General features: G+C 49.3%; 6 protein-coding genes across 14 annotated transcripts; 3 read left to right on the forward strand and 3 right to left on the reverse strand.

Annotated features, from left to right (window-relative positions):
- The first annotated feature begins 20509 nt into the window (after nt 1-20509).
- Nucleotides 20510-37020, forward strand: LOC129017776 (uncharacterized). 2 transcript variants are annotated; one of them, XM_054458504.2, is made up of 3 exons: nt 20510-20912; nt 29630-29752; nt 36675-37020. In XM_054458504.2, exons 1-3 carry the CDS (start codon nt 20732-20734, stop codon nt 36701-36703), a joined length of 333 nt encoding a protein of 110 aa, XP_054314479.2. In that variant the 5' UTR covers nt 20510-20731; the 3' UTR covers nt 36704-37020. The 2 variants fall into 2 exon arrangements, 1 of the variants encoding a protein (XP_054314479.2); XR_008495135.2 differs by lacking the exon at nt 29630-29752.
- Nucleotides 24266-45493, reverse strand: LOC134738668 (xylulose kinase-like). The gene is made up of 3 exons (XM_063655842.1): nt 45358-45493; nt 24908-25061; nt 24266-24407 (listed from the first exon to the last, which is right to left on the reverse strand). The coding sequence occupies exons 1-3, from the start codon at nt 45451-45453 to the stop codon at nt 24394-24396; spliced, it is 264 nt and encodes an 87-aa protein (XP_063511912.1). The 5' UTR covers nt 45454-45493; the 3' UTR covers nt 24266-24393.
- A 22957-nt stretch (nt 45494-68450) lies between these two features.
- On the forward strand, nt 68451-132998 carry DHRS7B (dehydrogenase/reductase 7B). 3 transcript variants are annotated; one of them, XM_054458506.2, is made up of 7 exons: nt 68451-68539; nt 113561-113739; nt 119761-119870; nt 125154-125370; nt 125931-126023; nt 130290-130442; nt 132526-132998. In XM_054458506.2, exons 1-7 carry the CDS (start codon nt 68520-68522, stop codon nt 132729-132731), a joined length of 978 nt encoding a protein of 325 aa, XP_054314481.2. In that variant the 5' UTR covers nt 68451-68519; the 3' UTR covers nt 132732-132998. The 3 variants fall into 3 exon arrangements, with proteins under 3 accessions (XP_054314481.2, XP_054314483.2, XP_054314484.2); XM_054458508.2 differs by having other exon boundaries at nt 68452-68539; nt 130290-130434; XM_054458509.2 differs by lacking the exon at nt 68451-68539 and adding an exon at nt 107789-108049.
- A 6601-nt stretch (nt 132999-139599) lies between these two features.
- Nucleotides 139600-156135, reverse strand: TMEM11 (transmembrane protein 11). Of its 3 annotated transcripts, XM_054458510.2 has the most exons (3): nt 155836-156135; nt 152831-152991; nt 139600-140486 (listed from the first exon to the last, which is right to left on the reverse strand). In XM_054458510.2, exons 1-3 carry the CDS (start codon nt 156133-156135, stop codon nt 139970-139972), a joined length of 978 nt encoding a protein of 325 aa, XP_054314485.1. In that variant the 3' UTR covers nt 139600-139969. The 3 variants fall into 3 exon arrangements, with proteins under 3 accessions (XP_054314485.1, XP_054314486.1, XP_054314488.1); XM_054458511.2 differs by lacking the exon at nt 152831-152991 and having other exon boundaries at nt 155836-156082; XM_054458513.2 differs by lacking the exon at nt 155836-156135 and having other exon boundaries at nt 152700-152991.
- Nucleotides 156136-179970: 23835 nt separating this feature from the next.
- NATD1 (N-acetyltransferase domain containing 1) lies at nt 179971-194645 on the reverse strand. The gene is made up of 3 exons (XM_054458298.2): nt 194337-194645; nt 185175-185293; nt 179971-184509 (listed from the first exon to the last, which is right to left on the reverse strand). Exons 1-3 carry the CDS (start codon nt 194440-194442, stop codon nt 184393-184395), a joined length of 342 nt encoding a protein of 113 aa, XP_054314273.1. The 5' UTR covers nt 194443-194645; the 3' UTR covers nt 179971-184392.
- A 31921-nt stretch (nt 194646-226566) lies between these two features.
- On the forward strand, nt 226567-256899 carry MAP2K3 (mitogen-activated protein kinase kinase 3). 4 transcript variants are annotated; one of them, XM_063655913.1, is made up of 13 exons: nt 226624-226889; nt 237813-237937; nt 240178-240244; nt 240643-240691; nt 242317-242430; nt 242646-242765; nt 243949-244065; nt 244980-245031; nt 246225-246352; nt 246850-246927; nt 253887-254026; nt 255261-255306; nt 255913-256899. In XM_063655913.1, exons 3-13 carry the CDS (start codon nt 240216-240218, stop codon nt 255994-255996), a joined length of 957 nt encoding a protein of 318 aa, XP_063511983.1. In that variant the 5' UTR covers nt 226624-226889; nt 237813-237937; nt 240178-240215; the 3' UTR covers nt 255997-256899. The 4 variants fall into 4 exon arrangements, with proteins under 4 accessions (XP_054313943.1, XP_063511983.1, XP_054313944.1 ...); XM_063655912.1 differs by lacking the exon at nt 226624-226889 and adding an exon at nt 237408-237497; XM_054457968.2 differs by lacking the exon at nt 237813-237937 and having other exon boundaries at nt 226567-226889.
- Nucleotides 256900-284131: the final 27232 nt, after the last annotated feature.

Genomic DNA, 284131 nt, shown 5'->3' on the forward strand with positions numbered 1-284131 from the left:
CAGCCTCGACCTCCTAGGCTCAAGTGATCCTCTTGCCTCAACCTCCTGAGTAGCTTGAACCACAAACCACAGCCACCACACCTGGCTTTTTTTTTTTTTTTTTTTTGAGAGACGAGACCTTGCTGTGTTGCCCATGCTATTCAAACGCCAGGACTCAAGGTGAGCCATTGTGCCTGGCCTGAAATTTCTTTACTTTGTGTGCACAGGGCCCTCTCTTCCCTGCAAATCCCAAAGTGATTTCTGGTAGATATCTTGGGTATATTCAGATGTAAAAGAAAGTTTGTCATTTTGATGTGTTAAAGAACTTCGGGGGTCAAACAGTCCCAGACTGCCCATTGAGCATTCTCTTTCTTCCTTCTTGCAATGCAGCAACAAAGTCTTGTTTTAAAATTGTATACCTCTAGCTGTCTTTTTCCCACAAGGGGAGCTGCAGACAGAAGCTGAAGGAGCTGTGAGTCATGCAGTCAGGATGGGGCTCTCCAGGCCCCCAGGGAGGGAGGAAAAGTGAGGAGATGCATGTTCTCTGAAGTTGCCAAGAACCTGGTGGACCAGGGTACCGAGAGGCAAGCCCTAAGCCACAGTCAAACACAGCAGAGAGGTGGCCCCCAGACCTCATTTCTACTAAAGCAGACATTGCTTAGACATGATATAATCCTTATTGCCTGACTGTTTTTCCACATAAATTATCCTGAATTTTGTAATGACATGCAGGAGAATGCCATATCAAATAGACTCTTTTTGATTTGTATCAGTCAAAGTTTTTTTTTTTTTTTTTTAATTTATGAAGTATTTGTTGATCATTCTTGGGTGTTTCTCGGAGAGGGGGATGTGGCAGGGTCATAGGATAATAGTGGAGAGAAGGTCAAGAGATAAACACATGAACAAAGGTCTCTGGTTTTCCTAGGCAGAGGTCCCTGCGGCCTTCTGCAGTGTTTGTGCCCCTGGGTACTTGAGATTAGGGAGTGGTGATGACTCTTAAAGAGCATGCTGCCTTCGAGCATCTGTTTAACAAAGCACATCTTGCACCGCCCTTAATCCATTTAACCCTGAGTTGACACAGCACATGTTTCAGAGAGCATGGGGCTGGGGGAAAGGCCATAGATCAACAGCATCCCAAGGCAGAAGAATTTCTCCCAGTCAGAACAAAATGGAGTCTCCTATGCCCACCCCCTTCCACACAGACACAGCAACAAACCGATTTCTCCCCCCTTTCCCCACACTTCCTCCCCCACTCTTCAACAAAACCGCCATCGTCCTCATGGCCCGCTCCCGATGGTCGCTGTCTCTTTGGAGCTGTTGGGTACAACTCCCAGACAGGGCAGCCGGGCAGAGGCGCTCCTCACCTCCCAGACAGGGCGGCCGGGCAGAGGCGCTCCTCGCTTCCCAGACGGGGCCGCCGGGGCAGAGGCGCTCCTCTCCTCCCAGACAGGGCGGTTGGGCAGAGGCGCTCCTCACTTCCCCGACGGGGCCGCCCGGGCAGAGGCGCTCCTCGCTTCCCAGACGGGGCCGCACGGGCAGAGGTGCTCCTCGCTTCCCAGACGGGGCCGCCCGGGCAGAGGCGCTCCTCACTTCCCAGACGGGGCCGCAAGGCAGAAGCGCTCCTCACTTCCTCCCAGACCGGGTGGCAGCCGGGCAGAGGCGCTCCTCACCTCCCAGACGGGGCGGCCGGGCAGAGGCGCTCCTCACTTCCCAGACGGGGCGGCCGAGCAGAGGCGCTCCTCACTTCCCAGAGGGGTCGGCCGGGCAGAGGCGCTCCTCACTTCCCAGACGGTGTGGCAGCTGGGCAGAGGAGCTCCTCCCTTCCCAGATGGGGCAGCCAGGCAGAGGCGCTCCTCACTTCCTCCCAGACGGGGTGGCGGCCAGGCAGAGGCTCTCCTCACTTCCCAGAGGGGGCGGCCGGGCAGAGGTGCTCCTCACTTCCTCCCAGACGGGGTGGCAGCCGGGCAGAGGCACTCCTCACCTCCCAGCGGCCGGGCAGAGGTGCTCCTCATCTCCCAGACGGGGCAGCCAGGCAGAGGTGCTCCTCATCTCCCAGACGGGGCGGCCGGGCAGAGGTGCTCCTCATCTCCCAGACGGGGCAGCCGGGCAGAGGTGCTCCTCACTTCCTCCCAGACGGGGTGACGGCCGGGCAGAGGCACTCCTCACCTCCCAGACGGGGCGGCCGAGCAGAGGCGCTCCTCACCTCCCAGACGGAGTGGTCAGGCAGAGGCGCTCCTCACTTCCCATATGGGGTGGCGGCCGGGCAGAGGTGCTCCTCACTTCCCAGATGGGGCAGCCGGGCAAAGGCGCTCCTCACTTCCTCCCAGACGGGGTGGCGGCCAGGCAGAGGCACTCCTCACCTCCCAGACGGAGTGGCCGGGCAGAGGTGCTCCTCATCTCCCAGACGGGGCAGCCGGGCATAGGTGCTCCTCACTTCCTCCCAGACGGGGTGGCAGCCGGGCAGAGGCACTCCTCACCTCCCAGACGGGGCGGCCGGGCAGAGGCGCTCCTCACTTCCCATACGGGGTGGCGGCCGGGCAGAGGCGCTCCTCAATTCCTCCCAGACGGGGTGGCAGCCAGGCAGAGGCGCTGCTCACTTCCCAGACGGGGTGGCCGGGCAGAGGCGCTCCTCACTTCCCAGACGGGGTGGCCAGGCAGAGGTACTCCTCACCTCCCAGACGGGGCGGCCGGGCAGAGGCGCTCCTCACTTCCCATACGGGGTGGAAGCCGGGCAGAGGCGCTCCTCACTTCCCAGATGGGGCAGCCAGGCAGAGGCGCTCCTCACTTCCTCCCAGACAGGGTGGCGGCCAGGCAGAGGCGCTCCTCACTTCCCAGATGGGGCGGTCGGGCAGAGGTGCTCCTCACTTCCTCCCAGACGGGGTGGCGGCCGGGCAGAGGTGCTCCTCACCTCCCAGACTGGGCGGCCGGGCAGAGGCGCTCCTCCCTTCCCAGACAGAGTGGCCAGGCAGAGGCGCTCCTCACTTCCCAGAGTGGGCGGCTGGGCAGAGGCGTTCCTCACTTCCCATAGGGGGTGGCAGCCGGGCAGAGGCGCTCCTCACTTCCCAGATGGGGCAGCTGGGCAGAGGTGCTCCTCACTTCCTCCCAGACGGGGTGGTGGCCAGGCAGAGGCGCTCCTCATCTCCCAGGCGGGGCGGCCGGGCAGAGGCACTCCTCACCTCCCAGACGGGGCGGCTGGGCAGAGGTGCTCCTCACCTCCCAGAAGGGGTGGCTGGGCAGAGGCGCTCCTCACTTCCCATATGGGGTGGCAGCCGGGCAGAGGCGCTCCTCACTTCCCAGACGGGGTGGCGGCCAGGCAGAGGCGCTCCTCACTTCCCAGATGGGGCAACCGGGCAGAGGCGCTCCTCACTTCCTCCCAGACGGGGTGGCAGCCGGGCAGAGGTGCTCCTCACATCCCAGATGATGGGCGGCCGGGCAGAGGCGCTCCTCACTTCCCAGATAGGGCGGCCGGGCAGAGGGGCTCCTCACATCCCAGACGATGGGCGGCCAGGCAGAGATGCTCCTCACTTCCTAGACGGGGTGGCGGCGGGGCAGAGGCTGTAATCTTAGCACTATAAGAGGCCAAGGCAGGAGGCTGGTAGGTGGAGGTTGCAGCGAGCCGAGATCACACCACTGCACTCCAGCCTGAGCACCATTGAGCGTTGAGTTAGCGAGACTCCGTCTCCAATCCCAGCACCTCGGGAGGCCGAGGCAGGCAGATCACTCGAGGCCAGGAGCTGGAGACCAGCCTGGTCAACACGGTGAAACCCCGTCTCCACCAAAAATACAAAAACCATTCAGGCGTGGCGGCGCGCGCCTGCAATCCCAGGCACTCGGCAGGCCGAGGCAGGAGAGTCACAGGAGCCCGAGGCAGGGAGGTTGCAGCGAGCCGAGATCATGGCAGTACAGTCCAGCTTCGATAACAGCGGGAGACCGAAAAAAGAAGGAGAGGGAGACCGAAGAAAGGGGAGGGAGAGGGAGAGGGAGAGGGAGAGGGAGAGGGAGAGGGAGAAGTCAAAGTTTACAGTAAGAAATATTAAGAAATATGCTCTTGAGCCAAGCATGGTGGCTCATGTCTGTAATCCCAGCACTTTGGGAGGCCGAGGCGGGTGGATCACCTGAGGTTGGGAGTTCGAGACCAGCCTGGCCAACGTGGTGAAACCCCATCTCTACTAAAAATACAAAAATTAAGCCGGGCACAGTGGCTCACGCCTGTAATCCCAGCACTTTGAGAGGTCGAGGTGGGCAGATCACCAGGTCAAGAGATCAAGACCATCCTGTCCAACATGATGAAACCCCGTCTCTACTAAAAACACAAAAATTAGCTGAGCATGGTGGCACACACCCGTAGTCCCAGCTACTTGGAAGGCTGAGCCAGGCAAATTGCTTCAACCAGGGAGGCGGAGGTTGCAGTGAGCTGAGATTGTGCCACTACACTCCAGCCTGGGCCACAGAGCAAGACTCCGTCTAAAAAAAAAAAATTGGCTGGGCGTGGTTGTGGGCACCTATTATCCCAGCTACTCGGGAGGCTGAGGCAGGAGAATCACTTGAACCCAGGAGATGGAGGTTTCAGTGAGCCAAGATTGCACCACTGTACTCTAGCCTGGGTGACAGAGTGAAACTCCATCAGAAAGAAAAGAGAAAAGAAGAGAAAAGAAGAGAAAAGAAAAGAAAAGAAAAGAAGAAAGAAAGAAAAAGAAAGAAAGAAAGAAAGAAAGAAAGAAAGAAAAAGAAAGAAAGAAAGGGAAGGAAGGAAGGAGGGAAGGAAAGAAGGAAGGAAAGAAGGAAAGAAGCTTTTGTTTAAGCAGAAAAGGACACCGTTGCTGGGTGCAGTGACTCATGCCTATAATCCTAATATTACAGGATCCTTGAGTGTCACTTCAGCAGCCAGAAAGCTCTGTGGCCAGTGGCACCTTTGTCCAAGTTTTGCTCTGGCCTGTTTGGGCTCATTCTGCCCACTCAGCCTGGCAGGCTGTGCTCAGCTTGTGCTACTGGCTTAGATGTCATACTTGCCAAGGGTGAGCCAAGTGAGGAGCGGCAAGGGGTGTGTGAGCAGGCATGGGGCCCGGCCACTGTGCACAGCCAGGCATGCCGGTTGTGGCCAGGCAGGCAGTTCCAGGCACCTGTACAGGCACCAGCTCCCTGCGAGGCTGTGGCTAGACCAGGCATACCATAAGCAACTTCCACAGCTGACACTGAGGAACACAGTGGTGCCTGGAAGCTTGGAGACACCAGGAACCACAGAGCCATAAAGGGGGTGTCACAACCCTGGCTCAGGGAGCTCCTAGGTCTGGGCTCCCCAAAGGGCCACAGCTCTTCTCTGCTCCTCTCTTTTTTTCTCCTTGTCACCCATAACATGGCAAGCAAGGGGTGTGTTTCAGCCCTGTTTGTGTTACAGCTCTCTTAGCCCTGCAATTTAGCAGGTCCTGAGTTCTTGTCCTGTGTCCAGGAAGAATGAAGTACTCAGACAAGTGAAGGGTGAGCAAGATGAAGAGGAGCTTTATTGAGCAATGGAACAGCTCAGAGGAGAGCCACAGTGAGTAGCTCCTCTCCGTAGCCAGGGTGTCCCAACGAGTGTTCAGCCCTTAATAGAGACGGTAGCTCCTCTCTGCTAGGCAGGTCATCCTGATGAGTATTCAGCTCTCAGCAGAGAGGGTAGCTCCCCTGCAGAGAAGGTTGTCCTGTCATTTCCCTGCTCTCAGCAGAGAGGAGACCTCAGAGTGGGTAGCTCCTCTCCACAGCTGGCAGTCCTGACGTCTCTTCTGGTCTGGCTAAGTTCAGGGTTTTTATGGGCCTCAGAAGGGAGGAAGCACATGCCAATTGGTCCATGGGCAGCCATGGGTGGGCCTAGATAAAGCACAAGTTCCCATTCCAGTCCACAGGACCGGCAGCCCAGCCCCCCGGCTTCAGGCCCTCCCTAGCTTGAAGTTGGGGCTTCACTGGGGACCCATCGCCTTCCACCCTGGGGCCTGTATGCCTCCTGCTGCTGTTCATGAAGCCTAGGCTGTTCATGCCAAAGGGTGCCTGCAGACCAGCACCAAGCTGCCCTCAGCCCACCGTCAGCCTCCTTCCCATGCTCATCAGTGCCCAAGTCCAGAGGGGGCTGAGGCGGCAGGGGGCTAGTGTGTCAGTGCTGCCCTGAGTGTGTGCACACCTGTCTGGGTCTGGTCTGTGACAGTGCCCAGGCTCAGCCCCAACCTTGCTTCAAGATTGTAGTGAGTGCCAGGAGCAGGGAGAGGCCAGATAGTGGGAGCAGACACTCCAAGCATGTGGGAGGAAGGGGGACCATCCTGGCCCCCAAGAGTGCAGAGATGCCTGGGTCCTCAGCCAGGGCTTGGGCAGCTGCAGCTGCCCCCAGGAGGGTAGGGCTCCTGCCTGCTTCCAGCCGCCAAGAGTACAGGGAGGCCAGGGTCCCTAGCTGTGACTTGGGCTGCTGCAGCTATGCTTGGGAGGGTGGGGCTCTTGCCAGCTTCTGGCTCCTGCCAGTACCATGGAGCATGGCACTGCCCCGGGTCCAGCTCTGCCTAGGAGCCCCTTTCTGCCTGTCCCTCCGTGCTCGACTGTGCTGCTCCCCCACTGGCTGGCAACTCAGCCTGTCCCCATCATGGCGGCTCCCAGGGTGGCCGGCTCTGGAGGGCTCCCAGGGGTGGGCTCCAAGGACTGCCCACCTCCTCTCTGTGTTTTCCCTGCAGCGGTGGCAGGTGAGGTGCAGGTGGTAGGGCGACCCTGGCCAACCCTGCACAAATGAACCTGATGCTCTCAGGGCTGGCCCTGAAAGCCCCAGCTGTGCCTTTGGCTCGGTGCTCACGGGCTCCCGGGATGTGGTGGGGAGCAAGATTGAAGCCAAGCCGAGGCTCTGGGCCCGGGACAGCATCCTGCCTGGCTATGTGAGGGTGGGGATGATGCCATTGGCTGTCTCTGAGACGGGGCACAGGGGACCCACCGCTGCCACTGCTGCTCCTGCAGCCACTCCTGCCTCCTGCCACCACTGCCTGTACCTCCCTGCTGCAGCTGGCATGATGGCAGTGGCCACTCCGGATGGCCCACCGCTGCCATCGACAACCCTTCGGGAGGCCGAGGCAGGAGGAGCACTTGAGGTCACGAGTTTGAGACCAGCCTGGGCAACACAACAAGACCTCATCTCTAAAATAAATAAATGAAAAGAAAAAGAAACCACCCAAATTCTAGGCCAGAGAGTGAGAACCCCTCCAGTTACCTCCACCAGAAAATGGGCCTGGGAAGCATGTTTGCACTGTCTCCTGCGGTCCCTCCCAGGCACGCCCGTGTGGTGGATCCTGATCACGTGTTGTGCCCTTGAGGAAATGGAGTCTGCGAAAGTGAATTTCCGGCCTTCCCATCCTGAAGATGAGACACCCTTGATGTGGAACGTTCCCCAAACAGAGGGTGGCTGTTCACTAGGTGCTGGGAGGCCACTGGAGTGTGACAGAGGCCTTGTCGGCAGCCACCAGGAAGCACAACCAGAAACAGAAATTCAGTGCATTTCCCTTAGTGTTGGTGTCAGAGTCTAATTTTCAAAATGTTAAAAACATAATTCTCATAAAAACGAGTAGTGAGCACGGCATGAAAATTGTGTTTGACTCATTAGTGAGGGAACCAGCAGGAAGACGTAGACAAGACAAAAGACGATATGGGGAAAAGGAAATCTTATAATCAGTGGTGGGAGACAGAATGCTGAGATAATATTTGCTCATCAGCTGGAAATGTTAATGCTCTACTGCGATCCTTCTCAAACCAGAGCACACAACAGAAGCAGCTTGGGGTGCCTGGCTGCACCCCGAGTTTGTGATTTTGTAGGTCCAGAGCAGGGCCTGAGAATCCACATTCCCAGGTGCCACTGCTGGCCCAGCACCACACTCTGAGAATCATACTCTCCAGGGAAATGCAGCTCTGGAGTGGGCTTTTCTGCTGGTGACAAAGGAAAATCACCGTACCTTATTAGTTGTCTGCTCATTAATCTTTAAGTTTAGAGTTGTAAATATCTGGGTTCTAATTAGGAGTAAATGGTAGGCTAGGCAGAGGCATATCCCTCAAAGCTGTAATGTCTAGCAGGAGATTAAAAATCAGTTTACCTTATTTTCAAGCTTTGGATAAGTTTTCTTAACAGTGGTGCTGATGACACAAATGTGTTCTTTTTTTTTTTGAGACGGAGTCTTGCTCTGTCACCCAGGCTGGAGTGCAATGGTGCAATCTTGGCTCACTGCAACCTCCGCCTCCCAGGTTCAAGCAATTCTCCTGCGTCAGCCTCCTGAGTAGCTGGAATTACAGGTGTGCACCACCACACCTGGCTAATTTTGGTATTTTTAGGAGAGACGGAGTTTCACCATGTTGGCCAGGATGGTCTCAAACTCCTGATGTCGTGATCCGCCCACCTCGGCCTCCCAAAGTGCTGGGATTACAGGCATGAGCCACTGTGCCCAGCCTACAAATGTCTTAATAGATTATTTATTTTGCATTAATTCCTCCAAATTGCCAAAGCAGAGATTGCCATATATCATGTTGGGTAATATTTTCCACTAAGAAGAAGAAAAAAAGAGTAGAGAAGAAAAATACCATTACCATCCACGTGCATGACTCTTTGTAGGTTTTTGTTGTTGTTGTTGTTTCCGAGACGGAGTTTCGCTCTTGTTGCCCAGGCTGGAGTGCAGTGGCACAATCTGGGCTCGCTGAAACCTCCGCCTCCCGGGTTCAGGCGATTCTCCTGCCTCAGCCTTCCAAGTAGTTGGAACTACAGGCGTGCACCACCACACCCGGCTAATTTTTGTATTTTCAATAGAGACAGAGTTTCACCATTTTAATCAGGCTAGTCTCAAACTCTTGACCTCAGGTGATCTGCCTGCCTTGGCCTCCCAAAGTGTGTGGATTACAGGTGTGAGCCACCTCGCCCGGCCTCTTTGTAGGTGTTAAAGGGCTTTTCCACATCTGATCTCATGTGACCCTTGCCATAATCCTGTGAGGTGTGTGCTTTCATCCCATTCTTATGGACAGGTAAACGGAGCCTCTGGGAACTCAAATCACCTCCCCAAGGTGACAGTGGATACAAGCATCAGAGGGTGTCATCCCCACAGAATGCACGAGACCACATCCTGAAGTACGTGGAAGGTGGGCTTTGGCCACAGTCCTTGTCTCAATCTCATTCATCTTCATCATTTGGTTGTTATGCTCCTAATTCATCTTTACTTAATGAGAGAACCTTGCATAGTCACTCAATGAAAGGCCCTAGCACACAAGGGCCTGTTGAAATAGTTTGGCTATTAGAATTCTCCTCTGTATAAAAGAAAGCACAGAAAACATAATTTCTAAAATAGCTAGGAATACGGAATACATGCCTCTAAGGGGACAAAGTAAAGCATCCTGTGTCACAATTAAAGTCGGAAAGTAGCTGGACATGGCTTCAGGCCCTGTAGTAATTATTAAAGGCTAATGCCTGTAATCCCAGCACTTTGGGAGGCTGAGGAGGGCAGATCATTTAAGGTCAGGAGTTCAAGACTAGCCTGGCCAACATGGCGAAACCCCATCTCTACTAAAAATACATAAATTAGCCAGGCATGGTGGTGCACGTCTGTAATTCCAGCTATTCAGGAGGCTGAGGCATGAGAATAGTTCAAACCCAGGAAGCAGAGGTTGCAGTGAGCCAAGATCGGGCCACTGCACCCCTGCCTGGGCGACAGAGCGAGACTTAGTCTCAAAATTGCGCCACTGCACCCCAGCCTGGGTGACAGAGCAAGACTTAGTCAAAAAAAAAAAAAAAAAGAGCCTAGGTCTGGGACCAGACTGCCTAGGTTCCAATTCTGTCTGCAGTGCTTACAGGCATGTGACTTTGAGCAAGTTGCTGCCTCAGTTTCCTAATTTGTAACATGAGATAACGACAATATCCACATTATGGGGCTGTTATAAAGCTTAAATGAGTTTCAAAGAGTAAAGAATTTAGGGCAGGCCGGGTGTGGTGGCTCATGCCTGTAATCCCAGCACTTTGGGAGGCTGAGGCAGGTGGATCACTTGAGCCCAGGAGTTTGAGACCAGCCTGAGCAAGATGGTGAAACCCATCTCTACAAAAATAAAAATTAATAAATTAGCCAGGCATGGTGGCATGCCCCTGTAGTCCCAGCTACTTGGGAGGCTGAGGCAGGAGAACAGCTTGAACCCAGAAGCAGAGGTTGCAGTGAGCCAAGATCACGTCACTGCACTCCAGCCTAGGCCATAGAGTGAGACTCTGCCTCCAAAAAACAAACAAACAAACAAAAAGAGAATTTAGGGCAATCTGGCACATGGTAACATGAGTCATACTGCAGCAGGAAGAGCCACAGACAAAACCCCTCAGACACTGAGTTAAAGAAGGAAGGGGTTTATTCAGCCAGGAGCATCGGCAAGACTCCTGTCTCAGGAGCTGAGCTCTCTGAGTGAGCAATTCCTGTCCCTTTTAAGGGCTCACAACTCTAAGGGGGTCCGCGTGAGAGGGTCGTGATCGATTGAGCAAGCAGGGGGTATGTGACTGGGGGCTGCATACACCAGTAATTAGAATGGAACAGAACAGGACAGGGGTCTTCACAGTGCTTTTTTATGCAAATAACCGATTAGGTCAGGAGTCAGTCTGTAACTACCAGGCCCACGGTGTGGCGCCGGGCTGTCTGCTTGTGGATTTCATTTTTGCCTTTCAGTTTTTACTTCTTCTTTCTTTGGAGGCAAAAATTGGGCATAAGACAATATGAGGGGTGGTCTCCCTTAATACATTTGACCCAATCATCACATGCACCACACGATGCAGAGGTCCATGGACACGGGCTGGGAGGGATCCTATGGACACCAGCATCCTCCTCAGCACCATGACAGCATGGACTGAGCGAGCACTGTGTGCCAGGCATCATGTCGGGCAGGTAAATCAGACAACCTGCCCAAGCTCATACAATGTCACATCCCCAACACCAGTTCTTCCCAGTGTGCCTGCTGCTCTGCCACACAGTGGGCCAGAGATGGGTTCTTTCTCTGATTTTCATACTTCCTGTTAATGTCATATTTGTCTCATAATAAACATAAACTGCCTATGGAAGGTAACCCCAAGAGCCTCAGGCAAGACAGGGAGGGGAGCTGAGTAGCCGCCTCCTAACCCAGGAGTAGGGAAAGCATCCCCAAGGCCAAACTTGGCCAACTTCACACTTCCCGGGGCTCTAGCACCAGAGTTGTCCATACTGGGGACTTTGGAGGGGCCAAGAAGTCAGATCCCCAGAAATTTCCAGCCCCCTTCTGCCAGGCATTCTCAATGTGTCCTTGACACTTGGCTATTCAGACACTGAAAGTCTTGCTCAGTGAGGAGCAGGAACAAGACAGCACGCCACTCCTTGGTGTTTCCTAGGCACCAGTGGCCTCAGATGTGCCACCAGGGTGAGGGGGCAGCTCTTACTCTCTTCTGCCAGGGAACCACAAAGGTAAAGCCCTACATTGGGTGCCTTGCTCTCTGGCACCAGGATGCCTGAGGCCCAACGGTGATGGCAGCTGAACAGATGCACGCTGTGTCATGAGTTTCCAGGGTCTACCCAGCTCCGGGGCAGCTTTGTGGTGCAGAGGAGAGAGGAGGGAGAGGTCTGGCCACCAGTCTTAGGCCAGATGACTCAGCTGATCTCCAGAATGGAGATGGAGCACTTGGCTTTCATTTCTGTCCTCCAGATGTGCCTTGCAGGTCACAGATTTTTCCTGTTCACATGATAAAGGGCTCTGTTTTCCATTCTCCCTTGGTTGCACCCTCCTCTGCACCCAGATGGCACCCCAGCAGATTAAGGAGCTGGCAGGACAGTGAGCAGAGCCGGCCACAGAGTGGAGGGGCTCGCAGAGCATGCAGGAGGCTCTCCCTGCAGGTGTCTGTGTTGCCCACCAGCGAATCCCAGTGCATCTTGAAATAGATCCAGCACCCTCGCTGCTGCCATGCTGGGCCAAGCCACCTTTATCTGTTACCTAGATGACTACTCTAAACCCTAACAGATCTCCTTTCCTGTCTCTTCTTCACTTCAGCCGGGTCCTGTCCCCTCCCTGCTCAGAACCCTGCAATGTCCCCTACCTCACTCAGCATCAAAGCAAAGTCCTTAAAACAACCCAGGCCAGGTGCGGTGGCTCACGCCTGTAATCCCAGCACTTTGGGAGGCCGAGGCGGGCGGATCACCTGAGGTCCAGAGTTCCCGACCAGCCTGATCAACATGGAGAAACCCTGTCTCTACTAAAAATACAAAATTAGCTGGGCGTGGTGACGCATGCCTGTAATCCCGGCTACTCCAGAGGCTGAGGCAGGAGAATGGCTTGAACCCGGGAGGGGGAGGTTGTGGTGAGCCAAGATCACGCCATTGCACTCCAGCCTGGGCAACAAGAGTGAAACTCCATCTAAAGAAAAAAAAAAAAACCCAAACATCCGTCAACAGATGAATGGATCAGCAAAATGTGGTATATCCATAAAACAGAATATCATTCTGCCATAAAAAGGAATGAAGTACTGATGCCTGCTACGACATGGATGAACCTCGAAAATATGATGCTGAGTGAAAGAAGCCAAACAGAAGGCCACACATTGTACAATTCCACATATATGACACATCCAGAATAGGAAGTAGATTAGTAGTTGTCAGGGACCAGGGGGAGGAGCAAAGGGGCAGTCACTGCTTAACAGGAACGAGATTTCCTTTTGGGGTGATGAAAGTGTCTGGATAGAGGTGGTGACTGCATAACATTATGGATGCACTTAATGTCGCTGAATTGTACACTTTAAAATGGTTAATTTTATATTCTGTGAATTTCACCTCAATAAAAAAAGTTTTAAAGTATTGCATTAAAATTATAAAAAGTGGGGCCCGGTGCGGTGGCTCACATCTGTAATCCCAGCACTTTGGAAGGCCGAGGTGGGCAGATCACGAGGTCAGGAGTTCGAGACCAGCCTGGCCAACATGGTGAAACCCTGTCTCTACTAAAGACACAAAAAATTAGCCAGGCGTGGTGGCACACACCTGTAATCCCAGCTACTCAGGAGGCCGAGGCAGGAGAAGCGCCTGAACCTGGGAGGTGGAGGTTGCAGTGAGCCAAGATCACACCATTGCACTCCAGCCTGGGTGACAGGGTGAGACTCTGTCTCAAAAAAAGAATTATAAAAAGTGGTTAAAATGATAAACATATTATGTTTTGCATATTTTACCATACACACACACACACACACACACACACACAAAACCCAGGCCCTTACAACCAGCCATTCCTCCATGGCCATCTCCTCCACCGTCCCCTTTCTGGTCCACTCCAGCCACACTCCCACCCCTTCCAGCTCCTCCAAAACACCAGGAACATTCCTGCCGCAGGACCTTTGCATCTGATGCCTGTGGCCTGGAAGGCTCTTCCCTGGATACAGCATGCTCCCTTACCAAGTTGCTCAAAGGTCCCTTTCTCAGTGAGCTCTTCCCGACCATCCTATTGAACTTGCACCACCTCCTCATTCAGCATTCAAATTCCCTTTAACCTGCTTTCTATTTGTCCACATCAAATTACTTTTATCATGTTTGTTTTCTCTCTCCCTTTATAGGCAGGTGCCTGCCCCTCAGTAAATACTTGTAAATTCTTCCCCTTTACCCCGTCACGTGGTTCTCTCTGCCCCAGGAGCTCTCCCGGCTTTCACACATTTATTTCTTCTTATCCATTACCAAGTCCTGATCATTCCTCCCCAAGAGAATATCTACTTCCTTTCCTCTCCACATCCATTGCCAGGTCCACAGACAGTGACCCTGCCTCCTCCCCTGGACCCCTGAATCCAGAGTCATCTTTTCTCTTGTGTGTTTTTTTTTGGGGGGGATAGGGTCTTGCTCTGTTGCCCAGGCTGGAATCAGTGGCCTGATCGCAGCTCACTGCAGTCTCAAACTCCCAGGTTCCAGTGGTCCTTCTACCTCAGCCTCCTAAGAATCTGGGACTACACAATGTGTGCCACCATGCCCAGATAATCTTTTTTTTTTTTTTTTGGTAGAGTTCTAGAGATAGGGTCTTGTTATGTTGCCCAGACTGATCTCAAACTCCTGGCCTCAATGATCCTCCCGCCTCGGCCTCCCAAACCGCTGGGATAACAGGTGTGAACCACTGCCCCCAGCATCATTTCATTTCACTTAGTTAAATGATAGATGTTAATATTTCTGCTTCCTTTTTGACGAAGGAGTTCAGACAGCAGGAGTGGTAAGGGGCAGAGCAAAAGTTCTCCCCTAGTTCCTGGAATTCCAAAGCCCTCCAAAGTGGCAGGCTGAATAATGGTTATGGAAGGACCACATTCTAATCCCCAGGACCTGTGGATTACAGGCGTGAGCCACCGTGCCTGTATGGGAGATGACCCTGGACCAACCAGGTGGGTTCAGTGTAATCACAGGGCCTCATAATAGGGGGGCAGGAGGAGCAGCAGCAGGAGACGTGAGACGTGTAGTGACGTGAGAATAGGGCTCGGTTAGGAACACAGGTGGCCACTGGAAGCTGAAAGACACAAGGACACTCGTTCTCCCCTCGAGCCTCCGGAAGGAACCAGCTCTGCCCACACCCTGACTTTTGCCCTGTGAAGCTGATTTCAGGCTTCTGACTTCCAGAAACATTCTCCTGAGATTAAATGTGTTAAGCCACTAAGCTTGTGGTAGCTGTTACAGCAGCCACAGGAAATGATCACATGTTCCTTCCGGACCAGCCAGCCAGCAGGAGGCCAGGTGGGACCCCGCAGAGACACTAGCCAGAGGGACTAGGCACCAAATGCAAGGGAGCAAAGGCACCCGGTGGTTGTTCACCAACTCTTTGTCATTCTGTTCCCTCGAGAGTGACTGACTGCAAGTGACCAAGAGAAGCAAACAGAATGAATGAATTAGGAAGGCTACGAGTGGGCCTGGGTGATGCTTTTGGGCAAGGCCCTGGAATAAGCCCCAAGGGCACAGACCACCCACAGCCTGGTCCTGGGGCCTCAGGAAGGGAGGAGGGAGTGGCTGTGTGCATGAGGACAGCAAATGCACTGTGTTGCTAATGCCAGGGGTCTGGACCAAGAACATGGACCGCAGCCACTGCAGGGCTGGGGTGGGAAAGGCCTCCAGAGAGGGCTTCGAGGAGGGCCTCAGGACACAGATCTGTTCTTGGCTGTGCTAGGCCCTCAACTCCTGGGCTGGGAAAATCTCTTCCTTTGTCTGGGCCTCCTATGAAACAAGGGGGTTGACCAGTGAGCTCTCTAAGCCTCCAGGTCAAACCCAAATTCAAAAGGTTGTAGCAGAGGGCATTAGGTCAATTGGGTTAACATCAACACAAGCCTTTGATCCCAAACCTAGACTTGTAGTTTTAGATGAACGTATTTTGCATTCTTAGTCTCTAGAGGGGAAATGCTGTTCCCTATCTGCTTCAGGTGTAACTGACAATGATAATAATACTTCTTCCCCACAAGTTTTAAGTCCAATAAATGTAATACTAATTACTATTACTGTGATTGGTAATGATAACAAGAAGGAAGCAGAAGACAGGCTAACTATGTGCCACATCCCATGCTGAGCACTTTGCAGACTTTTTTTTTTTTTTAAACAGTCTCTCTCTGTCACCCAGGCTGGATGGAGTGTAGTGGCAGTGATTTCAGCTTATTGCAAGCTCCGCCTCCCGGATTCACACCATTCTCCTGCCTCAGCCTCCCGAGTAGCTGGGACTACAGGCGCCCGCCACCATGCCCAGCTAATTTTGTTTTTGTATTTTTAGTAGAGATGGGGTTTCACCATGTTAGCCAGGATGGTCTTGATCTCCTGACCTCGTGATTCACCCACGCCAGCCTCCCAAAGTGCTGGGATTACAGGCATAAGCCACCATGCCCGGCCATTTTATTTATTTATTATTATTATTTTTTGTTTGAGATGGAGTCTTCCTCTGTTATCAGGCTGGACTGCAGTGGCGCGATTTCGGCTCCGCCTCCCGGTTCAAGCGATTATCCTGCCTCAACCTCCCAAATAGCTGTGATTACAGGCGTGCACTACCACGCCCAGCTAATTTTTGTATTTTTAGTAGAGACAGTGTTTCACCATGTTGGCCAAGATGGTCTCAATCTCTTGACCTCGTGATCCACCCACCTCGGCTTCCCAAAGTGTTGGGATTACAGGCGTGAGCCACCGCCCCCAGTCTGCAGATGTTCTTTCATCCATTCCTCAGTAATTAATGCCACAAGGCAGGTACTCTGATTATCCCATGATGCAGATGAAGAAATCGAGACCTGGAGAGGTCCAATGCCCAAAACTGACAGGTGCAGTGCTGGGATTTGTATGCAGGAGGGCATGTCCTTACTCCTGTGAATACATCCGTTCTTTGATGAGGGCTACACTTCTGGGGAAGTCAGGCATTTGGTTTAGTTGCACCTCAGTGGCTTCCACTGTTGGCCAAGATCTGTAGTAAGGAATACATTTTCTTTCTCTGTTTTTTTTTTTTTTTTTTTGAGACACAGTTTCACTCTTGTTGCCCAGGCTAGAGTGCAATGGCGTGATCTCAACTCACCACAACCTGTGCCCCCCAAGTTCAAGTGATTCTCCTGCCTCAGCCCCCCGAGTAGCTGGAATTACAAGCATGCCCCACCACATCTGGCTAATTTTGTATTTTTAGTGGAGACAGGGTTTCTCCATGTTGGTCAGGCTGGTCGCGAACTCCTGACCTCAGGTGAACCGCCCGCCTCGGCCTCCCAAGCTGGGATTACAGGCGTGAGCCATCATGCCTGGCCAGGAATACATTTTCTTAGCAACATGGTACACACATACGTGCACACATGTGCACACATTTACATGCACACATATACCCACATACACACATGAGTGTGCTGCTGTCCTTGAAATCCATGGGAAATTGGTTCTAGGACCCCTGCACATGCCTAAATCTGGGAGGCTCAAGTCTGTGATATAAAATGGCATAGTATTTGCATATAACCCATGCACATCCTCCTGTGTAGTTTTGTTTGTTTGTTTTGTTTTGTTTTGTTTTTGATATGGAGTCTCACTCTGTCCCCCAAGCTGGAGTACAGTGGCAAAATCTTGGCTCACTGCAACCTCTGCCTCCTGGGTTCAAGCGATTCTCCTGCCTCAGCCTCCCGAGTAGCTGGGACTACAGGCTGCTCCACCACGCCTGGCTAATTTTTGTATTTTTAGTGGAGATGGGGTTTCGCAATTTTGGCCAGGCTGGTCTCGAACTCCTGACCTAAGGTGATTTGCCCACCTCGGCTTCCCAAAGTATTGGGATTACAAGTGTGAGCCACCATGCCCAGCTCTCTTGTGTCCTTTAAATCATCTCTAGATTACCTACAGTACCTCATACAATGTAAATGATGTGGAAATAGTTGTTATACCGTATTTTTATTTGTATTTTTTTATTGTTGAAATGTTATTTTTTATTGTTGTTGTTTTCAAAGGTTTTCCATCTGCCCTTGGTTGAATCAAGGATGTGGAACTCGTGGATAAAGAGGGCCGACTGCATATAACTGAAATAATGATGTCACCAAGCAACGCTTATGCCTGCTAGGTATAATACTCTCTGGTATCTTCTCCTCTTTTCACTAAAATTTGTCTCTAAATTCATTTCCTGACTCATTACTGAGTCCTGACTTGCGGTTTGAAAACACAGGACCTCAGGACCTGGGAGGCCCTAGGACTGATGCAGGGTGGCAGGGCGACCTGAGATCCAGGCCCGAGGCACCCCTGCTCCTAGCTCCTGTCCCACTCAGCCCGAGAACTGTGTCTAGGCCCACAGCTAAGGCCACTCCGGCAGCTCCTGCAGCTGTCCCTTCCATGTGACCGATGCCTGGGCTCCAAGCCCGCCCTGCCTGCCCCGCCCACCTCAGCTGAGCTCCCCCACTCACCACACCCCCTAATCCCTAGGCCATCTGGCCTGGATTTCACACCCCAATTCCAGGTTTCTACATATGTTAGAATATAGCTTTGGCCACGTGTAACAGCAACACAAAACAAGAGAGCTTGAACAAGACAGATGCTTATTTCAGAGCCGCCTGGGGTATAAGAAGTCTGGGGTCAGGGAGGCAGTGCCAGTGCCCAGAACTCAGGCCGCCTCCATCATCCCTGCAGCATGGCCAGGTCTGCACGGTGTCCCTGCACACTGCCACCTCCAGCCACAGCCACCAGAAAGAGAGAAGGGGGAAGGGCAGGGAAGGTACCATCCTGCCCCTTAAAGGATATGCACTTAAAGGAACACAGGATACTTGTGCTCAAATCTTCACTGGTCAGAACTTAGTCACATGGCAGCATCCAGCCACAAGAGACACTGATAGTTACCTGGATTTTTTTTTTAAGATGAGGTCTTGCTCTGTCACCCAGGCTGGAGTGCAGTGGTACAATCGCAGCTCACTGCAGCCTCAATCTCCAGGGCTTAAGTCATCCTCCCACCTCTGCCTCCCAAGTAGCTGGGACTGTAAGTGTGCAACACCATGCCTGGCTAATTTTTACAATTCTTCGTAGAGATGGGGTCTTGCTATTTTGCCCAGGCTGGTGTCAAACTTCTGGCCTCAATCGATCCTCCTACCTCGGCCTGCCAAAGTGCTGGGATGACAGGTGTGAGCCACCATGCCCGGCCTCATTTTCATCTGTGAGCCACAGTAGTTTGTGGCACCCCAGGACCAAGGCTCTTTAGGACTGAGACTTTTGTCTTGCTTTTTTTTTTTTTGAGACGGAGTCTCCCTCTGTTGCCCAGGCTGGAGTGCAGTGGCGCGATCTCGGCTCTCGGCTCACTGCAACCTCTCCCTCCCAGGTTCAAGCAATTCTCCTGCCTCAGCCTCCTGAGTAGCTGGGATTACAGGTGTGCATCACCACGCCTGGCTAATTTTTTTTTTTTTTTTTTGTACTTTTAGGAGAGACAGGGTTACACCATATTGGCCAGGCTGGTCCCAAACTCCTGAACTTGTGGTCTGCCCGCCTTGGCCTTCCAACTTCTGGCCTCAATCGATCCTCCTACCTCGGCCTGCCAAAGTGCTGGGATGACAGGAGTGAGCCACCATGCCCGGCCTGCCTTGCTCTTATAAGTTCTTATCTAAGAACTTCCATCTGTGGGGTCAAGCGTGATTCTTTTAAATACTAATCCACCATGTGACTTCTGACTAACTCTTGAGTCCAGGCATGTCTCCAAAATGTGTGGTTGACATATTGCTCTCTAAGTAGAAACACCTAGTCACTGTAAGATTCACCTCTCTTCCAAAACAACCCTGGATGCTGTTGCGTACCTCATAGGCTGTGATGCCCACAGCCACCTACACACTCCTTCCAGAGCACTGTGCTTCTTCCCCAAGACATAAATCCTGGATCTGAGGGATTGCAACGTGAGGATCTACCTGTCTTGTGGCCACCCAAGACCACGCTTCTGTCTGTAAATGCCCCTAATAAATCACCCTATACAGACAACTGAATTTGTCTGCCCCATTGTTTGGTTTCTTGGCTCCTTTGGCATTTGGGGGCCACTTTGCACATACAGCCCTTTTGGGGAACAGCCTCCTGCATGCTGGCCCCTGCTGGAGCCTGGCCTCCCACTGACAACCCTTTCACACTGACCACTGGAGTAGTTTCCTGTGGCTGCCATAGCAAATTGACACAAAGTTGGTGGCTTAAAACAACAGGACTTCAACAGATCTTTTTGAGGGATATGAATCTACCCACAATAGTCTACCCTCTGGCTCCCATAAATTCATGTTATTCCCACTTGCAATGTATAGTCACCCTATTCCAACACTCCTAAAAGTCTGAACCCATTCCATTATCAACTCCAATTACAAAATCTCATCTAAATACTGCCAACTCCAAAAGTCCCAAATTTCTTTCTCTCTCTTTCTTTCTTTCTCTTTCTTTCTTTCCTCCCTCCCTCCCTCCCTGCTGGCTTTTCCTTCCTTCCTTCCTCCCTCCCTCCCTCTTTCTTTCTTTCTGACGAAGTTTCACTCTTGTTGCCCAGGCTGGAGTGCAATGGTGCGATCTTGGCTCACCGCAACCTCTGCCTCCCAGATTCAAGTGATTCTCCTGCCTCCGCCTCCTAAATCGCTGGGATTACAGGCATGCACCACCACATCCGGCTAATTTTATATTTTTAGAAGGGATGGGGTTTCACCATTTTCTCCACGTTGGTCAGGCTGGTCTGGAACTTCCGACCTCAGGTGATCCACCTGCCTCGGCCTCCCAAAGCACTGGGGATTACAGGCATGAGCCACTGCGCCCGGCCGATGCAGTTCTTATAAACAGCAAAGTCTTGCTTTTGAATTACGAGTCCGTAGCCTCTTTTCTCCACAACATTGAGCCTCTGCCAACCTTGTTAAAACTCAAGGATTCTTTTGTTATAACACTAACAGTTGAAAGGGAGAATGGATATGGGCTACAGCTAGCCTTTTCTGCCACAATTCCACTTGTCACAGACATGTTAGTTCCCATTTGAAATCTTTCTGCACCATACAAAATTTCATCCTCAGGCCCATGTGGTCTGTGGGTGGGTCTTGTTCAGCCCCAACAAATGAAAGAAGATTAATTAACAGAAGCAGCTGCAGCTGGGCCTGGAGGCCATGGCTGTACAGCAGCAGTGAGAGCCGAGCTGTGGCGGGCCACATGCTCTTCCCCTGACTCAGGGCTGCCGAGTTCCCTCCAGAGAGGCTGCTGACCTATTTTTTTATTGGGAACAACCAGCAAATGTGATAATGAGGAAAATGTATACTGGCCCCTGTGAAGTTTAGTGAAGCCCGAATGAAGTGGAGGAGGCCACGGAGATGCACGAGGAAGAGCATTCCAGGCAGAGGGAGCAGCAAGGACAAAAGCCCCCGGGCAGGAATGGGTGTGCAAGCCTGAGATCCAACATGGCGGAGAGCAAGCCGGAAGTGCTGCGCGGGGATCCTAAGGGAGCGCTGAACAAGACAAGCTCAGTTTTGTCTCTCAAACCCCCACAATCAGGTAAGTCAGTCGGCCTCGCATAAGATACATGTTTTCCCCACTAATCTCCATTCTGAGGAGTGGAGTAGAAACTCCCTCTCCTCTCATGAAATGTTGAGTATCAGGGAGTAAGTGTGTGCTAAAAAGGGTTACCTCGGTGGAACTGGGTTGCTCAAATCCTGAACATTCCAAAGGAAGGACTGGCCCCTGACCAGCTCTGGGGAGATAACTTCTGGGTCTTTGGAATATGCCTGAGAGCACATTTGTGACCTGAGACTTCAGCCCTGCCTACACCTTATGCTAACAGCGTGGTTTATGGGGAAGACCTGTTTTTATTTGCTGGGAGCCCTGGGCCATGCTGTATCTATTTGACTTCTGGATGGGTGGGGAACTGGGGAATAAATTGCTAAGGCCAGTCATGTAGATGCTCCATGCCTATATGACTGACCTCCAATAAAAATCCCGGCACCAAGACTTGGGTAAGCTTTCCTCATTGACAGTAATTGGTGTGTATTGTCACACGTTGTTGCTGGGAGGATTAAGTGTTGTCCATGTGACTCCGCAGAGAACTCCTGGAAGTTCACCCCTGGTTTCTCCTGAACTCTGCCCTATTGTCCCTTTTTTCTATGCTGATTTTAATCTGTATTCTTTTTATCCCCAAGTTCTGGCAAGTCTTTGATGTATTCTTTTCCCATAATAAACTGTGACTGTGAGCATAACAGTTTTTCCAAGTTCTGTGAGCCCTTCTAGCGAATCATCAAACCTGAGAGTTGAATTCATCCCATCTATTTTTCCATCATCTTGCTACTCTACCTAGGTGTCAAAGCCCTAGTAGGAAGAGTCTGATTGGCTAACTTGAGCCACCCAGCCCATCTTGGCCAGGGGAGGACAGGCACCTTGACAAGCAGGCCCCACGCAGCTGCACTGAGTGGGAAGGAGGATGCCCCAAATTACTTGTATCAGGAAGACAGAGTTGGGGCCAGTGTGGTGGCTTACATCTGTAATCCCAGTGCTTTGAGAGGCTGAGGCAAGAGGATTACTTGAGCCCAGGAGGTTGAGGTGGCAGTGAGCTGTGATCACTCTTCTACTCTCCAGCCTGGGTGACAAGACCCTGTCTCAAAAAAAAACAAAACAAAACAGGAGAGTTGGGAGCTGGGATTCTGGTCAGGACAAATAGTTGATATATGCACCAGGCAGGGAAATGGGAGTCCATACTAGCAGGAAAAAGTTGGAGTCTTGTGGAGATACTGACCAAAAAGCCATGTAGTATCTGAGTTTGTGTCCATCCAACTGTTGGCATCAAGAAATCACAACAGTCATTGGAGGGTGTCAGCTGCAGGATGGAGCAGAATGTCAAAGATCCAGAGATTTTTCTTGTGGGTTGAATTGTGTCCACCCCGGCCAAAATATGTTAAAGTCCTAACCTCTGGTACTTATTTGAAAATAGAGTCTTTGCAGATATAATCAGGTTAAGATGAGGTCATACGGGATTAGGATGGGCCCTAAATCCAATGGCTAATTCGTCACAAAGAGAGAGATTTGATGACAAACAGGTGCACAGAAATAAGGCCATGTAAAGACGGAGGCAGAGGTTGGGGTGATTCAACCCAAGAAACACCAAGGATTGCTGGTAGCCAACAGAATCAGGAAAGGGCAACAGCGGATTCTTCATGGAGCTGTCAGAGCATAACCCTGCCAAAACGTTGATTTCAAACTTCTGGCCTCAAAGACCATGAGAGAATCAACTTCTGTTGTTTTAAGCCACCAAGTTTGTGGCAATTTATTATGGAAGCCCTAGGAAACATTACAGATTTTGCCACTGGAAAGGGAGTGCTGCTTCTAAAAATACGGGTTGAATTGGCCACGTGGACGGCCAGTGCTGTAGAGAAATGATTGAAATGTCCACTCCTGTATCTACCAATCCTTTAAATTTCTTTCCCTGAATAGTTATTTCACAGGTAGGACGTTTATCAGTAATTTGATTTAGCCAATAAGCTGCTTTGCCTTGTTTATTTGTGCTTCCAAATCCTCCTGTTCGTTTAATTTCACTTTTCCCATTTCCATATACGGCACAATCAGGAGCTGTGCTATATGCTCTCCTGGCTCTGCTTTCCAGAGAACAGAAGTAGTTATAACAATTTGAATTTCCCCATTGTAATCTTAATCAATGACTCCTGTATGTACTTGCACTCCTTTTAAATTTAAACTAGACCTACCTAGAAGTAATCCTACCATCCCTGCTGGCAAGGGTCCACAGACGCCTGTTAGCACTTTTTGCAGGGGTTCCACAGGCAGAAGGCTCACAGCTTTTGTGCAGCATAAATCTACTGCGGCACTACTGGCTGTGGCAGGGGACAGACATTGTACAGGGGTGAGGGAATGGCCTGAGCTGGAAATGCCCTGGTTTAGAATGGGGCCCGGGACAGGCCCCTCATGGCATTTCCCCAAATCAGGTTCCCATCTTTATCAAACTTAGAGTGATATTTATTAGCCCAATGTTTTCCTTTTTTACATTTTGGACATATTTCGGGCTCAGCAGTTTTCTTTTTTCCTCCATCTGGCAGCCTGACTCGCTGATTCTTTCTACATTCTTTTTTAATATGACCATGCTTCCCATGGTTAAAACAAGCTTCAGGAAACAGAGTATTTCCTTTACCCACTCTCAGTCCTGCCAACAAAGTAGCTTTATAGCTTGTGCCAACAAAGTAGCTTTATGCAGATTACCTCCGATACTGTCACAGGCCTTAATATAATCAACTAAATGTGCTTTCCCTTTAATAGGTCACAGAGTGGCTTGGCACTCAGGATTGGCATTGTTGAAAGCTAGTAACCGCAACACTATATCCTGAGCAGCCGAATCTGCAATCACCTTTTTAAGAGACTCCTGTAACCGAACTATAAAATCTGCATATGGTTCTTTTGGTCCCTATTTTACAGCACTAAAGGAAGGGTATTGTTCTCCTCCTGAAGTGATTTTTTCCCATGCTGTAATGCACACTCCTCTAAGCTGCTCTATGGCATCATCTTGCATTACCACTTGTGCATCTAAACCAATCCAGCTGCCGACCCCTAAAAGTTGGTCTGCAGTTATATTAATTTGAGGTTGGGCCTGGGTGTTGCAAGCAGCCTGAATGGAAGCTTCATCTGCCCACCAAGTTTTAAATCGTAAGAACTGAGCAGGAGTCAGGCAAGCTCGAGTAAGAGCATCCCAGTCAGTAGGAATCATCCCACTGGAGACAGCAACATTCTTTAACTCTCACATCACAAAAGGAGAAACTGGTCCATATTGATTAATAGCTTGTTTAAATTATTTACATACTTTAAAAGGAAAAGGCTCAAATGTAGCTATAATATTCCCCTGTTGATCAGGTGGCTGTATTCTAACAGGGAACTGCCAAGCATTCATATCACCCTCTCGTCTAGCTTGCTGGATTCCTGCCTGAATAGAACTGAGAGTGGTCGTTCGAGGCGCTCCTTGAACAGTCACTGGGGCAACTACTTTTCATCCAGTGTCCTCTGAAAAAGAAAGATCCGAGGGTCAGGCCACTCTTTTTCTTCAAAATAATGAGGCGGTGTAGAGGGGTAGGGACAAACCTCTCCCTCCTTTGCCACTTTAGCTGGCAAGCAAACCTGCTCTGTCACCTCTTCTGTTACATCATTATACTCTCCTTCTTCCTCTGATTCCTCCTCCTTGTCATCTGTGTGAAAAGGCTCCAAGGTGGAACGAACCAGAGCCCACACTGACCAGACAGTTATAGGAATATCCTCAGCACCATCCTTATATGCCTTTTTCAGTGTGCTGCCTACCTTCTCCCAGACCTCTACATTCATAGTTCCTCGGTCCAGAAACCAGGGGCAATATTTCTCTACTGCACTAAAAAGCTGCATAAGTTGGCTAGTGCTAACCTTCACTCCTCCTTTTCTGAGGAGCTGCTGAAGCAGACTCATATAAGCCTCCTGCCCGCTGGACCCTTGTCCCATTGTTACCCGGATGCTTCTGAGCTCCCCTTACTCACCACAGGGATTGCTTAAGAGTACTTGGGTGTCCTCCAGTGTAGTTCCACATTCTCCAACCATTGCTCCAGCAACCCTTTGACCCGGGTTCAAGCCCCACATTTGGGTGCCACTTACCAAGGCCAGTTCGGTCGTGGAGACCTCAACCCAGCGGCACTAGAGGAATGAAGACAAAGACACAGAAATAGAGTGCAATGTGGGATCGGGGGCTGACAGCCTTCAGAGCTTAGAGCCATGAACAGAGTTTGACTCACATATTTATTGACAGCAAGCCAGTGATAAGCATTATTTCTATAGATTATAGATTAGCTAAAAGCATTCCTTATGGGAAACAAAGGGACAGACTCTGGCTTGTTATCTGCAGCAGGAACATATCCTTAAGGCACAGATCGCTCATGCTATTGTTTGTGGTTTAGGAACGCCTTGAGTGGTTTTCTGCCCTGGGTGGGCCATGTGTTCCTTGCCCTCATTCCAGTAAACCAACAACTTCCAACGTGAGTGTCATAGCCATCACAAGCATGTCACAGTGCTGCAGAGATTTTGTTTATGGCCAGTTTCTCATGGCCTGTTTATGGCCAGATTTGGGGGGCCTTTTCCCAGCAACATTTTTCACAGAAATATAAAAAATATTGGTAAAATTCATATGGAACCAGGTCAGGCACAGTGGCTCTCGCCTGTAATCCCAGCACTTTGGGAGGCTGAGGCAGGTGGATCACCTGAGGTCAGGAGTTTGAGACCAGCCAGGCCAACATGGTGAAACCCCGTCTCTAATAAAAATACAAAAAAGTAGTCAGGCATGGTGGCAGGTGCCTGTAGTCCCAGCTACTTGGGAGGTTGAGGCAGGCAAATCTCTTGAACCCAGGAGGCGGAGTGCAACCATTGCAGTGATCCAAGATTGTGCCATTGCACTCTGGCCTGGGCAACAAGAGCAAAACTCCATCTTGAAAAAAAAAATTCATATGGAAACACAAAAGACACTGCACGGTCAAAACAATCTTGAGCAACAAAAGGCATCACACTAGTTGGCTTCTAAATATATCACAAAGCTTAGTAATCCAAATAGCATGGTACTGGCATAAAAACAGACACATAGACCAATGGAACGGATTAGAAAGCCTAGAAATAAATTCATGCAGTTATAACCAGCTGATTTTTGGTGAAGGTACCAAGAACACACAATGGAGAAAGGACATCTCTTCAACAAATGGTGTGGGGAAAATTGGATGTCCACACGCAAAAGAATAAATTAGACCTTTATTTCACTCCATATACAAAAATCAAAATGGATTAAAGACTTAAATATATCTGAAACTGTATAACTACTAGAAGAAAACAGAGGGGAAAAGCTCCATGAGCTCCACTGGTCTGGGCAATAACTTTTTGGCTATGACCCCAAAAACATAGGCAACAAAAGCAAAAGATGTAGATGAGATTACATGAAAATGAAACACTTCTGCACAGCAAAAGAAACAATCAACTGAATGAAGTGACAACCTGTAGAATGGAGAAAATATTTTCAAACCATACATCTGATAATGGGTTAATATCCAAAATATATAAAGAACCCAACTCAATAGCAAGAAAACAACCCAATTAAAAAATAGGGGAAGGACATGAATAGACACTTCTCAAAGAAGACGTACAAATGGCCAGTGGGTAAATGAAAAAAAAATTATCATCACTAATCATGGGGAAAATACAAATTAAAATCACAATGAGATATCACCTCACACCTGTTAGAATGGCTGTTATCAGAAAGACAAGGGGTAACAGGTGTTGACAACGATGTGGAGAAAAGGGAACCATTTTCCCTTTTGTTGGTGGGAATGTGAATTAGTACAGCATTATGGAAAACAGTATGGAGGTTCCTCAAAAAACTAAAAATAAACTAACATGATCCAGCAATTCCACTACTGGGTATGAGGCAGGGGAATAGGGTCTGGAGGCAGGGAACCTAAGGCCGATTAGCACAGACTTCCTAGAGCTGAATCAAAAGGAAAATCCCACCTCTCCACACCAAAGTAACAGAAGGATCAGAGGCTACTCCGTTTGCACTACTTTGCAGATGAAAAATGGAAAGTACCTCTGATTGGTCACCTCCCACAACCAATCAAACTGGTCGTGGGCCTAACCTTCATATGCACAGGGGTGTAACTTTGTAACTTCACCTCAGCCTCTGATTGGTAGCCTTCCCCAAACAATCGACTGGTCGTGGGCCATTCCTTCAATTACATAGGGTGTAACCAGGTAAGAAATGGGAAACCTCTAGAAGGTATTTAAACCCCAGAAAATTCTGTAACCTGTGCGCTTGAGCTGCTTGCTCAAGCCTGCTCCCAACTCTGTGGAATGTACTTTCATTTCAATAAATCTGTGCCTTCGTTGCTTCATTCTTTCATTGTTTTGTTTGTGCGTTTTGACCCAGTCTTGTTCAAAACATCAAGAACCTGGATGACTTGTAGTCAAGACCCTCGACTGGTAATACTAGTCCTTTTTCACACTTTTTTTGCATATTCCCCCCACCCCCGTGTGGCTTGCCAAATTATTTTCTTAATAGAGTTTTTGATGTGCAGTTTTAATTTAGTAAAGTTTACCAGAACTTACTTTATTATTATTTTCGGACCTAAGAAACTTTTGTCTACCACCCCCACACCCCACTCCCACCAATTCCTGAAGGCATAATCCTGTTTTCACCCTTTTATGTTTAGGTCTATGGTTCATCTTGACTGAATTTTGAATTTTGTATGAGACTAACGTTCATTTATTACCCCATAATGACATATAGTAATTCCAGAGCCATGTATTGAAAAGACTTTTTTTTTTTGAGACGGCATTTCACTCTTGTTGCTCAGGCTGGAGTGCAATGCTGCGATCTCAGCTCACTGCAACCTCCACCTTCTGGTTTCAAGTGATTTGTCTGCCTGTCTCCCGAGTAGCTGGCATTACAGGTGCCCGCCACCACACCTAGCTAATTTTTGTATTTTTAGTAGAGATGGGGTTTCACCATGATGGCCAGGCTGGTCTCGAACTCCTGACCTCGTGACCCACCCACCTCCGCCTCCCAAAGTGCTGGGATTACAGCAGTGAGCCACCGCACCCAGTATTTTTTTTCTTTTTAAAATTGAGATGGGGTTGCCCAGGCTGGAGTGCAGTGGCTCGATCACAGCTTACTGCAGCCTCAATCTCCCAGGCTCAAGCTATCCTCCAACCACAGCAGGGACTACCAGTGCATGCCACCATGCCCAGATAATTTTTGTACATATTTTTTGGTAGAAACAGGGTCTCACTATGTTGCCCAGGCTGGAATCAAACTCCTAGGCTCAAGTGATCCTCTCACAGCCTCCCAAAGTGCTGGGATTAGAGACATGAGCTACCACGCCTGGCTGACTTTACTTTCTTCATTGGACTGCTTTGGGCCTTTGTCAAAAATTAAATAATATAAATATGGATTTATTTATTGGCTTTCTATTCTGTTCTATTGATCTGTTTATCCTTTTACCAGTACCATACTGGCTTGATTACTGTAGTTTTACAGTAAGCCCTTTTTTTTTTTGAGACAGGGTTTCACTCTGTAATCCAGGCTTGAGTGCAGTGGTGTAGTCATAGATCACCGCAGGCTTGACCCCCCAGGTTCAAGCAATTCTCCTGCCTCAGCTTCCTGGGTAGCTGTGACTAGAGTCGTGCACCACCACACCCAGCTTTTTTTTTTCTGGTTGTTGTAGAGATAGGGCCTCCCTATATTCCCCAGGCTGGTCTCAAACTCCTGGACGCAAGCAATCCTCCCACCTCAGCCTCCCAAAGTGCTAGAATTACAGTCATGAACCTCCATGCCCGGCCTTGACACTCTGTTTTTACCTAAAGTTCTGGTTTTCATCTAGTATTCTTTCCCCTTGGCTGAATGATTTCTTTTAGGATTTTTGCAGTGCAGGCATACTAGTGATGAATTCTTTTAATTTTTAAAAGTATAATTTTAATTTTTTATAGTATAATTTTCAGTTTTTAAAATCTGTAAATCTATTTTTCTATTTTTGAGATGGAGTCTCACTCTGTCACCCAGGCTGGAGTGCAGTGGGGTGATCTCAGCTCACTGCAACCTCTGCCTTCTGGGTTCAAGTGATTCTCCTTCTTCAGCCTCCTGAATAGCTGGGACCACAGGTGTGCACCACCACACCTGGCTAATTTTTGTATTTTTAGGAGAGATGGAGTTTCACCATGTTGGCCAGGTTGGTATTGAACTCGTGACCTCAGGTGATCAGCCTGCCTCAGCCTCCCAAAGTGCTGGGATTACAGACATGAACCACCACACCCGGCCTGTACATTCATTTAATGTTCATCCTTGAAAAATCTTTTGGCTGGGTGCAGTGGCTTACACCTGTAATCCCAGTATTTTGGGAGGCCAAGGCAGGCAGATTGCCTGAGGTCAGGAGTTTGAGACCAGTCTGGCCAACATGGTCTGACACTGTTTCTACTAAAAATACAAAAAAAAAAAATTAGCTTGGCGTGGTGGCATGCTCCTGTAATCCCAGCTACTTGGGAGGCTGAGGCAGGGGAATTGCTTGAACCAGGCAGGTGGAGGTTGCAGTGAGCCAAGGTTGCACCACTGCACTCCAGCCTGAGTGACAGAGCAAGACTCTCTCTCAAAAAAGAAAAAGAAAAATAAATCTTTTTTGTTGGAAATAGAATCCGGGTTAGAATTTTTTTCTTTTGGCACTTCAAAGATGTTTCAGTGTCTTCCAGCCCCCTCGTTTCTGATGAGAAGTTAGCAGCCATTCCAGGCTTATCCTTCTGTGTCTGGAACTGGTGGGTTCTTGGTCTCATTGACTTCAAGAATGAAGCCATGGACCCTTGCAGTGAGTGTTACAATTCTTAAAGATGGTGTGTCCGGAGTTTGTTATTTCTTATGTTCGGACATGTTAGTTTTTTCCTTCTGGTGGGTTCGTGGTGTAGCTGGCTTCAGAGTAAAGGGACAGACCTCCGCGGTGAGTGTTACAGCTCTTAAAGCTGCACATCTGGAGTTGTTCGTCCCTCCCGGTGGGTTCCTGGTCTCGCGGGCCTCAGAAGTGAAGCTGCACATCTTCCCAGTAAGTGTTACAGCTCACAAAGGCAGCACAGACCCAAAGAGTGAGCAGCGACAAAATTTATGGCAAAGATGGGAAAGAACAAGGCTTCCACAGCATGGAAGGGAACCCCAGCAGGTCTTCCGCTGCTGGTTCGGGTGGCCTGCGTTTATTCCCTTATCTGGCCCCACCCGCATCCTGTTGATTGGTCCATTTTACAGAGAGATGATTAGTCCATTTTACAGAGAGCTGATTGGTCCATTTTGACAGAGCGCTGATTCGTGCATTTACAAACCTTTAGCTAGACGCAGAGCACTGATTGGTGCATTTACAATCCTTTAGCTAGACACAAAAAGTTCTCCAAGTCCCTTACCCTATTAGCTAGACACAGAGCGCTGATTGGTGTGTTTACAAACCTTTAGCTAGACACAGAGTGCTGATTGGTGTATTTACAAACCTTTAGCTAGACACAGAGTGCTGATTGGTACATTTACAAACCTTTAGCTAGACACAAAAGTTCTTCAGGTCTCCACCCAACCCAGAAGCCCAGCCGACTTCACCTGTCAATGGCACTCACCACAGGACTTTGCAGCACCTAGCCCGTGCACTCCAGCAGCCCAGAGGGAGCTTGTCCCGCGATCAAGCCTAGCAGGCGCCCGCTGGTCGCCCGCGGAGCCCACGCCCACCCGGAACCCGCAACGTCCAGCGAGTACCGCTCACAGCCCCGGCTTCCACCCGTGCCTCTACCTCCGCACCTCCCTGCCAACAGAGGGAGCCAGCTCCGCCTCGACCAGCCCCAGAGAGGGGCCCCCACAGCGCAGCGGCAGGCTGAAGGGCTCCTGGAACGCCGAGGACGAGGAGGCACCGAGAGCGAGGGCTGCTAGCACGTTGTCACCTCTCACTTCCATGTGTGATAAACTGCTTTCCTCTTGCTGCTGTTGGGAGACAATTTTCCACGATTCTCCATTTCCTCATATCTAGGCATTAACAGCAAATTTCCTCAGATATATTACATTCCAGGATAGTAAAAATAAAATATATTTTTTTGAGACAAGGTCTCCCTCTGTTGCCCAGGCTAGACTGCAGTGGTGCCATCTCGGCTCACTGCAACCTCTGTCTCCTGGGTTCATGTGATTCTACCGCCTCAGCCTCCTAAGTAGCTGAGATTACAGGCACATGCCACCATAGCCTGGCTAATTTTTGTATTTTTAGTAGAGATGGATTTTCACCATATTGGTCCAGCTGGTCTTGAACTCCCGACCTCAGGTGATTCGTCTGCCTTGGCCTCCCAAAGTGTTGGGATCACAGGCGTGAGCCACCGTGCCTGGCCAGAGTTTCCACTCATTCTCCGCAGAAAGGTCTATTCCCGTAGGAACTTACTCTGCCATACAGAACCAGAACCTCCATGAGTCTCTGCTAGTGGCGTTCGCTCTGTTTTTTTCCTTCCTTGTAATTTATTTATTTTTAAAAAACTGGGTGCCTTCGTCCTGTAGGGGTTCCACTTTTGTGTATTTTGCTGTTGCATCCCCATTATGTCATTTTATTTTAAAAATATTTCACCATATTTGCTTCAGTTCTCTCTTTTTAAAGAAATAAAATCTTACTAACAGTCCTGTTTTCCTTTTGTGTGTTTACAGTGAGTGGATGTTCTATAATCTATCAGCCTGCTACTAATTGTTTCCATCTTTTGTTCTTGTAAACAATAGCAGGTGAAATTGACCTGGAATCTCTTCCTTTGTGCAAACTGTAACCAATTACAAATTGCCCTCCAAGAATGTATGCTAATTTACCTTGGCAGGGTCCTTCCTCCCCAAAGATTTTTGCTATATAATTATTTTTTAAAGTGTGTGTATTCGTTTCCAAGGACTGCCATAACAAATGACCACAAACGGAGCATCTTGAAACAATATAAATCTGGCCAGGCGTGGTGTTGTGCACCTGTAATCCCAGCTACTCGGGAGGCTGAGGCATGAGAATCATGTGAACCTGGGAGGTGGAGGTTGCAGTGAGCTGAGATGGCACCACTGCACTCCAGCCTAGGTGACAGAGTGAAACTCTGTCTCAAAAAAAAAAAAGAAAGAGAAAGAAAAGAAAAGAAAGACAATATAAATCTCAGTTCTGAAAACTGGAAGCCTGAAATCGAAGTGTCCCAGGGTTGGTTTCTCTCCCCAGTTCTGGAGGCTGCCATGCCCCTTGGTGTCCCTGGCTTGTAGGTAGCTCTCACCCTGTCTCTGCCTCCATCCTCATATGGCATTCTCCTTTGTCTGTCTCTGTGTCTCCAGGGCTGTTTTCTCCTCCAGCAAGGGCTGTTTTCTTATTCTATCCAAGCTGTTTCTGCTGAGATGGTTGGTTGGATCCCAGTGTCGCAGGTCTCATCTCTCCAACAAGGGTTTGGCCACCACATCTTTGGTGGTTATTTTATTTTAAAAAATTCCTATTTTGGCTGGGTGCAGTGGCTCATGCCTGTAATCCCAGCACTTTGGGAGGCCGAGGCAGTCAGATTTCTTGAGGCCAGGAGTTCAAGACCAGCCTGGGCAACCTGATTAAACCCTGTCTCTACAAAAAACACAAAAACTAGCCAGAATATGGTCGTCTATATCTACAGTCCCAGCTACCTGGGAGGCTGAGGTGGGAGGATCTCTTGAGTCTGGGGGGTTGGAAGCTGCAGTGAGCCAGGATTGTGCCACTGCACTCCAGTCTGGGTGACAGAGCAAAACCCTGCCTCAAAAAATAAATATTTCTTATTTATTTGTGGGAGGGAATCAATCAGAAGTACTTTCTATTTTTCATCTGCAAGGCAGTGCAAAGGGAGTAGCCTTTGATCCTTTTGTTACTTTGGTGTGGAGAGGTTTTCCTTTTGATTCAGTTCTAGGAAGTCAGTGCTAATTGCCTTTAGGTTCCTTGCCTCAGACCCTATTCTCATGCCTCACTAGTACCCATCATGTACTTTTAAAGTTCCTACAACTCAATAATAAAACCCCAATAACTAAATTTTAAAATGGTAAAAGATTCCCATGGATGAACCTGGAGGATACATTATGTGAAAAACGTGAGGTACTGAAAGATAAATACTGCATAGTCTCACTTATGTGTGGAATCTAAAAAAGGTCAACTTGGCCGGGTGCAGTGGCTCATGCCTAGCACTTTGGGAGGCTGAGGCAAGGGGATCACTTGAGGCCAGGAGTTAGAAACCAGCCTGGCCAATATGGCGAAACCCCCATCTCTACTAAAAATGCAAAAATTAGCCAGGCGTGGTGGCATGTGCCTGTAGTCCCAGTTGCTCGAGAGGCTGAAGTGGGAGGATTGCTTGAGCCTGGGAGGTTGAGGCCGCAGTGAACAGAGATTATGCCACTACATTCCTGCCTGGGCGATAGGGTGAGACCCTGTCTCCAAAAAAAAAAAAAAAAAAAAATTGATGGAACTCATAGAAGCAGAGTCAGATATGGTTACCAGGGACTGGAGAAATGGGGTGATGTTGATCAAAGGATACCAAATTTCGGTTAGACAGCAGGAGTAAGTTCAAGAGGCCTATTGTAAAACATGGTGACTACAGTTAATAACAATGTATTGTATTCTTGATAAAAATATAAGTAAAAGATTTGAACAGACACTTTGTGAAGAAAACACATATTAGTAGCCAATTAACCCATGAAAATGTTCAACATTGTTAGTCATCAGATAAATGTAAATTAAAACTACATTTCACATCCATCACACACCATTTTATTCCCTCAAAATTGCTAAAATTAAAATAACCCACAAAGTCAAATATTTGTGAGGATGAGGAACAACCAGAGCTCTCACACATTACTGGTCCATTCACTTTTGGAAAAGGCCTGGGAGTTTGTCTTTTCTTCTTCTTCTTCTTCTTCTTCTTCTTCTTTTTTTTGAGTTTGTCTTTTCTTCTTCTTCTTCTTCTTCTTTTTTTTGAGTTTGTCTTTTCTTCTTCTTCTTCTTCTTTTTTTTTTTTTGAGATGGAGTCTCACTCTGTCACCCAGGCTGGAGTGGAGTGGTGCGATCTTGGTTCACTGCAACCTAGGCCTGGGAGTTTCTTGTAAAACTAAACATGCACCTACTCTCTGACCCAGTGTCCCACCCTTTGGTGTGCACCAAGAGGAATGAAATATATTTTCACCAAAAGACTTGTACTATAATGTACGTTTCTGGTTTACTCATAGTAGTCCCAAACAGGAAGCAGCCCTAGCAGCAATCCATAGGAAAATGCTCAACTATAGTAAATTCATTCATTGGAACACTACTCAGTAATAAAAAGGAATGAGTCACTTGCTATCCACAACATAGATGAATCTCAAAAGCATTTTGCTGAGTGACAGAATCCTTAAAGGAAGCATGCTCTATGGTTCCGTTTATACAAAGTTCTAGAAGAGGCTAAATAAATCCATGTTGGAAAAAAATCAGGACAGTGAATTGCTTTGGGAGATTATCAATAAAGACTGACCAGAAGGGGCATGAGGACACTTTCTGGGGTTATGGTAATGTTCTGCAAGAACTCCCTACTCCCCCATGAGCCAGTCTCTGGTAGCCTCTAATCTGCTTTCTGTCAAATTCACAGAGACAGAAAATTAGATTAGGATACAAATCTACAAATTTTGTAGAGTTCTTGCCATTTATCTGTTTGTTTTCTGTATGTCTTATATGGTTTTTTGTTCCTCAATTCCTCCATTACTGCCTTTTTTGTATTTAGTTGATTTTTTGTAATGTTTCGTTTTGATTTCTTTCTTCTTTCCTTTTCTGTCTTTTTTTAGTAATTGCCTAAGTGGTTGCCTTGTGAATTACATATAACATCTTAAACTTGTAACAACCTAGTTTGAAAAATACCACCTTAGTTTAAATAGTACATAAACACTCTCGTCCTATACATCTCCAACCCTTCTCCTTTATATTGTTAGTCACAGATTACATCTTTACATATTGTGAGCCTATTAACATAGATTTGCAATTATTATTTTATGTATTTGTTTTTTAATTATATAGGAAAAAAAGAGGAACTACCAAAAGTACAACAATACTGGCTTTTATATTTCCCTAAGTAGTTACCTTTACCAGTTTCTTTCTTCATATAGCTTTGAGTTACTATCTGGTGTCCTTTCATTTCAGCCTGAAGGGGTTTAGCATTTCTTGTAGGGAAGGTCTATAAATGAAAAATTCCCTTAACTTTTGTATATCTGGGAATGTCTGTATTTCTTTTTTTCTCTTCTTCCTTCTTTTCTTTTCTTTTTTTTTTTTTTCAGAGCAGGAGTGGAAGTTTATTTATAAAGGCTTTAAAACAGTAAAGAAAGGAAAGTATGCTGGAAGAGACCCAAGCAGGCACGTGAAGCTCAAGTGCCTTTTTGTTTGAGACAGGGTTTCACTGTGTCACCCAGACTGAATGCAGTGGCATGGCTCACTGCAACCTTGAACACCTAAGCTCAAGCAATCTTCCCACCTCAGCCTCCCAAGTAGCTGGGACTACAGGCGTGACACTGCATTTGGCTAATTTTTAGAAAGTTTTTGTAGAGACAGGGTCTTGTTATGTTGCCCAGGCTGGTCTCAAAATCCTAGGCTCAAGTGATCCTCCCACTTCAGCCTCCCAAAGTGTTGGGATTATAGGTGTGAGCCACCACACCCGGCCCTATTGAATTTTTGAAGAAAAATTTTGCCAGATATCAAATTCTTGGCATACAGTTCTTCAGCACTTTAAATACGTTATCCCCCCTGCCTTCTGGCCTCCATGGGGACTGGTGAGAAATCACCTGTCAGTCCTATTGAAGATCACTTTTACTTGTTTATCCATTCATCTGTTGATAGACAGATAATAGACAGAAGATAAGTTGCCTTTCTCTTGCTGCTTTCAAGATTCTGTCTTTGTCATTGTTCTTGACAGTTTGATTTAAATGTTCTCAGTGTATATCCCTTTGAGTTATCCTCTTCAGAGCACGGTGAGCTTCTTGGATGTGTAGATGTACAGATTTATGTCTTTCGTCAAATTTGAGAAGCTTTTCTTCACAGCTTTGCAAACACTTTCCATTTTGTTGTTGTTGTTGTTGTTGTTTAAATAATAGCCATCCCAAAGAGTGTGAGGTGTCCCTTCATTCCTACACATAAAACTCACAAAAAGTTTGCTTCTCATTCCTACAGATCATCTGACCTAGAGGTCTTCATTTCTAATGGAGGGATCCTTCTATCAGGAAACACACCAATTATTCCATTTAACTGGAAGTTGAGACTGCCTCCTAGCTATTTTGAGGTCTTCCATTGAACCAATAGGCAATTAAGGGAGTTACATACTGCTTGAGTGGCCCTGATTACCAAGGAGAAATAGTGTTGCTGATGCAAAATGTGTGCAGAGCAGATTAGGCCTGGACCTTAGGGCATTCTCAGGGTGGGGTGGGTCTCTTGGTATTTCTGTGTCCAACAGTAAAAGTTAATGGAAGATTATAGCAACCCAATAAAAATGAGATCACTAAGGCCTCAGATCCTTCAGGAATAAAATTTTAGGTCATTCCTGCAGATACAGAACCCTGATCAGCTGAGAGGGTGGCTGAGGGCAAAGGTAGCAATGAAACAGGTAGTGAAAGAAGGAAGTTATAAATATTAATGATGGTCTCTGACTAGTTATAGTAAAGAAGACTGTAGTAAATATGCCTACTTTAGTCTCTGCTTGTATTTGTATATATGAATCAATTTCAGTTTTCTTTATTTCTCTTTTCTGCAGCTATTTTACGTAAGGAAAGTGGGTGGTGATTAACCTCAGAGTCTCCAGGGACAGACTATCCAGGACTGTGCCTGAAATAGAAGAGGAATTAACATCATACAGAACTGAATACGGTGACTGAGGGGAGTTTGTGTCTCCCCTTTTAGGAAAGAAGATGAGAACATGTATGAAGAAGAGTCATGTACTGTATATTAAGCAAAAGCATTATGCTGTTGTTTGAAAAGTTAATTAGAGGTGCCCACTAAAAACTGCTCAGCAATTTTCTTGGAGACCTCAGTACTCATGTTATTCTTTCCTCTATCTTATATTTTCCTCTCTCCTGCCCTTTTCAGAAAGAGTCTACAGCAGAAGCCATTGACCCTGTTCAAATTACAGAACAGCCCTTTTTGAATTTATGAAAATCCTGAAATATTAAAATTTTGCCAAATCGTGTTATAGCTTTTATTTTTATTTTTATTTTTTGAGAGAAGGTCTGGCACTGCATGCAGGCTGGAGTGCAGTGAGATGATCTCAGTTCACTGCAACCCTGACCTCCCAGGCTCAAGTGATCCTCTCGCCTCAGCCCCCAAAGCAGCTTGAACTACAGGCACATGCCAACACGCCTGGCTAATTTTGGTACTTTTTGTAGAGACAGGGTCTTGTCATGTTGCCCAGGCTGGTCTCAAACTCTTGGGCTCAAGTGATCTACCCGCCTCGGCCTCCCAAAGTGCTGGTATTACAGGCATGAGCCACCAAACCCAGCCTCACGTTATGACTTTCCAACCAGAATTTAGTGTTAACAAAGTAATCACAAACGTAATATATTAGTTTGAAATTAGTAATGCCCACCAGATTCAATCACTAAAAAATGCGATGTCATTAAAAACCATTTTTCTACCTGGTAACAAGAGCCAACTTCTGTCCCAAGCAGGTTGAATTACCACAATTTCCTGATAAGCAGAGTCCAGCTTCCTAATTCAAACTCTCAAACTCACTGTTAAATAAGCCCAGAGGAGTTGGACATTTTCCATCACGCATGTGGGAAGAAAGAAGGCCAACGATGCTCTTCAGATTTAACAGGTAAACCTTAAAAGTATCTGTTAAGAATACAGAGATGCCCATGACAACACTATCACCAGAGCAACAACTATCAACTAAGGTAACCATGTAGAAATAATGTCCTTTTTGTAGGTCTTCTTTTCTTCCTTTTTTCTTTTTCTTTTTTTTTTTTTTGGTGCAAGACATGGCAACAATTTCTTTTATTATTATTATTATTATTATTATTATTATTATTATACTTTAGGTTTTATGGTACATGTGCGCAATGTGCAGGTAAGTGATGGCAACAATTTCTAAAGTCTATGTTCACATTATATTTGCAAGAAAAGGCTTATTTTAATCACAGCACAAGTGGGTAACTGTTATAGATATTCACATGACTCTGCATTTCCCATTTCACAGCAGAGGGCAGGATTGTGGTGACTGCTCTCAAGTTACCATCATCACAAATCAGCTTATTTAAAACAGTTTACTATGATTATAAATAATCTAAAATATTTTATTTAAAATAGATTACTTAGAATAAATTATTTTAAATACTTTGTGATGTAGAACATTCTCTCTGGCCGGGTGTGGTGGTTCATGCCTATAATCCCAGCACTTTGGGAGGCCAAGATGGGAGGATTGCTTGAGCCCAGGAGTTTGAGACCAGCCTAAACAACACAGCGACACCCCGTCTCTACTAAAAATACATAAATGAGCTGGGTGTAATAGCTTGCATCTGTAGCCCCAGCTACTCAGGAGGCTGAGGTGGGAGGATCACTCAAGCCCAGGAGGTTGAGGCTGCAGGGCTGTGATCGTACCACTGCATTCCAGCCTGGGTGACAGAGTGAGACTGTCTCAAAAATAAAATAAATAAGTAACATTTTTTTCTGACCTTCCCTGTTCTTTCTGAGACCCCTTGTTAAATTTTAAGACTTGCAGTTTTTGAGGCCTGGTTCTGAAGTGAACTACTCAGCATTACTTGCAAAGGACAGACCTGCAAAGTGACGTTTTGCTGGCAGAAATGGAGAAGGAGCTGAGTACAGATTTCATGTAATAAAAATGAAATGAAAATGAAGTACATGTGGAAATGTTCTTCTCTGAAACGAATTAGGCTATTCTGTATTTAGCTGTTTTGGGGAAAACATTCAATATTAATATCTCTTATGCTTCTTGAAACCACCCCCACTGCCTTCTTCTTTTTTTTTTTTTTTTGAGACAGAGTCTCTCTCGTCACCCAGGCTGGGATACAGTGGCATGATCGTGGCTCACTGCAACCTCCACCTCCCAAGTTCACATGATTCTCCTGCCTCAGCCTCCCAAGTAGCTGAGATTACAGGCGTGTGCCACCACACCCAGCTAATTTTTTTTTTTTTTGAGACAGAGTCTTGCTCTTTTTCCCCAGGCTGGAGTGCAGTGGCATGATCTTGGCTCACTGCAACCTCCACCTCCCAGGTTCAAGCTATTCTCCTGCCTCAGCATCCTGAGTAGCTGGGATTGCAGGTGCCCGCCACCACGCCCAGCTGATTTTTGTACTTTTAGTAGAGACGGGGTTTCACCATGTTGGCCAGGCTGGTCTCGAACTCCTGACCAGGTGATCCGCCTGCCTTGGCCTCCCAAAGTGCTGGGATTACAGGCTTGAGTCACTGCATCCAGCCTTTTTTTTTTTTTTTTTTTTTTGTATTTTTTTAGTAGAGACGGGGTTTCACCATGTTGGCCAGGCTGGTTTCGAACTCCTGACCTCATGCGATCTGCCCGCCTTGGCCTCTCAAAGTGCTGGAAGTACAGGTGTGAGCCACTGCGCCCGGCCACCCCTTTTTCATCTATGTTTGTGTGATCTTTACAACTGCCCCATGAAGCAGGCATCAATTTCCATTTTACCCACAAGGGACTGTGGCTCAGAGGCCCAAATTCACACAGTTTTAGTGGTGGCTGAGGATGTGAAGCTGGCTTTCTGAGGCCTTGATAAGCTTCAGCAATAACAAGGCTGACTGATACTTACTGAGTAGTTACTATGTACCAAGACCTGTTCTATTGCGATACATAGATCCATAGATCCATCCATCCATCCATATACAGTTGACCTTGAACAATGGGTGGGTTGGGCGGGGGCGGTGTTAGGAATACCAACCCCCACACAGTTGAAAAACTGCATATAACATTGGATTCCCCCAAAGCTTAACTACCAACAGCTTACTGTTGACAGGAAGCCTTACTGATAACATAAAGTTGATTAACACATTTTTTTAATTTTATATATATTCCACTCAGTATTCTTAACAATAACGTAAGCTAGAGAAAAGAAACCATTATTTAGAAAACCAGGCTGGACATGCTGGTGCACACCTGTAGTCCCAGCTACTTGGGAAGCTGAAGCAGGATGATCACTTGAGCCCAGGAGGTTGAGGTTGCAGTGAGCCAAGATCCCGCGACTGCACTCCAACCTGGTTGACAGACAGAGACCCTATCTCAAAAAAAAAAAAAAAAAAGAAAAGAAAGAAGAAAAGGAAAAGAAAAGAAAAGAAAATCAGGCTGGGTGCAGTGGCTCACACCTGTAATCCCATCACTTTGGGAGGCCAAGGCAGGAGGATCACTTGAGTCCATGAGTTCGAAACCAGCCTGGGCAACATAGTGAATTCCTGTCTCTACAAAAAATACAAAAATTAGCCAGGAGTAGTGGTGCACACCTGTGGTCCCAGATACTCAGAGGCCGAGGTGGGAGGATCACTTGAGCCTGGAGGTCAAGGCTGCAGTGAGCTGAGATTGTGCCACTGCACTCCAGCATGGGTGACAGAGCAAGACACTGTCTCAGAAAAAAAGAGAAAATAAAATTATAAGGAAGAAAATATATTTAGTGGATCATCATAAAAGTCTTCATCCTCATCATCTTCATGTTGAGTAGGTTAAGGCAGAAGAGGAAGGGGGGAGAAAAAGGAGGAGGGAGAGGGGGAGGAGGGGTTGGTCTTGCTATCTCAGGAGTGGCAAAGAAGTGGTGGAGGAGATGGAAGGGGAGACAGAAGAGGCAGGCACATTTTATTTTCTTAAATCCATTTATAAATAGACTCATCCAGTTCAAACCTGTATTGTTCAAAGGTCAACTGTATGTATAATTTAAACCTCATAACAACCCAATGAGGTAGTTGAGACTGGCTCTGTCTGATGTTGACTCATTAGACTCTTCAACCCAGAACATATTTACACTTCAAAAAGTAAAAAGGAAGGCCAGCCGTGGTGGCTTACACCTGTAATCCCAGTGCTTTGGGAGGCCAAGGTGGGAGGATTGCTTGAGGCTAGGAATTCAACATCAGCCTGGGCAACATAGCAAGACCCTGTCACCACCAAAAAAAAAAAAAAAATTAGCCAAGCATAGTGGTGCGCACCTGCAGTCCCAGCTACTCGGGAGGTTGTGGCAGGGGGAACCCTTCAACTCAGGAGTTTGAGTCTGCAGTGAGCTATGATCACACCACTGCACTCCAGCACGGGTGACAGAGTGAAAGCCTGTCTTTCAAAATAAAATAAAAACAAAAAGCTTTCAATTTCTAAAAACCTTGCATTCTGAGACAGGCCATGAATATAGAAGCTTCCAGGAAGCCTTGAAATACACCAAAAGCTTGGCATCTTATAAAACCATATCTTGTTTTTAATTAATCAAAGACAGAAATTTCTGGTTTTTATCAAAAGAAGACAAGCATCCTCCAATGACAATTGATGACATCTATATAATAATTTGAACAATAAGCACCACCTTCTCTCTTTTTTTTTTTTTTTGAGATGGAGTCTTGCTTTGTCACCCAGGCTGGAGTGCAGTGGCGCTATCTCAGCTCACTGCAAACTCTGCCTCCTGGGTTCACGCCATTCTCCTGCCTCAGCCTCCCAAGTAGCTCGTACTACAGGCATCTGCCACCACGCCCGGCTAATTTTGTTTTTGTATTTTTAGTAGAGATGGGGTTTCACCATGTTAGCCAGGATGGTCTCGATCTCCTGACCTTGTGATCTGCACATCTCGGCCTCCCAAAGTGCTGGGATTACAGGTGTGAGCCACCGTGCCTGGCCACCACCTTCTCTTTTTATCCGTCTGTTTTTAGTTGGTTGTTCTGAGAGCTAGACTCCTTTGTTATGAAACTTGTACATTAGACTTTTCTCTTTGGGAGTACCATTCTCATTCCCATTATTTCAGAAACTGGGACACAGAGAAGTTCAGTAACTTGTCTAATGATAGGGATAGAAGAGGTCAGAGAGAATGTTCGAGTCTCACGGTGTTGCCCAGGCTGGAGTGCAGCTGGGATAGGGAACCAGGCAGCCTGTCCCCCTAAGCCCTGCTCTGACTTGCCCAGCCAGTGCTTGACTTGTAAGCACCAGCTTTGCTGAAGTTGTTCCCTCTGTATACTTTACTAGCCCTTACTTTTTTTCTTTTTTCTAGCTCTGTCCTAGCTACTGAGAATACAGATTTATTTTAAAAATGCAGTCACTGCTCACGGGAGTTTAAATTTTAAATGAGGGCATCAGACAAGTAAACAGGCAGTGATAATAGGGCATGGTAGAGCCATAATAGAGAGATGCAAAGGATTGTGGGAGCCTGGAGGAAGCACCTCACTCAGCCCTAAAGGTCAGGGAAGGCCACCTACAGGTGGGACACTGGAGCAGTCTTGAACATCAGACTCTGTCTCAAAAAGAAAGAAAATCAAGTGAGGGGCTGGGCGCAGTGGCTGATGCCTGTAATCTCAGCTCTTTAAGAGGCTAAGGCAGGCAGATTGCTAGAACTCAGGAGTTCAAGACCAACATGGGCAACATAGCGAAACTCCATCTCTACAAAAATAAAAATAAAAATACAAAAATTAGCCAGGTGTGGTGGTGTGTGGCTATGGTCTCAGCTACTTGGGAGGCGCAACGGGGAGGATGACTTGAGCCCAGGCAGCAGTGGTTGCAATGAACCGTGACTGTGCCACTGCCACTGCACTCTAGCCTGGGCAACTGTCTCAAAAAAAAAAAAAGAAAAGAAAAGAAAGGCCAGGCGCAGTGGCTTATGCCTGTAATCCCAGCACTTTGGGAGATTGAGGCAGGAGGATCACTTGAGGCCAGGAGTTTGAGACCAGCCTGGCCACCATGGTAAAACTCTGAATCTACTAAAAATACAAAAATTAGCTGGGCGTGGTGGCACATGCCTGTAGTCCCAGCTACTCTGGAAGTTGAGGCATGAGAATCACTTGAACTCGGGAGTCAGAGGTTGCAGTGAGCCATGACTGTGCCACTGCACTCCAGCCTGGGTGACAATGCAAGACTGTCTCAAAAAATAAATAAATAAATAAAAAGAAAGAAAAGAAAAGAAAAATAGGATAAGTTGGGTGGGGAAGGAGAGGGCCCCATTATAACTGTTAATCACTCCAAAACTTAGTGGCTTAGCACAACGACATTTTGCTTTACTTTTTCACGGTTTTAGAAATTGGTTGGTATAGTTCTCTCAGGATCTCTGATACAGTTGCAGGGAGATAGGAGCTGGTACTTGATTCATCTTAAAGGCCTCACTGAAATATCTACCGGTTGACACTAGTTGTTGGCTGGGCCCTCAGCTGGGGCTGTTGACCAGAACACTCCATGTTGCCTCTTCATGTAGCCTGGACTTCCTGATAGCACAGCAACTGGGTTCCAACAGCAAGTCTGGGGCTACACTTCCTGGCAACAAGGAAGAAGCTATCTAACCCGGACTTGGAAGTGACACGGCCTCACTTTCACCATAGTCACAAGCCCTCCCAGATTGAAGTGAAGAGGTTCTACCTCTCAACAGAAGTGTCAAAGTCACCTTGCAGGAAAGAGGATGTGGGATGGGAGATATCACTGTGGCCATTTTGGAAAACACCATCTGCTAACAAAGACCTGTAAGGGCCTAAGTACTGAAGAGATTACACTCATCCCACCACCCAAATGTATTTCAAATACAAACAACTCTAGACCATAAAATAGGGGCAATGCAACCCAATAAAGTATGAACTTCCCGTAACTCCTTCCATGCTTTTTTTGCTGGTGGTGGAGGGGACAGGGTGTCACCCATCAAATACTGTAGCGATATATTCTTTTTTTTTTTTTTTTTTTTTTGAGACGGAGTCTCGCTCTGTCGCCCAGGCTGGAGTGCAGTGGCGTGATCTCGGCTCACTGCAAGCTCCGCCTCCTGGGTTCACGCCATTCTCCTGCCTCAGCCTCCCAAGTAGCTGGGACTGCAGGAGCCCGCCACCACGCCCGGCTAATTTTTTTGTATTTTTAGTAGAGACGAGGTTTCACCATGTTAGCCGGGATGGTCTCAATCTCCTGACCTCATGATCCGCCCGCCTCAGCCTCCCAAAGTGCTAGGATTACAGGCGTGAGCCACCGCGCCTGGCCATCAAATACTGTAGAGATATATTCTTTTTCTTCACTCTCTTTTTTCTTAGGGGGTTGCCTCTGCTTTGCTGGTGCCCTAAGTGTGTGCTCAAACTATATGGTGGATGCTCCAGCCTGGGGTAAGGATGTTTTGGGCAGAGGGAGGAGCACATGAAAATAAGTTAAACAGCATGATTAGGTACACTTGGATGGGTAGAAACCAGAGGGAGAATGGTGAGACAGGATGCTGGAAGTCTGATAAGAAACAGATCAGGAAGAGCCTTGTGGGCCAATCATAATACTGAGCACCAATAACAATAGCATGCATTCTTTTGTTCTTAGTATTCTAAGCACTTTTCATAAGCACACATTTAACCACTCAACAATCCTGGGAGATAGGTAATATGATTTTTTTTTTTTTTTTTTTTTGAGACAGTCTTGCTCTGTTGCCCATACTGGAGTGCAGTGGAGTGATCTTGGCTCACTGCTACCTCTCCTGGGTTCAAGCCATTCTCTTGTCTCAGCCTCCCGAGTAGCTGGGATTACAGGCGAGCGCCACCCCTCCCGGCTAATTTTTGTTTTGTTTTGTTTTGTTTTGTTTTCAGTAGAGACGGAGTTTTGCCACATTGGCCAGGCTGCGATTATTTCATTTTACGGATGAGTTAAACTGGTTAAATACTTTCTTCAGGCTCACACTGCTAGTAAGAGGCAGAAATGTGATTTGTGCCCAGGAAGTCTGGCCCCAGAACCTTCTCCCTTAACTGCACATTACTAATCAAAGGAGTGTGCACTTCAGCCTGAAGGTGAAAGTGAGTGATTTCCTAGAATATGAAATTTGATTAAAACAAAAGTAGAGAATTTCACTAAAACCTTCTGGCCTGATTTTGGATACCTTGGAAATACAAACTCAGGAATGGAATGTTACATCCTTTTTTTAAAGGTATCTATACATATGATTGTAACATACAAAAGATAAAGTGCACTGGCCAAGTGTGGTGGCTCGTGCCTGTAATCCCAACACTTTGGGAGGCCGTGGCGGGAGGATCACTTGAGGCCAAGAGTTTGAGACCAGCCTCGCCAACATAGTGAAACCCCGTCTCCACTAAAAATACAAAAATAAGCCGGGAGTGGTGGCTCACGCCTGTAGTCCCAGCTACTCAGGAGGCTGAGGCAGGAGAATCGCTTGAACCCGGGAGGCAGAGGTTGCAGTGAGCCGAGATCGCACCACTGCACTCCAGCCTGGGCGACGGAGCGAAACTCCATCTCAAAAAACAACAACAACAAAACATCAATCTTAAGAGTACAAACTTACGAGTTTCATAGATGTGCACACCCATATAATGATCACTCGAATATCATAGACATGATGTTGGGTGAAAGAAGCCAGATGCAAAGCGTACCCCTTCATGAAGTCCAGGAAGAGGTGATGGAGGTGCTAGAGGCCAGAAGAGTGGTTATCTGGGGCTAGGCATAGTGACTGGGAGAGGGGCACGAGAGAGCCTCGGGGTGTGGAAACCGGCTTTTGGGGTCTGCAAGTGTCGCTGGGAAGTGTAGTCTTTTGTTGGGGGCGGAATGATCTGCTAAAAGGCAGGGTCCTTTTACACCAACGTTGATAGAGATCGATATTTATTCCTGCTACAATGACAAAAAGGAATTGTAACGAAGAAAAAAGGCAGACATTTAGAGAAGAGGAATTAACGGGCAGATTCATAGGAGGGCTGCTAGAATCTATCAATCTCACACTACCGTTTCCTTTTTTTTTTCTTTTTCTTTTTGGACCTTGCGACTTTTCGCGCCAAAGCCCTAGAGACAGAGCCTGATTGGCCCAGCCACGACCTGTGCCCATCCATTGGTGGAGACCTCTTGATTAACAATCTTTCATTTTCCGGAGCGACCGAGGGACTGACTGACAGCCTCGGGAGCTTAGGCGCATCCCTGAAGCGGGCGCCAGCAAGTCCTTGGGGAAAACGCTGCCTGTACCCAAACCATAACCACGCGCTTGTCCCCTGCGAAGTGCTTCCCGAAAGACCCCCAAGGCAATTTTAAAGTTGCGGACACCAGAACCTGCTCTAGAGCTGGCTGGAAGCAGGAGCGGCCTCCCCAGGATGGGGCAGAAATTGCATCTCTCCACTTTCAATTTAAGGTGAACAAAGGAGAAAAGCAAGTAACTTATCACGATCAAAATGCAACATCTGATTCCCTTACACCTACCAGGAGGACAGTACCTATTCCACACAGAGCCAGAAACCTGGAGAGAGGAAACAAAGAATGTAAGTGAATTCTAGGCAGCAAGCATTTTTCCATCCCTCAACTAAGAGCCCTGCTACCACCTGTCCGTCTTCAGTAATACACTGGTTGACATTTTTTGAGACCCCAATATAGCGCTGAGCACTGCCCAACCTCAAAATGACTATTATTTTCCAGAGTCACTTTTTTTTTTTTTTGGCAGAGTCTTGCTCTGTTGTCCACGCTGGAGTGCAGTGGCGTGATCTCGGGATCTCGGCTCACTGCAACCTCCAACCCCCCGGGTTCAAGCGATTCTCCTGCCTCAGCCTCCCGAGTAGCTGGGATCACAAGCTCGCACCACCACGCCTGGCTAATTTTTGTATTTTTAGTAGAGACGGGGTTTCACCATGTTGGTCAGGCTGGTCTCAAACTCATGACCTCATGATCCACCCGCCTGGGCCTCCCAAGGTGCTAGGATTACAGGCGTAAGCCACTGCGTCCGGCCTAATTTTTTGTATTTTTAGTAGAGACAGAGTTTCACCATGTTGGCCAGCCTGGTCTCGAACTCCTCAGGTGAGCCGTCTGCCTCGGCCTCCCAAAGTGCTGGGATTACAAGCCTGAGCCACTGCGCCAGGCCCAGAGTCACTTTATAGATAAAAAGCCCTATAACTTCAAAGATCAGTACCTAAATTACAAGGGGAAATTAAGTATTCATAAACAGATTAAAATATGCTTTAAAGTTCCATGTAACCATAACCTTTCTTCAACAAAAGGTTATTAATGCTTAATCTGTGCCAAAAAGTCACATTGAATATACATATAATTTCTGTTCTTTGTAGCAAGATTCAGGGTGGTTTGGATAATTAAGACGAATATGTGAGTAATTGTTCCTGAAGCCTCCATGTGTTTGGAGCTATAAGAATATTCCACATTCTGAGAATGTGGAAATTACTTTCAGTCTGGGAAAGGAGGCAGGGTTAGGGAAGCCTTCATGCAGGAGGTGGTATGACAACATCATCACTTCCTCAGCATTTCTGTATTGCGGTCAATAAATGCCTGTATGAAAAGCACATAGCACCGTGGCAACAAACTAGATATAGCTCTTGTCCTCTAGAAAAAGGGGGAACATACTCCACCAAAGATGAGGTACGGTGTGTGCCAAACAATGTGCCTATACTTCCTGCTGAATTGCAGTTATTTTATTTATTTGTTTTTTTTTGAGATGGAGTTTTGCTCTTGTTGCCTAGGCTGGAGTGCAATGGCACGATCTTGGCTCACTGCAACCTCCGCCTCCCGGGTTCAAGTGATTCTCCTGCCTCAGCCTCCCAAGTAGCTGAGATTACAGGCATGTGCCACCACGCCCGGCTAATTCTGTATTTTTAGTAGAGATGGGGTTTCTCCATGTTGGTCAGGCTAGTCTTGAACTCCCAACCTCAGGTGATCTGCCGACCTCAGCCTCCCAAAGTGCTGGGATTACAGGTGTGAGTCACCGCACCTGGCCTACAGTTTTGTTTTTGTTTTTGGAGACAGAGTCTCGCGATGTCCCAGGCTAGACTGCAGTGGCGTCATCTCTGCAACCTCCACCTCCTGGGTTCAAGCAATTATCCTGCCTCAACCTCCCAGGTTCAAGCAGTTCTCCTGCCTCAGCCTCCCGAGTAGCTGGGACTACAGGTGCACGCTGCCAAGCCCGGCTTATTTTTTGTTTCTTTTAGTAGAGACGGGGTTTCACCTTGTTGCCCAGGCTGTTCTCGAACTCCTGAGCTCAGGCGGTCTGCCCGCCTCGGCATCCCAAAGTGCTAGGATTACAGGCGTGAGCCACCACTCCCGGCTCAGTTATTTTTTATTTATTTATTTATTTTTTTGAGATGGAGTCTCACTCTGTCGCTCAGGCTAGAGTGCAGTGGCGCGATCTCGGCTCACTGCAGGCTCCGCCTACCGGGTTCACGCCATTCTCCTGCCTCAGCCTCCCAAGTAGCTGGGACTACAGGCGCCCGCCACCATGCCCGGCTAATTTTTTGTATTTTTAGTAGAGACGGTGTTTCACCGTGTTAGCCAGGATGGTCTCAATCTCCTGACCTCGTGATCCGCCCGCCTTGGCCTCCCAAAGTGCTGGGTCAGTTATTTTCAACCTGTGTATATGACCTCACTCACTAGAGCCCTGACAAAATGGTTGCTTGGGGAAAGCTATTTTTGGAAAACTTCTCCAACTATAACTCATAAGGTGTAAAATTGTCACATTTGTCCAGAACATAATCTAGGGAAACTGTCATACAGTTCCCAAGGACATTTTCCTTTACCAGAGGCCCCTTTCGAGGTACGGCTATTGGATTACTCCAGTTGCCACCCTTGTCTTAAAGGAAAAACTCAGCTGAATTAAATTTAGCAGAGTTTAATTGAGCAAGAACGATTGGCAAATCAGGTAGTCTCCTCAGCCAGAGTAGGCTCAGGGACTCCAGTACAGCCACGTGGTGGAAGAAGATTTACAGACAGAAAAAGGAAAGTGAGGTACAGAAAATGGAAATGAGGTACAGAAACAGCGGATTGGTTACAGCTCAGCATTTACCTTACTTGAACAGAGTTTGAACAGTAGGCCACCTTTGCATTGGCCAAAATGCAGTGACTGACACAAGAGTAGGCTACACTCTGCTTACAGCTTCATTTAGGTTATAGTTCACAATGTACAGATAAACCTTTAAGCCAAACTTAAGATACATAAGGAGGCAGCTTTAGGCTAAACTTGATTTAACACTTGCAAATAAACAAATATGTTCTGGTAATGATTTGCGTGTTTTCTCACAGGGTAAAGGCATTTCCGTGCAGAAAAGCAACAGCCTTAGGAGTAAGTAAAATTCCCTTAACCAACCAGTATGTAAAATGTGGCCCATTCTCCAACATTTACAATGTGTTCATCATCTATAGTTACCTGGGTTAATAAAACACATAAATGCAGCCAGTTGTAGTGGCTCACGCCTGTAATCCCAGCACTTTGGGAGGCCAAGGCAGGCAGATCACTTGAGGTCAGGAGTTTGAGACCGCCCTGGCCAACATGGTGAAACCCCATCTCTACTAAAAATACAAAAATTAGCTGGGAGTGGTGGTGCATGCCTATAGTCCCAGCTACTTGGTAGGCTGAGGCAGGAGGATAGCTTGAACCCAGGAAGCAGAGGTTGCAGTGAGCCGAGATCATGCCACTTCATTCCTGCTTGGACGATAGAGCGAGACCCTGTCTCAAAACAAGACAAAACAAAACAAAATAAAAACGCATAAGTGGAATGATCAAAACTCAAGGCTGGGCAAGGTGGCACATGCTTGTAATCGCAGCACTTTGGGAGGCGAAGGCAAAAAAGATCATTTGAGCCCAGGAGTTTGAGACCAGACCAGGCAACGTAATGAGACCCCCATCTCTATAAATAATACAAAAAATTAGCTGGGCATGGTGGCATACACCTGTGGTCCCAGCTACTTGGGAGGCTGAGGTGGGAGGACTGCTTGAGCCTAGGAGGTCAACACTGTACTTAGCCATGATCATGCCACTGCGCTCCGGCTTAGGCAACAAAGTAAGACCCTGTGTCTTAAAAATAAAACAAAAACTGCCGGGCGGGGTGGCTCATGCCTGTAATCCCAGCACTTTGGGAGGCCGAGGCGGGCGGATCACAAGGTCAAGAGATCGAGACCATCCTGGCTAACACGGTGAAACCCCGTCTCTGCTAAAAATACAAACAAAATTAGCTGGGCATGGTGGCGGGCGCCTGTAGTCCCAGCTACTCGGGAGGCTGAGGCAGGAGAATGGTGTGAAGCCGGAAAGGGGAGCTTGCAGTGAGCCGCGATCGCGCCACTACACTCCAGCTTGGGCGAAGAGCGAGACTCCGTCTCAAAAAAAAAAAACAAACACCCACACAAAAACTCAACTGGGAAAATTAACAGAGGCTTTTAAAATTCCTTAGCCAAAAGCTCTTCCTGCCACTGGTTATGCTTCATCTGAGGTTGACCCCTTTTGGTAAGCACCAACTGGGGATTTTGAATCTCCATTTAGAATCATAATGGCAGACCTATGAAATAATCTCCAAAAAACTGTACATCTGTAACAGTAAAGGGAGACAGATTCAGATATTACAATGTCTTATGAAACAATTATAAATTACGTATTAGTGAAAGAATCTTTTCACAGTGTGCTCCTGGGAAACTAAAACTGCAAGGACCACAGACTTCAAGCAGCAGGTTTCATCTATTGGAAATAACATTAAAAACAAAACTCGATGGGGTGCAGTGGCTCATGCCTGTAATCCCAGCACTTTGGGAGGCTGAGATGGGTGGATCACCTGACGTTGGGAGTTTGAGACCAGCCTGACCAACATGGAGAAACCCCGTCTCTACTAAAAATACAAAATTAACTGGGCGTGGTGGTGCCTGCCTGTAATCCCAGCTACTTGGGAGGCTGAGGCAGGAGAATCGCTTAAACCTGGGAGGCGGAGGTTGCAGTGAGCCTAGATCGCACCACTGCGCTCCAGCCTGGGCAACAGAGTGGGACTCCATCTTAAAAATAAATAAATTAATTAATTTAATTTAATTAAAAACAAACACAAGAAAACTCTCTTCAACCAAAACAGTATGGACCTTATCAGGTACTCCTTAGTAGCCCTTTTTGATAGTGACAGGAGGCAGTCAAATGCCTAGGCAGATGGGGTGGTTCCCTGGTGAAACCTGACCTTTGAACTGAAGACAGTGCCGGGTAGATCCTTGGACAGGATTGAGAACCTGTCGGCTAGGTGCGGTGGCTCACGCCTGTAATCCCAGCACTTTGGGAGGCCGAGGCGGGTGGATCACAAGGTCAAGAGATCGAGACCATCCTGGCTAACATGGTGAAACCCCGTCTCTATTAAAAGTATAAAAATTAGCTGGGTGTGGTGGCGGGCGCCTGTAGTCCCAGCTACTCAGGAGGCTGAGGCAGGAGAATCGCTTGATCCTGGGAGGCGGAAGTTGCAGTGACCTGAGATCATGCCATTGCACTCCAGCCTGGGTGACAGACGGAGACGCTGCCTCAAAAAAAAAAAAGAGAGAACCTGTCTTCCTGTTTGGCATGCTTTCCTCTGATTGACCCCCACTCTTCACCTATTTTACATATACCTACCCTTTCCTAATTGTTTTTTTTACACTGCCATGCTCATCCTTTAGTGGTGCCTTTGCTTTAGCCTTTCTTTGCATACTCACAAACCAATCAGCATCTACTCCACTATTCTGAACCCATAAAAGCCCTGGACTCAGCCACTCCGAGAGGGGAACCACCCCCTGCATCTCCTCTCCGCTGAGAGCTGTTCCATCACTCAATAAAATTCTTCTCCACCCATTCTCACCCTTCAATTGTCAGCATATCCTCATTCTTTTTGGATGCAGGACAAGAGCTTGGGAACTGCCAAACATGGGTACAAGCTATAGCACAGGCAGGCCAAGTGGGTGGGGCACCTCCAGTGGCTGGCCCAGGGCCAAGCAAGGCCCAGGCTGGGTGGCGTTGCTGCCCGTGGAGGTCTCCAGTTGGCAAAGTGACAGAAAAATCCTGCGTCATTTGTGAATGCAAAATACCTGAGACAGGTCTCAGTCATTTTAGAAAGTTTATTTTGCCAAGGTTAAGGATGAGCCTGTGACACAGCCTCAGGAAGTCCTGAGACATGTGCCCAAGGTGGTCAAGGGTATAGTTTGCTTTTATGCATTATAGGGACACATGAGACATCAGTAACATGTAAGATATACATTGATTCTATCCAGTAGGGGAGGACAACTCGAAGTGGGGGCTTCCAGGATAGAAGTTGATAAGAGACAAAAGGCTGCATTCTTTTGAGTCCTTGATCAGCCTTCCACTGAATACACAATTTAGAATGGCTCAGTGAATATGCATTTTCACATAAGCAATAGGGCAGAGGAAGCAATCAGATATGCATTTGTCTCAGGGGAGCCTCAGAGGGATGACTTTGAATAGAATGGGAGGCAGGTTTGCTCTAAGCAGTTGCCAGCTTGACTTTTCCCTTTAGTTTAGTGATTTTGGCGTCCCAAGACTTATTTTCCTTTCATACCTTATATCACAAAATTAGAAGACAGAGACCCTTGGATTCACGTCTCAGAAGGCTGAGTCAACTAAATGTGGACTATTTCACCAGATGATACCCCTAGGATGGTTCTTTGGGTTATGCCTGGGCACAAGGTCAAATAGTTCATACTCTTTCTTTCTTTTTTTTTTCTTTTTTTTGAGACGGAGTCTCGCTTTGTAGCCCAGGCTGGAGTGCAGTGGCGTGATCTCGGCTAACTGCAAGCTCCGCCTCCCGGGTTCATGCCATTCTCCTGCCTCAGCCTCCTGAGGAGCTGGGACTACAGGCACCCACCACCATGCCCGGCTAATTTCTTTTGTATTTTTGGTAGAGACGGGGTTTCACCCTGTTAGCCAGGATGGTCTCGAACTCCTGACCTCATGATCCACCTGCCGCGGCCTCCCAAAGTGCTGGAATTACAGGCGTGAGCCACCGTGCCCGGCCTACCCTTTCAAACTCAACAAAAAGAGTCAAACTCTGTAAAATATTTTAAGAGATTTATTCTAAGCCGTATATGAGTGACAAATGTTCCATGAAAGAGCCCTAGGAGATCCTGAGAACATATGCCCAAGGTGATCAGGTTTTATACATTTTAGGGAGACAGAAGACACTAATCAATATATGTAAGAAGTACATTGGTTCAAAGTCGGGACAACCTGAAGCGGGGGTGGGGCTGGGATGCTTCCAGGTCATAGGCAGATTCAAAGATTTCTGGATTGGCAATTGATTGAGAGAGTTAAGTTATTTTCTGAAGACCTAGGTTCAATAGGGAATGTGAGGGTTTGAGATAAGCAGTTGTGGAAGAACTTAAACAAGTTAAAAGAACCTTGGTGTCCACAGTCTTTTATCTTAACCTGAACATTTCCTTTCTATGATCCCAGGTCTTTAGACAAACAATTGTCAACCAGAAAATGTTTAAATTATCTGTAGCCTGGAAACTCTAGCTTTGAGTTGTCCCACCTTTCTGGGCCAAACCAATGTATTTCTTAAATGTATTTGATTGATGTCTCATGCCTCCCTAAAATGTATAAAACCAAGCTGCACCCTGACCACCTTGGGCATGTGGTCTCAGGACCTGAGTTACAGGCCATGGTCACTCAAATTTGGCTCAAATAAATCTCTTCAAATATTTTTACAGAGTTTGACTTTTTTTGTTGACCGTATGATCATTTAGCTTCTATCTTTGTACCACTACTGGGTACTAAAGATGTTATTTGACATGTAGAGGCCCTAAGCCATTATACACAGAAGGTCCTAAATATATCTGCATGGTTATCTCATTATTGAATAATAAAGTTACTCTCATGAAAAAAGCTGTATTGCAAAACCATATGGCTTTAGCCATACTCACCATGGCCCAAGAAGAAGTGGTTGTAAACCAAAAACAAAATCCTAAGCACCCCCAACTGAATGAATGGCCAAGGGGACCCTAGAGAAACCTGAAAAACCCTAGAGAAACCTGAAAAACCCTGCCCATGATGGGAAGGGAGGTCAGACACGCCTCATTATACCTCCTCCCTTTTGGAGTTTAGGCACCACTGACCAACGTTAACATTAAAATAGAGATCATAAGTCTAACAAAACAGACTCTTTATGGGAAAAAGATACCAAATTCCAACCTGATTCTGATAGAGCGTCACATGGCAGATAGCAGAGCCTTAAGGAAATAAAAATATTTTACCAAAAAATATATTTCTTTAACATGTTTTAAAATGGCCCTGCAAAGCCATCTTTTGTGGGAGAAATTTCTATCTGTAGAGAATCTCCATTAATGCAGCCAGGGCTTCCCTTTCCAGGCATTTCCCAGACATAGGAGAGATTAACTGAGTGTCTGCTATCTTTCAAGACCTGAAAAGAGACATTTATCATCTATTCTCTCTAAAGGCTGCTACCTGTGAGGCTTCATCTACATAACAAAGACCTTGGCCTCCACAATCCCCCTTTTCTTGACTAAAGCATTTATTTCTACTGACTTCAAGTCTTTAGACAAAGCTTAACTCTTTCAACCAGTTGCCAATCAGAAAATCTTTCAAACTACCTACAACCTGGAAGCCCATGCCCCTTTAAGATGTCCTGCCATTGTTGGGCGTGGTGGCTCACGCATGAAATCCCAGCACTTTGGGAGCCCGAGGCGGCGGATCATGAGGTCAGGAGATCGAGACCATCCTGGCTAACAGGGTGAAACCCCGGCTCTACTAAATATACAAAAAAAATTAGCCGGGCGTGGTGGCGGGCGCCTGTAGTCCCAGCTCCTCAGGAGGCTGAGGCAGGAGAATGGTGTGAAGCTGGCAGGTGAAGCTTGCAGTTAGCTGAGATCGCGCCACTGCAATCCAGCCTGGGCGACAGAGCGAGACTTCGTCTCAAAAAGAAAAAAAAAAAAGATGTCCTGCCATTTTGATCTGACCCAAAGTATACCTTCCGTGTACTGATTTATGCCTTTGTTTATGGCTCCTGTCTCCCTAAAATGTATAAAACCAAACTGTAATTCAACTACCTTGGGCATACTTTCTCAAGACCTCTTGAGACTGTTCCCTGGGCCAAGGTCATTCATATTGGCTCAGAATAAACCTCTTTAAATTGTTTACAGAGTTTTGTTTTTCCATTAATGCTGTGTTATTGTGAAACTAAATGCTGTGTCTATATCCCAGATAAATCAAATAATATCACTAAGGTAATGGCTAATATGAAAACCCAAATAACCAATCTTTCATATCCAAAACATTCTCTAAGCAACTGGCTAAATAGCTGGGTTTGGCTCTTGGGAAACTTGGTGGTAAAAGTCATGACTTATTCTAGAAATTATAAACATTTGTTGTGTTTTGTCTTGTTTTTGTCTAAGTTGCTGTTATAACATTTGTTTACAATTGAGTTAGTGTGGCTTGGCACAGAGTTTCACACCTGTAATTCCAGCACTTTGGGAAGCTGAGGTGTGTGGATCACTTGAGACCAGGAGTTCAAGACCACCCTGGCCAACATGACAAAATCTCGTCTGTACTAAAAATACAAAAATTAGCCTGGCGTGGCACACACCTGTAATTCCAGCTACTCGGGAGGCTGAGGCAGGAGAATCACTTAAACCCAAGAGGCAGAGGTTTCACTGAGCCAAGATCATGTCACTGCACTCCAGCCTAAGAAACAGAGCAAGACTCTCTCAAAACAAACAAACAAACAAACAAAACAACAACAAAAAAAACCAGCTGGGCATGGTGGCTCATGCCTATAATCCCAGCACTTCGGGAGGCCGAGGCGGGCAGATCGCCTGAGGTCAGGAGTTTGAGACCAGCCTGGCCAACATGGGGAAACCCCGTCTCTACTAAAAATACAAAAATAAGCTGGGTGTGGTGACATGTGCCTGAAATCCCAGCTGCCTGGGAGGCTGAGGCAGGAGAATCACTCACAACTGGGAGGCAGAGGTTGCAGTGAGCCGAGATCATGCCATTGCACTCCAGCAAGCGAGACTCTGTCTCGAAAAATAAATAAATAAATAGAGTCAGTGTGACTCGAAAGACTAAAATAATGATCACTTGAATAAATCATGTTAATTAAAAATGTAACCAAGTAACCTGGCTCAGGTCACAAAGTCACTTCCTTCATGTGTTTTTTAAATTTGGCCTATACTGGCCGGGCACAGTGGCTCACGCTTGTAATCTCAGCACTTTGGGAGGCCAAGGTGGGCGGATCACAAGGTCAGGAGATCAAGACCATCCTGGCTAACACGGTGAAACCCGTCTCTACTAAAAATACAAAAATTAGCCGGGTGTGGTGGTGGCAGGCGCCTGTAGTCCCAGCTACTCGGGAGGCTGAGGCAGGAGAATGGCATGAACCCGGGAGGCGGAGCTTGCAGCGAGCCGAGATCGCACCATTGCACTCCAGCCTGGGCGACAGAGCGAGACTCTGTCTCAAAAAAAAAAAAAAAAAAAAAAAATTTGGCCTATACTTCATGAGTCTTATAGTTCATCCAATTCCACTTTCACCATAAGACATGGTATCTTAGGAATTAGTCTTCCTAATGACATGGGACTAAACTCCCGGACATAAAAAGAGTCTGAGAAATCTCAGCTACTTGAGAGGCTGAAGCAGGAGGATCACTTGAGCCTAGGAGTTTAAGGCTGCAGTGAGCTGTGATTGAGCCACTGCACTCCAGCCTGGGTGAGAGTAAGACCCTATCTCTAAAATAAATAAATAAATAAATAAATAAATATTTTTAAAAAATTAAAAAGGAGTTAAAACTATTGAGTTCATCTACAATGCTTTCTTCAAAAGATCTTGATGAAAAGGGGAAAATGTGAAAATAAAATGTAAAAGCTGTTGGAACACCCAAAAAACACGTTAAGACTCGAGAGAGATGTGACTGTGATTTGAGTCACATGTGGTTACAATGTCTGCTCTCAGATTATAGATTAACTCCCTTTCTTAGTTTTCTTGTCCTATACAATGACTAGAGAGAACTAAAGGACATTAGGGACAAAACCCTCCTGCCTTCTTCTTTTTTCTTTTTCTTTTTTTTTTTTTTTGAGACGGAGTTTTGCTCTTATTGCCCAGCTGGAGTGCAGTGGCGTGATCTTGGCTCACTGAACCTCTGCTTCCCGGGTTCAAGTGATTCTCTTGCCTCAGCCTCCCAAATTGCTGGGATTACAGGCATGCGCCACCACACCGGCTAATTTTGTATTTTTAGTAGATTCAGAGGTTTACCATGTTGGTAAGGCTGGTCTCGAACTCCCGACCTCAGGTGATCTGCCTGCCTTGGCCTCCCAAAGTACTGGGATTACAGGCGTGAGCCACCACGTCTGGCCCTGCCTTCTTAATTAATGACCCTTGTTAAAGATTAACTTCCTGGCCAGATGCAGTGGCTCACACCTGTAATCCCAGCAATTTGGGACGCTGAGGCAGGCAGATCACTTGAGCCCAGGGGTTCAAGACCAGCATGGGCAACATGGTGAAACCCTGTCTCTACAAAAAATACAAAAATTAGCTGGGCACGGTGGCATGTGCCTGTAGCCCCAGCTACTCAGGAGGCTGAGACAGGAGGATCACTTGAGCACAGGAGGCAGAGGCTGCAGTGAGCCGAGATCATGCTACTGCACTCCAGCCTGGGTGACAGAGCAAAACCCTGTCTCAAAAAAAAAAAAAAAAACTTCTCTTTTTTGTCCTGCTGTGCTTAGACTAGATGACAGAAACCTCATGATTATTATACCCTCTGCAAAAAAAAAAAAAAAAAAATGTTAAATGTACCCTTCCCAAAAGAAGTACTACCTATAATTAATCAATTTGCTGTAACCATGTGCTATCCTTGTATGAATAATGTTGTAATCTTGCAAAACTCCTCTGTCTCTGCCTATACAAATGAAATCGCTAAACGTCCCTATTTTGAAATGCTGACCCCATTCCTTTGGAGTTGGTGTTGGTAGTCTAGCCTCACACTTTGTGACTGAATAAACTCTCTTTAAATTAGATTCTGACCCTTTTGATTATTTTACATTGATGGAGTTTACAAAGTGTAATGCACATTGTTAATTTTTTCTCAGTTACTTAAATTTTATTCACATGGTTCAAAAGCATTAACTTAATACATTCAAATAACAATAAATGAAAAGTATAAAATTCACTTAGTGACCTGTTCCCTCATCCTTATCCCCCCATCCCATTTTCCATGTCCCATCCTTTGTGTGGTTTCTGAGCCTAGTTCCTTATGGATCTGTGTTTTGATTGGGCTGCAAATATTCACTCCTGTCACCTCTCCCCATTGTGGTAGAGTTCACTTCTCTTTTTGGCTGACTTTGAGCTTTGCCGTATAGTGTACTTCGTTTGGGCACAAGTGAAAGTGTGTCATATCCAAGCGGAGGCTTTAGGAGGACTGACAAGTTCCCCCTAGACCTCTTGCACTCTTGCCATCTGCCATGACAAGGACTTGCCCTGGGTAGCCTCTGTACCTTCAGACTGGGTCCCAAAATGAGAGACACGTGGAGCACATGTGAACCTAATCGGCAGCCCAAAGCACCTGACCTACAGATCTCTGAGCAAGAAAATGTTGGTCGCAAACCAGTTTTAACAATGGTGGGGGCAGTATTTGTTAATATTATCGCAGCAAAATCAAGTCTCACTTTGCTTTTTTAAACTTTATATATGTCACTAAGATATGTAGTGACTTCTCCTGTTGGTGCATGGAGTTACTTCTTTGAGTTTCATGGTATTACAGTGTGTGGCTATACTCCGATGAGTATAGCCAGGTTTCCATTAATGGATATTTGAGTTGGTTCAATCTTTTGCTATTAAAAATAAGGATGTATTACATAGTCTTGTACATACATCATTTTGCATATGTATTCGTCAGGGTTCTCTAGAGAGACAGGACTAATAGGATAGATGTGTATATGAAAGGGAGTTTATTAAGGAGTATTGACTCACATGATCACAAGGTGAAGTCCCACAATAGGCCGTCTGCAAACTGAGGAACAAGGAAACCAGCCCAAGTCCTAAAACCTCAAAAACAGGGAAGCCGACAGTACAGCCTTCAGTCTGTGGCCAGAGGCCCAGAAACCCCTGGCAAACCACTGGTGTAGGTCCAAGAGTCCAAAAGCTGAAGAACTTGGAGTCCATTGTTCGAGGGCAGGAAACATCCAGCACAGCAGAAAGATGAAAGCTGGAAGACTCAGCCAGTCTAGTCCTTCCGTGTTCCTCTGCCTGCTTTTATCCTAGCTGTGCTGGCAGCTAATTAGATGGTGTCCACCCAGATTGAGGGTGGATCTGCCTCTCCTAGTCCACTGAATCAAATGTTAATCTCCTTTGACAACACCCTGACGGACACACCCGGGAACAATACTTGGCATCCTTCAATCCAATCAAGTTGACACTCAGTATTAACCATCACAGCACATATGTAAATATATCTATAGAATCATGGAAGTGCTCAGATGGGGGGATACATGAAGTTTGAAATATTGAAAGATGTTCCTCAATTGACTTACTTAGAGATTGTACTTAGAACAATGACACTGATCATCAATTAATGCTGGATTAAATGAAGAAAACGATTTAGTATTTCTGTCACTTGCATTCCTGTTCTCATCCTCTTCTCTGAGGATCATCTTCTACATCTTCTCTTCCTCGTTCTACGCCCTAAGTGATCACCAAGGATCTGTCCTTGACCTTGTATCACTTGAATCTTGAACTCAGGAGGCAGAAGTTGCAGTGAGCTGAGATCATGCCACTGCACTCCAGCCTGGGCAACAGAGTAAGATCTGGTTCCTTAGAAGGTCTCCTACACATTCTGCACAATCTCTGAGGGAAGGGGTGTGTGTGTGTGTGTGTGTGTGTGTGTGTCAGTGGGGAGGTGGGTTGCTTCTGTGTTCATGGGACTCCACTGTCAGAGAATTTCCTCCCTGGACTAGAACCGAGCCAGCCATGTCATTGTGCTGCAGAGCTGCACCCACTAACCCCACTCCTGTCTGGGAAATCCAGACAGTGTAACTGTTTGCAAGGGTGCTCTGGAGCCAGACTCTCCAGGTTCAATGCCAGTGTCTGAGGTTTTTTCCCATTTGACATCAGCTCACAGTCTGACACAGAGATGTCTTCAACAGGGGTAGAACTATTTAGTAGAAATAATTGAGTGCAGAAAGGCTGTTTTTTTAAGGTAAATGTGGCTTCTCTGCGACCCATATGCATGGTGGAAATGCTCTACATCTGTAACGAACATTGGACATTTGCTGTATTGGTCACTGTGTTGAACACCTGAAATCTGGCTAGTGGGACTGAAGAACTGAATTTTAAACTTTACTGAATTTAAACATAAACAGCCACATGTAGCTAGTAGCCACCACATGGGACAGCACTGGTCTAGCTCCCAAGTGCCAACAGCTTCCTGTGGAAAAATCAGTTTTATTAAAATATGTGTCCTACCCTGCACTCAGCCTTTCTGGATGTCCCTCTTCAATATAATATCTGATTAAGGATTTGAAGAAAATACAGTATAGATACTGTTTGTAGAATAGACGTAAGACCCTAAAATACAGTTTTATACAAAATTTGATAAATTCTGGCCAGGCGCAATGGCTCCTGCTTATAATCCTAGCACTTTGGGAGGCCAAGGCAGGCGGATCGCTTGAGGTCAGGAGTTAGAAACCAGCCTTGCCAACATGGTGAAACCCCGTCTCTACTAAAAATACAAAACAATTAGCCAGGCCTGGTGGTGGGCCCCTGTAATCCCAGCTACTCTGGAGGCTGAGGCAGAAAAACCACTTGAACCCGGGAGGCGGAGCTTGCAGTGAGCTGAGATTGCGCCACTGCACTCCAGCCTGGGTGACAGAGCGTAATGATTCCGTCTCAAAAAAAATAAATAAATAAAAATTATAAATCCTTTTTCTAAGGGAAGAAATATGGCCTTCTTATTTCTTTTTCTTTTCTTTTCTTTTCTTTCTCTTCTTTTTCTGAGACAGGGCCTCGCTCTGTCACCCAGGCTGGAGTACAGTGGCGTGATCTTGACTCACTGCAACCTCTGCCTCCCTGCTTGGAACGATTCTCCTACCTTAGTTTCCCGAGTTGCTGGGACTACAGGTACGTGCCACCACGCCTGGCTAATTTTCGTATTTTTAGTAGAGACGGGGTTTCACCATGTTGCTCAGGCTGGTCTCGAACTCCTGGGCTCAAGCGATCCGCCTGCCGCCTGCCTCGGCTTCCCAAAGTGCTGGGATGACAGGCTGAGCCACCGCGCCCGGTCTGGGCTTTCTTATCTCTGAGAGTCACAATTTCTGTGAGGCAGCCACCAACACTAACTTTTAAGTTTCAGGGCATTGCAGTGAAACTCTCCTGCCAGGAAGCTGACATTTTCCAGAAACCGCAAATAACAGAACATTTTGTCTCTGTGTCAGCTTCATGCACCCTAGTCTTAAACGACAGTGTTCTTAAAAATGTATTGTTTTTCTTCTCTTATCGCTTCTCAGTTGTTCTAATAATTTGGTAGCTTCAGTACACCATTTATGTTCACCTTACACCTCCCGGAGGAGGAGATGGCGTGATACTCGCAAACACGGGACTACAAACTATTGATTCCATTCCGCGTGCTTCAGGAAGGTGGCGCTGTTTCCGTGCAGCTCATCAGGTACCTCAGAAAAAGAAATTTGGTGGAGACGTTTCCGCAGCCTCCAAGCAGCATCATTTAAAGGACAGGTCAGCAGGAAACAGATTTTATTTTAAAATTCCCAGCAGCGGGGGGGACGGGGGGGGGCGGGGGAGGGACTTGGTAGAGTTCCTGTCACTAAAGGAAATTCTTCCTAGAGCTATACTAAACTTAGTTATTACTGAAGCTGTTTTTTCTGGCTTCATCAGAGGAAAAATATAGTTATGCATCCCAGTATTTTTGCAACAATTCCATCACCAACAGCAGTAAAAACGGCTGCAATTTATTGAGTACTAACTTCTTTGGCACTTTACAAGTGTTATCATCTTTGGCCTCACAATTTCTTTACTATCTTAAGGATGAGAGGCTAAGGTTTTGGGGTGTTAAGAAATTCAACATCTGTCTAGCTGTTCTAATAGGTGTGTAGTGATACCTCCACACGGTCTTGATTTGTATTGCCCTAATGGCTAGTAATGTTGATCATCTTTCTATGTGCTTATTTGCCGGTTGTATATTCTCTTCAATGAAATGTTTCTTCATGTCTTTGTCCATTTTTTAAATTGAATTGCTCAATTTTTTCATGTTGAGTTTTGAGAGTTTTTTTTAATTAAAAAAATAGAAACAGGATCTCACTATGTTGCCCAGGCTGGTCTCAAACTCCTGGGCTCAAGCAGTTCTCCCACCTTGGCCTCCCAAAGTGTTAAAATTACAAGTGTGAGCCACTCAGTGCCTGGCTGAGAATTCTTTGTATATTCTAGATATGAGTCCTTTTTCAGATATATAGTTTGCATATATATTCTTCCAGTGTGTACTTTGCCTTTTGATTCCATTAACAGTCTTTTGCAGAGAAAAACATTTTTAATTTTGATCAAGTCCACTTTATGAATTTTTTCTTTTATGAATCATATTTTCAGTGTCATTTTGAAGAAATCTCTACCAACCCCTAGTTCCCCCACATTTTCTCCTGTACTATCTTCTAAAATTTTTATGCTTTATGTTTAAATCTATTATTCATTTTGAGTTAATTTTCATAAATGGTGTGAGGTTTAGGTCAAGGTTCTTTATTTTTATTTTTAGATTTTTGTCTATTAACATTCAATTGCTCCAGCACCATTTATTGAAAAAGCCTATCATCTTGTTGAATTGTTTTGAATCTTTCTTAAAAATCAGATGGACATACTTGTGTGGGGCTATTTCTGGGTCCTCTATTCTTTCCCATTGACCTATGTATTCATGCTTCGATAATACCAAACAATCTTGAGCTATATAATTAGATTTGAAGCCGGGTGCGGTTGCTCTCGTCTGTAATCCCAGAACTTTGGGAGCCCACAGTGGGAGGATTGCTTGAGCCCAGGAGTTCGAGACCAGCCTGGTCAACATAGCAAGACCCTGTCTCTACAAAACATACAGAAAAAGTTAGCCATGCATGGTGACATGCACCTGTAGTCTCAGCTACCTGGGAGGCTAAAGTGGGAGGATCACCTGAGCCTGAGAGGTTGATGCTGCAATGAGCTGTGTTTGCGCCACCGCACTCCGGCCTGGACAGCAAAGTAAGACCCTGTCTCAAAAAAAATAATAATAAAAATTGAAATCAGGTAGTTCCATTTTATTATTGTTTTCCAAAATTGTTTTAGCTATTTATTCTATTTGTTCTAGTTCCTTTGCCTTTCCACATACATTTAAAAAAAAACCTTTTCTACATCTTCAAAAAATTTTGCTGGCATTTTGATAGGAATTTTGTTAAATCTGTATATCAATTAAAGGAGTACTGACATCATTACTATGTTGAGTCTTCAGTCCACGAGCTTGAAATGTCTCTTTCTTTAGATCTTTAATTTCCTTTCTTTTTTGAGACAGGGTCTCACTCTGTCGCCCAGGCTAGAGTGCAGTGGTGTGATTTTGGCTCACTACAATCTTTGCCTCCCAGACTCAAGTGATCCTCCCACCTCAGCCTCCCAAGTAGCTGGGACTACAGGCTACCATGCCCAGTTAATTTTTTGTATTTTTTTTTGTAGAGATGGGGTCTTGCCCAGGCTGTCTTGAACTCCTGGACTCAAGCCATGTGCCTGCCTCGGCCTCCCAAAGTACTAGGATTGTAGGCGTGAGCCACTGTGCCCAGCTGATCTTTTATTTCTTACAACAATCTTTTGTAGCTTTTAGCTTATAAGTCCTGTACATGTTTTGTTAAACTTACACCTAAGTATTTTGATTTTTTGAGTGATTATAAATGGTACTGCATTTAAATTTTTGGTTTTCATGTTTGTTGCTAGTATATGGAAATACAATTGATTTTTCTTTTTTTAAAAAAAAATTTTTTTGAGACAGGGTCTCACTTTGTCACCCAGGCTGGAGTGCAGTGGTGCAATCATAGCTCACTGCAGCCTCAAACTCCTGTGCTCAAGTGATCCTCCCGCCTCAGCCTCCCAGGTAGCTGGGACTACAGGCACATGTCACCAAGCCCCACTAATTTTTAAAAAAAATTTATTTGTAGAGATGGGGGTCTCACTATGTTGCCAAGGCTGGTCTTGAACTCCTAGGTTTAAGGGATCCTTCCATCTTGGCCTCCCAAAGTGCTGCAGTTACAGGTGTATGCCCCCTTGTTCGGCTGTGTTGGCATCTGTTAATTGTATTTTCTTTTCTTTTCTTTTTTTTTTTTTTTGAGATGGAGTTTTGCTCTTGTTGCCCCAGCTGGAGTGCAGTGGCGTGATCTCGGTTCACCACAACCTCTGCCTCCTGGTTTCAGGCGATTCTCCTGCCTCAGCCTCCAAGTAGCTGGGAATATAGGCATGTGCCACCATGCCCGGCTAATTTTTGTATTTTTAATAGAGACGGGTTTTCACCATGTTGGTCAGGCTGGTCTTGAACTCCTGACCTCAGGTGATCCACCCACGTTGGCCTCCCAAAGTGCTGGGATTACAGGCACGAGCCACCACACCCGGCTGTTGATTGTGTTTTCTCATTTAAGTTTAGATTTTCCTATTTCTTGGTATAATGAGTGTTTTTGGTGGAAACCTGGACTTTGGGGTGTCATAAGACTCTGGATCTTATTTAAATCTTGTGTTTTAGCAGGCTTCCTGACCCACTTTGGCAGGGGAAGGGGATGCCTCTTCATTATTGCCAAGTGGGCGTGGAAGTCCAGGTTTTCCACTTGGCCTTTGTTGACACGTGGAGTGAGGTTGTTTGGCGCAAGTGGGAGTTCAGGCTCTCCAGTTGGCCTCCAGGGATACCACCCTTGCTGGGATGGGGAGGGGACCTCCACTGATATGTGGGGTGGGAGGTGGCTTTGTTGCAACTGAGTGATGTTGAAAGTCCTGACTCTCCACTTGGCTCCCTATGGGGACAAGAGTGACTTTATTTTCAATGCGAATCCACTAACTCCAATTCCAGGAATGCCTCCAAAATGTCTAGCTGATGTATTACTCTTTATATACAATCACCTATTCACAGTAACTTTTGCCTTTTTACAGAAACAACCCTTGATGCTGTTGCAGAAATCATAGGTTGTGACATCCACAGCATTCTCTCAACCATCTACACATTCCTCCGAGAGTAAGAATATTTTTTCCCCAAGATATAATCCCTGGTTCTGGGGGGCTACTGTGTGGAGATCCACCTGCCTTGCAGATACCCAAGACCATGTTTCTGTCTGTAAGCTCCCTCTAATAATTATCCTATACTGACAAACTGGATTTGTCTGCTTCCTACGTTTTCTCAGCTCCTTGGGCATTTAGGGGTGGCTTTGGGGGTGGCTTTCATGGAACACTCTCTCTGACACCACCCCAGAGAAGGGGATGAGTGCTTTCTTATGATCAAGTGGGGTGGAAGTCCAGGTTCTCCATATGGTTTCTACTGATACCATGCTGGGGGAGAGTCTCCTCACCTCTCAGTGGGAATGAAAATCCAGCCCTTGGCCGGGCGCGGTGGCTCACGCCTGTAATCCCAGCACTTTAGGAGGCCGAGGTGGGTGGATCACAAGGTCAAGAGATCGAGACCATCCTGGCCAATATGGTGAAACCCCGTCTCTACTAAAATACAAAAATTAGCCGGGCGTGGTGGCGTGAGCCTGTAATCCCAGCTACTCAGGAGGCTGAGGCAGGAGAATTGCTTGAACCCAGGAGGCAGAGGTTGCAGTGAGCCAAGATTGTGCCACTGCACTCCAGCTTGTGTGAGAGAAGGAGACTCCGTCTTAAAAAAAAAAAAAAAGAAAAAGAAAAAGAAAATCCAGCCCTCCACTTGGCCTTCTCTGACACCATGCCAGGGAGAGGGGACGGTGGTGCCTCTTTACAGCCTAGCATGGGTGGCAGTCTAGGCTTTCCAAGAGGCAAGCATGGGGATGGGGCTTTTTTGTGGTTTGGGCTGGATTAGAGCCATTATTGTGTAAACGTTTTCTGTCTTCTGAGGCTGCCCATTTCCTGGTCCTGCGGCTAGAGAGAGAAGGCTTTTCTTAGGGCATTGTCTTTGCCTGTCAGCATTTCCAGGTTGCTTGCTTCCTAGCACCTAGTCTGGGATATATAAGGCAACACCCACCATGTTGTTCCTTGGGTCCCAGGGTGGCTAGCTCGTTTGCCTTCTCTCCAACTTTCGGAGTCTTAGATTGTTTTATATATAATGCCCACAATTTTTAGTTGTAGTTAGTAAAAGGAATAGGGAAAATTGTGTCTATTTCATCTTCCTGGAAACAAAAATCTTCCGTCTTGTTTTCATAGAAGGCCATGGAACTGTGCTAACCACTGGAATCTATTTGTTTTGCTTGCTTGTTTGAGATGGAGTCTCACTGTGTTGCCCAGGCTGGAGTGCAGTGGCGTGATCTCTGCTCACTGCAACCTCCATCTCCTGGGTTCAAGTGATTCTCCTGCCTCAGCCTCCTGAGTAGCTGGGACTACAGGTACACGACACCATGCCTGGCTGATTTTTTTGTATTTTTAGTAGATGGGGTCTCCCCATGTTGGCCAGGCTGATCTCAAACTCCCGACCTCAGGTGATACACCTGCCTCAGCCTCCCAAAGTGCTGGATTACGGGTGTGAGCCACTGCACCTGGCCCACTGGAATCTGTTTGTATAATATCCTGGCTGTGAAGTTAAGAGTTCTTACACTTGCAGTTGGCAGATGCAATTCAAATTGGTTACCAAAACATTGAAATGTATTGAGTTGCTTCTAAAACAAATTCCATGCAGGATTGAAGAGTGGGTTGGCTAAGAGGATAGCAGGCCTGGGAAATGAACCCCAGGAAACTGACTTAGTCATGCAATGAAGACTCAGGTGTTACCAATGGGGAGTGTCCAGGTTCTTGGCGTTTTGAACAAACAATTGGACAAAACGCACAAACAAAGCAAGGAAAGAATGATGCAACAAAAGCAGAGATTTATTGAAAACAAAAGCACACTCCACAGGGTGGGAGCCTGCCTAGCAGGTGGCTCAAGAGCCCGGTTACAGAATTTTCTGGAGTTTAAATACCCTCTAGAGGATTCCCGTTGGTTACTTGTTGAACACCCTACGTAAAAGAAGTAGTGGCCTGTGATCAGCCTGATTGGTTGCAAGAGGGGACCAATCAGAGGTCCCTTCAATTTTTCATCTGCCAGGCAGAAAACCGGGGCAGGTTGCAAAGGGACTAGCTTCTGTTCCTTTTGTTACTTGGGCATGGAAAGTTCGGGTTTTCCTTTTGATTTAGTTCTAGGAAGTCAGCGTGAATTGGCCTTAGGTTCCCTGCCTCCAGACCCTATTTTTCTGCCTTACGGTTCATATTGGGTTTGTTACAAGGATATTCAAACTTTGTGAATTGCCAAGCAGGAATCTAGAGTTTCTAGAACATTGGAGAGGGGCCAGGAAGGTATAAAAACTTTTGTGAAAACGTCAAAAATAAATATTTAGTTAAAAATAAAATTTCCCATTTTCAGATTTTGTGAATATCTGTAAGAATTTCCAGGACATATTAATTCGCTAAAGTTAATAAAAGCAAGAAACAGAAGGACGTTTCAGAATGCTATTGTTTGTGTAACAAGGGGGTGCTGAATACATACATAATTGCTTGGTTATGAATAAACTGGCTCTGGAAGGACACACATAGCTAATAGCATCGTTACCTAGGGGGAGGTGAAGTGGGTCCTGGAGAACAGAAAGGGAGATTTTCCACCTTACACACATTTGCCATCGTATGAATTTGAACGATAAGAATCCCCCCGCCCCTTCCTTCCTCTGCCCTGCCCCTTCCTTCCTCTGCCCTTTACTCTGTCAATATCCTCTTTTCATGCTTTTTTTTTTTTTTTTTAAATCACTTCAGGTCCTTTAAAAAATTTATTTGCAAGAAGTACGTATATATTCTAAATAAAATTCATTTTCAGATATATATATTACAAATATCTTGTCTGTTCTATTTTCTTTCCTTTTTCTCAATGGGGTCTTTTCGGTGTCTTACAGTTACTGACACCCAATTTATCAGCCTTTTCCTTTAGGACTGGCACTTTTTGTGCTCTGCTAAAACGTTATTTTCCTCTCTCATGGTCATGATATTCTGCGATTTTATTGTCTAGAGTTGTATTGTTCACATTCAGGTCTACCATCCGTCTAGAATTATTTTACTTGAGATAGGAGTCAAGGTTCATTTCCCCCAATCGACCTTCAATTGACCTAGCACTATATATTGAAAAAAACTCTACTTATTGCATTACAGTGGCTACTTGTAGGAGGAAAAAGTGACTACATAGCTGCGGGTCTGTTTCTGGCCTCTCTCTTTTTCATTCATTGTTTTTACCTTTGTGCCAGTTATCACACTGTTCTGATTACTGTGGCATTATAATCATCTTGATAACTGTATCGTGAATTCTCCAACTGTTCTTCGCTGGAAGTCCACGGAACACCAACCACGACCTTCGGAATTTCCCTCCGGAAGATGAAGGCACTGTAGTTATGCAGGTGTACCCTATCAGATCTCGGGTCCATCGGGTCCTGTGTACACCTTGAGGTGCCCAACGCGCATGCGCAGCCTCAATGCTGGGATTGGACGGAGCCTCGCCAGCTGCGTATACGTCACTTCCGAGGCGGGAGGATGAAGTTGATTGACTATGGTCTCTCTGGCAACCAGGTAGGAGCTGGGGAAGAAGGAACCTCCGAGATGAGGGGATAGGGTCTGGCCCTGAGCTGAGGCGACTCCCCGGCCTGGGTGAGGGGAAGCGGTGTAGTGGTCGAGCTAAGGCCGCGGGCCCTGGGCGGCTTCCGGATCCCCGCGACGCCGAACTCTGAAGGAAGACTCAGCCCAGGCGCTGGGACCAGGGCCCTGGCTCCGGTGAGTGCGTGGCGGGGAAACCCGCCTGTCGCCGAGGTCTCTTGAGTCCAGTTTCCGCGGCTGGGAATGGGTGTCGCGGCGGGCGCTGTGTGTGAAAGGCCTCTGCGCCCAGAGGGCTCCTGGCTCCAGCCTGTTTATTCCCGCATTTCTGCGCGACGTAGTGGAGGCTCCGCAGCGTCTGCGAGTGGCAGGACCGAGGGTTGAGCGCTGGGGGCCAGTGGCACCTTAGCCAGTGACGGCGAGTTAGTACTAGCAAAGGAACTCCGGTTTTTCAGAAGGCAGGAGGAGGGTGCTGACTCGAGCGTCCACGGGAATGGCTGTTTGAGATATCTTGCTCTTCCAATACTTACTCTGCGGCTTCCTGGCTGTGCGGCTTTGGGCAAATGTTTTAAACTCTGAGTGTTTCTTCAGCTGTAACTTTGGGAATAACAAGCCCACTCATAAGGTTGTTGTGAAGCGTAAATGAGACTGCGCGTGCAAGGTGCTCAGCTGGTGTCTGGCACATAGTAGGTATTCAACAAATGGTAGCCACATAATGCTCTTTTTTTCAGTTTTCAAACCTTCGGTGTAATGATTTGAGAATCGTGAAGTTACTTTTGAAGTGACCTTTGGGTTTCATACACTCATACATTTAGTAAGCAGAATACTTGCTTACATTGTTGCCGATTGCGACAGTGTGTTTGCATAATGGAAGCTATGTTTGTGCCTTTGTCAAGGATGTGGAATATGCCTTCCCTACCATGTACATGTCCCCTTTTCTCCATTCCTTAATAATAGTTGATATTTTTTGAGTGTTTGCTATGTTACAGGCACTGTACTAATCCCTTTACTGAATTATTCAATCCTGTAATAACCCTAATCATAGGAACTATACTTTTTATTTATGGAGGGAGAAATGGGCTTAGAGATGTTAAGAAATTTATCCAAAGGCATAGAACTATTAGCCAGGCAAGGTGGCACACGCCTGTAGTCCCAGCTATTTATTGGGGCTGAGGCAAGTGGATTGCTTGAACCTGGGAGACAGGCTGCAGTGAGCCGAGATCACGCCATTGCATTCAAGTCTGGGTGACAAAGTGAGACCCTGTCTTGGCTGGGCGCAGTGGCTCGCACCTGTAATCCCAGCACTTTGGGAGGCTGAGGCGGGCGGATCACCTGAGGTCAGGAGTTCGAGACCAGCCTGGCCAACGTGGTGAAACCCCGTCTCTACTAAAAAATACAAAAATTGGCTGGGCGCGGTGGCTCACGCCTGTATTTCCAGCACTTTGGGAGGCCAAGGCGGGCGGATCACGAGGTCAGGAGATCGAGACCATCCTGGCTAACAGGGTGAAACCCCGTCTGTACTAAAAAAATTCAAAAAAATTGGCTGGGCGTGGTGGCGGGTGCCTGTAGTCCCGGCTACTCGGGAGGCTGAGGCAGAAGAATGGCGTGCGCTGGGCGGCGGAGCTTGCAGTGAGCCGAGATCCCGCCGCTGCACTCCAGCCTGGGCGACAGACTGAGACTCTGTCTCAAAACAAACAAACAAACAAACAAAAATTAGACGGGCGTGGTGGTGGGCGCCTGTAATCCCAGCTACTCCGGAGGCTTTGGCAGGAGAATCGCTTGAACCTGGGAGGCAGAGGTTGCAGTGAGCCGAGATCCCGCCACTGCATTCCAGCCTGGGCGACAAGAGCGAGACTCCGTCTTAAAAAAAAAAAAAAAAAGTGAGACCCTGTCTCAAACAACAACAAAACAACAAACAACAACAACAAAGGCATAGAGCTAGTAAAGGCCGATCCAATACCATGTCACTCCAGAACCTAGCGCTTAGCTACAAATTTCATTCATTCTTTCAGATACTTATTGAACGTTTACAGTGTACCAGCATTGTGCTGGGTGTTGTGGATACAATGATGATCAAAACAGATAAAGCCCCTGTCTTTAAATTGCTTATAAATCTAGCAAGGGAGATAGACAGTAAATATATGAATAAAACTAAATATTCATTACGATTGTGATGCATGCTGTGGAGGACAGTAGAGGGTGCTGTGAGAATACATAATGGGGTCACCGGCATGCGGGGGGGTGGGGTGGGGAGGGGGAAGTGAGGAGAGACAGGGAAGGCTTTCCCAAGAAAATAATATTTAGCTGAGACTTCAAGGACTGAGTTGGAGTTAAATTGGACCAAGAGCTAACAGGAGGAGGGGAGGGCATGTATGAAGTCTTGAGACTAGGAGGAGCTTATATCTTGTTACTTAAAGACCCGTGTGAGGCTGAATGTGGTGGCTCACACCTATAATCCCAGCGCTTTGGGAGGCTGAGGTGGGAGGATCATGTGAGGCCAGGAGTTTGAGACTAGCCTGGGCAACATAGACAGACCCCATCTCTACAAAAAATAGAAAATTATCTAGGCGTGGTGGTGTGCACCTGTTGTCCCAGTTACTCAGAAGGCTGAGTCAGGAGGATCACTTGAGCCCAGGAGTTTGCGGCTGCAGTAAACTGTGATAATGCTACGGCACTCCAGTCTGGGCAACAGAGTAAGACCCTGACTCAAAAAAAAAAAAAGAAAAAAATAATCATTAAACCAGACTGGGATGTATTAAGGATAATATACTAATGCAGTTTCTTTCAGAAAAGAAATCCCACCACTTATTTGTATGTAGCTGAGCAGATACAACCCATTATGTAGTCTCAAGATTTATGGTAATTTGTCCTCTTATAAGAAGACTTGACAGCACCATTTGCTGTACACGCTTTCATAGTTCATTCTAAATTCACCTGGTAATTGGGTTGGTCATCTGTGCTACCTAGTTACTTTTTTCCAAAGGAAAACATAAAACAGCTCTACGATAAAACAAGTAGTTGAGGTGCCTAGGCTAAACTTCCACAGTGATAGGGATAGGGCTGGGGCGTTGTCTTCCTGGATATTTCCATTTAAAATAGGGGGTTTGGCTGAGCACAGTGGCTCACGCCTGTAATCCCAGTACTTTGGGAGGCTGAGGACGGTAGATCACCTGAGGTCAGGAGTTCGAGACCAGCCTGGCCAACATGATGAACCCTGTCTCTATTAAAAATACAAAAATGTGTGGTGGCGCGTGCCTGTAATCCCAGCTACTCAGGAGGCTGAGGCAGGAGAATCGCTTGACCTGGGAAGTGGAGGCTACAATGAGTTGAGATTGTGTCACTGTACTCCAGCCTGGGCTACAGAGTGAGACTCCATCTCAAATAAATAAATAAATAAATAAATAAACGTATGTATGTATGTATGTACGTACGTATGTAAAGGGGGGGTTCCAGGCCCTTCAGAAAAACAGTCCTGGGTTTTACTGTATTTACTGGGTTTAAACAAGCTAAGCTAGAGCTAGTTTATTTAGCCTTTAAAAAGATTTGCATACATATCAAAGGGACAGAGGAATAATTTATAAATACTGGGTTTTTCAAAGAAATGCTGTAAGGAAAAGGAAGGAGAGAAGATCTCTTTCCCTTTGGAAACAGGGAAAATTCTGTTTTAAAATTTTTACTATATGTTTGCATGACAACTAAAAAAAAAATTTACTTACAGTACGGTAAAATGTTGGACTAGAGCAACATCCATAATGTTGGATGGTGTAGGGATTATTCGTTCCCACCCCATTATACACATAAGAAACCTTTCTTTGGTAGCCAATGTTATTTTAATGCAAAAATGAACTCTCTATTCTGGAAGGCCATAAGCATGAGGGTGAAAATTGGGATTGAATGGTGTGTAAATTCAGTTTGAAAGCTTCTTGCCACCCACCCAGATAGGAAATACAACAAATTCCTTAGGATTTTACCTGAGCTCTCCCTCCTATCTTCTAAAGTTCCCAGTAACATGAGGCTTGGCCATTTAAACTGCTTAGTGGAGGGAGAGGTCTGTGATGGCCACTGAATTTGCTACTGGAGAAGAGTCTTGATCCAGATGTCAAGAGAGGGTTCTTGGATCTTGTGTAAGAAATAATTTGAGGCCAATCCATAGAGAAAAGTGAAAGCAAGTTTATTAGAGAAGTAAAGAAACTAGAGAATGGCTACTCCATAGGCAAAGCAGCCCTGAGGGCTGCTGGCTGGCCACTTTTATGGTCATTTCCTGATTATATGCTAAAGAAGGGGTGGATTATTCATGAATTTTCCAGGAAAGGGGTGGGTAATTCCCGGAACCGAGAGTTCCTCCCCTTCATAGACTATATAGGGTAACTTCTTGACATTGCCATGGCATTTGTAAACTGTTATGGTGCTGGTAGGAGTACCTCAGCCTGCTTTATCAGCAAGGTCTTTGTGACCTGTATCTTATGTGACCTCCTATCTCATCTTGTGATTTAGAATGCCTAACCTGGGAATGCAGCCCAGTAGGTCTCAGCCTTATTTTACCCAGCCTCTATTCAAAATAGAGTTGCTCTGGTTCAGATGACTGATAAATTGATTGAATATTGCTTACCAGTGGTTTGAGCTTCCTTGCTGTACTTAGCTAGTGTTTTATTAAGTAAGGCTATGTTTGTACTAGGAATACTAAGTTCTGAAGGGGATATAAATTTTTCCAGTTTATATGAGCAGCACTTAGTGGTCATTAAATTGGATACTCCTACATTAAGAAACTACCGTTGCAGAATTCTCTATGAGTATGGCATTATAATCCAGATTGGTTTAAAATGTTAGCTAAACTGAACCAAAGAAATTATACAGAGTTCCTGTTAAGCAGCTAACTTGTTTATGTTCAATTGTTACTTAGAAGCCTTTGTATTCTGTTTGAGTTGTTAAAAGAAAAACTTCAGACAAATTCAACAGAGTTTAACTGAACAAAGAATGATTTGCAGATCAGCAGCCTCTGGAACTAGAATAGGTTCAGAGTGACTCTGGGGTAGCTACATGGTTGGATAGTATTTATGGACAGAAACAGCAAAGTAACATACAGAAAATGGAAGTGAGGTACAGGCCAGGCCCAGTGGCTTACACCTATAATCCCAGCACTTTAGGAGGCCAAGGCAAGAGGATTGCTTGAGCCCAGGAGTTTGAGACCACCCTGGGCAACATAGGGAGACCCCATCTCTAAAAAAAAAAAAAAAAAAAAATATATATATATATATATATATATATATATATATATATGCAGGTGTACCACTCATGCCTATGGTCCTAGCTACTCAGGAGACTGAGGTGGGAGGATCGCTTGAACCTGGGAGGTTGAGGCTGCAGTGAGCCATGATCACACCACTGCACCCCAGTCTAGGCGCCAGAGGGAGACCTTGTCTCAGAAAAAAAAAAAAAAAAGGGAAGTGAGGTACAGAAACAGCTAGATTGGTTGCAGCCTAGTGTTTGCCTTGTTTGAGCAGTTGGCTGCCTATGACTGGCTGAAACTGGGCTGCTATGATTGGCTGAGACTGGGCTACTTGTTAAAAGAGTAGGTTAAAGTTTGCACATCCAGTTAGGTTACAGGTCACTAGCTATAGAGGAACATTTAGGCTAAACTTAAAATATGTAAGGAGGCAGCTTTAGGCTAAACTTCTTGTAACAAGGTGATTAGAGCTAAGCTTAGGGATCTGTTCATCTCTTAAACAGTATTAGAATCCTTCCTGTTTAAAGTTCCAACTAAAGGATTTTTTTTTTTTTACATGACCCCCTATTTGATGCACTCCAGAGTTAAGAATGTGGGCTTCAGAGTCTGAATACATTGGTTGAAATCTCTTTTCCACCATTTGCTAGCCATGTGACTTCAGGTACTTTTCTTATTTAGCAAATGAAAATAACTGTCATACCTACCTCAGGATTGCTGTGAGGATGAAATGAGATCATGGGTATGGAGAATGTGTAGTTCAGTGTCTGGCACATTGCAAATACTTAAAAAAGTTAGTAATTGTTATTAATATTTTTCCTTTTCAATAGCCGTATATGGTACTGTGAACCCAGAAAATCTGAGATAGGTCTTTGTTAATTCAGAGAGTTTATTTTGCCAAGGTTGAGGACGTGCCCATGACACAGCCTCAGGAAGTCCTGATGACATGTGCCCAGGGTGGTCAGGGCACAACTTGGTTTTATACATTTTAGGGAGACATGAGACATCAATCAATATATGTAAGAAGTACTTTAATTCCATCTAGAAAGGCAGGACCACTCAAAGTAGGGACCCCCTCAGGGGCTTCCAGGTCATAGATAGGTGAGAGACAAATGGTTGCATTCTTTTGAGTTTCTGATGAGCCTTTCCAAAGGAGGCAATCAGAATATGCATCTATCTCTGTGAGCAGAGGGATGACTTTGAATAGAATGGGAGGCAGGTTTGCCCTGAACAGTTCCCAGCTAGAAGGAGCCCAAGATATTTTCCTTTCACATTTCCCCACTTTTCTTTTTTAAAATCATTTGGAGAAAGCATTTTAGAAGAAAATCAATCTCTGGTCTCAAGTTTCATCTGATCTCTCATGGCTAGGATGGTTTATTCCTAGATAGTTAGGTCCTGAAAGCTCATTCTTAGCAGGTTGTGAAGTCTCATGTCCTGTGAAGAGAAAATGGGGGGAGGAAGGGAGAAAAACAACAACAAACAAAAGAACAATCCTGGAAAAATCGATATAGGCCACATTACTCTGAAGTCCACACATTAGTAGGCAGGTATGAAAGTGGCTTATGTATGTAAATAGGTTGCTGTTATTTTCTTCTGAAGTGTAAGTTGTCTGGCTTCAGTTTGCAGGGCTTTAAGAAAGCACAGCTTAGTTTTCAGTGACTCCAAATTAGGAAAAATGGAAAAAAAAAAGGAAAAAAACTGAAAACATTATTTTGAAGACTTATAGCCAAGAAAAATTAGAATTCAGTTCAAACTGTAGAAAATAATAAAAATTGAAAAAACATTAGGCAAGACTAGAATCTAACAACAGGTTTACTATAGTTTTGAAACAATTTTTCTCTCTGTACTTTCCCAATTTTGCCAAAGACAAGTCATGCTAGGACTGGTTTGCTTTATTATACTTGACCTAATTATTTGTATACAGTGCAGCAAGAATAATTTTTTTTTTTACATAGGCTTTTAAATTGCTTTGATGGAACTTGTTCCGTAGGAGGAATCTCAGATAAGACTTTCTAAAGCTGAGCCATGATTTGTGTCATCAAATACCTATGAACTGGGTGAATTTCCTCACCTCTTTAGGTTCCAAGGTAAACCTGGGGCTTCTGGGACTGTCAGGAAGTGACATTCTTTACTTACCACAGGTCAGAAACCCTGTGCATGGGCTGTGTACACAAAATATGAGGCCAGTTTTTCCAGGGGCTTTATTGGCTCTATATGTCATGTTTGATTCCTTAAAGGAAAGCACTCCATTCCAGTCAAAGCCTTGGTAAAATAACCAGTATCTCCAGTTGTGTCCTGTTACAAATGAAAACACAGTCTTATAGCACTGATGCAAATAACTGTATTGCCATAAGAATACTCATAAATACTTTCCAGATTCTGGAGTAATCTGGTAGAGGGAAACAAATATGCTCCAAATTTTGTTCATAGGAGTATGCTGAATTGTTAAAAGCTGTCAGTAGCTCAAAAGAAAAGTTTTAAGACTCTGAAAAACAAAATAAAGGATCAGCAAACATTTTAAGCAAAAATTCAGTCCATGCAGTTAATTCCTGTTCTGCTTGATACTCGTGAACATTTTAGCTCTCCGTGAGTCCTGAAAGTTTTTCCTCTATTCTGATATCACAATCTCCAAAGTTATCAGAAACCTGCATTCAAGAGCACCTGTTAGAGTTTTGTAGCTGATTATAAAATCACCTTCTAAAGAGGACCAAAACAAGACAAAAATTGTCCATGGATGACAAAAAGTTTTAGGGCAGCCATAGTCAAAGACACAGTTGACAAGGAAATTTGTTACCTCTGTGACACACAATAATTTTAACATAACAATTATGATTATTACTGATAATGTATACTGTTATATCAGAATTATAGGAATTTCCCATAATTTTGGAACACATACCAATAACATATTTATACAAATACAGCCCAAAGGAAACCAAACATCATTTCATATTTGACAACGCCTCCTGTATAATTTTTGTACCAGATAAGCCAAATTATGTTATTTTTTGGACTTTAGGGAACCTCTAATGTCTTAAGGGATTAATTAGGTCACAAAAAGACATAATTTATTATTTGATTTGGGAAAGTTTGTCAAATATCAAAAGTTTTAAACACTTGATATCACAAAACAGGATCACAGGTCTTTGTAAAATAAGTCATTCATTTAACCAAAGTGATAAGGATTTCAAAAACAAAAAGGTGAAAACCGTTATTTGTTGAGAGAGAAGAATTAATTTTGCAAACAATAAGCCTTAATAAAACCAGCATGAAGCCAATTAAATTTGTTTTTCAAAATTTTATAAATAATCTATAAGATTTTAATCTTGACCGTAAGATATAGCTTCCATAAGCCTTTTATAACCTTTATTAAGGAGTTGGTTAATGCTTCAAGAAAACCTTACTAATCTGACACAGGGGCCCATATGCTGGTCTTGCATCAGTGTGCCTTTGACATTAATAATTAATTTATAGAGAAACTGAACTTATTTTATCTTTCAAAATTGGCCCTTACAATCTTACGTGCCCACCTCTTCCACAATAGTCCCTGGGCTTTGAGGAGTTGAATAGCTTTAACTTCTTGCCCTGTGTCTCAGGAATGCAGTTTATTTTGATTGGCATCTTCTATGGGGCCTGAAGACAAGGCTTTAATTGCAGTCAGTGTTTAAGATTTAGCAAGACTGGCCAGAGATGGTGACTCATGCCTATAATCCCAGCACTTTGGGAGGCCGAGGTGGGTGGATCACCTGAGGTCAGGAGTTCGAGGCTAGCCTGGCCAACATGGTGAAACCCCGTCTCTACTAATAATACTAAAACAATTAGCTAGGTGTGGTGCACACCTGTAATCTCAGCTACTTGAGAGGCTGAGGCAGGAGAATCACTTGAACTCAGGAGGTGGAGGTTGCAGTGAGCCGAGATCACACCATTGCACTCCAGCCTGGGCAACAAGAGCAAAACTCCATTAAAAAAAAAAAAAAAAAAAGATTTAGCAAGACTTGGTGTCCTGTTTTAGATCCAGGAGTCAAAGCCCTGTAACTCAATGTCACAAAGACTTTAAAAGCACATACAGGAAGATATATGGAGGCTGAATTGCTTGAACATGGGAGGTGGAGGTTGCGGTGAGCCGAGATCACACCTTTGCGTTCCAGCCTGGGCAATGAATGAAACTCCATCTCAAAAGGAAAAAAAAAAAGAAAAGGTTTTGTGGGGTTTGTTTATTTGTTTGTTTGTTTGTTTTGAGATGGAGCCTTGCTCTGTTGCCCAGACTGAAGTGCAGTGGTCTGACCTTGGCTCACTGCAACCTCCGCCTCCCAGGTTCAAGCGATTCATTCTGCCTCAGACTCCTGAGTAGCTGGGATTACAGGCATGTGCCACCATGCCCAGCTAATTTTTGTATTTTTAGTAGAGACAGGGTTTCACCATGTTAGCCAGGCTGGTCTCGAACTCCCAACCTTAGGTGATCCGCCCGTCTCAGACTCCCAAAGTGCTGGGATTACAGGTGTGAGCCACCGCACCCAATAAAAAAAATTTTTTTAATCTCAGTTTTTTTATTTCTAAGCAAACCAAAACTTAATAATAATATGGCAACTTGGTCATATTAAAGTTTTTTGGCTTTTAAAATTTTATTTTTATTTCTTTTTTTTTGTGAGACAGAGTCTCACTCTGTCACCCAGGCTGGAGTGCAGTGGCATGATCTCGGCTCACTGCAACCTCTGCCCTCAGGGTTCATGCAGTTCTCGTGTCTCAGTCTCCCGTATAGCTGGGATTACAGGCACCCGCCATCATGCCTGAGTAATTTGTGTATTTTTAGTAGAGACAGGGTTTCACTATTCTGGCCAGGCTGGTCTTGAACTTCTGACCTCAGGTGATCCACCTGCCTTGGCCTCCTAAACTGCTGGAATTATAGGAACGATAGGTGTGAGCCACTGGGCCCGCCCATTTTTCTTTTTTGTCTTTTTTATTTTTTTGAGACAGAGTCTCACTCTGTCACCCAGGCTGGAGTGCAGTGGCGCAATCTCGGCTCACTGCAAGCTCCACTTCCCGGGTTCACACCATCCTCCTGCCTCAGCCTCCGGAGTAGCTGGGACAGGCGCCTGCTACCACGCCTGGCTAATTTTTTTTTTTTTTTTTTGAGATGGAGTTTTGCTCTTGTTGCCCAGGCTGGAGTGTAATGGTGTAATATTGGCTCACCGCAACCTCCGCCTCCTGGGTTCAAGCGATTCTCCTGCCTGAGCCTCCCAAGTAGCTGGGATTAGAGGCATGTGCCACCACACCAGGCTAGTTTTATATTTTTAGTAGAGACGGGGTTTCTCCATGTTGGGCAGGCTGGTCTTGAACTCCCAACCTTAGGTGATCCGCCTGCCTCGGCCTCCCAAAGTGCTGGGATTACACATGTGAGCCACCGCACCCGGCCTCTGGCTAATTTTTTGTATTTTTAGTAGAGATGGCATTTCACTGTTAGTCAGGGTGGTCTCGATCTCCCAACTTTGTGATCTGCTTGCCTCAGCCTCCCATGGTTCAGGGATTACAGCCACCGCACCCGGCCTCTGCCTAATTTTTTGTATTTTTAGTAGAGATGGCATTTCACCATGTTAGCCAGGATGGTCTCGATCTCCCAACCTCGTGATCTGCTTGCCTCGGCCTCCCATAGTTCTGGGATTACAGGCGCCCAGCCTCTTTAAAAAAAAAAAAAAAAAAATTTATTGCGACTTATACTGACCATTCATGACATGCTTGGACTTTCTCATTTGTCTTGAACATCCCTCCTTCTTTTTTTTTTTTTTTTTTGAGACAGAGTCTCTCTCTGTTGCCTAGGCTGGAGTGCAGTGGTACGATCTTGGCTCACTGCAAGCTCCAAGCTCCGCCTCCCGGGTTCACACCATTCTCCTGCCTCAGCCTCCTGAGTAGCTGGGACTGCAGGCTGCCACCACCACACCCAGCTAATTTTTTCTATTTTTAGTAGAGATGGGGTTTCACCATGTTAGCCAGGATGGTCTTGATCTCCTGACCTTGTGATCCGCCTGCCTCTGCCTCCCAAAGTGCTGGGATTACAGGTGTGAGCCACTGTGCCTGGCAACATCCCTCCTTCTTAAACAACCAGTCATTTTATTTTAGGACTAAATTTACCATACAAGATTCTTTCTCATAAAATTATTTTTCTTTAAGCTTTCTTACCACACATACAAAAATCCTATTTATTTTTAAAACTTTCTTTACATCTCTTTTTATTTTCTGGTTCCTTTTACCTTGTTTTATATGTAACCTTTAAGTAAGCTGTGAATTAGACAAAACTTGTTCACCTTTTTTTAAAAAGGACACATCCTTTTTTTTTTTAGCAAGAGTGTTTTCCTACAATATATATTTATTGGAAAATACCCAAATAATTAAATACCTACTGTTTAATTTAATATAACTTTATATTCTAAATTATGACCAGTTTATCTACAGGTATTTATCCCATTACATTTACCTAATTATTTTATTTTGTTTACGTACATTATTTATGAAAACTATGATAGTCATAATTTAAAGTTATGAAACCACCATTGCAAAATTGTAACAGTGAAAAATGATTTGACCTAACTAAACTTCATCTTGCTCTTAACCTCCAATCTGTCCTTGTTCATTCCTGGGCATAGGCTGAACTAACTTTGGGAGGAACTTAGTTTATAGTTTAGCTTTGAAACAAAGATGATAACAGCCCTTTCCCAAAAGAAACCTCCTTATTGCCTGTGGACTAGACTGCCTAAAGCCATGAGATTAGAAGTTACAGTAATTTTACTATATTTAAGATGCAGCTATTTTAATTAGACCAGTATTAATGTCTTATTTATTAAAAATGACACAAGCAAAGATCATTCTGTTTTGGGCTGGGCTTAATGTTTTTAACCCCCGTGCTGTACTTTGACCTCTTAATGTATCTGGCAGAGAACTATGAAATTGCTTGATTAGGCCACGCATGGTGGCTCACGCCTGTAATCCCAGCACTTTGGGAGGCTGAGGCGGGTGGATCACGAGGTCAGGAGTTTGAGACCAGCCTGACCAATGTGGTGAAACCCTGTCTCTACTAAAAATACAAAAATTAGCTGGGCGTGGTGGCATGTGCCTGTAATCCCAGCTACTCAGGAGGCTAAGGCAGGAGAATCACTTGAACCTGGGAGGCAGAGGTTGCAGTGAGCCAAGATCGCGCCACTGCACTTCAGCTCTGGGTGACAGAGCGAGACTCCATCTCAAAAAAATAAATAAATAAATAAAAGAAATTGCTTGATTAATAAATGCAAGCAAAAATGAATGCTGGCAATTGTTAAGACATTTCTAATATTTACCAATAATTTTAAAACTAGCTTTTTAGTAAAGATTTTACTTAAGTTACATGAACTTGAAAAAGCATTTGACTAGTCTTTTTTAGTATCTGATTTAAGTGCTTTTTTAAAGCCAATTACTTAGAGCTCTTTTATATGTATTTTTAGTAGTGAAACATTGTGTACACAACACATAAATACACAGACATATAGGCATGCCAACAGAAGTACATTTTGTAGATTCATAGACACCTTTTTTTTCCTATCAGACTTTCAGATTCTTTTTTTTTTTTTTTTTTTTTTTTTTTGAGACAGAGTCTCACTCTGTCACCCAGGCTGGAGTGTGGTGGCATGATCTCTGCTCGCTGCAAGCTCCGCCCCCTGGGTTCACGCCATTCTCTTGCCTCAGCCTCTCGAGTAGCTGGGACTACAGGCGTCCGCCACTATGCCCAGCTAATTTTTTATATATTTAGTAGAGACAGGGTTTCACCGTGTTAGCCAGGATGGTCTCGATCTCCTGACTTCGTGATCCACCCGCCTTGGCCTCCCAAAGTGCTGGAATTACAGCTGCACCCGGCCTCAGATTCTTGATAACCTGTTTTACAACCCTGGGCAGCTGTCAGCTAAGTAGCCTTAAATTTGCATGTTAAAGGAACCAACTCAGGTGAAAGTCAAATAGCAAAGTTTACATTATAAGGTGCGGAGAGAAAAAGTTTGGGTTATAGAAATTTTAAAGGCCTTTTAAATACACACACACACACTCGACACCCTATAGCTTTTACTTCAGAACTTTTTGGCACGAGATAAATAGAAATTTACTGGCTTGCAAAAATATCTTGTTGGATCTAAACAGTGGTTTTTATCTTAATAGAAAAATAACAGCAGATTGAGAGCAGGCAGAAAAGAAAAAATAGAGAAGAAAAGAAAAAATAGAGAAAAAGAGTACTTAGGAACTCTGTAGTTTGCAGGTCAACCTTAGGCCTCCTTTTCCTTAATGTGAATGTGCACAAAGACCGTATTATTTCCATTTTACGTAAACTTTGGCAAGTAGAGGTGCCATAAAACCTATGGAGTGCTCAAAAGGGGGGTCATTCTCCTTTTCTCCTCATTCTTCGATTATTTGCTTCCTGCCCTTTTTCTTAAAAAGGGGAACTGAGCTGTAGCCTAGGGTTTTTGTGTGGTGGATCAATATGTGCTCCTTGTGGGCAGGACTACACAGTGTGTCACCACTGAGTCGTTTCCACCCTTTTACATGTCTCAGTTTCTCTCTCCAGAGGTCTATGACCTCAGAGAGGGCTCAGAACGCTGGGTGATCAGTCCTTATATGCGTTTTCTGGACAAGCCATTTAAAAAATTAATTTCTGTTGGGGATTTCCCTGCAAGGCTGCTGCATGTCATTGTGGGGGGCAGAACTTAACCCCCAGATACCCCCAGGAGGCCACCAGTCACCCAGGGGTGCCTTCTGGCTGGGAGGAGCAAAACGCCCTTTTTCTTCTCAACTGAGAAAACTCAGTCTCTCATTAACATATGAAAACAGCAGTTCAGTTCCTCACACAAATGCACACAGAAAAACTGAATTAAGATTAAATTTGAGAGAAAAAGCAATAGGGAAGAGCCTTTAGAATGCATCTCTGAACTAGAATTAGGATCCTTAAACAACAACTTCAGACAGGAACAAATAGCAAAAACAAACACACACACAAAACAGCAATAGGGAGCGCTCCAGTGGTAAGGAGGAATTACGACCAGTTAGTTGTTAATATTAACTTTAACCAAGACAAACCCCAGTTCGGTTACTTACCTAGGGATGGGTCTCAGGCTGAAGACTGGTTTCTACCAGCAGGAAAGCAAAAAAAAAAAGCAACCTCATCTCAAACTCCACAAAGGAGTTACTGCCTTCCATCATCATGGAAGCAGGAAAATCACTTGCCTTGTGCTGGAAGCAGGTAAAACTCCAAAAAAAAAAAAAAAGGAGTTATACAGCAAAGTAAACTTTAGATCTCGATCAAATTTTGGGAGATCAGGGATTCTCTGGAGGGAGTGCTCTCAGACCCCAGCAAATTGTCCTATTGGTTTGTGCCATAAAGGTAGCTGATGCTGGTACCAAGCACCAATAGGAAATTTGTCAAAGGTCAAGGGCATCTCCACTCAGAATACCCCCATGGTTACCAAAATGTGAACCGAGAAAATCTGAGACAGGTCTCAGTTAATTTAGAAAGTTTAATTTGCCAAGGTTGAGGTGTAGCAGGACAAGCTGCGGACAAAACCCCTCAGACACCAAGATAGTGAAGGGAGTGACTTTAATCAGCTGGGAGCATCGGCAGGCTAGCGTCTTAAAATCCGAGCTCTTCAGGTGTTCAACTTCTGTCCCTTTTAAGGACTCACAACTCTAAGGGGGTCCGCGTGAGAGGGTCATGATCGATTGAGCAAGCCAGGGGGTACATGACAGGGGCTGCAAGCACCGGTGGTCGGAGTGAAACAGAACAGAACGGGAGGTTTCACAATGTCTTTCCATACAATGTCTGGAATCTATAGATAACATCAGTTGCTAGGTCAGGGGTCAAATTTTAACTACCAGGCTTAGGTCAGGCAGGCCCAGGCCTGGTTTCCGGTCTGCTTCCTAGGCGCCGGGCTACCTGTCTTTAGTTTCGCTTCTCTTTCCTTTTCTGAGTATAAAACAATATAAAACAATATGAGAGGGTCTCTCTCTTCCTTCAGAGGATGTGCCCATGACACAGCCTCGGAAAGTCCTGAAGACATGTGCCCAAGGTGGCTGGGGAACAGCTTAGTTTTATACATTTTAGGAAGACATGAGACATCAATCAGTATATGTAAGAAGTACATTAGTTCCATCCAGAAATGCAGGGACAACTCAAAGCAAGCAAGCTCTCCCACCCCCTCACCCCCCTCCCCCGCCCCGCTGTTACCCTGGGGGGCTTCCAGGTCACAGGTAGGTGAGAGACAATTGGTTACATTCTTTTGAGTTTCTGAAGTCTTTCCAAAGGAGGCAATCAGAATATGCATCTATCTCTGTGAGCAAAAGGATGGCTATGAATAGATTAGGTAGATTTGCCTTGAGCAGTTCCTAGCTTGAAGGAGCCCAAGATATTTTCCTTTCACAGTAATAGGCTAAAAATTACTTGGGGTTTTGTTTGTTTGTTTGTTTTGAGGTGGAGTCTTGCTATGTTGCCCAGGCTGGAGTACAGTGGCGCAATCTTGGCTCATCACAACCTCCACCTCCTGGGTTCAAGTGATTCTCTTGCCTCAGCCTCCTGAGCAGCTGGGATTACAGGCACCTGCCACCACGCCCAGCTAATTTTTGTATTTTTAGTAGAGACAGGGTTTCACCATGTTGGCTAGGCTAGTCTCAAACTCCTGACCTCAGGTGATCCGCCCACCTTGGCTTCCCAAAGTGCTGGGATTACAGGTGTGAGCCACTGCACCCAGCCTAATTTTTGTATTTTTAGTAGAGATGGAGTTTCACCATGTTGGCCAAGCTGGTCTTGAACTCCTGATCTCAAGTGATCTGCAGCCTTGGCCTCCCAAAATGCTGGGATTACAGGCATGAGCCACTGTGTCTATCCAAAATTACTTGTTTTTAAAGTATGATTTGGACATCTGTGTAATATTGTTTCACTCAAAGCTGTCATGTGAGAAATAGCCACAGGATGGGCAAAATGTTAATTATATTAGAAATAAAAACGTACTTCAGATTTGTGAAGTTGGCATATATAGTGTTTTCTACAACATTTTCAAAGGAATGAAGGATTGTGACATTACAGCATTTTGTATTATATAAAAAGCACCTGAAAGGAGCATAGTTCCTCTCTCCCTATCAATTGTCAGGTATTTACAGAGGGTCAGTTTTTTTCCTCTCATTTTAACCCACGAGATTTACAAATTATGACAGTAAAATAGTGGTTCTCATATACCTGTGTGTGCCCCTTCTGAGGATCCAATCTGGCAGCTTGCACAAAAGAGCTGTAGTTATTGCTGACTGCTGACTCTCTGGGGTAGCAATTGGGGTCCTGAAATCCCAGTTGCTGAAAACTAGAAGATTACAGCGAGGGAGCCTAACATGTTAAAAGTGTTTGCTCTTTTTCACATCTGCTTTTCATTTGTTTATCATTTCAGATGTTTATTCAGCATCAAGCTTGTGCATGGCACAGGAAACAGAGAGATGAATCAAGTGGCCTTTCTTAGGCCACCAGAGAGAGACCACCTGTGGACAGGTCAAGTGCAACCAAGGGTTCTAGGAGCTATGGCAGGAGGCTCCAGACAATTCTGGGCTTTCTCATGATCTAATTTCTTACTCTCAGGTTGAGAAACGCTCAACTGATGTAGACATGCAGCAGTAGAGGATGCTTGTAGCAGCTGAAGACAAGTCTGAGGACAGATCATTCCAGCAGACTCCATTCAACATGTAATGCTTTATAGTGAATGAGGAACTGTTACCTCTTTAGGTCTTATCTTATAACTGCCTTGAGATGCAGGTAGAATGAGAATCTGCTCATTCTGGAGGTGAGAAAACTGGGGCCCAAAGGGGATAAGTTCCCAAATCAAACAGAGGAAGTAAATGATGGCAACATTTTTACTCCAAATCAGTTGCTCCAACATGCAGGAACTATAAATCTAACAAGCATTTCATTTGTCATGCTGGACTGCCTTAGTTTAAGGAATCTAGATTTATAAAAACCCAGGTTTACTGATTCACCCAAGTTTAAATGGTGACTATTTGCATTACAGAAGGATTTTCTAGGCTGGGCATGGTGACTCATGCCTGTAATCCCAGCACTCTGAGAGGCCAAGGTGGGTGGATCACCTGAGGTCAGGAGTTCAAGACCAGCCTGGCCAACATGGTGAAACGCTGTCTCTACTAAAAATACAAAAATTAGCCAGGCATAGTGGTACGTGCCTGTAATCCCAGCTACTTGGGAAGCTGAGGCAGAGGAACCGCTTGAACCCAGGAGGCGGATGTTGCAGTGAGCCCAGATTGCGCCACTGCCCTCCAGCCTGGGTGACAGAATGAGACTCTATCTCAAATAATAATAATAATAATAAGATTTTCCAATAAAAGTAGATATTGTAACTTGGAGTGTACAGGTGGGCTTCAAGGGTTTTGTAGGTCTCCTGAAATCATTTCCACAATTTTGTATATACTTGCCTTTTAGCAGACATAGTAATAATCAGATTTCCAAAGGAATCTATACAAAGAAATGGTAGAGACCCCCACCACTCTAGTGGATTAAAAAAAATCAACCTGTAGGCCATGGACGGTGGCTCACGCTTGTAATCCCAGCACTTTGGGAGGCCGAGGTGGGCGGATCACGAGGTCAGGAGATTGAGACCGTCTTGGCTAACATGGTGAAACCCCATCTCTACTAAAAATACAAAAAAATTAGCCAGGCGTGGTGGCAGGCGCCTGTAGTCCCAGCTACTCAGGTGGTTGAGGCAGGAGAATGGCATGAACCCAGGAGGTGGAGCTTGGAGTAAGCCGGGATCATGCCACTGCACTCCAGCCTGGGCGACAGAGCAAGACTCCATCTCAAAAAAAAAAAAAAAAAAAGAAAAAAAATCAACCTGTAAATTTTTAAATTGTGGTACTTAATGGAGTGCTTCTCAGTAACTCTTCAGAAAACGTGTTTAAAAAGAAAACATTTAAATGCAGGTTTATGGGAAAATGTTACATTTCTTAGTATGTTCCATGTGGTAGAATATTGTACTGTGTAGAAGCATCTCAATTAATGAAAAGGGGAATTTTAAAAGGTCACTTCATTTTCCATTGCTGGATAAGGAGAGATAAGGAAATTTAAACTACAGATGGTTCCCAACTTATGATGGTTCTACTCAACCATTTTTCAACTTTATGATGGTGCAAAAGTCATATGCATGTAGAAACTATACTCAAGTACCTACACACCCATTCTGTTTTTCACTTTCAGTACAGTATTAATAAATCACATGAAATAATCAACACTTTATTATAAAATAGGTTTATCTGAGATGATTTTGCCTAACTGTAGGCTAATGTAAGCATTCTGAGCATGTTTAAGTTAGGTTAGGCTAAGGTATGATGTTTAGTAGGTTAAGTGTATTAAATGTATTTTTATTTATGGTATTTTCAGCTTATGATGGGTTTATTGAGAAAACCCCATGTAAATTGAGGAGCATCTGTAGTTAATTTGGTTGCCCATTAATGTTGGGCACAAGGAAGAATAATAATTTATCTATTTTCTTCGTTCATTCTCTTTACTGTTTCTTATATTACCTAACACCCCCTCCAGATAGATAACCCAGCAGTTGTGGTGATAATATCATTTAACTAGACCAAATAAAAGGCCTCCTAACCTACATATAAGCCTGGGTGCTGTAGCATAGTACATGTTTGTAATCCCAGCACTTTGGGAGGCTGAGGCAGGCAGATTGCCTGAACTCAGGAGCTCAAGACCAACCTGGGCAACATGGCAAAACCAGATCTCTACAGAAAATTATCTGGGCACAGTGGTGTGCACCTGTAGTCTCAGCTACTTGGGAGGCTGTGGTGAGAGGACCATTTGAGCCCCAGAGGTCAAGGCTGCAGTGAGCTGAGATCACACTACTGCACTCCAGCCTGAGTGACAGAGTGAGACCTTGTCTCAGAAAACAAAAACAAAACAGAAAACAAAAAACATGTATATACGTATTTAATCCTTTCTGCAATCTTATAAGGCAGATATTAGATACATTTTGCAGATGAGGAAACTGGCAGAAACATTAAGTAACTTGTTCAAAGGCACTCACTTAGTATGATGTTGGTATTTGATCCAAAGTCTGCCTGGTTCCAACAATAGTTTGCTGTATCAACCATTTGAAATGGTCATTCACACCTCAAGTTTATTTATATCTCAGTAGAAAAATGGCAGCTAGCAACTTGATCTTAAGCAAAAAGCAAGTCAGACTTGAATTTAAAGAGAAATTATTTTATGGAAAAAAACAATGAATTGCAAGAAACAAAATGTGGTTTCTTACTGAATAAGAAGGAAGATGTGGTTGGACAACTATAGCAACTGACCCCAGGCCAAGGGTCCTGGTTAAAGTGAGGAAACGTTAATTCTTACAACAAGAGGAAAGTTTTGCAATGATCTACTGTCTTTTTTTCTCATAAACTTGGAATTAAGGATATTTCCTTTTTCCCCAAACATTTTTTATTTAACTTGGCATATATAATGTCTTAAAAGGCATCTCTTCTTGAAAGTTTCTAATTGACGTGCACTACTATGAAGACATTTGGATAGGATTAGTTCAGAGACATAATTTCTATGTGATTAGGCTTTTTTGGCTATTTTATCAAGATTTTAATTTCTAGCAGTGGGATAATTATATTAATAAGTTCTTGGGAAATTTGTGGCACTTAGAGTCTGTTGAGGTGCTGAACAGAACTGGGGGTCTTGCTGTAGCCAGTGATCTCAGGACATTTTAAATGCTGCCACTGTTGTAGACCAAAACCAGTGTGCCTTATATCAGTGAAGACTCTGAAGCCTTCGGCTATGGCAGAACTTGGGGCCCTGAAGTACACATGGAAGTCAGCCCACTGAACATGGAGCTGACAAAAAGAGTGGAGAAATAAGAATATGTATTTGGACTACTTCTGGTTCCAAACTAGCAACATAGAAGCAAGCTGACCTCACTCACCTCCACAGACAACCAAAAACAAATGTATAGTGTTGAGATTATCACCAGAAATGTCCCAGAACTCAAACATGAAGATGAGAAGTTCTCAAGGCCATGGAGAAATGAAAAAGCTCCAAGCAGGTGGTAAGAGAATTGGACTTCCATATCCCTTCTGCCTGGCACCAAGTGTGAGGAAAATTTCCCTGCAAGTCACCATTTTTGCACTGGAAAAAGTAAGACTGAGATGAACAACCAACATCCCCATCATCTTGGATTCCCTAGCAGGAGACTTGTCCCTGCCTTGACCCACAGGAAGCATCTCAAGTGCCTGAAGGGAGAAATCCCTGAGGACAGGCAGAGACAAAGGTGGGAGGCAGGACTGCCATCCCCAGCCCTGGAAACTCTGCCAAAGGAGATGTAATTCAGCCAAAGGAGATGGCAAATCATAATGGCTGATCAGCAACACAACACTGTAGGAGGTTTCAGCTACAGGTCCCTTGGGCACAGTGTGGGAGGATCAAGAATTCAAAATAGGCCAGCACCATGGCTCAAGCCTGTAATCCCAGGACTCAGGGAGGCTAAGACAGGAGGACTGCATGAACCCAGGAGTTTGAGACCAGCCTGGGCAACATGGTGAGATAGTGTCTCTATTTTAAAAAATAAAATAATTTTTGAAATTTATTTTATATTTTTTGTAGAGACAAGTTCTCACCATGTTGCTCAGACTGGTGTCAAACTCCTGGGCTCAAGCAATCCTCCCACCTAAGCCTCCCAAAACACTGGGATTACAGGGAGAAGCCACCGTGCCCAGCCCTAAAAAATAATTTTCAAAAAAGAATTCAAAATAGTAGTTTCAAGGGAACTCAATGATCTCCAAGATAACACACACACAAAAAAATTCAGAAATTTATCAGAGAAACTTAAGATATTGAAATAAAAAACAGAAATCTCGCAACTGAGAAATACATTTGCTAAACTGAAAAATTCATTAGTGGCTTTCAGCAGCAGAATGGATCAAGCAGAGGAAAGAATCAGTGAGCTGAAAGATGATTTGAAAATATACGGCCGGGCGCGGTGGCTCATGCCTGTAATCCCAGCACTTTGAGAGGCTGAGGGTGGATCACTTTAAGTCAGGAGTCTGAGACCAGCCTGGCCAATGTGGTGAAACCCCGTCTCTACCAAAAAGTATAAAAAATTAGCCGAGTATGGTGGTGTGCACCTGGAATCCCAGCTACTTGGGAGGCTGAGGCAGGAGAATCGCGTGAACCTAGGAGGCGGAGGTTGCAGTGAGCCAAGATCTTGCCACTGCACTCCAGCCTAGGCGACAGAGCGAGATTGTAAAAAACAAACAAACAAACAAAACCAGAAAATACACAGAGGTAAAAAAAAAATAATGAAAAGCCATGAAGATTGCCCATAAGATATAGAAAACTACCTGAAAAGGCCCAAGCTAAGAATTACTGGTGTTCAAGAGAGAATTGAGCAAGAGCAAAGAGTAGAAAGCTTAGTCTAAGAAATAACAACAGAAAACTTTACACAACTTAAGAAAGATATAAATATTTGGGAACAGGAAAATCAGAGAATATCAGATTTGACCCAAATAAGACCCCAAGGCATATAATAATCAGACTCTTAAAAGTCAACAAAGAGAGAATCCTAAGAGCAGCAAGAAGAAAGAAGCAAATAACATAAAGGAGCTCCAATTTGTCTGGCAACAGACTTCTCAATGAAGAAGCCTCATGGGAACCATGATGAAAAAAACATGCAGGAAACCATACAGGCCAGGGAGGTATGTAACAATATTTTCAAAGTGCTGAAAGAAAAAAAAACTGCCATTCAAAAATACTGTGTCCAGCAAAATTGTCCTTCAAATATGAAGGAGAAATAAAGTCTTTCCCAGACAAACCAAAGTTGAAAGAATTTACCACCACTAAACCCATCTTACAAGAAATGCTAAAGGGAGTTCTTCAAACAGAAAGAAAACACTCATGGGCAAATAGGAAAACATATGAATGTCTAAAACCCGCTGACAAAGTTAAGTACATGGACAAACCCAGAATACTCTAATACTGTAATTGTGGTGTTCAATTCACTCATAACTCTAGTATGGAGCCCAAAAGACAAATCTGTCAAAACAAAAATAGGTACAGCAACCTGTTAAGAGGTAGATAATATAAAATTATGTAAATTGAGACAACTAAAAGTCAAAATGTGGGGGACAAGGATAAAGTGTAGAGGGGGTTTTTTAAACATATTTTTCTTTGTTTCTTTGTTATTTAAGATAAGTTGTCATCTCTTTAAAATGACTTATTACATCTGTGAGATATTTTTTTGTAAGCCTCATGGGAACCACAATGCAAAACACTTATAATAGGTTTACTAAAAATATAAAGCAACAAAACATTCTACCAGAGAAAATCACTTAACCACAAAGGAAGACCAGAAGAAAGGAAGAGAGGAGTTGCAAAACAACCAGAAAATAAGGAACAAAATGGCAGTAGTAAGTTCTTATCAATAATAACACTGAATGTTAATGGACTCAGTTCTCCAATTAAATAGCATAGAATTTTCTTTAGCCAGGCATGGTGGCTCATACTTGTAATTCCAGCACTTCGGGAGGCTGAGGTGGGAGGATCACTGGATCACTTGAGTCCAGGAATTCAAGACCAACCTGGGCAACATAACAAGACTCCATCTCTATTTAAAAAAAAAAAAAAATTTAAGGCATAGAGTGTCTGAATGGATAAAAAGTCCTTGGAAAAGGGGCAAGGTATCTGGTATGGCAGACGAGGAGGCTGGTAAATCTCCTAGAAAACCAACCTATTAAAAAAGTACGAAACAGGACGAAATTAGTAAAAACAACCATTTCATGGGTGTGGAAATTGACCAAAGACATGCAACAAATCAAGAAGCATTTCTTTGTCCGGGCATGGTGGCTTACGCCTGTAATCCCAGCACTTTGGGAGGCTGAGGCGGGTGGATCACCTGAGGTCAGGAGTTCGAGACCAGCCTGGCCAAGTTGGTGAAACCCTGTCTCTACTACAAATACAAATATTATCCGGGCGTGGTGGTACATGCCTGTAATCCCAGCTACTTAGGAGGCAGGGGCGGGAGAATCTCATGAACCCAGGAGGTGGAGGTTGCAATGAGCCGAGATCGCACCATTGCACTCCAGCCTGGGCAAAAGAGCAAAACTCCATTTTTTAAAAAAGAAACATTTATTCATGAAAAAACATGGAACTTTTAGTAAGAGCAGTAGGAGTCTGTGACATACATGCCGAGAGCTATAATAAAATTACCACAAATTTAGTGGCTTAATAAACCACATATTTATTATTTTACAGTTCTAAAACTTCGAAGTCCTAAAATTAAGCCATCAGCAGTGCTTGATTTCTTCTGGAGGGTCTAGGATAATCCCCCTATCTCAAGATTCTTAAATTAATCACAGCTGCAAAGTTTCTTTTTACCATATAACTGAAGTGACATGCCCACTGATTCTAGAGATTAGGATTAGAATGTGGACATCTTTGAGAGGTATTATTTAGGCTACCACAAACATTAATATACATATCCAAGAAACTTTGTGAGCTCCAAGTAGGACAGACACAAAGAGATCCACCACATCTAGATACATCCTAGTCAAACTGTTGAAAGCCAAAGGCATAAGCTCAAAAGCAGCAAAAGAAAAATTACTCATCAGATACAAGAGAACAACAGTTATATGATTAGTGTCTGGCTTCTCATTATAAGAAATGGCAGCAGGGCTTTCAATTTTCAGTCCAGCAGGTAGGTAGCTTAGAAGTTGCCACTTGTAGGCTGGGTGCGGTGGCTCACGCCTGTAATCCCAGCACTTTGGGAGACCTAGGCAGGTGGATCATGAGGTTGGGAGTTCAAGACCAGCCTGGCCAAGATGGTGAAACCCTGTCTCTACTAAAAATAAAAAATTTAAAAAAAATTAGCTGGGCGTGTTGGCGGGCACCTGTAATCCCAGCTATTTGGGAGGCTAAGGCAGAGAATTGCTTGAACCTGGGAGGCGGAGTTGGCAGTGAGCCAAGATCATGCCACTGCACTCCAGCCTGGGTGACACAGTGAGACTCTGTCTCAAAAAAAAAAAAAAAAAAAAAAAAAGTTGCCAGTTGTTCCTAACAAGTAAAAAGCTTAACAAACCAAAAAATCAACTCTTCTTAGATACCTCAGAGACATGAAATCATACTGCACACTGTTGCCCCCAAAATAAAAGACAGATAGGTGGATACATGGAATCACACTTACTGGAGCAGACACCTCTGTGGGAACCAGTCCTGTGGTAGGAAAACATGAAGTGTAATTGACAAATTGCTGGAGACTCAGTGTGGACAAGTCTGAGAGTGATTTAGTTGAATGTTGTTCCCACTAAAATCTCATGTTCAACTGTAATCCCCAACGTTGGAGATGGGGTCTGGTGGAAGGTGATTGGATCATGAGGAATCTTATGAAATGGTTTAATGCCACCCTCCTGGTGCTGTCCTCGCAACAGTGAGTGAGTTTTCACAAGATCTGGATGTGTAAAAGTTTGTGGCATCTTCCCCCTTGTTCTCTCTTGCTCCCACTCTCAACTACTCCCTGTTCACCATCCACCATGATTGCAAGCTTCTTGAGGCCTCCCCAAATGCTGAGCAGATGCCAGCACCATGTTTGCTGCGAAGCTTGCAGAACCATGAGCCAATTAAACCTCTTTTCTTTATGAATTACCTAGCTTCAGGTGTTTTTTTTATTTTTATTTTTTGAGAAAGGGTCTCACTGTGTCACCCAGGCCAGAGTGTACTGTCCTGATCTCAGCTCACTGTAGCCTCAGCCTCCTGGGCTCAAGTGATCCTCCTGCCTCAGCCTCCTGAGTACCTGAGACAACAGGCACATGCCACCACACCTGCCTTATTTTTGTATTTTTTGAAGAGACAGGATTTCACCACATTGCCCAGGCTAGTGTCAAACTCCTGGACTAAAGCAATATGCCTGCCTCAGCCTCCCAAAGTGTTGGGATTACAGGTGTGAACCACCACACCCAGCCCAGATGTTTCTTTATAGCAATGCAACAACAGTGTAACACAGAGAGTTAAAAACTTCAGTGGGACCCAGTCATGGGGGGTGCTCATGCTTTCTGTAAGTTTTACCTCCAAGAGTTCTACCAGCCCCTTACAATGAATATTGGAGAGAAATTGCTTTGTGCTTCCAGCAGAGGGAGGGGAAAAAAAAATCATCACTTTGAAATATGCCAGAGCATTCTGCTCATCTTAACAATGCCTGCCCTCAGGAGAAACTATTTTACCAGAGTCTAACTTACTTTGGGGAAGGGTAATATTCAACCTCAGCTCACTCTATTCTTGCACGTGGGGAAAATTAATACCCAACTCCAGCTCTCTCTAGCCATCCTGTCCCACCTAAAGAGGGAAAACTGAGAGGCACTGGTGAAATTTATAGTTCATAGGCTCACCAAAAAACTGAGACCTAATCATAGGACTGTAGAACACTTCCCCTTCCTCCAGCACCTTACCACTACATTACTAAAGGCCTGCTTACCACAGTTCTTTGTACTCAGTGCATCTTGTCCACCTTTTGATAAAAAAATTACAAGGCATACTAAAAGGGAAAATACACAGAAGAGACTGAAGAAGCATCAGAACCAGAGTTTGATATGGCAGGAATGCTGGATTTATCAGACCAAGAATTTTTAAAAATCATAATTAATATGCTAAGGGCTTTAATGGAAAAGTAGACAACATGCAAGAACTGATGGGTAATATAAACAGAAAGATGAAAAATCTAAGAAGAAAAACAAAATGCTAGAAATCAAAAGTGATATAACAGAAATGAAGAATGCCTCTGATGGGCTCAGTAGACGGGACGTGGCGGAGGAGAGAATCTGTGAGCTTTGAGGATATGACAATAGAAACTTCCAAAACTTAAAAGCAAAGAGAAAAAAGACTGAAAAAAACAGGAAAAAAATATCCAAGAAATATGAGATAACTACAAAAGATGTAACATACACATAATTGGAATGCCAGAAAGAAGAGAGAAAGGAATAGAAACAATATTTTAAGGAGTAATGATTGAGAATTTCCCCCAAAATTAATCTCAGACACCAAATCGCAGATCAAGGAAGTTCAGAGAACACCAAGCAGGATGTCTTAGTCCTGTAGACTGGGTAATTTATAAAAAAACAGAAATGTGTTTCTTACAGTTCCAGAAGCTAGGAAGTAGAAGATCAAAGCACTGGCAGGTTCACTGTCTGGTGAGGGCCTGTTCCTTATAGAAGGTGCCATCTAAGTGTCCTCACGTGGCAGACGGGATAGAATGGGTGAAAAAAAGGGGCAAAGGCATGTAATCCCATTCATGAGGGCAGAGCACTCATGACTCAATCACCTACAAAAGGTCACAACTCTTAATACTGTTGGATTGGGGATAGAGTTTCAACATGAATTTTGAAAGGGACAAAAACATTCAAACCAGAGCACAGGATAAAGGGAAAAAAGACTATACAGACATATCATAGTCAAACTACAGAAAATCAAAGATAAAGATCTAGAACAAAGCCAGAGAGGAAAAATACTACCTATAGAGGAGGAAAAATAAGAATTACATCTAGGTTGGGCACAGTGGCTCATGCCTGTAAATCCCAGCACTTTGGGAGGCTGAGGTGGGTGGATCACCTGAGATCAGGAGTTTGAGACCAGCCTGGCCAACATGGTGAAACCCTCTCTCTACTAATAATACAAAAATTAACTGGGTGTGGTGGCACACACCTGTAATCCCAGCTACTCTGGAGGCTGAGGCAGGAGAATTGCTTGAATCCAGGAGGTGGAGGCTGCAGTGAGCCGAGATCGTGACATTGCACCCCAGCCTGGGAGACAAGAGCCAAACTCTCTCTCCAAAAAAAAAAAAAAAAAAAAAAAAAAAAAAAAAAGAATTACATCTGACTTCTCAGAAATTATGCAAATGAGAAGATAATGGTGTGAAATATTTAAAGCGTTGAGAGAAAAAGGAAAACCCACCAACCTGGAATTCTGTACCCTGCACAATTATCCTTCAAAAGCAAAGGAGAAATAGAGACTTTCTCAGACCAAAAATAAATAAATGAAATTGGAGGAATTTGTTGCTGGTAGACCTGCCTTGCAAGAAATGTAAAAAGTTTTTCAGAGAGAAAGAAAATGATATGAGTCAGAAACTCTGATCTAGATAAAAGAACAACATTGGAAAAAGAATAAGTGAAGGTAAAAGAAAAACATTATTTTTCTTATTCCTAATTGACCTAACAGATAAAAGTTTGTTCAAAATAATAATAGCAACAATGTATTTTATTATGTATGCTTTTATATACCAATACATTATGTATATAAATGAACATAAATATGTGTTTATGTATTTTTAGTTATAAGTGAAATGAATGACAGCAACAGTGTAAGGGAAGAGAGGGAAGAATCAGGAGTATTTTGTTATTATATGATACTTGCAATGCCTGTGGAGTGGTATAGTGTTATTTGAAAGTGGACTTGGATTCATTGGAAATGTATACTGTAAACTCTAGGGCAACCACTAAAGTTTTTTTAAAAAAAGAAGCATAGTTGATAAGCTATGAAGGGAGAGAAAATAGAATCATTTAAAATGCTCAGTTAACCACAATGGGCAGAAGAACTGTGGAAGACAAAAAGAGGAGCAAAGAACAAGGGTAACAAATGAAAAAAAAATTAACAAATATGGTAGCTATTAATCCAGCTATGTCAATAATCACTTTAAATGTCAGTGGTTTTGTCAGTTACATCATTGAAAAGGCAGAGATTGTGAGAGTTTATGAAAGAATAAGACCCAAATATATGTTGTCTACAAGAAACCAACTTTAAGTATAAAGACACATAAAGATTAAACGTAGAGATGAAGAAAGATCCACCATACTAACACTAATTAAAGAAAGTGGGAGTAGCTATATTTCTACACAGAGCAGACTACAGAGCAAGGAAAGTTATCAGGGATAAAGAGCATTACATTATGACCACAGATCAATCCTCCAATAAGACAATAATCTTTAATGTATATACACATAATAGAGCATCAAAATATGTGAGGCAAAAACTGATGGAACTGCACAGAGAAAGAGATGAATCCACTATTATATTTGGAGACTTCAATGCTCCTTTATCAGAAAGACAGATTTGGCATGCAGAAAATTAGTAAGAACATAGTTCAACTCTACAGGGGTCAATTGGATATAGTTAACATGTATAAACTACTTTGTCCAACAACAGCAGATTATACATTCTTCCCAAGTGAATGAAACATTCACTTAGACCACATTCTAGGCCACAAAACACACCTTAATAAATATAAAGGAACAGAAATACATTGTCTCCTTCCAGACCACAGTGGAATTGAACTAGAAATCAGTAACAGAAAGATAACTGGAAATCCCCCAAATAGTGATTAAACAACATACTTGTAAATAACACATGGGTTAAAGAGGAAATCTCAAGAGAAAACTGAAAATATTTTGAAGTAAAAGAAAATGAAAACCTTACCAAATTTGTAGAATGCAGCAAAAGCAGTGCTTAGAGGGAAATTTATAGCATTGAATGTATATATTGGAAAAGAAGAAAGATCTAAAATCAACAATCTAAGTTTATACTTTAGGCAACTAGAAAAAGAAGAGAAAATTAAATCCAAAGTAAGCAGAAGAAAAATAATAAAAATTAGAGCAGAAATCAATGAAATTGAGAATATGAAATCAGTAGAGAAAACCAACAAAACTAAAAGCTGGTTCTTTGAAAAGATAATAAAATCAATAAGCCTCTAGTCCGGCTAAGAAAGTTAGCTAAAAAACTAAGGCATAAATGACTAATATCAGAAATGAAAGCAAGGACATCACTACAGAGCCCATGGACATCAAAAGAATAATAAATGTAGCCAGGCGTGGGGGCTCATGCCTGTAATCCTAGCACTTTGGGAGGCTGAGGCAGGCGGATTACCTAAGATCAGGAGATCGGGACCAGCCTGGCAAACATGGTGAAACCGCATCTCTACAAAAATACAAAAGTTAGCCAGGCATGGTGTTGTGCACCTGTAGTCCCAGCTACTTGGGAGGCTGAGGCAGGAGAATCACTTGAACCTGGGAGGTGGAGGTTGCATTGAGCCAATATCGCACCACTGCACTCTATCCTGGGTAACAGAGTGAGACTCCATCTCAAAAAATAATTATAATAAAAAAAATAAGCCGGGCGTGGTGGCTCATGCCTGTAATCCCAGCACTTTGAGAGGCCAAGGTAGGTGGATCACCTGAGGTCAGGAGTTCGAGACTAGCCTGGCCAACATGGTGAAACCCTGTCTCTACTGAAAATACAAAAATTAGTCAGACGTGGTGGCATGCACCTGTCGTCCCAGCTATTTAGGGGGCTGAGGCAGGAGAATCACTTGAACCTGGGAGGTGGAGGTTGCAATGAGCTGAGATCATGCCATTGCACCCCAGCTAGGGTGACAAGAACAAAATTCCATCTCAAAAAAAAAAAAAAAAAGAATGCTATGAATAACTCTGTGCCCATTACTTGATAACCTAGATGAAATAGACCAATTCCATGAAAAGACAATCTGCCAAAACTCACGCAATAAGAAATAGACACTCTGAATGGGCCTATATCTATTAGAGAAATGGAATCAATAATAATAACTCCCAACAGAAAGCACCAAACCCAGATAGATTCACTGATGAATTCTACCAAATAATTAAGAAAGAATTATACCAATTCTCTACAATCTTTCCCAGGAGATAGAAGCAGAGAGAATACTTTCTAACTCAACCTATGAGACCTCCATTACCCTAGTACCAAAACCAAAGATAATTACAAGAAAATAAAAATATGTACCAATATCTCTCATGAACATAGATGCAAATATCCTCAACAAAATATTAGCAAATTGAATGCAATAATGTATGAAAATGACCAAAACCATGACCAAGTGGGATTTATCCAAGATATGTAAGTCTGGTTCAACATTCAAATCAGGCTAGGCACAGTGCTCGTACTTGTAATCCCAGCACGTTGGGAGGGCTGAGGTGGGAGAATTGCTTGAGCCCAGGAATTCAAGACCAGCTTGGGCAACAGAGCAAGACCTCATCTCTACAGATAATAAAATCAGCCAGGTGTGGTAGTGTACACCTGTGGTCTCAGCTACTTAGGAGGCTGAGGTGGGAGAACTGCTTGAGCCTGGGCAGTCGAGGGTGCAGTGAGTTGTGATCACACCACTGCACTCCAGTCTGGGCAAGAAAGTGAGACCCTGTCTCAAAACAAAACTAATGTAATCTGGCTGGGGGCGGTGGCTCATTCCTGTAGTCCCAGTACTTTGGGAGGCCAAGGCCAGTGGATCACTTAAGCTTGGGAGTTCAAGACGAGCCTGGGCAAAATGGTGAAACCCCATCTCTACAAAAATGACCCAGGTGTGGTGGCACACTCCTGTAGTGCCAGCTCCTCGGGAGGCTGAGGCAGAAAAATTACTTAAGCCTGGGAGGTAAGGGCTGCAATGAGCTGAGATTGCACCACTGCACTCCAGCTTGGTTGACAGAGTGAGACCCTGTCTGAAAAAAAAAAAAATAATAATCCATCACATCAACAAACTAAAGAGGAAAAAAAGTCACATGATCATATCAGTAGCTGCAGAGAAAGTATTTGACAATATCTATCTCTGATTCATGATTAAAACTCTCAGCAAATCGGAGTAGAGGGGAACTCCCTCAACTTGATAAATACTTTAAAAAACTACAGCCAACATCATACTTAATGGTGAAGAACTCAGAGCTTGCCCACTAAGATCAGGAACAAGGCAAGGATGTTCCCTGTCACCACTGCTTTAAAAAAAATTTTCCCCACCCAAATCTCATATTGAATCATTACTGTTTTTTAGCGTCATACTGGAAGTCCTATATAGTGCAGTAAGACAAGAAAATGAAATAAAAATTGTAGAGATTGGGAAGGAAGAAATGAAAATGTATTTGTTCACAGATGGCAATCATTTATGTAAAAACTCTGAAAGAACAAGAAACTAAGCAAAGTTGCAGGATACAAGGTTAATGTATAAACATGAATCACTTTTCTGTATACCAGCGGTGAACAAGTAGAATTTGAAATTAAAAAGACATTACAGTCTGAACAAGTTTTTTAATGAGGCAGACTATAAAACTGATGAAATGTATCAACTAAATAGATATTCCATGTTCACAGATAGAACAACTGAATAATGTCAAGATATAATTTCTTCCTAATTTATCTATGGAGTCAATGCAATCCCAATCCAAATCCCAGCAAGTCATTTTATGGATATTGACAAACTGATTATAAAGTTTATGTGGAAAGGCAAAAGACCAAGAATAACCAACTCAATATTGTAGGAGAAACAAGTTAGAGGACTGACACTACCTGACTCCAAGACTTAGTATAAAGCTACATTAATCAGGACAGTGATATTGGTGAAACAAGTAGATCAATGGAACAGAATAGAGAGCCCAGAAATAGACTCACATAAATAGAGCCAACTGATCTTTGACAATGGAGAAAAGATAGTCTTTTCAGCAGATAGTATTGAAACACTATCTGCATGCAAAAAAAAAAAAAAAAAAAGAATCTAAACACAGACTTCACAATTTTCACAAAAGTTAACTCAAAACGGATCATAGACCTAAATGTAAAATGCAAAACTATGAAACTGCTAGAAGATAACATAAGAGAAAATTTGATGACCTCGGGTATGGTGGTGACTTTTGGGCATGATCCATGAAAGAAATAATTGATAAACTGAACTTCATTAAAATTAAAAACTTCTAGTCTGAGAAAGACTATGTCAAGAGGATGAGAAGACAAACCACAGACTAGTAGAAAATATTTTCTTTTTCTTTCTTTTTTTTTTTTTTAAAGACGGAGTCTCGCTCTGTCGCCCAGGCTAGAGTGCAGTGGCATGGTCTTGGCTCATTGCAACCTCCGCCTCCTGGGTTCAAGTGATTCTCCTGCCTCAGCCTCCTGAGTAGCTGGGATTACAGGTATGTGCCACCACGCCCGGCTAATTTTTTTTTGTTTGTTTGTATTTTTAGTAGAGACGGGATTTCACTGTGTTGGTCAGGATGGCCTCAAGCTCCTGACCTCATGATCCTGCTGCCTCAGCCTCCCAAAATGTTGAGATTACAGGCGTGAGCCACCGCACCCAGCCAATATTTTCAAAAGACACATTTTAAAGGACTGTTATCAGTTGGAATGGTGGCTCATGTCTATAATCCCAGCACTTTGGGAGGCCAAGATGAGAGGATCACTGAGCTCAGGAGTTTGAGACCAGCCTGGGCAAGAAGGCAAGACCCTGTCTCTGCAAAATTTTTTTTAAAGTTAGCTGGGCACAGTGGTGTGTACCTAGAGTCCTAGCTACTTCGGAAGCTGAGGCAGGAGAATCCCTTGAGACCAGGAAGTTGAGGTGGCAGTGAGCCACTGCACTCCAGCCTGGGCCGCAAAGCAAGACCCTGTCTCAAAAAAAAAAAAAAAAAAAAAGGACTATTATCTAAATTCTACAAAGAACTGTTAAAACTCATCAATGAAAAATAGGGCCAGGCATGGTGGTTCATGCCTGTAATCTCAGCACTTTGGGAGGCTGACGTGGTGGATCATTTGAGGTCAGGAGTTCAAGACCAGCCTGGCCAACATGGTGAAACCCTGTCTCTACTAAAAATAGAAAAATTAGGCCGGACGTGGTGGCTCATGCCTGTATTCCCAGCATTTTGGGAGGCCGAGGTGGGTAGATCACAATGTCATGAGTTCGAGACCAGCTGGGCCAACATGGTGAAACCCCGTCTCTACTAAAAAAAATACAAAAATTAGCCGGGCATGGTGGTGTGGGCCTGTAATCCCAGCTACCCGGAAGGCTGAGGCAGGAGAATCGCTTGAACCCAGGAGGCGGAGGTTGCAGTGAGCCGAGATTGCACCACTGCACTCCAGCCTGGGTGACAGAGCAAGACTTCACATCAAAAAAAAAAAATTAGCTGGGCGGTAGTGGCAATGTGCCTGTAATCCTAGCCACTCGGGAGGCTGAGGCAGGAGAATCACTTGAGCCTGGGAGGCAGAGGTTGCAATGAGCCAAGATCACGCCAGTGCACTCTAGCCTGGGCGACAAAGTGAGACTCTGTCTCAAAAATAAAAAAAATTAAAAAATTAAAAATGAACAACACAATAAAAAAAAATGGACAAAGGATCTGAAGAGACCTGAGTGAAGAACATATACAAGTGGCAAATAAGCATATGAAAAGATGCTCTGCATCATATTTCATAAGGGAAATGCAAATTAAAATGACAGTGAGATACCACCACACACTAAATAGGATGGCCAAAATCCAGAACATTGACATCACCAAATGCTAGCAAGGAAGTAGAGCAATAGAAACTCTTATTCATTACTAGTGGGAATGCAAAATGCTACAGCCACTTTGGAAGACAGTTGGTAGTTTCTTACAAAATGAAACGTACTCTTACCATACACCGCAGTAATCACACTCCTTGATATTTACCCAGATAAACTGAAAACCTATATCTACTCAAAAACCTGCGCACAGATGTTTATAGCAGCTTTATTCATAATTGCCGAAACTTCGAAGCCACCAAGATGTCTTTGAATGTATAAACTCTGGTACATCCAGACAACTGAATATTATTCAGTACTAAAAAAAAATGAGCTATGAAGCTATGAAAAGACATGGAGGAAACTGAAATGTATATTACTAAGTGAAAGTAGTAAATCTGGAAAGGCCATGTAGCATATGTTTCCAAGTATATGACATTCTGGAAAAGGCAAAACTGTGGAGATAGTTAAAGGTTCACGGGTTGGGGAGGAGGGAGAGATGAATATGTGGAGCACAGAGGATTTTTAGGGCAGTGAAACTATTCTGTATGAAACTACAATGATAGATATATGTCAGTATACATTTGTCCAAACCAAGAGAATGCATAGCACTGAGAGTGGGCACTAATGTAAACTTTGCCCTCTGGGTGACAATGATGTGACAGCATAGGCGCATGGGTTATAACAGTGTAACACCAGTGGGGGATGTGGATAATGGGGGAGGCTGTACTTGTGTGGACACAGGGGTGTATGGGAACTCTGTACTTTCCGCTCAGTTTTGCTGTGAACCTAAAGTTTGTCTTAGAAATTTTATTAATAAAAAAAATGGCAGCTATGAGGCAGTAGAACAGTATGTTCAAAGAATATACATAAAATTCTGTATCTAAAACTATCCTTCAAAATCGAAGGTAAGATAAAGACATTCCCATATAAACAAAGACTGAGATAATTGGTAGATTGTAGATTTGTCCTTCAAGAAATGCTGTATTAAAGGAAGTCCTTTAGGCTAAAAGGAAATGACTCCAGACATTATCTTGAATCCCCAGGAAGAGGGCCTTGTGAGAGAAATAAGAAGAGAAGACATGTATCTGTGAAGAAAAGTGGGAAATCTAACAGTGGGTGAAATAGATTGATTACTTACTGTATGACTGTCCGAAAGAGACACAGCCATGTCCTCAGGAAATATTTGCTAGGACGCTTGGTAAAAGAAAGTGATAGGGCACCTGCTAGGCTATTTTTAAGTGAAATCATAGATGTTGGGAGTGGCACAGCCTTCTCAGCTCATGACACTTTCCTTCCCGGTCAGTCCTTCCAGCATGTGCCCTTCCTCCTCTGTGTTTGCTGGCATTAAAAGTCAGTGTACTAAACGTTTTCAGGAGAGTTGTTATATAAACTTTCAAAACCTCCTTTAGAATAAAGGGCATTTTCTAGTTAAATTTCACAAAAATGTTTTTCACACAGCTCTAAAAATAACTTGGAATTCAGGGTGAGCCATCATCCTAGATAAATTACAGTAAGGCACATTTGTCTGAGAGAAAGGGAGCGAACAGAGACATGATGATTTATCTAACTCTGTGAGGAAACCAAGACAGGAATTTGTTAGAATTCAAAGTATTATGATTTCAACCATGAGACTACATGAAATTAAGCAACATTTAATGTTTAATCCCTAGTGAATGACATACTTTTGCTCTGGGATGTGATTTGTTTGCCGTAATTCGTTTTAGTGATATTTTGCTGAGATAAAGCTGCAGGAATGTTTGCTTTTCTTATGGCAACTGGCGAGTAGTTAAAATGGACTGTGAGAACTTTTATTCTTCAGGATTCTGTTTAATACTGAGTGTAGGCAAATAAAACAACACATCTGGGCTCTGTTTTTTCCTGTAATCTGATGGTATTGGATTAGATTATTTCCGTGATACAATCTTATTCAAAAACATTTATGAAGTTCTCACCACATAGATGGTGTGGGAGTCAGAATAAAAGGCCAGACCCTCAGAGAACTGCCATCCTGGGAGGCACATGGCAGTGAAGGGAAATCATTGTGATGTTTTGTGAGATGCCATGGAGGCTACACTGAAAAGGAAGTGATTAACCCTGTCCAGGTATGGAGGGCAGGGTTGCTGGGTGGCTTGAAAGGTTTCAGGGAGATGGTGCCCAAGCAGGACTTGAAGATTGGATAGGAGTTATCAAAGAGGACAGCAGGCAAGAACGAACTTCTAGAGACCCAATTTTTCTCTGCTTTCTACTTATCAAAAAGTGTTTAGCATTGAGAGTGTTTTCTATAATGAAGGCTCTTAAAGTTATTATTTAATATTTCTTGAACATGCTTGGTACCATTTAAAATACAGGTTTAGGCCAGGCATAGTGGCCCACACCTGTAATCTCAGCACTTTGGGAGGCTGAGGCGGGTGGATCACCTGAGGTCAGGACTTCGAGACCAGCCTGGCCAGCATGGAGAAACCCCGTCTCCACTAAAAACACAAAAATTAGCTGGTTGTGGTGGCGGGCACTTATAATCCCAGCTACTCAGAAGGCTGAGGCAGGAGAATTGCTTGAACCTGGGAGGCAGAGGTTGCAGTGAACCGAGATTGCGCCACTGCACTACAGCCTGGGTGACAGAGCGAGACTGTCTCAAAAAAAACCCAAAAAAACCAAAAAACAAAAAACACAGGTATAATCTAAATAATCAAGTTAAATTAGAAATGGCTTTGGTACATTGTCAGGACACTAGGGGGACATTTACTTCTGGAGTTTTTGTTAGTTCTGTGTATTTTACTTCTTGAGTCTTTGTGCTGACCACTCCATTTCAGTGAATTGAGTTCCCTTTAAAAAGCATATCAGAAAGTAAAACTGCTTTTGTTGTGTTTCTATTCATGCTACAAATCTCCCAGAGTCTGCTTGCAGTGAAGTGTTAGTAATGAGGTCTTTTCTGTCCCCACTTTAATGCCCCCATGAAGAAAATCCCATGAAATGTTACAAGGCATTTTAGTGGATGGAAAAGCAATATAAATGACCAGATTACCTAGGTGCTTAAAATTGCATCAGGTGGCCTCCTCGTAGCCCTTGCCACATGGTAATTAAATGTTTGTTACTGATTGTTCTCCTCACTGCCTTAGTCCACGCACACAGTGGCATCAGGGGCTGGGTCTTGTTGATTCACCGATATCCAAGCTCCACATCCTTAGGGTGTGATCACAGCTCTCTGCAGCCTCTACTTCTGGGTCTCAAGTGATCCTCCCACTTCAGCCTCCCAAGTAGCTAGGACCACAGATGTGCGCCACTATGTCCTGCTAATTTTTGTATTTTTGGTAGAGACAGGGTTTTACCATGTTGCCGAGGCTGGTCTCAAGCTCCTGAGCTCAAGTGATCCTTCCATCTTGGCCTCCTAAAGGGCTGAAATTACAGGCATGAGCCACCACACCTGGCTATGCTGCTCAATCTTGAGTGCAGATATTGTCAATTGTTGTGCTTCTTTTTTTTTTTTTTGAGACAGGGTCTCATTCTGTCTCCTAGGCTGGAGTGCAGTGGCATCATCATAGCTCACTATAACCTCAAACTCCTGGGCTCAGGCAATCCTCCCACCTCAGCCTCCTGAGTAGCTGGGACTACAGGTGCATACCACCACACCTGGCTACTTTTTTCACTTTTTTAATACAGACGGGGTCTCACTCTGTTGCCCAGGCTGGTCTCAAACTCTTGGGCTCAAGCAGTTCTCCCACCTCAGCCTCCTGAGTAGCTGGGGATTACAGGCATGAGCCACTGGGCCAGCCTTGCTTAATTAAGTTTCTGAAACTGATGCCTGTAGATAGTTCCTCTTAGATACTCTAGTTGATGCTCTAGCATCTCCTTTTAAACTAGATTTCTGAACTCCTAGATTTCTGACCTCATATTTATGTTGGCATCTTGTCTGTCTTGTTGATGTTGTTATATGTAATTTTTAAAGACAATAATCTGATTTAGGAGTCACAAACCAGCAGTGGCCTCGGCCAGGTGCCGTGTTCAGCCAGCACAGCAGTTTGAATTGTTTTGACTTTGAATGAAGTCTTCAGGCAAGGCTTGTACTTTGGACAGCCCACTACTCTGTGTTGTTTCACACTGATTGTTTCTTTCATTATCACAATTATTTAATTTTTGTGTTTCTTTGTGTATTGTCAGTCTTCCTTAGGGGCTGCCTCCATGAGGTCAGATAGCTTTTCTCCTTCGTTCATTGCCCTCCACCCCAGCCCTAGCCCAGTGCCTGGTACCAGAGGGCACTTGAGAAGTGTAGTTGAGTGGATGAGTGCACGACATCCAGGATCTGAGGTGATCCCTGGTGTGGGTGTGGAGGAATAAGGTTGGTCTTTCTACCAAGCATACTCAAACATGACAAGCCCTTAAAGCTGCCAGCTTGGCTGCTATTGCTTGGAACATTTCTGAAATCCTCTCTGGGAATTGCCTTTTTTCAGTCAGTTTATGATTCAACAGCACAGTTGTTCAAGATTTTCATACTTACAAAGTGCTTTCCTATGCATTTTCCTATTGGAGCAATCATCCCCATTCTGAAGTGAGTGTGCTTAGTTTCAAGTAGTAAATGAATCTGCCTGTGTTGCACAGCAAGTATGCAGCATGGTGGTCTTGTCCCCCTCCCCCGTGCTGGCTTGGTGCTTTCTCTTCTTCACCACCACAGTCAGTGCCTTGTCCAGTTTCTGTCAGGGGTGGGTGCCGGGGGCCTGGGCCTCTGGTGTGTTTTCTAGGAAAGAGAGTGATGTTATTCCAGTGTCTTCTGGTAACACTATATTCACTTTTTTTTTTTTTTCTTTTTTTTGGAGACAGGGTCTCACTCTGTCACCCAGGCTGGAGTGCAATGGCACCATCTCCACCTCCTGCGTTCAAGCTGTCCTCCCACTTCAGCCTCCCAAGTAGCTGGGACTACAGATGCGTGCCACCACGCCTGGCTAATTTTTAATTTTTGGTAAAGATGGGGTTTCGCTATGTTGCCCAGGCTGGTCCCAAACTTGTGAGCTCAAGCAGTCCACCCACCCTGGCCTCCCAAAATGGTGAGATTATAGGTGTGAGTCACTGTGCCTGATCTAAATTCACCTTAAGAAGCACATTAAGGCCGGATGTGGTGACTCATGCCTGTAATCCCAGCATTTTGGGAGGCTGAGGTGGGCAGATCACGAGGTCAGGAGTTCAAGACCAGCCTGGCCAATATGGTGAAACCCCGTCTCTACTAAAAATACAAAAATTAGCCAGGCGTGGTGGCGTGCACCTGTAGTCCCAGCTATGCGGGAGGCTGAGGCAGAAGAATTACTTGACCCAGGAGGTGGAGGTTGCAGTGAGCGAAGATCGCAGCACTGCTCTCCAGCCTGGGCAACAGAGCAAGACTCCGTCTCCAAAAAACAAAAAACCACATTAAAAACCAAAATTATGTGTGTCCAAGTTCCTAGGTAGCCATAGTAAGTGCTATAATTGATAAGGAGGGCTTTAGGCTATAATGAACAGACAGACTTGGCGCGGGCTCTGCCTCCTGTTCGTTGTCACCGCACTCCTGTGCCATCATATTACAGGGCCTGGGGCTGGGCTTTGGCACCTTTCTCCGCCCACCCCCGCACAGGATTGCTGGGAAGCATGTGCTTGGCGTCTTACTGGAGAGCAGAGCTCACTTCAATGTGGCTGCTCTTCCCAGGATTGAACACTCAGGAGCCTGGTCTGAAATCTCCAGCCTTCCTTCAGGTTTTATTTTTACTAAAGCCAGCCGGTACTCTTTTAAACCAGGGAGCTGAAGGCTGGCTTCTGAAAATACACCCCACAGGCCACTCTGCCGTGGCTTGTTCAGGCATTCCAGGGAGGGCTTGCTGACCTGAAGGTGTCCTCTGGCCCAGGTCAAAAGACCAGAGAAGACACTGGCGCCAGGACCCGCCACTGGCAAGGTAGCTGCCATCTGAGGTAGGATATTATTCTTTTTTTTTTTCCAGTCGAAGGCGGTCTTAATGTGGCTTCTCAGACATTTGAGACCAAAAAAAAAAAAAGGGCAGTTTGACCCTGCCTTTACCTTCTGAAAATGACAGAAGTTTTCAGATATATTTCAAGATATGGGTCATAAGCATGACCCATAGTTTATGTCACCTTAAATAGAGCAGCTGATTAGAACTGGCCATTGGTTATAAAATAAAAGAGTAGGTGTAGGTTTGTGGCAGCAGGATCCTAACTGCTTTAGCAATACTAAGCCACTCCTTGCCGTGTGATTTCAGTGTCTTTCCTTCCAGTTGGAACTCCTCTCTGCCCTTTAGCCCGATTTTCTTGTGTGTAACATGGCAAAGTATTTCATGGCTGATCCTTCTTACAGACCTGAAATTGTTCTTTTTAAAAAAACTTTGGTGGGTTTTGAGATCCCCTCCTTTGATTCTCAGATGTGGCTGTTAGTAGTTTAATTTCTATGTGTGGTTTCTGAGTAGATTCCAACAACCTATTTTTATTAACAGTTCTTTTAAAAAAAAATGCTTGAGAGAAAGGAATCTTAGGAATGGATTCCGTCTGTGAAATGCAACGGAGAATTTTGGCCAAAGTAGAAGGAATGGAATGGATGACATAAAGGGTGACATTTGTGCTCAGAGTTGATTTCTTGGTGATAGTCTCATGTCTAATTTGAGGTTCCAGAAGCCCTTTAAAGGGTGGATGAGCTGCATAAATGGATGTGAGGGAGTTAGACAGTGGTGGGTTCAGCAGAAAGTAAAGGAGCAGCAGAATCACAGAGAGAAGCCCTGAACTCTGGCTGCCCGGGCCCAAGGAACCCTCACCCTTAGCGGGACTTTGCTACCTTTGCACTCTTTTAACCTGGGTCTAGAGCTCATGGATCTGGCAAGGGATGAAAATATAAGCAGACAGCATTAATATGTGAACCCCTGAGCTCTCTTCCTTCCTCACACCAGTTCGTGAGTCTCATCATTGTGAGACCATTTCAGGTCTCTTGCCCAAGGACTAAGAGTGTGACTATGACTGCACACATTCCATGTGTAGGTGGTGCCCTCTGCTTCCAGTTGCCGTGTGCACTATGGTTTCTATTTGAGGGGCTCTCACCTTCTTTTTCTGGCTTCACTCTCTCTCCCCATGTCTCTGTCCTGCTTTCCGCCATGGCTCACAGTGGTTCTGGACAGACTCTGTCCCTTCTTTCTACAAGCTGATCTCCAAATGCTGAAAATCGTGAGCCAGATATTTTTCCCCAGTCCCTTTTTATACCATCAATCTTGCCTTCTCAGTCCATGATCTGGCTATATATCTGAAACTAGCAGTTAATAAGGATTTTGGTATAAAATGCATGACTGATAAATATATTAAAGTTTATACATATATGTAAGTCCTTCTTGTATGCCATTTTCAAAGAAAACAGGCCTCCCTTTGACCTTGCTTTATGTAGATTTATTTCCTAATCTGGAAATGTGGCCAGCTAGAACACTGTTCCTTTCTTCCACTGTGAAGCTGTCCTTTTAGCTGGTAGAAAGCCCTGGACACCACAGCAAGGTGGCGGGGCTTTCCGTGGCTAGCTCTCATGGTCATCCTGACTTCCAAAGACTAGCTAGGAAAGTGTTGGCACAGCTGTCTCTAAGAACCCAAGAAGGCCCAGCAGTGTGGCCACATGCCCTGCAGAGTGGAAGAACAGTTAGGAGGGCTTTCAGAATTTGAAAAACTCTGGAAAGAGTCGGGATTATCAATATGAACAACTTCATCTGGTCAGGAAAGTTATGCTGGAATTGAACCTGATTCTCAGATAAATGGCTCACTCTGGGGTGTCTTTTCCCACCATGGTCATTCTTTGTTAGCTGGGGAGAGTTGGCACTGGATTTTGTTTTTTGTTTGTTTTTGAGACAGGGTCTCACTCTGTCACACAGGCTGGAGTGCAGTGGTGCAATCTTGGCTCACTGCAGCCTCAACTTCCTAGGCTCAAGCAATCCTCCCACCTCAGCCTCCCAAGAAGCTGGGACTACAGACGTGCACTACCATACCTGGTTATTTTTTGTGTTTTTTGTAGAGATGGGATTTCACCATGTTGCCCGGACTGGTCTTGAATTCCCGGGCTCAAGCGATCCCCCTACCTCAGCCTCCCAAAGTGCTGAATTACAGGCGCGAGGCACTGCGTTTGGCCTTGGCACTAGCTTTTAATTTACTTTGCATTCTGATTCGATAGCAACCTACCAGACCGAATGCAGACGTGCACTCTCCCCACAGAAAGCAGCCCGGGCCAAGGATGGATCCCATTCACCCGGCGCCATGTTTGCCTCAGGCAAAGTGGTCTCCAGGGCCAGGAGACCAAGGCTGGCCTGTGATGTTGTGTCAGGTCCTCAAGGAATCCCAGAAGTGTACAAGACGGTGTGTAGTTTTCTCTTTTCTTCATGTCATAGATTGCTGGCTTGAGTTTTAATTAGGTTGCATGAAAGTGCAATTTGTTGGGAGCTTTAATCATCTTCCACTGGGGAGCCTTGCTGGGCTGGTTTATTTTCATCCTGCTCCTCCCTGGGTGTGAAAACGGGGTTGAGGGACATTTTAGTACCTGTCTGCCCTCTCCTGCTTTGCTGGCCTTGATAACCACATTTTCTAACACAAAACTTGGGACATGAGAGCCTGACTTCTGCCAATGTTGTGGAGTTTTTTCCTGTTTGTTAATTTGATTAAACTGAAAGGTTTATGAAAATATAGAAGTTAAACAACATTGGACACTTAATACATTTAATGAGCTTCCTTTATTTGGAAGGAACCACTGTTCACAAGCCAGGGGTCCCTTCATGCGGTCTTGGGAGTCTGATTGCTGGGAGGTGAGGTCCTGATCCCGGAACTTTGGGTTAGTGGTGGTCATGATGATGCTGGTGGCAGCTGCGTTCCCTCTGTGTACACAGATGAATTCAGCCAACCTCATAACAAACCCAGGAGGGAGGTCCTCTCACAACTTCAGCTCAGAGGTGAGGACACTGAGGCCCCTTTGCCAGGCTGCCAAGTGACTGGGCCAGGGTGTCACCCAAGCCAGGCTGGCTTGAGGGTTCATCCTCATGACCCCTGCACTGCCGTTGTTGTGTTGCAGTTAGTGTTTTTCAAGTGGTCTCTGAGTTTTGGGAAGCGACAGGCTGCATACTTGGCTCTTGACCCCCATGACCTCGGTGGCATTCTGCCTCAGCCCCAGGTTGTCGATTTGAAATGGGGTGGACTTCACAGGTGCTGGCCTCCAGGGGCCCATGGAGGAGTGTTCAGACGGGTTTCCACCCAACACGCCTAGTGGGGCTCTGGGTCCCGGCCCCAGAGGCTGAGCCCTACTATCCTTCCCTGAGCTGAGGCCCCCACCCCTTTCACACCTCAAGCTCATCCTGGGCAGTGGCTGGGCCCTGGGCCATTCTGGACAAGGCAGGGTGGTCCTACCCTGAGACCTACCTGGTACAAAGACCTGGGATTGCAGTGAGAAAAAAGCTTTTACCAAATAGCCATCCAGCCAGGTTGAACTCTTCCGAAGCCCCCACCCCTCAACCAGCTCATTACATGCAAGTTTTAAGCTATCCTTACCTGGAGCCTTCTCTTGCCTTTTGTCAATTGCTATAATTTTCTGGTAAAGCTCTATCAACAAACTGGCAACCATTCCTGCCTCCCACTGTTTATCCCTCCTTCCCCTAGGAAACCCTCCCACATTTCCTGTTTTCAGGATCTTGGTCCTGTGCAGGACTCCAGGCAGCACCCACAGAACCCTGGAGTGGCACAGGCCTAGGTGCCTACTCTACACCTTGCCTGGGCACTTCTCAGATTCCACACAAAGGGTCCTTGGGACCCAGCATAGCCTGCAGGCAAGAACACCTGGCCAGAGCTTCCTCTTGGGGCAGGGATGGTACCAGTAGTGCCTGGGTGAAAAGCTTGGTGCTTTAGATACCACCTTAATCCCCAGTTCATCCAGCGGAGGCTTGGCCTAGTGTAGGGCAAGAGGGAGCTTTATCCACGCAGCAGATAGTAGCTGAGGTGTTTTCAGAGGTGGATTAAGTGGTGATTGGTGGGAAACTGTCATTTTTACAGTCCAAGAATGTGGCTGTTTTTTATGGTGGTTAAGAATTCAGGTGTATCTGGAAAAGCAGGTGAAAAAGCAAATGCTAAACTAGTTGAGTTGACAGTTCCATTGCAGTAGAATCCTCTTGTAGGGGGACAGCCACCCTGAACATGAACTTCAGGATCAAAGCAACTTGGTGCATAGATGGATGCATGTTGGGAGTCCACAGTGTTCCTGGCTTCACTCTGGCATCCAGAGTTGATGTCCTCTTAGGAAAGGAAGCAGAATTTTTTTTTTTTTAATATGTGGGCTTGAGATGGGATATTAAGTAGGTGGGTGAGGGTTTTACATCATTGCTCCAAGCTGATGAATAATTTAGAGCTACAGTCTGGTTTGCCAGAACTCTCTTCTTGGATTCCAGCCTCTTCCTTCCTGAGAAGGATTCTGTGCTCGTAAACCACAGCCCTGGAGGTGGACTGTGGGGGGCCTTTTGTCTCATAGACTGTGGCTCGCTAGTCAAGAGGCCTTCCAGGGCATTGCTTCCCAGCGACAGCACATGGTGCTCACCATGGTCCTCACCAGCTCCTCCTCAGCCTTCCTTTAACCCTGTGTCCCCCTCTTATCTCCTGCTTTGGGCACAGGGGGACAGGTGAATGTGGAGGAATGGGGGAGGTTCAGGGGAAATAAGGGCAGGTGGGGAAAAACACACATTTCCCAAGAATCAACTGCACACTGTTGCACAGACACTCACAGCCTCCAGATTTCATGGCTCACTGGGGAATGCTGGGCAGGAACATGCCACAGGCACAGCGGGGCAACATGCTCACCGGCCAGAGCCCATGCTGGTGCTTGGGGCAGGGCCCTGCACTGAATCCCCTTTGGGTGTCTGTGAGGCCTGTGGTCAGAAGTCCATCTGTGGCCCTCACTGTAACAATCTAGGGGCTGCTTCACCCAGAAACGTCCATCCTCTGAGTGTCTGCTCTAAAGAGGATAGGAATTGGTACGACTTCCTTTTTCCTTTCCTCAAAAAACCCCTTTCTAGTTTCACAAGTATTCAGGGATTGAAAATGAAAACAGGCGTTACTTGAGGTAAGGCCAACACAGGTTTCCGAAGGAGAGGCAGGTGAGTACTGACACGCCACCTCTTCCTATAACACTGTGGGTGACTACGTCCTAGGCTGAATGGCAATCTCCGCTTGTTCCCTGAGGGGCAGCATGAGGCCTGTGGCTTTTCTGTCCGCTCATGTCAGTACTGAGAGGAAGAAAGTTCTACAATGCTGAACAGTCGGCCGAGGGTGCAGGGCCTGGGTCAATACTTGCTAGGGCTTACAGCTGGAGTCCACAGAGGGAGATCTGGGATTCAGATCAAATGAGAGGAAGAGCCTAGGGAAGTCCCCTGAGCTCTGCTACTTTGTCACTGGTGTGTTTGGTTTTGGTTCTTCCAGGAAGAGTCTGCCGAAGGTGAAGGCCATGGACTTCATCACCTCCACAGCCATCCTGCCCCTGCTGTTCAGCTGCCTGGGCGTCTTCGGCCTCTTCCGGCTGCTGCAGTGGGTGCGCGGGAAGGCCTACCTGCGGAATGCTGTGGTGGTGATCACAGGCGCCACCTCAGGGCTGGGCAAAGGTGGGTCCTGGAGGCAGTGCTGCCAGGGGGCGGGGGTAAGTCAGCCAGGGATGAGGAGCAGCCCAACTGCACAGGGATCGCCAGTGCAAATGCCCGAAGCGGCAGCAGAAGGCCAGATAAGGGAAGTGGGCCGTATGGCACTGTCCTTGGTCCAAGTGGAAAAAGCAGGAGCCAAGGCACAGTGAGAAATGACTCAGCATCAGGGTGGGAGGCAAGCGTTGAGAAGCAGCCTGGCCTCAGGGGTGGGGTGGGGTGGGATGGGATGGGATACCTGCCCCTCACAGGGCAGCCCTGCTCAGCCCCAGCTGCTTGCTGAGGTAGGAATTTTATGTGAAATCTCCCAATTTCCAAATATGGACAGCTAACTTAAAATGTGTTTTTAGCTCTATGAGGACCAAATGAAACACGTCCTTTCCTAGATTCAGCCGGGACCTCCGGTTCACAGTTTTGGTGCACACTTTCTCTGGGCCTTGCCATCCCAGGCCAGGCCCCCAGCTGTCCCCTCAGCATGGTCTAGGCAAGGTCAAAGACAGGATAAATGGTGCCTCAGCTGTTCCAGGGTCTCCAATCTAGGTCCATTCCAACCCAGTGAACACCATGAGCTTCTAAGTCTCGGGAATGGTGTACCGGGACCCTGGCCTGGAGTGTCAAAACCTAGGTTCCCCCTTCTCCCATTTCTGGAAGCCTCTGAGTTACAGGGCTCCATTGTTTTCCTGCCACACACGTATATTGACTTGGCACGTTGCACATGCACACACCATACCATCTGCCATCCACGCTTACTCTGAGTTCCATGGAAGAAAGCTGAGGAGTTCCCTGAATTGTGGTGACCCCACCCGCTGCTACATCTTCTGATTGGTGATAGCTCAGCTGGAGCTGATGGAGCGCCTGCTAAAGTGGGAGGCTCTGGGTCAGGTTCTAGAACAAACAGATGAAAGACAAGGTCCCTTCCTTTGAGGAGGTCACAGTCAACTGTTGTAAGGAGAAAGGCAAGGACTTATCTCAATATATTGCCATTGCAGTAACGTATGCTCTCAAACCAGCCTGGTGGCAACAAGGCACATGTATATGTGCTGACTTGTGCTAAGCATTTTTACATGCATTATCTCACTGACTTCTCAAGCTAAGATTCAGAGAAGGAATGACTAGGACTTCTAGCCAGAAAGTACAAAACCTAGAGTCAAACCCACATCTCTCTGTCTCTAGAACTCAGTCTCAAAGCTTCAGCAGGGGAGATGGCCAGGTAAAAGGAATAAGTGGGCTGATAGACAGAACATTCCAGACAGGCCCAGAGGTGAGAGAAGCACAGTCCCGCAGGGACTTATAAACAGTTGGGTGTTGCATGGACACAGAGAAGCAGATGGGTCTTCATGGTGGAAGTGGCTTGCAGTTGGCCGGGGGTGGCCTGGGAAGGCTTTAGGGAGTATGGATTCATTTGTGCACCACTGTGGATGTTAGGTGAGGTCTCCAGGGGTGAACACCGTGTCTGTCATTGGATATCCAGACCTTTGCAGGGACAGCTGTCTGCAGGCCCTTTGCCATCGTCAGTCCTCTGACCTTACTCAGTTACTATATATAGGGTGGTCAGCAGCCACTTCTCTTGAGCTCAAAGAGAAGCATTTTGTGAAAGTCCTTGAAGAGCACTTGAGGGCTGGCAGAGGTGGAGCTCTGAGTTGCAGGTGCTCCCATCCGTGCATGTTTGAGAAGCATGCTGTCATCTTCATTCTGCATCTCCTCTCCTGATACCAAGACTATGAAGGGAACAGAAAATGTCACGGAGGTCACCAGACCTGTCCATGTATCATAAGATGTCAGGCCCTTCCTGGATTCCAGTCACTGCTTATATTCTGCCCCATTTAACTTTTTGGGAACAAGAGTCGCTCCATCCAGATAAAGTAGGGCAGATTCTTAACTGGCCATGTCAAGTACAGCCACTGTTGATGCCACCAAGGATGTTCTGATGTTGCCTTGCTTCTCTGTGGAGGCAGAGCTATGTTGTCCTCAGTGGCTCTGCCTGCCGTGTCAGCCACCCGGAAGGTTTGGAGTTATGCAACGAGTCTTCAGTTTTCCGTGTTTCTCCTATCTTGTCTCTTGTTTTGTGTACTTAAGCCTCTTGAGCTTGTCCTTGTAGAATAGTGTGGGACCACTGACTAAAGGAACAGAACGTTCTGGATATCTGCTTCCTCCAGCTTTAGCCACAGGGCTGTGCACAGCTCTGTTGATTTCCAGCCAGGCGTGCCAGCGGCACTGGACAGTCATCTGAAGCCCTTCACGTATCGTACCTTGGAGTTGTTTTCCTTGGACCCTCCTACCTTCCAGTATCAGCTTTTCAATAAATGAAAATGGAATCCTTCCAATCTGTTGTTTTCATTTCTGTCACTCCCTATACAAACTTTCATTTCCTCTCTTTTTAGCTTTGCTGGGAAGCAAAACTCAAACAGAATTGAGGCAGTCATCTCCCCAAAGCTGTTTAGACTCCAGTGGGACTCCCACCTTTGAAGGGTTCTGTGTCTGCACCCTTTGGTGGCACCTCACAAATGTCCTATGTATTGGTCAGGACAAGACAAAATGGGGTGAGGAAGCCAGCAGGGCCCAAGGTTCCTAGCTTTTGGGAATGATTTATAAACCAGATGAGCAGTTCTAGCCTCAGGAATGCTGGCATCTGGCTTGGAGTGTAGCCACCACCCCCCTCATTCCTGTGGGGGCTCTGCTGCTCTGCTGAGAAGCACACCAGGGAGGCGGGGTTGGGGCGCTGGGACCAGGCCTCACTGCCCAGGGTGGGTGCTCTCTCTGGGCTTTTGCCCTTTGTTGGGATAAGCCAACGAACACACCAACCTCATCTCCTTCAAAGAAGATGGTGTGTCTAGATTGAGTCTCCTTATCACCTCTTTCCCGAAGACTGTCAGGTGTATGGAGAGGCGCCTGGGGGATGAGCAAGTGCTGTGTGGGGAGCTGAACAAGAAGCTGTGGAGCACACGGAGGCTTCACACCATGAGACAGATGTCAGGGAGCCTTCCCTCAGACCTCTCAGGACCCCTGGTGCTGAAGGAGTTTCTTCTCCTCCCATGTTTTGAACCCATCTAGCTTTAAGGAATTTTGACACTTCTCTAAGGGCAGGCCTGTTCAGACCAGTACACACCACCTGCCCCTCTGACCTTTCCTTCCCAGCTGAGGAGATGGCAGCCCTGATCCTCCGACCCTGCAGCACTGGCCCGTCACCACATGGCTCCCAGAGATGGAACTAGCCTGCAAAGGCCATTCCCTTCCACGAACCAGGAGCTAGGGTGCCACCTAATCACCTGGGCCTCTAAGATTCGGTCTGGAACCAAGTCAGTGGCTCACTGATGTCAGGTCAGGGTCAGCCAGGGGCCAAGGCATCCTGTGCAGATCTGCTGGTGAGCACTTAAGGGAGACTATGCCTCAGGTGAGGACAGGAGTGCCTCTTTAAACCAGCATGTGGCCGGGTGCAGTGGCTCATGCCTGTAATCCCAGCACTTTTGGAGGCCCAGGCAGGAGGATCGCTGAGTTCAGGAGTTCTAGACCAGCCTGGGCAACATGGTGAAACCTCATCTCTACAAAAGTTAGCCAAGCATGGTGGCGTGTGCCTGTAGTCCTGGCAACTTGGAAGCCTGAGGTGGAGGCTCGCTTGAGCCTGGGAGGTTGAGGCTGCAGAGAACCGTGATGACACTACTGCATTCTAGCCTGGGTGCAGAGCGAGACCCTGTATCAAAAAAAAAAAAAGTAAAAAACTAAGTTTCAGTTTTCATCAACAGTTTTTAGAATATTATTATTTACACATATTTTTATATTTTTATTTTTTGAGACAGGTCTTGCTCTGTCACCCAGGCTGGAGCACAGTGGTGTGATCATGGCTCACTTGACTTCCCAGGCTAAAGGAATCCTCCCACCTTAGCCTCCTGAGTAGCTGGGACTGCAGGCATGCGCCACCACACCTGGCTAATTTTTTATTTTTTGTAGAGACAAGATTCCTGTGTTGCCCAGGCTGGTCTCAAACTCCTGGGCTCAAGCGATCCTTCTGCCTCAGCTTCCCGTAGTGCTGGGATTACAGGCATGAGCCACTGTGCCCGGCCAGAACATTTTTACAAAGTAGTTCAGAAATATGGCCAGGCATAGTGGCTCATGCCTGTAATCTCAGTATTTTGGGAAGTCATGGCAGGAAGATCGCTTGAGCCCAGGAATTTGACGCCAGCCTGGGCAACATGGCAAAATCTCCATCTCTACAAAAATACAAAAATTAGCCAGCCTTGGTGGCGAGTATCTATGGTCCCACCTACTCTGGAAGGATCACTGGAACCCAGGAGTTTGAGGCTGCAGTGAACTATAATTGTGCCACTGCACTCCAGCCTGAGCAACAGAGTAAGACCCTGTCTCTAAAAAAAATATTTTTCATAAATAGAAATACAAAAATGACAGTTGACACTGCTGTAGTGCTGTTTATCAAACACTGTGGTAAGAGATTACCTACCTTAACTCATTCAGTCTCACAGTCACACCCCCAGGGACTGAATGAGTTAAGGTAGGTAATCTCTTACTACCGTGCTTGATAGATAAAAAGCATCCTAAATAAGAGGAAAGTCAGAAACAAAGAGGTTCTAACTTACTGGAGTTGGAAGTCTAGCTGAAGTCCACTCTCTTGGCTGCTGGGCTGTCCTGCTTTTCATAAGCTGTATGTACATTTTCGGGGCACTGAACATTTACATAGGATATGTTACAGGGGAGGGTAAGCAAGAAGCAACGACACCACCCTCTGCCTCCTCTCCTCCCATCACTCCATTTCCTTTCTGACTCCCCATAGAGTAGTCCTCCACCCCCAGTTCTGATGGTTTACCCTGCTGCGTCCCGGGGGTTTCTTGTCAGGCCCTCCTGCTTAGCCACAGGAGAATTCCCTGTGACTCTTGCTGGGCCCCCCACTCAAGGCTGATCACGGCCTTCCCTGGGATTTGATCAGAGCTGGGAAGAGACAAGACAAAACTGTGCACGTGAGCTCTGGGGCCTGCCCATGTGTGAGAGCACCCAGGCACGTGAGAGCACCCGGGCAGCCAGCGCTTGGGTCCCTCCTAGGTTTCGGCCATCCGGCTCTCCTCTCCATTCTTGAACTTCCCCACAATCCCTCTGGCAAATTCTCTTTTTGCTTTGCCCCAGTGTGAGTTTAGTTTCTGTTTCTTGCCACCAAAAGAACATAGAGCACATGTCTGACTAGCTTTGGACTGTCCCTGCTGTGGTCTTAGTTGAAGTCCTCATCGATTGTCACCTGGAATAGTGCGGTGGGCTTGGAGTCTGCTTTCCTCCAGTGTCCCCACTCCCTCCCGCCCAGCAGGACTGAGCCTTTTCAAAGGCAGACACCCTTAATAGTCTTTCGTGTGGCAGGTGCTTGCGTGCACTGACTTGACCCCTCCCCAGCCAGTGAGGCTGTTAGACCCTCCACCTTCTGTCCCAGCTCTATCTGCTGGTGGCCCTTCAGGCACTCTGCTCCCTCTGCCTCAAGCACTCCCTGGGAAACAGCCCATCAGATCTGGGAAGGGCCTCAGTCCCCTGCCCCAGCTTTTCTACAGGACCGTGTGAGTATTTCCAGGAGAGCTGTGCCTGGGTAGTGCCACCACACAGCCTCGGCAGGGCACAGCACCATAATAGCTGGCCCTCACTGACCTTGCCAATCAGGACAAGACCCTGCCTGAGTGACCTTGCTGAGCTCCCTCAGCTGTGAAGATAGGTGATGCTCACAGCTGATCCAGGTGAACAGGAGCATCATGGGGCGTTCTGAGCATGATACTTAACACATCTGTCCACCTCGGCCCTCCTTTCTCTTTGCCCCGTGGATGTTTGTAGCACTGGGTGTGAGCCCGGCATTGGGTCCTAGCTCCCAGCTTCATGCTGGGCCACACAGCAGGGGCCAACACAGTCATGTCAAGGGCGTGAAGCAGCAAACAGCAATGCTGGGTGAATTTAAACTGAACGACACTGGGGAAGAATGGCTGTCAATGCTCTTTTCTCTTCCCTTAGAATGTGCAAAAGTCTTCTATGCTGCGGGTGCTAAGCTGGTGCTCTGTGGCCGAAATGGTGGGGCCCTAGAAGAGCTCATCAGAGAACTCACTGCTTCTCATGCCACCAAGGTGAGCCAGGGGCGTGCTTTCCATGGGGAAGGAGTGCAGGCCGTCTTCTGTAGGCACTGAGGAGATAGTGGCCCACTCCTGGACTGCTGAGCTGTAGGACATCCATGTGTCACACTGTCCCAGGGAAGGCAACAGGTCTCTATAGCGAACCGGGCCCACTGCATGGGGAGAGAGAACTGTCCAGTGGTTTACATCCCGATGCCCCTACTGGCTAGCACTGTGAGTTGAGAAAGTTCTCTTTTCTCCCTTTCCTTTTACCTGGCTAAGCTCTACTCATTGGGTGGGAGTGGGGGATGGTGATAACTTTAAAAGGTTTTTTTTTTTTTTGGAGACGGAGTCTCACTCTGTCACCCAGGCTGGAGTGCAATGGCCCAACCTTGGCTCACTGCAATCTCCGCCCCCTGGGTTCAAGTGATTCTTCTGCCTCAGCCTCCCGAGTAGCTGGGATTACAGGCGCACACCACCACACCCAGCTAATTTTTGTATTTTTGTAGAGACGTGGTTTCACCATGTTGGCCAGGCTGGACTCCTGACCTCAGGTGATCTGCCCGCCTCAGCCTCCCAGAGTGCTGGGATTACAGGTGTGAGCCACCACAACAGCCCTTGTTTTCTTTTCTTAGGCTCTTGCTCTGTCACCCAGGCTAGAGTGCAGTGGCACAGTCATAGCTCACTGCAGCCTTGAACTCCTGGGCTCAAGTGATCCTCCCATGTCAGCCTCTTGAGTAGCTAGGACTATAGGCATGTGCCACCACACCCAGCTAAATTTTTTTTTCTAATTTTATGTAGAGACACGGTCTCACTATGTTGCCCAGATTGGTCTTGGACTTGTGGCCTCAAGTGATCCTCCTACCTGAGCCTCCTTATTGTGGTTTTGATTTGTATTTCCCTAATTAAAAATGATGTTTAGCATCTTTTTATGTGCTTATTGACCATTTATTAATCTTTGGAGAAATGTCTATTCAAGGCCAGGCACTGTGGCTCACGCCTGTAATTCCAGCACTTTGGGAGGCCGAGGTGAGTGGATGATCACTTGAGGCCAGGAGTTCGAGACCAGCCTGGCCAACATGACAAAACCCATCTCTATCAAAAAATACAAAACTTAGCTGGGTGTGGTGGCGCATGCCCGTAGTCCCAACTACTCAGCAGGCTGAGGCAGCAGAATCGCTTGAACCTGGGAGGTGGAGGTTACAGTGAACCAAGATCGTACCACTGTACTCCACCCTGGGTGACAGAGCGAGACTCTGTCTCAAAAAAAAAGAAAGGTCTGTTCAAGTCCTTTGCTTGTTTTTTTAATCAGGTTGTTGTTTGTTGTTGTTGAGTTTAGGAGTTCTTTATGTATTCGGGATATTAATCCCTTATAAGATATGTGATTTGCAAATATTTTCTCTCACTCAGTATCTTTTCACTTTCTTTTTTTTTTTTGAGATGGAGTTTCACTCTTGTTGCCCAGGCTGGAGTGCAATGGTGCGATCTCAGCTCACCACAACCTCTGCCTCTGCCTCCCAAGTTCAAGTGATTCTCCTGCCTCAGCCTCCCAAGTAGCTGGGATGACTGACATGTGCCACCACGCCTGGCTAATTTTGTATTTTTAGTAGAGACGGGGCTTCTCCATATTGGTCAGGCTGGTCTCTAACTCCTGACCTCAGGCGATCCACCTGCCTAGGCCTCCCAAAGTGCTGGGGTTACAGGCATGAGCCACCATGCGCAGCCCACTTTCTTTTTTTTTTTTTTTTTTTTTTTGAGAGTGAGTCTCGCTTTGTCACCCAGGCTGGAATGCAGTGACACGATCTTGGCTCCCTGCAAGCTCCGCCTCCCAGGTTCAAGTGATTCTCCTGCCTCAGCCTCCCAGATATCTGGAACTACAGGCACGTGCCACCACACCTAGCTAATGTTTGTATTTTTAGTAGAGATTGGGTTTCACCGTGTTGGCCAGAATGGTCTCAATCTCTTGACCTCATGATCCGCCTGCCTCAGCCTCCCACAGTGTTGGGATTACAGGCGTGAGCCACCGCGCCTAGCCAAGTTTTATAATTTTAAATCTTACATTTAGGTGATTGATCCATTTGAGTTAATTTTAATAAATGGTATTAGATAAGAGTCCAATTTCATTATTTTGCATGTGGTTATCTACTTTTCCCAGCACCATTTGTTGAAGACTGTCTTTCCTCATTGAATGGGCATCCTTACAAAAATCAATTAATTACATATTTGAAGTGTATATTTCTAGGTTCCTTGTGCTATTCAGTTGGTCTATATGTCTGTCTTATGTCAGTACCATACTGGGTTTTCTCCCCCTTAGGGGGACGGGGTGGAGCATGAGGGTAGGAAGGGGGAGGCAAGGGGGAGGAGGAGGGGAAGGACTCATACTGTTTTAATTGCTGTAGCTTTGTACAAGTTTTGAAGTGAGGAAGTGTGAGTCCTCCATCTGTCCTTTTTCAGGAGTGTTTTGGCTATTCAGGGCCCATTGTAATCCCATATGAATTTTAGGATTTTTTTTTCTATTTCTGCAAAAACTGCCAGTGGAATTTTGATAGGAATAACATCGAATCTATTGATCCCTTTGGGTAGTACTCTCACATCAACAACATGGTCTTCCAGTCCATGAATGCAGGATGTCTTTCCATGAACTTATATCTTCTTTAATTTCTGTCAGCAGTGTTCTATAGTCTTCAGTGTACAGTCTTTCATCTCCTTAGATTTGTTGCCAAGTGTTTGTCTTAGTCTGTTTTATGCTGCTGTAACAATAGCAGAGACTGGGTGATTTTTACTTTTATCTTATTATTATTTTTAGAGACATAGTCTTGCTCTGTCATCTAGGCTAGAGTTCAGTAGTGCAATCATGGCTCACTGCAGCCTGAAAATCTCAGGCTCAAGCAATCCTCTGCCTCAGCCTCCTGAGTAGCTGGGACTACAGGCACACACCACTGTGTCAGGCTAATTTTTTCATTTTTTGTAGGGACAGGGTCCTGCTATGTTACCCAGGCTGGTCTCGAACTCCAGGCCTCAACTGAGTTGCCTGCTTTGCCCTCCCAAAATGCCAGGATTACAGGAGTGAGCCACTGCGCCTCGCCGGACTGAGTAATTTTTAAAGAAATCTAGTTTTCAAAGTCTGGAGGCTGAGAAATCCAAGTTTGAGGGGCCAGCATCTGGCAAGGGTCTGGTGTCTGGCAGGGGCCTTCTTGCCACATCTTAACATGTAGGAAGGCATCACACGGGCAAGAGAGATGGAAAAGGGCTGATTTTATCCTTTGATAAGGAAGCTCTCACAATAACAGCATTAATCCATTCATGAAGTTCCCACCTCTCAACACTGTTGCATTGGGGATTAAGTTTCTAACACATGGGTTTTGGGAGATACATTCAAACCATAGCATATTTAATTTTTTTAACTGCTACTGTAAATAGAATTGCTTTCCTGATTCCCTTTTCAGATTATTCATTGTTTGTATATAGAAACACAGCTGATTTTTGGATGTTGCTCTTGTACCTTGCCACTTTGCTTAATTTGTTAATTAACTCTTGTTAGCTTTTTGTGGATTTATTGGAATTTCCTATATATAGAATCATGCCATCCGCAAACAGAGATAGTTTTACTTTTTCCTTTCCAAATTGGGTCACTTTTTTCTTGTCTAATTGTTTTGGTTAGCACTTCCAGTACAGTGTTGAGTAGCCATTGTGAAAGCAGGCGTCCTTGTCTTGTTCCTTATCTTAGAGGAAGACTTTCAATCTTTTTCCACTGAGTATGTTATCTGTGGGTTTTTCATAAACACCCTTTGCTGTGTTGAGGAATTTCTGGTCTATTCCTAGTTTATTGAGTATGTTTACCATGAAAGGGTGTTAGATTTTGTGAGATCTCTTTTCTGCATCAATTAAGATGATCAAGTGGAGTTTTTTCCTTCATTCTATTAATGTGATATATTATAATGTTCAATTTTCTTTTTTTTCTTTCTTTTTTTTGAGAAGGAGTTTTTGCTCTTGTTGCCCAGGCTGGAGTGCAATGGTGCGATCTCGGCTCACCACAACCTCCGCCTCCCAGGTTCAAGTGATTCTGCTGCCGCAGCCTCCCGAGTAGCTGGGATTACAGGCATACACCTCCATGCCCAGCTAGTTTTGTATTTTTAGTAGAGACAGGGGTTTCTCCATGTTAGTCAGGCTGGTCTCGAACTCCCGACCTCTAGTGATCCACCCGCCTCCGCCTCCCAAAGTGCTAGGATTATAGGCATGAGCCACTGCCCCCGGCCAATTTTCTTTTTTTTAATTTAAAGAGACAGGGTCTTGCCATGTTGCCCAGGCTGGCCTCGAACTCCTGGGCTCAAGCGAGCCTCCTTCCTCAGCCTCCTAAAGTGCTGGGGATTACAGGCGTGAGCCACTGTACCTGGCCATGATTATCTTCCTATGTTGAACCAACCTTGCTTGCATTCCTAGGACAAATCCCACTCGGTCATGGTGAATAATCCTTTTAATACGCTGTTAAATTCAATTTGCTGGTATTTTGTTGAAGATTTTTGCATCTATATTCATAAGAGATATTGCTCTATAATTTTCTTGTGATATCTTTAATCTGGCTTTAGTATCAAAGTAATGTTGGCCTCACACTGAATTAGGAAATGTTTTCTCCTCTTCAGTTTTCTAGAAGAGTACGAGAAGGACTGGTATTAATTCTCCTTTAAATGTTTGGCAGAATTCACCCGTGAAGGCATCCGGTCCAGGACTTTTCTTTGTTGGAAGGTTTTTGATTACTGATACAATCTCTATCTGTTATAAGTCTCCTGAGATTTTTTATTTCTTCTTGAGTCAGTTTAGGTAATTTGTGTTTTTCAAGGAATGTATCCATTTATTCTAGTTTTTCTAACTTGTTGGCAAATAATTGTTCATAGTATTCTTTTATAATCATTTTTATAATCTTTATAATCATTTTTATCATCTCATTTCTGTAAAGACGGTGGTCCCACTTTCATTTCTGCTTTTAGTTATTTGTGTCTTCTGTTTTTTCCTTGTCATTCTAGTTAATGCTTTCTCAATTTTGTTGATCTTTTCTAAGAATCAACTTTTGGTTTCGTTGATTTTTATTGTTTTTCTGTATTCTGTTTGTTTATCTCTGTGCTAATCTTTATTATAATGTTTCCTTCCTCTGCTGGTTTTGGGTTTAGTTTGCTATTCTTTTTCTAGTTCCTTAAAGTATAAAGTTACATTATTGTTTTGAGCCTAAGCGATCCGTGGGACACATAGCTCAGATGGCCTGCCACTCAGAAAGTGAATTTGATATCTGTTGTATTTGACCAGGTGCAGACACACAAGCCTTACTTGGTGACCTTCGACCTCACAGACTCTGGGGCCATAGTTGCAGCAGCAGCTGAGATCCTGCAGTGCTTTGGCTATGTCGACATACTTGTCAACAATGCTGGGATCAGCTACCGTGGTACCATCATGGACACCACAGTGGATGTGGACAAGAGGGTCATGGAGACAAACTACTTTGGCCCAGTTGCTCTAACGAAAGGTAACAGTCTTGAGAAAAGAGCAGTGATAAGTGATATGTTGGCATTCTTTTTACTTCACTTGGATCCTCTTCAGCTAAACGTTCCCCATCTCCATCCTCTCTATTGCCCTGGAGTGGGTGTTAGGTGTTATGGTTACAGTTTGGGTATTTGCTTTATAGCTTCCAATCAAGATGTTCTCTTTAGTGACAGCCACATTTGTGCAGCATTACCTACATGTCTTTTTCATGGTGCCTGCAAACCCCTACAAGGTGGGGATATTTTTATGTCCCACCATGGATTTCAGTCCAGGGGAGAGGCTCCAGCAGGAAAAGGGAACTGAGCTAACCATTTGCAGTGACCTCCGTCCCTGTTTCCTTGCCTCTCTCTTCTCTCCTGCTGGCCTGCTGGCACTCTGCTGGGCATAGGAGGCTGGAAGTTCCAACATAGTCCTCTACCCTCAGGGGTTTTCACCATTCTCCCTCACTCTGACTAAATATCAAAAGCAAGGTCGCCTTCCATCAGCATCGGGTGCAATGACTGGAAGTAGGGCACTTGTCTAAGCCTCTGCCTCTGTCCTCAGCCCTCCTGCCCTCCATGATCAAGAGGAGGCAAGGCCACATTGTCGCCATCAGCAGCATCCAGGGCAAGATCAGCATTCCTTTTCGATCAGCATGTGAGTACTTCTCTGTCCCACAAAATGCTTGGCTTTATTGTTTTTTCCTGATTATAAAAATAACACATTTACATCTAGAATTTAGGCGTTGTAGAAATAAACTATCCAGAATGCAAAGGCACTTTACAATGTGTTCTCCAGAGCCACATGCCTGGGATCAAATCCCAGCTCTACTTTCTGTCCCCTGTGTGACCTTGGGCAAGTATCCCCACTTGTCTGTGCCCTGCCCTCAAGTGTAAATGGAGACAGCCTCAGTCTTAGCCCAGAGGATTGCTGTGAGCGCCGTGCTTGGAGCTGCCCCAGACACTAAGCACTAGGCATGTGCTGGCCACTCCTACTGTTAAGATTTTTAGCTTGTCCCACAGATATAACCATGCCATCACTTTGGGGCATATGCCTCCACAGTTTTTTCTACATATAATTCAAACATGCAAAAATGGAATGGCATTGTTCATATTGCTTTGTGGCTTGTTAATCTCAATGTATCTTTCTACATCAGCATGTATGGATTTACCTCATCCTTTCAATACAGTAATCCATTGAATGAATGTGACATAATTGATTTAGCCATTTTCCTGGACACTTGAGGATTTTTTTTTCCCCCTCAGTCTTTGACCATTAGCAGCGGTGTACTATGTAGAACATTCTCAAATATTTATATCTCTGGGCACTCAATGGGAAGGTTTCAATAAAAAGGATTTTAAGGTAATTTCACAAACTGTCCTTTCTTTGCATCACCTCCTGAAAGGAAATACTGCCTATACCAGCCTCATCTCCTCTCAGCCACCTAAGGGCTAGACCCAGCCACAGCCTGGTCAGCAAAGGCAGGGAAATCTGAGCTGCTGCAGCACTTTGCAAGGGCAGCCACAAACATCCAGTTCCATGACACTATAGGGCCAGCTGTGAACTGGGAGTGTAACACAATTTATTCTTTCTTCCAAGATCTGGATCCCAGCTCTACCTTTTGGTTCTGGTTGTATTTTCTTGGACACATTACTTAACTATTCTGATCCTGTTTCCTTACATATTAGTGAGATTTACAATCATCACACATGCTTGTACATACATGATTTCCCTGTTTGTTAATATTCTCTTTCAACTTTGGATAGGACAGCCATCTAAGGCTTCTCAAATGGTTCAGGAAAAAAAAATTATATATAGAATCATAAATGATAAAGCAAATGAGTTAAAATGTTAATAATAGGTAAATCACGGTAAAGAGGTTTTTTTTTTTTTTTTTGGAAACAGAGTTTTGCTCTTCTCGCCCAGGCTGGAGCGCAGTAGTGCAATCTCGGCTCACTGCAACCTCCGCCTCCCGGGTTCAAGCGATTCTTCTGCCTCAGCCTCCTGAGTAGTTGGGATTATAGGCGCGTGCCAACACACCCGGCTAACTTTTGTATTTTTAGTAGACACGGGGTTTCACCATGTTGGCCAGGCTGGTCTCAAACTCCTGACCTCAAGTGATCCGCTCACCTCGGCCTCCCAAAGTGTTGGGATTACAGGCGTGAGCCACTGCGCCCAGCTGGACTTCTTTATACTAAATTATTTTCAAGTTTTACTTTGATTTATAATAATACCACTGATTTTTGTTGTCTGTTTGGCCTGCTGACTGCAGTAAGGCATACAATGGTTGGTGTCCATATTCAGCTTTATAATGACCAGGCTGAATATGGAGTGCCTCTTGGGCAAGTTGGTTAACTCAGATAAGTAGCGGCCTTCTCACCTATAAAACGGGGAGAACGGCATTATCTCTCTCATACTGCTAAAGTAAAGACCAAGTCACGTGATTCACAGTGTCCTTAGTACTGGGCCTCACACTGGCAGGGTAAGTGATGTGGACAGCGGCGAGGTCAGCACAGCCTGGCTGAGAACTCACAGCCTGAGAGCTCTGGGGAGACCCAGCTGTCAGAGTGTAGCCTTCTGTTTTGGGGACTTACATGATAACCCACTCTTCCCTGTCGCCAAGCCTGGGCTGTACTCTTGGAATCATGGCTGATAGGACCAGTCCTCTCCATCCACCCACAGCCAACTCATCCAGCCCCCAGCAACTGTGCCCCAAACCAGCGGAGCAGGCCCAGCAAGGCACTGCAGCAAGCTCAGACACTGCTGAACTGCCTCATGTGACTTGCTGCGACACTTCCTTTCTTTCTCTCTTCCTGTTTCCTTAGCTGACGGATGCCCCTTCTTTCCTGAGGCTAAAACATTTACAATTCTGAATTGGAGGAAACTGATTTACTGTGGAGACGCTGGTGTGTTTCCCAGGAATGTCATTATAGGGTCACTGTTTTCCCATTCAGAGCACCTTTTACTGGGTTGTGAAGCCCTTGCTTGAGAGCAGGCACAGCTCTGTTTCTTGCAGGTGGAGTAAGCTCTATAGCTCTTCTAGATGAAAAACCGCTGCCTGGACATTTGTCAAAATGAGACTCATAAGAAGGCAGGTTTGGATTTTTAACACCCATGAAGGCCCACTGATGGGGCCAATTCTGTCACTTGGTAACTCACTGGGGAGGACTAGGCAGCCACAGCTACATGGCAGGTCTGCAGGGCCAGCATGGGAGCTGTCCAACCTGCCACCAGGTGAAGAAAGCTACTTGCAGGAACAGTAGAATAGGTAAGAGTTCATTTCTGTATTAAAAGATATATATATATATATAAAAATATAAAATGTGTAAAATCACATGAACGTACGTAGAATATATAAAAAATAAATCACTGGGCATGGCTGCCTACTCCTGTAATCCCAGCGCTTTGGGAGGGTGAGGTGGGAGGATTGCTTGAGGCCAGAAGTCGAGGCTGCAAGGAGCTGTGATCCTATGATCATAGCTCTACTCCAGCCTGGGTAACAGAGAAGATGCCTTCTCTAAAAAAACAAAACAGAAGGCCGGGTGCGGTGGCTCATGCCTGTAATCCCAGCACTCTGGGAGGCTGAGGCGGGTGGATCACGAGGTCAGGAGATCCATACCATCCTGGCTAACACAGTGAAACCCCATCTCTACTAAAAAATACAAAAAAGTAGCCGGGCGTGGTGGCGGGTGCCTGTAGTCCCAGCTACTCCGGAGGCTGAGGGAGGAGAATGGTGTGAACCCGGGAGGCGGAGTTTGCAGTGAGCTGAGATCCCGCCGCTGCACTCCAGCACTCCAGCCTGGGCGACAGAGCGAGACTCCGTCTCAAAAAAAAAAAAAAAACGAAAAAAAAAAACCAAAATAGAATTAAACAAAAATCCTGGGAAACTGTTAGCACTGATTATCTCTAGGAATGGAATTTGGAAGACAGGAGGACTTTCTTTTTTTTTTTTTTTACTTTCTGTCCTTTTATGTACTATTTGAATGTTTTACCCAGTAGTCATTCAGTTTTTTTTTTGTTTTTAACTTTTATTTATTTATTTATTTATTTATTTATTTATTTATTTATTTTTGAGATGGAGTCTCGCTCTGTCGCCCAGGCTGGAGTACAGTGGCGCGATCTCCGCTCACTGCAAGCTCCACCTTCCGGGTTCACACCATTCTCCTGCCTCAGCCTCCCGTGTAGCTGGGACTACAGGCACCCGCCACCACGCCCAGCTAATTTTTTTTTTTGTATATTTAGTAGAGACGGGGCTTCACCGTGTTAGCTAGGATGGTCTCGATCTCCTGACCTCGTGATCCGCCCACCTTGGCCTCCCAAAGTGCTGGGATTACAGGTGTGAGTCACCACGCCCAGCTTAACTTTTAACTTGGAATAACTTCAGACTTAAAGTTGCACGAACAGCACAAATCACTCCCATGTACCCTTCATGCAGATTCCCTAACTGTTAACCTTTTACCTTATTTCCTTTATCTTATTCTCTCTCTCTGTATATGCATATATACCGTTTATAATATATATAAAACTATATGTGTATATAGTTTATAATTTTTTTCCTGAACCATTTGAAAGGAAACTGGAGACATGATGCTCATTTATTCCTATTTCAGTGTGTTTCCTAAGAACAAGGGCACAGTACACTTCTCAAAGTCAGGAAATGAACATTGTTATAATACTGTAATCTTAAATAATAAAACCAGGTTTTAAAGCTGGGCACAGTGGCCCATGCTTGCAGTCCCAGCTGAGGCAGGAGGATCACTTGAGCTCAGGAGTTGGAGTCCAGCCTAGGCAACATAGCAAGACTTGATCACAAATAAAACCAGCTTTTAAAAACAGAGAGCGTGAATGGTAGTGAATAGTTGGGCACCAGGCCATGCCCACCCCAGCACACTCACTCACCTGCCTCTCCGTCCACATGTGTAGACGCAGCCTCCAAGCACGCAACCCAGGCTTTCTTTGACTGTCTGCGTGCCGAGATGGAACAGTATGAAATTGAGGTGACCGTCATCAGCCCCGGCTACATCCACACCAACCTCTCTGTAAATGCCATCACCGCGGATGGATCTAGGTATGGAGGTGAGGTCCGGTTTCTCTTTTCTCCTATGAAAATCTGTCGGTCAGCCACAGTGAGACATGCTGCTCTTACCACAGTGATTGTCATTTTCATTTGGAATAGAACTTTTAAAGTGAAAAAACTTGACAGAGGTGTTGGTTCTAGATATGGACTATTGAATAATCTTCGTTTACCCCACCATGGCCTACCCTTACTGTGAACGCCACCATTGCAGCATTCAGAACAGGACCTCCGTGGGCAGGACTCAAGGGCTAAAAGGAAGTTGCCAAGCTGAAATGCCACCAGACTTCCAACTAACCCATTCGCAGATCCGGAGTCCAAGGAGTATTATCGGCATCGGGATTGAGTGAATTGACCTCATGGCAAGTGTAGGGTGTTTGATGGTCTGTTTCTGTCCCATAGGCTTGAGAAATGACTGATTCAGGGCCAGTCTTCAGGGTGAGGCCGAGTGCGGCAGTCTCAGCACCTTCATCTTGTCTCATTTGGAGACAGTGCAGAGCTGACCTGCAGTCACCACCCGCGGGCAGAGCAGCTGCCCCCAGCATGCAGGCTCAGGCCAAGCAGAGACCAGTGTGCCCATGATCACTGGAGCCCTTGGAGCTGGTGCTGCCTCCCCATGCTTGGAACACGGCCTGCTCACCCCTCCAGTGCTGTCCTGCCATGTCCTCCTCCCTGAAATGAGCTCTTGGGGTTTGTGCTGTGATGTCTGCCAGGGGCCTCATGGTCCTGCGCCCAGCCCAGCCAGGCCTGAACCAAGACTGCCCATGTCCTGGCAGCAGCTGCTCTCTCACACAGCAAGTCTTGTTTTCCCCACAGTAGACTCTATACAGAGGCATGGGGCTTCATACAGCTTTACACCTGTTTATACCTAGAAGATACCACTTAAAAAATTCTCTCTGTGGCATTTAAAAATAAGCTGTAATCCAAAACTTCCTACTTTTCTGCATTAACAAAAACACAATGAGGACAGACATTGGTGAGGGAGCTCAGGCAATCTGGACAACCTAAGAGTGGTTTCATATGGCTAGGCACTGTGGTCAACACCTGATATCTCAGCACTTTGGGAGGCCAAGTCAGGAGGATCACTTCAGCCTAGGAGTTTGAGACCAGTCTGGGCAATAGTGCAAGACCTAGCCTCCCCAAAAAATACGAAAATTAGCCAACCATGGTGGCACCACCTGTAGTCCAGATACTCAGGAGGCTGAGGCAGGAGGATTGCTTGAGCCCAGGAGGTCGAGGCTGCAGTAAGCCATGATTGTGCCACTGCACTCCAGCCTGGGCAACAGAGCAAAACCCTGTCTTTAAAAAAAAAAAAAAAAAGTGGTTTCACATGGTCTGTGCTAGTGGCCACTCCTGTGTGCCTGCCAGCTGGTCCTACTTTGCTGACAAAATTGTCAAATTACTAGGGTAGAAAGAACATCAGTTGCTGTTAACCTAACACCTCCTCCTAATCTCTCCCAGCTGTCCCTTCTAACACCTAAAACAAACTAAGGATTTCTTCCTGTTTCTCATCCAATTAATACTTGACATCGAGAACAGGGACATCTGTCTGCTCCTGACTCAGTGAGCTTGTGTATATGGGGGTCAATAGTCCCCACCCACCTCTGTCTGGCCACCCTGAAGCCCAGCTACCCAAGATAAATGAGGTGGCACAACATTCCTTAGTCTTTGGTTATTCTAATAGGCACATGTTTCCCAGGTCAGGAAGCTGCTTTTCAGATGTGGTGTGAGGGGCTCACTCTGAAGCCCCCACCCCAGGCTGGCCCTGTGCCGTTGCTGTGGACCACCAGGCAGACAGACTCACTTTGGTTCCAAGCCGTAACTGGGATCCTCAGTCTACCTTGTTTCCACATCCCACCTACCTCTCGCTTCCCCCACTGACCCACATCCAGCTGCAAAATGGTTCCTCCTTTCCTTGGAGCATGGAATCATCAGGGATGGTGGCACACCACCGGCTTCCTGGCCCTGGGAAGAGCTTCATGGTGGGAAAGGCAGCAGGCTGACCTGACGGCTCACATCAGCTCCACTCCTCAAGAGGGACCTCTGCTTCCAAGTTCATGTTTTCTTTTGTTTTATTTATTTTAGTTATGGACACCACCACAGCCCAGGGCCGAAGCCCTGTGGAGGTGGCCCAGGATGTTCTTGCTGCTGTGGGGAAGAAGAAGAAAGATGTGATCCTGGCTGACTTACTGCCTTCCTTGGCCGTTTATCTTCGAACTCTGGCTCCTGGGCTCTTCTTCAGCCTCATGGCCTCCAGGGCCAGAAAAGAGCGGAAATCCAAGAACTCCTAGTACTCCGACCAGCCAGAGCCAGGCCAGAGAAGCAGCACTCTTAGGCTTGGTTACTCTACAAGGGACAGTTGCATTTGTTGAGACTTTAATGGAGATTTGTCTCACAAGTGGGAAAGACTGAAGAAACACATCTCATGCAGATCTGCTGGCAGAAGACAATCAAAAACGGCAACAAGCTTCTTCCCAGGGTGAGGGGAAACACTTAAGGAATAAATATGGAGCTGGGGTTTCACGCTAAAAACTAGAAATAAACATCTAAAACAGTAAGAGTTGTAGTCTTCCAGGACTAGAACCTTGTGTCCTTTGAATTCTCACCCTGCCAGCTCCTAGAAATTGTTTCAACCTTGCAATCAGATGTTATGTCACCTGACCCAGTTGTTTCTGTATTTGACTTAAACCTAATTGTTGTGGCAGAAAGACCACCTCCAGGACTAAGGGGAGAAAGTTGTAGTTTCAAGAAGTCAGTAGTCACGCCCATTTCCAGGGCCCTATGATATCTCATCCAACTTAAAAAGTGGGCCAGTATGTAATGGCTTATTTGGTGTATCCCAAGGGATGCCTGCTTTAGCACCTCATAGGAGTTCCTGTTTCTCTCTTAACTCTCACCACATCCCTGTAGGATGCCAGGCACCACTCCAAGCAGAAGGTGAACTTACTAAAGAGAGAGAAGCCAAAAGGGAGAGGAGGACCCTGCATGGCTCCATGCATCCTCTAGAAGTGAAACCATTAAATTGGCCAGCTGGGCAGACTCTACAGCAGCCCCTGGTCTGGTGGAAGTGAGCCATTTGTTAGCTGTAACTAGTTGGATCATAGCCAGAAAGAATGCCTGTTTCTGCCTTTCCGATTTATTAAAAATACATGGTTGAGGCTCACTGAGTAGGTCAAGTTCATTTCTAGTGTTTAGGAGGAAACTTTTCCTATTATTGAAACTGAAAATTGAAATGTAGGTCCACTGTAGACTTCCCCAAATTGGATTACAAATCTCCTAGCACATCATACTGACATCTTGCACCACATCCAAACTCTGGCCTTGTTGAGCCTATATTTTATGACCATTATCTAACATGGTCAGCAACATGTTATGTTATTTTTTTAAATTTTATTTATTTATTTATTTTGAGACGGAGTCTCACTGTGTCACCCAGGCTGGAGTGCAGTGGCGCAATCTCAGCTCACTGCAACCTCTGCCTCCCGGGTTCAAGCAATTCTTCTGCCTCGGCCTCCCGAGTCCCTTCTAACACCTAGAGTAGGTGGGACTCCTGAGTAGGTAGGACTACAGGCACACGCCACCACACCCAGCTATTTTTTGTATTTTTAGTAGAGATGGGGTTTCACCATGTTGGCCAGGCTGGTCTCAATCTCTTGACCTTGTGTTCTGCTTGTCTTGGCCTCCAAAAGCACTGGGATTACAGGCGTGAGCCACCGTGCCTGGCCTGAGCTTGTATTTTAAACAGCTGCCCTAGACAGATGATAAAAATGGCCACAGTCAGCCTTTGCTTAGTGTGTCAGAGGGTTTCAGGTTTCCTGGTAGTAGGAGGACAAATGGGTGATTAGATCTGGTGACTTGTCCCAGCTCCTAACACTTCCTGGACGTTCCAGGAGCCTCTGGGTAAAATGTGGACGCAGATGTAATGGGTCGTTCTTCATTTTCCAGGTAAATTGTCAACCTCCCTCCTGACATGGAAGAGAAGGGTCTCCTTAGTGTTCACACTGGAAACAGTAGACCCAGGCAAGAGCTGGAACTGAGACAGCAGCAGCACCTGTCTAAAGCTCAGCCCGAGTCTAAGGTTGAATGAAAGTGCCGAGCACACAGCAGGTTTCCAGGAAATGGCAGCAATGAAGGGCGCTCTCCCTCTAGATGGAAACGAGAGGACATTTCTCCTTGGACGCTGTTGGCTGCCACACTCAGAGACACCTGGTGTCCAGGTGCTGTCCTTTCCTCTCCATTATATAACATGGTTAGCAACTGGAGGTTGATGTGATAGGCTGCCCTCAAAGGAATGCAGATTTACCAACTGTGTACTCCGTCATCAGACGACGGGAACATCACATATGTTGCTGAGGTTTTTGGTTTTGGGGCCATTGTGATCTGACTCACAGCTGGGGTGCATGGAGCTTGGGCTGGCATTAAAGATTTCTTAACCTACATATACCACCTGGTAGTTGTAATTGGTTGGATTGCAGCCAGAACAAACACCTGCTTTCACGTTTTTTTTTCTTTTTTGTTTTTTTTTTGAGACGGCCTCAGCCTCCCAAAATACTGGGATTACAGGTGTGAGCCACCGTGCCCAGCCTCTTTTTCTTTTTCATTTTTTTTGAGACAGTCTCACTCTGTTGCCCAGCTAGAGTGTAGTGGCATGATCTCTGCTCAATGCAAGCTCCGCCTCCCGGGTTCACGCCATTCTCCCGCCTCAGCCTCCTACAGGCGCCCACCACCATGCCCGGCTAATTTTTTGTATTTTTAGTAGAGACAGGGTTTCACCACGTTAGCCAGGATAGCCTTGATCTCCTGACCTCGTGATCCGCCCGCCTCGGCCTCTCAAAGTGCTGGGATTACAGGCGTGAGCCACCACACCCGGCCTCTTTTTTGAGATGGGAGTTTTGCTCTTGTCGCCCAGGCTGGAGTGCAATGGCGTGATCTCGGCTCAATGCAACTGCCACCTCCTGTGATTCACCTTCAAGTGATTCTCCTGCCTCAGTCTCCTGAGTAGCTGGGATTACAGGTGTGTGCCACCATGCCTGGCTACCACCTTTCTAATTTATTAAAAATACATGGTTGAGGCTTACTGAGTAGGTCAAGTTCATTTCTAAAGTTTATTTCCTCCCAATTAAATAGAGTGGTTAGCAACTGGAGATTGACGTGCTAGACCAGCCAGATCTCAATATTATTGGTTGTTTACTTACCCAACATTCTAAAAACCTCAAATCACTTTCTAAAACTTAACTTTATAAACTTTATAATTTTGCCATATAAATAGAAACTATAACACAAACTGAAGAATTATTAAAATCTAGCTAAATAAAGCTGTTTGCCAAAGGCAGAGTCTGAGGCCCACTGTTCTTGAGGAGGAGGTTGGCAAGTCCCAGAGGGGACCTGTTAAAGTCACACCAACACCAGACAGACGCTCTTCTTGGCCTCAGAGGCTGAGGACTAAAAGGGCCTGCAGCTGTGCTCTTTCGTGTCCATGTTGCTCCTACAGTTGTCTTGGGTCGCTGGAGTTCAGTGTCCCTTCCTGGAGACGCAATGGTTTGGATAATGTGGGACTTAGCCTTAAGAATTGTCCCAACTTAGCAGCTGAAGTGCCTTCCTATGGGTGAGCCCCACGTGCATTGCTCCAAAGCAAGAAGCCCAGCCACAGCCCGGTTCAGCTGATGGCCTTTGAGCAACCTTCATTGCTCTTGGATTTTCAAACCAGTGTTTGAATATGGACGTTTGCCAGCAGGGTTAGCGATGCTGCCATTCCACATTCTCTTTTCTGTCTTTAGAGGGTTTTTGCCCCTTTCTCTTTCATCCTTAAATTCTGCTGGGGAGGTTAAAAAGCACGATTTTTAATTGGTTCTGCCTTCAGATATCTGATGAAGTTCAAAGACACTTTCCATTTTGCACTTTAAGCCCCTTGGTGTTTCACATCATGCCAAAACCAGAGATGGAAAAATAAAACCAATTAGCTTTTCCAAACAGCAGCGTCTCCATGCAGTGTAGAGGGGCCGCAGCCAATTAGTGAATCGAAGAAATAGTGTACAGCCCTGGGCACCCTGCCCACCTCCCAGCAAGTCTCCCTTCCTTCCCTCAGGACCCAGCAGCTGCTGAACCAGATGTGAAAACTTTGGAGGCAGCTGACAGACTGGAATGGGGAGATCCAGTTTGATCAGTTGTCCTTTTACATAACGGCTCTTCACTCTTCTCTGAAATTGGGTGGGGATGGGTAGCTAAAACTAATTTACTAGATTAATGACACAATCTATTCCCTGAAGTGGTCCATGTAGGACTCATTTAAGTGGATTTTGCACAGGAGGGCCCTGGTAACTTGGCCTTTGCTTTCTCTTGGCAGTTACTGAATGCTGTTTAAAAAAAAGAAAAAAAAAAATGGCCAGGCGCGGCAGCTCATGCCTGTAATCCCAGCACTTTGGGAGGCCGAGGCAGGTGGCTGAGGCCAGGAGTTCAAGACCAGCCTGGCCAGCATGGCAAAACCCCATCTCTACGTGGTGACAGGCACCTGTAATCTCAGCTACTCAGGAGGCTGAGGCAGGAGAATTGCTTGAACCTGGGAGGCGGAGGCTGCAGTGAGCCGAGATCGCGCCATTGCACTCCAGCCTGGGCAACAGAGAGACTCCATCTCAAAAAAAAAAAAATTATTTTTTGGAGACAGGGTCACACTCTGTCGCCCAGGCTGGAGCGCAGTGGTAAGATCACAGCTCACTGCATTCTCAACCTCTCAGGCTTGAACAATCCTCCCTCCTCAGACTCCTGAGTAGCTGAGACCACATTTGCATACCACCACATCTGGCTAATTTTTGTCTTTTTTTGTAGAGACAGGTCTTGCTATGTTGCCCAGACTGGTCTTCAACTCTTGGACTCAAGTATTTAATGGTCCTCCTGCCTCAGCCTCCCAACGTGCTGGGATTACAGGCATGAGCTACTGCACTCAGCCTTCAAATGCTATTTCTTGAAAAGTACTGTTGCATATCACAGATGACCATAAGCGACTTGTCAGCAGCTCTGCCATGACTGATCATCTAGGCAGGACAATGGCAGAACAGAGAAGTCAGCACTGACAGTGGGGAGGGAGGCGCACTTCTCCTTGCTGCCAGCCTCAGGCACACAAAACCCCTGCCTGCTGTCCACACCAGCACCTCATCCCCATCTCCCTGGCCAGGGGCCATGTTAAGATGGCATTTCAGAATCTAGGTTAATACATCCAACAAGAATCACTTGGTTCAGTGCAGCTTGGGAAATGGTAGAAGAACTACCCGTTTGCAGCTGGTTTCTACTTCGGGGGAGGGCTCCTGCTCAGCTGACTTGGGGTCGCCTCGACTTGTCTGGCTTGTCCAGCTTGTGCCTTCTAGTCAATTCCCCCATGAAATCTAACTTGTTGGCAGAGCACTTCCAGGCCAGGTATGGGGCTCCCTTTCCAAACCTGGGCATTATTAAGAAAAAAAAAAAAAACAAACAAAAAACAAACCTGCCCAGCAGGCTCAGATGCCAGCACTCAGACACCTGAGGGGCCATGGGCAGCTGCATTTCAACTCACACTGCTGTCAAGATGAGGCATGTTTTTACAGGATCAGTTGTGTGGCTAAGGCAGTTCCCTCTTTACCATTATTCCAGGTGCCTAGAGACTGCCACGTAAACAGTGGTGCACACCCAACACCGTCATGCCCCCAGCACTCAACTGAGTGATAAGTTATTTCTAAATCTCTTGGAATTAAATCAAAGTTTCTTAAACTTTTTGTGGACCATGGGTCCCTTTTAAAATCTTTAAAAGGTCTGAATCTCCCCTACAAAAAATGGCCCAGTCACCCCTGGTGAATCCTTCCCATGCACCCTTTCATTACTCTGTGACATCAGGTCTTCCTGATGGAGCCTTTAAAACTAGGTGAGAAACCACTTTGGCTGTCTGTTAAATATCGGCCTGGCCAGGCACGGCAGCTCACGCCTGTAATCCCAACACTTTGGGAGGCCGAGGTGGGCAGATCACTTGAGGCCAGGAGTTAGAGACCAGCCTGGCCAGCACGGCAAAATCCCATCTATACTAAAAATACAAAAAGTATCCAGGTATGGTAGCACAGGGCTATAGTCCCAGCTACTCGGGGCTGAGGCAGGAGAATCACTTGAACTCGGGAGGTGGAGGTTGCAGTGAGCTGAGATCACATCACTGTACTCCATCCTGGGTGACAGAGCAAGACTCTGTCTCAAAAAAAAAAAAAAAAAAAAAAAAAAAGACAAAAAGACTGGCCTTCAGAAGGAGGTGCCATGTGGCTCTTCAGGGATGAATGGGGCTTTAGGAAGGCAGAAGTGAAGACAGGCACCCCAGCCTTTTTGTGGAAGAGATAATTTCCCATTTACCCAAGGCCTTAGAGCAAGCTTGTCCAATCACCAATCAGCAGCCCATGGGCCTCATGCAGCCTACGACGGTTTGAATGTGGCCCAACACAAATTTGTAAACTTTCTTGAAACATTATTTTTTTGATTATTTTTTTTTTTTTTTAGCTCATCAGCTGTCGTTAGTGTATTTTATGTGTGGTCCAAGACAATTCTTTTTCCAATGTGGCACAGGGAAGTCAAGATTGGCCACCCCTGCCTTACAGGAAATGTGGCAGGTGACACAGTCTACCTTTTGGTGTGAGGGAGAAGCACCGGCTTGGCTCCTGTGGAACAGGGAGCACTGAGGCCAGGGGGTGCTCCCAAGATTGCTCCGAGGGCTCTTCTGTCAGCCTAGGGCAATGGGTTAATAAACTCAGGGTCCACAGCAGGAAGAGTTTTGGTGCTTCAAAGAAAACACAGGTGTTCAGATCTCTGAAGAGCGATCCTGGAGCCCAGAGTTCCCCACGTGAACCCAAGTGGAGACCCAAAGGCCTCCAAGCCTCGTCACCTTATCCTACCATGTTCCTGAACAACATAGTGGCAGTGCTGGCCTTCAGAATGATGAGGCCAAGGTGAGCCAGGAGACTGCTCCTGGGCGGGGTTTGGCCCCAGGACTACCTTGGATCTAGGCTTGTTGTCGCTGTAAGTGGTAACACTGGGCCGCAGCTAGGAGCAGGGCAGGGTGGCTACCACAGCACCTGCTCCTTCCACGTGCAAGCCGCCACCCAGGGCAGATGTGCAGCAACAGCTGCGGGCAGTCATGGAAAGAGAGAACAGCGGGAGTTGAAATTCTCATAATTTTAATGGTCAATAGCTTCTGGTGGGCTCTGGATGGTACAGTTAAACAATAGACTTAAAGACCTCCCCCAAAGCACGTCCACACCCCCTCGGCAGCGTCTGCCTCCATCAGCATTCCACTGCCCAGTCGGACTTCCACAGCCTCAGACCCCCTTCTTGGGTTATGGAAATCCACATCTTAGTGTAATGAGCTGAAAAACCCTGGGTACACCCGTGATCTGTTATTTTTTAAAAATAACAAATATTAAGCCAAACACCTTCCCAGGCTCTGCTGCCTCACAGAGTGTGGCGATCTGAATACTCTGTTGTCTCTTGTGGGCCGGGTGGTTTTGCTTCGCTCCCTGTTCTACTGAAATCATACGGCATAGAGTTCGTAAATCTTCTTTACACAGTACACCAGGGCGGCCAGTGCTATCGTGTTGTGCAGTCTCTTTCTGTGCAGGTCGTCCTTCCGGACCAGCACCACCGGGGTGGAGGAGGTGAGTGTGTGCAGAGGCAGGCGCGACAGTTTATAGGCGTCGTACTCCACTTGGTACTTGCAGCAAGGGTCAAACTGCCAGGAGATCCCATAGAGGGTGCAGCAGGCCAGGCTCAGCACACCAGCGGGCAGGGAAATGTAGTGGGAATAATCTAAGGGCAGCGCCAACGGGGTGAAGAGGCAGGCGGTGCCCGCCAGCACGGCCGTCTTGTGCAGGCAGTTGCCCACGGTGATCCAGCGGGCCGTCTCGTCGCCGATGCGAGTGGGCTCAATCACAATGTACTTGTACTGGGCTTCCAGGGCCTGCTCCAGCTCGTACTCAAACTGGTCTTGGGCATTCTCCCCATTGTAGATCTCATGCACAATGTAGCAGTCTGTGGCCGACAAGCTCACCCTTTTGATGGAGGGGGCAGGAAAGGGAGAGAGAGAGAGAGACAGGATGATTAGGCTGAGGAGCACTTAACTGTGTTTCAGCGCTGGGGGAGGTCTGAGCCTGCACTGCGGAGAGCACATCTCACTTAGGTCCTCATCTCCTTTAAATCCCAACACAAGACAATCAGTAAAAAGGATTTTTCCTGAAAACAGTGAAATAAAGCTGGGCGCGGTGGCTCACACCTGTAATCCTAGCACTTTGGGAGGCCGGGGGGCGGATCATGCGGTCAGGAGTTAGAGACCAGCCTGGCCAACATGGTGAAACCCTATCTCTACTAAAGATACAAAAAAAATTAGCCAGGTGTGGTGGCGAGTGCCTATAATCCCTGTAATCTACTCGGGAGGCTGAGGCAGGAGAATCACTTGAACCTGGGAGGCGGAGCTTGCAGTGAGCCGAGATGGTGCCATTGCACTCCAGCCTGGGTGACAGGGCGAGACTCCGTCTCAAACAAAAAAAAAAGATATAAAAAGGCAGGAAAAGGAGTGCCTCGACATTTAAAATGACAAACGCAGGCCTGGTAGTTAACCTAAGGCTGTGGACCAACTGATCTGAGTCAGCAAAGGAGCCTAAAGGGGAAAGAACGATTCGGCACAGAATCACATGAGCACACACGGCAGCACAGGGCCAACAGCCTGAAAGCCGTTCTCAGTTAATCAGGGCAACTGCAAGAGGATTCTTCACTGGAAACCACAGACCTCAGGACAGATAATGCCAAGCCCTTGCCCTCCGCATGGTTCCTAAGTAGTCATCCTGGGCCTGCAGAACAGAGGCAGAAAGGAAGAGCTTTGCCTTGGGCGACTGAAATCCAAACTCCTTTGGCTCTCCTGGAGGCCAGGCTGCACAAGCCCTGGGTGCCCTTCCCGGACCGGCAGCAGCCCCCAGCTCCTCTCCACTGCGGAGGGGAGAAGAGGAGACCCAGGACACTAGCCCACTGCATAGGAAAAGCGACCCTTTCCCTGAATTAGGAAAAGACAACGCTTTGAGAACAGTAGTGGGCTCCAAATTTAGTAAGCAGGAGAGTCAACTGAGGGGCTTCAAAACATCCAGCCCAGCAATGCCACCGATCCTGGCCCTGTAGGCCCAGGCCCCTGCACCATCGGCAGATGCCACTCATTTGCATAAGAAACACTACCACGAAGACCACGAAGGGGCTTTCCCCCTGGGACTGGGGATGCATGTCATGACCCCAACCAGCAGGAGACTAATCCACCACACGGAAGGCTCAGCTCTGCAGCAAGGCCAGACGGCAGCCCGGCTGCAGCCCCAGCAGTGACCGTGGGCCAAGCTGCGGCTTTTCTTGGTTTCAGGCCTCTGCGGTACAAATTTCCCACCCAAAGCAGAATCTTCTTCACCTGTGGCGGGCAGGCCTGAAGACAGGGCTATCCATGCCTTGTCATCTTTCCTTGGCTGGTTTCAGCTGAGACAAATCTTTCTGAATCTCCGCACCGTCACCCCACATCCTACTTTTCCGTTACCTGCTCATCTGCAAGAAGTCTTTATCGGGGCCCTGACAGGGACACTGCTAGACATAGCTCTTGAGGCTGGATCAAGTTTTCCAACTCATGGCTCCCAAGGCCGCGCAGAGCTATGTTCTGTCGTCACATGCCTCAGGGAAAAGCTGCCCCTTCCCTCAGCACACCCTGGTCCCCAGGATGGTGAGACCCATCTGACTGAAGGACACAAGGCTCCAGGGACCTGCTGGTCACTGCTCCCCTGCTGGAGTCCATGCTCTTCCAACTGGGAGGCTCTGGAACACTGTACCAGGCAACACAAGGGTCAATGTGGCCCATCTACCTGAAGCTCCGAATGTGCCTGACAGGAACTAGCTTCCTTTCGTGGCTAACGAGAAGCACAGCCCTCAGTGTGCACAGACGCGAAGATCCCGTCCGCCCAGCCTGTCCTGGCAGGCACACTTGGCTGCGGTGCAGAGGAGAGTCATGGGCAGCTGAGCCACCTGGCCATTGGCCGTAACATGGGAGCGACGAGTGAAGACATTCATAACAAGCCACCCCAGAACCTCAGCCCAGCATGAAGGTAACTCCCTCCAGCCTCCTTCAAAGATGGGAGCAATTCCAAGTGAAGGATGGTGGAAATCGGACTGTTGGGAAACTTCAAGGAAAAAGAACAGGCAATCGTAGTTCTTCCTACTACCGAGACTCCTCCCAGCTCAAAGCTTTCAGCAAACAAATAAGCAAACCTAACAGGCAGGGTTGCATTCTGGTTGGATAAACAACTGGTTAATGATCTCATGTGGCCACATTAAAGATGAAAGTCATTGGTAATGGGCTGACTGTGCCCCCAAGCATGGGGGCCCTAACCCCGCCCCCGGTGGGAACCACTTTCATAAAAGGCACTGGCTTGGACTTGGGCAAATGGAACTCTTTATCCTGAAAAAGTCACTGTAACTAAGCTGGGCTGAGGCAAAGCCTCCAAATTCAATCATAGGCCCTAATTAAACTGCATGCACTGGGGAGAAATCAGTTCCCTGAGGGTGGGACAAGAGCCTCCTAAACATGGGTTGCTGCCAAGCTGCCTGTGACTGTGTGCCAGTGTCGCGGCTGCCTTGCCAGGGATGAACTGATGAGCTGTTACTGTAAGACTGCACGAGCAGCTTATGAAATGGGGAAACGAGGGTTTTCCTTCTAAAGTTCTCGGTGGAGTTTTTCCATTTGGTCTTAGAGGAGAGGTGAGGGAGAGGCCAGCTGTTACTCCCAGGCAGGATTCAACAGTTTTTATTTTTGAGACAGGTTCTTGCTCTGTCACCCAGGCAGGAGTGCAGTGGTGTGATCTCTGCTCATTGCAGCCTCCACCTCCCGGGTTCAAGAGATCCTCCCACCTCTGCCTCCTGAGTAGCTGGGACTACAGGTGTGTGCCACCACGCCTGGCTGCCTGGCTAATTAAAAAAATTTTATTGTATAGATGGAGTTATGCCATGTTGCCCAGGCTGGTCTCGAACTCCTGGGCTCACGTGTTCCGCCCGCCTTGGCCTCCCAAAGTCCTGGGATTAACAGGCATGAGCTACCGCATCCAGCCAGATTCAGCATTTTAGAAGCCACCTACAGCAAACAAGCACGCCCAAAGCAGGGTCTGCACTGGTGCTGGAAGGCTGAAAGCCGAGCAGTGCCCCCATGTGCTCATATGAGAAATGAGTGGCGGCGGCGCAATGGGCTGGCTGTGGCCCTGGGTGTGCGGGGAGGGGCGGGGCCTCCACTCTCAGGTGGGAGCACTCCTGGCCAAGAGAACTCCCTTCTGGTCTCAAGTCCATCAGGCAACAGGAGCAGAGAGGCCAGATAACAAGGTAGGGGTGGAGGGCCAAATCGTGTCCCCATCTTGAGACCGAAATGGAGTTGCTTCCAAGTCAGCTGTGCATCCTACTGACTGTCAAAGCCAGGACAGGAACACCTTGGGGTGGGCACCAGAGGCGGGCTTCCTCCCTCAGGAACACTCAAAGCAAAAGGTAGGTGTCAAGCTGGGGTTACACAATGTTCTCGCCAACACTCAAATCCACCCTAGTGCGGTGCCTTTCTCTGCCCAGCAGGCCAGCGCCATCCTGAATGTAGTGAAAACCACTGTTGGTCCCACAGAGGAAATTCCAGTGGAAACCCCGGCCCTGGAACAGACTGCCCCATCTGGAAACACAGCAGTGGGCAGATCCCACCCCCTCACCCCCACTCCGGCCCCCCTGCAAGCCCAGCTGGCACCCACATCCACCCGGACCCCTCTGCAGGCTCCATCGCTTGCTGGGAAGGATGGGTGGGTGCGTCCATGAGTCCCAACCAGCCTGGAAGCAGCAAGAAGCCAAGGCCCTCCAGGCTCCGTCCCACCTCACTGCTGTTGCCAGGTGTGGCCCGCACCCCCAGCACGGGAGTGAGGAGACCGGGCATCTTCTGCCCTCGGCTGTGGGCAGTCCTGTGAATGACACAGCTGTGAGCAACCACGTGGACATGGGGGCACTCGCCAGCACACATCCTGAGATGGTGGCGTGGGTCTGCCCCCACCCGCCTGTCAAACCATGGCCCCGGCCTCCTGCAGCCTCAGTGTCTTCATATGGGCTGGGCGCTGTTGCTGCCACTGTCTAAGACACCTATCCACAGCAGAAACACAAAGGGCATAAGCCACACACTGCCTTCAAACAAAGGCAGGGTCTTGCACAACGGCGCTGAGGCCAGAGGCTCACCAATTCTGCTTTTAAAGCCAGTTAGGCAAAGGGAATCTCGGTTTCCACTGGGAAAGGACAACACGTGAAGTCTAGGGAAGTGGATTTCTAGGATTCTATAAGGCAACAGACCCTATACGGAGACGGCAAGGTTCAAACCAAAACACACACAGATGCACACAAAGCTGCAGGATCCCTCTGTTGGAGTTCACCTGGCCACGACCAGGCAGTCAGCACTCCAACTTCCCGGTACGCTGGTGGGAGTGAAGTGCTGTCAGTGCAGACACAGGTTTTTTAGCTGTTGCTGCTGGGCCCCTGGGTTCAGGTCTGCACTGCTGACAGGGACTGCTGGACTTCTCATACTTCAGAAACTCGTGGCCTTGACCAGGTGCGGTGGCTCACGCCTGTAATCCCAGCACTTTGGGAGGCAAAGGTGTGCAGATCACTTGATGTCAGGAGTTCGAGACCAGCCTGGCCAACATGGTGAAACTATCTTTACCAAAAATTAGCCAGGCGCGGTGCTGCGCACCTGTAATTCCAGCTACTCAGGAGGCTGAGGCACAAGAACTGCTTGAACCTGGGAGGCAGAGGTTGCAGTGAGCCAAGATTGTGCCACTGCACTCCAGCCTGAGTGACAGAAAGAAAAAAAAAAAGAAAAAAGAAACTGCCGAGTACTCCCAGGAGACAGCCACATCCAGCCAGCTCCTGACCACCCAGCAGCCACCCGTATATGGCTTGCTTCTGCTTGTGGGTCAAACAAAACCTAATGAAGGAAAGAACCCAGTCAGAAGATCGTCTCAAACCACTGCAGAGCATCACCAGCTGCCCCGCAACTGGTAAGGCCATGGGCCTTAGGACCTGGCTGACCTGAACCCTGGTGCATGGGAGATTTTTTTTTTCCTTTTCCTTTTTTTTTTTTTTAATTATATGGACTTTTTTTTTTTTTTTTTTTAGAGTAAGAGCTAGTTGGAATCTTTTGAGCCCTGGGCTTCCTAAGGGACTGTATTTTTGCTTTTCATTGCAGGTGTGAAATGACCAGTAAGAGAGCAATTAATAGAGTCTATGTTTAAAAAAAAAAAAGAAAGAAAAAGAAAGAAGTGGCCAGGTGCGGTGGCTCATCCCTGTAATCCTAGCACTTTGGAAGGCCAAGGCGGGCGGATCACCTGAGGTCAGGAGTTTGAGACCAGCCTGGCTAACACGGTGAAACCCTGTCTCTGCTACAAATACAAAAATTAGCCAGGTTTGGTGGCCCGTGCCTGTGATCCCAGCTACTTGGGAGCCTGAGGCAGAAGAATTGCTTGCATGCAGGAGGCGGAGGTTGCAGTGAGCTGAGATCACGCCATTGCACTCCAGCCTGGGCAACGAGTAAAACTCCATCTCAGAAAAAAAAAAAAAAGAAAGAGAAAAAGGTAGCAGCAGTAACAGCAAAGTCTCCAAGTGAAAGCAAGTTCAGGGGAAAAGGCAGGGTTCAGAAGAGTGTTTACAGTATGCTATCTGTAGTGTATTTTTAAAAGTCTCTATTTGCTTTTCTATGCACAGAACATTTCTGAAAGGATACACAAAGACCCGATTTTTATGACTGGTCACTAGGGAGGGAACTGAGGGGCCAGGAAAGAAAAGGAAGGGAGGCTCTTTCTAGTAAATGACTTTTGATCCTTTTGAATCTGGCATGATTTCTGGTACTTAAAGATCACTGTTGGAAGTGGGTCTTAACATATGGAAGAAAAAAAGTAAAAGGATCAGTGTCACGATCCTAAACACACCATGCCAGCAACTGAGGGAACTTTGGATTCTCTGAGCCTTTACTGCTGGGAGCAGGGGTCAGCTCGTTCCAGCACCTCAGGGGGACTGCTGCAGACACTGAATGGGACCGCCCTCTGCTGCCTCAGGATAGCTTGCAGGCACTTGTAAAGTGGGCGTCTTGAACTTCCTCCCTCAGCCTTCAACCAGAGTCAGCCTTCAGGCCCTCATCTCCCGCTTTTGAGCCCAACTCAATCAGCTCTCGCAGTCAGCAAAGGAATCCCCTGGCAACACTAGCATTCCAGTTAAAAGGCGGCCACAGTGAAAACTCAGCAGGGCAACTCCATGGCCCCTCTGGGATGTGGGCAGCCTGTGCCTGTCCCAGCAGCCAGTCTGGAGGCGTCTCCCCAAAAGGCAAGAGCTGCACAAGAAGGTTCAGAGCAGGACTGTTCGGTGAGAGCAAAAGATGACAGGAGCAGGGAGAGCAGAATCGCACCTCCTCCGTGAGTGACGTGAATCAGTTCTAGTGGCCTGAGCCAGGGATACAACTCTCACACATTCTAAGGCGGCAGAGCTCAGGGACGTGCCACTGAAAGCCAACTATAAGGACAGCAAGGGTGCTGTGGTGCACTCGGGGCACAGGAAGGATGCTGTGGTGCACTCGGGGCACAGGAAGGGTGCTGTGGTGCACTCGGGGCACAGGAAGGGTGCTGTGGTGCACTCGGGGCACAGGGTCTCCGCCGCAGGAGGCAGGCCAGGTTAACACTAGTTCTCTATCGCGCTGGGTGGGGAGCACACACGTCTATCACTCTGCCTTTTTTAAGTTGTGGTAAAATACACATAAAACATACCACCGGAAGCACTTTTAAGCGTACAGTTCAGTGGCACTAGGCACATGCACACTGATGTACAACCATCACCACCATCTACCTCCAGGATTCCTTTACCTTCCCAAACTGAAACTCTATCCACAAAATGATCCCCCCATTCCCCACCAACCCCAAGCCCCTGCAAACTACCATTCTACTTTCTACCCCAATGAATCTGACTATACAAGTACTTCATACAAGTGGGATCATATATAGTATATGTCCTTTTGTGTCTGGCTTATTCCACAGAGCATAATTAGTCTTCAAGGTTCATCCATATTGTAGCATGTATCCGAATTTTCTTCCTTTTTAAGGCTCAATAATGCTCCACCGTATGCATAAACCACATTTTGTTAATCCATTCATCTGTGATGGACACTTCGGTTTCCACCACTGGCTATTGTGAATAATGCTGCTATGAACATGTGTGCACAAACATTTCTTTGAGTCCCTGCTTTTTTTTGGGGGGGGGTATATATACCCAGAAGTGGAACTGCTGGATCATATAGCAGTTCAATTTTTTAGTTTTTTTGAGGAATCTCCATACTGTTTTCCAGAGCAGCTGCACCATTGTACATTCCCACCAGCAGCGCACGGGGGTTCCCATTTCTCCATATCCTCACCAACACTTGTTATTTTCCGTTTTCTTTCTTTTGAGACAGTCTCGCTCCATCGCCCAGGCTGGAGTGCAATGGCGCTATCTCGACTCACTGCAACCTCCGCCTCCCGGGCTTAAGCGAGTCTCCTGCCTCAGCCTCCCAAATAGCTGGGACTACAGACATGTGCTGCCATGCCCAGCTAATTTTTGTATTTTTAGTAGAGATGGGGTTTTCACCATGTTGGCCAGGCTGGTCTCGAACTCCTAAGTGATCTGCCAGCCTCGGCTTCCCAAAGCACTGGGATTACAGGTAAGAGCTACTGTACCTGGCCTCATTTTCTTTATTTTTATTTGTTTATTTATTTTGTGGAGATGGAGTTTCACTCTTGTCACCCAGACTGGAGTGCAGTGGCACAATCTTGGAGCACTGCAACCTCCACCTCCGGGGTTCAAGCGATTCTCTTGCCTCAGCCTCCCAAGTAGCTGGGATTACAGGCACGTGCCACGATGCCTGGCTAACTTTGTATTTTTAGTAGAGACAGAGTTTCTCTATGTTGGCCAGGTTAGTCTCGAACTCCTGATCTCAGGTGATCCCAAAGTGCTGGAATTACAGGCATGAGCCACCTTGCCTGGCCTGATTTGTATTTTTTAATGGCGGCTTTACTGAGATGGAATTCACAGCTTTACTGAGATAGAATTCACAGAGCAACTCCCCCATCGGAGGTGAACGATGAGGTGGCTTTCCCAAAGTTGTGCAACCAATAGCACAACTGATCCTGGTGCATTTTCATCATCTCAGAAAGAAACCCTGTACCAATTAGTGGTCCCTTCACATCTCCCCAGCCCTTCCCAGCCCTCCACAACCACCAGTCAGCTTCCCGACTCTCTGGATATGCCAATTCTGGGCATTTCATTTAAGTGGAATCCTGTAACATGGTCTTCAACAACTGGCTTCTTTCATTTTGCATTATGTTTTTAAGGGCCATCATGCTGTGGTATGTTTATTACTTTTCACATATTGTAAATATAACTTTTGATGTGTTTAACACATAACTTAAAAAAATCTAAGACAAGGCTGGGCATGGTGGCTCACGCCTATAATCCCAGCACTTTGGGAGGCTGAGGCGGGCAGATCACCTGAGGTCAGGACTTCAAGACTACGCTGGCCAATGTGGTGAAACTGTGTCCCTACTAAAAATACAAAAATTAGCTGGGCGTGGTGGCACATGCCTGTGGTCCCAGCTACTTGAGAGACTGAGGCAGGAGAATCGCTTGAACCCTGGAGGCAGAAGCTGCAGTAAGCCGAGACTGCACCACTGCACTCCAGCCTGCGTGACAAAGCGAGAGTCCGTCTCAATAATATAATTTTAAAAACCCCTAAGGCAAGATATACAAGACAAAGTATCAAAGGTGCTATACATGAAAATAGATCAGGCTAAGCGCGGTGGCTCACGCCTGTAATCCCAGCACTTTGGGAGGCCAAGGCGGGCGGATCACCTAAGGTCAGGAGTTTGAGACCAGCCTGGCCAACATGGTGAAACCCTGTCTCTACTAAAAATACAAAAATTAGCTGGACGTGGTGACAGGCGCCTGTAATCCCAGCTACTCCGGAGGCTGAGGCAGGAGAATCGCTTGAACCTAGGAGGTAGAGGTTGCAGTGAGCCAAGATCACGCCATTGCACTCCAGCCAGGGGGACAAGAGCGAGACATCATCTCAAAAGAGAAAAGAAAATAGATCAACAGTGGTTTTCTTTGGACGGTGGCCTAATAGGTGACTTGTCAATTTCTTCGTGCTTTTCTATATTTAAAAAAAAAAAAAGCGTTTCTTTTTTTTTTTTTTTGAGACAGAGTCTCGCTCTGTCGCCCAGGCTCAAGTGCAGTGGTGTGATCTCAGCTCACTGCAAGCTCCGCCTCCCGGGTTCATGCCATTCTCTTGCCTCAGCCTCCAGAGTAGCTGGGACTACAGGCATCCGCCACCACACCCGGCTAATTTTTTGTATTTTTAGTAGAGACGGGGTTTCACTGTGTTAGTGAGGATGGTCTCAATCTCCTGACCTCGTGATCCGCCTACCTCAGCCTCCCAAAGTGTTGGGATTACAGGCGTGAGCCACCGCGCCCGGCCAAAGTGTTTCTTTTATAATGGGGAAAATAATTATAAACTTATTCTTAAAAAGATAAATTCTGTTCAACCCTATATCCCTTGAGGTAAAGGGACCAGATACCCGTGGGAGGGCCTCCTTCCACTGCCAAGAAGAGCGGGAGGTGGCTCACTTCCTGTTCCAGAACCTTCTCGGTGTCCATGAAAGGCAGAAGTCTGGACGCGGGCAGCTTCTCATGGCTGAGGTGTCATGCTGGTGTGTACCCGTAGTCCTGCCCAAAAAGAGGAGGACAGTTCCAGCTCCCTGTTTCCCTTGAACAAACACTGGCTAAGCTGCCAGGCCAGCCACCATCACCTTCCCGGTTCTGAGAGACCCAGCAGAGGCAAATCTGAGTGGAAGCATCCACATTAGGCCCCTTCCTGGAGTGGGGCCCAGGCTCACAGGCGGGCCTGAAGCTCCATGAGGGCAGAGGCTGCATTTTCATTGTAGTTTCCCCAGCACTGGGCCTGAATGTAACAGGTTCCCAAAAGACACAGGTTGGAGGGACATTTGTAATGATTACAGGCATGGGCCACAGGAGTGACAGCAGGAGAAAAACAGTTATGGTTATTAAGAGAACTGGTAGTGGAAAAAGTCAAATAACAATTATGGTTATTAAGAGAACTGGTACCAGAAAAACGTCAACCCATCCGTGAAGTTGCTTTTCACTTAGTGAAAGGGTCACTTGATCACCTATGATACAGGAGGTGCTGGGCTGGACCTCTACCCGCTTCTGCCTAATTAAGCCCTGCTTCTTTGGGACCCACAGAAAGCAGAGGACTGAAGCAGTGAAAGCCCGTGCCCCAGACTCAAAGGCACGGGCATGCGCCCCCACGGCCTGAGGTCGGCTCCCACAGGCCAAGGAACTTTCACAGCCCTTTCGTCTGCTTCAGAGGACACTTTCCTATTCTGCGCACTGGTAACCGAGCAATCCTTCTATCTGGGGAGCAGGAACATGGCGCACCGAGTGTGGGAGTCGAGAGGGTGGATTCAAGTTCCCTCTCGGCTGCCTACTGGCTTTGTGTCCTAGGGCAAAACACCCGGCCCCTCTGAGCCAGTTTCCCTTGTTGTCAAACGGGGCCAGAGGCCCTGGCTCTCCCAGAGGACTGCAGTGAAGACGGGAACAGTCGCCAAGCACTGCCCCTCTGCCTAAGGCACATGTGGCTGTTGAAATTTAAATTAATTAAAATTAGACATCTTAAAAAATTCAGTTCCTGGCCGGGCACAGTGGCTCACACCTGTAATCCCAGCACTTTGGGAGGCCAGGGCGGGTGGATTCCTTGAGCCCTCAAATTTTTAAGACCAGCCCAGACAACATGGTGAAAACCCCACCTCTACAAAAAATACAAAAATGAGCTGGGCGTGGTGGTACATGCCTGTGGTCCCAGCTACTCGGGAAGCTGGGGTGGGAGGATGGTTTGAGCCAGGGAGACGGAGGTTGCAGAGATCCGAGATCACACCACTGCACTCCAGCCTGGGTGACAGAGCCAGACCTGTCTCATAAAATAAATAAATAAATGAAACCTCAGCTCCTCAGAGCCACACGTGGCTAATGGCTGCCCTAATGGACTGCAGGGACACGCCAGGAGTCTGTCATGCCAGAAACTCCCACTGGACAGCCCTGCTCTGAAGAACTGCTATGACTACTACATGGCTGTCAGCTTTTCCTGAGAACTGTGCCCATAAAGTGGCTGCTGGCACCAGGGCGGAACACCGTGGCAGTCAGGAGGTTCCCGGGTGCGCTCGGTCATGGAGCGCTGCCCAACTCCACCCCCCGCACCTCGCTCATTGAAGACCAGGTGCACACTGACAAGCCGGGGCAGAGGAGCCACCTCCCCACCTCTGTGGACCCAGGCGCAGCCCTCCCCTCTTCAGAAAGGGGAGCCTTCCCTGGAACATGACCTAAAGGACTGAACCACTGAGGCACAAATTAATCCACTTGGATGGAATCCAGGCTGCTCGAGTGAACCAAGGAAAACAGAAATTCTTGAAAACTTGAAGGCACATCAATGCGGAAGAGGATGAACCCCATCCTTACCTACAAATCCAACTTCTGCGGCCAGAACATGTGGCTCTGCCTTTGTTAAGCAGCTGAGCAGAACCCCACAACCAGTGGCTAAACCCCCACACACTTGGGTGCAGATCCCGTATCTGTTCATCTCATCCCAGCTAGAAGGAAACAAAAACTCCCGCCACACACAAAAGCGAGCATGGGAGTCTTTCAAGAGAGATTAAATACTCCCAGACCCTGAGAGTCTAAAAGGGAAGGATCAGATCAGAAAGGGAAGCTGTCACCCCGGGACCATCACCCAACCTGCCCCCGGGGCCTGTGCTCCATCTGCTCACTGGATGAACCTGTAAGGGCCACCTGGGACCAGGCACACCTGAGTTCACAAAGAAGAGGCCAGGTCCTGGGGAATAAAGCATGGCAAGGAAAGCCATGGAAGTCAGCCCAGGGAACTGGCTGCCTATAAAACGCTGGAGCAGATGGCCGCACAAGGCAGAGGAGGGGCAGGCCACAGCAAATAACTGCGCCCTAAACCTCAACCTTCAGCCCCGTGCATCTGGCCCTCTGCACACCCCACGTTGCCTCATATCATGCTCAGAAGCAGATCAAGTACATCTTCACGTGATTATAAAAACAGGAACTCAAGAGCACACAGCTATACTCACATTCCAACAATCACGGAGGGCTGAGGGAGGTTCAGGGGCCCTGAGAGAGTGAAGCCGAGCAGCCCAAGTAAGACAGGCGGGGCTGTCTGTGAGCTGGTCCGGGCTGGCACACGGTGGCAGAACACAGATACCTGCACTGCGCTTTCCTAGATGGGCAAGTGTGTCTCAAAGACGCCGACAGGACAAGTGGCAATCTGTTTGATGTGCTCGTTGCCAGTGTGCTGAATTTTGGACAAGAATTCAGGTTACAGCTCAGAGTCTGATGTTCTTCATTACAAACACTCTTGGTTCCCTAGATTTAATGGAGTGGAGAGAAAAATCAACATGCAAGCACTACCATTTTGCTATTTCCACCCCTCCTATTTTAGTTGAAACCAGCACTGTCCATATCATAACTTTCTGCAGTGATGGAAATGTCCTCCACCTATGTTGTCCAATATGATAGCCACGAGCCACAAGTGGCTATTGAGCACTTGAAATGTGGCTAGTGAGACTGAGGAGCTGAAGTCTTAATTTTATTTAATTTTAATGAATTTAAATATAATTGCCACATGTGGCTGGTGACTACTGAACTGCTGTGTTAATTCAGCACTAATTCTAGAGCTGTGGTTCTAGACTCAACAAGGTAAAGCAAGAACCCACACGCTACACGTGATAAACTGGACCATCCAGCACACAGCGCCGGCAGTAATACTGCAGGCAATCTGGCGCTGGGTGGGACCTTTAAGTATAATGCATGCTTCAGAGTTGGTAGCAGCTGGCAAATCTGGCAAGTTTGCCCAAAGTGTCGCTCTGTTCTAGCCCCTTCCCCAAACCAGATAATGTTTCCCTCAGCTTCAGCAAAAGCAGATGCTAACCAGGTGTGAGCAGCAACGGGAGAGAGCACTCATATAACATGGAGCTGAGATTTGAGTCACCACAAATGTGACATGGAACAAAGTCATTTTAGAGAGCCATAAACAGCCTACTTCAGCCATAAGAGCCAATAATACACTCAGATCTCATAATCTAGAGTGCTGGGCCATCAGCTAATCCGCCCTGCCCCACCTGAACAGTCATCACCAACTGAGCAGGAATGGAGGGATGCCCAGAAGTCAGCTCGCTAGCCCCACAGCGGGTTATGTTTCCATCCCCTGCTCAGCATGGGAAGAGCTTAGGAAAGCTGGGCGCGGGGAAATGACTCTTCCAACAGAACCTGGCTAGGGGTTTACAGCAAAAGCAAACAGAGAGGTAGTCTCCACCCATACCACGTTATCTAGGAGAGTAGATGGTGACATCCAAACTACAAAACCAAATGCCACATTCCTGCTGACACACAACATCTGCGTGTGTGAGTAGAGCCTTCAGTTCCAGGCCAAAGGCGCAACCTGAACACCTACAGAGACCAAGCAGGTAAATGCATTGAGTCAAGCTGACAGGTGATTTGAGTCAAGCTGTCAGGTGAGGAACCAAGAACTGGAACCAAGCACTTGTTCTTACCAAAAAGAGCCAGGCACTACCCAGCTTTTCAGGGAGCGTTTTATATGAAATCTGCTGGCAACTAATTTAAATTCTCTTAAAAACTGTTGAGGTTCAACAGTCAAGGACTGGATCCAGCCTATGCACTGCTAATTTACAGACTCCATTTTGAATAAACACTTGTCTCAAGCCAAAGCAAAAACAATTCTCAGCATCTATTTTCTTACATCAATAAAAGCTTAACCTGTGCTGGCAAGGCTCCTGTTCCCTGCCTTAGGCATCCCTATTCGGCTCTTTTCAGTTGCTTTTCGTCCAACAAGAGGGCGTACGTTTCTAATACTTTGTTTTCTAAACAGGTTATTTCCTATTACTGTTTGCGTTGAATATCTTGAAAATGTTTGCTAGTTTTTAAAAGCATCTGAAAACCATTGAGGTAACTTATTTAAATGGTCCAATCTAAGAAATACCAGGCGGGAGTTAGAAAAACAAAAGTGTGTTTACCACTGCTTTTCCAAGGAAGAGGAAATGCAGAACGGGCAACGTTGGATAACTGGGCTAAAGAATAAAGTGCAAGCAAGCTAAAGGATTCTATCACAACTGCCAAACAGGAAGAATCTTCCCAGCTGGGAAAGCCATCTGCAAGTAATAGCAATGAACACCGGATGGAATCAGACACAGAAAAGGAATAATGCAGAGTAGTTGAGAGGAAGATAACTTTTCTGTTAGACAATCCTCACCAAAAAGACGGGTGGGGGGAAGAACCAGCAAAACCAAAACTTTCCTTTTTTGCTGACCGCTGCTATAACAATCAAGCTTTAGCGGATAGTTAATCCAGGTGGCTCCACCAATACATCCTCTCCCAAATTTCTAGTGGCTGAACAGCTTCTAGTGGTTTCCACTAGCTGAAACTGCTTCCCAGACGCAAAAACTGCAACTTAAACATGAAACACGGAAACTACTCCAATCTCATCTTCTAGAAATCAGTTATTCAAATGGAGGTCCCTGTTGGAAGAAACACGCTCCTAGCTCCCTACCCACACACCATTCATTAGGAAAGGTCACTTTAAAGGACTTCTACGGCAGGAGCGCTTGCACAGAACCATCCAAAAGTCTCCAGAATCGCCCCTCAAGGAAGTGGCCGGCTCTGGGCCCGGAAGAGACACATCTGGCGGGAGCTAAAGCTCCCTGGTAAACGTGCAGATCAAACTACCCCTGCCGCGGCCGTTCTGCTCTGTGAAGGCTTCCCCTTCTTTCTCTCTCCCGGGGCCCTGCCTTCCTCGACACGTCTGGGGCCGCGGCCGAGATGGCCACGCGCGTGGCCAGGCGGGAAGGGTGCTTCGGCAGCCGATCGGCCCGCGGGCAGCTAGGCGGGTCCCTGAGGCCTGCGCTGGGCGCCAGTTCCTCTCAGCACGGCCCGGCCTCGGGCCCCGCCCCGCATGGCCGCTGCCTACCTTACTCAGCCCGCTGACGCCCCTTCCCCTAAGCTCTCCGCCGAGGCCTTCGACCTCGCTCCCACCCGGATCCCGGATCCTCCGGAACTGGAACCCCGTATGCCCGGCGAGGGTGGGGGAGCCCGGGGAAACCAGGGAAGGAAGGCTGCTGCAGCCCCCGGAGGCCGCGCTGGACTCTCCGGCCCCTGAGCCGCCTGCACTGGGGGCAACAAGCCCTTGGATCTCACCTCTCTCGGGCGCTGCCGCCACTGCTGCCCGGGCCAAGACGCCTCCTTCCCCAAGCGGCCATCTTGGAGACACTCTGCTTGCCAACGTCTCGCGCCAAGGCGACATCGGGAGAGCAGGCGGGCCGACGGGAAGTGTAGTCCGGCCCGCGGTCCGGGGCCGCTCGGCAGGCGGAAGCCAGGCCTGGCGGAACTACCGCGCCCACAAGGCAGCGCGCCGGAAGCCCCGCCCCCGGGGTCGCCGGGGCCCGTAGTCCTTCTGCGAGGGCGCGAGGACCCTAGGAGCAGTCCTGGTTTGGGCATTTCTGAAGAAACTGAGTTCCCGGCGTTCGCAGCCTGGGAGTTACAGGCGCCCACCCACCGGTAGGTCCTTGGGTTTCGAGAGCCAGTAGCTGAAGGAGAGAGGAGAGGCAAGTGCCTACAACTCCCAGAGCACCGCGCGGAGGCGCCCGGCCCCGCCGTCCTGGCCCGCCAGGCCGCGTCTCCCGCTGGGGGCCGCCGAGCTGTCTGCGGGCCACTAGCTCCCGGCCCCTCCGCGTCGCCCCGCCTGCCCTTCACAGCCTTGGCCCATAAGGTCACCGAGGGGCGGGAGGCGCCGCCCGGGCCCTCCTTGGAGGCAGGCGCTGCTCTCGCACCATCCTCCCCCCAGTTCTCTTAGACTCCGGGGTACTTTGGAGGCCGAGACAGACACGGTGTCCCTGCTGCCACCGAGGTCCCTGCTTGCAGGTGCAGGCTGTTAGAGGAGAGGGTCTGAAAACAAGGAAGGGGAATAGCTGTATGATAACTGCTTGAAGGAGAGACGCCCAGCGACAGCGACAGCTTTGTTTTAGACAGGGCCTCCAGGCCTCTTAGACTCAGTCCCTTCCACGCACCCACGCACCCACTCCTGCCCTGGCCGCTGCGACGGCATAATCTCGGGATCTTTGAAGGCAGATGTGGGGCTAAACCATCCCACCTGACGGGAACCCTGCCACAGGACCCGACATATCCCTGTCTGGACACTGCTGTAACGAGTCAAAGTCAGGAAGGACTAACCGGAGCCCAGAGATTCCCAGGTGTTGCTGCCTCAGACCTGTGGACTCTTTGGGGGATCTCTTACAGTTTGTGAACTTCTCAGTTCCTCTACTGCTCCCACATACAACGTTGCTAAACGTATTAATTGGTCCCATAAATACTTGAGCAAAACAAATGCGAAAATCTGCCCCAAATTCAGCCTAGAAGAAGCCCAGCCCTGCGCGTCACACTTCTGTGTAGTGGAACCCCCCACCCCACCCCGTCGCAGGCCACAGCAGGAGGGCCAGCAGACGGAAAGGCGACCCTCTCGTTGGCGCCTCCCGGGTTCAAGCAGTTCTCCTGCCTCAGCCTCCTTAGTAGCTGGGATTACAGGTGTGCGCCACCACACCCAGCTAATTTTTGTATTTTTAGTAGAGACGGGGTTTCACCATGTTGGTCAAGCTGGTGTCGAACTCCTGACCTCATGGTCCGTCCCCCTGGGCCTCCCAAAATGCTAGGATTTAACAGGTGTGAGCCACGGTGCCCAGCTCTCCCAGCCAACTTTTGTCCTTCAAGACCTTCTATCTGTCTGGTCTCTAAAAAGTACCTGGCCTTCCTGTTGGGTCATACAGCCCTGTCTCCAAGTGTCAGCGTAGTTCATGCTGGAGACCTCTGAACAATTCCATGGTATGACACAGCGGATATGGCTGTCTTTTCTTTGTATCAGTGTGGTGATTCAGAGGGTATACTAGGGATTCTAGAACGCACTTCTGGCTCAGGGGCTGCTTGTGTAACTTCTGTTTCTCAGCTGCCTGGTTTGTATCATGGGATGATAGTACCTCCCCTCAGAGGATTGCTGTATTTCATGAGGTGATCCGTGTATGGAAGCTAAGTGCTGTTTTATATTTTAAGTGATCTACATCTTGATTTTCACAACAACCGTATAAAAGTGATACTGTTGGCCAAGCACGGTAGCTCACGCCTGTAATCCCAGCACTTTGGGAGGCCAAGGCGGGTGGATCACCTGAGGTCAGGAGTTCAAGACCAGCCTGGCCAGCATGGTGAAACCTCGTCTCTACTAAAAATATGAAAATTAGCCGGGCATGGTGGCATGCGCCTGTAATCCAAGCTACTCAGGAGGCTGAGGCAGGAGAATCACTTGAACCCGGGAGGTGGAGGTTACAATGAGCTGAGATCGCACCACTGCACTCCAGAATGGACGACAGAGCGAGACTCTGTCTTAATAATAGTATCACTTTTTTTTTTTTTTATCAACAATCTCATTTTGTAAATGAGGAAATCAACTTACAGAGGACCTGAGTGACTTGCTCACACTGCCAGCCAGGAAAGTGCTAGGATTTGAGCCCAGACTGTCCAGTTACAGAGATTACACTCTGCCATTGTGCCTCTCCAGAAGCAGTGGAGGTAGGTCTAGTGCATAGAGTAAATGTAAATGCTCAAACAACCGTGGCCCTAATGAACATCCCATTTCTCCAGCTTTTTACTCTCCCTTTAACTTCTGAATGACCATCTGCTTCTAATCTGCCAACTTAGTCTAAGATCCTCACGGTGTTTCCTCCTGATTACTGTTAATGCACGGAGGTTGTCTGGAAGTTTCATAGGCAGCCTGATTGACTCAGTATGTATTAGCTGAGCACCTATGGAGGGCACAGCCTGAGTGATGGGAATTAGTTTCTGGGGGCTGTCCTGCAGTGGAGACTCCCGTGAGCCCTCTGTCCTGCTGTATGAAGGCAGCCAGTGGAAGGGCATGTCCTCGCTGGTGCTCAAAGTAATCTGCTACTTCCCTTACTACACTTTTCATTCATTCATTCTTAGATCGTTGTTGAAGGCATACTCTGCAGGTACTCTTGGGCACAGAGATACAGTGTTTAGTAAGACAAACACTGTTCCTGGGTCTTAACGGGCTTTACATTCCAATGGAATAAACAACTTGAGTAAATATTTTCAGAGAGTAGTACCAAGAAGAAAAGGAACAGGATGATATAATGGAGTGACTTGGAGATCACAGGTGGTAAGAGAAGGTCACTCTAAAAAGGTAACATTTGAAGGCTGGGCACAATGGCTCACACCTGTAATCCCAGCACTTTAGGAGGCTGAGGAAGGAGGACAGCTTGAGTCCAGGAGTTTGAGGCCAGCCTGGGCAACATAGGGAGACCTTGACTCTACAAAAAATTTAAACATCAACTAAGTATGGTGGCACGTGCCTGTAGTCCTAGCTACTGGAGAGGCTGAGGTGAGAGGATCTCTTGAGCCCTGGAGTTTGAGGCTGCAGTGAGCTATGTTTGTATTATTACTACACTCCAGCCTGAGGGACAGAGTGAGACCCTGTCTCTTAAAAAAAAAAACCCAACTGTATCAAAAGGTAACATTTGAGTGGGACTAGAAAGAGTGTGCATGTGAAGGACTGAAGACAGAATGTTCTGTGCAGAGTGAATTAATGCAATGGCTTTGCAGTGCAGATGGGCCTGGGGTGTCCTAATAAGGTTAGGACCAAGGTGGCTGGAGCATCATGAAACAAGCGTGGTACTTAGCTTGTTTGGTTAAGTCACTTTCTCTATTTGAATTTCAGTTTCTCACCTGTAAAATATGAGCAATTTTATCTATATTAGCCAGTGTGTAATTAGAGGAAAAGCCATTTAATACAGGGTATTGTTTACAAAGGTGTTGGAAGGGCATGAGAACCAAGGGGAGAACAAGGGCACCCAAAGCCTAGTAACTGGAGGTAGCTACTATGACCCCCGCAAGGCTGGAGGAGCAAAAGGAAAATTCGTTTCCAGAAACTGATTCCTCAGCTGCTGAGCAGGAGCCTGGAGCCGTACTTGCTGCCTGGTACTACTGACACACAACTGGAACCACCGCTGTGGCCTGGGGTGCCACCAGAAGCCAGAGATTAGAATCGCTTTCCCCATCTCATATCTTCCAAACTCCCACCAGTGCCTCCCACTGGCTAAGTCAGATGACAAGGGAGTCTGGGAAATGTAGTTCTCTGGCTTCCAGCCCTGACCGTGGAGAGTATAGAAAGGCAGGTGTAGGGGAGAAAATAGATGCCATTCACACAGCACCTATCTTGCAGGGCTGTTTTGAGGAGTAAAAACTCAGCCTATTTTTATTCCTCATAGCATGTAGTAGCATTCAGGGAAAGGCAAATCTTCCAAAACAATATCTTAGGTATAATAGTTCTATATAAAGGTTTGACTTTACCATTAAAAGCATCAAAATGAGCATTTTAAAAGTAGAATTTTAAGTCTGAATGGGCAGTATATTCACATGGTATAAAATTCAAATTACAAAACAATATACAGTGAAAAATAAGGGTTTTTTCTGTTCATCTTCTTGTGACCTGGCTCTTTCCATCTCTGTCCACAACCCTCTGCAGGCAATAACTGGTACCTTTGTTATGGATCCTCTGCAGATATAAAGTAGACATATATTAACAAATGTTTTCTTTGGCCCAGAGGATGCATATTATGCACATTCCTCCATTTCTTGTTTGTTTATGTTTTTTCCACTTAATTGTATCTTGGAGATCACTCTGCATCAGTACATATCTGATTTGTTTTAGCAGTACATGATAATCCATTGTTTGGATATGCCATAATTGTATCAGCCAGTCTCTGGACAGTCTTTTACTATTTCAAAGAGTGCTGCAATAAACATGTTTGCGCCACTTCCTGGTACCCATTGCAAATAAAACTGGGATAATTTCCTGAAGAGAACTTGCTGGGTCAAAGAGTGTAGGCACTTGTTGTTTTGATAAATGTTGCCAGACTGCTCCCCACTCCCTCCAGCAGTACATGACACCGCCTATTTCCCCACAGCTGTGCCAGCATGGTCTGTTAGCAAGTGTTTTCTTTTTGCAAATCTGATAAATTTAAAAGTGGTATCTCGCTAAATGCAATATGGTAGCAGAGGACATTTGTGGAAAAACAGGTGAAATCTGGGCCGGGTGTGGGGGCTCACGCCTGTAATCCCAGCACTTTGGGAGGCCGAGGCAGGCGGATCACAAGGTCAGGAGTTCGAGACCAGCCTGGCCAATATAGTGCAACCCCGTCTCTACTAAAAATACCAAAAAAAGTTAGCTGGGCATGGTGGTGCGAGCCTGTAATCTCAGCTACTCGGGAAGCTGAGTCAGGAGAATCGCTCGAACCTGGGAGGCAGAGGTTGCAGTGAGCCAAGATCATGCCACTGTACTCCAGCCTGGGTGATGGAGTGAGATTGTGTCTCAAAAAAGGAAAAAAAAAAAGTGAAATCTGAATGGGGTCTTGAGTTCAGTTAATAGTAACTGCCAATGTTGGTTCTTAGTTTTGACACATACCATGACTGTGTGAGATGTTAATGTCGGGGGAACCAGGATGAAGGCTATACAGAACTGTACTATTTTTGCGACTTTTCTGTACATCTAAAATTATCCTTAAAAAGGTTTCTTTAAAAAATGGCATCTTGTTTTCTGTAAAATTTGAATCTCTCATGAGTGAAATGGAACATTTTGAATATGATGCCCTTTTTAAAAGGTGGCCTTAATAATTTGTATTTACTAAGGAAAAAAGTCAGAGTTTATTTACTTTAAAAAAATTCATTAACAGTACATTTAAAATTTCTGTTTCTGGAGACTGTATTTCTTATTCCATCCATTAATGTGCAACTTCAATGTATTCCCCCAGATATGCAATTTCACTTTACAGGATCTTGTTCTTCAGTGACATGTCATAAGAGTTAATAATTCCACAAGCCACCCTGCACTGCTGTGATCCTAACAATATTGAAAGGTTGATGTGTATTCTTTCCTACCTTTCCTCATTCTAAAATGTTTCCTCATTCTAAACGCCAAGCTGGTTTTGAACAACTGACCTCAGGTGATCCACCTGCCTTGGCCCCCCAGGGTGCTGGGATTATAGGCATGAGCTAACATGCCCAGCCCTAATCTGCTCTTCTTAGATGGATACTTGTCAGATTGGGTTAGGACCCACTCTCATGGCCTCATTTTAACTTAATTTTCTCTTTAATAAAAGTCCAAATGCAGTCCATTCTGAGGTACTGGGAGGTTAAGATTGTGATATTTGAATTGGGGTGAGGGTGAGGGGCACACAACTCAGCCCATAACACGTAGGATTAAAAAAATTCTTCGGGCCCAGGGAGGTGGCTGACACCTATAATCCCAGCACTTTGGGAGGCCAAGGTGGGAGAGTCACTTGAGCCCAGGAACTGGAGGATGCAGTGAGCTATGACTGTACCACTGCATTCCAGCCTGGGTGACAGAGTGAGACCCTGTCTCAAAAAATAAAGTGAAGCCTCAGGCTCAGCATACAGTGAGGCAGTGTGTGTGCAGTGAATCGAAGTTCCAGTCATCATTCCTTTATTTCAGGCCTCCACACTGCCATCTGGGCATCCCCAGGCCTCTCTGGACTGGCCCTGCCCCACCCTCATGGAGGTAGCCTTTACCTGACAGGCACCTCAGAGGCTGGTCCTATATGGCACATCATTGAGATAAAAAGAAACCCAAGGCTGGAAGCAGTGACAAATGGTGTGGACTTGGTGGAAGTTGCCCAGAGAGATGGATGAGGATGGTGACATCACACATAGCACGGCTTTTTCTCCAAAATCCCAGGACTTACCGCAGTGGCCACACTCTGTCTCTCACCTGTTCACTTTCTTCTGCTCGCTCGCTCTCTCTCAGCCTCCCCTGTCCCAGCTTTTCCATACAGGAAGACTCTTTTTCTCCCCCAGCACCCCTGTGGTGGTTTAAAAGCATGGCAGCAAACTCCTCGGCATTCCTTCCTTCAGGATGGTGTCTAAGTCCCCTCCCAAGGAATTTGAGTGGGCTTATGACTGCTTCAGTCAGCAGGGTATAGAGGAAGTGATGCTGAATGACTTTTAAGGTTGGCTCCTAAAAGGCCATAGAGGCTCTGTCACTGGAGCTCTCTGTGCTATGATGGAAGTCTGAAGTCTTAATGCTGAAGAAGCCCAAGCCATGTGGAGAGGCCAGGTGTCGAGGCTGTAGTGAGCATCACAGCTGAGCAGAGACAGGGCCCTCTGCTTCTTGTGGTGCCCTCTCTAGATTCCCCACACACAGACTCCACAAGCAGAATGAAGTGGCTGTGGTTTGATGCCCCTGGTTTCCTTGTTATGCAGCAGTAGATCACTGAAATCAACCCTCTTCTAAAGGCCTCTCTGCAGACATTCTCCACTTGGTGAGACCAAAGCTAGCCTAACAGGGCTCAGCAGCAGAGAAGCCCAGCCATTGGCCAAAAATGCCACTGGCTACCGTGCAGCCAGGGTGTCCTTGAGGAGCCTTGATCTATCCCACCACATCAACATTTCCACCTCAGACATGGGAAAGGCACCAAGGTGTGAGCATGGGCACTACTCCCAGGGAACCCCAAGCACACCCCACTGCCCCAAGATGCAAATGGAACTCCTCACTGGTCCCATAGTTTGACAATGTGAGTCTAGGAAAGCACAGATGAGCCCTCTTTTATGTTAGTGTCCACCTTGGCAGAGAATGGAAACAGCAAGAGTGCTGAGCTTGTGGTGCAGACTTGGAGATGCATTTGTCACTAGAACCTTAGAGCATGCTTGTACAACCCTGGTGGTGGAGAGATGAATGGACGAGGCCCCTCACTTCCATAGCTCATGTGGCCAGCCCCTTATCTAAGGCAGGGGCCAAAACAGCAGGAATGTGGAAGGGTGGCCAGCTGTCCTGGCTTGCCCGGGCCTGAGGGGAATCTCAGGGCATGGGATTTTTAGTTTTAATATTGGGAGAGTTTTGGGCAAACTGGGCCAAGTTGGTCACATGAGGGTGTGGCAAGCAAGGCAAAGATGGTTTGATCATTGCAGCCCCTCACTTCCTATAGCTCACTGCAGAGCCTATGTCATCCTGACAACAACGATGTGGAAGGTGAGACACCTGGCAGCATTTTGACTTCATGAACTGGGAAATGCACATGGGTGGAGGCGCCTGCCCACGCTGCCCAGTGTCTCATGGTGGCCACAAGAGGCTGCGGCTCCTATTGCTCAAACAGGGCCCTGTTCTTGTCCAGCATTTCCACAGCAAGGCCCCTGCTCACACCAGACACCTCCAGGGAATCCTTAGCCAGATGACAGCAGTTGCTCTGGTAGTTAACGTTATGGGAAACAGATTCTAGAAAGCGCCCATGCATCCCATCACACTTTTTCATCTCTCCTTCTGTCCATCCTTCTGCTCACTCCTAGTTAGGGCATGTGTGCTCCAGGCTGGGAGCCAGGGCAGCCTCATGGGTCAGCCCCATCCGCAAGGAACCCATGTCTGGGGAGACAGGCAGTCAGGAATGAGATATTTTCAGGTGAGTGCTAGGCAGGCGACATCACTGAATATACTTAGGAGTGAGTGGGGAAGGAGGTCTACCTAGGTAAGGAGGTGTGTGAGTCTGCCCTAGCCAAATACCACAGACTGGGTGGTTGAAACAACACAGTTCCTGCTCACAGTTCTACAGGCTGAAGTGCAAGATCAAGGTGCTGGCAGATCTCGTTCCTGCTGAAGGCAGATTTCTGCCTTCTTGTGTTCCCACATGGCCGAGAGAGACAGAGACAGAGACTTCTCTCCTTATAAGCACACCCTTTCTGTCAGATTAAGATGCCACCCCATGGCCTCATTGTACCTTCGTTGCCTCCTAAAAGCCCGATTTCCAAGTACAGTCCCATTCTGAGGTCCTGGGAGTTAGGTCCTTAACACAGGAATTCTAGGGGGACACAATTCGGCCCCTAGCACCCCCGTTCCCAGTTGGATCAAGGCCTCAAAATGAAGACAGGCTTGTCTCACCTCACCTGTCCCTCTTCTGAGAAGCTGCAAGACCGAGAGGGGGCTGGAGATAATAGGTTGATTTGGGACAAGGACACTACAGGGTGAGGACATGGCTCTGTGTCCCCAGGTTTTGGGGCAGCAGACTGGTGGAGGACCATGCTCAAGGGTTCTGAAGGGGAGCAGCTTCCTTGGCAGCCCAAGGCCCAAGACACAAACAGAGGGCAGGGCACACAGATATGAGCTGGGGCCAGATACATTGCTGACTCTGGGTGGAAGGCGATGGAAATGAGGGTCTGACGCTATGTTCAACCCTGTCCCACCCTACGTGATGGCTGGAGGGACAAGGGAACCCCAGTAGGATGATGGATTCCTAGGGGTTGCAAAAGGAATGGGCAGGGCCAGCCATCACTGAGACAGCACCCAGGCGGTCTCGTAGGTTTTGCTTAGAGACTGTGCACCCCACTTGCCATTGCCAGGAGGGGCATCCACCCAGGCGTCCATGAATACATGGATACACAGAAGGAGGTGCAGCCACATGATGCAATGTGATTCAGCTAAAGGAGAGTGGAGCTCCGGTCCATGGACCTTGTGGAGGCACCTTGAGAACATTGTTCCAAGTGAAAGAAGCCAGACACAAAAGAAAATATTGTATGGTTACAACTATGTGGAAATGTCCAGAACGGGCACATCCACAGAGACAGAAACCAGATGTGTTACTGCCAGGAGCTGGGGGCGGGAGGGAAAATGGAGATGGGTTCTGGGGGGAATGAGGTTTCTTTTGGGGGATGAGAATGTTTTGGAAGTAGATAGAGGCGATGGCTGTGCCACATTGTGGATGCACCAAATGCCACTGAATTGTACTCTGAAATGGTTAATTGTACATTGTGTGAATTTCACCTAAATTTAAATAAAAAAGTGACCATGAGAGCAAAAATCTGTTCCAGCCATGGAAAGCCCCGGGCTCACCTGGCTATCACTTAAACCGAACTCTCTGGCCCCTTGCTGGTCTCCCTTCCCAGCCCGGACCGACAAATAGCAGGTCCTGGAGATATCTGGGCAGCATCCACACATCATTTCCGTAGAGCACGTGCCAGGGGCCCTGGCATGAGCGGGACAGAGATGAGGGAGACCACCTCAGAGAGCCGCAGGATAGATACTGTGCCGCTCACAAAGGTCCTTTAAAATTTTCCAGTAGCGGCTGAGCATGGTCACTCATGCCTGTAATCCCAGCACTTTGGGAGGCTAAGGTGGGTGGATCACTTTAGGTCAGGAGTTCGAGACCAACCTGGGCAACACGGTGAAACTCCGTCTCTACTAAAATACAAAAAATTAGCCGAGAGTGGCAGCATGTGCCTGTAGTCCCAGTTACTCGGGAGGCTGAGGCAGGAAAATCGCTTGAACCGGGGAGGCGGAGGTTGCAGTGAGCTGAGATCACGCCACTGCACTCCAGCCTGGGCGACAGAGTGAGACTGTCTCCAAAACAAACACAATTTTCCAGTAGCAACACTTAAAAAGTAAAAGGAGGTGAAATTATGTTTTCTCTTTGAGACAGAGTCTTGCTCTGTCGCCCAGGCTGGAGTGCAGTGGCGCAATCTCAGCTCACTGCAACCTCCGCCTCCCGGGTTCAAGCGATTCTTGGGCCTGAGCCTTGCAAGCAGCTGGGATTACAGGCATGCGCCACCAAGCCTGGCTAATTTTTGTATTTTTAGTAGAGATGAGGTTTTGCCATGTTGGCCAGGCCTGTCTCGAACTCCTGACCTAAAGTGATCCACCTGCCTCGGCCTCCCAAAATGCTGGGATTACAGGCATAAACCACCACGCCTGGCCTGAAGTTAATTTTAATAATATATTTTACTTAACCCCGTATATATCCAAAAAGTGTCATTTCATCATGTCAATTAGAATTTATGAGTTAGACATAGGTGGGAGTTGAATAATGAGAACACATGGACACAGGGCGGGGAACATGACACACCGGGGCCCCTGGGGGTGGGAGGCAGGGGGAGGGATAGCATTAGGAGAAATACCTAATGTAAATGATGAGCTGATGGGTGCAGCACACCAACATGGCACATGTATACCTATGTAATAAACCTGCATGTTGTGCACATGTACCCTAGAACTTAAAGTATAATAATAATTAAAAGAGGAATTTGAGTGAGATATTTTAACATTCTTTTTCTTTTTTTTTTTTTTTGGGGGGACGGAGTCTCGCTCTGTCGCCCAAGCTAGAATGCAGTAATACGATCTTGGCTCACTGCAACCTCCGCCTCCCGGGTTCAAGCAATTCTCCTGCCTCAGCGTCCCGAATAGCTGGGACTACAGGCGCAAGCCACCACGCCTGGCTAATTTTTGTAATTTTAGTAGAGGCAGGGTTTCACCATATTGATCAGGCTGGTGTTGAACTCCTGACCTCAGGTAATCCACCTGCCTTGGCCTCCCAAAGTGCTGGGATTACAGGCGTGAGCCATCACACCCAGCCAACATCCTTTCCCTCTCCTCCGCTCTCTTCCCTCCCCTTTTCTTCCCCCTTTTTGAGACAGACTCTTGCTCTGTCACCCAGGCTGGAGTGCAATGGTGCAATCTCGGCTCACTGCAACCTCCGCCTCCCAGTTTCAAGCGATTCCTCAGCCTTAGCCTCCTGAGTAGCTGGGACTACAGGCACGCTCCACCACGGCTGGCTAATTTTTTGTATTTTAGTAGAGACGGGGTTTCACCACGTTGGCCAGGATGGTCTCGATCTCCTAACCTCATGATCCGCCCGCCTCAGGCTCCCAAAGTGCCGGGATTACAGGCGTGAGCCACTGCGCCCAGCCAACATTCTTTTTCTTCATACTAACTCTTCCAAATTCTCTGTGGGGTTTTGCACTTGGAGCGTATCTCACAGATCCTGAAACCCAGGGACTCCTAGAAACTTCTGTCCAATTCTTTAGAGAGAACACTGCAGCTCGGAGGGGCCTCAGGGGGATCTGGTGCGACTCTTCCCATTTCCACAGAGGAAACCCAGTGAAGCCCAGGGAGGTCCTAAGATGACCCTGGGGCCCCACTGCAAGCTTGCAGCAGAGCCAGGACCAAATGCCTGTCCCACCAGCCCTTGCCTCCCTGCCAGGGCCCAAGGCGTCTCTGCTCTTCTGGATGGAGAAAGAAGCTGCCTTTTGAGGCTGCATCTCATCTTGTGGTTTGGGGTTGGAGTTGGGAGAAAATGCCTGAGAAAAGGTCAGGTGTGGTGGCTCACGCCTGTAATCCCAGCACTTTGGGAGGCAGAGGCGGGCGGATCATGAGGTCAGGAGTTCAAGACCAATGTGGCCAATATGGTGAAACTCTGTCTCTACTAAAAATTCAAAAAATAGCCAGCCATGGTGGTGCATGCCTGTAGTCCCAGCTACTCGGGAGGCTGAAGCAGAAGAATCGCTTGAACTTGGGAGACTGAGGTTGCAGTGAGCCAAGATCATGCCACTGCACTCCAGCCTGGGTGACAGAGCAAGACTCCGTCTCAAAAAAAAAAAAGCCTGAGAAGATAGGAATTGGTGGAGATGAGGGGACACAGGTCCCCAGGCCTCCTGGACTTACGTAGCCTGGGAAGGCAGAGTCAGAAGAAGGAGGATGGCATGCAGGAAGAGAGGCAAGGAACATGCCAGGGAGGGAGAACAGCACGGGGCATGGGAATAATTTGGGATTTGCTTCCACAGATTGGGGGGTGACACGTCTTAGCTTCCTGTGGCCACTGTAGCAAATGACCAGAAATGGGGTGGCTTCAAACAGCAAGCATTTGTTCAGAAGAATGAAATCAGGGTGCTGGGAGGATCATGTTCCCTGAGAGGCTCTGGGGAGATGCTCCCTCCCTCTCCCACTTCCGGTGGCTGCGGCCTGCCTGGACTCGTGGCCTTGTCACGCCAGCCTCTGCCTCATGGTCGCATGTCAGCCTTCTTGGTCTCAACTCTCCCTCTGCCTCCCTTGTATAAGACACTTGTTGGATTTAGAGGCCACCCAGATAATCCAGGATGATCTCCTCATCTCAAGATCCTTAATCTGACCGGGTGTGGAGGCTCACGCCTGTAATCCCAGCACTTTGTGAGGCTGAGGTGGGAGGATCTCTTGAGCCCAGGAGGTCGAGGCTGCAGTGAGCTGAGATCACACCACTGCACTCCAGCCTGGGCTTGAGACAGAGTGAGATCCTGTCTCAAAATAATCATCATCATAATGAAAGATCCTTAAGTACATTGACAAAGATATTTTTCCCAATATAATGGCACTCACGGGTTCTAGGAATTAGGATGTGGGCATGTCACTTTGAGGGTCACCATTCAACCCACTGCAAAGTGACAGAGTGAGAACATCAGTCCAAAAGTAAGGAGAGACCCTGTGGCCATCAGAAGCGGTGTATCCTGTGGAGACATTCAGGCAGGTGACTTGGAACAGGGAGTTTCGGTGTAGCGAGCCCTTGGGTCCGGGTCCCGCATACCTGGCTTGGGAGTGGATGAGATTAGGAGGTTACAGAGGCCTTCCTAAGAGGCCCCAAGAGTCTTCCAGACCTCAGCACCCCCATCTGGAGGGGAGCAGCGGGGCCCTGTCGCCCTCACACCTGTGTCTCTATTGTCTGAAAGTTCAGTAGAGGGGAGTTCACCACCTCTGTCAGCTCCTGCCTGGGGGCCACTCTCTCCTCACCCAGACACAGGCTCCCCAGCCAGATCACTCTGGAACTTTGCCTGGCAGCTCAGAGTGGCAAGAGTCAGAGCTGTGTTGACATTGCACATTTTTGTACTTGTCTACAGCAGCCTGGGTTGGGCACAACCTGGAGTTGCCATCAGGCGCCCCCTTGGGCCTGTGCATCAGTGAGGCCAGGGCAGCTGCCTCTGTACTGCCCTGCCAGACGCCTGGCTCTTCCTGCTTCCTTCCTGCTGCTCGAGGCCTCCCGGGTCTAGCACACATGCATTCATTGCGGCCAGGAGTCCTGCATTGAGGCTCAGGACACCTGGGTCTCCGTCCCACCTGCCCCTAACCTGTCACCTCACCTTGGGGCCTCAGTTTCTCTCCTTTAAAAAGGAGTTGAATTATGGAAGGTTTCTTCCAGCTTGGTCCTCTGTACGGGGGACTGTACCAGGCACTGGTGGTGGGCGAGAGTTAAGGAGGAAGGTGGCTGGCTATAGTGGCTCACGCCTGTAATCCTAGCACTTCTGGAGGCCGAGGCGGGCAGATCACTTGAGGTCAGGAGTTTGAGACCAGCCTGGCCAACATGGTGAAACTCTACTAGAAATACAAAAATTAGCCAGGCGTGATGACATGCACCTGTAATCCCAGCTGCTCAGGAGGCCGAGACATGGGAATTGCTTGAACCTGGGAGGCAGAGGTTGCAGTGAGCTGAGATTGCACCACTGCACTCCAGCCTGACTTTTTGAGACTGTCTCAAAAAAAAAAAAAAAAAAAGAAGGTGACGGCAGGTAGGGGTTCCTGAGAGACTATGACTATGAGGGGAGCCCAGGGCCAGAGAGAGCAGGGGAGGCCCAGCCAGAGACTGCTATCTATAGAGTGGGCCAGTGCCTGTCAGTTCACTGTATCCTACCAGTAAACTCCTATCCTTATGTGTTCTGGAATGTTCTTGGTGGTGTCTGGTGGAATTGCTCTCCTAGATAGAAGCTCAGATTGGGTTTCTGCCCATCCTGGGGTCAGCTGAGACAGGGTAGTGTGTGTTGTAGGGAGAAGCACTGAGCTGCCCTCTGACATCCTTCAGCTACAGGGACCAAAATGAGTTTAGGAGGGGTGTGATCTGATACATTTATTCTTTTTTTTTTTTAATTTTAATTTTTCATTTTTCTTTTTTTTCCCCTGTTTTTTTTAGAGATGGGGTCTTGTGTTGCTCAGGCTAGAGTTCAGTGGCTATTCACAGGCATGATCTCATTGCTAATCAGCATGGGAGTTTTGACCTGCTCCGTTTCCAGCAGAGGCCGGTTCACCCCTCCTTAGTCAACCTGGTGGTCCCCTGCTCCTAGGAGGCCACCATGTTGGTGCTGAACTTAGTGTGAACACCTGATTGGCATAGCACACTACAACCCAGAACTCCTGGGCTCAAGCGATCCTCCCGCCTCAGCCTCCCGAGAGACTGGACTACAGGTGTGCCCCACCACACCCAGCTAACCACTTTTTAATGAAAAAAAAAGTGTAGTTTTCTCCATTTTTTTCATTCAAAAATCTTTCTTTCAGCTAATACTTATGAGCACCTGCTTTGTGCTAGGCTTATTTGTGCAGTAAATTCTTTTTTTTTTTTTGAGACGGAGTCTTGCTCTGTTACCCAGGCTGGAGTGAGGAAGCCCTAATATATAATCTTCAGTTAACTGTTAATCTGGAAGCCTTACCACATTGCTTTTGGGATTAGCAGAATGCCATCCTGGGGAATCCCAGCAGAAAGGAAGAAAGGAACACTGTCAGTCTTACTGGTCAGCCCTGGCCAAGGCCCAGTCATGACCCTTCCTTCCGTCTCCATTTGATCCCATCATAAGCCTCAAGAAAAGTAAAAAGCATCATCATTTTAGGAAAAAGTGGCAGGGGTGGCGGTGGGGAGCTCAATATGTTGTTATGTTATGGCAAGACTCCAGATTATCTTTTTTTTTTTTTTTCAGATGGAGTCTCACTCTGTTGCCCAGGCTGGAGTGCAGTGGCGCGATCTTGGCTCACTACAAGCTCCGCCTCCCGGGTTCACGCCATTCTCCTGCCTCAGCCTCCCGAGTAGCTGGGACTACAGGCTCCCGCCACCACGCCCGGCTAATTTTTTGTATTTTTTAATAGAGATGGGGTTTCACTTTCTTAGCCAGGATAGTCTCGCTCTCTTGACCTCGTCATCTGCCCGCCTCGGCCTCCCAAAGTGCTGGGATTACAGGCGTGAGCCACCACACCGGGCCTTGTGCAGTAAATTCTAAAAGCAACACTCGTACGGAAATGCAGGCATTTTGTGAGCAGCACCTGGTTCCCTCCTGGCTGTGCAGCTGTGGGGCCTGGCTGTCCTTACTCTCCAGTGCAGGTGGAGCTCCTGTGGAAAGCGCAGAGGGTTCTGTTTCCAGGGCTATGAGTGCTGCCACTTGTCACTTGTATGCTTGCGTCGGGGCACCCAGTGGGGCAGGCGTGGAAGCTTATTGCAGCACCACCCTCCTCCCTGCCCTTGGAAACTAACACGACCTCAGCAGGACAGGCCATTTCTGGAAGGCAGCTTGTCCACATGGAACACGTTGCCATCAGCTGCGTGGGTCATCTGGCCCAAGACTGGCCCAGGCATCTCTGATCTTAGGGCTGACAAGCACTGGATGAGGAGTAAGTGGTCTGGGCTCTGGCCCCAGTGACATCATGTACTTGCAGTGGCCCTGAATAGCCACCCCTGCTTCTGCGCCTTCTTTCTCTGCTTAGAAATGAGCCCTGTCATCACGCTGGACCCTTCATCCACTCAATGTTGTTCTTAAGTGGGTTCATTCTTTGAATATGGAAACATATTATTTAAAAGGGAAACTGGCCGGGCGTGGTGGCTCATGCCTGTAATCCCAGCACTTGGGGAGGCCGAGGCAGGTGGATTGCTTGAGCCCAGGAGTTCAAGACAAACCCAGGCACCATAGGGAGACCCTGTCTCTACAAAATATCAAAAAATTAGCTGGGAGTGGTGGTGCATGCCTGTAGTCCCAGCTACTCAGGAGGCTGAGGGGGGAGGATTGCTTGAGCCCTGGAGGTTGAGGCTGCAGTGAGCTGTGATTGTGCCACCGTCCTCCAGCCTGGGAGACAGAGTGAAACTCCATCTCAAAAAATAAATATTTTATTTAAAAAAGAAAGCTCTATGCAGCCACCTAAATGGAACACCTGTATCATGTGCGGGTAACTGCAAAAGTAAATACAATGAAGACCAAAGCCAAAATAGATTATAAAATTCCAGATAGACTTGGCTGCCCCCCTACATCTCGGCGCCTGGGCTCTGCATTTATTGGAGTTAGGGGTGTGCTTGCCTGGAGCTGAGCCCTACTTCACCCACACAGGTGACTGGAAGATCCTTGAAGAGGGAGGCTCTTTCCCAGCAGGTGAGGGCTGCCATTGAACTTGGGGCTTTGCTCTATCTAGGAAGGCCTGCCAGCCAGTGTGCCTCTGAAGAAACGCTCACCTGTGAGCAGGGACTGCTCCCTAAACCCTGGTGGTGGGATTCTCCCTCTCTCCACTGGGCCTCAAAACACAGGCTCCTTGTTCACGTGGCTGGAGACTGCCGAGGGTTTGGCTGCTGCTCAGGACCGCCTGGATTCCTCACAGAGAGTGGCAAGGAGGCACCGGGATACACCAGGAAATTCCCAGACCCGTAAGGTGGGAGGCCCAGGTTTGAGTCCTACCTCTGGTACCAAGCCAGCTGGGGGACTTTATTATTCATGCAGTCTACAAATATTTATTGAGCATTTCCTGTGTGCCAGATACTGCGCCAGGGCTGGGCTTTGGCAGTAAACAAGATGGAAATGAAATTGCTTTGGCAATTTGGCAATCTGGCAATTTGGCAATGAACAAGATGGAAAACAAGATGGAAATCAAACCGCTTGCCCTAGTGGGGCTTTTATTGAAGTGACAGGAGATCATCAGCAAGCAAGGAAACAAGTAGGAAACTTCCAAGTAGTGATATGGGATCAGAATAAGATGGGGACATAGGATAGAGTGCCTAGGGAGCCAGCGTTAGATGGGGAGGTCAGGGAAGGCAGTGTCTGGAATATGGGTGTGATACCTGGAGGCATAGCAGCCATTTTGTGACCATGAGGCAAGAAGCATGAGGACAAAAAACAACATAGCAAGGATGCTGCAGAGGGAAGTTGAGAAGAGCCTAGGCCTTTGATGACATCATTGCGCCACTGCACAAACTCTGGACCTTCATCCTCCAGGCTTCATGATACATGAGATAAATGAAATGCCCTGTGAGTTAGGTTTTTCTAGCAGCTAAACATGTCTTTAACTAAAACAGACCTAAATGACAAGGAAGAGCAAACTAGGAGAATATGTAGAAGAAAAACATTTCAGGTAGAGGGAACACATGTGCAAAGGCCCTGAGGCAGGAATAAGCTTGAAAGAGTTGACGAACATAAAGTCAGTGCAGCTGAAGTGGGATGAAGTGGAGGGACATGGGTAAGCAGAGGCAGCATTGGGGCCCTTGGGTTTTATCCTTCATGCAGTAAATAAGAGGGCATTGGGGACTTTTGAGCAGGAGACAGACGTGATGCGATGGAGGTTTTAGAAAGCTCTTTCTGGCTGCTGCATGGAGCCCACAGGGGGCAAGACAGCAGTCAGGCCAAAAGGCCAAGTGAGGAGTGATGGACTCTGGCCTGACTCGGCCACAGCAGAGATGGAGTCTGGGGGCCATGCGTATAATACACCACACACACCTCAACACACCCCCTTCTTCCCAGGCAGACCCAGGTTCCAGTCCTGACCCTGCCACTTTTCAGCTCTCAAACCTACCCATTTTCTCTCTCCTTACTGCCCCAATCGTAATGCAGGACGTCATCGTCTCTCACCTAGCATCTGCCACGGCCTCCTAATCAGCCTTCTTACCTCTAGCCTTCATCCCTCCCATCCTTTCTCCACATCCCAGCTACAGTTATGTATTTTTTCTTTTCTTTTTTTTCAGATAGAGGTTCACTGTGTCACCCAGGCTGGTCTCCAATTCCTGGGCTCAAGTAATCCTCCCACCTCAGCCTCCCAAAGTGTTGGCATTACAGGCGAGAGCCACTGTGCCTGGCCTAGCCACAATAATTCTTTTAAAACAATAAATGTAACCATACTGCTTCTCTGCTTAGAATCTTCTAGTGGAGCCTCAGCGTCAAGTGTAGATCCCTGGCCATGGCCTGTGTGTTTGTCAGGGCGTTGTCAGCTGCTGGAACAAATGGGCTGAGAAATGCTTCATAGTTGAGATGCAGTTCAGTCTGGTTCTTCCTCACTGTGGTGTGAAGTACGTGTCTCTTGCCAGTGGATAGCTTTCCTCCATGCGGTGATTCAGGGACCCAGGCTCCAACTGTCTTGTTCCCCTTCTCTATCCAGCCAGTTAAAGGGAAGCAGAGGTCAGGGAGGGGCCCTCCCACTCTTAGAAGCCTCAGTCCACCTCTGCTCACAATTGACTGCAGGGGGAGACTGAAATAGTCTGTGTATCCAGGGAGGTCAGAAAATGGATTTTTAATGATTCACTATGAGTCTCAGCAACAGTCTGTCTTTCTGGCAACGAGATAGCAGTGTGCTCTTTCTTCTATCACACCCTTTCCCAGAGGGATGACCTCAAACCCCAAAACCCCATCTGTCTCTGCCTGTGGCCCTGCACCTCCTGGAACATGCCATGCTCTCCACTAGCACCATCCCGTGATCTCCAAGTAAAATCCAGTTCCTGCTCCCTCTGAACTGGCTGGGGGCAGTTAAAGCTCTCATTAGGGAAGGGGGAACAGGGACACATAGCAGCCCCCACCCCACAATTGCAGAATCTGACTGGCGGTGTTGTGAAGCTCCCTGTCCTACTCGTGGAGGGATTTCCCATTTCTGCTTTCTGGGAGGCCCCTCCTCATCCAGTATTCTCCGTGGCGACATCTGAGGTGGGGACCACATGGTTTTTGCAGCTCTTTTCCTGCCTGTACAAGGGTGGAGGCCCAAGGCTTGTTCTACAATGACAGGCTTGTGGTGTCTTTGGCAATACAATTCCCTCCAGATTTTAGGGAGTTTTCCTTCCAATAAGTTCCATGTGACCACACCCGAGGTACTTTTCTACTGTCATCTTCCAGCAGCTTTATTTCTTTGCTTCCTTATTTCCCATGTCTCTGTCTCTACTTACTGACACTGACCTTGAGAACATCTCAACAGTTAGTGGGGCAAGACCACCCACTTCATTTGATCCTTGCTGCAGGATTAAGGCCTTTGTCTGTAGACCTGAGAGTTTTAATGAGCCTTTGCTACTTAAAACCTTTTCATTTTTATTTCCTGCTATTTGAGATCCATTCGCAGTTCACTTTTCCAACACTACAAGGCCTCAAACTCTTCATATTTCCCTTTCTTCTATTTCCACACTGTTTATATCTTGCTTGAGTGTGTCTCTGTCTCACAATACCTTACTGTACGCCAAAGGAATGACTAACATACTTTTTTTTTTTTGAGACGGAGTTTCGCTCTGTCTTCAGGCTAGAGTGCAGTGGCATAATCTCGGCTCACTGCAACCTCCGCCTCCCGGTTTCAAGCAATTCTTCTGCCTCAGCCTCCCGAGTAGCTGGGACTACAGGCATGTGCCACCATGCCCAGCTAATTTTTGTATTTTTATTGGAGACAGGGTTTCACCATGATGGCCAGGATGGTCTCGATCTCTTGACCTCGTCATCTGCCTGCCTCAGCCTCCCAAAGTGTTGGGATTACAGGCATGAGCCACCGCACCCAGCCCAACATACATTTTTATTGCAGCTCACTCAGCCAACTTCTTCTGGAGCTACAGGCTTACTTCTCCCAGTCTGCCCTTCAAGCTACTGTAGGCTACAGCTCTAACAAACATTTCACCTCTGCATGACATGAGTCTCCCACTTTCCATTCTGCAACATCTATTTTCATGTTCCCTGCTGCCTGGCCACTAAGCCAATGGCACATATTTTAGGTTTCAAGTTATGGCAGCACTCTATTTTGAGGTATTCATTAGTGCACACTATCTGCTGTAACAAATAGAACCCAAAATGCAGAATGATTAAAATACCACAGAGATGTATTTCTCACATAACAAGCCAGAGTCAGAGCTCATTAGTGGCATGTGGCTTTTCTCCTGAAAAGGTGAATGCAGTAATTCGGAAACCCGTGTTCTTTACAGTTAGTAGATTGACCCTTCCCAAGGCCTATAACCAAGGGTATTCAGCAGTGGAACGGGAAAGAGAGAGCCTGGAGAGAGCCCATATCCATGCTGCTTGCAGAATGCAGACCTCAGGCCCCACCTGCTGTGTGGGTGGCAGGAGGTGCAGCTGTGTGCCCATGAGTTAAAACCCATTGAACTGCTAACAATCTCTCCCACACTTCAGGGCTGTCCATCATCCAGCCATCCCACCTCTCCAGTCTCATCCCTTGACCTTCCCCTTGCCAGCCTCACTCATCTTCATTAGATTCCTCAAGGATGGCATGACTCTCTCATCTCTAGGTCTTTGCTCATGCTGGTTAGTCCACCTGGAGCCCTCTCTCCCTCACTGTTCTAGCCATTCACCCAGCCATCCATCCATCCACTCATCCACCAAACCATCCACCCACCTACTCATCCAGCCATCCACCCAGCCATCCATTCACCCATTCATCCACCCACCCACCCATCCACCCATCCACCCACCCATCCACCCATCCACCCACTCTTCTACCCATCCATCCATCCACCCACCCACTCATCCACTCATCCACCCAGCCATTCATCCACCCACACCCATCCATCCACCCACTCATCCACCCACACATCCACTCATTCATCCATCCACCCACCCATCCACCCACTCACTCATCCACCCACTCACCCATCCACCCACACATCCACTCATTCATCCATCCACCCACTCATCCACCCAGCCATCCATCCACCCACACCCATCCACTGATTCACCCACTCATCTGCTCATCCATCCATCCACCCACTCATCCACCAGTCCATCTATCCATCTACCCATCCCTCCATCCACCCACTCATCCATCCACTCATCCATCCACCCACTCATCCACCAGTCCATCCATCCATCCACCCATCCATCCATCCACCATTCCATCCATCCACTCATCCATCCGTCCACCCACTCATCCACTCACACCCATCCATCCATCCACCCACTCATCTGCCCACTCACCTATCCACCCATCCATCCACCTACTCACCCATCCATCCACTCATCTACCCATCCATCTATCCACCCACCCACCCACCCATCCACCCAGCCATTCACCCACCCACCCATCCATCCATCCACCCACCAATCCACTAATGCATCCACCCACTCATCCATTCATTCATCCATTTACCCACCCATCCATCCATCCACCCACCTATCCACACACCCATCCACTAATTCACCCACCCACCCATCCAACAAATGTTTTGAGCACTAAATGTGTGCCAGGCACTGATCCAGATGCTGGGATTCTGCAATGAACAAAACAAACAAACTCCTGCCCTCATGCAGCTTGTATTCTAGCTGGGAAAGACAATGAATAATAAACCAGATAAAATAAATAAATCATACATTGTGTAAGAAGAAATCAATGGCTGGAAAAAATGGGGCAGGGTAAGGGGATCAGAGGTGGAGGAGGAGGCACTTTAAATGTTGGGCAGGGGAGAACTGGGAAGGCAGGCCTCATCCAGAAGGTGATCATTGGGCACGGACCTGAAGGAGGTGAGGGACGGAGCCATGAGCATATCTAGGGAAAGAGTACTCTGGGCAGAGGGCATAGCCTCTGAGGTGGGAACCGCTTTGCAGATACGAGGACCAGCAGGAGGCCCATGTGGCTGGGGTGGAGTGAGAAAGGAGAAGAGTAGTGGGAGATGAGGTCAGAGACCATGAAGCCTGGATCCCGTGGGGCCTGCAGGCTGTGCCCCTTGCAAAGCTCCCTCATCTTTCAGGCCCCAGCCCACATCTCCTTCTTCAAGAGAGCCTTGCAAGTTCTCCGCATTGGGACTGGGTGCGTCGCCTGTGTGCGCACCAATAGTCTGGTCACAGAGTTTCTTGCTACGTGTGTACTTTCTCATCCCCCTCCCCTGAACTCGGGTCCTGTGAAGATAGAGCCGCATCTGCCTGGGTCACCCTCACTGAGCACGGTGTGGATGACATCGTATCTCCAAAGGGCAGTGGCTCCACCTGAACAGGATGCAGGTTCTCTCCTCATGGCTTGTTGGGAAGTTTAAATGAGACGACCTAGTCCAGGGCACCTAGTTGAACTTTCTGTCTTAGTTGGCAGATGAAACACCAATACATTTGTATGCTCTGGCTCTCCTTTCCTAGATTCCAGAATGGCCATGCAGAGGCTTATTCCTGCAGTCTCAGTGTCTTTCCACACCCAATGTATGACCCCATCATCAAGTTTCCTCCTCAATCAGGACAACTTTCAGGAACAAACCGCTCAAGGGGCCCCACCTTTCAACTCCTGGGTTCCACCCTCTCCCTAATTCAGAAAATGATAGAATCTCACCCAGCCAGATCTCCCACCTGACTCCATGTTTAATGGCCTACAAGTGTCTCCCTCGACCCTCAGACAAGCTCTTCCCAAGACAAGGGACCTTTTACTTTTAGCACTCCAGTGCATGATGTGCTGGTATTAGTGATGGCGGATGAGCTGGTATTGCTAATAACCATTCTCTCACCCATCCACACATCCATCCACCCACTTACCCATCCACCTACTCATCTACCCCTCCATCTATCACCCAATCATCTACCCACTATCCATCCATTCTTGGTCTGCCTGGTTCTGGGGCCTGTCATCCTCTAGATGCTTTGCCTCAGCCTTGGTATCAATGAACTGGCATTTATGTCATATGCCACACCCCCTGCAGGCAAGAATATTTCTCCTTGCCCTGATTGTTGATTGCCAGCCCTTCCCTCCTCTGATCACAGAGAGGCTGGAAGCCTGCAAACTACATTTGCTAGAGCCCTTACCAGTGGGCTTCCAATTTGTTTCTGCTGGTAGGAAGCACTGATCAATCAGAAGGCAGTAAAGTTCCTGGATCTGGGGTTTTTTTTAGTGGTGGCAACAGCAGGCATGCACACCTGGGTCTTGTTCAGCCAGCAAGTTTCTACCAGGAGCACCCTAGCAGCCCTGTGATCCCCAGACGCTTCTGGGTGACACCTGTTCCTCCAGCCTCCATGTAAAAGCAGCTTCCTGCACTTACCAATATTTGGGCAATCTCACCTCTTCACTCTCGCTCCTCTCATCCTTCCAACAGTTTTCATAACCAGTCCGCTGCATTAGATCCACTCTGAAGTGCCTGGGCAATTTCCATTTTCCTGACTCTTCACTGACTGGTAACGTCCTTGGTAGCAGGAATGACTTCCTAGAAATAGAGCCTTAATTCTGGAAATCGGGGATTGGTTATCTGCCTGGATTGGGCTGGAATGCAGTAATGACCTCACTGTCAGAAGGGATGTGGTACCCTGGAAAGTCACAGCATTCAGTGGCAAAACTAGTCCTCACAATATCACCTATGTTAAGTGCCTGGGGTGAAGTGTCTCTTGAAGGCAAAGCTTGAGAGACCAAATGGCTGTAGCCCTTCATCATGTCATGGGGACAGCTGGAGAGACTGGTGGCTTCTGACTACACTGGAGTCAGAAGGGATAAACCCAGCTCAAAACATGGACAGAAAACCAGAGAGCATCTTTGATAACCAGAAAAGAATCTCTTTAATATCTTGTAGCCATAAGACTGATAGAACTGAAAACATAACCCTAAATTTGATCCTGCAGGTTGCAGTTACAACACAAGTTGAATTCACAGCCTTGCCGGAACTCTTATGTAAAATTTAGGGCATTGGATCTGGAAGGAGTGGGACCCTGAGAATCGTAAAGGGATATTTGGGTGGACTTGAGCAAATCCAAGAACCCTGAACTGAGGAGGGGCAGTGTGAGTATATGGTCAGGGGCTCCATGAATATTCCTGCCTACAACCCCAGCTTCACAGGCAATTCAGCCTTCTCCACACTGGCCCGGCACTGGTTAGCTGCTCACCTTATGGCTCAAGGTAGGACCCACCGCAGCCTTGCAGCTGAGTGGGAAGTTGCTGGAAGTTTTATGTTTATTGCTTTCAAGGCTATCTGTCACAAGCAGACATAGACCTCATATCATACAAGCTTGATACAAGAGGACGGGAGCTGGGCTGGGTCCCGAGCCCTTCGAGCGGTGTGGGATTTGGCTTGTGACCCCCGACTCTGAGCCTCAGTATCATCTATCAAATAGGCCTAATAATGGGCATGTCCCGGGGATGCTGTGAAAATGAAGTGGAATAAGATCGCAACGGGGCTGGGTGAGGTGGCTGATGCCTGTAATCCCAACACTTTGGGAGGCCGAGGTGGGTGGATCATTTGAGGTCAGGGGTTCGAGACCAGCCTGGCCAACACAGTGAAACTCCGTCTCTACTAAAAATACAAAAATTAGCCAGGCATGGTGGTGGGCGCCTGTAATTCCAGCTACTCGGGAAGCTGAGGCAGGAGAATTGCTTGAACCCGGGAGGTGGAGGTTGCAGTGAGCTGAGATTGCACCACTGCACTCCAGCCTGGGCAACGGAGAGAGACTCCCATCTCAAAGAAAAAAAAAGATTGCAACCAGCCTGGCAATTTATCTTTCATTCTGAGTAGCCATGTAACCCCGAGTGGGAACTAAGAGAAATTGTCCTCCAGGAGTCTGTTCCCTCCCTCAGTAGTTGGGGCAGAATGAGATATGGCCCTGGGCCTGGTACAAGATTTTCACTTGTTTTGGAAGCATTAGCCACAGCTTTCCTTGATGGGCATGTGTTATCATGAGGCTGGGCCTCACCTCCCTGCATTGGACCAGAAATACTAAAGGGAGTGACTTCTTATGGCACAGCGGATCTCATGCATGGCATCACTGCCCCTTCCTAGAAGGCCGCACAAAGCCACTCTGCTTCATAGCTGGGTTGTGGCCTTGGGGGCTTTTGCGCCTGGAGGTGGCAGGGAACTGTGGTGTGGGGGCTGGGCCAGCCGGGAAGGCAGAGCCGCCCAGACTGGGGTCCGGGTTCCTGAAGTCACTGTTACCCTGCAGGGAGACCAGCCAAGCCCCAGTGACACGCAGGGTCTTGCTCTCCACGCTGAAGGTTGTGCTGAGGGCTGAGTGAAGAGGCCAGACACCAGGGAGGGAAGCCCGCCTCCCCCCTCCCCGCTCCCCACCAGTTACGGCTGACCGGCAGGTTGCTGTGGGGGAAGCGACAGCGTGCAGACAGCACTGCATGCCAGGCCACACCTTTTATGGAAATGTTCCTCTGAGACCTGTTGATGAGCTTGAAGAATGAGGAAGGGGGTGGTCCAGCGGCCAGCTGGGTCCACACCCTGCCATGGGCCCTGAGGAGGGAAGGCACGAGTCACTGCCTATTTTGACCGGGCAAGAAATAGAAACCCACAGGGTGAGGCGGGCAGAAAAGCAGCTCTGTGGGAGACCTGCAGGCCCCTGAGCATCCCCTGCCCCAGTCAGGTTCTCGCCCAGGTGCATAAACCGGCCCCATGTGGCGGCATCCTCACCAAGGACTCCCAGGTGACCGACAGGAGGGGTGAGGCTAGGCTGCCAGGCAGACAGGGTAGCACCAGACGGGATGGGCTGGGGGCTCCAGGGCAGGGTGTCTGTGGCGACCCAACCTGGGGAGACGTTATTGCTCTACTGGAGACCTTGGGCCAGGCCCCGCAAAGCCCTGCCTAGCCCCTTGGCGTGGGTTAGCAGTGCTTTAAGGCAGCCCGAGGCGAGGAGGCCAGGTCATACCTGCGGGAGCTTGGATCAGGCCTCCTGAGAAAGCCCTAGTCTCAGTTCCTGGACCCAGGGCCTCTGCAGGCCTCCACCACCCCATGCCGCCTAGTTCAAGTATTTGTTATGGGCTGGCTAGATCGAGAGTCACCTGCTAGAACACAGGGGTAGGAATCTTAGGTGGGAGTGGGAACAGGGTGGGGCCAGGCCCATTCCCTCCTGGCTCTCAAGGTCCATGCTGGCCCTCAGGGGCTTCCTGTGGGGGGCTCCTTGTGCTGCCACTGCAAGGGGCCCTCCTGCGGATGGGCTGGAGGCCACAGGGACATGGCCCCAGCTCACTGAGCTACTGGGTGGTCATGATGGACTATGTGCTTGAACTTGGGGAGGGACGTGTGGATGGGAAGGGGGTGACCTTAGGGAGGGGAAAAGAGGCCCCTAGCCCTGCTGCCCCGGGACAGTAAGGGGAAGGCCCAGGCCTGGCTGCCCATACTCTGTGCCTACAACCTGCTCTTTCCTTAAATTCTGCCAGCAATGGGCCACCCCTAGCCCTAGAGCAGCTCAGCCCACCTCCTGCCAGCTGCATCTCCCTGGAGGCCCAGGGCTTTCTCCGACCTCTCACACAAGCCCTTTGCAAAAGAGCTGACTTCCTGGAGGCCAGGGCAGGAGCATCTGCCACAGGGCAAGGGGCAGGGATGTCAGGGGTACTCAGGATGGTGACCCCTGCTGGTCCATGCTGTGACCCACAGCAGGGGTTTCGAGGAGACTCTGGGGCTTGGGGACCCCCATCGGCAGGCTGCCAGGCCTCCCTGCACATGCAGGTCTCCGTGGTCCTGCGTCCAGGCAGGAAGGCCCCTGGGCTGCTGTGGCTGGAGAAGGAATGCAGGGGGTCTCAGTGCCAAGACTGGGGATAGCAAGGTGAGTGGAAAATGCAACCACAGGCCAGCCAGCACCTGTGCATGGAGTCAAAGGGAGGAGTCAGCATGGCAACCACTGCCCCTGCACCGGGGGAGGAAGGCATGGGGGTCCTGGTCAACCTCTCCCTGTACTGTCCAGAGCCCAGCCTGACTCCCCCCGAAGCCTGGTAGGGATGCATCACTCCCAAGGGATGTGGTGTTGACTAACAAATGTCTCAGCCCTAAAGGGCCCCTGGCTCCAGGTCACCCTCCAGCTCTACAGAAGGGCAGGGACGAATCTGACCCTTATTAGTGCTAACACAAGAGGGCAGGACCTGAGTCAGCCCCAGGGGAAGCCAGCATGCCCCGAAAAGGCTGGTCCCACCAAAAAGAGTGCTGGTGTCTCCCAGGCTGCACCCAGGAAGGCTGGGTTGGGGAGGAGCCCAGGGCCAGATGGGCAGCAAAGTGTATCCGGCTGTAGCCAGCCACAAAAGAGGACACTGATGTCTGGCAGCAGCACAGAAACCCCTGTGGCTGATGTTTCTTCCTCTTGGATGCTGAGGGCGGTTTTTGGAGAAGAGTCAGCCTCGCTCCCACCCCAGCTCCAAGGCATCTCCTCGGAGAAGGCTCAGGCAGGTGGCCAAGGCCAGCAAGGGGCGGGCCTGCAGCTGCTCAGGCCCCCTTGGAGCTCCTCCCAGCAGACAGGGGTATAGGGGATAGCAGCCCATGGGGATGGGAACTTGGTTTCCTGCAGAACCTACACGAGAGGCCAAAAAAAGATGGGGGTACCAAGGAGAGGAAAACACCCCCGGCACCCACCACCAGCCCGTCTGTAGACCACATCCTGTGTGTTCACATGTGTGAACCGCATGTGCGGTTGAGCCTGGCCAGTGCTCAGTCCTTCACTCTGCTGGTCTCTGTCAGGGAGAGCTGACCCTTTCCAGGGCCCTGCCTGCACTGGGCATGGGGGTCTGAGAAAGGGGCACTGCCACCCTCAGAAGCTAGCACACGAGGTTTCTTATTGCTCCTCTTGGCTCTGGAGCACACCTTCCTAATTTCCAGAAAGGACACAGGCCCAGGAGAGGTGGCAGCAGGGGTCCCGCACTGGCCCTCCTGCTGATCTCCGAGTGGAGCCCGGTGGGCGGGATGCAGGCTGGCTCTAGCCCCTACGTGCGACCCACAGGCCTCCCACGAAGCCGCTGGTCTCTGCAGAGTGAGAGCTGCCGGGACTACCTGGCCTCCTTGCCGCCTCGGTTACCGGGTCACCGCCCATCATTGGTCAGCTGCCTCCAGGGATCTGGACGTGGGGCACAGATGAGTGTCCTTACAAAAATAACTCCGAGTCTGTTCCCAGTGGGACCAGGTTCCTGAGAGCACGTGGGGCCAGGCAAAGGCCACGTGGAAGAGTCCGGCAGGGAGCGCTCCCGCCTGCAGGCCAGGGTTATGGCTGCAGGCGCTCCAGGTACTGCGGCAGGGGGTTCTCCTTGACGTACTTCTGGATGTACCAGCAGGTGAGATGGGCCTTCAGGTCCTCCTCCACCACGAAGTCCAGGGCGGCCTGGGAGCCGGGCAGAGAGGAGAGTGGTCAGGGCCTGCAGCCGGCACCAGAAGGTGGCATTGTCTGCTGCCTCCCCAGGCCCGGCTCCCTAGCCACGCTTCCACTTTGCCCAGGTCAGTAACTCCCTTGAGTTTCAGTGTCACCTGGGATGATCCCCACAGACTGGTCCAGTACACAAGGAAAAAACACATCACCTCTCCCCCACAAGCCCCCTTGCCCCAGGCAGCATGGAGGGTAAAGGTTGCCCTGCAATTCTCCTCGAGGGGTGGGGGTGGAGGAGGGGAAGCCGGCAGACGGCCCAGCTAAGTCCCAGCAGCAGCCCTCAGGGGACTGATGGTCATTCTTTGCTCTGGCTGTAACTCCCTTCATTAAGCCCAAACCTGCTCTCCAGGCAGCCTGGGGTTTGGGATGCCCTGAGGATGAAGGGGTTGGGGGCAGGAATGGGGCTCCCGTGTAGCACCTGCCACACAGGAGGTGTGTGAGGATCTTGGAGGCTCAGCCACGCCAGGGTCTTGCAGAACAGGAGCCTGGGCCCAGAAAGGCTGCCACCAGCCCAGAGAGGACCCAGGGCCAAGAAGCAGGCTGAAGTGGCCACCAGGGCCACCGTCTCCTCGGAGGGAGGGTGGCAGCTCCCACGTCCCCGTCCCCGCCTGGCCCTGCCCTACCTTGGCAAGGTGCTTGGCGATGCCGCGCCCACGGTAGGCATCTGGGACCTCGGTGTGCTGCAGGTCCACGATCCGCTTGCCCACGTACTCATAGAGCAGGACGGCCCGGTCATGACATCCTGGGGGTTGTGGAGACAGGTAAGCCTATGCTGACTCCCATCCCAGCGGACTCAGGCACCGAGGCTGGGGTAGAGGGACAGGCATTTGGAGCCATTCGGCTGCTACAGCTGAATCCTGAATAACCTCTCAGTGCCTCAGTCTCCTCATCCATAAAGTGGGGATACAATAAAATGTCCTTCATAGGGTGGTTTGGAGGATTAAATGAGGCAACCTCTGTGACATGCTTACAGCCGTGCCTAGAACACTTGAGCCCCACATGAACCTTTGCTACTGCGTCAGTCCTAGCATCCCAGGGCCCTGCCACCCCTTTCTGTAGCCCTGCTCTCTGCATCCCCACCCCACCACATCCGTGGATCTGGGAGTCCCAGGACCCAGCACTGGACATAGAACAGGGCTCAGCAAATCTGCAACTAAGGCAGAGCATGAAGAGATTAGAGAGGCGGCGCTGCGCCACGCATCAGGACCACCTGCTGGACTCTGACAGAGACGCAGCAGGAAAGATCAGAGGCCTGTGGCAGAGTTCATGAGAAACCGACGCTGGACACAGGAGGCAGGAACAAACGGGTTTTCACACTCCACCAGGCCTGCCAGGCCTGGAGCTCACCAGTCCACCCCAAACTCCTGCTGGGCAAACAATGAACTGAAGTTCTTCCTAATCACAGTTTTTAGTGTCTCATCTGTCTGTCTGTCCACCTACCCATCCATCAACCCACCCATCCACTTATCCTTCCACCAAATGTTTCCTGAGCCCCAGGTACTGTTTCAGATGCTGGGAGTATAGCAACAAACAAGCTAGACAAGGAGTCCTACCCCCATGAAACTGGAAGGGGAGAAAGAGAATAAACATGAAAAGCAAGTGATGTGTAGGATGCCAGGGAATGGGGGCAGGTGAGGACAGGAAGGAGAGGGCACCAGCCATTCTGAGGGAACGGTGTTCTAGGCAGAGGGAACAGCCAGTGCAAAGGCTCTGAGGCAGGAGTAGGCCTGAATGAGGGGCAGCTGGAGTGGGGTGGGTGAGGGGAAGGGCAGAGATGGGGGCAGGGAGGTGATAGGGCAGGTCCTGCAGAGCCTCCTAAGCCTTCTGAGCTGGGCGCCACTAGAAGGCCCTCAGCAAAGGGACAGATGTGATTCACTCTTTAAAATCATGCTGTGTTTCATGTGTTTGAACTTCAAAGCCCCAGAGAATCTGCCCTTAAAGCCTGTGCTGGGCAACACGAGGGGAAGGCTGACAGGCCAAGAGGTCCAACCACCAGTCCAGGGCCACCAGAACTGGGGCCAACGGCAGCAAGGAGGCCTTCTGGCCCTTGGTCTCTCCTTTGATTCTCCCCAAAGCCTCAGGAGAGTGGCTACAATTCATCTCCCCATTTCCAGATGAGGAACTACTGAGATCCAGGGATCCAAGTCACACAGCAGCCCAAGATGACGCTGGAGCCCAGGCCTGCAAGTCCTGAGCCACAGCCATTCTTTCTGCTCCACCGACACACCTGCTACTTCCTGCACCCGCCATCGCCTAGGCACTTCCCTCTGCCCGATGCCCTTTCTCCGTTCCTGCCAGGCCCAGCTGAGGGTTCCCCAGCCCCACTCCCCTCATGCCTGCAGCCCCGCCCCCACACCGGCCGTGCTGCCTCCTCCTTGTGGGCCTGACTGTCCTTCTGGACTGTACCTGCCACCCGGGCCAAGGACCAGCTCTGGCCAGTGCCGCCTGTCCTGGCTGCACAGCAAGGGATGTGGTTCTTGGCTCCCCACCTGCTGGGGTTAATTCAAGTCACCCAGGACAGGAGAGCAGAAATCAGAGGCTATTCTGGGACTGACCCGGTCACCAAGGGAGCTGCCTACCTAGCCTGGCCATTTAATTACCCCAGGCTCATTGAGGGCCTACTGTGTTCCAGTAGGGTTTGGGCTGCAGGGCAGGCAGCAGCAAACAAAACTGATGAAACTCTTCCTCATGGAGATCTTACCTACTGATGAAGACACACAATAAGTAATATCATTATAAATAATACAGGGGCCAGGCACGGTGACTCATGCCTGTAATCCCAGCACTTTAGGAGGCAGAGGTAGGAGGATCGCTTGAACCCAGGAGCTCGAGACCAACCTGGGCAACATGATGACCCAGCCTCTACAAAAATAAAAATACAGTTGGCCAGGCACGGTGACCCACTCCTATAATCCCAGCACTTTGGGAGGCCAAGGCGGGTGGATCACCTGACGTCAGGAGTTCGAGACCAGCCTGGCCAACATGGTGAAACCCCATCTCTAATAAAGATACAAAAATTAGCCGGGCGTGGTAGCGGGTGCTTGTAATCCCAGCTACTTGGGAAGCTGAGGCAGGAGAATCACTTGAACCCGGGAGGCAGAGGTTGCAGTGAGCTGAGACCGCGTCATTGCACTCCAGGCTGGGCAACAAGGGCAAAACTCCATCTCAAAAAAAAAAAAGCAAAAAAAAAAAAAGCTGAGCATGGTGGTACACACCTATGGTCCGTGCTATTTGGGAGGCTGAGGCGGGAGAATCACTTGAGCCCAGGAGTTCGGGGCTGCGATGAGATATGACTGTATCACTGCATTCCAGCCTGGATGACAGAGTGAGACCCTGTCTCTAAATAAATACATACATCACAGAGGGCACACAGGTGATAAACTGACAGATGCCAAGGATCACTACACAGCAGAGGAGGGGTGGGGAGGGGCAGGGCTGCCATTGTAAAGAGGGCATACAAGGACCCCAAAGGACACGTGGGATATGAGCCATCCACTGGAGAGAACAGCACGTGCAAAGGCCCTGGGGTAGGAGGTTGAAGGAAGAGCAAGGAGGCCAGAGTGGCTGGGCCCAAACAAGCCAGGAGTAAGGGTTGGGAAGCCAAGTCAGAGATCCTGGGACCAGACCACACAGGGCCCTGCAAGCCACCAAAAAGACCTCAGCTTTTGCTCCAGCAGTCCCTGCAGAGCAGGGAGGTGGATACAAGAAGCCTGGCAAGCTCATTACTGCTCCTCTGTGCATGCCCTGCGTCAGTGTTTCTGGAGTAGCCACCTGGGTCAAGGATGGACCTGACCTGGGGAGTCCTCAGAACTTCTCTGCCTCCCATTGGCCCTCAGTGATCGCACAGCTCGGCCACTACCATATTCCAGGCACCCAGCTCAGGGGAGACACCCAAGAAATATTTGTCCAACTAAAACAACTGCTGTTCTGTCTCTGCCAGACACACACTAGGGCCTTGTGGCAGACCTGTGGACAACTAGCTGGACCAGCATGCTGGCCTTCCCACAGCCGGGCCTGCACCTCGGGCTGTGGCTCCCAGGAGACAGCAGGACAGGAGCGGTGGTGGGCCAAGCGTGTGCAGCCCCAGCATGGGGCAGGCTCGTGCTCTGCTCTCTCCACACGATGATCCTCACAACCATCCCACTAAACAGGTAGGATTCTCACAGCCCCGTGTACAGATGGGGAAACCGAGGCCCAGGAGGGAGGAGGGTGGTAGTGATCATCCCGGGACAGGTGAGGTATCTGGGGCAGAGAGGTGTTGGGACTGGTGTAAGATCACCTGGCAGAGTTGAGACTGGAACTGAGGGTCCTGCCCTGCCCTAAGCTTGCTCCTGTGGCTCCCAAGTGACAAGTCCTGAACCCCCTGTGCTAGTCTGAGGTCTGGAGCTCTCAAGGCAGCTCTTGGAGCCTAGCCCAGATAAGGGCCTGGGGCCTGGACCAGGCCCAGAGGCTGTGCCTGTGTCACTGTGAGCTGAGCCAGCAGGATCCACGGTGCCCAGGCGTGAAAGCATGGCTGACAGTGCTGCCCTGGTATCCTGCTGTCCCATCATGGGGGCTGCGGGTGGTCAGGGGAGGCATCTGGGCAGGTGACGTTTGGGCTCACCCGGAATGAGAGTCACAGAGGTGTGTGGAGTTGACTGGGGATAGGGCTGAGTCAAAGGAGGGTCTTCAGGCTGAAAGGGGAACAGAGGGCATCTGGGGTGGCCATGGTGCTGGTGGGGTGGCATGTGAGGAGAAGACCGAGTTTAAATGGACACCCTACATGGGCCAGACCACATGGCACTGGGCCGGTGAGGAGCCAGGCCCTGGGCAGCAACCTCGGAGCATCTGGCCAGGACCTGAACCCCACCTTGGAGGGCCTTCAAAGGCCACCCAGTCACAAGTGTTACACCCACGACACAGGCCACAAATGCAATACCGGTCCTCACGCTCAACTCCTTGTCCTGCCCCAAACCTGCCTGGACATCCCAGGAAAATGCCCAAGTCCCCAAAGCTTGACCAAGGTCCTTGGCTCCTCCTCGCCTTTTCTCATCTGACCTGACCCTCGGCAGGACTGTGGACACGGCTTTCTAAACATGCCTGGGGTCCAGCTGCCTCTCTGGCCTCCCTGCCTTGGTGTCTGCTCTCCTGCCCGCCACCTTTCTGCCCAGGGCCTCCGGGGACCCTTCCTTCTCATTCCAGATAAGCCCAAAGGTCACATGCCCAGAAGCCTCCCCTGACCACCCGCAGCCCCCATGATGGGACAGCAGGACACCAGGGTAGCACTGTCAGCCACGCTTTCACTTCTGGGCACCGTGGATCCTGCTGTCTCGGCTCAAAGTGACACAGGCACAGCCTCTGGGCCTGGCCCAGGCCCTTATCTGGGCGAGGCTCTAAGAGCTTCCTTGAGAGCTCCAGACCTCAGACTAGCACAGGGGGGCAGTACTTGTCACTTGGGAGCCACAGGAGCAAGCCTAGGGCAGGGCAGGGCCCTCAGTTCCAGTCTCAACTCTGCCAGATGATCTTATGCCAGTCCTGACACACCTCTGCCCCAGAGACCTCACCTGTCCCTGGATGATCACTACCACCCTCCTCCCTCCTGGGCCTGAGAACCCCACCAGCATCATGTGACTGGTTTGGGAAAAGTTAAAGCTACACTGCTCGTGGGGAACCCGTCCCTGGGTCTCTGCACCCCCATGCTCTCTCTGCCCCTCCCCAACCTCGGGACCAAAGGGGGCCAGGAAATTGTCAGGGGAGGCGATCACAGAGAAAGACCAAAGCTTGCAGACAGGGGACAGGGGCAGGACCTCTGGGAGATGTGGAGTCTGCAGAAGACATTGACCTGCTTTCTCCACTCGGCCCACACTGACCCCGAAGGAGAGCTGGCAGATCAAAACGTGAATATACAGATGAGACTGAGGCAGACGAGCCCAGGCTGCTGGAGCTGTGGCACCAGACAAGAACAAGCAGACACCCTGACCAGCTTTTCTGGCACCTCTGTAAGTAGAGCCTGGATCAGGGAGGTGCCACATGTTGGTGGTTCATTGGTAGATTAGGCAGAGGGAGCTGTGAGCCTGGAGAAGCTCAACCATAGGTCCCTCCCCTCCCCAGAGGACCCTGGTCCAGCCCAGCCCAACACAGCCAGCGGCCTCATATTGGGGCTGTGATCTGAGCACCTCCCAAAGCCTGAGGCTGTGGTCTTAGTTCCACTGCATCCAGGGGTGCTGAGGGAGGCCAGCGGCAGCAGCTGACTCTCTGGGGCCTCAGTCTTCCTGGCTGCAAAATGGGGGTTAGGGAGGACGCAGAAAGTTCCAGGGTTCTACAACCCTCAAGTGTTCCTTTCCTTGTAGCAAGTGGGACACTCAGCCCTGCCTGTGAGGGAAAGGGAAGGCTAAGGAAGGGGCTGCCCAGGAGGTGGAGGTCTCTTCCAGCTGCCTCCAACCTTCAGAAACCGTCCTCAGATGGAGGCTAGGGGCTTGATTCTGGCTTAGCTGCCTAGAGGCTGTGCGCCTTGGTTTCCCCATCTATAAAGTGATGACAAGCTTGCATTTCAGAACCAGGATGTGGCAGACAAGCCCGAGCTCAAGCCTTCTCTCATCACCCACAAGCAAGTCACAGCCATGCTTCCTTCCACATCTGTCCAGGATCTAGACATTTCTCCCACACCTGTTTGCAGTGCCTGGACTAGTAAAGTAACCACCTCCCTGCTCTGTCCTGGTCCCCACAGTTTGCTCCCCTTAGAGCAGCAGCCAGAGGGAGCCGGGGCATCCCATCTGTCTTGTGCTCAGGACCCTCCTGGGAGCCTCAGAGTCAAAGCCAAGCCCATAGGACAACGGCTTCCAGGCCCTGCACCACCTGCTCCCCATGACCTCTTGACCCATCCTGCACACACCAGGCATCGCAGGCACTGCACAGCCTTTGCTCTTGCTATTCCCTCCACTTGGAACACTCTTCCCTGTTGCAGCTCTGTTTCTTGCCTCCTTCAGGTCTTCACTTAAATGCCACCCTCCAGGGAGGGGCCTTCCTAGACACCTGATTCTAAATAGCAGCCCTGCCCAACACAGCCTCCCCTCTGCCCCCTGCACCTCTCATGAAAGCCTTTGTTTTCCAAGATACGTTAAAACTGACTCTATTTCTTGTTCATTTCCTTCTCTAAACTGTCAGCCCCACGAGGCCCCGACACCTAAAAGAGTGCTTGGTACATGGTAGGCGCTCAACAAATACTTACGGGGTGAATCACAGCTCTTCCACCTCTGTGGTGCAAGACTTTGGGCAAGTCATTTCACTTCCCCATGCCTCAGTCTCCCCATGTGTATATGGGAAATGCAGTTTCCCCTCTCCCTGGGCTGTGTGGCTATGAAATACAGTGACTCCAGGTGCCCAGGGCCTCCCAGAACACTGTTAAGTGCTTAATAAACGAAGGTGCTCAAGCGTTTTCCCTCACTCAGAACCGGAGCTCGCAGGAAGAGAATCAGCCTGGCTCTGCTATGTGGACAGCCTAGGAACACTTCTGCACCAGGAGCCTGGGGCTACCTGACCCCTCAGCCTCAGTGTTTATATCTCTCAGTGGGCACAACAGCACCAGCCTCCAGGCTTGCCTTACAGGTCGGGAATGATACCACAGCTTGTTGTCCTCCTCAGCTCAGGGAGGCCTGGACTCAGACTCAGACGACCCCTCTCTGGTCCCAAGACACACACCCAAACCCAGTGGGGCCTAGAAGCCCAGAAGAGCCCCACCCTGTGCTGCACAGCCACTCCCTTGGGGGCCTCTGGCCTCTCTCTTCTTTCTCCCCTGGGCTTGGCTGGGGAAATGCCCAGCCACATCTGCGGTCAGCTATCTGGGCAGTGAATTCCAGAAGGGGGTAAGTTTAGAAATACGGCTGGGCATGTCCAGCCCTGACCATGGCCAGCTCTGGAGGGCTGTCCTTTAGCTGTACCCACTTGGAAGAGAAAGAAAAAGGAAAAAAAAAAACAACCAATGTATCCCCTCTTCTTTCTGTCTCTGAGTATAATGGGCCTCCCGAGCCCACAAGGGAACCAGAGGCCGCTCTGGAACCTCAGAAGAGAGGATTTGAAAGCCATGAGGTCTCTCTCCCAGAGTCGCCAGGGCCCCGAGTATCGTGGCCAGCTGAGCCCTGCCGGCACCACAGCAGTAGCAGAACTTGCCTCTGCCTGGTGGTATAGGGTTGGTTGGGCCAATGGTGAAGTTCTGGGTGATGCTGGGCAATCACTTCCTAAGGTCCCTAGCCTCAGTTTCCTCATCAGTAACACGGGGTGGTATGTCACAACATTGTCAGGGTATTGTGACAGTCCTATCCACAAAGCTGTAGTGGGGCCTGGCTCGACACTCGGCACATTCCAAATGGCATCGGAGATCTGGCAGAGGCCCCTCCCGGCTGAAGCCAAATGTGGGTCGCAGGAGCCCCACCGTTCAGGGAGTCAGACCAGTCAGGACGCCATCCCAGCTCTGCCCAACTCTCAGCCTGACCTCTCGCAAGCCTTTCCCTTTCCTGGCCCTCCACCTTCCCTTCTTGAAAATGGGCACAGTGGCCCCTAAGGACCGATCCAGCTTGGACATTCCCACTGGGGCAAGGTGGGCCACAGGGAGTTCATAGCCCTCGTTTTTCTAGTTCTATTTCCTACCTGTGGGATCTCCTGAGGGGGGATGGGCTAGTCAAAACTTCTCTACACTGGCAGGGCGTGGTGGCTCACTCCTGTAATCCCAGAACTTTGGGAGGCCATGGCAGGTGGATCACCTGAGGTCAGGAGTTCAAGACCAGCCTAGCCAACATGGTGAAAGCCTGTCTCTAATACAAAAATTAGCTGGGCTTGGTGGTGGGTGCCTGTAATCCCAGCTACTCCGGAGGCTGAACCCAGGAGGCAGAGGTTGCAGTGAGCCGAGATTGTGTCACAGGAACTCCAGCCTGAGCGACAGAGTGAGACTCCGTCTCAAAAAACAAAAACAAAAACTTCTCTGCACTAAAGGAGAACTTGCCCTTGCTTTCTGGCTTCACGAATCACGATCGGGGCCACGTTTACCAGCACTTACTAATGCCCCATGAGCTGGTCTGATCCTTTACATTTGTTACAGTCTTTCATCCTTACAACTAGCCAATGGGGTGTGCACTGGTATTATTCCCATTGCAGAGAGGGAGAAACTGAAGCACACAGAAGTGAGGCAAATGGCCAGTCCAGAGCCACTGAAGTCTTGATAGTGGTAGCCATCCCCCCGCCCCCCACTCCCCCCAGGGGACCACAAGCCCCTTTCGCGGTCAGCCCCAGGTCCGCAGGCCTCCCCCGTGTAGAAAGACTAAGATTCCCAGGGGCAGCAAGAAGCCATATAACACCCGCAGAAGGGGACAGGTCACGGCTGACCAACTTTCCAGGATCTCAAACAGGAGCCTTCAGTGGGTGCCCAACAGGCATGAACAACTGGGCCTGAGCAGGTGCGGGTCCCCTGCGGCTGAGACTGGGGACCCGCGCTGCCCCAGCTCCTGCCTCTGCCTTTCCAGGGGCCCCTGTCCGTCCTGGCCCCTGCTCTCCCGGGAAGTCTGCCCCCGCCCAGCCCGTTCCACTTCCCGGAGCGCCGGCCGCGCCCCCACCTGGCCCCGAGCACAACCCGGCCTGCGCCCAGAGCTCCGGCCGCCCGGGACCACCCCGCGGCGCGCGCTCGCAACAGCCTTCCCGGGCGCCGGGCCGGGGCCGGGCCGCGGGCGCGCGGGGGCCGGGCACCCAGCAAGGGGGCGGCCCCGGCGGGCCCGGCTCGCTCGCAGACAAAAGGTCGGGGCGGGCCGGGGCCGCGTTACCGTTGAGTCGGACAGTGAACTGGCGGCGCCGGCGGTCGTGCTCCACGCGGATGGGGCAGCCCTGCTCCAGCGCGCCCAGCGGCACGGCGGCAGCCGAGTGCGCCATCTGCGCTCGGGGCTGCGGCGCGGCGCCGGCGGGGGCCGAGGCGCGCGGGGACGGCTCAGGCGCGCGGCGGGGCTGGAGCGCGGGCGCAGGCGGCAGGCGGTTGGGTAGTTACGGCCTGGGAGACCGCAGGCGGCGGCGCTGAAACTGACACTCGGCGGCGGCGGCAGCAACAAAAAAGGTGGGGGGGGGCCAGGAAATCAGCTGTGAGGTCACGTGCAGAGCGCAGCCAGTGGACGCGCGGCCTTTTTGTTTTGATACATTCCAGTCACCTCTTAAAGGGGCCGCGCCGGCCGCGTTCCTCTCGCAGCCCCAAACAAAACAACACGGGCCGCCGCAGCGCCGCGCCGGCTACTTTTCCCTCTTGCGTTTGTCCCACGTGCAACTTTGGGACCCCCGCAAGGAGCCTTCTAAAAAAGACGTAACAATCTTTTGTATGGACATTTTAATCGTCCCCAAGGCAGTCACCATTTATTAAGCACTTGCTGTGTGCACAGCCTGTGTATAGCAAAGCCCTGGCGCACAGGGCGCTCAGTAATCACTGCGCTGAGATTTATCACCAGAAGCCTGAGAAATAGGTATGCTTGACTCCATTTTACAGATGAGCAAATAGAGGCTAAGGCAAGTGAAAGACATGCATAAGTTCTCATGCAGCTGAAGCCCTGGAGCTACTGGCGCTAGGAGCGAGCACCCACCCGTGTGGGCAGCCTGGGTGGCTACTGGCTACTGGGAAGGAATTGTCCTGTGAAGCCTTGTTTGGGATAGGAGTGAAATGCCACCTCTCCCAAAGAGAGGCGTAAATGCGGGAAGAGGCCTTGAGGATCCCTGGATCCACTCCATAGATGGGGAGGCTGAATCCCAGAAAGGGGCAGGGACTTGCTTGAAGACACATAGGACTGTTGGGGCTCAGACTTCTTTGAAAGGCGACTTAATTGGGCTCCTCAAGGCTCAACCTTAGATCCAAACCCTCCCCTCTTGCTCTCCTGAAGGGGCACTCCTGTTGCCCATAGCTGTGCAGTGAATCATACAGGTTACTTTTAATATTTTGCCAATTACGGTGCATTGATGTTCACACCCGTGTGACCGCCATCCAAATCAAAATACAGAACACTGGTGGTTCCTAGGACCCTCTTCCAAGCAATGCCTTACCCTTTGAGGTAACCACTATCCCTGACATCTAGCATTGTTGACTAATTAGGTTTCTCTAGACCATCACGTAAACATAATCATACAATATGTACTATTTTATTTTATTTTAAGACGGAGTCTCGCTCTTGTCGCCCAGGTTGGAGTGCAGTGGCTTAATCTCGGCTCACTGCAGCTTCTGCCTCCTGGGTTCAAGCGATTCTTCTGCCTCAGCCTCCTGAGGAGCTAGGACTACAGGCCTACACCACCAAGCCGGGCTAATTTTGGTATTTTTAGTAGAGACAGGGTTTTGCCGTGTTGGCCAGCCTGGTTTCAAACTTCCAACCTCAGGTGATCCATCGCCTTGGCCTCCCAAAGTACTGGGATTACAGGCATGAGCCACCGCACCCAGCCCAATATATACTTTTAATGTCCAGTTACTTTTGCTCAATATTTTATCTGTGAGATTCATCCCTGTTTTTGCATCTTTTTCGCCACTAAGTAATTATTCCATAATGTTGACAAAAAAAAGCCAAACTGTAAGATATTTGAAGAGCTTATTCTGAGCCAAATATGAGTAACTATGGCCCTGGACACAGCCTCAGGAGGTCCTGAGAACATGTGCTGGAGGTGGTTGGGTTATAGCTTGGTTTTATACATTTTAGGGAGACAGAAGTTACAGGCAAAGACCTAATACCTGTAAGGTGTACATTGGTTTGGCCATCCAGAAGGTGGTGGGGGCTTACAGCTCATAGGTGTATTCAGATGTTTTCTTTTTCTTTTTTTGAAACAGGGTCTCGCTGTGTCACCCAGGTTGGAGTGCAGTGTCGCCATCTTGGCTCACTGCAACCTCTGCCTACCTGGCTCAAGCCGTTCCTTTGTCAGATATATTTACCGAGAATATCCTCTGATCCTCCCAACTCAGCCTCCCAAGTAGCTAGGACCACTGGAATGGGCCACCACACCCGGCTAATATTTTTATATTTCTTGTAGAGATGGGGTTTCACCATGTTGCCCAGGCTCAGGCAATCCATCCGTCTCAAACTCCTGACCTCATCCACCTGCCTTGACCTCCCAAAGTGCTGGGATTATAGGCGTGAGACACCCTCCCCTCCCCCCCCTTTCAAAGATTTTCTGATTGGCAAGTGGTTGAAAGAGTTAAGCTTTTCCTAAAGAGTTGATGTCAGAAAGAAATACTCGAGTTAAGATAAGGGGGGTGTGTGGAAGCCAAGGTTCTTATTATGTAGATGAAGCCTCTAAGTAGCAGGCTTCAGAAAGAATAGATGGTAAATGTCTCTTTTAGGACTTTAAAAGGTGTCAGACTCTTAGTCAAATCTCTCCTTAATCAGAAAAAGACCCAGAAAGGGAGGGGGATTCTCCACACATGCAAATTTCCCCCACAAGAGATGGCATTGCAGGGCCATTCCAAAATAAGTCGAAGAATATATTTTTGGGTAAAATTCCTTCATTTCCTTCGGGGCCTGTTATCTGTCATGTGATGCTATACCAGAGTCAGGTTGGAATTTGGTATCTTAGTGCTACAAAGAGTCTGTTTTGGGTCGGGCATGGTGACTCACGCCTGTAATCCCAGTACTTTGGGAGGCCAAGGCAGGTGGATCATGAGGTCAGGAGATCGAGGCCATCCTGGCTAACATGGTGAAACCCCGTCTCTACTAAAAATACAAAAAAAGAATTAGCCGGGCGTGGTGGCAGGCGCCTGTAGTCCCAGCTACTCCGGAGGCTGAGGCAGGAGAATGGTGCGAACCCGGGAGGCGGAGCTTGCAGTGAGCAAAAAAAAAAAAAAGGAAAAGAAGAGACTGTTTTGTCAGTCTAATTATATATATTTTACGGGTTTTGTTTTTTTTTTTTTTTTTTGAGACGGAGTTTCACTCTTGTTGCCCAGGCTGGAGTGCAATGGCACCATCTTGGCTCACTGCAACCTCTGCCTCCCGGTTCAAGTGATTCTCCTGCCTCAGCCTCCCGAGTAGCTGGGATTATAGGCATGCACCACCACGCCTGGCTGATTTTTTTGTATTTTTAGTAGTGACGGGGTTTCTCCATGTTGGTCAGGCTGGTCTCAAATTCCTGACCTCAGATGACCCGCCCGCCTCGGCATCCCAAAGTGCTGGGATTACAGGTGTGAGCCACCGTGCCCGGCCATGATATATATTTTAATGTTAATGCTAGTCAGTTGTGCCTACACTCCAAAGGGAGGGGGTTATAAATGAGGTATGTCCCACTTCCCTTCCCATCACGGCCTGAACTAGCTTTTCAAGTGTCTTTGGAATTCCCTTGGGGAAGAGGTGGGGGATCCATTCAGTAGGTTGGGGAGCTTAGAATTTTATTTTTGGTTTATAGTGTGGATATACCACAGTTTATCCATTCATCTGTTGATGGACATTTGGGTTGTTTTGGTTTTGGACTATTATGAAAAATCTGCTATGGACATTCTTAAACATGTCTTTTTGTGTCTGCATTGTAGCGTTCCTCTCGTGTAGCTACCAGAAATGGATTGCTGGACTTTTTTTTAAGAGACAGTCTGTCTCTGTAACCCAGGCTGGAGTGCAATGGCATGATCTCTGCTCACTGCAACCTCGATCTCCTGTGCTCAAGTGATCCACCTCAGCTTCCTGAGTAGCTGGGACTGCAGGTACGTGCTACCATCCTGGGCTAATTTTTTTCAGTTTCATAGAGATGGGGGCCTCTCTGTGTTGCTCTGACTGGTATCAAACTCCTGGACTCAAGTGATCCTCCTGTGTTGCTCTCTCAAAAAGTGCTGGGTTTACAGGCATGAGCCACCATACCTGGCCTTTGCTGGATCTTATAGTAGGTGTATATTTAGTTTTGTGAGAAATTGCCAGAGCTTTTTCCAAAGCGGGTGTACCATTTTACACTCCTGCTGACAATTTTGAGAGTTTCATTCATTGTACAGTCTTTTCCAAGTTAGCCATTCTGAATGTGAAGTGGCATCACATTGTAGCTCTCATTTGCGGTGGCCTGTTGAATGGAGATGTTGAGCCTCTTTTTATATGCTCCTTGGCCATTTGGATATCCTGTTGTAAACACTTTGGCCAACTGTTGTGCCACAATTTTTGTGGCACAAAATCAATTTTTTTAATTTTTAAATTCATTAGAGTGATTTTTGTTGTTCAGTTACCATTCCTTTGTCAGATATATTTACTGAGACTAACCTCTGCTAGCATATTTTTATTGTTATTTTAACCAGTGTGTCTTGTATTGGGGAGTCTGTAAACAAAACAAGGCTAGAGAGTGAGTCTTTACATGCAAGGAGACAGAAAGTGATTCTGGGGTCAGGTAAGTCCTTGACCTCAGCTGAGTCATGTTGGCTGCAGTCCTGAGCAAGCAAGATGTAACCTCGTGAGTGTCTCAGGTGACTTCTCCATCTCCAGAGCACTTAAGTGGTTTGGGGAGGCCAGAACGTGTTCCTGAAATTTCTTTTTTTTTTTTTTTTTTGAGACGGAGTCTCACTCTGTCACCCAGGCTGGCGTGCGGTGGCGCGATCTCGGCTCACTGCAAGCTCCGCCTCCTGGGTTCACGCCATTCTGCTGCCTCAGCCTCCCAAGTAGCTGGGACTACAGGCGCCCACCACCGCGCCCAGCTAATTTTTTAAATATTTTTAGTAGAGACGGGGTTTCACCATGTTAGCCAGGATGGTCTCAATCTCCTGACCTCATGATCCACCCACCTCGGCCTCCCAAAGTGCTTACAGGCTTGAGCCACCACGCCCCGCCTCCTGAAATTTCTTGAACAGGCCACACTCATTCCCTCCTCTGGGCCTATGCATGTGCTGTTGTCCAAACATCACCTCCTCTGGGAAGCCCTCATCTCTGCAGTCACATTTATTTAGTGTCTGTCCCCCAGCTATCCTAGATCCAGAACAGATTCCTCTCTCATCAGTCCCTGGCAGAGCCCAGCACACACCAGGGCCAGTTAAAAGCCAGGGTCTTCCTTGTCTCTGGCTCCCTTCCTTCTCCCCTGCTTTTGAATATCCTTAGCTTACTGGCATCTTTTCACCTTGCAGAAATCCCTTTTGGAACAAGGATAAACAAAAGTACCAAGTGAGCATTTACCGTCTGCTGAGTCAGTGGATGTGCTCTGCCTCCCTACCCTGGGGAAGCAGTATGTGCCGAAACCCGGCCATGTGGAGACCAGGTTGTAGACGTAGGATATCATTTATTCAGTCAGTCATCGGTTCATTTAGCAAATATTGGATGCTTACTGCATGCCAGGTACTGTTATAAGGAGACCCAATAGTGAACAAAACAAAAAACTCCCTGCCCTTTAGGAGCTGATGCTCTAGTTGGGGGAGAGACAATAAGCAAAGAAGAAAATAATGATCTGGCCATTCACATCGCCCAGAGGGAGATTCAGCAGGGGGCAGGGGCGTGCTCCTGGAGGAGGTCATGGTTTCAGATTGGGTGGCCAGGACAGACATCAGTTGATGTGGAGTCTTTTATGAAAGGCTTGAAGGAGGGGTCAGGGGTGGTGGCTCACGCCTGTAATCCCAGCACTTTGAGAGGCCCAGGTGGGCAGATCACCTGAGGTCAGCAGTTTGAGACCAGCCTGACCAACATGGAGAAACCCTGTCTCTACTAAAAATACAAACATTAGCCGGGTGTGGTGGCACATGCCTGTAATCCCAGCTACTCGGGAGGCTGAGGCAGGAGACTTGCTTGAACCCAGGAGGCGGAGGCTGCAGTGAGCCAAGATTGTGCCACTGCACTCCAGCCTGGGTGACAGAGTGAGACTCGATGTCAAAAAAAAAAAAAAAAAAAAATAGAAAGACTTGAAGGAAGTGAGGGGGTGAATCAGGTGGCATAGGGGGAAGGGCAGAAAGAGTGGCTGTGCAGAGGCCTTGGGGTGCGTTTCCAGAACACAGGGAAGCCAGTGTGGCTAGGACAGAGAGACCCTGGAGGACGGGGATGAGACCAGAGCTCCTGCAGGCAGATTGAGGGGCCTTTGGCTTGGACTCTGACCGGGGAGGGTTTGGGGCATGATCTTGTCAGAGGTGTCTGAACCAGAGGGACTCCATCTTGTATAGGGGCCGGGTAAAATAAGGCTGAGACTTGCTGGGCTGCATTCTTAGTAAATTAGGCATTTTAAGTCACAGGATGAGAAAGGCAATCAGCACAAGATACAGGTCATAAAGACCTTGCTGATAAAACAGGTTGCAGTAGGCCGGGCGCGGTGGCTCACGCCTGTAATCCCAGCACCTTAGGAGGCCGAGGCGGGCGGATCACGAGGCCAGGAGATTGAGACCATCCTGGCTAACATGGTGAAACCCCGTCTCTACTAAAAATACAAAAATAAAATTAGCCCGGCGTGGTGGTGGGCACCTATAGTCCCAGCTACTTGGGAGGCTGAGGCAGGAGAATCGCTGGAACCCGGGAGGCGGAGCTTGCAGTAAGCCGAGATCGCGCCACCGCACGCCAGCCTGGGCGACAGAGCGAGACGCCATCTCAAAAACAAAAACAAAAACAAAACAAAAAAAAACCCAGGTTGCAGTAAAGAAGCCAGCCAAAACCCACCAAAACCAAGATAGCAATGTGAGTTACCTCTGGTCGTCCTCAACTGCTCATTATGCACTCATTAGAATATATTAGCATGCTAAAAGACACTCCCACCAGGGCCATGAGGGTTTACAGATGCAATGGCAACGTCTGGAAGTTACCCTATGTGGTCTAAAAAGGGGTTTAGCTCTAGGAATTGCTCACCCCTTTCCTGGAAAACTCATGGATAATCCACCCGTTGTTTAATATAAAATAAAAAAATAACTATAACTATCCTTAGTCCAGCAGCCCAAGCTGCTGCTCTGCCTATGGAATAGCCCTTCTTTTATTCCTTTACTTTCTTTTTTTTTTTTCTCGAGACAGAGTCTTTCTCTGTCGCCCAGCCTGGAGTGCAGTGGCGTGATCTTGGCTCACTGCAGCCTTTGCCTCCCGGGTTCAAGCGATTCTCCTGCTTCAGCCTCCTCTGAGTAGCTGGGATTACAGGCACGCGCCACCACGCCCAGCTAATTTTTGTATTTTTTTAATGTCTCTTTTCAGTATATTGCATGAAGGAGTTACACTAGTCCAAGTTAAAACCCGGACCCCAAATGGTTACATTGTACAAGCTATGAGGTTTTTAAACCTGTGACAAGGGACAGAAGGGAAATTTTACTCATTGCAAGGAAATCCTCACTTAAGCTTCAATGAGCCACAAGACTTAAAACCCATGAACCTTCAGCTGATGGTCCTTGCCCAGTCCAATCTCTTTGAGGAACTGGTATATGTTCTTGTGTTGGTCACCCTATAGCTGAAGTACTTCTCCATATTCCGGATGCTCAATTACAGCACCATTGCAGGCAAACTTCTTTTTTATTTTTGATTTTTGAGGCAGAATCTAGCTCTGTCGTCCAGGCTGGAGTGCAGTGGCGCGATCTCGGCTTACTGCAACCTCCGCTTCCTGGGTTCAAGCGATTCCCCTGCCTCAGCCTCCCGAGTGGCTGGGGTTACAGGTATCCGCCACTACGCCCAGCTAATTTTTTGTATTTTTAGTAGAGACAGGGTTTCACCATATTTGCCAGGCTGGTCTTGAACTTCTGACCTGGTGATCTGCCCGCCTCAGCCTCCCAAAGTACTGGGATTACAGGCGTGGGCCACCGCTCCTGACCTTTCTGTTGAATTCTTATATGGATATAATCCTCAGTGCTAGCAAGAAACGGGTCATCAGCCTTACTTGCATCAGCAAAGGGGTCTGAAAAGAAAGGTTAAACTGCGCCGGGCGCGGTGGCTCACGCCTGTAATCCCAGCACTTTGGGAGGCCGAGGCGGCATATTGCCAGACCTCAGGAGTTTGCAAATCTCAGATGCCACTGCCACTGCCATCCTCCCTAGATGTTTTGTGCATGCAGAAAATAACACTGAAATCATCAGGGCTTGGGCCAGGCCGAATGTGTCCTTTGCTGGCTCTCCCGGAGCAGGTCAGTCCGGGACAGCTGGCTTCCCCAGGCTCAGGGAATGCCTGGGCCTTCCGCCCTGCCTGGGAAGCTGATCACGTCTACTATTTGTATTCTTAGTAGAGATGGGGGTTTCACCATGTTGGCCAGGCTGGTCTCAAACTCTTGACCTTGTGATCCGCCTGCCTCAGCCTCCCAAAGTGCTGGGATTACAGGTGTGAGCCACCGCACCCGGCCTATTCCTTTACTTTCTTAATAAACTTGCTTTCACTTTATGGACTTGCCCTGAATTCTTTCTTGGGTGAGATCCAAGAACCCTCTCTTTGGGACCCATTTCCAGTAACAATCTTAGTGGGTTTTTTTCCCCCTAATTTTAGAAAACTTCAAAGATATATGTAAATACATACAATAGGAAAATGAAGCCCATGTACCTGTATCGTGGCTGAGGAGTTTGGTTTTCTTTTCATTAAAAAAAAATTAAATGTACTGTTTATGGCTGGGCATGGTGACTCATGCCTATAATCCCAGTACTTTGGGAGGCCGAGGTGGGCCAATCACTTGAGGCCAGGAATTCAAGACCAGCCTGGCCAACATAGCAAAACCCTGTCTCTACTAAAATTACAAAAATTAGCTGGGAGTGGTGGCATGCGCCTTTGTTCCCAGCTAATTGCGAGGCTGAGGTAGGAGAATCGCCTGAACCCAGGAGGTGGAGGCTGCAGTGACCTGAGATGGTGCCAGTGCAATCCAGCCTGGGTGACAGAGTGAGACTCTGTCTCAAAAAGAAAGAAAGAAAGAAAAATTTAATGTACTGTTTATATGCAGTAAAAATTCTTTCTTTCAGCATGCTCTGCAAGTTTTGACAAACATATCTAATCATTTAACCGTGACCGCTACCAAGTTATAGAACAGTTTATCATCCCAGCACTTTGGGAGCCCGAAGTAGGAAGATTGCTTGAGCCCAGGAGTTTGAGACCAGCCCGGGCAACCTAGTGAGACCCCGTCTCTATGAAAATAAAAAAATTAGCGAGGCGTAATGGCATGTGCCCGTAGCCCCAGCAACTTGGGAGGCTGAAGTGGGAGGATTGCTTGAGCTCAGGAGGTCGAGGCTACAGTGAGCAGTGACTGTACCACTTAACTCCAGCCTAGGTGACAGAGTGAGACCCTGTCTCAAAAAAGAAAAAAGAATGACGAGTTGATGGGTGCAGCAAACCAACACGGCACATGTATACCTATGTAACAAACCTGCATGTTGTGCACATGTACCCTAGAAGTTAAAGTATAATAAAACATCATCATCATAATAATAACAATAAAAAAAAAAGAATGGCCCCCTGGGTGCTGCACGGATCAGCAGTCTGTCCCTTCACAGCTGCATGGGATTCCAGGGAATGATGTACTGGCCTTGGTTTTGAAGACCTCTCTGCCCTCTGTGTGGGGGATGAACCCTGGAGGGGAAGGGGGAGAGCAGGGGACCCCTGTCCTCTCCCTACACACAGTGACAGCAGTGGCGGAGCCTGTGGCCCTGAGATCTTCTCTCTCACGGCAGTACTGTGCAGAAGGTGCTGTGCTCAGTTCAGCCTCGCTTTAGAGAGAGGGGAGGTAACTTCCTTGGGTTACACGCTGGCAAGTGGCAAAGTCAGATTCAAACCCAGCCCCTCCGTGTTCTGTCTCCAGGAGTGCGCAGTCTCTACAAGGTTCCTCAGGGGCTCCATGGACGTTTGTAGATTTTCTGATCCCCACTGTGGGGCCAGGGAACCGATTCCAGGGAGGCAGCCAAGCTTGACCTCAGAATCCTAACAGCCAACTGCAGCCTGAGGACCCCCGCATGTGCAGGCAGCTCCTGGGCTTGGCCCAGATCCTACTGCCTGCTTGCAGGAGAGGGAGGAGCACCAACAAAAGTTTAGTGACAGATCGGTCTAGGATGAGACGCTGAGTCTGTCTTCAGAGCCTCTAGCTCTACTCCCCATATGTGAACCAGAGGTAAGAAGTGTGAATTACTTCATCCAGTATCAAAGTGTCCTGGTGTTGGAGGCTGACACCTGAGCAGGCCTGATTCCATCCTGGCCCTGCTGTGTGGCCTGAGGCCAGTCACAGGCCTTCTCTGGGCCTCATTTTCCCTCCACAGGGCTCCTGCAGCCCTGACTGTCTGCTCCTGAGCTGCCCGCCCTGGGAATCTTGGCTCTGCTGCTGGGGCAGAATAGTGTGAGCAAGGCATGTGGGATGTGTGCTGGTCACCAGCCCAAGCTTCTTCCCAGTGAGTCTACTCCCTTCCCTTGCCCAGACCCCAGTGCCCTGACACCTGCAGACAGAGCATTTGCTTTTTCTTTTCATATCTTTATTGTTTTTCTTTTCTTTTCTTTTTTGAGACAGAGTCTTGCTCTTGTCGCCCAGATTGGAGTACAGTGGCACTCTCTCGGCTCACTGCAGCCTCCACCTCCTGGGTTCAAGCGATTCTCCTGCCTCAGCCTCCTGAGTAGCTGTGATCACAGGCACGTGCCACCACACCTGGCTAATGTTTGTATTTTTAGTAGGGACGGGGTTTCACCATGTTGGCCAGGATGGTTTCGAACTCCTGACCTCAAGTGATCTGCCTGCCTTGGCCTCCCAAAGTGCTGGGATTACAGGCATGAGCCACCATGCCTGGCCTGCCTTTACTGTTTTTCTTTTCTGATTAGAAGCATGAGGAGTGCTCGTTTAAAATTTTCAGAACACAGAAAAATGTCAAGAAGATAAAAGTCATAAATCCACCACTGTTCAGTTTGGCCGCATGCCCTCAGACATCTTCCTGATCCTGTAACCATCCATTCATGTACTCATTCACTCATTCATTCACTAATTCACTCATTCACTTGCTCACTCACACGGTGCTTATTGAGCAATTGAGGTATGTTCTGGATTCTGGGAACACAGCAGTGAACAGACAGACAAAGCCCTGCACACATGGAGCTCTTTATATGCAAATAGAACGTTTCCCAACAAGGCTGGGTGCAGTGGCTCATGCCTGAAATCCCAGCACTTTGGGAGGCAGACGTAGGTGGATTGCTTAAGTCCAGGAGTTCAAGACTAGCCTGGGCAACATGATGAAATCTCATCTCTACCAAAAATACAAAAACTAGCCAAGCATGGTGGCGTGCACCAGCTTCTTGGGAGGCTGAAGTGGGAAGATCGCTTTAGCTCCGGAGGCCAGGGTTGCAGTGAGCCCAGATCGCACCACTGTACTCCAGCCTGGGGGAACAGAGGGAGCCACTATCTCAAAAAAAAAAAAAAAAAAAGTTTTCCAACAAAATTGTAATCAAATCAGATTATCTGTTTTATAGCTTGTTTTTTATTTTCAATTTAACAACATGCTGTGATCATTTTCCTTTGTTAATATATAGGAAACCACAGAATTATTCTATAAGAATATTTTTAGGCTGAGTGGGCTGGCTCATACCTGTAATCCCAGCACTTCCTGCTGTGGCAGGAGGATCGCTTGAGGCCAGGAGTTTGAGACCAGCCTGGGAAACATCTCTACACACACACACACACACAAAAAGAATATTTTATTTATTTATTTATTTTTAATTTTTATTTTTTGAGATGGAGTTTCGCTCTTGTTGCCCAGGCTGGAGTGCAATGGTGCGATCTCGGCTCACCGCAACCTTCGCCTCCCAGGTTCAAGCAATTCTCCTACCTCAGCCTCCCGAGTAGCTGGGATTACAGGCATGCACCACCACGCCCAGCTAATTTTGTATTTTTAGTAGAGATGGGGTTTCTTCATGTTGAGGCTGGTCTCGAACTCCTGACCTCAGGTGATCCGCCCACCTCGGCCTCCCAAAGTGCTGGGATTACAGGCGTGAGCTACCACGCCTGGCCCCAAAAAGAATACTTTAAAAGATAATTTTGATTAGGTAATATATTCATGTTTCAGAAACTAAAATGAAGTGTATGTGGGTACCAAGAAAAAATCTACCCACTGCCTTTGTCTGCCATCTGCCTTCTGCCCAGAGCTCCTCCACTTCACAGGGAAGCATTTTTACTTGTTTCTCATGAATTCTTCCAGTGTTTTCCACACATAAATACAAGTAAATACAAATATATATTCTTTTCCTCCACTTTTAACCCACAAGTTGGCATATCACTTAGCAGTCTCTCCTGGAGACCCGTCTGTCTCTCCCTATGGCACAGCGGTCCACGGAGTGGAGGGACATGGGACTCACAGCTAGAAGACCCTAACCATTCTCCTGGATACAGCAGTCCTTTATCAGTGGCTATCTGGGTCATTTCAAAATACAGCATCCTTGTCTCAGTTGTTGATTCTTTCATCTCAGGGATATGGTCATGATCTATCCAGTTCCCTCTTGTTGGGATTTTGGTCATTTCCAGTGTTTCACTGCATTGCGATGGATGAGTGTGTTAGTACTTGTTTCCGTCCACCCACCTGATTGTCTTCTCAGGAAAATGATGCCTGAGGGCTCCTCCTAGGCCAGGTGCCATGCTAAGTGCTTCCTGGGAATTCTGTCATCCAGTCCTCACACCCACCCTGGGAAGCAGGAGTCGCACTCATGAAGGGACTGGGCTCTGAGGAGCCTGAGAACTTTCCAAAAGTCTCCTTGGTGGTAGCTCTTGGAATTCGGATCTGAACCCCAGTTGGGGTAAGTCTGGAGTCTGATCTCCTGAGCAGAGAATAAGTGGCTACAAAGTCAGTGCATTGTGAAGCCACTGGCACTGATGGGCAGTTGCCTCCCCAGGATGTGGTGGTCCCCCACCCTGAAGAGACCTGAGGCCCTTAAAGATTATCTGTAATTGGCCGAGCACGGTGGCTCACGCCTGTAATCCCAGCACTTTGGAGGCCGAGGTGGGTGGATCACCTGAGGTCAGGAGTTCGAGACTAGCCTGGCCAACATGGTGAAACCGCATCTCTACTAAAAAATACAAAATTAGCCGGGCGTGGTGGTGGGCACCTGTAATTCCAGCTGCTAGGGAGGCTGAGGCAGGAGAATCGCTTGAACCCAGGAGGCAGAGAATGCAGTGAGCCAAGATGTGCCATTGCACTCCAGCCTGGGCCAAAAGAACAGAACTCCATCTCAAAAAAAAAAAAAAAAAAAAGATTATGTGGAATTAGTTGAGGGTAAAAAATTCCATGGTGCAGGACTCAGGCAGGTTACAGGATTGCAAGAAATGGCTGGGTGTCAGACAGGAGGGAGCAGTGTGGAATGTGGCAAAGTGGGACTACCTGGTCTGTCCCAGGGGCAGCTTCTGCTCCTTCCAGCAAGTTGTTCCACAAGGGAGCCCTGGGCTAAGTCTTCTGGTTTTCAGTAGGAGCTGGAAATCAAATAAGAACGTGAGACTTCTTGATGTTTAAATGGCAATTAATTTTGGCTGAGTGTGATGTGATGGCTCATGCCTATAATCCCAGCACTTTGGGAGGGCAAGGTGGGCAGATCACTTGAGCTCAGGAGTTTGAGAGCAGCCTGGGCAACATAGTGAGGCCCCGCCTCTACAAAAAATACAAAAATTAGCTGGGATGGGAAGCCAAGGTGAGAAGATCATTTGAGCTTGGGTGTTTGAGGATGCAGTGAGCAGTTTGAGTCTTTGCACTCCAGCCTGGGCAACAGAGTGAGACGCTGTCTCAAAAATAAACAGGCTGGGCGAGCTGGCTCACACCTGTAATCCCAGCACTTTGGGAGCCCAAGGCGGAGGGGATCGCTTGAGGCCAGGAGTTTGAGACCAACCTGGCCAAACCATGGCAAAACCCTATCTCTTCTAAAAGTACAAAAAATAGCTGGGCGTGATGGCATATGCCTGTAGTCCCAGCTATTCTGGGGGCTGAGGCACAAGAATCGCTTAAACCCGGGAGGCGTAGGTTGCAGTAAGCAGAGATGGCGCCACTCCAATCCAGCCTGGGTGACAGAGCAAGACTCTGTCTCAAAAAATAAATAAATAAATAATAAGTAAACAAACAAATAAATAAATGCCAACTGATTTTAAAACACAGGTAGGTGTGTCTGCTGCTAACTTAGATGGGAGAGTGAGAGAGAGAGAGAGAGAGGCAGAGAGATGGGGAGGGAGAAGGGTACTCTGGCAAACGGGAAACCCTTGCTAGGTCCAGGCAAAGGCCATGTACAGATTCACCCACGATTCTGGCTGTTTGTTTGGAGGCGATAATTTTTTCAAAATAAGAAAATTGCTCAGGCTGGGCGCGGTGGCTCATGCCTGTAATCCCAGCACTTTGGGAGGCTGAGGTGGGTGGATCACAAGGTCAGGATTTCGAGACCAGCTTGGCCAATATAGTGAAACTTCGTCTCTACTAAAAATGCAAAAATTAGCCGGGTGTGGTGGCAGGCGCCTGTAGTCCCTGCTACTTGGGAGGCTGAGGCAGGAGAATCGCTTGAACCCGGGAAGGGAAGGTTGCAGTGAGCCAAGATCGCTCCACTGCACTCCAGTCTGGGCGACGGAGCAAGACTCTGTCTCAAAAAAAAAAAGAAAATTGCTCACTCTGAAAGAGATAAAACTAAATGTAACATCTGAATCTTGGCTAGCTCTTAGTTTGAAACAAAAAGTCAAGCCATAAAAGACATTTTGGGGACAACTGGGTAACTTAAATGTGGACTGTGTGTTAGATATCTGTGGAATTACAGTGTTTTTCGCAGTGAGGTAAGCGTATCATGGTCTTGTAGAACGGCCTTCTTCTCAGGGAGTGCATGCTGATGGACTAGGGGCAAAAGGTCATAAAGTCAACAACTTACTTTCTTTTATTCTTTTAAGTGATTTTTAGATAAAGATCGAGGAGTCGGGGGAGGCCTTGCTATGTTGCCTAGGCTGGTTTCGAACTTCTGGCCTCAAGTGATCCTCCTGCCTTGGCCTCCTGAAGCATTGGGATTACATGTGTGAACCACTGCTTCTGGCCAGTAACTTACTTTCAAATGATTCAGGGCCGGGTGTGGTGGCTCACACCTGTAATCCCAGCATTTTGGGAGGGTGAGGCGGGCCAATCACAAGGTCAGGAGATTGAGACCATCCTGGCTAACACAGTGAAATCCCATCTTTACTAAAAATACAAAAAACTAGCCAGACATGGTGGCAGACGCCTGTAGTCCCAGCTACTCGGGAGACTGAGGCAGAAGAATAGCGTGAACTTGGGAGGCGGCTCTTGCAGTGAGCCGAGATCGTGCCACTGCACTCCAGCCTGGGCGACAGAGCGAGACTCCATCTCAAAAAAAAAAAAAGATTCCGAAAACAGCACATAGCTGTGTGTAGAGAGGGGAGCGTGCACGCAGGCAGAGCTGTCAGCGTCAGCACCGGGCAGGTCGCTCCAGATGGCAGCTGTGGATTCTGCTTTTGACTTCCTGTGTGCTTAAATTTTACATAATAAAAATTCAGAGGAAAGGGGGGAATAAGTGACCACAGGGGTGAAACAAAATATATGGGTGCTAGAAATGGCCCCTGGTTTGTGACAGGTAGTTCAGCCCAATCCTCCCCCAATGCAGGATGGGAAAACTAAGGCCCAGAGAGGTGGAGGGAGGGTCTCTTCTCAGAGCGGACTTCCCTCCCTAATTCTGTTTTCCTCATACCGCGTGCAAGCAGCTGTTTGGGCAGGAGAGGCTCAGTTGGCACTTCCTGTCCCTTTGTCTTTTCTCTTCCTGCCAGAGCTCTGTGAGGGTGGTTCTGTTACAGCCCATTTCACAGAGGTGGAAGCTGAGGGCCTGAGAGCAGAAGTTACTTGCCTCAGTAACTTACTGAGCCACACATTGAGTTGGGGTGGGAAACTGGTCCCTAGGTCTCCACCTTCCTCTGATCCCTAGATCAAGGGCAATGGCTTTGGATCAGCAGGCCTGGCCTGGCCCCCAGTTTTGCTGTGTGACCTTGGGGGATTCATCTGACCTCTCTGTGCTGCTCCAGGGGTGAAGAGTTAATGAGGTGACCCATGAGAAGTCTCCTGCCCTGCTACCCTGCACACGGTCAGTTCTGTCACATATTCTCTGTCCCTTTAGTCCCTGGAATCTCAGAATCTCCAGCGATTGCCATGGCCCCCGCCCCGCCTTGCTGCTATTTCCCTCCAGCCTCTGTATAGGTTTCTGCGTGTCTCTTCCTGTCAGGGTTTGCCACTAGCCAGGCTTTGGCCCTGAGGGATGGCATAAACTAGTGGAATTTCAGGCAGCAAGAGGCAGAGCGACTGGGGAGATATATGGGACAGTCTCACCCCTTGTCTGGAATGTCCTTTTTCCTACACTCCAATTGGTGAACTCCTATTCATCCTCTGAAGCCCAGGTTAAATATCCTCACTCTGAGAAGCTTTTCCCTATCCTCAGCGCAGGTTGGGTCAGGCACCACCCGGTGGCTCCCGTAGTCCCTCTGAGTGCCACCATTATGTGGGTGTGGGTTTTCTTGCTCCATCGCCTGAGAGGGCCTGGGTTTTGCTCATCTCCCTACCCATTTTAAAGAATGGGAAACTGAGACCAGCCTATAATCATACAGCAAATGTAGGGCAGAGTCCTGAGGGCGAGAGTGCAGGCAAATCCCGGTCTCACCACAGACTCTCTCTCTCCTTGACCTTGGGCCTATCATGTCACCCCCTGAGCCTTAGTTTTCTTGTGTGTAACATGGCAGTAATGGCCCCAAATGCTCACCGTTTTTTCCCTTCATTGAAAGGACTTCTCTGCTCCTCCCTCAGCTTTAATGAAGGATAATTTACATACAATAAAATGCAGCCATTTAAGTGCATGGTTTGATGATGTTTGACAAATGTATACAGTTGTGTAACCACCACTACAATCATCATACACAACATTTCCTTCACTCCCAAGTTTCCTTCGGGCCCCTTTGCAGTTGATTCCCTCCCCACCCCAGTCCCTTGCCACTACTGATGGCTCTGTGCCACTGTGGTTTTGCTTTTTCCAGAACGTCCTGTGAATGGAATCGTATTGTAGGCAGCCTTTTGAATCTGGCTTTTTTTTCGGCGGAATGCATCTGAGCTCCATCTGCGCTGTGGCATGTTTTGGGAGTGCATTCCTTTCCTGTCACCGAGTAGTATTGCATTGATGGATATATACCATGTTTTGTTTATCCCTTTCCAAGTTCATAGACAGCTGAGTTCTTCCTAGGTTTTATCTACTATGGAAAAAGCTCTTACTAACATTTGTGTTCAGGTTCGTGTGTGTGTGTAAACACAGTTATTTCTCTTGGAAGTGAAATAGCTGAGTCCTAAGTAGGGGTATTTAACTTTATAAGAAACTGACAAACTGTTTTCCAAAGTGATCCTACCATTTCACATTCCCACAGCAATGTATGAGAGTTCTAGTTTCTGCACATCCTCACCAATACTTAGAATTATCTTTTTTTTTTTTTTTTTTTTGAGATGGAGTCTCGTTCTCTCACCCAAGCTGGAGTGCAGTGGCACAATCTCGGCTCACTGCAACCTCTGCCTCCTGGGTTCAAGCAATTCTCCTGCCTCAGCCTCCTGAGTAGCTGGGATTACAGGCTCACACCACCACGCCCGGCTAATTTTTGCATTTTTAGTAGAGACGGGGTTTCACCATGTTGGTCAGGCTGGTCTCGAACTCCTGATCTCGTGATCCACCCAAAGTGCTGGGATTACAGGTGTAAGCCACCGCGCCTGGCCTGGAATTATCTTTTTTTAATTTTTTTTTTTACTCTTTATTTATTTTTGAGAGAGGGTCTTGCTCTGTCACTCAAGCTGGAGGGTAGTGGCACAATTATGGCTCACTGCAGCCTCGAAATCTCAGGCTCAAGTGATCCTCCTGAACAGCTGGGACCACACGTTGGTGCCATCGCACCCAGCTAATTTTTTTTTTTTTAAGACGAAATCTTGCTCTGTCGCCCAGGCTGGAGTACAATGGCGCGATCTTGGCTCACTGCAACCTCCGCCTCCCGGGTTCAAGCGATTCTTCTGCCTCAGCCTCCAAGTAGCTGGGATTACAGGCGCCTGCCGCCATGCCCTGCTAATTTTTGTATTTTTAGTAGAGACGGGGTTTCACCATGTTGGCCAGGCTAGTCTCAAACTCCTGACCTCAGGTGATCCGCCCGCCTTGGCCTCCCAAAGTGCTGGGATTACAGGCATTAGCCACCGTGCCCGGCCTTTACACCCAGCGAATTTTTTATTTTTTGTAGAGATTGGGTCTTGCTATGTTGCCCAGGCTGTGTCAGTCATTTCAATTTTCACCTTTCTAATAGGTGTGTAGTCGTTTCATTGTGGTTTCAACTGCATCCCTCTGATGACTCCCAGGGTTGAGTCTCTTTCCAAATAAGCACATGGAAAGAGACTCCCCATCCATATGTCTTCCTTGGGGAGGTGTCTGTTCAGATCTTTAGCACGTAATTTTCACCTTTGTAATAGGTGTGTAGTTATTTCATTTTGGTTTTAACTGCACTCCGCTGATGACTCCCAGGTTGAGTCTTTTTCCATGTGCTTATTTGCCATCCTCATGTCTTTCCTGGGGAGGTGTCTGTTCAGATCTTCAGCACGTTTACGTTTATCTTTTTTCTTTTTCTTTTCTTTTTTTTTTTTTTTTGAGATGGAGTTTCGCTCTGTTGCCCAGGCTGGAGTGCAGTGGTGCGATCTCCACTCACTGCAACCTCCGCCTCCCGGGTTCAAGTGATTCTTCTGCCTCAGCCTCCTGAGCAGCTGAGACTACAGGTGTGCGCCACCATGCCTGGCTAATTTTTGTATTTTTAGTAGGGACGGGGTTTCACCATGTTGGCCAGGCTGGTCTTGAACTCCTGACCTCATGATCCACCTGCCTAGGCCTCCCAAAGTGCTGGGAGTGAGCCACCGCACCCGGCCATAGCACATTTTTCATTGTGTTCTTCTCTTACTATTGAGTTGTAGGAGTTGTTTGCATGCTCTGGGTGCAAGCCTCTGAGAAGTATTCTGCCAAGATCTTCTCTCAGGGTTGTTCTGAGCATTAAATGACATCATCAACACCCAATAGTGGATGCTTTTATCATTATTATGATTACTACTATTATTTATCACTTCATTTTGTCATTGTGGATATGATGATGTGTCTCCCAGTCCAGAACTGCCAGGAGCACCTGCCCACGGAGCTTCTTTGGTGCCCCATACCCACCAGTTGGGTCCCCTCCAGCAGGTCCCCCCGAAGGAGCCCCAGCTTCCACCAGAGCACCGGGATGCGCTCTGTGTGTTGTTTGGTGTTTATAATACTCATTTATCAAAACCAGCCAGCTGGCTTAGGCTGCTCGGCCGTACTGCTCATGGGAGAGGAGGCCTGGGAGGTGGCCTCGCCCTCCCGGACCTGTGGGAGAGGCAACATCATAGCCCTCCCCATCACCTGGCCTGCACCCACAGCCCAGCGTGCTGGGTGCCTGCAGACATCTCCCATTCATTAGAGCCACACCATAGCACCCAGGTCTAGGTTCTGATTCCCATTTGTGAGATGAGACAACAGAGGCTCAAAGAGGCCACGTGGTTGCCGAGAGTCCCACGGCCCAGAAGGTTGGCATTGAGATACGATTGCAAGGTCTCTGGCTCTCATGTCGTCACTTGCTCACATTCTCACTCAGCAAACCCTCATCCACCTCTCCTGCTGCCTGCCTGAGCGGGAGAGCAGCCAGAGGCAGGCAGCAACTGTTGAGCACCCAGCAGGTACGAAGCACCAGACTGCATAAAAGATCTCACTCCAGGGAGGTGGCCGTTATTGTGTTATTGTCCCATTTTACAGACCAGGAAACTGAGGCTTAAAGAGACCTAGTGACTCACTCAATAAATTAGTGGCAGAGCAGGATTTGAACCTAGGCACACTGTTTCCTCAGCCTGAGTGCCTGACTGCTGGGCCAAACTGAATCCATGTTCTGTGTCCCTTCAGTGGGATGGGCCCCAATCTGGCCCATAGTTCTGGGAGCACACATGTTGTGTGTGCGCCCTCACCAGTCATCACAGAGGTCTTCCAGGAGGCCCTACCATTCCTACTCACCCTTGAAATCCCCTTTCCTTCCCCACTCAAGCTCACGTGGCCCCATCTCTGAACCTTGTTCCATGCAGGGCTGCTTCCTGCACCAGCTTCCCCACCCAAGCAGCTAGTAAGAACCAGAACTCCATCCGGAGGCTCACAGCAGTCCCTGAGGGAGACTGGCCAAGGGAAACTGGCCAAGGTGGCCCAGCCCTTCCAACTGCGGGAGGCCCCGAGGCCTGCTGTTGCCTTTCTCTTGCTCTGAATGACACTAGGAACCCAAAGATACATCTGGCCTGGGCCTGCAGGCTTGAGGTCAGTACAGGGTTTGCAGGAACCCAGAGGAGCCAGTGGTAATTCCACCTGGAGCATCAGGGAAGGCTGCCCGGGGGAGGTGGTGCTGGCATGTGGCCCAGAAAGATGACGCGGTCATCAGCCTATCAACTCCACATTTCTCCATCAAGCTCTATCTCCTCTTCCCACACCCACTGCCCCGCCTGGTTTTATCTGTGTGATTGGCAGGCTCCCCACCCCTAATCTGGAGGAGGCTCCAAGCCTCTCCATCACCATGGCCTCCTCCCTCAGCCTCCTTTTACTGCCTACCTGCCACCACAGCCTCAGAATCTTTCTCAGGTCCCGTCCCCTCCCCACTGGAGGAGGAAGCCTCCGCCAGGGGCCCTGCTGTAGGAAACATGCTGACAGACTGGGAAGTGTGGCAGGTGGCCCTGTGAATGGTCACGGTTCACATTAAATTCCAGGAGTGTGGAGGTTTTAGAGAATGGCTGCAAATTCTCTGTCATTCCTTCATTGAGAGGCAGGGTCTGTGTCTCCTCCTTTATATCTAAATGGGCTACTTCAACCCACAGAGTGAGGCAGAAGTGATGCTGGGAGGCTGTCTAAGCTACATCAGGCCATGCAGCTTCGTCTAGTTCTCTTGGGACACTCGTGCTCCGTGCCTGTCGCCATGCTATGAGGAAGTCATAGGTAGAGGCTGGATGGAGGTGCTCCAGTCCAGTCAGGCAGGGCCAGAGTCCTCCTGGCCGGGGTGAGGAGGAGGTAAATATGCAGGTGAAGGAACCTGCACATAAATCCAGCCAAGGCTGGGACCTTACAGCACAGGGACAGGCCATCCCTACTGTGCCAGCTGTTTCATACCCCTGAGTTTAGGGTGGTTTGTGACACAGCAGGAGATAAGCAAAGAGGGGATTTTATGACTTCCCCCAATCCTGGTCATCATTCCTTTCTCAACACATACCTGCTGGAACCTATGAGGGGATAGGGGCTGTGCAGGCAGCTCAAGGTCAAATCCTAGATCCACTGTTTTCTCTGTCCTTGTAAAACAGTGGGGGCAGGATTAGAATCAGGGCACATTTGATAGGACCCCCTGCACTACCCCCAAGCCACTGCACCCACCCTAGCCCCTGACAATATTTGAGTCTGGGGTCTCAGGTCACTAGGTGGTGACATGTTCCTCCTGGCTCTGGCTTCCCATGAGGACCTCAATTTGGGTAATCCTGGAAGGCTGCATGGAAGAGGCAGGATTTGAGCTGTAACGAACAGGCAGAGTTGAAATAATTGTGATATTTTGTTTATTTATATTAAAATATTATATTAACAATTATATTGACTGCATTAACATTAAAATACTATAAATTTAATACATACTGAAAATAATACACATTTTTGCAGAAATGTTTGACAGAAAGAGTGTAAAGAAAAAACATAAACAAAACCATCTTTGTAATTTCAGTGTCCAGAAATAATCATGGCTGATGTGTTGGTGTATTTCCTACATTTCTACCACCCAACTCAGAACAGGCTGCAGCCTTTAGCAAACTTTCCCAGCTCAAACAGGGCAGAGACCAGCTGGCAGAAGGGAGAGATCCCATCACCAGCAGAAATGCCCATGTTTGGGCCATGTGGCCTCCAAGGAGGGTGCCAGCTCAGTGCCCTCCATTCCCAGACAGGACTACTCAGGATCCCCAGTCCAAGGCTGCTCCTTCTCTGCCCTGCACCGACTGCCGCAGGGGTTCTCACAGCCGTTCCTCCTGCCTCAAGCCATTCACATCACTTGGGCAAGGTGGACTCTGCAACCTCCGCCTCTCGGATTCAAGCGTTTCTCTTGCCTCAGCGTCCCGAGTAGCTGGGAGTACAGACACACACCACTACGCCTGGCTAATTTTTTGTATTTTAGTAGAGACTAAAAAAACCATGGGTTTTGCCATGTTGGCCAGGCTGGTCTCGAACTTCTGACCTCAGGTGATCCGCCTGCCTCAGCCTCCCGAAGTCCTGGGATTACAGGTGTGAGCCACCGTGCCCGGCCGACTTGCTCTGTTGTATAGGGGCAGCCTTGAAGACGGTGCATCCTTCCTGCTGCAGACTATTCTTGGCTCTCAAGTCCCCATGCACAAAAAATAACCTGCAGACTCAGGACAGTGTAAATCTATCCTCAGGAGGGCAAAGAAAGCCACTTCTCTAAGCACGCCGGGGGCATCCTGGCTGCCCGCCCAACAGATGTCTGGGTCAGTCTGAATCCTGGGCACCCGGGAGAGGAAATGAATTCCCTTCATCAGCGGCCTCGAGCACCCAGCAGTCCTCCTCCACCCGGGGACAAATTCTTCTCTCCACCCAAGAATGTTTGCAATCCTTCGGATGGCAGTTTTCCAAGACCGACCACTTGAATGTCCTCTCTACCCTCATAAAAGCAAGACCTGTTCCTTGTTGGGAAAGCATGGGGTGGGTGATCGTCTTCAACCTTTAAAGGGCTGGACTCGTAGCTGCTGCACCCGGGGGCACAGCTGACGGGAGAGGAGAAGCAGCCTCTTCTCTGCATGGGGATGTGGGGAGCCGCTCAGGGAGAGAAAACGAGGCCTTTACAGCACCGGTTTAACAGCCTCGGCCACGCAGCTACCCGCACAGATCTGAGGCTTGGCTTCGGGTCCGGCTCCACGCCTGCCCGATGTCCCCACGGTCCGCGGCCCTCGGGAGGCCCGGCCCTGGGGGCTGAGCTCTGACCTGGGACCGAAGGACACACTCCCAGCCAAGGCCGGAGGGCTCTGCCCTGGGCACATGAGCCCCATCCGCCGGCCCTGCGCTGACCCCGCTGCTCCACACCACCCGACTCGCGGCTGAAAAGCTGAAGGCAGCCGCACACTCGCCCTTGCAGCTTGCCCTGCAGCCCGCGCGGCCATGTGAGCGAGCGCAGCCAATCAGAGGCTCGCTCTGGACTCCGTCCCGGGCTAGGGGGCGTGGTGGGGCGTGGCTGGAGGGCGTGGCCGGGCGGTACCCGCGGCCTCTCTGCGCTGCAGCCTGTGCTTGCGCGGCTGTGTAGGGGGTTGTGGCGGGCCGGAGAGTCCCCGAGTGACTTAACATTCTCTAAAAATACTCCATTTTTGAACTTCGACGACCTGGGTTGGCCTGCTCACTGTGTGTCCCTGCGCTCCTCTGCTTCTCTGCTCCTTCAGTCTTGTGTGCTGGGGACACGTGGGCCTTTCCGGTTCCCTGCAGCCACCTTTGGTCTGTAGGAAGGCAGTGGCGCAGGGAGCGGTGGGAGCCCGCGGCTGCAGGGCTCAAGGTGGCGACGGCGAAGCGGTCTGCCCCACCCGCCACCCCAGCCCGCAGGATGCGCATCGCCGGTGCAGCCCGGGTCGTGGCCCCCCAACAGATCCAGTCCCGCCGCGACATGGCAGCAGCACCTCTTCGGCCCTTTGAGCTCTTCCCTCCTTATTTCTCAGTCGCATGCTACACTGCGATTCTTTTATTTATTTGCGATTTTAGGCAGTATCCGCCGGCTGTCTACCATGGACACTCAGTGAGGATTTAGTTCTCTTAGGTATGAACCCTGTGCTTCACCTCCTGTGAGCTCCAAGTCTCATTTCATCAGTTTTGGGATGCATCAGTATTTGGTGTTTACAGTATTATGGTTATGTAAATATTGTTCCCAGCTGAGCTATGCAGTACATTGTGACAACATTTTCCATTTTGTGTTGTTTGTTTTCCTGGGAATTCATAATAGCCAGTTTTCTTCTTGCATCAAGCTGGACACTCAGTGGATCCTTTCAAATCTGGAGACATGACCTTCGGTTCTGGGAAGCTGGAAGGCACAAGTGCTGTTTTTACAAGCTCTGAACTCATCTTGTTTCCGTCCCCACCTGCCCCTCCACTTCCAGAGGGACCTTGCGACTCCTAGGCTGTGTTTCTGGGGGCTTCTGGCCTTGAATGGTTCCCTCGACATGCAGAATTTGGTTGCAGCTTCCTCCACTCTGCCTAGGTGATTACTATTACTTTTACAATTTTCTTCGAAAATTTTGTAGGCTGGACGCGGTGGCTCGCGTCTGTAATCCCAGCACTTTGGGAGCCTGAATCAGGAAGATCGCTTGAGTCCAGGAATTCAAGACCAGCCTGCGCAACGTGGCAAGACCCTGTCTCTACAAAAGAATTTAAAATTAGTGGGGTGTGGTGGCGCACGCCTGTGGGCCCAGCTACTCTGGAGCTTGAAGCGGGAGGATCACTTGAGTCCAGGAGGTTGAGGCTGCAGTGAGCAGAGATTACGCCACTGCAATCCAGCCTGGGTGCCAGAGAGAGACCCTGTCTCCAAAAGAAAAGTTCTGTAGACTTTTTGTCCTTGTCATTGACTTTCTTTGTCATTGACTTTCTTTATAAGTTTGCGACTTAAACATTTTTCCTTATATTGTCATCTTAGTGGGGTTTGGAGAGGGAAAAGAGAAAAATATCCCTGTTTGTTCCATGTTAGCTAGAAGTCCCTCTCACTCTCTCTGAGCATCTACTATGTGCCACAGCCCATTTTAAGCCAGCCCTTATCCCCAGTTTCACATGGCTCTTTCTTGTCACCCAGGCCTGAGCAGAGAAGACACCTCCTCCAGGAAGGTCTCCCTGACTACCCAATGCTTCTCTGCTACATCACTCAGCTCTACTTTGGTTCATAGCCCTTGGTAAATTTCCAAGAAAATTGGAAAATTAATAGTAATCACCTAGGCAGAGTGGAGGAAGCTGCAACCAAATTCTGCATGTGGAGGGAACCATTCAAGGCCAGAAGCCCCCCAGAAACACAGCCTAGGAGTCACAAGGTCCCTCTGGAAGTGGAGGGGCAGGTGGGGACGGAAATTATTTTATAGATTTATGTTCATCCATGCTGAATTTGCCTTATTTCTCAAGCTCCTCCAGAAGGCTTGCCCCATAAAGGCAGGAGGTCTTCACTGCCCCATGAAGGCAGGGACCTGTCTGTCTTGGTTTTCACTGTATCCTCAGTGCCTCCCATAATGTCAGGCAAAACCAGATGCTGAGGAAGCATACGGAACGAATGGATGTGTTTGAGCGTGACGCAACTTCAGGATTGCTTAAGAAAATGCTGATAGTGGTAGCTGGGCACGGTGGCTCACGCCTGTAATCCCAGCACTTTGGGAGGCCGAGGTGGGCAGCTCACGAGGTCAGGAGTTCGAGACCAGCCTGACCAACATGGTGAAACCCTGTCTCTAGTAAAAATACAAAAATTAGCCGGGTGTGGTGGTGTGCTCCTGTAATCCCAGCTACTTGGGAGGCTGAGGCAGGAGGATCGCTTAAACCCAGGAGGCGGAGGTTGCAGTGAGCTGAGATTGCGCCACTGCACTCCAGCCTAGGCGACAGAGTGAGACTCCGTCTCAAAAAAAAAAAAAAAAAAAGCTGATAATGGTCTAAGCTTACAGGGAACGAAAGACCCTGCCATGAAAGGGTGAGACACTCATCGTGGGAGGGACATAAGCCCAGGCTTGGATGGCCGAAAAGGGACAGAAGCATTGATGGGAACGGACAGGGTGACCTCCAAGGCCTGGCTGAGACAACTCATTGGTTCACGGTTACTTGGCTACCTCCTGGCCTAGATTAGAAAACAGCCCTTTGAAGGCAGATATGCTGGATGCACCCATGTTGTGGAGTCAGCCCCATTGGGACGTTTCTGCCTGTCTGCTCCCTGGTTGTGTGATCTCACGGGCAAGTTGCTTCATCTCTGTGTCTGCAGTACTTCTCACCCATCGTGCGGCAATAAGAACAGCCCTGTGGTCTTGGCATCTAGATAATGAAGCACAGGATTGAACTAAAAAGGCCGACACACAGTAGGCTGTTACAGTGATGGTCTGGGTTAAAAATCTGGTGTCATCCTTCCTGGTGGTGGAACCTGGGCAAGCGCTTGAAGCCTTGGGCTTCTGTTTCTTCATCTGGAAGATGAAAGTCTAACCACACCCACTTCCCTGGGATGTGTGTCAAGTCACGAGGCCTGGCATGCAACAGGTGCCAGTAAGTGTTGTCCCCTTGACTGCCTCCTGCCTGCTGGGCAGGAAGTGCTACGTTTGAGAACCCTGGGCAGGGAGACACCATGCTGAGGCTCCTTGGACCCCTGGACTGGTGTTGGGGACAGCCACAGGGTTGTCTGTGCAACCCTGCAGGGAACCGGGCAGGCCAGACTCAACTGCTCTGTTAGAAGCAGAGCTGGCGGCTTTCCAGAAAGCAGTGAAGGGAGCTCAAGGGGAGTTTGTTTTGCTCGGAAGCAGGGTGTTGCAAAACACTTTAGTGGAAGTGTGGGCAGGAAAAGGCAGGGAAAACTATCTCCATCTGACAGAACAGATTTCAAACAATAGCTCTGCCATTACCAGCAGTCTTGGATGCTTCTGGGCACCTCTCCGAGCCTTGATTTTCTCATCTGTTTAGTGGAGATGATGCTAATACCAGACACCTCGTTGGGACATTGAAAACTTTCCTCCACTCCGCAAGTATTCACTGAGCACCTACTGTGTGCCGGGGACACTGCAGTGACCAAAGCAAAGGCATGGCCCCCGTGCAGCTTGCATCACAGTGAGTCCATAAGATGCTGTGCTTGGAGGGACTAGCACATAGTAGGAGCTGTAAAAATAGGACTTGCTGTTTTGCTAGTGGAGCCAGTCACTTGTGTGAATTCATCTTTTGATATTTGAGAGTGACGATGATTTAAAGAAAGCAGGTGAGACTCCGTTGAGGTTTCCTTCCCTATATTTCGACTTCAGAACCGGCCCCTGAGTAAAAGATGCTCAGGAACCACATATTGCTGCCTCCAAGCTTCTCAAGTTTTCACTTTTCCACCACCACCAGCATGGCCTGATGCTGTTCTGGGGAGAACCAGTCGCAGGCCCTGCTTTCAAGCAGCAGGAGTCCGACGGGAGAGGCAGACAGGGGCACAGCCACTGACAGGGTGGATGAGCCATGGTGAGAGGGGCTGGGGCAGGGGCACTGGGCAGAGCAGTGTCAGGCAGGGCCTCCTGTCCCACCTTCAGAATTGGGCCTCGAAGGAGCGGAGGGAATGTGTCAGGTGGGAAGGCAGGGAAGGGCATTCCTGGGCAAGGGAACAGCCTTTGCAAAGAAAGGTTCAAAGAGGAAAGCTTGAATTGAGAGTGGCTGGACCGGGGGATGTCTGGAGAAGTCACCAGGGGTTGGAGTGTTGGAAGTTCCCCGCCTAGGGAGCCAGGGCAGGACTTAGAACTTGGCCAGCCGTGTTTGGGAAGGCTCTGGCTGCAGTGTGGAAGGCCTCGGGGCAGGAAGCACAGAGACGAGGAGGCTGGATGGCCGTCAAAGCAGTAAGGACAGTGGATCCTGCGCTCCTGGGCGCTCTGGAGCACTGCCAGGCCCTGGTCACCAGAGGGCGCTGTGGGGCAGCGAGCAGTGGAGACCCCAGCTAGCTGGTGGCAAGGCCATGCATAGACCATGTGCACTGCTGTGCCTGTGGGTTGTGTCTGTGGACGTGACCATGTGGTCCCTCCACATGAACGTACACACTTGTGCACCCCCTTGCGTCGTGTGTGTGTGCATGTGTATTTGGGGGTGTGTGGACTTGCACAGGTGTGAAGGGGCACGTGGGAGTGAGTATGTCCAAGGGGGTGTATACAGGTGAGAACAGGGACTCCTCAGCTCCCACCACCCAGCCACATCGATCTCCTTGTTACTCGCCTACAAGCCATCCACCTCAGGGCCCTTGCACAACTGTTCCCGCTGCCTGGAATGCTTTTCCCCCAGATCTCTTTGTGGGTCCTTCCCTTAAGTCCTTTGGTCTCTGCTTATGTGGCACCTTCCAGGGAGGTGCCTTCCTGACCTCCCTCCTTAAAATTATAGGCCCCATGTCCAGACACACACACTGTCCCCTCCCCTACTTTCCCCCATAGCATTTGTCATAATTTTTTTTTTTTTTTTTTGAGACAGGGTCTTGCTGCCCACCAGGCTGGAGTGCAGTGGCATAACCTTGGCTCACTGTAGCCTTGACCTCCTGGGTTCAAGTGACCCTCCCACCTCAGCCTCCTGAGTAGCATGCCACCATACCCAGCCAACTTTTTTTTTTGGTAGAGACGAGGTTTTGCCATGTTGCCCAGGCTGGTCTCAAACTGCTGGGCTCAAACGATCTACCTGCCTCAGCCTCCCAAAGTGCTGGGACTATAGGTGTGAGCCACCGTGCCTGGCCTGCCATAATTTGACTTAGGCATTTTGCTTGTCTGGCTCACACACTAGGTCATACCTCCCCAGGGAGTTGTGTCCATCTTCTTCAATGTTGTGTTCTCAGTGCCAGTCACACAGTAAGTGCTCAATGAATATCTGTTGAATGAATGAAGGAGCTGCCCACATCCTGGGTTTGGGTCAGCCTCTCTCTTTTTTTTTTCCCATCATCAATATTTATTGAGTATTTACAGTGTACTAGGCACAATGGAACATACAGAAAACATTGTGCCTGCCCTTGAGGAGCTTACATTTTAAAAGAAAAAATATACCTCTTTTAAAATGGCATCTTTGTTTGGTGTTTTCTACAAAGTACTGAGGAAATATTTTGCAAAGTGAGCTTTGGGTATAACTTAGCCCCATCATTATTTAGAGAATAGAGGAAGAAGAAAGAGGAAGGATTTTAAAGGCAGACAATGACAGACCATTCAGGATAGGTAGGGTTTTAAAGGGAGATAAACACAATCTCATCAACTAAGGAGAGATTTGCTGTAGTAAATAGGATGAGGGAAATAGTCTGTGGGATGCAAGCAAAGGAAGCAGGGTGCCTTAAACATTGATTGGTGCCAGAAAGATCATGTGGCCTTTTTCCAAGTACATGGCCACCAAGTAGGAATGGTTGGTGACAAGACAGAAGGCTAAAAAATGAAGGTAATCTTGCGCACCTGACAAATAGAAAGAATAAAGGATCAAAATCGAAGGCAGGATAAGAGTATCAAGAAATTCTTGAAAACCAAAAAGTGATTTGGAAGCACAAAACTTATAGTTAATCCTATTGAGTTAGCCTCTCTCTACAGCCTTCTGTCACCCCAGGTCCTGCCCACCTCAGATCATGCTTGCATCCTGACTTTGGCCACAATCCTTCCCATCCAGAGACTCAGTTTCCTGCCTCCGCAGAGAGCGGGTTTGGGACTTTTCTCCTAGGAGTCAAGGTAAGAGGCAGCCTCTTGTGAACCATGTCAAACATTTATTCTGCTTTCTGCGTGGTTATGGAGTTCCCCAACCTGACTGTGCCACTCACAGACAGAAAGAAATCAAGAGATGTCACTATAGCAAGCCAGCAAGAGACCTTTGTCTCTGATGGTCCTTAATGGTACTTCTTGAGCTGCAGTGGTGCAGCTGTGCATCCCATTCTGGCCCTCACCTGGTCCTCATGTGTGGCCCTTTTTACATCTCCAACCCATTGCCTCTGCTGTTCCTTTCCAGGGATGCTCTTCTTGCTTCTCTGCCTGGTAAGCTCCTACTGGTCCTTAAAGGTCCAGTCTCAAAATCACCTCCTCTGAGAGGCCTTCCCTGTCCCCACCCAGATGGAGATGGCTGCATCACCCAGGCACCCTCCTGGGACTTTTGCTCATGCGTCTATTTATAGCACTCACATGGAGTTTTGTGATTCCTGGGCTGTTTATCGGGCTCCTGACTAATCCACAAACTCCTTGTATGCGAGGGCCTGTCTGAGTCATCTGGCTGCCAGGGAGGTTGGCACGGGACTGGAGTCGCTTCACCCTGGTCTGTGGATGCTTTCCTCCTTCCTTTTTTCATTCCTCAAATATTTATCAGGCACCTACTATGTGCCTGGTTCTGGGCTGTGCATTGGGAACACAGCAGGGAGTGAGGCTCAGATGGTCTGGAGGGAGAGCTGTGTTAAAAACTGAGTCAGTAACAAAGGCATCAGCAGCATGAGTGTTGTGCCTCAGTTTGGGGACCATGATGAGAAGGCCTCTTAGGGGTGTTCATTTAGGAGGCGGTCTGAGGGATGAGAGGGAACCAGCCCCAGGAGGCTTGAGTGGAGGAATGTTCTGAGCAGGAGCAGCAAGGGTGAAGCTCCTGCGGCAGGACCATCCGTGGCACATTTGAGGGGCAATACTAAGACTCTTGAACATCCCAAGGAGCAGAGTGCACAAGGCAGAGTGTGGAGGAGCAGAAGTCAAGGCTGTTGGCCGGTGCCTGAACCCAGAAAGCTTGCCGGACTAGCCTTGCAGTTCTGGTAGAAAGGAAGCTGCTCCTGGATGCCCATTTTACAGATGGATAAGCGCAAGTCACCAGGGATGATATGGCAAGGATGGAGGCAGCCCACAGTGTTTTCGAACTCACATTTCCTGGGCACCTAGTGAGTGCCAGGCCCTAGGCCAAGTGTTTGCACTCCTGAACTCATGAAACGCTTTCAGAGACCTTATTGTCCCCATGGGATAGGTAAACTGAGGCACAGAGCTGCTCAGTGACTTCTTTAAGGTAATCCAGCTAGTAAGTGGGGGAATTGGTATTGGAACCCATACCTATCTGAGCCCCAGACTCATGATTTTCCATCCCACTGCCTGGGAAGAGTGAACAGGAGACGCAGGAAGAGAATGGTGATGGCTGCAAGGCTTCCCTCTTATCTCATGTGGCTCCCCACTCTGTGCATGGGGCCCTGCATCACCCCCACTTTACACCTGGGCAAGCAGAGGTCAGGCCCGGCCTCAAGCGTTTCTAGCAGGTGGTGGAATCTGCTTCCCTCACGTGAGATCCCTGACAGGGTACACACTCATGTCTGCCTGGAGGCCAGGGGCTGACCCCTTGACCTTTGCCTGGTACATTCTGCCTTCACTAGCCCTGGCTTTACATCCAGAGTCATCTGATCCCAGCGCCAGATTGGTCAGCGGTTCCTGAAATCCCCCGAGGTTCCGTGTGGGAGCAGAGGGAGGACTGGCCCATCCAGCCATTATGCAGATGGGCAGACTGAGATCCTAGGAGGAGAGGAGAGAACCAAGGTTCAGGAGAGAGCCAGGATGGGGCCTCCGGGCTCGCGGGATAAAACGCACCGCATGTCGCCTCACTCCCTCTGGGACACAGTTTCCCCCTGTGTAGAACAGGGGCAGCAGTAACCAGCCACGAAAACTCCTCGTGCTGCCTCGTCACCGGGCATCGCTGAGCTCACCACCGACCCCGCGCCCTGGCCGGGCGCCTGGAGCGCGGGCGCGGGCGGACGTTTGCTGGCGCCAGGCCCTCAGTGTGTGTTAGCGAGCAGCGCCGGGAGATGGCTGTCACCGCCGCCCGCTCACAGATGCATAGACTGAGGCTCAGGTGTCACCACCTGACCAAGGCTAGTTCCGCTACAAAGTTGCCGACTCGGATCTGAACCCGGGTCCAATTTACAGAAAAGAAAACTGAGGCCCAGAGACACCAGGGAGCTTGCTAGGGTGAGGCAGCTGCAGGTTCAGAGAGCCAGGAGGCAGCCCAGCAGCTCACTTTCAACCCCCGCCCACCTCGCCAGGCCCAGCCGTGCCACCTTTAGGGATCTCGGGTTTTTTCCAGACGACGCACCCAGGAGAACGTGCCCGCGCATCTCACCCGCCGGGGCTGCGGGTCTGGGGGTGCGGGGCTGGGCCTGGCGCCTGCAGGGAGCAGCGGGCTCAGTGGGTCCCGGGAGTGGGCGGGGCTTGCGTGTTGACCGGCAGCGCGAGGGGCGCGGCTTTAGTCCAGGGGGCGGAGCCTGACCGGACCTGGGTTTTTCGGGCGGCGGGCGGACTTGACAGAGAGCGGGAGGGGCCCGGATCCTGGGCCCACGGAGGGTGGGGCGTGTGCTTGACAGGCAGCGACAGACCGGCGTCTGATAGGCAGGGGACGGGCCTTGGAAACGAAAGGACCAATCGGGCATGCAGGGGCGGGGCCTGAGTCAGCGCAGTTCGGCCGGGGTCTCCCCGGCGCTGCCTAGTCTGGCTCCGGCGCCGCCCGTCGCTGACTCGTCCTCGCTGCAGTCGCCGCCGCCGCCGCCGCCGCCGCCGCCGCCGCCGCCGCCGCCGCCGCCGCCGCCGCTCCTCCGCCTGGCCCGGGCCGTCTGCCCGCAGCCATGAGCGTGCTCGGCCCCGGTGGAGCCCGCAGTCCTCTAGATTAGTCTCCACCGCCGTCCAGGACCCGCTTGCAGCATGGAGTCGCCCGCCTCGAGCCAGCCCGCCAGCATGCCCCAGTCCAAAGGTAGGCGCTCCCGGCCGGAACCTCGGCCTGACCCCGCGCCCAATTTGGGGCCGGGCTGCAAACCCCGACCTTTCTTTGGTCCCACCCCATCCTGTTCTCGACCTGGCAGCGGCGTCCGGTCCCGGAACCCCTTCCTGTTCGGGGGCCCGGGACCGGCCCCAGCCTGGGCCCTCACCTGGACCCCCAGGTTAGGCCTTGGGACTGCACTCAGGCCCGAGATCACCCAGGCTGGACCCAGACTAGGACTTTGTTCTGCTCACCCCATCCAAGTCAGGAGCCTCATTCTGACCTCATTTGGGCCTTATGGCTGCAGCCTGGACATGAACTCTCCCAGTCCTCTCCCTCAGCGGGACCCAGGTGAGATTCACACTGGCCCAGGTGAGATTCACCTGGGTCCTTGGGCAGCACCCAGTCCCATTTCCAGCTTCGGGTCCCAGGGCTGTATCCAGGCTGGGATTTAACTTGAGTCTCCATCTGGGCCCCAGAGTGCTCCTGTTGTTGCGGACCTCACTGTACCCCCTGTGCGGGTGCTCTGGCTACACCCCAGCTCGGAACTCCCCGTCCTCCTCTCCCCCAGCTCTTCTTATCCTTATAGGCCCTATGTTGCCCCTTCCCTGGCTGGCCTGCACCCTGTCTGCAGCCCTGTGCTCCCAGGAACCTCCCTTGTCCTCCCACCCCTCCCTAAGGTACAGCCCCCTCTCTACCGGCTTCTCTCTGTCTTGAGTTGCAAGTTTCTCCCTGCACTTGGGGTTCTCACCCCATCTTATTCCTGTCCTGGCTGCCTGGGATCTGGGCCAGCCGCCAGGCCAGGGTGCTGGCTGTGCAAGGGATTTGCTCTTCTCCAAGTAGCTGGCCTTCCTGGAAATTTTTGTGAGGTGGCAGCAGCAGGATTTGTCATGCGGAGGGGGAAGGATGAGACTCGGAGGGCAAAAGGGGAATTTTTTTTTTTCAGGAAGAGGAAAGGATGTTTTTGGTGCGTCGGAGTTTCAGTAGGCTGGGTTGTGCGAGAGATTTCCAAACCGGACGTAGCCGTAATGAATGGGCTGCCTCCTGGCTTTCTGAACCTGCAGCTGTTTCACCCCAGCAAGCTCCCTGGTGTCTCTGGGCCTCAGTTTCCTTTTCTGTAAATTGGAAGTAATCGCACCTGCTTCTGTGGACGCGGGAATGTGGTGTGGGGTGGTGAATACTAAAGAGCTCCGAGGCGTTCACTCAGCGTAGCACCTGGCGCAGAGCCGGTGCTCACCAGGGGACACTGGCTGCACACATCTCGCTATTGTTTCCATTCTTCTTGCTGGAAAGGCCTCCACTGCTGGAAGTGCAGCCGCAGAGTGAGCAGGAGGAAGCACCTAGCAGTGGGCACCTAGTGGGCCCCTCATCGGGGGTCAGCCGCTCTTCTGTTCTGGAGGGTGCAGGCCAGTGGGAGCCCTATGGGGGCTTGGGGAGGGTATGGGCTCTTCCTGGCCCCTGCTGCTGGCTGCTACGGTGGCTGGAGCCGGGTGGGCAGGATAATTATGCCTTACATAAGTGGGAGGCCGGATCCCTGACCATTGCCCAACCACTGTGAGTAACTCAGGAGGCACTCGACGGGGGGGAGGTGTCTGGGGAGGGACTTGCACTGCACAGACCTCGTGGAGCTTGGGAACCAGGAAATCAGACACTTCTCCACTCTGGAGAGCTCGGGGAAGGGTAGGAAGTACTGTTTGTTTTGGAGGCTTTTTAGCTCTCCAGGCAGAGAATGCCTCATCAAAATAAAAGTTCCAGTTGCAGAGTTGTGAAAGGAGAGGGGTCATAGGTGTGGTGAGAACGCTGTGAGAGGGCCAAAATGAACTTCTAGATGTGGACCCAGGTCCTAGATAAGGTTGAGGGAGCTGGATGGAGGGTCAGGGACCTCCCTCAGGCCCAGGGACTCTGTAGTCTCTTTGGGGTCTGGGGAAGCATGTGGTGGCAGAGCCACAATGCCCTTCACCAAAAACCCTATGAGCTCCTTCTTTTTTTCCATGTGCCATGCATTTTCTCATTTATTCCTCATAGCCCCATTTACAGATAAGGAAACTGAGGCATTAAGTGCCTTGCCTGAGGCCACACAGCTGTGACAGGCGGAGCTAGGGTTCCCCCTAGGACTGTGTTTCCATAGTGGCCTTCCCTGTGCTCCCCTATGTACCCCTCCCATGCTGGATGCCTGAGATGAGTTGGTGGGGTGCCCCCACCCCTGGCCTTGCTCAGAGCATGTGCAGTGGGCCTGTCCTCTTGGCCATGTCCAACCTAGAGGACAGACTGAGGCAGAGGTGATGCCTCTCCTGTGCACAGCGCTTTACACTGGGCCTGTTGCATACTCACTGCAAAATCCCACTCATTTGACAGATGCAGAACTCAGCTTGGATGGAGGAGTGGCCGGACTGCCCCCATAGGTGGAGATCCTCACCCCGTGCCCGCCCCATCCTGGGCACTGGGCCTCCCAGCACTGAGCCCTTCTCCACCTTCTCAAAGGAATTTGAACAAAGCAGGGAGTGGCTGGCGCTTGACCTTACTGGAGCTTTACCTCTGAGCTTCCTGCCTTGCAGCAGGTGCCCTGCCCTGTTCTCCATGCCATGGGCCTGGGGAGTTTTCTATGAGTGTGTGAGGCCCTCAGGCCCACAGCTCTGCTGGTTTTCCCCTGGCTTCCTTGCCCACATGGCCATCTCTGGCTGGGGTCAGAGGCCAAGTGGCCGGCGCTGGGGCCAGTGGGTGGGGGCATGTGTGCAAGCCACATTTGTCCTTGGAGGGTACCACACGTCTCCTGTTGTCGTTCAGAACATGGGTTCTGCCCCTTCTGCCCTAAGAGTGCCACCTATGGGGGCACTTCATGGCTGATCTTCACATAGCTTGGACTGTGGCTGTAGGACTCCTGACTGCCCGATGGTGACACTGAGGTTTCATGGAGCACTGTTGTATCCTAGCCCTGCCTGCTGTGGCCACCCCCCCAACCCCCGGCTGTCGGAAAGACTGGAGGTGGCACCTCGGGGACTTCCCCCACCCCTCTTGTGACGCACAGGAAACTCTCTGTCAGCCAACCCATGGCCCAGGGCCCAAAGGGAGCAAAGTTCTCAGTTGGCCTGTGTGAGGAGAAGGCCGGGGCAGCGGAGGCTTCCGGCGGTGAGTCAGCGGGCACTGGGTGCTGACTCACCCACTGGGCATGCCAGCCGGCTGCCTACAGCTTAAAGGGGTGATGCCTGCCAGCCTGGTGGGTGGGGAGGGGGTTACGTGTCCTGCAGGTGGCACCTAGCCCTGAGCTGGGGCACCGGAGGTGGCCCCTTCCTGGACCTCGGACTGGGCTGGGAACCCCTGGGCAGGACCTCTGTGCCCCACCCAGGAACTTCCTCTATTAGGCAAGGGGCTCTGCTTCCTCTTGCTCACAGAGCAAGAGCAGGTGGCAGTGACTGTTTACCACCCTTGGCCCAGGGGACACCTCAGGTTCAGCTGTGCAGCTGGGACTCAGGGAGGGCGAGGAGCAGAGGTGGTGCAGGGTCGGCTGGGGTGGGACCCAGCCTGAGCTCCTGGAAGACGGTGATGTGGAGAGGCTAAGACCTGTTTCCAGAGCCTGACTGCCTGGGTCCAAACCCCAGCTCTGTCGCTTTTGCGATGTGATGTGGGACAAGTTGCATCTGGTCCACTCTTTGCACTCTGTAAATGATTTCTGTCCCCTGGGCATGGCCCAGCTCTCAGAGGAGAAGCTTCCATTTCCTCATCTGCAGACTGAGAATGGGGACCCTGCTTGTCTGGATGTAGACAGTTCCATTCCACACTTGCTAAGTGTCAGGCACGAGTCGTAGTGAGACTGCCCTCTGCCCGCAGAGAACCCAGCCAAGGCATGCCTCTGTCAGGCAGAAAGCCAGGGGGGCCTGGGCTCTGCTGGGATGGCCCTGGGTTCGAATCCTGGCTCCACTACTTCCTTACCTGGGCAAGTCTTGTGCCCTCTCTAGCCCTCAGTCTCCTCTTCTGTAAAGTGGAAGTAAACACGCTACCTTGCAGGGTAGTGGTCGAGATTGAAGATAGCATTTGTTAAGTGAATGGCACCTATTATTATTTTGTTATTGTTACTTTTGTGGGTGTAGTTCATTGGTAGGTGGGTAAACAGTAACAAGGCTTTGTGACGATGGGCTTGTAGGCACTGTGACATGAGGCCTCTTGGCTATAGGGTCCTTTCACGCAGGCCAGAATTTACCAGGCTTTAAGGCCTCTTAACCCACTGGTCCCCAAGGTGGGGCTGGGGACTGCCCCGGCCTCCTGGGCCTCCCTTGGGAGGGTGAGTGGGGAACAGAGAGCTGGGGTCTGCTCCTGCAGGCCTGCCCTGCCCCTGGCTTTGGCATGCAGCATTAACAGGACGGATGTGGGGAAGGTGGGGTGGGACTGGGAATTAGGACTCAGGCCCCTGGGCCAGCCCAGGAAGCAAGAGGGCCTGGGGTCGTGGTTCTAGGGGCTCGGTCCTGAGTCAGGGGTGTTGGGGGGTGGTGGGCCAAGCTGAGGGGAGCAACTGGGTGCCAGTGTCTCGGGGGGTGGTCCCAGAGGAGGGCTGCTGGGCAGCAGCATGGAGGACACCGCATTGTGGCAGGGCCCCACGACTGATGCCCACATGCCATCCATGCCTGCCCTTGGCCGTGCCTCCTGGTGCTGCCCACCTCTGTCAGGCCTGTCTGCCCAGTGGCTTCTGCAGATGCCTCCCTGAAGCAGTGGCCCTGGAAGCCTCAAACAGCCTCATGTCAGGGGCATGAAGGCCATACAGGGCCAGGGGAGGCAGAAGCAGCTTGTTGGGCCCCTTGCGGCTTCCAGATACCAAGCCTGACTGCAGCAGCTCCAGAGAGGGCCCCAGACTTTCTTCCCCTGACCCCAGTCCTGGGCACATGTCCCTGTCACCTCCCTGCCCTGCATTCCAGGGCCACCCTCCCTGGTTTCTCTGGGGAGGCCATGTCCAGCTGCCCCTCTCCCAGCTGGTCCCCTGCCCAGGGTGGCCGGCACCACCTCCTGCCATGCGGCCCATGGCCGGGATTGCACCTGGCTCTGCTGACACCTCCTGGCGGCTATATCGAGTGCCCTGACTGTCCTTGCCTGCATCACTGTGCTGCTGCCCCCAAGGGCTTCCAAGGCCCATCCTAAGGTTTGCATGTGCCAGCGTGTGCGGTGATGCGGTGACAGGCCAGGGGGCTGCCTCACTGGGGCAGGGCTGCGAGGGGCTGTGGATGCCAGCGGTGTGTTCAGACCTAATCAGGAGGTGTGTGGGGGCTGGGGAGCACTGCTGCCTGGGAGGGTTGCTTTGGCGGTGTCAGTTGGCAGCTGAGGCACACGTTGGAGGCCTGCCCAGGATGGCTCTGGGTATGGGGATGGAGATAGCTCCCATCCCCTTGCCATTCTGCTCTCGCCTGGCTTAGCCTTCTGGTCAACCCATAGCCTCCTGCCGTTGGCATGGCACACTGCATCCCGGATGGCTGGGGCAGACCCCAGGGTGGTGTGGGCAGACACTCGTTGGGAAAGTCTGCAGGGACTTCCAGGTGGCAGGGCTGGTTCTAGGCCAGCTCCCTAACTACCTCTCAGGGCTGCTGTTGAGGGTGAATGAGACCTGGCAAGTCCAGGGAGCCCCTAGGTACCAGTCAGTGCTGAATTTGAATCTGATGTCTGTGCTAGCATTTCCATCACCAAGAACCCCGTTTTTGGTATCTCTCATCATCAACCCCATGCTTTGTAAGATTTTAATAGTAATGATAAATCCCAGCCTTTGGGAGGCTGAGACAGGAGGATCATTTGAGGGCAGGAGTTCACAACCAGACTGGGCAACATAGGGAGAGCTCTTCTCTACAAAAAACATAAAAAATTAGCTGGGCATGGTGGCACACGTCTGTAGTCCCAGCTACTCAGGAGGCAGAGGTGGGAGGATCGTTTGTGCCTGGGAGGTTGAGGCTGCAATGAGTGCCACAGCACTCCAGCCTGGGTGACAGAGTGAGACCCTGTCTCTTTAAAAAAAATAGAAGTAGGCCAGGCCGTGGTGGTTCACGCCTGTAATCCCAGCACTTTGGGAGGCCGAGGTGGGTAGATCACGAGGTCAGGAGCTCGAGACCATCCTGGCTAACACGGTGAAACCCCGTCTCTACTAAAAACACACAGAAAATTAGCCGGGCGTGGTGGCGGGTGTCTGTAGTCCCAGCTACTCGGGAGGCTGAGGCAGGAGAATGGCGTGAAACCGGGAGGCAGAGCTTGCAGTGAGCCGAGATCGCACCACTGCACTCCAGCCTGGGCGATAGAGTGAGAATGGTCTCAAAAATAAATACAATACAATACAATACAATACAATACAATACAATACAATACAAGGAGTAGTGATAACAGTGAAGCACAGATGGCGTTTGTTTAGGTTTGTTTTCCATTTTGCAGGAGCAGCAGCACTGGCTTGTCGACAGTGCAGGTGGCCGGCAATGGCCTTGCTGACCTCGAGCCGGGCCCACGTGGGGACCTTTGGAGCACAGCCCACGATCCTAGTGCGAGGAATGTCCCATTCTTCTGATGCTCTGGGAGGGCTGAGCATCACTTGTGGGTCCCCCTGCCCTGTCATGGCCTCTTAAAGCCTGAGCATTGGGCCTGGGGCCACAGTCCCACCGATCTGACCCGTTTTGTGCCGGGGATTTTGTGTGCATGGACTTGTTTAGTCTTCATGGCTACCCAGCAACCTGGGTGTGTTGTCATCACCCCCATCTTAGGAGTGAGTAAACCGAGGCCTGGTGGGACAGTGACCTGCTCAAGGTCACGAAGGACTGTCCTGGGAGCATGGCTTTGTCTTTACAACTCCAGACCCTTGCTTATCCTTTCCCAGAGGTCATGGCCCCTTCACCCATTCGTAGAATGTCAAGGGAGGAAACTGAGGCTCGCACAGAGAGGGAGTGCGGCTCGCCCCCAGGCTGGCACAGGCCGACGCTGTGGTGGTTGCTCCACTGAGGTGCGGGGAAGGCAGGAGCTGGCACCCAGGCTGGGGGCCTGACTCTGCTGCTGCCCTGGTGCGTCACCTCAGGCGTGTCCTGGGGCCCCTGGTGTCAGCATCTGCACTGGACAGTCTCTGGGGCACCCTCCAGCCCGAGCAGCCTGCTGCTGGAGCTGTACTGTGCTCAGTGAGCCTGGCTGCCCCTTCAGACAGAGCAGAGCGCTGGGGCTGGCTCCAGGCAGGCCTCTTTGTTTCTTCTTTTCTTTAAATTGCCTGCACTTGAGTAGCCTTTATTGCACAGGGCAGGAATCTCAAAGGGACAAAAAGGCACTCTCTTGTTTCTCCTCGGAATACTCTGCAGGCTCCAGCATTTTCTTTCCTTCTTCTTCTCTTTTTTTTTTTTTCTTTTTTTTTGAGACAGGGTCTCGCTTTGTTGCCCAGTGGCACAGTCATGGCTCACCACAGCTCAGACGATCCTCCCACCTCAGCCTCCCAGGTAACTGGGACTACGGGCACGCACCACCACACCCACTACATTTTTGCTTTGTTTTATTTTTTGTAGAGACAGGATTTTGTCATGTTGCCCAGGCTAGTATTGAACTCCTGAGCTCAAGTAATCCACCCACCTTGGCCTCCCAAAGTGCTGAGATTACAGGCGTGAGCCACCTCACCTGGTCTGACCAGCATTTTCTTTCTCACACTGCTGTACTCCTGCTGCTCTTGGCTCTTCCTGTCCCTGGGAGGCCGCTCCTCGCATCCTGCTGAGGACCTGCAGGATCCTCACCCTTCCGTGTGCCAGCCTTTTGATTCTATAAACCCTGGGCCTTAGTTTCCCCATCTGCAGCATGGAGATCACATTAGTACCTGCCTCAAGGGGTTGCTGAGAGGATCAAATGAGATGTAATGAAAGTAATTTGCATAGGCCACGCATGCAGAGGACACCCCAGGACACCCCAGCACATAGTAGGTGCTCACTAAATGTTAGTGGGTGTTGTAGTATGGGGGTAAGCTGCTTAATGTAGAATTTCTGGGTGCAGAAGAATGGGCATTTTGATGGCCACGGGGCATGGAGGACCCAGACAGGTGAGGTCTGGCCATGGGAGGCCAGGCCGCACCCTGATGCCCGCAGCCACCTTCCGTGGGCCCCCTGTCTTTCACATGCCTTGCTCCCCAGCCACTCTGCCCAGGGTCCTCCCGTGTTGCCTCCTTCCCTCTCCAGCGAGGCCCGTGCCTCTGGCCCTTCCCTACATCCTTCCCTCCAAAGCACAAGTGGTTCCATGTTGCAGGCGGGCCATGGTTGTCTCTGCTGGGCTGTTGGCACTGGGCGGGAGGACCCTCTGGCAGCCATGGGTGCCCCTGTGCAGTGCCCCTGTGCAGCTGAGCACCTGGCCTCCCCCGCTGGATGTTAGGGGTGCTCCCGAGCTGTGCTGGTCCGGAGCATCACCGGGGAGGGGGTGCTGCCAGGTAGATAGGCTGAGGGTCCTCAGTGCTCTGCAGGTGAGGAAGTCCCTGTAGGGTAGAGAGGTGGGGAGGGTGTGAGGCCCTGGAGGCCAGGCCCTGGCCAGGTGGCCTCGCACAGCCGGGCAGAGGCAGGGCAGGGCTGTGGAGGGCAGAGCCTTGGTCACTCCTCCTCACCCTAGCCTGCTGCATGCCTACAAGGTGAGGATAGAGAAGGTAAGGCCTGAAGTGGCCATGCATGAGGCCAGATGGGACGGCCTGGGCCTGGCATGGAGCAGGCACTCGGGTAGATGGGAGAACCTTCCCCTTGTCCTGCATCCTCTCCAGAGCCCAGGACAGGTGCCCCAGAACCTCAGGGCAAGGGGCCCTGCCTGAAGGTGCATGGCCACCCCCTGCTGCCCACAGGTGCTTGGCAGTGGCGCCTGCAGCACCTCAGGACCTCTGACGGCACCTGTCCTGGGGAGAGGGGCCAGTGTCTGGCAGGTCGCAGCCAGACACATCCACACTGTCGAGGTACATCTGCCCATGCAAAAGCCTGTGCCCACTTCTCGGGGCCTCAGTTTCCCCCGTGCTATGGAGCGCATTGGCCTTGTTGCTGTCCCTCTGAGGGACCCTGCGGAATAGAGGTGGCCTGGGGCAGGGCGGCGCCTCTTGCTGCTCACATCTCCAAGCCCCTGTGGCTCCTTCCCTGGCGGGCCCAGAACTTCTGCAGTAGAACAGGGACCTCCTGGAACATCCAGAAGTCAGGTGAGGGCAGTGAATTAGGAGCAGGGATTACTTTTGTCGTCAGAAACCTGGTGATGCTCCTGCATGTGGCGTGGTATGGGGCTGACTTTATGAGTGGAGGTGGAGCAGGGGCTGCAAGGAGGGGTTGTCACCTTGCCCCTGTGGGTGACCCTTAGAGGGTTACACAGCTTGGTCTCCTCAGGCCCAGGGTAGAGGGAGCAGCCGAAGTGGGGGCCCTGCCCTCAGGCTGTTGCTGTTTGGATGTTGGAGCCAGACAGACCTGCCTTTATGGCCACTCCTCACCAGACACCCACCGTGTGGCCTCTCTAAGTCACCTCTTCTCCCGCATGCTTGGTACAACAGATACGTGAACCTCCCCTACTCCCTCGTGGAGTCACTGAGAGGGTGGACAGGGGTGGTCTGGGGCTGAGGATGGTGTTATCTTGGGAGCTGTGCACTTCCAGATGGCCCCATCTAATCTCCACGTGCCAGACACTGCCACGGCATGGTGCTGATAACCCGGGGAGGTTGGTCTGTGGTCTCCGCTTTACATATGTCCAGAGAGGTGAAGCCACTTGCCTGAGGGCACACAGCTAGGAAGGGACAGAGTTGCAGTTGAGCCCAAGCCTTGGCTCCAGAGTGAGTGCTCACAGGTGACCTGCTGACTGGCTCTCTGAGATGGTAACTGCAGAACGGCCACCTATGGGACTCCACAGCAGAGAAGCCATCAGGCCACAGGGAGAGCCGGTCACTGGGGCCTGCGCGGTCAGGCAGCCTCTCTGAACTGGTGAAAGGCAAGACCACGTAGCAGCTAGGACGGTCACAGGGAAGAGCATTTCAGGCAGAGGGAAGGGCATGTATGAAGGCCCTGCGGTGGGGAAAGCAGGTGTCTCATTCAGAGAAGGGCTCACTCAAGGGTCGGGGGCTCTAGTGGGGGGTGAGTGGGAGGAGATAGGGCAGAGCTGCCACGGCCAGTGAGAGTTGTGTCCTAGTCTGGGGGTGCCTCTCTTTACCTGTGGTGTAGCCTCAGGTCAGTGGCTGAATTCTGGTCAGTTTCAGTTTCCTTGCCCCTGCCTGGGGGCTGCTATGAGGCTGGAGTATGTGGAGGACACCCCAGGACACCCCGTGCTGAGAGCCGGGACAGGCGGGCTTGTCGTGGGTTGCCAGTGGCCGCCGAGAGCCTGTTTGTTGTGGTGACGGTCGCCACAACGGCTGCACCTGGGCAGCCCAGGGCTGCCTGGCCATCTGGGCCCAGCTCTGACGTCTGCAGCAGCCTGAGGCTTGTTTCTGGGCTGTCTCCATGACGGCCTCACCCACTCCCTCTGACAGCTGGGTGGCCTCCTCATGGAGCCTGTGGCCCTCCTGATGCAGGCTCGGTGTCCCCAACAGGCCGGTGGATGCAGAGGCCGGTCCATATACCACCCAGGCCTGCGAGGAGCGTGGTCCCCACCCATGCAGCCCATATGTGCAAGTGCCCTTGACAGGTGGGGAAACTGAGGCTTGGTGAAGGGGGGCACATGATACAACATTCCCAAATCTCAAGGTGTGAGGTGGGTGGCAGGCTGGGGCCAGAGGGACCAAGAGCAGAGAGAGTGCAGGGAGGGTGTGGCGTGGACCCCACAGGGAAAGGGTGGGACTCAAGGGGCTGGGGGCAAGGTCAAGGCCCAGGGTCTCTGTGCAGAGCTTTAATTTTTAACAGAAAATATTTTATATTCTGGTTACAAAAAGCCTGACATCAGGAATAAAAGCTACCTATAATTCTCATTACTTAGGGCAGTTTTTTTTTTTCACCTCTGCAGAGAGGCTGGTCATATCCATGGTGACCATTTATGGGCCACAACAGGTCCCCATCTGCGCAGTGAACCCTGTGCTGAGCACCTTGCAGACGTGATCTTGCTTCGTCCTGCAGCACTGTGCGGGGCAGGTGGGTGGCATTTCTGCCTCAAGCTGTTTTGTACATGAGGAACCCAAGGTGCAGAGGAGGACACCATGCCAGGGACGCAGAGCTGGGGTTTACCACGGCTGCGCCACTCCAAGCCCAGAGCCCCAGAAGTTCAGAGACTTTGGCCCAGAGGCAGGATAGAAGTGGCCTCAGGAGCTGCTGGCCCTGTGTGCCATGGTTTTTCCTGTTAGAATGTGCTGAGCCTCTGCATCTCCAGACTCTGTTGCTGTTTCTTGTTGAGCGCAAGACTTGGGCCCCTCCTTCCGCCTCAGGGAGGGCCCCCTGTGGCAGGGGTGCTGTGAGCCATGGCCTGGCCTGTTGGGGTCTCCAAGTCAACAAACTCAGGAGTGACTCCTGGCCAGACTCCTGACTTGCTGTGCAGCCTGGGGCAAGTGGCTTCACCTCTCTGAGCCTGTTCCCCAAGTAAAGTGAGGTTGGGAGCCTCTCCCTGTAGGGCTGTGGGAGTATCTGGAGTCACAGATGAGAAGGGCCCTGCCTGTGGCTGGTGCTGTGGCTGTGACAGACTCGCAGTGAGACCCATGCGGTCCCTGACAGCCAGGGTGTTGCTGCATCTTAAAATGAGATAAAAACGCTGCACACAGGAGTAGTGACTAGGCGATTGATTCATGGGGTGAGCAGTTAGCAGGCAGGCACCCAGTGCATGTGGCGGCAGCTGCTGCTGCTGCTGCTTCTGTCTGTGGACGCTGTTGTTTCCTGAAGCCTCTGGGGCCTGGCAGTGGGGTCCCCGGGGTGGCTTTGGTGGAAAGGCTGCAGGTATCTGCTTGCCTGGCCCCTGCATTCTGCCCACCTGCCCCAGGATGGACCCTGGGACCCCTGCCCCCGCCAAGGCTATTCTGTTTCCTGTTGTTCTGGCCTTGTCTTCCCAGTGGCGGTAACCACCCTTCGCCCTCCATCTGGGCTGGGTTGGCTGCTGGGCCCTGGTACGTGGCTCTCAGATGGGGCCACAAGTCTGTGTTGCACCGTGGCCAAGGCTGGATCTGAACCTGGCTTGGAGGTAGCTTCAGAGACTGGGGTCTTCTTAACAGGCGGCAGCAGGGCCATGGGCAGTTTCCAAGCCCCAGTACCAGCAGCCAGGGTGAGCCAGCAGCAGCGAGTGCGGGGTGGTGGGTGAGGGCCAAGATGTGGCAGGATCATGCTTGGGAAATGATGAGGCAGAAGCTCCCACAAGGGCAGGCATGTGGTCAGCATGTCTGTACTGGGTGGTCTCCAGGAGCTGTGTCACTCCCAGCCCTGCTGCCTGATGGTGCCAGAGCACCAGGTGACCCTGGCATCTCTGATCCTTGCTTCTCCTGCCTGTGGAATGGCAGCTATGCCTTCTTCAAAGGGCGGCCCTGACTACAGGGAGCTCTCTCTGCATGCCAGCCCCACTGTGCCTGGAGCCCCAGAAATGCTGACCCTCCATTAGTACCAGCTGAGTGCTGTGCACCTGGCCAGGCTCCTGTAGCCAGCCTGAGAGGTACGGACACTGAGGCCTCTCGCCTGTCCCTAGGGATGGAGTGAGGAAGGTACTGCCCTGGGACTCTGGCCTACCCGGTGCAGGGGAGGGGAGAGAGCCCAGGACTCGGGACTCTGGCCTGCCCGGTGCAGGGGAGGGGAGAGAGCCAGCGCTTTTCAGGGGAGGGAGAGAAACGGGCATCAGGTGTTGGCCTCCAGGGTGAGCAGGGCCCAGCAGAGCTAGCCTGGAGGGTAGCCCGGGCTGGAGTCCCCGCCTGCTCCACCGCCTGTTGCCCTTTCTGGGGGCCTGGCCTTCCTCATCTTGGGTGTAGTATGAGCCCCATCCTGCTACCTGCAGCTATGAAGCCCCTGCACAGTGGCTGCTACAGGTGCTGGCTGGACCCCCGCTGGGCCCCTTCTCACCCCACATCCCGTTGGCTAGTCAGGCAGGGCAGTGAGGACACCTCACAGATGGGGAAACTGAGGCCCAGGGAGGTACTCAAGATGTGCCCAGTGGGCAGGGCTGAGATAAGGCCCTGGAGTCCAGCCTCCAGGCCTGGGTCTGTCCTGCTCTGCTCCCCTGCAGGGCTGGCGGGCCTCCTTCCCCCTTTGAAGGCCTAACGGCCTGGCTTGGAGAGAGGGGGCTCCCGGTATGGGTGATGGCAGAGGCTGGCACCCTTGTGGGCCAGGGCCTGATGACTCAGGGGAGTGCAGGGGACATTGATGCCGAGGGATAGGCCAGACGCCTCACCTTCTCTCCATTCTAGGAAAATCCAAGAGGAAGAAGGATCTACGGATATCCTGTATGTCCAAGCCACCCGCACCCAACCCCACGTGAGTCTGCCTCAGTTTCTCCCTGGCTCACCCTGGAGAGGCTTCCCGAACAGGGCTCAGTGGAAGGAGTGAGAGGCAGGTGGGGCCAGCCCTGCTTTGCCTCGTCCTGTCCTGGGCAGCCCCTGCTGTGGGTATAGCTACGCGATGGCTGCTGGGGGTTCATGCAGCACCATTTGCTCTGCTCTGCTCACTTCTCACCCTGTCTTGGAGGCTCGATGAGGCCGTGCCCAGCTCAGTGTAGATGCTCAGCAGCCAGTGAGAGGAGGTGGCCCAAGGAGGCGCCTCCGGGGCAGGAGGCACCTCGTCCCCACCCCAGGCCCCACACTGGCCCATCTACTGCTGCACTTGGGGAAGGGTGTGGTTCTCTCTGAAGCTCATGGAGTCGTCTTTCTCCACAGACCCCCCCGGAACCTGGACTCCCGGACCTTCATCACCATTGGAGACAGAGTAGGTGCCACCCGCCACCCCTGCAGGGCCTCTCACTTCACCTGATGAGCGGGTAGAGCTGACCCTGCAGGGCCACTCTGGGGGGAGGTGACTGAGGGGTCAGAGAGGGTCAGGCTCTGGAGAAGAGCCTCGTCCTGCACTGCTGGCTGTGTGGCCCTGGGTCACCCACTCTTTGACCCTCCTGGTGGGAATGAGGACCATCGGCTGCCTGACTGGAGCTTGGCGAGCCCAGAGCTGGTAGGAAGGTTTCTGAGCTGAGAGCAAGGCCCTGCACCTCATCCTAGCCCTAGGGGAGAGTATTGAATCTGCAGGCTCCTAGGCCGCCCTGGACCCGCTGGATCATTCCCTCAGGCCAGCACCTGGGAAACCTGCATTTTATGCTTCCAGAAGCCTCGGAAGGGCATTAGCCATTCAGAATCCTGGCTCCGGGACCATGCTATGCCCAGTTCCTCCCAACAGAAACCCTACTCCCAGGCCAGGTGCAGTGGCTCACATCTGTAATCCCAACACTTTGGGAGGCCGAGGCAGGAGGATCACTTGAGCCTAGGAGCTCGGGACCAGGCCTGGGCAACATGGCGAAACCCTGTCTGTACAAAAACACAAAAAATTAGTCAGTGTGATGGTGCGTGCCTGTGGTCCCAGCTACTTGAGAGTATGAGGTGAGAGGATTGCTTGAGCCCAGGAGGTGGATGTTGCAGTGAGCCATGATCATGTCACTGCCCTGCAGCCTGGGTGACAGAGTGAGACCCCGTTTCAAAAAAAAAAAAAAAAAAAGAAAAAGAGCTGGGCGCGGTGGCTCACGCCTGTAAGCCCAGCACTTTGGGAGGCTGAGGAGGGTAGATCACCTGAGGTCAGGAGTTCAAGACCAGCCTAGCTAACGTGGTGAAACCCTGCCTCTACTAAAATACAAAAATTAGCCCAGTGTGGTGGCAGGCGCCTATAATCCCAGCTATTCAGGAGGCTGAGACAGGAGAACCGCTTGAACCCGGGAGGTGGAGGTTGCAGTGAGCCAAGATTACCCCATTGCATTCCAGCCTGGGTGACGAGAGTGACACTCTGTCTAAAAAAAATAAACCCCATTCCCTAGGCCTGTCCTTGACGATACTCCCTCCAGGCTGTCGCACTCCCTGACACTCACCATCTGCTGTCCTGTTCATCTACTTGCTTATTCCTTTTTGTGTCCCTCCCAAGAGAGGGAAACATCTGTGAAGGCAATACTTTTGTTTTGTTGTCACTGTGTCCCCAGTGCCTAAAACACATTGTGGATGCTTGGTAAACAGTTTCTGAATGAGTGACTCATTCCAGCCAGCTGAGTGGGGTCGGGAAAAGAGGGACGGGGCACCTCTTTCTCAGAGCCGTGCCTGCTGGTGGGGCATTTCGTCTCAGTCACACTCCACAGCAGCCTTGGGGTGTTGGCACTGTGCCTGTTTTATAGAGGGCAACGTGAGGCTCAGAGAGGTTAAGTGACTTGCTGAGGGTCACACAGCAGGGAGTGGTGGATATGAGGTTTGAGCCCAGATCTAATCAGCTGGTCCTCTTCATGCTGCCGAGGTATCTCCACTGGGCGTGGGGTGAGGACTGGCTTCCAGCTTGGTGGCCACTGACTCTCTTTTCTATCCTTCAAGAACTTTGAGGTGGAGGCTGATGACTTGGTGACCATCTCGGAACTGGGCCGCGGAGCCTATGGGGTGGTAGAGAAGGTGCGGCACGCCCAGAGCGGCACCATCATGGCCGTGAAGGTGAGCAGGGCCTGGAGGCAGCTGGGAGGGCTCCCTGGAGGAGGTGGGCTGAGCTCTGCCATGGGGTCTTGCCTATCCCTCTCAGTGATCAGTACCGAGGCTAGGCTTTTTGGGGCACACTGGGCAGTGGTCCCCTGAGCTCCTGGCCCTCCTGTCATGAGTGTGGGTGTTGGCCTCTGCCATGGCAACCTCTGAACGGCAGTCCTTCCCTGCAGCGGATCCGGGCCACCGTGAACTCACAGGAGCAGAAGCGGCTGCTCATGGACCTGGACATCAACATGCGCACGGTCGACTGCTTCTACACTGTCACCTTCTATGGAGCACTATTCAGAGAGGTGCGTCCTCACATGGTACAGCTGGGGAGCTCCACCTCCCACCCATCAGTCGCCTGCAACCCACTGTCACTCAGTCCCTCCAGTACACCAGGTGCTGGGGACACCAGGAGCCACCTGGGGCCAGCACAGCTCCCAGGGGCACCGGCCCTGCCAGACCACCAGGCTCCCCCGCCTCCTGGCTGTCACTGTCCTGCTCAGTGCCTCAGTTTCCTCATCAGTCAAATGAGGCCGGTGGTTGTGGGTGCCTCCTAAAGTTGACACAGAAGTTAAACGACATGGCCTGGGGCCTGGCATTCGGCTGCACTCAGTTCTGTCTGTGTGACCATTCACATCCCCATGGCATACAGGATGTGGGCATGGCATATGGGGCGTGGGGTGCCCGAGCAGGCAGCGGCCATGGAGATATGAGATCTGGATTCTGGGTTCTAGGTTTGTGGACAGGATGGGGTGTGTGCTGAGAGAGTGACTGAGGCTGGAAGGGTAGAGCTGCCTTCCGCCAAGCCGGGTGGGTGTGGGTGAGCAGGGAGGCCGGGAGCCTGGACGATGCTGGCCTCATACTGGTCACTTGCCCCTCAAGGAGCTGTGGCAGGGTCAGGGCGTCTGAGTCCAGCAATCGGGCAAGGTCAGGGCTGCCTCACCTGTCCTCACTCTTCACTCATGAAGAGCTCAGCATCCTCTGTGCCAGCTCCTAGCCGATGGGGCCCCTGCAGCCTGCGGGTGCCCCCTGCGCATCTCCCAACCTTCCTGTCAGGAGGGTCCTCAGGAGTTCACTGGGGAAGAGGGAGCAGGTCCTTGCAGGCAGGGAGCCATCTGCCAGGGTCAGCTGGCAGGAGGGTGTCTGTCGGTCAGCAGGGCCGGCTGTTGCCATGGAGCTGGTGCAGGTGCATCCTGAAGCTCTGGTGGAGGGACCCAGTGAGGCTGTGTGCTAATCCTTCTCCTCCCTGGAGACACCTGGAATTAGGGATCAGATGGAGGAGGCTGGCGCCCGAACCTGGCAGTGCAGGCAGAGCTGGAGGGTGGGGGAAGCGGGCAAGTGGGTGGTGGGTGGGAGCCCCGTGAACTGTGGCTGAGTGGGTGGGCGCACGTCGAGGAGGGGGCTGGGGCTGGTGCTGGGGCAGGCAGTGCAGGTGGTGCAGACACAGGCAGCCTGGCAGCCTGGCTGAGCTCTGGGTGTCACCCACAGGGAGACGTGTGGATCTGCATGGAGCTCATGGACACATCCTTGGACAAGTTCTACCGGAAGGTGCTGGATAAAAACATGACAATTCCAGAGGACATCCTTGGGGAGATTGCTGTGTCTGTGAGTGGCCTGGGTGGGCTGGGGGGGTCCCAGGTGCATAGGCAGAGGCCCAGCCCTGCCAGCAGGCACAGAGCCTGCCTGATGATGGTGTCTTGGGCAGAGCTGGGTATCAATGTGCCCCCTGAACCTGGGCAGCTGCCCTGCATAGGCCCTTCTCCTCCGCCCCAGACCAGAGCCTTTGTGCTTAGGAGACCTCAGCTCCTGGGGCTCCTGGAGCCCCACAGATTTGGCAGATCCAGGTGTCTGAGCCATTGATTCCAACTCTTGAGTTCCAAACCACTTTTTAAAAAAGGAATTTAGTATTTACAACAGCATCATACTAAAAATGCACCGGGGCAGATCACAGAGGTACAAGCTACGTTGGGGGAAAGGTTAGCGTCCAAAATGTGTGCTTTTTGAGTCTAAAAAGTCCTTGAGGGAGGGCAGCAACACTGGGCTTGAGCATTCCAGTAGCCAAAGGAAAATAGAACCAGTGACACTGGTTCAATCCTCACTGCATCTGGAAACATTTACAATATACCCCTGCCTCAGGCTCCCCACCCAGCCTTCCCAAGGGAAATGGCTCCAAGCTGCTAGAATACTGGCTCTGCCACGGGAGGGGAGATGGGACAGGGAGGCTGCCAAGAGCTGCGTTTTATCCAAGAAGAGCCTGGCAGGCAGTGATGATGGCTCCCTGGGAGGTGAGCCCGGGAGGATGAGATGAAGCAGGAGGCTGAGTGTGTCTGCACCAGGACTGTTAGGATGCTGGGGCAAATGCCAGGACAGGGCAGGAGGCTGGGGTGAGAGGGTGCCTAGCCTGTGCAGTGGGAGCGGGAGACAGGTGGACATGGATGGGGTCTTACTGCTCTGTCGTTGTTGACATGACCAGGAATAACAGAGTCCTATCTCTTCCCTCCTCCCCACCCCACCGCCAGATCGTGCGGGCCCTGGAGCATCTGCACAGCAAGCTGTCGGTGATCCACAGAGGTCAGTGCCTGGCAGCCACCCAGGCACGGTGTAGCCAGTGGGAGGGATCCCAGGCCAAGGCGGGTGGATGTCTCCCTATGAGCAACTGAGGCTCCGAGAGGTGACAGGTTGTGACGTGCCCGATGGGGTTCCAGCCGCTTTCCACCTGCAGCCCTGCAGCTGCCTCCCCTCAGGTTTGCTGGTGCTCGAAGCAAGGACTGGCTTGACCTCTGTCCTGAGAAAGGTGGACTGGGTTCTGTTCTGATGTATAGTTTACAAATTGTGAAACTCCAGCATAGAGTGCGTATAATCATGTTCACACCCATGCAACCACCTCCCTCCAAGATGCAGGACAATTCTCTCACCCCCTCCCAGAATGTTCTCTTGGGCTCCTTCCCTGCCATCCCCCATGTGCCTAAGGCACCCACAAGTCTGGTTTTCCCACGGTGGGTTGGTTTCGCCCTTTCTGGAACATCAGCCTCGCTTGATGTTTCTGGACCTACCTGGGTCTGGTGTGATCTCAGTTTGTTCCTTTTTGCTGCTGAGCACAAGTCTATTTTTCCAGATTTACTTCTTTTCAAAAAATGAATTAGGCTTAGTTCCCATTGTCCACTGGGTGCCCATCCCAGCCCCCCAGGTCACTGTGGTTGGCGGTTGGCACGGAACCTTCTGGTCCTTTTTATGTGCATTTCCATCTTTACACACATCCCTATGGAGGGCACGGGGATGTGAGTGTCCTATGCGCATTTGCGTGAAGAATCCCTGCTGGGCTGGTCTCCCATGCTGGTCTGTGGGCACTCCATGTCCAAGCACACAGATCCTGCCTCCCAGGCTTTAATTGATCCTGCTGCCCTCTGGGAGCACCCGCACAAGCCAGGCTCTCACTGGACACCTCATGTCTGGAGGGTGGATGCAGGCACAGTGCCCCCAGCAAAGCACCTGGAGCCCTGCCTTCCTTGCAGTGGCCGGGCCGGGCTGGGCACGTCCTGGCTGTTCCCTGAGGACCAAGTATGACTCTCAGCTGGCCCGGCACCTCTTGCAGCCTCAGTTCCCTGGTCCGACCCTTGGGACCCTGGTGGAACCTGCCCACTGGGGCATGGGGGGGGGCACAGGAGGGGTCTTGGGCGAGGGAGGGGGGCACAGCTATGCAGAGCATGGCACCTGCCTCCAGTCGTGCTCCACAGACGTGGCTGAGGCATGTCCCTCCCTGGCAGATGTGAAGCCCTCCAATGTCCTCATCAACAAGGAGGGCCATGTGAAGATGTGTGACTTTGGCATCAGTGGCTACTTGGTGGACTCTGTGGCCAAGACGATGGATGCCGGCTGCAAGCCCTACATGGCCGTGAGTGGTCCCCAAGCCCCCCAGGCTCAGGAGAGGATGGGGCAGGGAGAGATCTGCCCAGGCTGGCCACCCCGGCCATGCCCTCTGTCCATAAGGGCAGAGCCTCCCCACACTGCGTTTCCTACTATAGTGGGGCCACCTGTGTCTTGCTGCCCAGGGGCAGCCCTTCTGTACCCCATTGTTAACTGACCCCCACCGTGCCCCAGTTGGGTGATAAGCTCATGGACCACCTCTGTGGAGGACACTGGTGGGCTGTGCAGGTCCCGCCCCGCCCTCATTGTCAGGAGGGCCTTAGGGGTCTGCTCCCAGGTAGGGTCAGCCCGAGGCAAGGATTGGGCCTTCTAAGCATGACCCAGGCCCTCCTAGCCTCAGTTTCCTCCCCCGTCACATGGGCAGGTGGGCTAAGCTGAGCGCTCAGTTTGGGGATTGGGAGGCAAGGCCTAGCCATGGGAGCTTACCTGGGGCGGGTGTTCACGCCTCACTGTTCCCTCCTGCAGCCTGAGAGGATCAACCCGGAGCTGAACCAGAAGGGCTACAATGTCAAGTCGGACGTCTGGAGCCTGGGCATCACCATGGTACTGTGTGGGGCCAGGGCCTGCCCTTGGTGGTCAGGTGGGGTGGGTGGAGCCGTACCTGGGGCCCTGAGCTTTTGGGGGACTCATCAGATAGTTTAGATTCTGGAAAGAAGTATTGGCTTCAAAATCTGAGAAGAAAATGTGCCATCAGAGATTACCATCTATTTAAGGGAACATCCCAGGGTCAGGGTCACTCATCGTGAAGTCCTGGGTGCTTTGTGATATGGTGGCCACAGGGCTTTCTCTGGAGTTCTTGGTGCTTGTTGAGAAATCACAGCCAATCCCAAATTACGTAAGTTCCTGGTATGTAAATCATGCAAAAGCAAGATAGTAAAGATCTTTTCAAAAATATTTCATAGCAGAAGGTTTGTTGCCGGTGGCGTCCTGGTACATTGCGGTGGGGTGGTAGAAAGGGTGGGTGGGCTCTCAGTCCTGGGCCTGCGGAGGCCAAATGCATCCCTGGCTTGGGTAGGGTGAGGGCAGATGTGGCAGAAGTCCAGGTGTAGGGATGGGCCCAGAGCAGTTGCTTCTGGAATTGCCTGGCAGAACCCCATGCCTTCCGTGTTGGGGCTCAGGTCAAGGTGTGGGTAAGCCCGCTCTGGCTCCCCTGTGGACAGTGGATTGGAGGGATGGGAAGACCACCAGGATGTGTCCCCCAGCTAGGGCTAGGAAGCTGTTCAGAAGACGCGTGAAAGGACGATGCCATCAGCAGGTAGGGCTCAGGCTGGTGGCCTTGGCCAGCTGAGTGGCTCGGGACCAATGGAGTGTCCTGGGCATCAGCTCCTTCCCTGCCCAGGGAAGCCTGGCCCAGGACATTCCTGCTTGTCCCTAGTCCCTTTGACTATTTGGTGTTGGGGATGAGGCCATCAGATAAGATGTGGTGAGAAGCGTTGGCGGGGTGTTTTCCAACACCACAACCCATTCTCGGATTCTCCAGACACCCACCCAGTGCCCTGCAGTTCCGTTCGGTTCTGGTGCTGCCTGGAGTTCGCACAGACCCCACAGGTTCAGGGCTCTGTCCCACCAGACTGCCCCCAACATCACACACCAGTTGGAAGTAGCAGGTCTCCCATACTACTGAACTGACCAGCTACAAACTGGGGGTCCCCACGACCCTCTCCTAAGGTTTGATAATTTCCTAGAATGGCTCACAAAACTCAGGAAAATACTTTATTTGTGTTTACTGGTTTATCAGAAAGGATATAACTCAGGACCAGCCAGATGGAACAGACTCACGGGGGGAGGGGTGTGAGTATGGGGTGCAGAGCTGCTGTGCCCTCTTGGGGCCTGGCGCCCTCCTGGTACCTCCCTGTGCTTGCCAACCTACAGGCTTCTCAAGCTCATGGAATTTTGTTGTTGTTTTTGACACGGAGTCTCACTCTGTCGCTTAGGCTGGAGTGCAGTGGCACAATCTCAGCTCACTGTAACCTCTGCCTCCTGGGTTCAAGCGCTTCTTGTGCCTCCGCCTCCCGAGTAGCTGGGATTACAGGCACCAACCACCATGCCCAGCTGATTTTTGTATTTTTAGTGGAGATGGGGTTTTGCCATGTTGGCCAGGCTGGTCTCGAACTCCCAACCTCAGGTGATCTGCCCGCCTCGGCCTCCCAAAGTGCTGGGATTACAGGTGTGAGCCACCGTGCCCAGCCTCACATGGAGAGGTTTTTTTGTGAGAGAGGGTCTCACTCTGTTGCTCAGGCTGGAGTGCAGTGGTATGATCGCAGCTCACTGCAGCCTTGAACTCCCAGGCTCAAGCCATCCCCCCACCTCAGTCTCCTGAGTAGCTGGAACTACAGGTGTGTGCCCCCACGCCCAGCTACTTTTTTAATGTTTTGTAGAGAAGGAGTCTCACTATGTTGCCCAGGCTGGTCTTGAAATCCTGGGCTCAAGCAATCTGCCTACCTTGGCCTCCCAAAGTGCTGGGATTATAGGCACAAGCTACCGCACCCACTGCAAATTTTTATAGAGCACAGTCTCCAGGCCCCCTCCTCTCAGCATCAGTTGGCGGGTGATGCTGAGAGTTCCCACCCTCTATAATCAGCTGGGTTTTCTGGGGAGCAGCCCCATCCTGAGGCTGTCTAGGGGCCTTACCCTGAATCATCTCATTAGCATAAACTCAGGCTCCTTGTGGATAACAAAGCCACTCCTGTCACTCAGGAAATTCCAAGGGTTTTAGGAGCTCCATGCCAGGAACAAAGACCAAATAAATTTCTTTTTATGCCACAGGGGTGGAGAAGAGTGGAGCGGGTGGGGGTGGCTCTGGGGACAGGTGGAAGGCCACTGTTGCAGATGCAGAGGCCTCTGCAAGGAGGGCACCCTGCTGACCTGAGGGCAGGGTAGACCAGGGGGTGCAAATGCAAAGGCCCTGAGGTGGGGCTGTGCCTGCTGTGTGCGTGGGTGGCCGGGTCAGAGGAGAGGGAGGGAGGGTTGGGAGTGAGGGAAGAGAAGTGTCTGGTGGGTAGAGAGTTGACGTGGGTGTTGTGGGTTTTACTGGTGTTGCTGCTACCATCATTATCATCATCATGTGGTTGTAATTTTATTTATTTTTAATTTTTATTTTTTTGAAATGGAGTCTCACTCTGTTGCCCAGGCTGGAGTGCAGCGGGACGATCTCGGCTCACTGCAACCTCTGCCTCCTAGGTTCAAGTGATTCTCCTGTCTCAGCCTCCTGAGTAACTGGGATTACAGGCTCGTGCCACCATGCCTGGCTATCTTTTTTTTTTTTTTGAGACGGAGTTGCACTCTGTCGCCTAGCCTGGAGTGCAATGGCATGATCTCAGCTCACTGCAACCTCTGCCTTTCGCGTTCAGGCAATTCTCCTGCCTCAGCCTCCCCAGTAGCTGGGATTATAGGCGTGAGCCACCACACCTGGCAAATTTTTGTATTTTTAGAAGAGACGGGGTTTCACCATGTTGGCCAGGCTAGTCTCAAATTCCTGACCTCAGGTGATCTGCCTGCCTCTGCCTCCCAAAGTGCTAGGATTACAGGGGTGGGCCACCGTGCCTGGCCTTTTTTTTTTTTTTTTTTTTTTGAGGGAGTCTCACTCTGTTGACCAGGCTAGAGTGCAATGGCACAATCTCAGCTCACTGCAACCTCCGCCTCCCAGGTTCAAGCAATTCTCTTGCCTCAGCCTCTAGAGTAGCTGGGATTACAGGCATCTGCCACCACGCCCGGCTAATTTTTGTATTTTTAGTAGAGACGGGGTTTTGCCATGTTGGCCAGGCTGGTCTCGAACTCCTGACCTCAGGTGATCCACCTGCCTCAGCCTCCCAAAGTGTTGGGATTACAGGCGTGAGCCGCCACGCCCAGCTTTGAGCCACTGCGCCTGGCCTGTGGCTGTAACTTTATAAACAGTGTATCTGTTGACAGTGACTGGGAAAGACTCAAAGTCGAAATAATTTTGTCAGAGAGGTGGGACTGGGCCATACCTTCAGTTTTCTTTAATTGGTGACATGTAATTTTTCAATTAAACTTTTTTTTTTTTTTGAGGTGGAGAGGAATATTCATCCTGAAGGCAGGTGCTATATCTGCAATAACAGTTTTCCAAGTCTTAAGTTTGATGCAAAGGACAAGTTCTTGCTGTATTTAGACTGCACAGAACTGGTTGGATATTAGAGACCCCGCTCATGACTACCTCACACATACACACACCCTTATGTCCCTTCCCCACCTCCCCATCTCCCTTCCATCTGTCCATCCATCATGATTGTTGGGCCCACCATGGCTAGTGGCCTTCTGATATGGTTGGTGGAACTTGGACAAGTGTGTGCTAAGTGTATATTTCAGTTATCAAATATTGCATAGCAAACCATCCCAGAACCTAGTGACCCAAACCAACAGCAGTTTCTTATTTCTCATGTTTCCACCATTGTGGCTGGGCTCAGCTGGATGGCTCTTCTGCTGTACCTGGGACTGGCTGGGATCATGGCTGGGCTGGGCTGGGCTGGTCTGGAAGGCCCAAGATGGCCTCACAAACATGGGCCTCCTCTGCCTGGCCTCTCCATGCGACTTACTCACATTGGCCTGCTCCCTGGGCTTCAGAGCATGGCAGTGTCAGCAGAGTTGGAGTTCTTTCATGATGGCTGGCATCTAAAAGGTAGTTCTCTGAAGTGCTAGGCCTGGAACTGGCACAGCATCACTTCTGCCTCATTGTGTTGGTCAGCGAGTCACAGGCCAGCCCAGGTTCAAGGGCAGGGAATGCTCCCGGCTTGATGGAGGATCGGCAGGTGCACACGGGGAGGTGGAGGTGGCCACTTTAGGCACAGGTTAGGTTTTTCTCTCACAAGTTACAAAAGTAGTGGAAACCTAACATAAAAATGCAGAGGCAAAGTAAGGGGAAAATGACTGTAGTTATTCTACCTAGAGACACCTCTTACCCCATTTCAGTGCCAACATTGTGCATTATATATATAATATTTTTATTATATATAATAAAATACATTTTATTATAATTTAGAGAAATACAAACAATACATAATGCTTCTCTTTTTTGTTGTTGAAACAGAGCCTCGCTCTGTCACCCATGCTGGAGTGCGGTGGTGCGATCTCGGCTTACTGCAACTTCCGCCTCCCAGGTTCAAGTGATTCTCCTGCCTCAGGCTCCAGAGTAGCTGGGACTACAGGTGTGCGCCACCATGCCCGGCTAATTTTTGTATTTTTAGTAGAGATGGGGTTTCACCATGTTGGCCAGGCAGGTCTCAAACTCGTGATCCACCCACCTTGGCCTTCCAAAGTGCTGGGATTGCAGGTGTGAGCCACCGCACCTGGCCTCGTAATGCTTCTTTTTAAAAAACTTTTTTTAAAAAATTTTGTAGCATTACATGTTGTTCATATTTCTCTCACTGTTTTTTTTTTTTTTTAGACATAGTTTTGCTCTTGTTGCCCAGGCTGGAGTATAGTGGTGCAATCTCGGCTCACCACAACCTCTGCCTCCCAGGTTCAAGTGGTTCTCCTGCCCCACTCAGTCTCCCAAGTAGCTGGGATTACAGGTGTGCGCCACCACATCCAGCTAATTTTGTATTTTTAGTAGAGATGGGGGTTTCTCCATGTTGGTCAGACTGGTCTCGAACCCCCGACCTCAAGTGACCTGCCTGCCTCGGCCTCCCAAAGTGCTTGGATTATAGGTGTGAGCCACCGCACCTGGCCAATTTCTCTAAATTATAATAGACTCCTGTATATATCCCTTCCAAAGACTCCATAACCATCTGCCACCATTCACTCACCCTGTCCGCTGATATGGGATGTTTCCCTTGTTCCTGATGTTTTCCTTCCATTTCAAATTCTCAGCCATCCTGGGGGAGTGACTGGTAAAACAGAGTTGGGAGAATTCCCCTGGGTGGGGCTCTGGTCTCGGCCTCCCCCCATCCTGCAAGGGCCCCAGAGCTCTCTTGGCATTGGCTTTTTCCCACTCACTGCACAAGCCTCAGGATGCCAGTGGGAATCACTCAGAACAGACAGGGTTCATGCTGGGGATGGCCCTTGGCCAGGAGCGACTGCTGACTGGGTGCTGGCCCGTTAGTGTTGTCGCTGGGGAGTCACAGGGGTGCGACTACGGTCCTGGCTAGGTCTCCGCCCCCATGGTGGGGCTGGCCCCTGGCGCTGGACATTCAGGCTGCTTCTTAACATTGGCAGATAACACCATATGGCACATCTTTGTGCCCGGAGGCTATTTTTGTTGTTTTTCATTTTTTGAGCGCTTTAGAAAAAATAAAGGAGTATGAGGTTGAAGGTTTGGACACTTCTGCTTTTCTAATTATAACTCTCATGGCCACTGGTCCTTCTCCTGTAGCTCATATGGGGTACTTGCTCTACATATTGCAGTCAGTGAAAATTCTAAGAGAAAAGCCCCCCACATCGGTACGGTTTTGTCCTGTGAACATGCGTGCACACATGCACACGCACGCAGTGGGCCCTGCCTGTGTGGGTGTGTTTGTCTGAGCTGGAAAGGGCCTCTAGCCTGATGGGAGGCACATTCTCAGCACAGTCCTTAGGGTCTTGTCCGGGCTCCAGTTGCCAGCGCCAAGTGTTTGTGCTGAGGTCTCTTCCGTTCATCATGGTGATGACCGCCGGCAGCGAGGGCCCTTGTGCTGGAGCCTCGGAATTCTCTGTTCTTCCAGGCCGGGGCCAGGGCTGACGTGACTTGTTTTTTCCATCCAGTCATCATGACTGGAGCCCAGAGTTGGTTGTAAGCTAGCTAGTCCGTCCCTTCCATGATGACTTCTGCCAACCACAGGGCTGGGAGCTTGGAGCGAGGACAGAGACCCACTGGCCCGATGTCACCCACAGGAAATCTGGATCCAGCAGGGCACATGTGGCCACACAGGCCACTTGTCTAGGAAGGAAACTGCTGGGGCCCTGCAGAAGATGAGGCTGCAGGCTCATGGGTGCAGAGGCGAGGCAGCCTCATGGTCTCACACTCCGTCCGCGGCCTTGGAGACAGCTGTGCGCGCGCGTGTGTGTGTGTGTGTGTGTGTAGCATTTCCCATGTGCCTCTGTGAAAACAGCAGCCCAAATAAATGACAGCAGATGCTGAAGTCTGAGATGGTCAGATGTTAGGAAGGGGATTGGCTGTGACCACCTGGGACCTGCCCACCTGGCTCATGAGGCTGCGCCCTAAGGTCGCCAGCTCCTCAGATTTTTCCAGAGCAGCTGGAACCTGCATTGTTTTGTAAAATCTTCAGAATTCAGGTTTTCTGAAAACCCAGTGATGGCCTCACCAGTCCCAGCGTGGGCTGCATCTGCTTCCTGAGCTGGGTCCTGCTGGCTGGGTCGGAGGAGTTAAGAGCTGGCATCCCCAGCTTTCTCGCCTTTGTTCTGCTGGGATGTGATAGGGAGATCAGCTGTGCAGCTTTGAGGCCTGGCTCTGGTACCAGGATGGGTGGGAACCCCCAACCCTCGCTCCTGGGTGCAGAGTGTGGGTGTATCTGGGGCCGGGGCCTCTGACCCCCCTGTCCCCGCTGCAGATTGAGATGGCCATCCTGCGGTTCCCTTACGAGTCCTGGGGGACCCCGTTCCAGCAGCTGAAGCAGGTGGTGGAGGAGCCGTCCCCCCAGCTCCCAGCCGACCGTTTCTCCCCCGAGTTTGTGGACTTCACTGCTCAGTGGTGAGTCTTGGGTGCTGCTGAGCGCCTGCCACTGCCCCTCCCTGGCCAGATCCCTGCACCTTCCTGGGCCCTGTTCCTTTATTCCTTTAGCAAATAAACCCCCAGATGACTTGGCATCCAAATATGTAAGGCAGAAACAGCTGGAGCATGAGGAGCATTTGACAAAACGATGGTCTTGGTGGGAGATTTCAATACATTTCTTCCAGAAGTGGACAAATCAGATAGACTGAAAAAGAGAACAAAGTATATGGAAAATATGAACACAAAAAACAAGTTTGCTTTTATTGATATCTAGAACTTTGTACCAAATTAAAGAATGCCCCATAGGAGCCTTATAAAAATCATGTTTGAGAGGCCAGGCGCGGTGGCTCACGCCTGTAATCCCAGCACTTTGGGAGGCCGAGGCAGGCGGATCCCGAGGTCAGGAGTTTGAGACCAGCCTGACCAACATGGTGAAACCCTGACTCTACTAAAAATAGGAAAATTAGCCGGGCGTGGTGGCGCATGCCTGTAATCCCAGCTACTCAGGAGGCTGAAGCAGGAGAGTCGCTTGAACCCGGGAGCCGGAGGTTGCAGTGAGTCTGAGCCAAGATCATGCGACTGCACTCCAGCATGGGCGACAGAGCGAGACTGTCTCAAAAAAAAAAAAAAAAAAAAAAAAAAAAAAAAAATCATGTTTGAGGTTACAGAAGGAATAAGGAAGAGGGCAACTTCTCTGACCATAATTAAATAGAGCAAGAATTGGGTAAGGAAGAAGCGGCCGGGTGCGGTGGCTCACACCCATGGTCCCAGCACTTTTATTGTTGACCATAATCAGCAACAGAGGAGCCCAGCAGAGTCCCTGGGCAGTCTGACCCCTTTAATTGTGGACTAACCTCTCCCAGAACCCATGATAAGGAGTTTTCTCTCCTGACTGAGGATACCAAGTGTGTGATTGTTAGGAAGAGCATTGCAGTCCCATTTTGGTGTTGATATGGAAATTCCTAGGTTACTATGGAGACAAGAAAACCAGGACCCCAAGAGCCAGAGAAACTTGCCGCAAGTCTCTAGTTTGTTCCTATGAATGCCCCTCCACCCTGGAAGAAGCCCTGGACAGTCCTGTCCCTTCTTCCCTGGGTGCACGTGTCCCCTACTGCCAGGCCTGGGGCAATCCTGGGGTGGTTTGGCTGGCCCTTGGGGGCTGGGCTTCCTTCCTCCCTGTCAGCCTGGCCACAGCTGCACTATTCTCTCCTAGCCTGAGGAAGAACCCCGCAGAGCGTATGAGCTACCTGGAGCTGATGGTGAGTATGGGCGGGAGGTGCCTGCCGTGCTCTTCAGGGCTGGCTGGGGCTGGGTGGGGCTCTGGGGAGAGGGCTGCATCCTGCACACAGATGGGTAGCTCCTCTGGCTGGCCCCGCGTTCTCTCCTTTAGGTGCTCGGTCATTTGTTTGCTCCTGTATACCTGGCTCCCTCCCTCCTTCCTGCGTGCCAGGCCCTGGGAAGGGTACACAGGCAGTGTGTGACAGAATGGGGCAGAGGGGCCAAGGGTGGCATCAGGGAAGGCTTCATGGAGGAGGTACCATTTGAACTGAGACTGGAAGGATGAATAAGGGTTATCTCCTGATGGAGAGGCTGTCCCAAGCAGAAGGTCCAGCATGGGCAGAGGCCTGACGTGTGGGGGGAAAGGGAGGTTAGTGTGGCTGGAGAGTGACCACAAGAGAGCTGAGGAGGAGCCACAAATGCCATCTGTGACAGTCATGGAGGGCCTCCTGGGGGTGGAGGTCCTAGAAGGATGAGTAGGATTTTGCCAGTCAGGAGAACACTTGGGCTGGAGCTGGTTGGGGAGGAGTGGCCACCTCCCCCTCCCGCTACCCCTCCATGGTGACTGTGCCTTCTGTCACCCCCAGGAGCACCCCTTCTTCACCTTGCACAAAACCAAGAAGACGGACATTGCTGCCTTCGTGAAGGAGATCCTGGGAGAAGACTCATAGGGGCTGGGCCTCGGACCCCACTCTGGCCCTCCAGAGCCCCACAGCCCCATCTTGGGGGGCAGTGCTCACCCACACCATAAGCTACTGCCATCCTGGCCCAGGGCATCTGGGAGGAACCGAGGGGGCTGCTCCCACCTGGCTCTGTGGTGAGCCATTTGTCCCAAGTGCCAAAGAAGCAGACCATCGGGGCTCCCAGCCAGGCCCTTGTCGGCCCCACCAGTGCCTCTCCCTGCTGCTCCAAGGACCCGTCTCCAGCTGCTGAGATCCTGGACTGAGGGGGCCTGGATGCCCCCTGTGGATGCTGCTGCCCCTGCACAGCAGGCCGCCGGTGCCTGGATGGATGGGCCACCGCCTTGCTCAGCCTGGATGCCATCCAAGTTGTATATTTTTTTAATCTCTCGACTGAATGGACTTTGCACACTTTGGCCCAGGGTGGCCACACCTCTATCCTGGCTTTGGTGCGGGGTACACAAGAGGGGATGAGTTGTGTGAATACCCCAAGACTCCCATGAGGGAGATGCCATGAGCCGCCCAAGGCCTTCCCCTGGCACTGGCAAACAGGGCCTCTGCGGGGCACACTGGCTCACCCAGTCCTGCCCACCACCGTTATCGGTGTCATTCACCTTTTCGGGTTTTTTTTAATTTATCCTCTGTTGATTTTTTCTTTTGCTTTATGGGTTTGGCTTGTTTTTCTTGCATGGTTTGGAGCTGATCGCTTCTCCCCCACCCCCTAGGGTACCAGCAGGCAGAGCCTTGCCCTCTGCTCAGGCTGGGGTCCAGTGGGAGGGGCCCAAGGTCTCTGCTCAGAGAAGTGCAGGGGGAGCCTACCAGCTCACTCTCCCTGAGGACTGGCTTGACAGGGGCTATGGGTTTGCTTTGGTGTTGTTTTTAAAAAAAAGAAAATATATTTTTTTGAAAAAACGACTGCCCATCCCGGGTCCTTTCCCTGATGGGTTGGGGCAGTTACCTGGTTGCTGTTTTAATTAAAAAAAAAAAAAAGGACTAAAGGTTGTGTGAGATTGTGTATGACACCTATGAGGCCCCCTCTTACTTGGGGAAGGTTGTGGCCCCTCAAGGGACACTTGTCTCTGGGCCAGGGGCAGGGTGTCGTGCTCAGGGGAGGGAGGACTGCTGACCCACCAGGCCCTTCTACATCTGAGGACACAGAGGCCCCCAGAGGGCTGTTACGAGGTAACATCCTGTGATCATCCAGGCACCAGGCCCTGTACTGACGCTGGACAGAGCAGCGAACACACAGGTCCAGTCTGCTGGTGGCAGCCACCCATCCCACTGTCCTGGAGTAGTGATGACAGCCAGGTGCACAGAGTAGCGAGCACCCTGCACACTTTGCCTGGGCTGGACACGGTGACCTCAGGGAGGTTACGTGACCTCCAGTTTACAGATGGGAAAACAGACCCAGAGAGCTGACATCACTTACCCAAAGCCACACAGCTTATAAGACAGAAAAACAGACTTGGGGACAGGTGGTGGGCTCGGAGAAGGCTCCGAGGGGAGTAGGTGCAGCCTGATGAAGGCGCCCTGCAGTCTGGCCCTGTGACGCTGGCAGCATGGCTGGGGCAGCAGGGAATTTGCTCACGTAAGCCGGGTGTGCTGAGCTTCAGGTACCGTTGGGTTCGAAGTTCAGCTGATGGCCTGATGGACTTGCATTCACCTTGGCTGTTCATCGGTCTCCGGTTCACCTCCTCATGGGGACCAGTCAGGACCCAGGGACTCCAAGAGCTCGGCACACCGTGCCCAGGGTACTCCTGAAGTCCCAGGACTGGCTCTTACCAGCTGGGAAGGAGTCGAATTCATCCCCAGGTCAGGAGGGTGGATGTGACAGCTCAGGTCAGGTCAGGCATGAGGGGACTCCGCCCACTACAGCTGAAGGTCTGAGAGCAGGGTCTCTGTGGTCCTCTGAGGAAGCTTAGGGTGTGTTCCCAGGAGGAGGGTCCCCATGGGGTCTGTCTCTGCACTCCTCCTGTCCTCCAGCCCCAGTCTGGGACAGGTCTCTGCCCACTAACCCTTCCCTGGCACAGGGGCTAACAGTTCCTGGGAGCTGTTGTCTCCCTCCCTCCATCCTTCAATCATGAAGACTTGTTTTCACCCCAGGGCCTTTGCACTGGCTGTCCCCTCTGCGTAGAACACCCCCTCCCCCGTCTTCCTGTGGCTGGCTCCCCCCAACCCCATCCCGGTCTCCCATGTCACCTCCTCAGCGAGGTCTTCCAGGACCACTCTGGCTCAAATAGCCTCCGCCCACTAGGCCCAGCCAATCTAGCTTTTCCAGGCCGAGACCTGACTTGTCACTGTTGTGTCGTCAGCGCTGAGAATGCTGCCGACACCGAGGGAGCGCTCGGCTTCTGCTGAATGAACACATGAAAGAATGAATGAGGGAGGGAGGGAAAGGGGGAGGAAGGGAATGAATCCCTTGCCGGGGCGCGGCCCTAGGCTCTGTCTCCTGTAGCCGCCAGGGGGCGGTAGAGCTCGGCTTCAACCGCGTGCCCTGGAGCCCCGCCCGGCCCCGAGCGCCCGTCCGCGTCCTCGTGCGTCCTCTGCGCAGCTGGAGGCCGCGAGCTTGCCACGCGTCAGCCCAGTTCTCGGCCTCTGCGGCTGTCCTGCCCGTGTGCCCCCCCCGGCCCGGCCCTCGGGGCTTCCGGGGACTCTGCAGCCTGCAGACAGCAGCAGACCCAACGCCTAGCGATTTACCGTGCGCGCCCCTGAAGTTACCCAGCGCCCCGCAGCTCACCGCGCCCCTCGCGGCTCGCACGCCTGGCTGGACGCCGCAGGCCTGGCTGGATGCCGCAGCCCTTCACAGAGAGCAGGCTCCTCCGCGCACGACTGCAGCCCCAGTCGTTTGCAGTTCCCTTGCCATTTATGGGACCCTTTGGCTTTTACAGAGCGTGTCCAGCCATCAGAGTGGGGAAGCCAGTGTACAGATCACTGACATTTTACAAAGCCCAGGCCCTTGACAGTTTATACTACCCGTGGAGGTCTCAAGCGGCAGGGCCCCTCTCCCCTGTTCCCTGTCCCTAAGGTGGGGGAATGGGGATGGGGAGCGGCCGGGCCCTCCCTTCCCCGAGGCAGGACGCCCGCATTTCCTGTCAGGCAGCAGGGTCCGGGCAGGCGCCTTTTCCAGGCCCGGGATTAATGAGTCTCTGGACAGGGAGATGGCAGAGGCATGTGGACTTTGTTCAATTACAGCCGTGAGAGCCTCCTCATCAGGCAGCATTAAAAATGCAGCAGACAGGCGGGGCGTGTTGGCTCACGTCTGTAATCCCAGCACTTTGGGAGGCCGAGGTAGGTGGATCACCTGAGGTCGGGAGTTCGAGACCAGCTTGGCCAAGATGGTGAAACTGCGTCTCTACTTAAAAAAATACAAAAATTAGACGGGCGTGGTGGCGCACGTCTGTAATCCAAGCTATTTGGGAGGCTGAGGCAAGAGAATCGCTTTAACCTGGGAGGCAGAGGTTGCAGTGAGCTGAGATCGAGCTGCTACACTCCAGCCTGGGTGGCAGAGTGACGCTCCGTCTCAAAAAAAAAAAAAGAAAGAAAAAAGAAAAAGAAAAAGAAAAATGCAGCAGACAGGCCTGTTCAGGAGCAGGGAGGCTGCGGAGGGAGGATTTGGCGAATTCCCTTCTAGAGGCCAGGGCGGGAAGCCTCTCCTCCAGATCCCTGCTGCAGCTCCTGTCTTTGGTGGGGGCCTCCTCATGGTCCACAGTGCCCCACCCCGGGCGCCCGCCCCTGCCTCCCCTGTACCCTGTGCCTGGCTCCCTGTGCTTCACCCCGAGCCTGGCGGTGCAGGGCCTCTGCACAAGCTGTGTTGTTCTCCGCCCGGAACGCTCTTCCCCGGATGTGTTCCCGCTTAGGGGTCTGCTCAGACGCCTCCCTGACCACCCTTGTCCTGCCGCACTTTCTTCACATTTATTTATTTTCATTCTTGCTCACTGGCCGCCTCCCCCGCAAGACCAGGAGGAGATAGCCTTGCTCACAGGAGACAGGGCAGGTGCAGGAAGGCTGCCACAAGGCCCAGTGCAGGCAGCAGGCAGCAGGGCTGTGCGGGAGGTGGTCTGGGGACGGTGCTGCCATTCTGTTTATTCCGGGGGTCTGTCCTGGGAAGGCTTTCCAGGAGCGAGCCGATACTGAGCCGATACGCGCGTTGTGCTGGCCGAGGACTCTGCACCTCAGAGAAGGGAAGCCAGGAGCTCCAAGTCAAACAGCAGGCAGCACCCATGCCGGGGGTTAGCGTCCCGGCTGCGCTCCGGCTCCCATGCCCTCCCTCGGGGCCGAGCTCTGCTTCTGAGGGCAGAGCCCAAGGAGGCCCGTGCTGCCCACCTGGCGGCTCAGGCTCCAGCAGCCCCGAAACTGTGGTCAAGTCCCTCTTCCCCCAGGGGATGGGCAGGGGCCAGAAGGATTGAATGTGTCCCCCAAGCTGCTGTGTTGGGAGGTGGGGCCTCACAGCAGGATTAGGTCCTGGGGGCCCGCCCTCCTGAATGGATGAATGCTGCCAGCCATCTCCCAGTGGGTTAGTTACCCAGGGGGTTGGTTGTAATAAAAGGGCGTTTTGCCCTCCCCTGCTCCCTCCAGCACTCTCTTGCCTTTTGGCCTTCCTTCTGCCATGGGAGGACACAGCAGGGAGGCCTTGTCAGATGCCGGCCTGGATCTTGATTTCCCAGCCTCCAGAACCCTGAGAAATTTCTGTTGTTTAGAAAGTACCCAGTCTGGGCTGGGCACATGGCTCACACTTGTAATCCCAGCACTTTGGGAGGCCAAGGCGGGCGGATGGCTTGAGGCCAGGAGCTCGAGACCAGCTGGGGCAACATAGCAACACCTCATCTGTACAAAAAAGCCAGGTGTGGTGGTGCATGTCTGTAGTCCCAGCTACTCCAGGAGCTGAAGTGGGAGGCTTGCTTGAGCCCAGGAGTTTGAGGCTGCAATGAGCGGTGATTGCCACTGCACTCCAGCCTGGGTGACAGATTGAGACCCTGTCTCGATTTAAAACAAGAAAAAAGAAGAAGAAATCATCCAGTTTGTGGTATTTTGTTATAGCAACAATGAAACAGATGAATACAGGCCCCCAATACCAGCGTTATCTCATCCTGGTTTCCCTGTGGGCAGGGGCTGTGGTGGGCAGGCAGGACCAGTCACCTCATCTTCCAACAGGGGCTTCGCATCTGACCACACCTCTCCCTGATGCACCAATCCCCTCGACCACACCCCCACCAAGGCCTGCTGGCCTCTGCTTGCATACCTGCCCTGATGGGGAGCTCACTCCCATAAAGACGCGATTCCTGGAGGGATCTGGGCTCCATCTTCTTGTGCCTGTTCTAGTTCCCTAGGCCTGTGACGTGAGGGGCCCATGTGTAAACCCTGGCTCACTCTCAATGTTCATTTCTTCGCCTCTTGTGAAAGCTGTTGCAAATCCTTTTGGAAACCAGGTGGGAGGGTCTATATATACATTGGCTGTACTATGTTTATCAGAGCTTGTGTATCTTCACGCCCAGGGCAGCCGGCTTCTCCTGGAGGTTACAGAGGCTCAGCGAGGCTCTGACCCCTCCTGAGGCCACCAGAGAGTGAGGCAGAGCCAGGGAAGCCCAGAAACCCAGGTGTCCTGCTTCTAGTCCCTACCCCCAGCTGAGGCTCTGCCCAGCCCCAGTGAGCCACCTGCCAAGCCAGGTTTAGCTGCAGCCACCCCCTCTGTCCTCGCAGAAGCCGTGGGCTGCTCTATTCCTGTTCTGGGCCAGCCTTATTGGGGACTTGAGTTGGGGAGGCCTGGGGAGGCAGCAGCAGCTGCAAGCTCTGGTTGGGGATGGGGGAGTTGCTCTGTGAACTAGCCTAGGAAATTCTTTCCTTGTCTGCCTCCCAAACCCTCCATGGCTCCCTATTCCCACAACATCCAAGGAAAAGAAGGCACAGCATGAACTTGACAGCAGGGCCTGTCAAGTTGTTCTCCACTTGACAGCAGCCTTGACCCCTCCGGGTTGTTCTCCACAGGGCTTGGCACGCGTTATCTGAGCACCTTCTATGTGCCACGTTGTGTTCTAGAACCAGAGTTGTAGCAGGGCTCAGACAGACCTGGACCTGCTCAGCCAGGGCGTCAGGCAGGGAGGAGGCACTCACCTTCGCAGAAAGCCGTGCTCCCCCCATTCTTCCAGCATCACCCCATGATCACTCCCTAAGGAGAAGCAGTGAACTCTAAGTTAATTAGCAAAGTCATTTAAACTAGTTAAGCTTAATTACCATTAAATGATTACATTTAATTAATTAAATTTTTTACATTTGAATTTAAAAGCCCCTGGGGCAGGCAGGGATTTCGTGCCACCCAAGAGACCAAGGGGTTGAAGGACAGATGGCACGGGCCCTGCAGGCCATGGCAGAGAAGCTGAACTTCATATTCAGGGCAAAAGTCACTGGAGGGCTGTGAGCCAGGGAGAGATGTCATCTGATTGCATTAAGAACAACAGCAGCACAAGATCCCTCAAAGCCCTACTCTGTGCCTCTTCAGCCCCCACTGTCCCCAGCCTTTGGGTCAGACAACCTTGAATTTGACACTTTCACCCCAGGTTGTACAACCTTGAAGATGTCACTGCACCTGTCAGAGACTCAGTTTCCTCATCTGCAAATTGGGGCAGGATCTGGCAGGATTGCAGGTGGTTTCAACAGAACCCTGCAGCATGGAACAGGCTGGCACACAGTAGGCACTCCATGAATAATGCTGTCCCCCTGGTCCCTGTCTCCACTGCCTCCTGTTGGGCCAAACCCAAGTTTATTCTGCTTCCTATAGTCGCCTTCAACTACAATCTGTCCCTGTGGGGTCCCTCAGGATTCACATCCGTGGCAGAGCTGGGCTTGCCCTTAAACCTTGGGCTAGGAGGCTGGAGGCATCTGTCCTGGGACTCTGAGATTTCACAGGCTGTGCTTGTAAGTGGGCACAGACCTGCCATCTTGGAGTCCTGGAGCCCTGATTGGAGCTAGGGCAGAGCCTGGCCAGGTACCCAGACCCCCTCTTGGGGCCCACTTGGTCCCTTCTGTCTGTGGATGACTTTCAGCGAGTCACCACGTCCCTCACGGTTTGGTTGCTGTGAAGTGGAGCTGAGGGGTCAAGGCTGCTTGCATGAGTGCAAAGCCAGCCAGCTGAGGCTGGTGTTCCTCAGGAGCATCCGTCCAGCTGAGAGAGGAGACCTGGAAGTGTATATCCTGTGCCATCTCCAAGGGATGGAGCTCCAGTTGCACCCAGTGGTAGCTCTGTTGATGACATGGCCTTGGTTGGCTCTTCCCTGTCTCACCTCTCCACTTCCCTATGGGTATTTCCTAGGATTTACTTGAGTCCAAAGCTTCTCAGTGACTGAGAGTGTACTGGGAGAACCCAAGGAGACAGCGCCTCTGAGAATCATGGTGGGGAGTACAGAACCTGATGACGAAGTGCTCGGCAAATGACGCCTGATGTTACAGGGATCCTTGCTGCCCCACTGGACCATGCCCTCCACACCAGCGCTGGTGGTTCCCCACAGAGTCTGAGGTCTACTTCCCCCAGCTTCTCTCGCACCTTTAGACTTCTATGTGGCACTGCTTTCTCCTCTCCTCACCATCTCAGCTCCTCCCTCCTGTTAGCTGTGTGGCCCTGGGCAAGTCACTGCACCTCTCTGATTCTCCACGTTCTCAGCCCCGTGGCTGGGACCTGACACCCTCTCTGGGCAAATGCCAGCATGCTTTGCTAAGCAGTCCTATCCCAGGTCTTGTGGTGTCTGCCAGAAATCTCCGGGAGGCAGAGGATGAAGGCCTGGGTGTTAGTGTGCCTGGCTGGAGGTCCTGGGGACAAAGGCTGTTGGGGTGGGGGTATTGCACTCCCGGTTGAAGGTCCTGGGGAGGTGTTTGTGGGGCTGTCAGTCATTCATCTCGTTAGGCCAAGGTGTGAGGAGGTGGGCCGAGGTGGGTGGGGGAGGTTGACAGGTGTGGAAATAACAGAGGGCCTGGAAAGCTGCTAAGAGTCTGGGACTCCTGGGCATAGAGTAATATTGGTGCCTTGACCACAGCCTTCAGACCTCCTTACTGGGACAAGCCAGCTCCCCGCCTGCTCTGTGCTGTGCTGCTAACCCTTGCATCTAAAACCTGCTTCTGCTAACCCTTGCATCTCAAACCTGCTTCAGGGAAGTATGCAGCAGGAAAGCCTAGCCCCTTGCCTTAAGGCAGGACAAACTCAGAGGCATAATTTGTACTGCAGAGCTCCCTTGGGCTCAGGCCATGGCAGGTATGGAAATTGAAGAAACCCTTGCTTGTCTTCTTTTTCCCTGGCTCCCTCGCTGGTTTCAGCTGGGAGAAACTCCCTAGGGAAACATTTGCACCTGGGAGAACCTGACATGAGACAACCTGCTGGCCCTGGGCACCATAGGTGGGTTTTAATAGAATGAGTTTATTGGTTAGAATGCAGGCTTGGTTACTTATTAAAAAACAAAACCGGCCGGGCGCAGTGTTTCACGCCTGTAATCTCAGCACTTTGGGAGGCCGAGGCGGGCGGATCACTTGAGGTCAGGAGTTTGAGACCAGTCTGGCCAACATGACGAAACCCCGTCTCTACTAAAAAATACAAAAATTAGCCAAGCGTGGTGGCCGGCGCCTGTAATCCCAGCTACTCGGGAGGCTGAGGCAGGGAGAATAGCTTGAACCCGGAGGAGGAGGTTGCAGTGAGCCCAGATCGCGCCCCTGCACTCCAGCCTGGGCGACCCAGCGAGACTCCGTCTCGAAAAACAAACAAACAAACACCAAAACCCAAGTCCCAAGTTAATGATGGTTTAAACAAGGTAGACGATTATTCGCTCCTGTAGCAGTCAGTGGTTCACGGTGGCGACGGCGGGCTGCGTTCCATCCCTCTTCTGCCCTGCGGGGTGTGGGTTCATCCCCTTCTTCGCGCCGCTCGCACCCCATTGGCAGTATTGGGTCACATGGCCAGCGGTGGCCGCAAAGGAGTTTGGGAAATGTAGTCTTCATAAGGGAGCCAGCCGCTCCCGGGACAGTGGAGTCCACGGCTGCGGGAGGGGAATAGAGGTGGGGGCTGTCATTCCGTCTGCAGGGAGGGAGCACAAACTTTAAAGCGGGGACAAGATTCTTTTAGAGAGAATGGTCTTCGTGTAAGGAAATATGCAGAGGATTCTGTGAGTGTGGAAAGGGAGCTCTTGCCGGGGATGCCGGAAGATGTTTCTGGAGGTGCCCGGCCCAGGGCGTCCTGGGGCAAGGAGTGGCCGGGCAGGTCCTATGAGGACCCTCCTAGGGAAACCCGACCTTCTTCCATCTTCAGGGAAAGTGGACACAGGCAGCAGCCTGGGAGGGGCGTCGGAGGTGGGGAAAAGGAGCGGGTAGGTGTAGACGGAGCCCTCCAGGCGGGCAGGGACAAGTAGAAAACGACAAAGCTAGGTCGCGAGTGTAACCACACGGAACATGGCAGCAGTGGGGTGAGGGACCCTAGACCTCCTGGGAACTTCCGGGGCAGTTTGAGAAAGCCAGGTTCCCCCAGGAGGGGTTAGAGGCGTTTCCATTTTAAATATTAGCGGGGTGTCCCGGGAGGCTGATAACTGGCTTCCGTCCGTTTCCCATACGTGTTTGCAAAACGAATGTGTCAGATGTGCAGATGCGCATCCCCGGCGCCCCAGCATAGTCTGCGGCCTTCTGCCCCATGGTTGCCGTTTTCCGTGGCTTCCCCGAGACACTCCCCGCCCTGGACGCGGCCTCTCTGACTCCAGCATCCACTCCAGTAAATAGCTCCGACGTGGACACCTTGCGCAGGCAGCTTTGTTGGCATTTCAGATTTGAGATGATTTCCTCGGGAGTGATTCCCAGAAGAGAAGTCGCGTAGGGGAAGTGCCTTTGCCTGTAAGGGCCGTGGCTGGTACAGCCAAATGTCTGCCTGGTCCAGTGGTGCCAATGTACCCGACCACCTGCAGAGCACAGGCACAACCTTCCTCGGGGAAGGGTGGGATAGTTTGGTTTCATCTCTTTCCCAGATTTTTAAAGTACTGTTGAAGATAGTAAGCAATTTAAAAAGTAATTTTACCTATAATCCCGTCTGCTAGCATGTTGATTTATATCCTTCTAGCCTTTTTTCTAAATATAAATTTTTTATTGTGTGAAAATTTACATACACAAGCATTTTATTATGAAAGGTTAAGACACACACAGAAACAGAGAGTCACATAAGGAACCTTCAGGAAGCTAGCACCAGCTGCAGCAGTGATGCCCGCACACAGTCCTGTCTCGTCTCTACCCTCAGCTACTTCCCCTCCCAAATTATCTAAACATTCGTTCCATTCATCCCAGACACAGTATAATTTAATTCACAAATATTTCAGAGCATAGCTCTGGATGATTAGGATCTTAAAAAATGACAATAACAGTCTTTAGTATTTGCACAAGTAACAACCATCCCTTAATATCAGCAACCATCCAGTCTCTGTTCAAATTTCCAAATATCTCATAAATAATAGAATTAACAAAAGAATGGTTTGATTTGATATCTGAATAAGACCCCGCGTCTCAACTGGCTGATGGATTGCCTTGGTGTCTTTCACTTAGTGGTTGCCCCTCCCTGTTTTCTTCCTCATAATTTATTTGTTGAAGAAACTGGGTTGTTAGATTGTAGAGTTTCCCATAGTCTGTATTTCCGGTAAATTGGTAGCTGGTCTAGTGACTTGACCAGATCAGGTTGGACTTTTTTTTTTTTTTTTTTTTTTGGCAAGAACACTTGGTGCAGAGTTCTGTGCTCTTCTGTTGGGAGGCAGTGTTCCGTCCTCTCTTTGTGGTATTAGCAGCTGCTGATGCTCAGTGCCTGGACTCATTAATTTATTAGTGGTTGCAAATAAATTTAAAACAAATTAGTGGTTGCATAACGGTGATATTCTGTCTTTCCTTCATGTATTCGCTGAAATGTTTCTACAGAGAGAAACTTCCTCTCAACCAAACTTCTGCTATTTGGCTACCTGGTGGTACAGTTTATAAAGTGATATATGCTTGATCTGGTTCCTCTAACAGTTTTCTAAATTAAATTGTTCTTCCAAAGGTGATCAAGTAGGGATAAAAAAATAAGTACAAACTTGTGAGTTCAAAGACATTTTATGTGTTTTAATTGATTGCATCAATTGCCCTTATTGAAGTTCAAATTGTCCCATCTTTCAAGCTGGCTCTTGAATACTTTGGACATGACCCCAGTGGTCTTTGAGAATGTACTTGCTCTCTGGTTTGGCAAGATGCTGCAGGTTTATTGTGTGCATTTACTGCTCTAGACCTGGAGTCAGCCATTTCTCCCAGGAGCCCTAGTTCCTTTTAGTGAGAAATAGTGTTTAGAACCACAACCTTTGTCAAAATAGCATGTAAAGCAAAATATAAAAAAAGGAAAATAAAATTAAAAAAACCACAGCTTGGGTACCAGGGGTGCACAGTGCTGCTGTGGTCAGTACTTCCTCCTCCTCTTCTTCCTCTTCCTCTTCCTCTTCTTCTTTTTTGAGACAGTCTCTCTCTGTTGTCCAGGTTGGAGTGCAGTGTCACGATCTCCGCTTACTACAACCTCTGCCTCTCGGGTTCCAACGATTCTCTGGCCTCAACCTCCCAAGTAGCTGGGATTACAGGTGTGCAGTACCACACCTGGCTAATTTTTGTTTTGTCAGTAGAGATGGAGTTTTACCATGTTGGCCTGGCTGGTCTTGAATTCCTGACCTCAAGTGATCTGCCCACCTTGGCCTCTCAAAGTGTTGGGATTACAGGATTGAGCTGCCACGCCTAGCCTGTGGTCAGTATTTCTACATCATTAAATCATAATGATACTTCCTATTCAAATTTAGGACTGCAGGGCTTTCACTTAACTTCTATCATTTATTTGTATTCATTTTCTCTAGGAAAGAATCTGGTTCTCAATGACACACATTAATAGAGCAAGAAAACCATTTGCATGAAGCCACTGTACACACACAATGATATCAGAATAATACCAGCACCATCATCAGCATAATGCAATGATTGAAACAGTTTAAAATGATTTTTTCTTTTTGTCTTTAGGGCATATTGCACTAGAAATGTATAGTCAAATTATGGTAATTTAAAGTTCCTTGGAATACTTCCTCTCAATGTGGTTGTAAAACGTGTATACACAGGCTGGGCACGGTGGCTCACACCTGTAATCTCAGCACTTTGGGAGGCTGAGGCAGACGGACCACGAGGTCAGGAGTTCGAGACCAGCTTGGCCAATATGGTGACACCCCATCTTTACCAAAAATACAAAAATTAGCCGGGCGTGGTGGCTCGTGCCTGTAGTCCCAGCTATTCAGGAGACTGAGGCAGAAGAATTGCTTGCACCTAGGAGGTGGAGGTTGCAGTGAGCTGAGATGGTGCCACTGTACTCCAGCCTGGGTGACAGAGCAAGACTCCGTCTCAAAAAAAAGACAAAAAAAAAAAACAAAAAAAAAAACGTGTATACAGAGGTTCGTTTTTTCCCTTTTGCTTTCAATGTTTAGGGGATTTGTAAAACTTTTATAATTATATGACATACTTACATGTTTCTAAAATCAAATCTACAGAATGAATTATATTCAGAGGAGCCTAACTTCTATTCCTTTCTGCCCCACCCTGTCCCCACTCTTCCCCATATGTAACCATTATACACAATATACAGTTTATCCTTCATAGCATTTGTAAAACATGGCCACAAATCCTCGGGTAGTCATCCCATTAAGAGATGTGGTCTATGTCCCTCTGCTTGCATCTGGAGGATTTGTGACTGCTTTAGCTAACAGTGTGGCAGAAATGATGCTCAGAGACTTCTGAGGTGGGTTGTAAAATGCCTTAGAGCCTCCACCCAGCTCACCTGGGGCTTTCATGCTTGGAGCTGCCTGAGCCATCACCTGAAGAAGTCCAGTCACTCCAAGACCCCTTTTTGGAGAGGCCGCGTGTAGGCACCTGGGTCCATCCGCTGAGCCCAGCCTTCCAGATGTCCCACCAAACACTGCTGTGTGAATGAAGCCATCATGGAGCCTCCAGATCAGCCCATCTTCCAACTGGATGTCATGAGTGATCTCCATCAACGCCGCATGGGAAAGAAAAACCACCCAGCCAGCCCTGCCTGAACTCCTGACCCAAATAATCATTTATGCAATAAAATGATTGTTCAGACCCACCAAAAAGGTAGTTTGTTATGCTGCTTCAGGAAATTAGAACACCCTTCCTTTTCCATTTTTAATATAAGCTAGTTCATATATGTGTGTATCCTGTCTCTGTATTAGATAAATGGTAGCATATTAGAGTCACTTCCCTACCTCACACTTTTCACTAGACAATATGTTCTGGCCATCACTCCAGAGAGATTTTATTTTATCTTATTTTATTTATTTTTTATTTGAGACAAGGTCTTGCTCTGTCACCCAGGCTGGAGTATAGCGGTGTGATCATAGCTTACTGCAGCCTCAACCCCCTGGGCTCAAACAATCCCTCCTGAGCCTCCTGAGTAGCTGGGACCACAGGTGTGCACCATTGCACTGGGCTAATTTTGTTTTTTTGTTTTTTTGTTTTTTTTTTGATACAGAGTTTTCCTGTGTTGCCCAGGCTGGTCTCAAACTCCTGGGCTCAAGCAATCCTCCTGCCTTGGCCCCCCAAAGCATTGGGATTACAGGTGTGAGCCTCCATCTCAGCCTCCAGAGAAATTTTAAAGGACAGGTTTGAATTTTGTTTTGTTAGCCAATATAGAAACCTTTTTTCTGCTAATAGGTGAATTAAGACCATATAATCAGTATGTTTAACCTCAGTTCTGTCATATTGTTTTATGTTACATTTATACTTACGTAAATCTTTTAAACAAATTGTTTTTCAGTGTGGCTTTTATTTTTCTCTATCTCGTATTGTTTTTTTTTTGGTACTTAGGAAGGGTCATGTTTTTGCTGAAATGATTACCTTTATACTAATGTCTGCACATAATGCTTTCAGTTCCCTCTTTTTTGTCTGTTGGTTTCCTACTATGAACAATATTGAAATTTGCTAGTATCCTCTTCCCTTTCCTTTCTCTCCCACAGCACCTGATTTGAATTAATATCCTTTTACTCCTAGTTATTAACTATAAGTCAGTCAACAAGCTTATTCTACTTTTCATATGCTCTTCCATTTTCCCTCAAATATCTCATAATTGTACTGTAACAGCTATACTTTATTCCTTACAACCATTGTTTACTCCTAATCGTACAAGTAAGTATATGCTGTATATGTTGAATACTCACCATCAGCCCTTATGTTCATGTTTCTCTAGTCACTTTGGTTGCCTGATGCTTGTTTTCTAATAGGGTCCTCAGTAGGTGCTCCCAGGAATAATACTCTTGGAGTTCTTGCATGTTGATAATTGTTTATGGCCCTTATACTTGAACATCAGTTTGGCTGGAGACATATTTTTCTTGGATTGTACTTTACCCCTTTAATAATGTGGCCATACTAGTCCCTTGTCTTCCGGCACGAAGTATTGATGTAGATAAGTCTGATGACAATCTGATTTTCCTGATAAGTGACTTAATCTTTTTTTTTCTCTTTTTTCTTTTTGTCATGCCGTCTTGTCTAAGAGTGACTTGATCTTTTCCCGGATTCTCAATGGCATCCATAGAATATGTCACAGAATACGATTCTCTGTTGGATGTGCCGGGTCACTTTTTTTTAGGTACACAATGTTGTTTCAAGTTTTTATCTATCTCAGGAAAGTGTTTTTAAATTGTAGTGTTTACTCTTTCTTTGATTATCTAGCTTTGATTTTCTTTTTCAGCAGCTACTATTATACATATGTTAGATCATTTGCCTGTCATCTACATAGTCACTTTCTCTCAATCCTAGTTCTCTGTCTTCCATTTTTTTGTTTTAGAAATGTTCATCATTTTATCTTCTTTGTGTTCATTTGGTCTTGTGTTCCTTCTAGTTTAGTCGTCATTCTGAAATAGAGTTTTTCTTTTGTTTCTGATTATTTCTTCAGTTCTAGCACATCTTTCCTGAAGTCTTCCACATTTTGTTATTCTTTTATAACTTTTGTTACTTTCTTAATTTCTGTTGGCTCATTTTTAAATGAGTTTCTACACTTTGGGGCATGTATTTTGGGGCATGTGTTTCTGGAATGCCTTCATTATCTGTGGGGGCATCGTTCATCACTCTCATTTTTCTTACAATAATTTTGTATGGAGTTTAACCACAATCATTTTGTGTTGCTCATTTTTTAATGAAATGAGTTTTCTAAACTCTGAAGAAGAGGATGGGTCAGAGTCACTTTTCTAACTTCACGGCTCTATAGTTTCCTCTTCTGTTGTTTTTGTGAAGTGTTAAGAAATAGGATCTTGTATTTTACACCCCTTTTCCTTTCTACCTAAACCTTTTCTCCCTCCCTGCCTCCCTCTCTTGCTCTTTCTTTCTTTCATTTCTAGTTTTTGGTTCTTGTTGTCTCTGTTCTGCCCATTTTAGATTCTACTCTCAGCCAGTTCTTTTTTTTTTTTTTTTTTTTTGACAGTGTCTCACTCTGTCGCCCAGGCTTGAATGCAGTGGCATGATCACAGCTCACTGCAGCCTTGACCTCCTGGGCTCAAGTGATCCTCCTGCATCAGCCTCCCAAATAGCTGGGATTACAGGCGTGTGCCACCATGCCCAGTTGATTTTTGTGTTTTCTGTAGAGGAAAGGTTTTTCCCTGCTGGCCTCAAACTCCTGAGCTCAAGCAATCTGGCCACCTTGGCCTCCCAAAGTTCTGGGATTACAGGCATGAGCCACCATACCCTGCCTACTCTTAGCCAGTTCTCAGTGTGGGCTCTGCCCTGGAAGGGAGTTTTAATTTATTAGCACTGTTCCAGCCCGTCTGACCTTTCAATGAACCCCTTGTAATCACCATGAGTGGGGCGTGTAGCAAGACCTCCCAGTCTCAGCAATAACTGTCACTTCCAGTTGGAAGCAATTAAGACCTGGTGTGCCTCCTCTCTTTTTTTCTTTTACTGCTGTGGTGATCTCCAAAGACACAGTGGCATCTAAAGTAGAGGGAGCCTTGATCCTCCATCATCCCTATAAGGCACACAGAACAGACTGGAGGCAACTAGATCAGAATCGTACTAGATGTTTAAAGGGAATGTGATTCCAGGGAAATCCCATGCCTGGCTTACAAAAGCCTTTGATGACTTGAAACTTAAAAAGGGATTAAATGACATTAGGACCTTTGCCCTTCTAGGAGACACGCAGTGGACTGAGAAAGTGGGAAATCTCACCCCAGATAGGGTTAAGAAGAAAAAGGAAACAGGCAGAAAGAGAACACCCCAAAAGGCAGAATGAGGGGCCCTGGAGGATACTGGACAAGGGAGTTTCTCCCCTGAGAAGCATCGGGGCCTGATGAAAGGCCCATCCTCATCCTCAAGGTAGGGGCTGCCCACAGAGTGATCAGTGGGCTCTCAAACTCACTATGAATCTTGACATGTCTACACAGGCTCTAGGTGGGAAGGACGCCCGTGGTATCCACAGGAGTATACTGGGGGGTGTGGAGAAGGGTAAGTAACTTGTCATTTTAGTTGAGAAGGCCCTGGACAAGAGGACCCTCACAGACATAGACCTACACATCACCCTGAGCTGGAGGCAGTGCTGGGTGGGACAGGTTTCTTCCCCTTAGGGAAGAAGGGTGTGTTCTCTGTATAGGAAAAATGGAGCAAGAGTTATCTGGTGACTGTAAGGAAATATTACAGCAGAGACAACCAGCACTGGCTACATATCCATGGTCTCCTTCCTTTCCCAGCCTCCCTGCCTGTTGAGTTGAGGCCACATGACTCATCCTGGCAGATGGCAGATGCAGCGGGGACCTGCACCAACCGCAGTGGAGACAGTTAAGAGTTGGGGCCTTCTCACATCCTCCTCTCTTGTTGGCAGTAACTGTGGAAGTCACGTGTTGAGAGGATGGAACCGCAGGATGGATGCTGCTTGGATGCCAGCGCCACTGTGTGGAGCAGAGCTGCCTTAGACATTACCCAATTTATCTTAGACTGGGACATGATGAGGAAATGAACCTTAGTTTGCTTAAGCCATCAAGATTGAGGGGTTTTGTTGCCACAGCTTGTCTTAATCTGTCCTGACTAACACAGGTGTATAATTCTTTTTTACACAAAATTGAGACCCTACCAATCATGCTATTTTATTTTATTTTATTTTATTTTTGAGATGAAGTCTCACTCTTGTCCCCCAGGCTGGAGTGCAATGGCGCCATCTCGGCTCACTGCAACCTCCACCTCCCAGGTTCAAGCGATTCTTCTGCCTCAGCCTCCCCAGTAGCTGGGATTACAGGCGCCTGCCACCACGTCCGGCTAATTTTTGTATTTTTAGTAGAGACGGGATTTCACCATGTTGGCCAGCCTGGCCTTGAACTCCTGACCTCAGGTGATCCACCTGCCTCGGCCTCCCAAAGTGCTGGGATTACAGGCGTGAGCCACTGTGCCCGGCCCAACCATGTTATTTTATAACATACATTAAAAAACTGTTAAAGAATCGGCTTAATTGAGGCATCATTTATAGACTTTAAAATTCACCAACTAGTTGTGTCAGTCTGATAAATGGAGACAGCTGTGTAACCCCTGCCTAGGACCCTTCCTTCACACCCCAGAGACCACACCTGCACATTTGCGGTTGACTTCTATTCCCACCCCACTCCTCCCACCCCCTCACTAAACGTGGATTTGTTTTCTGTTACTAGAGTTTTACCTTTTCCAGAATGCCATATAAATGGAACATAATGCTTTTGAGATTGAGCCAAAGGTCCATTCCTTTTTATTGCTGAGTCGTATTTCATGGTATGGATGTGCCATGATTTGTTTATTGCCCATTCAGCAGTTGAGGGACGTTTGGGTTGTTTCCAGTTTTGGGCTATTGTGAATTAAGACGCTATGAACATTTGTGTACAAGTTTTGTGTGATCACATGTTGTCATTTCTCTTGGGTAAATAGCTGAGAATAGAATTTCTGGGTTCTGTGATAAATGTAGATTCGACTTTAGAAAAGGCTGCCAAAATGTTTTCCAGAGTGGCTGTACCGTGTTTTATTCTAATCAGCAATCTATTGGAGTACCACCTTCTTCTTCAGGAAGCTACGACAACATCATTATTTTGCAACTTAAGGAAAGACTTTTTTTCTTTTTTTTTTGAGACGGGGTCTCGCTCTGTCGCCCAGGCTGGAGTGCAGTGGCGCAATCTCGGCTCATTGCAAGCTCTGCCTCCCTGGTTCACGCCATTCTCCTGCCTCAGCCTCTCAAGTAGCTGGGACTACAGGCGCCCGCCACCACGCCCAGCTAGTTTTTTGTATTTTTAATAGAGATGGGGTTTCACCGTGTTAGTCAGGATGGTCTCGATCTCCTGACCTCGTGATCCACCCACCTTGGCCTCCCAAAGTGCTGGGATTACAGGCATAAGTCACCGTGCCTGGCCTAAACTGCTTTATTTTTTTTTAAGACTTTGAACTTTACATTTAGCACCATATGTATTTATTTGTAACTGTTAAGTGTATGAGACACGCCAAAGAGAACATGGCACGCATGCAAGTTTAACAGATAATAATAAAAATGCTCACCCCAAGATACCCAGGCAGAAAAGGAAGCCCCAGAAGAGATTTAATGTTTTCTTTGTTACACTTATGTAGAGGTTAAAACCAAGTAAAATTGAACTGTATATTGTTTAAGAATACACCTTCAGAACTGTAAAAAGCAAGGGAGTTTTTTTGAGAGGAGAGGGAGATGAAGCTGGGTGGGGACACTCAGGGCCTCCATGGAACTGGAATGCTCTGTTTCTTCAGGTGGGTGGTGGGCCTATTGGAGTCATTCTGGTCTAAACTGTATCCCGTCATTTTACAAACACTTTGAATATGTATCTTTCTCTGTGGGTGTAGAAAAACCCAAACCAAAGTGCTTTTTCTATCCTATCACTCAACAATCAACACAGAACACTCTGACCAAATGTGGGGGGATTGTTCCCCACCAGCAAGCAAGCACTTCTGCAGCAGACACTAGCTGGGTTCTGACACCATCGATCTGAAGACAACATGGGACCACAGGCTGAGGAGGAGACAGAGCAGAGACCCCTCTTAAGGGGACACCAGCACTGCCACCCTACCCCACACAAAGAGATAAAGGAAAATCTTGAGTCCTTTCAGGGGAACTTCCAGGTACGCAGCTAGGCTTGAGAAGTAAATGAGCAACTTGATAAGCAAGAAGGTAATAGTAACATAAAACAATAGCCAAGGAAGTTAGAGTCAGATGTTTGGTTCCCTATAGAAACTGAAGATAAGATCTTCACGTATGTCCCTGAGTTGTTTTTCAGCACTACACTCTAACCAACTGAGCTAACCGGCCACTGACCCTGAGCTTTTCAAAAACCTGGACCCCCACTACATGGAGTCTGCTGGCACATAGACTCCAGATAACGGGGAGCTGAGCACTGAACTCTGACCTCTTGCTGTTCTTTGATCTACATTTCTTTCTGAGGGGCCTGGAAGAAACCACACCCACAGGCCAGACCTTAACATTCCTTTCTGCTGACCCCAAGTTTTTAGACAAAGCCTAGATTCCTTAATCAATGGCAAATCAGAGAGTCTTTGAATCTACCTATGACCCAGAAGTGCACCCACTTCAAGACATCCCATGTTTTTAGGCCAAACCAATGTGTAGCCCCTGTATATTGATTTATGATTGTACTTGTAACTTCTGCTTTCCTGAAATGCACCCCTGTCTTTAAGAGGCCTTGTTTGTAAGCCACTGGGGAGGTTGGGTCTCAAGTATGAGCTGTCCCCATTCTCCTTGCTTGGTGCCCTGCAAATAAATGCCCTCTCTTCTCCTGCTGCAAAACCTCAGTGTGGATGTTTGGCTTTACTGTACTTGGCAAGCAGACCCCAGTCCAGTGTGGTAGCAAGGGCTCAGTCCCCAAGACTGCTCCCCAACTTCCAATGTCAATCAAAAGCCCCAGGTTGTTTCACCTGTGCTTCTGGCCAACCAGCTAGAAATTGGGGTTCCCATGGCCACAGCCTTGGGTTCAACTTGCTAGAGTGGCTCACGGAACTTAGGGAGACACTTACATATATTTACTGGTTTATCACAAGAGATATGACAAAGGAGACAGCTGAAGGGATGCACAGGGTAAGTTATGGGGAAGGGGTGTGGAACATCCATGCCCTCCCTGGGGAGCACCACCCTCTAGGAACCTTCACGTGTTCAGCTCCCTGAATCTGTCCCTTTATGTTTTTACGGAGGCTTCATTATGGAGATACGATTGATTGTAATATGATATGATTGCAATGTCACTGGTGATCAACTTGACCGTCAGTCTCTCTCCTCTTCCCAGGACTGATCCTGCCTTGGTCTTTCCTCTGACCAGCCCTATCCTGAAGCTACTTAGGGGCTGCCAGCCCTCAGTGAATCATTCACATGCAAGAAGACATCACTTTGGACATCCCAAGGATTTCAGGAGTTGTATGCCCGGAAAAGGGAAGAAGACCAAATGTATATTTAACAATATCACAGTTCCACATAGCATTTAAGCAAATTTTTAATTGTGGTAAGACACACATAATATAAAATCTACCATCTTAACCATTTTTAAGTGCACAGTTCAATGGCATTAAGTGCGTTCCCATTGTTGTGCATGCAGTCATCACCACCATCCATCTCCAGAATTCTTTTCATCTTGCAAAACTGAAACTCCGTCCTCATTAAACAACTTCTCATCTCTCCCCCATCCCCAGGCAACCACCATTCTACTCTCTGTCTCTCTGAATTTGACAAGTTGAGGACCTCACGTAAGTGGAGTCATGTTTGTCCTTTCATGCCTTAACGTAATGTCCTCAAGGTTCACCGTGTGGCAGCACGTATCAGAGTGTTCTTCCTTTTTAAGGCTGAATCTTATTCCACCGTGGGTATCAACCACATCTTATTCATTCATCTGTCAATGGGCTTTGCATAGAACTAAAATTTTCCTCCTTGCATCTCCATTTGACTCCTCAATTGTCCAGGAAGGTACATGGGTGTGTGGTGTGAGGTCTGGGCAGGTGGTCTACTTTGATTTCCCCACTTCTGAGAGCCATGAGAAACTTTCTCCATTTCACAAGCTTTTGTATAAACCCTATTATATAGGTCATGGTGAGGAGGCTGAAATAAAGCATCTATTCTTTTATTCACCAAATATCAGTTGAGCCCCTGTTACTTGGTGTGCATGTTTCTAAGGGCCTGGGGCACTCTACGTGAAGACAGGTGTAGACCCTGCCCTCACTGGTGCTGCGGGTTGGAAGACAGAGACCAATTCTAAGGCAGAGGAGGGAGTGATCGCTTCCAGATTTGTGGGAGATGTTCAAGGAATGCTTCCTGGGGGAGGCAGCCTTTGATCTGGGCCCTAATACACGGATAGACTGAACAGAAATGAGAAGGGGAGCATTTCACTAAGAGGGAAAAGTTCACCTAAAGGCCTAAGAGCCAAATGTGGGTATTGGTTTGTAGTTTTATCAGAGAGTATTCAGCTGCAGGTGACAGAATTCCTCAACTACAGTGGCTTAGTAATAAAGACATTGGATTCATAGAAAGAAAACTGCAGAGGCAGTTAGTTCCATAGCTTGGTGGAGCTCCAGGTTCCTTCCATCCTGTGTGTGTTGGTTTTTGTTCTTAGGCTTTTTGCCTCATAGTTGCAAGATGGCTGCCTCAGCTCCAGTCATTGCAACATCTCACAGCCTTCAAAGGCTGGAGGCAAGGGGGCCAGCCAATGTGTTAAGAGTCTGCTCCTCTCACATCTGTCTCTTTATACCAGGAGGTCCATCTCTCCCAGCCTTCCCTTATGTTTCATCATTGTTCAGAAGTACATCCGGAGGCAGCCACAGAACCCCCCACTTGCCATGGGGAGTGGGATTCCCTGACTGGTTTGGCCCAGTCAGGATTCATCCTCCAGAGCTGAGCTGTGCAACAGAACTCTCTGTGTTGATGGGAATGTTCCAGATCTGTGCTGTCCAAATGACAGCCACCAGCCACAGGTGGCCATTGAGCACCCAGAATGTGGCTCATTTGATGGAGGAGTGGAATTCTTACTAAAGGTCATTTTCATTTGTTTAAGTGTGAATGTGTGGTGAGAGGCTGCTGCAGAGGACAGCCCAGTTCTGGAGGTTGCGCCATTGGCCCCTGGCTGGATGAGGTCTGGCTTCTGTTAATGGGGAGAAGGGAGATGTCAGTTGAGAAGGTGACAAAGGCATCTGCGCAGGGCAGCACCTGCAAGTAGATAAGGAACCAGTGTGTGTGTGTGTGTGGAGGGGGAGAGGCATTAGAGGAGGCCTGGGTGACCGCAGTGCCTCTGCTTTCTTCACCAGGAGGGGGAATGGGAGAGAACTCACCCCATGCACCCACCAGCACGTGGGCTCTTCAGTCCCACCCTGAGGGCTGCAGAAAGCTCGGCGCCCTCTCCAGGGTCTCCTGGGCTCTGATTTTGGCTCCGCATCCGGGCCCCTCTTTAGGTCTTCCCAGCTGGGAGGAGGAACTGACACGACAGCAAATTCCAAAGTCGTTCTTCCTCTCCTGAATCACACTCGGCCTGGCCAGCTCCCCGCTGGCCACAGGGTCAGGGCTGGAGGAGCCTCTTGCAGGCCTGGTGTCTGGGAAATGCCCCCATGAGCCTGCAGGGAGGGGCGGGTCAGCCCCTTTCATAGGCAAGGAAGGTGAGCTGGTCCCTCTGGCTGGGAGGTGGCCCCGGCCAGCCTGGCACGCCCAGCCTCCGGAGTCTGAGCTGGAGGCAGCCACAGGCCCTAGGCCGTAACTCAGGGCCAAGTCAATGGAAACATGGTTTGGGTGTATTTTTAACCTTGCTGGCTGTGAGCTAAGAGGCTGCCTCTGGCATCTGTGCGGTCAGTGAAGATGAATGGCTGGGCTGCTGGGCAGCAGTGTTCAGCATCCCGGTTGAGCAGGCCTCCTGCCCACCATCCCCCTTGTCACTGATAGTTTGTATGGGAGGGGGAGAGGAGCAATGGACAGGAAGCCAGTACCCCTCCTGCCAATGCCCCTCCTGTCTCTCCCTCCAGCACCTGGGCTGTGGAGAGAGGGTTCAGTTTCAACCCTGGCTCTGCCTCTTACCAGCTGTGTGACCTTGGGCCAGTTACTTTACTTCTATGTGCCTCAGTTTCCTCACCTACAAAATGGGCATTCTAGCACTGTCTCCTGGGGCCGGTGTGAGCCCAGCATCTGCTCATGGCAAATACTCAAAAACAATGACCAACATTGGCACAGCCAGCTCCGGTCCACCAACTTTCTATACCAACCCACAATGAGCTCCACAATTACTGCCTAAGCAGCTACCATCACCTTTACCTTGTGGTTGGGAAACCAAGGCACAGAGAGGAAAGTAACCGGTTCGAGGCTCACACGTGGGGCTGGCAGGGAGCACAGATCTGAGCCCAGGAGCCCTCTTCCACAAGGCTGGCCTCTGGCGCCACGGCTGGGTCATTGGCTTCCGTGTTCCTGGGTTGCTGGGTCCCACTGCCTGTGGGGGCCCCAGGCCTCTCATTGCTTATCTACTGATGTCTGCCTCCACTCCTGCTTGTGAGCCTCAGGAGGGTGAGTGAGTGAGTTCGCTTGTTCGGCTGTTTATTCATTTACTCACGCACTCATCCCACCCGTGTCCACAGAGCCCCTTGATGGGCAGACTCTGCTCTGTGGATGCCACCGTGCCCATAGCCCGCCCTCACCGAACTCAGTCTGGTGGAGCCAACAGACATCAAAGAAACAAGCAGCCACAATGACAGTCAAGGGGCACTCGTGGAGAGAAATGGGGGGCTTTCAGTCTTGGGCTAAGTGGTTTGGGAAGCCTTGCAGAGGAGGTGGGTTTTTTTCTGGAACTAGGGAACAGACAGTGGGGACAACAAAGAAATTAACTTGGAGGGGCCTTGAGGCTGCATATGAGTTGGACCTGGTCTAGCAAGGAAAGAGGGAATGGTGCACCAGGCAGAAAGAATAGCAGTTGCAGAGGCATGAGTGGAAAATGCCGAGCCTGGTGTGGCTGGGGCTGCAGGGTGCACAGGGGAAGCCAAGCCGGCTCCGACCTTCCCTCTGCTCCCTCCCCTCTGCCACCATCCAGGGCACAGCTGGCTTCCTGGGCAAAGGAGAAGCCTCCCTCCCTGTGGCTCCATCTCGGGGAAGAGGCTGATGCTGGCTGGCCCTTTTACACTTTCTGGTGGGGGCCAGGCTGCCAGCTGGACCAATGAACAGCCAGTGCAAAAATGTCAGGAGCAATTAGAAGGTACCCGTGGCCTGAGCTTTATCTGCAACAATACGTCTTTATTAATGATGCTTTTAATGATGCAACCAAGAGTGCTGGCAAAAACGGTCACAGCTACCCATCCTCTGGGCTTGCGCTTTTTTTTTTTTTTTTGAGACGGAGTCTCCCTCTGTTGCCCAGGCTGGAGTGCAGTGGCACAATCTCGGCTCACTGCAACCCCCGCCGCCCATGTTCAAGTGATTCTCCTGCCTCAGCCTCCTGAGTAGCTGGGATTACAGGCATGCGCCACCATGCCCAGCTAATATTTTTGTATTTTTAGTAGAGACGGGTTTTCACCATGTTGGCCAGGCTGGTCTCAAACTCCTGACTTCAGGTGATCCACCCGCCTCGGCCTCCCAAAGTGTTGGGGTTACAGGTGTGAGCCGCTGTGCCCGGCCTGGGCATGTACTTTTTTTTTTTTTTTTTTGGCGGTGGGGGGGCGGGCAATGTCTTGCTCTGTCACCAGGCTGGAGTACAGTGGCATTATCTTGGCTCACTGCAACCTCCACCTCCCGGATTCAAGCCATTCTCCTCCCTCAGCCTCCCGAGTAGCTGGGATTATAGGCACCCACCACCACGCCCAGCTAATTTTTGTCTTTTCAGTAGAGACGGGGTTTCACCGTATTGGCCACGATGGTCTTGATCTCCTGACCTCGTGATCCGCCTGCCTTGGCCTCCCAAAGTGCTGGGATTACAGGCGTGAGCCACCGCACCCAGCTGGGCGTGTAGTTTTAATTCCCTGCTGCAGCCCCTGAGGGAGATGAGGCCTTGAGTTCTGCCTCCTTGAAAGCTCAATCTCCTTGCTGTGAAATGGGGTTATGGTGTGTATCAGTTAGGTATTGTGCCATAACAAACATCTCCTAAACTCAGGGGTGGAAAACAACAACAATTTTAGTTAGCTCACGGTTCTTTGTTGGGCTCAGCTGCTCTCAGCCACTTGGTCACTATCTGTGGCCTCAGCTGGGACATGTGGGCCTGGTGCTTTAGGGGGCCTGTCACTCCCCAGTGGGCTAGCCCTGGCTGGGTCACTGGTGGCAGAGGAGTCCCCAGCACAAGAGTGGAAGGGGCAAGGCCCCTTGACACCTAGTCTCAGAACTGGCACAGCATTGCTCTGCCTTCTACTGGCATGGCAATCACATGACTTGAGGGAGGGGAGACAGAGTCCTTTCTTCGTGGAAGTTGCTGCAAATAACTTGCAGCCGTATTTGCAATTTAGATGTAGTGAAAGAAATCTTGAGTTATATCAATAAACGTTTTCTGAGCACCGCCCCCTCCCCTGGCCCGGATATGCAGGCCTTATGCTGGGTAGTGCTGGGACCACAGGGAGAAATCTGACTTGGTGTCTCCTTCCCAGGAGCTCTGATGGAGGAGGCAGACACAGTCAGACAGGAGCACATACAAGGTGCTGGAAGCCAATGGAAGGTTTGTCTTAACAGACAAAAGAGGTTGGCCAGGCGCAGTGGCTCATGCCTGTAATCCCAGCACTTTGGGAGGCCAAAATGGGCAGATCACCTGAGGTCAGGAGTTCGAGACCAGCCTGGCCAACATGGTGAAACACTGTCTCTACTAAAAATACAAAAATTAGCTGGGTGTGGTGGCAGCTGCCTGTAATCCCAGCTACTTAAGAGGCTGAGGCAGGAGAATCGCTGAACCCGGAAGGCAGAGATTGCAGTGAGCCAAGATCGCGCCACTGCACTTCAGCCTGGGTGACAAGAGTGAGACTCCATCTCCAAAAAAAAAAAGAGGTCATGGGGGTCACAGGGTGGTATGTATGTGGGGAATAAACTCTAAAGGGGTTGTGAAGTGTCCTGTGGCTGCAGGGGACAGGAGCTACCCTTGATTCTGCACTGATTCTTTCCCAGTGGTGTTCACGACGGTCTTGTCAGCTTTGTGCTGTTTGCTAAGGCTCAGAGTGGGTGAGGTTATGCGGCCTAACAAGGTCTCAGATTGGGATCCAAGTATGCCTGGCCTTTGGCATCTGTCTTGAGCCAACTGGCTTTGACCCTGATGGATTCAGTAAGTGAGACACTCCCAGGTGAGCCGATGAGGCTCAGGCCCCAACACGGAGGTGTGTGTGTGCAGGTGAGCTTGGGGAGGCAGGTGGCTGAGGCCTGGGCACGGAGGCTAGACCAAACACAAGTGCCTAAAGGGTTTCCAGGGGATACATTCTGGGACCCAGAGTCAGGACCTACTTTGTGGGAACCACTTGTTCCCCAGCCCCTGCTCTGCCCTGGCTTTGCCGCCCGGGGCTCACGACCTTTCTTTCCCTTCTGATGTGTTTGTTGCATGTCAGTCTTGCTAGGAAGAAAACAAAGGAGATGCATCCTTCAGCTTTTCCTTGTCACCTGGAGAGGAAGCCTCCAATGTCTTCCAGGGTGGAGTCTGCCCCAGAGGAAGCCACAGACACTGTGGGTGTCTTCTGGATGGCAGGAGTGACAATGGCAGCAGCAGCAGTCACAGGGACAGCAACGCTCACCTGGCACTGTCCTGACCTTACCTCTTTGAATCCTCATCATGTCCCCAAATAGGTGTTATTAAGCCTGTTTTGCAGATGAGGAAATCAAGGCACAGAAAGGTGAAATGGATTGCCCAAATTCACACAATGAGTAAAGATGTGGCCCTGGGAATGTCCGATGCCAGCAGCCCTGCTGTCTTCAGCAAGTTGGCAGCCTCAGGAGCCAGGACATCAAGCCCAGTGGGTACCAGGCTAACTGCTTTGTCTATGTCATGGCCCTGAATTTCCACAACCACCCCACCTAGGGATGCTATCATCTACTGTCTTGGAGATGGGGAAACTGGAGAACAGAGATTCAAAGCAACCTGTCCAAGGTCACACAGCAGGTAGGCAGCAGAGCCAGGAATGGGTCACAGCAGTTGGGACTCTGAAGAGTTCTGGTTCTTAGCTGCTGGGCTGGGAACCCTCTGGGCTCCAGGCCCTGCCGGGAGAGCGGGGCTGCAGGAGGCCAGTGTGGGCATCTTTGGGATGGTCCCTGTGGGAAAATTCACTCTCTGAATCTTTGCTTCCTTGTGGTCCCTTCTGATGTGGCCAGAGGGAAGAGCAGAGACGCTATGGAGGTAGGCCTGGCAGGTGGAAGGCTGTGGGGAAGAACAGAGGGAGGCTGACCGGGATGCAGCTCTCTCCACTCCGGGAGGCCGTGAGCTCCTGCAGCTGCCTTGGGCTCTGGGCACAGGCCACCTCCTGGGCCTCTCTGGGAACCTGGATGTTTGGACACCCCCATCCTCTGGTCAGGGGTCTTAGGGAGTACTCATTTTACAGCAGCAACAGCAATAGCAATAATAATAGCATGGCTGCCACTTCCTGAGCACTTGCTAAGTGCCAGGCACTGCCCTAGGAGCTTACTCCGTTCCCATTTCCATTTTACAGGGGAGAAAACAGAAGCACAGAGAGGGTGAAAGACTCACTTTCTAGGCCAGCAAGTAGAAGGGCCAGGGATTAGACTCTATGCACCTGGACCCCTCACTGCTAGGGAAACCAAGGCCAGAGAGAGGAAAGGGCCCACCCTGATGCCCCAGCACTGGAATAAAAGAGCCAGGATCAGAAATGCCAGGTGCCACCAAGGACAGAGGAATGAAGGTGGGGTCCCACATCCTGTGCATGTTCCCTTAGCTCCCTAGGCCTCTGTTTCTCTGTCTGTAAAGTAAAGATGCTAACGGCACCTGCCCCAGATAATGGGTTTGAAGATTAATTGAGTTAATGCACACAAAGCACTTAGGAGAGAGCCTGCATGCAGTAGGTGCCTGGTGCAGCCGCTGTCACCACTATGTTGGGGCCCTGGGGCTGTGGTGCCAGCACTGGGTCATTGGCAAGGCAGTAGGCAGCTGGGACATCCCCACAGTTT

Source organism: Pongo pygmaeus, chromosome 19 (assembly GCF_028885625.2).
Source record: "Pongo pygmaeus isolate AG05252 chromosome 19, NHGRI_mPonPyg2-v2.0_pri, whole genome shotgun sequence".
Classification (NCBI taxonomy): domain Eukaryota; kingdom Metazoa; phylum Chordata; class Mammalia; order Primates; family Hominidae; genus Pongo; species Pongo pygmaeus.

Coding starts and splice junctions, on each gene's coding strand:
- LOC129017776 (XM_054458504.2), top strand. CDS start 20,732: ATGCACGAGGAAGAGCATTCCAGGCAGAGGGAGCAGCAAGGACAAAAG. Junction 20,913..29,629: donor TCTCAAACCCCCACAATCAG/GTAAGTCAGTCG, acceptor AAGATGTTTCAG/TGTCTTCCAGCCCCCTCGTT. Junction 29,753..36,674: donor TGAAGCCATGGACCCTTGCA/GTGAGTGTTACA, acceptor TCTTTTCTGCAG/CTATTTTACGTAAGGAAAGT.
- LOC134738668 (XM_063655842.1), bottom strand. CDS start 45,453: ATGAAGGGGTACGCTTTGCATCTGGCTTCTTTCACCCAACATCATGTC. Junction 25,062..45,357: donor TGTGCACATCTATGAAACTC/GTAAGTTTGTAC, acceptor TCATTCCTCTAG/TGCCGCTGGGTTGAGGTCTC.
- DHRS7B (XM_054458506.2), top strand. CDS start 68,520: ATGGTCTCTCTGGCAACCAG. Junction 113,740..119,760: donor CACCTCAGGGCTGGGCAAAG/GTGGGTCCTGGA, acceptor CTCTTCCCTTAG/AATGTGCAAAAGTCTTCTAT. Junction 130,443..132,525: donor GGATGGATCTAGGTATGGAG/GTGAGGTCCGGT, acceptor TATTTATTTTAG/TTATGGACACCACCACAGCC.
- TMEM11 (XM_054458510.2), bottom strand. CDS start 156,135: ATGCCCAAACCAGGACTGCTCCTAGGGTCCTCGCGCCCTCGCAGAAGG. Junction 152,992..155,835: donor GGCGGCAGCGCCCGAGAGAG/GTGAGATCCAAG, acceptor CATTAAATCTAG/GGAACCAAGAGTGTTTGTAA. Junction 140,487..152,830: donor TCTAGGAAAGCGCAGTGCAG/GTATCTGTGTTC, acceptor CTCCATCAAAAG/GGTGAGCTTGTCGGCCACAG.
- NATD1 (XM_054458298.2), bottom strand. CDS start 194,442: ATGGCGCACTCGGCTGCCGCCGTGCCGCTGGGCGCGCTGGAGCAGGGC. Junction 185,294..194,336: donor GTTCACTGTCCGACTCAACG/GTAACGCGGCCC, acceptor CACAACCCCCAG/GATGTCATGACCGGGCCGTC. Junction 184,510..185,174: donor TCGCCAAGCACCTTGCCAAG/GTAGGGCAGGGC, acceptor CCCGGCTCCCAG/GCCGCCCTGGACTTCGTGGT.
- MAP2K3 (XM_063655912.1), top strand. CDS start 237,466: ATGCAGCCCATATGTGCAAGTGCCCTTGACAG. Junction 242,431..242,645: donor GCACCATCATGGCCGTGAAG/GTGAGCAGGGCC, acceptor CCTTCCCTGCAG/CGGATCCGGGCCACCGTGAA. Junction 245,032..246,224: donor GCTGTCGGTGATCCACAGAG/GTCAGTGCCTGG, acceptor CCTCCCTGGCAG/ATGTGAAGCCCTCCAATGTC.